Source organism: Perna viridis, chromosome 6 (assembly GCF_037379345.1).
Source record: "Perna viridis isolate PV_CMFRI_1.1 ecotype Kerala chromosome 6, ASM3737934v1, whole genome shotgun sequence".
Taxonomy (NCBI): Eukaryota; Metazoa; Mollusca; class Bivalvia; order Mytilida; family Mytilidae; genus Perna; species Perna viridis.
The window spans coordinates 37,878,839-38,167,196 of NC_142450.1; the positions used below are offsets into that span (position 1 = coordinate 37,878,839).

The 288,358-nt window shown below is 32.6% G+C and overlaps 16 protein-coding genes, 3 long non-coding RNA genes and 1 pseudogene across 33 annotated transcripts; 12 read left to right on the plus strand and 8 right to left on the minus strand.

Moving 5' to 3' along the window:
- The first annotated feature begins 1,922 nt into the window (after positions 1–1,922).
- Positions 1,923–3,434, plus strand: LOC148614830 (uncharacterized; annotated as a pseudogene). The gene is made up of 2 exons (XR_015923781.1): positions 1,923–2,221; positions 2,727–3,434. The product of XR_015923781.1 is annotated as an uncharacterized LOC148614830 (transcript).
- A 1,504-nt stretch (positions 3,435–4,938) lies between these two features.
- Positions 4,939–10,192, plus strand: LOC148614831 (calcineurin subunit B-like). The gene is made up of 5 exons (XM_088589251.1): positions 4,939–5,020; positions 6,160–6,220; positions 6,978–7,220; positions 7,918–8,102; positions 9,476–10,192. Exons 1-5 carry the CDS (start codon positions 5,018–5,020, stop codon positions 9,527–9,529), a joined length of 546 nt encoding a protein of 181 aa, XP_088445377.1. The 5' UTR covers positions 4,939–5,017; the 3' UTR covers positions 9,530–10,192.
- LOC148614832 (protein O-mannosyl-transferase TMTC1-like) lies at positions 9,872–26,789 on the minus strand. Of its 2 annotated transcripts, XM_088589249.1 has the most exons (18): positions 26,369–26,789; positions 25,126–25,303; positions 23,581–23,654; positions 23,075–23,254; positions 22,734–22,803; positions 22,119–22,222; positions 18,654–18,843; positions 18,149–18,282; positions 16,736–16,900; positions 16,121–16,234; positions 15,629–15,772; positions 14,755–14,966; positions 14,306–14,441; positions 12,955–13,099; positions 12,126–12,263; positions 11,782–11,901; positions 11,392–11,469; positions 9,872–10,389 (listed from the first exon to the last, which is right to left on the minus strand). In XM_088589249.1, the coding sequence occupies exons 1-18, from the start codon at positions 26,662–26,664 to the stop codon at positions 10,267–10,269; spliced, it is 2,601 nt and encodes an 866-aa protein (XP_088445375.1). In that variant the 5' UTR covers positions 26,665–26,789; the 3' UTR covers positions 9,872–10,266. The 2 variants fall into 2 exon arrangements, with proteins under 2 accessions (XP_088445375.1, XP_088445376.1); XM_088589250.1 differs by lacking the exons at positions 23,075–23,254; positions 23,581–23,654; positions 25,126–25,303; positions 26,369–26,789 and adding an exon at positions 23,279–23,533.
- A 7,504-nt stretch (positions 26,790–34,293) lies between these two features.
- LOC148614833 (coadhesin-like) lies at positions 34,294–41,028 on the minus strand. Its single transcript, XM_088590475.1, has 9 exons — positions 40,923–41,028; positions 40,408–40,557; positions 39,119–39,289; positions 38,578–38,760; positions 37,068–37,259; positions 36,412–36,597; positions 35,799–35,966; positions 35,135–35,323; positions 34,294–34,805 (listed from the first exon to the last, which is right to left on the minus strand). Exons 1-9 carry the CDS (start codon positions 41,026–41,028, stop codon positions 34,708–34,710), a joined length of 1,443 nt encoding a protein of 480 aa, XP_088446601.1. The 3' UTR covers positions 34,294–34,707.
- LOC148614834 (coadhesin-like) lies at positions 40,424–55,776 on the minus strand. 4 transcript variants are annotated; one of them, XM_088589253.1, is made up of 14 exons: positions 55,556–55,776; positions 52,886–52,981; positions 52,265–52,431; positions 48,718–48,826; positions 44,661–44,831; positions 44,253–44,423; positions 43,835–44,005; positions 43,427–43,597; positions 43,009–43,179; positions 42,601–42,771; positions 42,184–42,354; positions 41,776–41,946; positions 40,923–41,086; positions 40,424–40,557 (listed from the first exon to the last, which is right to left on the minus strand). In XM_088589253.1, the coding sequence occupies exons 2-13, from the start codon at positions 52,959–52,961 to the stop codon at positions 41,046–41,048; spliced, it is 1,761 nt and encodes a 586-aa protein (XP_088445379.1). In that variant the 5' UTR covers positions 52,962–52,981; positions 55,556–55,776; the 3' UTR covers positions 40,424–40,557; positions 40,923–41,045. The 4 variants fall into 4 exon arrangements, with proteins under 4 accessions (XP_088445379.1, XP_088445378.1, XP_088445381.1 ...); XM_088589252.1 differs by lacking the exon at positions 55,556–55,776 and having other exon boundaries at positions 52,886–53,823; XM_088589254.1 differs by lacking the exons at positions 40,424–40,557; positions 40,923–41,086; positions 55,556–55,776 and adding an exon at positions 41,115–41,134 and having other exon boundaries at positions 52,886–53,823.
- A 2,717-nt stretch (positions 55,777–58,493) lies between these two features.
- On the minus strand, positions 58,494–85,216 carry LOC148614835 (uncharacterized). 3 transcript variants are annotated; one of them, XM_088589257.1, is made up of 5 exons: positions 85,086–85,216; positions 66,537–66,632; positions 66,069–66,203; positions 63,485–63,550; positions 58,494–61,150 (listed from the first exon to the last, which is right to left on the minus strand). In XM_088589257.1, the coding sequence occupies exons 1-5, from the start codon at positions 85,111–85,113 to the stop codon at positions 60,963–60,965; spliced, it is 513 nt and encodes a 170-aa protein (XP_088445383.1). In that variant the 5' UTR covers positions 85,114–85,216; the 3' UTR covers positions 58,494–60,962. The 3 variants fall into 3 exon arrangements, with proteins under 3 accessions (XP_088445383.1, XP_088445384.1, XP_088445382.1); XM_088589258.1 differs by lacking the exon at positions 85,086–85,216 and adding an exon at positions 71,354–71,673; XM_088589256.1 differs by lacking the exon at positions 85,086–85,216 and adding an exon at positions 68,686–68,833.
- Positions 85,217–88,441: 3,225 nt separating this feature from the next.
- LOC148614836 (uncharacterized) lies at positions 88,442–93,520 on the minus strand. The gene is made up of 2 exons (XM_088589259.1): positions 92,853–93,520; positions 88,442–91,620 (listed from the first exon to the last, which is right to left on the minus strand). Exons 1-2 carry the CDS (start codon positions 93,480–93,482, stop codon positions 88,975–88,977), a joined length of 3,276 nt encoding a protein of 1,091 aa, XP_088445385.1. The 5' UTR covers positions 93,483–93,520; the 3' UTR covers positions 88,442–88,974.
- A 1,045-nt stretch (positions 93,521–94,565) lies between these two features.
- Positions 94,566–97,191, plus strand: LOC148614837 (uncharacterized). The gene is made up of 4 exons (XM_088589262.1): positions 94,566–94,722; positions 94,931–95,059; positions 96,550–96,654; positions 97,003–97,191. Exons 1-4 carry the CDS (start codon positions 94,675–94,677, stop codon positions 97,126–97,128), a joined length of 408 nt encoding a protein of 135 aa, XP_088445388.1. The 5' UTR covers positions 94,566–94,674; the 3' UTR covers positions 97,129–97,191.
- A 714-nt stretch (positions 97,192–97,905) lies between these two features.
- Positions 97,906–102,538, plus strand: LOC148614838 (uncharacterized). 2 transcript variants are annotated; one of them, XM_088589260.1, is made up of 4 exons: positions 97,906–98,043; positions 98,510–98,635; positions 99,015–99,119; positions 102,386–102,538. In XM_088589260.1, exons 1-4 carry the CDS (start codon positions 97,921–97,923, stop codon positions 102,509–102,511), a joined length of 480 nt encoding a protein of 159 aa, XP_088445386.1. In that variant the 5' UTR covers positions 97,906–97,920; the 3' UTR covers positions 102,512–102,538. The 2 variants fall into 2 exon arrangements, with proteins under 2 accessions (XP_088445386.1, XP_088445387.1); XM_088589261.1 differs by lacking the exon at positions 97,906–98,043 and adding an exon at positions 98,140–98,277.
- An 8,351-nt stretch (positions 102,539–110,889) lies between these two features.
- Positions 110,890–123,874, plus strand: LOC148614839 (A-kinase-interacting protein 1-like). 3 transcript variants are annotated; one of them, XM_088589263.1, is made up of 5 exons: positions 110,890–110,952; positions 118,177–118,317; positions 119,687–119,764; positions 120,427–120,528; positions 122,910–123,874. In XM_088589263.1, exons 1-5 carry the CDS (start codon positions 110,902–110,904, stop codon positions 123,051–123,053), a joined length of 516 nt encoding a protein of 171 aa, XP_088445389.1. In that variant the 5' UTR covers positions 110,890–110,901; the 3' UTR covers positions 123,054–123,874. The 3 variants fall into 3 exon arrangements, with proteins under 3 accessions (XP_088445389.1, XP_088445391.1, XP_088445390.1); XM_088589265.1 differs by lacking the exon at positions 122,910–123,874 and adding an exon at positions 121,701–121,978; XM_088589264.1 differs by lacking the exon at positions 110,890–110,952 and adding an exon at positions 114,714–114,852.
- Positions 123,875–125,511: 1,637 nt separating this feature from the next.
- LOC148614840 (midasin-like) lies at positions 125,512–202,657 on the plus strand. Its single transcript, XM_088589266.1, has 103 exons — positions 125,512–125,810; positions 128,560–128,768; positions 129,137–129,215; positions 129,597–129,727; positions 129,957–130,067; positions 130,390–130,561; positions 130,957–131,166; positions 132,030–132,265; positions 132,810–132,924; positions 133,199–133,347; positions 134,579–134,756; positions 135,343–135,455; positions 137,748–137,896; positions 138,115–138,175; positions 138,719–138,833; positions 139,309–139,393; positions 140,329–140,441; positions 140,751–140,887; positions 141,503–141,607; positions 141,784–141,969; positions 142,257–142,332; positions 142,949–143,214; positions 143,621–143,799; positions 144,349–144,440; positions 145,860–145,976; positions 146,883–147,029; positions 147,540–147,684; positions 148,105–148,384; positions 148,545–148,677; positions 148,896–149,165; positions 149,377–149,573; positions 149,913–150,073; positions 150,772–150,978; positions 151,379–151,584; positions 151,864–151,986; positions 152,706–152,903; positions 153,316–153,423; positions 153,641–153,748; positions 154,077–154,157; positions 154,632–154,859; positions 155,133–155,261; positions 155,684–155,834; positions 156,043–156,156; positions 157,124–157,295; positions 157,806–157,922; positions 158,362–158,446; positions 158,622–158,894; positions 159,204–159,391; positions 159,879–160,168; positions 160,794–160,911; positions 161,233–161,312; positions 163,726–163,856; positions 163,963–164,099; positions 164,842–165,143; positions 165,459–165,811; positions 166,106–166,237; positions 166,676–166,893; positions 167,344–167,818; positions 168,210–168,401; positions 168,858–169,085; positions 169,385–169,468; positions 170,000–170,163; positions 170,811–171,069; positions 171,433–171,709; positions 172,093–172,169; positions 172,554–172,697; positions 173,206–173,301; positions 173,494–173,588; positions 173,997–174,105; positions 174,980–175,139; positions 176,119–176,228; positions 176,778–176,882; positions 177,890–178,018; positions 178,479–178,614; positions 179,495–179,544; positions 180,199–180,295; positions 180,784–180,895; positions 181,404–181,509; positions 182,304–182,419; positions 183,894–183,978; positions 184,503–184,694; positions 184,858–184,928; positions 185,563–185,906; positions 186,262–186,350; positions 187,064–187,300; positions 188,513–188,650; positions 190,859–191,134; positions 191,595–191,762; positions 192,012–192,150; positions 193,157–193,266; positions 193,561–193,665; positions 193,949–194,113; positions 194,367–194,468; positions 194,867–194,974; positions 195,638–195,829; positions 196,091–196,390; positions 196,734–196,849; positions 197,466–197,640; positions 197,985–198,058; positions 199,285–199,399; positions 199,716–199,928; positions 200,749–200,796; positions 201,474–202,657. The coding sequence occupies exons 1-103, from the start codon at positions 125,754–125,756 to the stop codon at positions 201,606–201,608; spliced, it is 16,041 nt and encodes a 5,346-aa protein (XP_088445392.1). The 5' UTR covers positions 125,512–125,753; the 3' UTR covers positions 201,609–202,657.
- Positions 202,658–202,689: 32 nt separating this feature from the next.
- Positions 202,690–206,598, minus strand: LOC148614841 (uncharacterized). The gene is made up of 3 exons (XR_015923783.1): positions 206,485–206,598; positions 205,772–205,877; positions 202,690–204,670 (listed from the first exon to the last, which is right to left on the minus strand). It is a non-coding gene; the product is annotated as an uncharacterized LOC148614841 (long non-coding RNA).
- LOC148614842 (uncharacterized) lies at positions 206,497–210,629 on the plus strand. Its single transcript, XM_088589268.1, has 3 exons — positions 206,497–206,597; positions 206,809–208,281; positions 209,357–210,629. The coding sequence occupies exons 2-3, from the start codon at positions 206,815–206,817 to the stop codon at positions 210,563–210,565; spliced, it is 2,676 nt and encodes an 891-aa protein (XP_088445394.1). The 5' UTR covers positions 206,497–206,597; positions 206,809–206,814; the 3' UTR covers positions 210,566–210,629.
- Positions 210,630–237,933: 27,304 nt separating this feature from the next.
- Positions 237,934–245,846, plus strand: LOC148614843 (perlucin-like). 2 transcript variants are annotated; one of them, XM_088589270.1, is made up of 4 exons: positions 237,934–238,253; positions 243,122–243,225; positions 243,596–243,704; positions 245,276–245,846. In XM_088589270.1, exons 1-4 carry the CDS (start codon positions 238,001–238,003, stop codon positions 245,509–245,511), a joined length of 702 nt encoding a protein of 233 aa, XP_088445396.1. In that variant the 5' UTR covers positions 237,934–238,000; the 3' UTR covers positions 245,512–245,846. The 2 variants fall into 2 exon arrangements, with proteins under 2 accessions (XP_088445396.1, XP_088445397.1); XM_088589271.1 differs by lacking the exon at positions 237,934–238,253 and adding an exon at positions 238,316–242,288.
- A 655-nt stretch (positions 245,847–246,501) lies between these two features.
- Positions 246,502–249,890, minus strand: LOC148614844 (uncharacterized). The gene is made up of 2 exons (XM_088589269.1): positions 249,872–249,890; positions 246,502–248,958 (listed from the first exon to the last, which is right to left on the minus strand). Exon 2 carries the CDS (start codon positions 248,931–248,933, stop codon positions 247,785–247,787), a length of 1,149 nt encoding a protein of 382 aa, XP_088445395.1. The 5' UTR covers positions 248,934–248,958; positions 249,872–249,890; the 3' UTR covers positions 246,502–247,784.
- A 101-nt stretch (positions 249,891–249,991) lies between these two features.
- On the plus strand, positions 249,992–251,961 carry LOC148614845 (uncharacterized). Its single transcript, XM_088589272.1, has 2 exons — positions 249,992–250,081; positions 250,517–251,961. Exon 2 carries the CDS (start codon positions 250,770–250,772, stop codon positions 251,811–251,813), a length of 1,044 nt encoding a protein of 347 aa, XP_088445398.1. The 5' UTR covers positions 249,992–250,081; positions 250,517–250,769; the 3' UTR covers positions 251,814–251,961.
- A 1,623-nt stretch (positions 251,962–253,584) lies between these two features.
- LOC148614846 (uncharacterized) lies at positions 253,585–255,543 on the plus strand. The gene has a single exon (XM_088589273.1). The coding sequence runs from the start codon at positions 254,765–254,767 to the stop codon at positions 255,371–255,373; it is 609 nt and encodes a 202-aa protein (XP_088445399.1). The 5' UTR covers positions 253,585–254,764; the 3' UTR covers positions 255,374–255,543.
- Positions 255,544–264,395: 8,852 nt separating this feature from the next.
- On the plus strand, positions 264,396–284,787 carry LOC148614847 (proteasomal ATPase-associated factor 1-like). Its single transcript, XM_088589274.1, has 11 exons — positions 264,396–264,491; positions 271,667–271,707; positions 272,516–272,619; positions 273,095–273,196; positions 273,879–273,974; positions 276,885–277,035; positions 278,167–278,361; positions 279,428–279,519; positions 281,222–281,337; positions 282,145–282,227; positions 283,173–284,787. Exons 1-11 carry the CDS (start codon positions 264,436–264,438, stop codon positions 283,337–283,339), a joined length of 1,203 nt encoding a protein of 400 aa, XP_088445400.1. The 5' UTR covers positions 264,396–264,435; the 3' UTR covers positions 283,340–284,787.
- LOC148614848 (uncharacterized) lies at positions 264,594–267,281 on the plus strand. Of its 3 annotated transcripts, XR_015923786.1 has the most exons (3): positions 264,594–265,354; positions 266,477–266,515; positions 266,727–267,281. It is a non-coding gene; the product is annotated as an uncharacterized LOC148614848 (long non-coding RNA). The 3 variants fall into 3 exon arrangements; XR_015923785.1 differs by having other exon boundaries at positions 266,477–267,281; XR_015923784.1 differs by lacking the exon at positions 266,477–266,515.
- Positions 270,208–279,421, minus strand: LOC148614849 (uncharacterized). 2 transcript variants are annotated; one of them, XR_015923788.1, is made up of 4 exons: positions 279,373–279,421; positions 272,501–272,783; positions 272,175–272,253; positions 270,208–270,732 (listed from the first exon to the last, which is right to left on the minus strand). It is a non-coding gene; the product is annotated as an uncharacterized LOC148614849 (long non-coding RNA). The 2 variants fall into 2 exon arrangements; XR_015923787.1 differs by lacking the exon at positions 272,175–272,253.
- Positions 284,788–288,358: the final 3,571 nt, after the last annotated feature.

Sequence of the window (288,358 nt, forward strand, 5' to 3'; positions counted from 1 at the left end):
ATCCAGCTATGTAACGTTGTTTGTATGGATTCTTGTGTTTAGGAACCCAGTACATAGACAGTAAAATCATAGTCATCGTCCTTGGTGGAGACCAAAAGAGGATAGCACAGATTTATGGTTTTCCACAATTCCTTCTTTGGCGAGTGTGGTAGCAATATAGGGCTTATCATTGCTATTATTTTCTACGTCTACCTTTGATGATAAACATTGGATGTAAAACGTTTTGCAGACAAAATCAATGTTGTTTTGGGCTTTGTCTGCTTATACGACAACATATTTGTCATGTATAGTAGACAATGCTTTTTCTACATCGGGGTCTTTGAAAACTGATGTAGTATTGGCACTCATTGACCTACGTAAAACTTTCATTCGTTTCAAAATTAAAGACCTCCTTTAACCACTCTAACAGAGAATCAATGTCTTCTTGTTCTCGTTTTATCCATTTTCTTGTGTAGTCCTCCACGGCATCCATAAGAACAAAGGAGGGAGGAATGAACACAGGAGTCCGAACGGACAGGTACTATCTTCAACACATAAATCATGTTAGGATATGATTGATTGGTTAATTATTGAGGTTTAACGCCCGAGCAGCAATATTTCAGCTATATTCAGGCGATGAACATGAAATGGATGATAAAATGAACATGAAATGATGAAGATGCAATGAAAAAAAGGAATGGGACACAAGGATAATAGGGTAAACAAATTTTGATTGCCACTAGAAAAAGGGAGGGATGAGTAGGGTTGGGCAATTTAGCCTCCTCTGATGGAGCGCAAAGTTTCCTATATACTCCTATCGAATACCATAGCAGAATTCTTTAACGTGCGAGGAACGTGGCATCTTTCCCAACACGGTGCACCACTATGGTTTGCGGTTTGGTTTTCCGTATTATAGACTGACAACACCAGCATGAAACACGCCAGGGACAGCCAATTCCACCACCTGGACACACATTTACGTATTACAATTTAAAGTAAGTAAAGTGTCTCTATTCTATTGCCATATTTAAATATTGAATTGAAACCACCACCATAAGAACCGGATTCTATTTATAAATAAAAAGCTTTTGGAAAATTTATAATTTTTGATTTTAAAAATCTTAGCAATTTTAAATATGGCAAGAATTATCTATCGATATCAAGGAATTAAGACAATTTTGGTCGTATTCTCATACCAGAATTAAAAGATGATAAAATTTATCCAATAACAACAAAAAATGGGGCATGTCTGTTGTTTGGAATTTTGTTTTTCTTCTGTCCTAGTGGATGTAGTGACAACTTGTATGTGACTTAATTTCGGGGATACCAGGTGACCCTACATTTACATAAGGAGTACCATGAAACAATAGATAGTTTCTTCACCAGTCCCTAACTTGTTCATGACCTGTAGGACAATGATACGTTTTGCACAGGCACTGTAGTAAAAAGTAGGAAAGGAATGCCCCAAAGTTTCGGGAATGCCCAGTTACCAAAAGGAGGAATGATTGTGAAGTGTCGCAAGTACAAGTAATAGCAATTTTATAGTCAGATCGTTGACTTGTCACTGTTCTTACATCAACGGGTGGTGAGAGGTAATATTCTTATACAATGATTGGTAACTTTATGTCCTGTCAAACCTGCCTTATTGCAACTGTCAAGTTGAAGATCTGAAAGTCATTTTCATTTGATAATGTGCAAGATTCCATTTGACTCAAGTGAGATTTTGTTTTAAAGAGATAATAGTCCATATTTCATTTATTTCTATGTGATAGATATTATCTTTTACACATGAACAGTTTTTAACAACAGCACGGTACTGAAAGGTGCGACTGAATAATTAAATAAGAAATTTCAAATGCTGTGTGTTGATGTTGCTATTTTTATTTCTAATTCTGATCATTGTATGAGGAATTCAAATATTCTACATGTTATCAAATACTTTAGGTAAAAGACAATTAAAGATTTTGCATCTTGTATATTTTACCAGATTTCTATACCTGATCATTGTATGATCATTTTGTACGATAAATTCAGCTGGTTTACATGCGTATTTGAATTTCAGTATGGTTGACACTACAAACAGCCGAGGGACAGATATATCAATACCAGCAGCAATTAAAGGATACAATTACACGATGGGTGGAGTCGATGTAGGGGATCTGATGATTCAGTAGTTTGAACCTCAGTGCAAGAGTTTAAAGATGTGGATATATGTTATTCAATTTCTTTGCTACAGCTGCAGGTACATATATTTATACTTCATTCTTAATCCGATCTGTTAACTGTCTTATGTATATAGAATTCCCTATGGCTGTCTTGTCTGTTTTCATTAGTGATTTTTTTCTCAATGGTGCGTAAATCAAATTCATCAATATTGTATCCGGAAAGGTTCTAATTATAATGCCGAGTTAATCGCTACAAATAGTATATACATGCGTTTAATTTGACGGAAAATAATGCATGTAGTCTCCATATATTTATTTAATTCAACATTTTGTTTGAAATCGTCAGGCAAACAATTTTGGGAACAAAATAATGCCGAATATGTTTTTAATCGTTTTGGGTGTTCTTAGCGCCTCCCATATTATCTTTGCAACAGTAATCAATTTGTGTCTTACCGGTGAGCCTTACAATGTATACATGTACCATAAGTTTACCCTGAATCAAACTGGTAAATCCCATTAAAGCGATTATATCACGTCTGTAGTTTCTAATTATTGTGTTCTTTTTTTAATATATAATTTTAGTCAATGCCTTCATCTGCTACAGAGATCCGTTTGCGGTTCAGCCCAAGCTAGACCACTTGAGGTTTCATCAACAGCTTTGCCAGGAATTTATCGGTGGCCACAGAGAAGGGTCTAAAAATCAACAACTGAGAACAGTACGTTTAGAAAACAGGAACATCAGTCGCATTTTGGAGAGACATTTCCCAGAAAAAAATACCCGACGGAAAACGTAAGAAATGCGTAGTATGCTCCTCCGGATATGAGGGTTTCAAGAAATACCGTATCCAGTGGTGGTGTCCTGAGTGTAAAGTCGGTCTTCGTGTTGATAGGGGTTTCAGGAGATACCATTTGTTACTAGGAATGTGAAACTATTTGAAGGGAATGTATTTTTTAATTGAAATAAAATTAGATTTTTATTTGCATTTTATTTCAACAAGATGAAATTAAGTTTGACCGAAACAATATTTCGGAGAAGAGAGACATTAAATACTATTATAGTACCATAATAAAATTAACCCCGAAAAATTAAATAAAATTAACGAAAAGAGAGAATGACACAATAATCAGAAGAAAACAAAATTACAAATCAATTTTAGCTACTTAAAAATGTTTTTACTGATTTTATTGCTCAGTTCAACAGAACAGTGGCAATTGACTAAACAAGCGGCTATGGTGTATCACATGAATAAACAGTCGTTTTATGTACATGTCACTTGATGGGCTCTGAAAAAAAAAACAACAAAAAACAACAAAAAAAAAAAGAAAAAAAAAAACGAAAAAAAAAAAACGGAAGCGACATCAGGTGTTCTAAAGAGTAAACAAGTCCTGCCCTGTCAACGGCACCTGTCACTTTACAAGTAGATAAAATCTAATAAGAGTTTAGCCACAATAATGTAGTTCCCAGATGCACTTTATTAAGGCAGATCCCACCAAGGGCAACGAGATAACCCCTTGTATTAAGTTGCTTAGGAAGTGTTTAATGATTTTACAAAAGGACTACTTTATAATACTCTGTATTGAATGCAAAATTAGTAACTTTGTAAATATTTAGTGTGTTGATTCCGTGGTGTGATATGAAGAAAATTACTCAACAACGCCTGCATTTCATACCCATCAAGACTGACATATACATTTTGTATATAGCTTCTTTAGCCCTATCCCCCACTTTTACTTAAAATCCTTGATCATAATTAAACGGGATTTCCAGTCAGTGATTGATATCAGGTCGATAGTACTACTGTCATGCTTCAATGATTTCCTATTGTTTACCTGAAGGAGGTGCCCATTTTTGCACCAAAATCAACCCATAGAATATGTAAAAAGTAGAACGAGTTTTATTGGTTGTCAGGACCCGTATTGAACAAAATTCTATGAGTGGTGCCTTTTTACTTTCAGGCAAGTTATTTATTTTCTACTTAAAGTACTTTAGAAACTGTGTCAGGGTATTTATTTACCTTTTGCAAGTGTAGGTCGGAATATTGTATTTTAACATCTTGCACGCCAGGTCAAGATCACTTCCTTTTACTACTACCCGAATCAATTTTTTATCAGGCATTTGTTTGTTATATTTACAATGAATGGGCCCAGAAACTGACAAAAATACGAATTTTAATCAAATTCACGAATCGAATGGAAATATTGGTTCTCGAGAAAAAAGGGGTGGTGGAAACCATCCTTGTCCCAAGTGCATGTGATCCAGATATAATTTATAATATGACTTGATTATATTATTTCATCCTTTTTTATTTGAATTGTTTTGCCAAAAAAAAAATGAAGAAATAAACATGTACCAATAAAAATGAAATGAAATGAAAGTATCAAATTTAATGTGTAAGTTCCCTTAAAAAATTCAGAAGTTTAAATTTTTCATGATTTTTATATGTTGATATTTTTAAAAACAGACAAAATAGTAAAAATGATATAATTAAAAAAAGTTTTTACCATTAGGAATTGTTACACAAGTGTTACACGCAGAGGGGACGAAATAAAATTACGAATTCATTTCAAAATATATCAATGGAATATCTATTTACCATATCGCAATACTGCATTACCATATATGCTTAATTTCATGTGTCTTGTAAATATCCCAAATGCTTTTTGCGGACAATATGGAATATTAGACATATTTTATCACACACCTTAACTTTTCTTTTCGAATCAATTTAATTTAGGGACGAATAATAGTTTGGGACGAATAATCATCTTATCATTTCGAACTCTCCGGTTTAAAGTATGATTTACTTCCTTGACAAATATGTAAACAAAAAGAACGCTGTCCTGCCTGAGTTCACGACTTGGAAACATATGTTATGGTACAGTAGACTTTACATTTAGTCAATACTCGAACGATGGTGAACCTACGGAGCTTTACTATGTGTCTTTAAATCTAAATATTTAAGTTTGAGAAAAAATAGAACTTCTTGTTACTTGTTCAAAAGGTTGGGGGAAAAGGGGGGATCAGATAACATTAAATATGAAACAGGCACCACCTGAAATGCAACCGAAGTACAGAAGAGATATTTAAAAATATTTATTTAACTAACAATGTGCAACTTATATAATATATACAAACAGTTCAATATTAAACAGTCAAAAACACATTCATTGTAAATACAGTTTCAAACTTATCACTCTGAGTTAACACCAACCAGTTGGAAAATCACATCGGACATACTCCAACAAAGGCTGTATGATGTTCTGATTGACTTTTACCGAGAGGGAAGGGTACCAGACAATGACATTTTGGACTAGGACAACTCTGACCACATATCATACTAATATACTATCATCTAAACTGAAATGAGTAAAATAACACTGGCACAAAAAATATTTTAAGTAAAATGTCCATATCTCTTATACCCTTTAGTTGATTATATATTTACATAATAATGTTTCAAATATGCCTTTATGTTGTTTGTCTAACTTAATTAACATTATTATACAAAGACAATGTGGCAATTTATTAACTAACTAAAGGCTTTATTGTTATCAGTGTCCTTCAGATGGGGGATTAAATCAGTGCTTAAAATGATATAATTTATTTGACTTAGTTATTTGTCAGAGGCAAGCCAAATTGGACTGAAGTCCAACATTGCTAGCCAAGGACCAATAACTTAGCCAACATAGAAAACCTGACGCAATTATACCTTTATTGACTAACTAGTCCAATACGTCATATTGGCTTAGGCCAATATAGATTTCAACAAGGCCTAAATGGCATATTGAACATTTAATCTGGTATGGTGCAATTTTGTATTTTGAACTGTATTAGCTAGTTTTCAAACGTCAATAAATGTTGTTCCATACTTATAGCAGAATGTTTGAAAGATTTTGAATGGCATGAGTCAGTGTCCCCAGTCAGCATGCTGGAAATAAATGAAAATGTACACATATTAGTTAACATTTCACATGGTTATGTTAATTTGGTCAATTCAGGTATTTTTTTTTTCAGGGCAATGCACAGACTCAGCTGACTGAGAAAGAAATAGATGAAATAAGAGATGAAACACCATGTAAATATGTGGCCATTCATGTGAACTTCAAACATTGCAAATAAATCAAGAGATTTATATGCAAATAGGACAACATTACTGTCTGTCAACTCTGCAGTCTCTGTCACTACATATTACAGTTAGGATCACAACTGAATTTTTTTTTAATACAAGCTAGTTCTACCATCAATAGTATTGAAATTTGATTACTTGATAATACATGTACTTATTTATGAATATTAATTAAAAAATCCTAAAAAGCTTGCCTTCAATAAACTTTTAACTTAGGGATGAAATTTTTCACAGTTATGAAAATCTAGAGGGATTCTCAATTTTATAGAATTTCACGTCTTCTATGCCGCACATAAAAATAAAATGGTTGATGAGCAATAATTGGCATTATATGGGGATTTTATACAGGATAAGTTGCTTTACACGTATGGGATATTCAATATGGTTCCCGAGGTCTTGAATTAGAAAGCCTCAAGTTATCTTTTATCGAAGCATGTATAAGCGCATTTAGAACAAACAGTCGCTGTAGTTCTAACTAAGTTCTTAATTTGAAAATAGCAGCTGGAAGTAAAATTTTTCATAGAATAAGTAAGAAATAGTATGTGATTCCAAGCCTCTGTTTTATTGTCAGTTTGATTATAAAGAATAATAACTAGGAATTACTGAAGCCGTCCCCCTTTTTGGAATTTCTGGATCCACCTTAGAGGATCCACCACAGGTAATTTGTGTAGTTTTCTTTCAATGACTTTTTGTTGCTTTTTTAAAGTTACTGATACAGAAGTACAAGCGTTATTAAAACGCTACAATGAAATGGACACTTCAGAAAACAATAACAGAGGTTTAGACTACGATGATGTACTTGTAATGCCTGAGTTTATAGGAAACGTGTTCGCCCCTCTTGTGATTGCTGCTAATGTTGATTCAAAGACGAAGCTGGTATTTGCAAGACAGTTCGTGAAGATTTGTTCCATACTCAGTGCTCAGTTAAAACCAGTGGAGAAAAAGAAATGTGAGCATATTTTGCCTTCTGGACTGAAATGGTTTTTTTTTAAACTAAATTCAAATAGGTGTTTTAACGATACAGAAACTTGGGTCGTTTGGTTGATTAAAATAAGAAAAAAACATGTTTTTTATGTGTGCGATTAGTCTATAGAAATCTTTGCAAATAGCTTTGAATGACCGACCCTACCAATCAGCTATGAATGCTTTAATTTGTTTCATATTTAATAGCTTGTTTGTCAGCTGACTTCCAAAATTCCTTTTTTTTTCAAATCGTTAAAATATGTGCATGACATTTTATGAAAGTTCGAATAACAGGCCCTTGATATTGTGATATAAAAAAAATCATAACTTTGCCTAAGGATTTCATGGGAGCGAAGCAGTTTTTATTTATTTGGGAAGCCCGTCGAGAGAAGTTGCTCTATAAAAAGGTCGTATCACAAACGCGTTCAGTGATTTATCATTTTTAGTAAAGCGAGTAGGGGGAGTTACGTCTGACTGACTCGGGATCATATTGGCCTAAACCGGGTTATATGAATGCCTTAAAGCAGTACATACTATCTGATTTTTCGTGTTGGTCTTGTAAATGTATGAAGCAATGTCTGTTCTTAAATACTAAAACATTTGCCAGTGAGCGTTTCATCAATCAGTCAATCAATCAATCAATATAATTCCCACTTTTAATTTATCAACCTGACTCCCTTCAGATTTGTTTGAGTTGTTAGACATCTATGGAACAAGCCTGCTTACACACGACGAGGTCTATAGAATGTACAAACTAATGTTCTCTCATACAGTAACTGACGATCATATCTTAGCTTTAACATTCAGAGCATTGAATCATCCTGCATTAGAGAAGAAGGGACAAATTACGAAAAGTGAATTCTTTAAGGTAAGTTTCTAATCTGTTAAGGTTATTAGGAAAGTCGAGTTTTTTACATGTTGAAACGTAAAATGTCTGCACGTGTAGAATCATGAAATACCCCACGCATTATCTAAAACTAGTGTTAGTTGAGAGACATAATTACGGAACACATGCACTTGTACTGGATTTAATTAAAGCCATGACTAGAAAGTTTTTTTCTAGCAATTCAATGTTGTTGACTTGGTATGTACATGGATTTATAGTACATGTTTTATGACCACTGACCCTGTCGTCAAAATTAAAGCTATCAAGAGGTAATCACACATCTGAGGCTTTAGATTAAGGTGAAAAGACAGATTGACCGGCATGTAACTGTAGAAAGTTTGAAAGCTTTGTAAATTTAACGAAACGATAATTCACCAGGATCTATTGCTATCTGAATATAGCATAAGTGTTAATCTTTTGTGACTATAAAGAGGGAGATCCCCACTCTAAATTTTTTCAGAAAGAGGGAGATTTTTTTACGCCACATTTTAGCTGTTAACTGTAAAACTGACAAGAATTTGTTACAGTTTTTTCATACATTACAACATTAGATTGAAATTAAAATAACTAATGTTTTGGTCCAAAATGATATATGTGACTTCTTAGATTCATAACTTCCGCATTGCTTCCCATCATTGTGACTGGTGAAATTCCGAAAAACCGAAAATTTGGAAGGTTTTAACTTTCCACTGTGAGAGGGGCAAGGCAGCGGGTGATTACTAAATTTATTCTGAAATGTCGGGATCCTGTCACCGAAAGTGGGACAGTTAACACCTATGATATAGCTAGGAACAAGTTATGCCTGTTGCAGAAAAGATGGACACATAATTGTTGTAAAGCAACTTATAAAATAATTGTGAAGTGTTCGTAAATATTGTTGTTTCTTCTATTATCGAGCTTATAACCACAACGATAGAGATTTGGGCGGTACGTTGAAAATTTGTTTTCATTGTGTTTTGCTAGCCTTATTAAGGAGTATGTTTTCTGATGCAAATATCTGAAAAAGCTGAAGTCAATATCTTGGACATTCCTTTATGAAATGTTTTCATTCATAGTCTTAATAATACATTAAATTTAGCATCTTGTTTTTGACAGCTGTAGATTTATTGTAAAGTATGTTGTTTACATTTTTGTTGTTAATGTTATGTAGAAGTTATAAAACAAGTGTTCCTCAGTTTGACTTGTGCCTGTGTGTTATATACATATAAAGATGCATTTAGCAATGTTTCAGTGCTTATTTAATGTATTATTAAAACTATGAATGAAAACATTTCATTAAGGAATGTCCTAGATATTGACTTTAGCAGAACTTTAAATATGAAATAAAATCTTCATTTTTCCTTATCTAATTTCAGATGATTCCCGACCATGAGATTATGAACAGAATGACAATTAACTTCAAGTTATGATGGCTTCTTGTTCAAAGAATAATTTATCTCAGATGTGACATTCCGAATACTCATGTAAAAAGTACATGTTCGTGTGATGTGTTCATGAATATATTTTTGAAGACTGGTATCTTAGGTTAGTCTTTGAAAAATAACACGTACTTGACTTTCCATGGATCTGAAAGATTGTATATGATTGTTTTTCTTGTCTTGAAATATATATTTTCGGGATAAGAGTATGTCTTGGTTAAAAGTCTATATAAAGTTTTTAGGGACTTAATGAAATGTATTGTCAGCTGTTTCAGTTGTCTAAAAGATACCACGTAATTGTATGTGGATCAAGGCAATAAACAAAAGGCAAAGTTAAAAATATTCAAATACAATAATATATTCTTTAAAAGCACCATCATAACAAAATGTATAAAAAAAGTAAAAATGTAAACTCTATTATAGAACTAAAAATAAAATTATGGTTTAGAAATATAATTAACAGTTCCCGCATATGCACGTCATCACCCAGAAATTCAGGTCGATGTTAGTGTCTTTGTTTATCTTAGATACTTATAAAGGAGGTACATGTAATTCTTTTTAAAAAGTGCATGCATATATACTACCCTTTGGTGTATTTTTTCACTGTAAGGTCAAAAATGACTAAAACGTACACTGTGATCTTCTCCCCCCCCCCCCAAAAAAAAAGTTGGAATCTTCATCATTCAATCACCGTTTAATACCAAATTTTACGTAACTGGTCCTCTATTTTAAGCACTGCCTGTTTTACTGTCAATATTACGTAATTTTCTAAGATTTTGAGAAGCGATTCTGTGTTCTGGATCATGTTCTAACACAACGAGATAGTGTTTCTTGGCTTTTCTTACATCGCCCTGAAAAAAAGTAAAATATTGCCAGCAAATTTGTTTGTTGCAACCTTGTAGCCTAATGTTTTAACTCGGGAAATAAATAGTTACAAAAAGGCGTCAAATCTTATCTGAAATGTTTCAAAGAGTAATCAAGGGAACCAAGGTTATAGTGGTAATCAAAAGAAAGTAATCCAGGGACGAAGACCAGATATCAAAGATATCAAAACAATGTCATGGAAATTTGTAACAACTTTTAAACTTATTTTTACCTGCGTCGCCAAAGGTGGAAGTAGATCTAGGATCACTCCGTCAGTCCATCCGTCCGTCAATCCGTCCGTAACACTTCAGCTTGTCATCCCAACTCCTTTGAAACAACTCAACAGAAATTCTCGAAATTTGGTATGAAGGACATCATATTATATTGTGCATATCAGGAAATTTTGTTTGTCGAATTTTTAAGGGAGTTATAACCCTTCGAACTTAGAACTTTACCATAAATTATAATGTACCAACTTGTCATCGCCACTTCTCGTAAACTACTGAACTGAACTTCACGAAACTTGGTATGTATTAAGAATACCAAATGCAGTTGTGCATTGTATCAGGAAGTTTTGTTTGTCTTTTTTTATGGGAGTTATGCCCCTTTGAACTTAAAAATTTACCGAAAATCGTCATGGATCAGGTTGTCATCGCCACGTCTTGTAAACCACTGAACTGAATTTCATGAAACTTAGTATGTAGCAAGAACACCATATGTTGTGCAAATTATCAAGAAATTTTGATTCTCTTATTTTTATTGGAATCGTGTTCCGTAGTTCCGTGTATCAGTCCGTAACACATTTTTTCGTGGCATAAATCACAATTATAGTGCGAAGCCGGTCCAGACATCACTAGGTCTAGCTTGATATATCAGAAAATACCCTCACACTTTAACGCAATTCAAGTACATTTGTGTTGTCCATTAATTCGCGATTCTTTGATGAGGAACATGTAAGTTTGAATAATAAGATATTATTAATAAAATACCTGTAAATGAAAAATTGCACCGATATTAACATGGGCTTTTATGTTTCCAGGATAAATCTCCACTGCCTTTTGGTAACCCTGGCAATAATTATAAGAATATTCGTGAAAAATAAACTAAAGTAAATACATTTAAAAAAAAAAAAGAAAGGTCATAGATGAAAACACTATTTGGCATTTAAACAGAGGAAATTTTGTAAAGAAAGACTATTAAATATGCAACTAAAGAACATTAAAATGAGATGTCTACAGACTTTATATTTAAAGTTAATTCGGATATGGTGATTATGTGAAAGGTATCTTGTTATGCCAGAATTATTTAAAGCATCAATAGCTTTCTGATTGCTGAAGTTTTAATTTTCAGTAAATGATAATTATAACATTTCACTGTACCTTTAATGCTTTATCGTATTGTCTGAGATCTTTGTAATGGTTTCCTTGTTGAAAATACATGTTCTCTAAGACGCTTTGGTCTTTTTGCAACTGAATGGCTTTTTCAAGATAATGTAAAGCCTAGAAGACAATAGTGGACAAGATTTGATAGTGATCATACAAAAAACAAAAACTGGTATATTTTCTTTTGAAAATGTATTTTCTACATTAAAACTATTTGTATTAATGAGTAAATTATTTGTTTATTTTTTTTTCTTTTTGGGTCAAACTATTTACCACTGCTTTAATAATTTGTAAAGTACAACGTTAGAAAATCCTTTGTTGTGTATTTACTGTCGACATACCTCCAAGTGATTCCCTTTCCGCCCCAGTACATTTGCTAAGAAATGTAGAGCCTCAGGGTGATCCGGATTCGTTTGTAAAACGTTCAGTAACATGCGTTCTGCTTTGTCAGTGTCACCCTTGTTGGCAAGTACTTGTGCCTACATTAAATATGTAAAAAATCATATTATGAAGTTGAATAAAAGTAACCCAATAAATCAACAAAGATTCAAAATGTCTTTGTTTCAATAGTGAATACTTAAAAGTAGTTAATTGAAGTAGGACAAAAACACATGAAATAATGCATGTAATGACCGTACAAGGTTAACCCCTTGGTGTGAGGGTTTCCTGGTCGTTATTGAAGATTTATGAGTGGCCTTGAGCTGACATTTTTCATCCCGGTTGCGTTTTGTCTTTGATATACATGTATTCACCATATCCATGCTCGTAAAACATGGTTTGTAATGCTTACAATGTCGATGACCAAAATAAAAGTTTCAACTGTAATCAAAAACTATTTTGGTTTCTGCCCTTTTCTTTTTCTTTTCTGCCGTTTGATTTTTGTACAGATGGACATTTATATTTTGTTTCAAGTGAATAGTCGATACATGTTTTTTTAAAAGAACCCTCTTAAGAGGGTGTCCATGAAAGATCCGGCAGTGGGTGGCGCAATGACAAAAAAAACAGATTTATAAAATACTAATCTGAGAATCTGTCTGGTCTCTACGTGCATATTCTCTTAAATAGTAACAAATTTCATTTTTAATTTAAAACAGTTTTATCAACAGTGCCTTTTATGGCACAAGTTCGTTATATATTACCAATAAGACACTATATTACATGCGTACTTACATAATGTGTAGTAATATCTGTGTTGTTAGGCTGTTCTCTCTGTAACTCCTCGTATAAAGATAAAGACTGGGTTAGCTTTCCCATTTGGAAATAAACGAGACCTAACATGTCTAATGCATCAACATCCCTACTGTGGTCCAGTACCCTGTAATTATTATGGTATTAAATATAAAATACCAACCATATTCATATAAGAATATAACACAGGATAAAGTTCGATAAGTGCCATATTTTGCCCCCCCCCCTATTTTAAGAAAACAAAGTCTCAAGTAAATAACAAAAAATGCGATATATACGTATACAGTAATTGTTTAATAGGTGATTAAATTGTTTTAAATTTGTTTTAAATTTTCACAATTTCATCAATTGCTAGTTTCATCAAAAGCCTAAAAACTATAAATACCATTAAAAATGGTGTAAATGCCCATTTTCAATGCTCCTATTAGTATTTTCAAAGGTCTCCGCCAACGTGATGCAGTAATATCTTTACTTATTTGGAATCCTATCAAAGCGTATTTAAAAATCATAAACAATAATTTGGGTCAAGCTGGCGGTGCCACTACAACATTTTAAAATGTTTCAAAAAGTGTCCAATTTCGACATATTTGTAGATTCGCGGGTTTCCAGATTTGGGTCATCACAATGTTTTCAATCATTGAAATATAATAACTTCGGTTGAATATGCTAAACCATAATTTAACATTCTAAATAACAGAAAGAATAATGAAGGGAAACAACGTTATAGCGGTAATCAAAAGAATGTAATCCAGAGACAAAGACCAGATATGGAAAACAGACATACACAACAAAGAACATAAAGTAACTAAAATCATACATACAAAGTAACAAAAGCAAATGAGCAGCTCGGACTCCACTTAAAACTGGGAGCATGGACCAGGTGCACCGGTAGGGTAAGCGTCGTCTGCTTTTCTACATACACCTGCCGAGTTGCTCATAAAAAGTCTGGGATAGACGAAAGAGGAAAGGAAAACTGACACGTTGAACAAATCAGTTTTTATGGCGCAGATGGATACACCGTAACGATCCACGAGTTCATACCAAATTTCTAATTTTTCGTACCTGACCGTATCTTGTCCTTTCGTTAGGCTGTACACATATTTCAATTAATTTTAGCTCAGTAGTTTATGAACTATAACTAAGATTGTACAGCGCCATGTACGTATAAAGTGTTTCATAGATGTCTAAAACTAGAGCAAAACGTTTTGTCGCGTCACTGAATCTCTACTCGACAGAGTAGACATTGAATGGTCTTATTCCATAAAAGTTAATTTATGAAGGACATTAATAATCATAATTGAATGCCTAAAATTATTTTTTATTATATACTAACTGATTTAACACATGATGGGCTTCTTCCAGTTTTCCTATATGTCTTAGTCCCCTGGCTGCATTTACCATAGAGACGATCTTTCCATTGTCGAGAGAATATGCTTTATGGTAAAAGTGAACAGCTCTCATTATTTCTCCTTTATAGAAAAAAATATAAAATACAAACTTTGATAAATATTTACAAATCACCTGACGTAACAACATCTTATGTTTATAAACATTGTACTTTTTTCTGAAAGATGGGCAGTACAAATAACTTTTGATGCGATGTTAGTATTAATGATGATGTACCAAGCCGAATGGTATAATACTTGAGATATGATTTGCAAATCATTAAAACGTTTCACGGAGAACAATTTAAAAATTACCACACGGTATTTAGTGTCATTGTCATTGGAATGTTTATTTGAATTTAATAAACTAGGTTACTCAGCATTTTCCGGCAACTACCTTTCAAATGTAAATAGGCCCCGTAATTGTGATACGCCCCTGCAAAATCTGGTTTCTCAGTAATGGCTTCTCTAAACAAAACTTCTGCCTCTTCCCACCTTTGTAACTCAGCCATCATGCCACCAAGTGTCGTTAAACCATCAACATTAAGCGGTTCGATTTCCAAAGCTCTTTTTAGCATGTCAATGCCGCGGGTTTTATTTCCCAGTTTGCTAAGGGAAGAAGTATTTCATACATCGTATTATTTTAAGTACATGTATATATGCAGAACACTGTAAAGTTTTCCTCTTAGTTGAATGTTTGAAAAAAATCTTAATGTGAGCGCAATCATAATACAAATGCCGATTGTTTAGAAATTTATAAGGTATTATTTTTTTTAGAATAAACTAATTTGGCGATAGGCAGTGGTGACATTAAGATGTCATTAAGAATTTTTACTTTTCCTGCTATTATTCATTGAACGCCTTTGTTTTTATGTATGTTTGTCATGCCACAGGGCGATTACAGAGAGATTCTCTTAAACAAACTTTAAATTCATTACACTCTGTAATCCTAAGTTTATTGTCTTAAAAATAATTTGCTTAAACTAGTATTTTTTTCGAAACCGCGTTGAAGGCTTACAATGTTACACATCCTCCTTGTCGTATTTTCTAAGAATAAATGAATAAAATAAACCTTCGGTAAATATCTCTTTTGAATTTTACACATTTTTGTAACTTAACTGTTTCTAAGAACAGGTCTCTATAAGCTTATAATTAAGATCGAGAATACCAGTGCTTTGTTTAATAATACCATTGATGGTTTAGCTAGTTTTCTTTTGTGCATGTCTGAAGTATAGTTCAAGTTGCCGTATGACGTAAATCACTATCCTTACAAGTATCTTGCTCCAAGGTTAATCAATGCTCCAGTATGTTCTGGCTTTATCTTTAATGCACATTCTAGATGTTTGATTGCACAATCCAAATCTGTCACTAATGTTGCTAAATTGTTAAGTGCGCTGGCATGATCAGGATACAGTCTGTAATGTATGCATGTACTTACAATGTATGACAGGTAGTGGCAATCTCCGAAACAGAGGTTGGTAGCTCTTTTGTCCCTGTACTAACTGTGTTTGTTTCACGTAGAAGATACAAAGACCTCTGTTTCGGAGATTGGGGTAGTGGCTACTACTTATATTCTATTCACTTGTTCCCCTACACAAAAATAAACAAATTTAAAAAACAGGTGCATTCTGTATCATTTTATTCGTTATCCATGTGCCAAATTCTCACTATATGCATTCAAAAGTCTAATTAGAAAAAAGTGCATTATAATTGTTTCCTTCTTTATACTTTTACTTCATAAACATCTTGATATATATATGTACCTTATGGCCGTTTCATATCCTTGTATAGCGTCTAACGTCTGTCCTTTATCTTTTAAAACGTTTGCATAGTTATAATGAACCTTGGCATTCTGTGGTAATGTCTTAATGCCAGATCTGTTGAACGATAAACAACAAAGACGTATCGGTTAGTTAGTTAGGGATAAAACATTCAACGTTGAGATACAATGATATATGATGAAGGGCTTTACTTCCATTTAATTTGTTTTGTATTTGTTTTGTTTTGCATAGTATTTGTTGCAACAACAGAATCTTTTTAGTACTTAATTCTGTACCGTCTTTGAAAAAAAAATTGTTTTCTTATTTCCAACCCCTCCCCCTATATCAGCACTTTAGATTCATTGCAATGACATTACATGTCAAGATGAAAAGGTTAATGGCTCCTCAAACACATGCATGGTGATTTTAAAATGCTAACCCGAACCCTAGTAACGACTGACAAACACACAAGTAATGCAGATGCATCTCTGACAAAACAATTGTGTGATTATAAGCACAATAGATTAGTGTCATGTCTTTTAGGAGAAAAAAAGTATTTTATGTGGACTGCAATTACAAGTATAAGTACATTGTTAATAAAAGAATTACTAGACTCACAAAAATAATGTTTCTCTTGAGCTCCATACATTATTCTGTGTCCAGGTTTTTAGCAGTAGTGTCAAGATAAGGAGGAAGTAGAGACGGGAAATCAAGTGTTCATATTTAGCCATTCGTTCAATCAAAATGTGAACACCAGTGGCAATCATTATGCAGTAACCAACACTGAAAGAGAAGACAAAACATTTTTACAAAATGAAACTAAAATATCGTCAGACAGGATTTAGATACTAGTATTACCCGCACAGTATTCTCATACGCGCTGCTTAATGCTTCGCATAACAGGTCATTGTTCAGTGTACAATTATCAGAGATTTCAAAATGATAAGTAAGCACAAATTTATTTATTCATATTCGTTAATGGATTCATTAAATGTTACCGATCTCCATAGCTCATATAACTTTGATTCAAGTATAGAAAATGTTAACCATCAGATACGGACTAAACGGTTGAGATGCCACCTAAACAATCTAAGCCAAACATGGTAAAAAGTAATTATACATGTCAGCGATTTATCTCAAAATTCAGATTTCAAACCAGCTATATCAACAATGTAATATCACTTTCCCACAATATATCATTATATGACATTTCAAATCTCCACAGGTACCTTATCTGGATGGTAGCAAAAGTTTATTATCATATTTCAAAACACGTCCATGCTTAATAGGAATATGAATAAATCATTTTGGTCACACAAAGTGAGGTAATTAGCATTTAAAAATTGATACAATAATCGTAAGTGTACATTCGACCAGCTCAGATATCCACGGGATCAGCCTGGAAAAAAAAACAAGATATTCAAAATAATTGATATTCTTATTTAGGAAATTGAATTATTAAGGATACGAATTTTACATCCCATTGGTAAAATTGATTCAAATTTCATCGGGATTTCAATTTAGTTATTCAGCTGTTTTTATTTTTTTTAATTTTCTTTTCGTAAATTAACTGTCCTTATCCTTGACTGTATCATCGTATATTAATAAAATTTGGACTTAACACCATCATGTTAAATGGACACTAACCATCATTATCATGTTAAATGGAAAGAAATTTATTGATAGTCAATTTGAAATACACTGAAACTCATCCTTTAATTGATCTGATATTCTTAGTTCTGAAGTTTCTATTCTAGGGCTTTGCACAATGATTTTTTCCTGTTTCGAAATTTTAAATTTGTCATTGCATTATGACAAAATATATTTGACAAGTACGATTGTGTTATCCCTGAAGTAATCAAACGAATCCACTGATGTTATAGTGACTCATGTCTTTAAATCGAGGACCCTGGACGTCAGTCCTGGTCATTACTGGACAGTGTCAAATTTGTGTGAAAAATACGTCTATAGAAAACTACAAGAAAAAACGTTTTAACAAACAAGTATGAAATCAAGCATGTAACGGTATACCTTGGTATATACAATGTCCTCTCAGCAATGACAAACCCTACTCTGAATAACATATTTGATGCTGGAAGGAATGGTAAGACGGAAAACATAAATATAATGAGGATAACGTCCAGATGCTTATTATGTGGTATATACTGTAAAAGAGAAATGTAAACAATGTATGGTTGAAGACAAATCGATAAGATACAGTAAGCTAAAATGATAATATTGTACATATTGTTTTAACTTCTTCTTTCATCTCATCGCTATTACAAAAAGGTGTTCCATTATACAAGTATTTACAATTTAACACTTTCAGAATTTACAAGGGTTTATAAACCTTTTTTGCTGAATACTAGCATAGTTATCTATAAACTAAAAGATTTTATTTCGAAATTATTGAATGCCACTTCGGAAATACACTAATTTTTGTTAATACGGTCTCCTTAATTGTGATGGGAATAATGGTTAGTTCAATGTTCAGTTATTAAATATATATTTGAAATTTTATTTTGTGAATAATTACCTTTATAGTAATTACCAATTTGTATGTACAAAAGGCAACAACAGCAAACATCGACAGAGTTGCCAGGTTCCGTAAATCTGTGAATGATTCAATCAATGGAATACTGCCTACTTGCCAGTCATAACAGAGTGATGAAGGAAACAAGAGTAGAACTATGTTGTAAAACCAAATGTACCAATATGTAAGACATCTGAAAGTAAAAATACCAATATGTTAGACATCTGAAAGTTAGATATATTATACACCAATACGCAAAACATCTGAAAGTTAGATATATTATATATACCAATGCGCAAAACATCTGATAGTCAAATATACCAAAGCGTAAGACGGTCAATTATACCAATATGTAAAATATCTTAAAGTAAAATATGCAAATAAGTAAATCATCTTAAACTAACAAATATTGATAATACTGACATTTATTTGTACTGATGAAAAAAATCAAAATAAATGTAAAATACAAAGGAGAGTTTTGTTTGATCGTATCTATATTATTAGAAATAAGGGGTAAAGATCTTCCATGAATAAGGTTGAAATATTATTCCATTGAAATGTTCCAAATAAGTGACACCAGCTGTTTACAATACACATTACCCATGTACCATAGTATACAATATTAAAGGAGACTTGTAGTTTTATGACCGGAAGCAACTTCTTTCATACATTTATTGAATAAATATAAAATAGACAAATGCCCGATAATAGCTTAACGTAAACATATTTGGTGAAGATTTTTATCTGGATTGTCATTTGAAGTTTTAAAAATCAGGGCCCTTTAAAACACTGTTGATAATTTGTCATTTTACAGAATACAAATTTTCTCATGTTTAACAATCATATAACTAATTCGTTACTAATTTTTTGCCGATACAGTATACCGAATATAATGCTCTACAAGTATATACACGTACATTTGATTCATAATTCAAAACACCGTATTCAAAACTTGTCAGTCAGAAGTAATTGAATTCAACGAAGAAATTATCAACTGCATTGTGCAAATGTACCTGTTATATAATAACGTCTTTAAATCAGTCTTATATGTTTTTTTTCTCATGACCTAATGATTATAATATAAAGTGATTTGAAATGAATACACCGCTGTCATAATTCATACGCACTGAAAATTGGAAACTACGTTACTAATATCAACTTTATGAAGTAATATAATAACTTCCTTATACAGACAACGATATTGGTTTTTCCTTAAATGAATATATAATCTGACACGTCATATTTTTCACAATATATCCCTATACTAACTAGTTAATCGAGTCCAAAACGAAATTGTACTTAACAACCCATATACCGCTATAAACGACGATTAAATTTTACAGCAATGAATCGGAGTTATTTTAATTCTACATTTAGAATCGATTGTAATCATTTAAAAGACTGTCCATTTAGAAACCATGCAGTTCCTATGATATGGATGTCATAGTAAATTTTATCCCACAAACTTTTGCGTTCCGATGTTATATTTATATCATATATATATATACAATATAGGTACATTCTCGAAAATTATTGAAGACATGTGATGAGGCGACAGAACGGGTAGGAAATGCGAGGCTCCGCCGAACTATTTCACCCGTTCCAAGCCGAATACACATATCTTCAATAATTTTCGACAATGTACCTATATTGTTTTTATCCTGTTATATTAATAGTTTTGTGCGTGTGTAAATTTTTAAAATAAAATTTTAAAATGCATATCCCCTGAGGAGCCCCGATCGTTAAACCCGAAAAAAAATCAATACGCATGGCGCATGACTCAGTAAACATTGAAATTCAATCCGCACCATATAATCCGTCAAAGCTGTTTGAAGAAAATAAGCAATGTATCAAAATTTATTTAATTCCAAGAGACAAATAAGTAAAATAAACAATAAATACAAATATTTTGAATGTAGTAAAGTCGATTTTAAGAACATTAAAGTTTTGAATTTCGCGAGGAAGATGGAAGCTGACTTGTTTCTGTTTGGTATATGGCAGTAGAGTTCAGGGGTGAAATTTGTGCACTAGTTTCTTTGGTTCTTTGGGATTTGAAAATACTTGTTTCAGATTTTTGAGGAAGAGGAGGCAGTTGTATGGGCAGATCTATAATGTAGTGTTCCTCTGATTCATTATCTTGGGGTTTAGGCAGTAATAAATCCAGTTTCCTGGTCATTTGTCTCTTCAAGAGTTTTATCATATTGTAATGCTTCAATTTCTTTAAGTGGGGACCAGTTTATGTTAAATTGTGACGGACACTCTGGCTCCGAGTCCGACATGACTGAAATGACAGGGGAAGTCGTCTGCAAACTGATAATGAATCAAATCTGAACGAGATTTGGGATTTGCCATATATATGACGGTGAAAAAATACAAACAAAATCATTATTTGGTTTACATAAAATCTTTTATTTCATTCAGGTGAAAACGAAACAAAACACCAAAAAAAAAAGATTAACAGGATACGCAATCGAAATTTGTTTATATCGTATCTATGGTGGCGGCCATGATTAATTTACGCATACCAGAAAAAAAGTAGTTCCGCCGATCACGTGAGTGGGAGGAGCCAGAAAGTCGATAACCTGCGGATAATAATGTACGGATACAGCAAAAAAAAAAAAAAATAACCGTATATCTTTATTCGTTTAACAAATAACCTCATTGCAGGATAAATGTCAAATAGTACAAAGTTTTTATTTTAATCGATAATGGATGGCTCAGAAAATTATTTTACAGTTCCCTAAGACAGCAACCAAAGTTTGCGCGAAATGAAAGAGCTATCTACCCTTTTCAATGAATTTCAATGAAATTTATTTGTCTTTAACCGTTGTAGTTAATCAAAAACCAACATTCAACTTTGAGAAAGGATGCATTAGCGATATGAAATAGATATTTTTTTAAAAACAATATTATTTTGTCATGTGCCACACACTGCCTTGTTTTTGCGTGGACACTCTCTAAAGTTATTTTGTCTGTTACAAAAAGTAATCAAGGGAACCAAGATTCTAGCAGAAATCAAAAGAATGTATTCCAGGAACCAAAGACCAGACAGGGAAAATTGTCACGCACAATAAAATACATAATAACGAGCAACTTGTACTCAACTAAAAAATGGGAGAATGGACCAGGTGCAACGGTATAGTAAGCGTCCTTTGCTTTTCCAGAAACACCCTACGAGTTGTTCATAAAAAGTTCTGCTGGATAAACGAAAGAGGAAGCATTTAAACATTAAACGAATTTCTTATATAACATTTTTATAATATTTTACAAAATGTAGTTTAAATGATGAAAGCTCAGAATACTAAGTATACCCAGAAGCTTGAGTATAAGCTGCATTATTTATGATATGATGTTTAAAAATCCGGTTACTTACAATGACGTTAAACACAGTCCTGAGTAATCAAGAGATGATACATCTTAAAATAATGAAAATTGATCGGAGCGTTTACAAGGAAAATCTTGGTATACCTTGTGACTAGGTAAGGTGAGAATGAAGCAGGATTGTCTTGGTGTTGAAATGCTGGTAGCTGACCATTCATAACCCACCATCTAAACACTAACAAACAAGATATCTGAAGAAAAATATATACATAAATATCATTATTACAAAGACATTGGATACAAAATGATTGTGTTTTAGACTCGAAACAAATGTAAGCCTATTTAATGAAATTAGGCTTATAATACACAAGAGATTTTGTAAAAAATCTCTTTGTCAGCACATGAAGTATATAGTGAAAGAAGGTGTATGCTTATGAAAGAGTTTCACATTTTCTAATGATAAAGTGGAAGAACCTTATGACGAATGAGTAATCAAGGAAGTCATGATTCTAGCGGAAATCAAAAGAATATAATCTAGTGACAAAGACCAGACATGGGAAAACAAACCCACACAACAAAGAATTTAAAATTACCAAAAATAATGCATACAAATTAACAAAATTAAAAGGGCAACTCGGACTCCACTAAAGCCTGGAGCATGGACCAGGTGCACAGGTAGGTTATGCGTCCTCTGCTTTTCTCTGCCGAGTTGCTCATAAAATGTATTGTAACTATAACATTTACTTTTGTCAACCAACTTACAATTAATGAGATCGTCATTATTCTTCTGACTAGAATACAAATTGAGGTCCAGTTTTTCTCCCTTTGATACCTTGTTAAAAAAAACATTGTGCCAGAATATAAAATTGTGCAAGTTGACTTCAATTATATTAGTAAACACAAAAGATTTTTTTATTTTTTTATTACAAAATGTTGAAATACGTCTGTTATTTGTTCCATTTTAATCCTGTTTCCTCTCTCTATTTTATGTCTGCTTTTTTATGTATTAAATACTTATAATAGTTTTATTTCCTTAACGGTAAAATTCACTATTGTACTGAAATTAAATGAGAAGGTTTCACAAAATCACAACAAAGACTAACTTAACTTGTCCACGCCTTAAAATTCCCTGTCTGAACACAATCGTTACATCAAAGACTATACAGACCGGAAGTACCATAATACCCTGCTCTTTACATAGTGAAGCAACTACACCACACACCATGCTTATTATGAAATATGCTTGACATCCCTCGAGGTTGAGATATAGTGAGGTAAGAGACCTAAACGAATAAAACTATTGTCACCTGTCAACAAAATTTTAGAACAACTGCATATACACTTCGGTTTCAATATGGTAGCCATTAAATACTTTATTTAGATATGGTTGTTAAGATTGGAACTTTTGGATTGTGACCCAGATAAGGAAATATTGCTAAAGATATCAATACAAGATAATTGAATCAAACCACGACCTCATCATATTCTCAATTTTCAATTAAAAAAACTGTACGTTTCATCATGATTTAGGACTGTTAATTATTTCGTAAAGGTGCATTGGAAAGCTGATGTAAAAATTGTAAAACCAACTTTTAAGTAGAATTTATACCTGTTATAACATATAAAGCTTATCAGAAAGAAAAAAGCAGACAAGAGTTCAGCTCGTCCAACTAAGCCTGTAACCTAAAAATATAATAGCTGTAAAATATATAAATGTATACAATAAATACATACAATTACATAAAATTACATTAAATTTAATGTAAAATCAAGCAGACCAAACAAATAAGAAATCATATATAGCACATATAAGCTAAACGAAATGCACAACAGTAACTAAAAAAGATCAATCTGGACTACGCTACAAAACAGTGAGTATGGAGGTAGCGTTTTCTGCAGTTTTTAAAACACCCGTTGAGCTGTTCTCATGATGGGGAATCCAGGTAAAATCGAAAGAAGAATACTACATTGTACTTTAGTGGAGTTACCCACACTATGACGGTATTAAGTTTATAATGTCGACTGAAGAACTTGTAAAGCGACGATTTTACTCTTTTCCAGATGTAGCTAATAACCATAACTTAAATGTAAAGTCTGTTGTTGTTGCAATTTGGCAAGAAAATCCATACCGACCGAATGCAGTGCGGAATAACGATTTTATCACATAATCAAAGACATTATTTTCGGACATATTCTTCAGAGGCAAAATGGCCTTTCTAGATCGGATTAAATTTTGTACTAAACCATATACAAAATATACATCTTCTGCATGAATTATGTATTAAGTCGTTAAAGGATGTTTTATATAATATTAATAAAAGTTCAGTTGAAATGATTGTAATATAAGTTTTACACTCCTTTGATTTATATTAAAAAAAATAATAATAAATACATGGGATCACCACATCAAACTGAATACATATTTTACAGCTCGTCGTGGTAGGACATCTTACATAGCAACAATAGTTTAATTTTCAGATAATTCATAAGCAAATTTCATCTTCAATATTATCACATAGTTCACTGAGTTAATTGAATTATGTTTAACATCCAATGATCTTTTTATTTTTTGTAATATGCCTTTGAGAGGAAATCAATTTTTTTACATGTCCTTCAAAATATTTATTGTGCATATATAATTAGATTGTGGCAGAAGAACAGAAACTTATAAAAGTTGCAACTGTAACAACTAATTGGAAGTTTCCGATATGTTCAACATGTTTAGCAACATGAAACAAACCTCGTACTTTTGCATTGTTATATTTGTATTTTGTTTTTGTTTTGCTATTGAAATGTTAGTGGTAGCATAGTCTACAAAACTCATGAAATCAGTCAATACAAGTTTATTGTAAAGACGACAGAAGGTATTGTACCACCAAACCATCAGTTCCTCGTTTGTCTACCCCGGACTCGGCGGGTGTTTCTAGAAAAACAGAAGACGCTTACCCTACCGGTGAATCTGGTCCATGCTCCCAATTTTTTAGCGGAGCTCGAGTTGCTCATTAGCTTTTGTTACTTTGTATGTATGATTTTAGTTACTGTGTGTTCTTTGTTGTGTATGTCTGTCTTCCATGTCTGGTCTTTGTCCCTGTATTACACTCTTTTGATTTCCACTTTAACCTTGGTTCCCTTGATTACTCTTTCATATACTTACCGCCTCCACGTGAATTGGATGTACAGCAAAAAGAAGCCCCGTCAGCAAGGGAACCATTCCCGGTAGGTAAAGTATATTGCTGCACGTCCATACAAGAATACTTGTGACAGCAGCATGTACTAGCACATTGACAACATGGAAATAAAATGGACTAATACCACAAAGAAGAAATTGTATTCTGAAAAAAAATAATAAATGAGCTCGCCTTACACAATAGCGATAGTATTTGCATGATAACGTGAAAGGGTAGATATCTTTTGAATAAGTAGAGTTATGGAAGAAAGTCACAGGGATTATACTACGCTTGAAAAAAAAATGTTCTAATTCTAATCTTGTACTGAACACTTTTTTGCAGAAGATAATGTTACGTCCTAAGAGAAATTGTGTCTGTGAATGTAAATACAAATCGCACATTATAACATAAGTAATGTGAATACAATTTTAATTTTGTCGTTTTATACAAATTCTTTCAGACGAATTTAAATGTTCAGTTGTTTGTAGACACTTATTTTAATAGGGCTATCCTGTTTTCAATGTAAGATGCCATTAACTGCATGGAACAACTATGGAAATAAAAAGCTAAAGAGCAATGGTTGTTTTTCTTTGTGTATTGTGGCAATTATTGGTATTTAATACCCCCCCCCCCCCATTTAGAAATATCATTACTATGTCATTGCACGGGATAGGTCATTGGTATGTTTGTCGTTATTAAAACCATTCACAATATTTACAAGGTACTTATGCTAGTGGTACAGTTTATGTCTGATTTGGAGGTAAACAACCAGTAATTGTTAACCCATTCGAATTTCAACTCCGAACGTTTACCTGTTTTAATACAATCAACGTATAAGATTCAAATGGCTGGATTATGTGTCATAGACTTTACTTTTAAAAGTAAATATTTTCTAAGTATATAATACTATGCATAATGTACGCTTGCCATGTCTTTATTTGTTGACATTTTAGATTATCACATGCATAGGAAATTGGATGAGAATTTTGAAAATCAGTAGTTTTTGTGTTTATGCTTTTAGCCATATATTGAGATTATTTTCAATTGTTGATGCTGAACCGAATAATTGTAATAAAAACGCCAAAATGTAAAATATCATGCCAATTTTCTCAATACCTGTTTATTGTCAAGTACATGGTTTTAATTATATGCATGTTTTATTTGTAAACTATTTGTACAAGACATTTATACGTAAATAGAATATTTTAATTGTCTTAATTTTCCCCTTACCTGAATGTTAATATGGTGAGCGGTCTGTAAGATTTGTGACTAGCCTGATTCCACATAGGTTTTCCCCAAAAGTCATTCTTGAATGTTTGGTATAGAGGATTTCGTCCTGTCACATCCCCATTGGTTTTAATGGCAAAAATATCGTCATGAACAAAATCTCCACAAAGTCCGTTTGAATAAGCGACACACGCGACAAGAAAACACATTACTTCATTACTACATTTTAAAACTTTGAATGGGGATGTTGATTGTTTATCTGTACACAAAGTTTTAATGTTATTATTGTTTACTTCCATAATCAGAAAGATTTCAATTTAAATCTGAACTTAGTATTCATATTTTGCGGTTGGTTCATCCTATACAAAACACCTTCACACATTAACAAGGTAATATGATCATAAAGTGTCTTGACTTATGAAGATGAGCCTCTATAAAGTCACATGATTACAATAATATTCACTCACGTGTAACAGTACCTTTAATTCAACCATTCATATTTCGCCAAGCTAAATGTAACGTAAAGGACGTTGTTAAAAACTTGACGGGAATACTATAGGACAAAATTCTAATTTAATTAAGTATTCCCATGTTAGTTCGATATCTCATGTCTGTAAGATCGTGATTAAATTATATTGTTGAGTTTGTTTCATCTTTAAACATAGGACCTATTGGAAAATCTGCCATGTTACTTTAGTAATTATCTCGGAAACTCCGAATAAACTCAATAACCGCAAAATAACTTTTTTATTGAAAAACAAGTATCATCCTTTTTTCCAAGTATAGCAGAGGATATATCGTCAATCACTTTACCCCCTAAATTTGGTTAGGGTTTATGGTGATAGAGGTGTCCATACTTCATTCCTTCCGTTAGGGATAGGAGTTTCCATATCTTGATTTTACTCCTCCTACACCACTACATGGAATCTATTGAAGCTAACATAGAAAATTTTGCATTTGAACAGGGTGGGGTTACAGAATCACAGCAGCACTCCCGTTCAAAGAATTATTGTAGTGCCCCAGCCCCCCGGCCCCGGCATCAATTTCTGTTGAAAATTGTCTTCTAACCAATGCAATCACATTCAAGACAAAACGAATTTGCTCTAGGGGCAATACCAGTCTGTGTCCACATTTGTTTATTGAAATAAAAAAACAAGTTCTGCAAGAATTTTCTGCTATATAGAGTGAATTTGAATATTATTTTGCAAAAAAGGAATAGAGGTGAAAAAAAGAAAAAAAAAGAAACGTAGTGTGTACATGAAGTAGCAGTATCTTTTAATGTCGTTCGCGAAGTACAATGCACTGATATTATTGAATGTTACATAAGCTTGTTAAAATGTTTGATCAAACAGCAGACGATAAATTAGAGATCCCTGATTTTCAATGGGTATTTATCTGCATCATGAAAACCATGTCATAGTTTCCCTTTCCATTTTGTTTTACTCCGGACGTGCTATTTCATGAGTAACTTAGCGAATGTTTCTATAAAGGCACAGGATGTTTCATGTTGTCCGTTTCCTTGTCTAGTTTTTGTCCTTTGGATATGTTTTTTTATTTTGTTTTATTTTGTTTTGTTTTTTGTTTCCGCTTGGTTCCCTTACTTTTCCTGCTTACTTGATATTTTCAAATAGATAGAAGAAATGGCAACTACCTGTGAATTCAGTACGATCATGATCGATTGGTATGTTATCAAAAATGGCTTTACAATGAATTCGAAAATAATGCAACAATGTACATGTAAATGTGTTTTTAATTTACGTAGGTGATATATTCACCATTATAAATAGATATTTATTCTAATACATACTGCGAGAAAGTACAAAGGCTTACCAAGGACATTCAATACATTTGGTCTCTAGTATTTCGTAGATCTAAAATGTTTGTCATATCACATACCTTGATAACCAGTCGAATATCATTAGATTACTAAATATTACCATGACATTAAATGTTCAAAATATAATAAGATGTCCCTTGCGCGTTTTTTCATTCGTGTATACATTTAACCTAAACCGACTAAACATGACTATGAAATGTATCTAAAGAACGGAAGGTCAACATCTCATAATTTCAAAACGAAACAAAAACATTTGTCCAATTTGATGACATTTCAAACTTTCAATACTTGGTGAGAATAGTAAATTATATGTCTGAGTATCAAAGGATTTGTTTATCGTCTGTTTGATTTGTTTCATCTCTCATCAACAGTAATAATACCGCTGTAAAAAATGACGGAATATTTATTTAGAAAGAGTTATTTTCACGTTTTTTTTTCAATTAAGATAAAAACAATAAGGTACGCCTATAATATGGTTCCGCCTTTACGCCAATGAAACCTGATTTACACTACAGAGAAGAATTATTCTTTATTTCAATAAATGCTGCAATAGAAAAAAAAATTGAAAATGACAAATATACAAAAGTATAATTAAAAGTCAAAACATAGTTCCGCCAATCTAATGTATATTAGGATAATATAGACATTGTAAAGAGTATGTCTATATAGAAGCCAAACAGATCCTATGATATAGGTGCACAGAGAAAATTTAATCCCACTATTCTTTGTTTTGTTTTTGTTTTGTTTTGTTTTGTTTTGGTTTTTTGTTTTGTTTTTTGTTTTGTTCGAATCTATCGTTTAACTCATTGTAAATGAGTTATCAGTTATTTTTTTCTGCATAAATATTGGATACCTCATGATATATCACCATGTACGCAATAACCCTGCAAATCAAGTAAATTATGCACCGAACAAAGGGCTATTTTCCATTCGTCTTTTCTATGCAATTCATATCATTCGCAGTTTATTACTAACATACATTCATGTTTTTGTTGGGAAAACACGATTTTGTGATCTCTAATGGATGTAAAATATTTTGAACCCAGAATTTGCATCATGCGATTCGCGAAATCCATGACATGAACTACAAATATAATATATGATATCAGCCTTTAACTTTTTATGTAAGATTTAATCTGAACCTCGGGTCAAATTTGTATTGATAATGATATGCAGATGTAAGGTAATTAAACAAGTACACGTTGCCATTCAATATTATTACAATATCTTTAATTAAAGATTTACAGCAGGCGTTTAAACAAAAGTCGGGATTTAATCTATTTGAAAAATATAAGGCCACATTTAGTTCCTGAATTGATGACATCTGGCAGGGTAACAGAAATATCAGTTTAAGTGGTCACGGACAAAATGCTTGGCCTCTTTGAGATTAATACGGAATACATACATTAATCAACAAGAGCAGACCAAACCTTCTGTAAAACCGAAATTAAACTCTGAATTAGAGGAATATGCCCGCCATTCTTCCTAAATCAACCCCCTTTTCAGTCGTACTGTTTGCGATTGGGTGTTGTTCTCAAACTAATTGTTTCCAAGGCAATTCTTTCATGGATTCTTCGGCAATGGTATTCAAGTAGAAAATCATAATATTTTATTTTGCCGTATCCTAGTCATGATACCTTAATAAGAAAACCCTTATTTCATTGACAATGATCGGAGATCTGCCTAAGGAATAAGGAATATATCTATAAACAGCTTACAGTTCAATTTAATTAGATAAGTACATAAAAATACATTTTTACAAACATAAGTCTGAATGACTATCAACAATAATCGAATAATTCAATCAAACTTCTTAAGTTACGAGTCGTGTCCAACTTGCGCACCACCTTGCACAATATGAGAACGTGTTTCTGGGGTAGGTTGATAGATGATTGATTGTTGGGGTTTAACGCCCGAGCAGCAGTATTTCAGCTATATTCAGGCGATGAACGTGAAATGGATGATAAAATTAACATGAATGATGATGAAATGAAAAAAGGATGGGGCACAAGGATAATAGGGTCGATAAATTTTAATTGACACTAGAAAAAGGGGGATGGGTAGGGTCGGGCAATTTAGCCTCCTGTGGCGGAGCGCAAAGGTTCCTACTCCTATCGAATACCACAGCGGGGTTCTTTAACGTACGAGGAACGTGGCATCTTTCCCAACACGATGCACCACTATGGTTTGGGGTCAGGTTTTCCGTATTAGAGCCTGACAACCCCAGCTTGTAACACGCCAGGGGTACCCCATTCCACCACCTGGGGCACATATCCCAGCTGCTCTGTGAGCAGAGCGCCTCGCCCCGCCTAGGTTTCTGAGCACTATTAAGTCGCCTTTTACGACAAACTTAGCGCTGCTGAGCAGGCCTATTCGTTTGACAACCGACCTGCACGGGGTTTCTAGGGTAGGATAGATCTGCCTAAGGAATAAGGAATATATCTATAAACAGCTTGCAGTTCAATTTAACTACATAAAAACATCAAAATACACTAGAAACATAGGTCTGAATGACTATAAACAATAATCAAATAATTCAATCAAACTTCTTAAGATTTAACATCGAGGCGTTTTGCGCATTTGTGTGAAGTCGGGGCAGGAAGTGGATTCGCACTATAACACGTTTGATTCCGGGGTTGATACAAGCAGCACCTGCAATTCCATATCATTCTGACCCTGTGCAGAGGGTGGCTGAAGATTTTTTTTCAACCTATATTAATAACTTATCCGTCATTCATTTAACTCCTAATGGCGTCTGTTCTGACATTTTGCATGTATTTTAATAATTCCAATAATTTATTTGGTCATTTCTCCCATAAAACACAGGTAAGATTGTTGAATGTGGACGTCGATGTATGAATATTACTCCATGGGATTGAGTTTGTGTTTATAACCGTAATAGTTGTCTTATAGGTAAGTTACCGTCTAACAGAGTGAACTCTTAAACTCATTAAATCCCGGGTCAATTAATTTTCTTTTAATAATGCACGGATATGCACTGATATTGGATCAAATATACTGGGTAATCAGCTAGGGCATTGCGTTTCTTCTTGAGGCGTACAAAAATGTTTTGTATCCTATTACTTAACTTTCCCGCTACGGCTGACTGACTGTAGTGTTTGTATGTGCTGGTCGTAACCAACTTGCGCACCATCTTGCACATGCTGAGAATGTGTTTCTTGGGTAGGATGAATCTGGGCTGTTGAAGTGACTGTCTCCTGGAAGTCGTCGGTCTGAATGGCTTGCTCTCGTCCAAGCTGTTGATGCCGAACGAACGTGCCTCTGCCTCGGAAGAGTCAAGGTCTTAGATGTTTCAAATGCAAATAAGAATCAATTGCAACGGAAGATCTTAATCCAAAAACAAATATACAAGAAATATATCTAAAACCAAAATTTAACAAATACAAAAAAAAAGCTAAATCCAGCACCTATCATGCGTAGTGAGCCGTCCGTCTATTGGCTCCATCTTTTTTTGTTTTTCTTGAAGGGCTAAACTACAAGCTTGACAAGATGGTAGCCTCCTGTTTCTTTTCCCGGGATTTATGACTGGATGTTAACTATGGTGCAGTAAATAGTGCGTTGATAAATGTTTTTAGTTTTGCTAATCTCAAATAATAGCTCTAAGGAAACTTAGGAAGGAAGTAGTGTTGATCAAAGAATAATCAGGAGAATCACTATTTTCGCGGAAATTAAAAGACAAAGAATAGACAGAGACAGTTAAAATAAACACATACAACAAAGAACATGAAATAACCAGAACAACATCTACACAAAAAAAAAAAAAAAAAAAAAAAAAAAACACACAGAATCAAATGAGCAACCCGGGCTTCACTAAAAGCTAACAAAATGACGCGTCTGGGGTAGACGAAAAAGGAAAGGAACACTATAACACGGTGAACAAATTGGTTCTCAAAGTGCAGAATGATACAACATAACCACCCACGATGTAATGATGACGACCATAACATTTCTGTAGTAATTACTTACATCTTGTAGCCCTGTTCCAGAAGCTACCATCTATTTGTAAGAAATCCAGCACGGTACTAAAGTTCCACAAAATAACTTGGTTTGCTGAAACAGAACCACCCAATCACAATGCCTGATACATTGAATCATGATCACATAAACAGTGCTAGCCAAAAAATCAATTGTCCAAAGTTTTTTGTTTTTTTGTTAAATTTTGTTTTGTAAACAGGGTTTACTGCAAATTGCTTTGTTTTTCCCCCACAAAACTGTATGATTTGCCGTATGACTGGTAACACACACAATGTTTTGTTTTCCATTGACTCCGGATATAGTATTTATTAGATATGAACATGCAGTAGACACATTATACACAGTATACACATTTTCCTAGCCAAACTCTTATTTCAAACATTGAAGTACAAAAATTTAAATCAATATTGCATATTTGGTTCCTTTTCTCAAAAGGCAATAAATATAGTCTTTAAATTGTTTAGCTAAATTAAAATTAACCAATTAGGCCTGTGATTCATGAAAATAGCACTTACCTTACAAATTTATATTTCAGTATCCATTTATTAACTTGAGTTTAGAATTTGTATGCCAGGTTTTACCTTGTCTACTTTGTTTTTACTGATTTATAAATATAAATTTATTAGCCATGTTTCAAATGATAAAAAATAAATTTTAAAAAGTCATGTATAAGAAGAACGCATAGTAAAAAAGACTTATTCAGATATATTACTTATTTTGACTATAGAAATCATAACTATTTATAACCACCTTTCCCCCTTTTATCATTGTCAGATGCTTAGATTACCCCCCCTCTTTTCCCTCAAAAAACCAACAACAACAAAAAACAAAAATAAAAACAATAAGACAGTGTTCTAAACTGTTACATGATAGTTAAACGGGAAATTGGAACTACAAGAGAGTGAGTGTTCAAATGCTCGGTCAATTACTTACTATCTACATGTGAAGGAGACAAAATACCATGAAACACATAATACTTACCCGCTATACATTTGTACTATTATACGGTGCTCTAGTTCTAATTGTCTTTATTTTTTATTCAAAAGAGAATGATAAAAATGATTCGATTACAACACCAAAAAAATTACTTCTGTATTAAATCAATATAAACGGTCGGCATTCCAATGGGAACAAATTGTGTTCCTCTACTTGCTGTCCTATTCCTTCACTCTTTTGAGGCTGACTTTATAGCTGATCTGACCAGAAAGAAAGAATATCGTTTGGCAAGATCCTTTAATCTCAGTTTCCGCTATATAGATGACGTATTATCTTTAAACAATCCTAATTTCGGGGATTTGATACATCGCCTCTACTCAAAAGAACTTGAGATAAAGGATACTACAGAAACTGTGAAGGCAGCCTCATATCTTGACATACACTCAGAAATCGATGGTAAAGGAGAATTATTGACCAAACTTTACGACAAACGTGATGACTTTTCATTCAAAATTGTCAACTTTCCTTTCATCTGTGGCAACATCCCTTCGGCTCCTGTGTATGGAGTGTTCATATCACAACTCATACGTTATGCCAGAGCTTGCCGAAACTACGCAGACTTTTTGTATCGCGCTAGAACTTTAATGGATAGGCTTCTGGAACAGGGTTATGTTGCTACAAGTTTGAAGTCATCACTACAGAAGTTTTATGGTCGTCATTATGAACTCGTGGATCGTTATGGTGTATCCATCTGCACCATGAAAACTGATTTATTCCACGGGTCATAGTTTTCCTTTCCTCCTTTGTCTACCCCGGACTTGACTTTTAAGGAGCAACTCGGCGGGTGTTTTTAGAAAAGCAGAGGACGCTTAACCTACAGGTTCACCTGGTCCATTCTCCTAGTTTTTAGTGGAGTCCGAGTTGCTCATTTACTTTTGTATGGTTTTAGTTACTTTATGTTCTTTGTTGTGTATGTCTGTTTTCCATGTCTGGTCTTTGTGCCTGGAATACATTCTTTTGATTACCGCTATAACCTTGGTTCCCTTGATTACTCTTACAAATATTTATCAAAGTGCGGAGAGAAAAAAAACCAGAAAAAAACTACTATATAATTAAAACCCACATGACACATGCAATATAAAACTGAAAAATACATGTCTGAATTCATTTTTTAATGTTTTAATTTGATTTGTGATTAGCTTCCTGGTTACCTGTTCCTATTTGAGCAATACAATTTATTATGTAATTTGCTTCGGCACTGTGTCTGTCACGTGGAAAGTCCGCATTCCGCATTTCAAATAAGACAATGACGAATCAAATCTTAATATTTTGATTTTACTTCATTGGAAATTAAATAATATGTTTTTTTATTTTTTATCACATTTGTAGAAAAAAAAACTGGTTTGCGGCGGTTTATAAAACGTGTAAACTGTCGCAAACATTAAATAATTTCGTATAACCTGTTCAAAAATTAGAAATATTCCTTAAATAATACACTTCAAAAATGTCAAAATTTGCATTTTAGGGGTTAGTCTGATAGTTATGTAACAAAAATTTTGAATGAAGTATAAAGTCAATGCAACATATCAATGAATAAAATAACCAATAATGCTACTGTCGCCGTTGTAGCCCACGCTTTCGACAGGGAAGAAGCTGCACTATAGCCACCATCTGAAATTTTAAAAGAAACATAACGCTGAATACCAAACATGCTTTTTTTATATTTTGTGAAATGAAAACACAGCGACCTTTAAACGTACACAATATCAAAGTTTTCCATACTATAAACATGCTACCTTATTGAATATGTTCACACAGACTGCAATAAAATTAAGGGGTTGTTTTTTGTTTTTTTTTAAAGAATAGGTAAGTTCACAAAAATCTCATTGGTTTTCGTGAAACGAACGTTCGCATGGTATATTTTAAAGTCTTAAACATTTCCGAACATTTTAGTTGAAATATTAGATAATAAGACGAAAGATAAAAACAATTTTACCAACCCTCAGCTTGACAAACTGGTCTCAATCCATCCCATCGTCCAGTCATCTGACAAATACGAACAGAGTCTCCCGATACAAATTCCATTTGTTGTAAACACGTATATTCAGCGACCGAGCCAGGAGAGGTACCATTGCTTTTCACTTCCGTCGTCGTATCGTCAACTTCCGGCTCACCACAGTCGATTCTTACTACAAGTAGATGAGTTAAACGAGGTTTTAATGAATCAGTTTTTGATGAAAAAAGCGTTATTAGTTTTATTGTTTTTTTAATAGATATATTTTGAAATTAATTAACATGAATTATCTTAACATTTCGTTCTTTATATGTTTATTTCTGAACTTTCCTTTCAACCTACTGTTGTCAGTTTTAATACAATACCTATTAAATTACAATAATTTATGAACGATGTATAATGCACAGTAAAAGTCTTACTAAATGATTAACAACTTTAACATAAACATATATTTTTTTTACCGTTGTAATGCACCAGGATTGTCTCTCCTTTAATGACATTATCAAATATATGTTTTAGCATTATTAAATGAAATGCACGAAGATTGTCTGTCTGATACCACATTCTGTTCTTGAAAATGTGGATATATTTAACAAGCGAAATAACATGTTTGATCAAATAATACAGTTAAAAGATTTGTTTTTAAAAACCTTGGCAAATCTGACTCCTGCATTCCCTCAAATGGGTAGTTTCACCAATACATTGCGCACCGTTGTTAGTAGGAGTTGGATTTGAACACGATCTCCTTCCTGTTTGCATACCACCTCCACATGTCACTGAACACACATCCCATATCCAATCAGTCCAGCCTCCATCAACTGTTAAAAAAAGGCTTGAAATTGTTTTAATAGTATGCAAGGACCTAGGACAAGCGATTTATAGGTAAATGTACTATAATATGCTCAGAACCCTTTCAAACGTATATATTTTAAATCACGTTTTTATAAACAAAGACAACATTCATGATTTTTTATCATTGAATTATATATCTACGAACACAAACATACATTATTTAACAGGTAGATATCAATATACAAATCGATACAGCAATATGTACAACAAAAACGAATTAATTCAATAGAAAAACGTATTTACAAGATGTCAGGTATGTCATTTATAATAAAAAAAATAGTATACACCTCTTAAAAACAGATAAAAAGACTAGCAACAACATACGACACACTAGCTTCTATACCAGCGCATTGAAATACTCCAATAAGACTAATTCAGGAAGGCTGCATTTCATTTAAAATTACAATTTACCTATTTTGAGAGAACAATTAGCCGCATCAGGATCTGTACATGTTGATTCAGATGCAGCCCAGTGTTGACCGTCTTGACAGGAGTATTTGACAGCCTGGCCATTTGAACACTCATAGTATGATGAACAATCATTGTCATTAGGAACAAAGTCGCCATTGCCTTTTGAAGCGCAAATATCATCAACTACTATAGTATATAGAAAGTAAAAAAATGTATTTTGGGATTAATTTAGCTTGTTGAGGTGCCTTATCTTCTAGCTTTTGCGAGTAACTTTTTTTGCCACACTTTTTAGTGTTATGCATGGTTTTGCAACAAAGTACATGACAAAATTTGAAGAGCAGTAATAATAATATGGCATTATAACAACACTTGAAAATGCGACTTGTAGAAATTGTATTTTGATGAATACGTAAATTATTATTTATTTTTTCGAATCGTACATAACTGTGTGGATATCATAACAAAAATCAACGCATTGTTTGTGAAAAATACAATTGTAAAATATCAAAACTATTGAAATATTCACAGGGAACATATTTTCAAGACAAGAACAGATTAATGTTGGTTTTCAAAATAACTTCTGATTGTATATACATTGTAGTGTCTTTAGCGAAGACAAAGTTGGCAAAGGTTTAATAAAATGTGAATCTACATACGAGGGCACTCCTCTTTCAATGTGCATATTTTTGTTTGACTGTCAGATCCTTCGCAATTTTTACCACTTCCTGCTTTCTCTGGTTTAGTACAAGTCCTTTTTGCGACACGAGTTCCATTACCGCATGTTACTGAGCATTCGGATATTTCTTCCCAGTCAGACCAATTTCCGTCCACTTGACAATAGAACAATAATTACTAATTGATCAGATAATGTTCACTAGCAGAGATATTGTGGAAGATAATAGTTTCATGGCAATATTCTGTCTTACTTGATTCTAAGTACTGTTGTGTTTTCTACATTTTGAACTGTAATAAAGGATTGCTATGGATTTTGTAGTAGAGTATCACTTATGATCACTAAGACGCAAACTGTTTAGTAAATTGGTACAATCAACCCACTACCTTTTTCCGCTTAAACAAAATAAAACTTACATGACTCGCATTGAACGCCGTAGAAGTCACCTTGGCAATCACACTGAAATGACGCTATCTGATCATCACATGTGCCGTTATTCAGTCAAGGAGAGGATTCACATTCATTTACCTCTGAAATTCGGAATAACAAAAATCAGATTTCGGTCATAATGTAAATGAAATTGGTATAATTTATTATCGTCGAAAATAACGAAAGTATGTGTTTTGTGCAACTTTGTTTTTTGTGATATTCTTCTCCCTGGATTACGTTCTTTTGATTTCCCTATAACCTTGATTCCCTTGATTACTTTTTCTAATGTCATATGACTGTGTGAACATGTTATGCTTTAAATTTGGTCTTGAATTGATGAACTTAGTATGTTTGTGGCTTTTGTTAATGACATTATGTGTAATTGATGCCAAAATAAAACTATCAACTTTTTGATTTGTATCTTGCTCCATTACAGTTAGACCCTGAGTTATGATTCACAAGCAATGATTCAAACTGCGTTTCACAACATATTCTATTATATGTTTTTTGTTATGTTTTGTTTTGTTTTATTCCGTTTTGTCATGTTTGTGTTTGTGTTTTTATTTTTTGTCTTAAGTCTATGACTTTAGAGTTTTGTCTACCATTGTACTGGACCGAAACAGCTCAACTTCTCGTTTAGTGAGAAATATGCGGTATTGGCCAATTTGGAATTGGAGTTGGGGAACGTAACATGGGGAAATGAGCATTTGGAATCAGAATAAACCTGAAACACATTATTTATAATAAAAAAGACTTTGTGTTATGTTGATGAAAATAGACTGAAATATACAATCATTATTCTAGAAGCGATGTGCAATGGTAAATACCAATGGGAAATTTGACCATGACTTGTGGTAAATAAAGAAAAGGGAGAATATTTCATCAACGTTACCAATAAAGCTGTAATCATTGATTTTTTTCTGGTACATATTAATCTAATACGTATTTTAAGCGGTAAAACGGATACAAATGATTACCTTGTAAGATACTTTGTTTTTCATTATTATTTCTTTGTTTCTATTTTCTTGTTTTATCATCATGTTATTGAATACATATTTTATTACCTTGACATTCCGGTGCAACATTTGACCAAGTCCCATCAAGAGTACATGTACGAGTCCCGTCTTCAACATTCGGTAACTTGTACCCCAGCTTACAAGAGTACCAAACAACTGTGCCAGGTTGAACATCCTCGGCAGTAGAAACTAAGGTGAATTCATTCAAACTCTGGGCAGAACATTTTATAACTAAAGAAAATGAATTTTTAAAAATAACACTCACTTTATAATATATGATTATATTTATGCTTGTTATTTCTATCAACAAAATTTGGTCTTGTTTAATCATTATTTATTATTTTAACTGTTTATTTTTGTTATCAGTATGAATTTTTTTTAAATGAGAACTATTGACTTATACAAATTAGCAATTAGTAATGATACAAATGTAATATCGAATATGATTTATGTAAACTTGAATGTTGTCAAAAGTAACAATAATTGATATGTAAACACTATATTTGAATTTGAATGACCATTTAGCAAAGATTCGGACTAATCAGTTTCAGTGCTTCACTAAATCATAAATTATGCATAGATATCTAACCTGAGCATATTTCAGTGTTGCAAGTAGCGTTTTCGTTGGATTGTCCGGGGCAATCTTTCCCACCATGTTGTGGTTCCGGTTTATTACAGACCCTGGTTCTTCTCACTGAGCCCCCACCGCAAGTCACAGGACATTGACTAAACTCAGACCAATCACTCCAACCTCCATCAACTGCAAAATATAAATGACAAATATTGTAGCCGTATATGGCGGAACACAAACATTATCAATATATTCTATTAAAACTTATGCAATTAATAGTGCATTTGTAAGTCTGTACAAAAATTCGATAAAAACTCAGTGTGTTTCCTCATGAAGTGTGTGCATTGTATTTTCCTTGTAATAGAATTACATGGGAAATGAACTAAATCTTTATTATCTTATAAATTCTTATATTTATTTCGTTACTATCAAATATCAGATTTTCTATTGTTTATCACTACATGTTCATCTCAGTGTAAACTAATGTATATGGTTAAATATATATTTTTGTCTTGTAATGTATAATGTATCATCTTTAAAAGAGAAGGCGTTATAAGTTGCCTAACTTGTGCATTGTCCATTTGTCGATGTTTTGACAATAAAAGATGTTTAAACATAGTAATTATAATCATCTAAAAGAACAATTAAAAACAAGTGTTCTGTACATGTATCTAGATTGGACTAATTTCTCTAATTCATGGCTTGCTGTACAATTAATTAAGTGCTGATTGACTCGTACTATCATTACAAGGACAAGTAAAAAACATAATCAGAAATTTTGCTTTAAACTTCACTTTAAGAAGTTCGCACAAAAGAAAATGTTTGTTTTGAAAGTAGAAATTATGAACGACTTTTGACTGTTCTTTTCTATCATGCTAATTTTTTGGGTCTCAAGAATTCTGGATCATAGCAACGTCTCATAGTATTTAGTGTACTTACACTAATCACTTAGATCATTCAACATTCAAAGTCGTATTTTGGCGAATTTATAATTTACCTGGACATAAACCTGCATTGCAACCCTTAGTTTCTATGCCATCTCCTGTACAATTATTACCACCATGGTTAGGCTCTGGATTATCACATACCCTGGTTCTAGCCATTGTACCATCCCCGCAACTCACAGCGCATTGGTTGTATCCCGACCAATCACTCCAACCACCGTCAACTTGAATAAATAATACGCTTATATAAGCCTTCATATACCTTTAGTTGAATATTCATAAAATCATTTGTTATTTTGACAAGACTTCAAAAATCGATTTTGTAAGTATTCTGCTATTTACCTGGACACGAATATGTATTACAGCTTTCAATTTCTTTTTCAGCTCCTGTACAATTATTTCCACCGTGTTGTGGTAATGGGTTATCACATACCCTGCTTCTAGCCATTTTACCACCACCACAAGTTACAGAACATTGGCTGAACTCTGACCAATCACTCCTGCCACCGTCTACTGCAATAAATAAAGAAACAACAGTTAAAAGCATGTATACAAGTGTTTGGATAAGGTATCTAGTCATATTTCATGATTCCAATTCTAAGTTTCAATCCAAATATACTGATTAATGATTGATTTGAAATATTATTCCATTGACCAGCAACTTTTTATCATTGATTTGTTCTAAAGTTAACTTAAAATGTTCTAAGCATTATATGAAATAAGAATCTTCCTATAAAATGAAAGTTTACCCAAAAAAGCACTGATGTCGACCTATTCTGATTATTAAGGTAAGTATATTTGAGTTCGATAATGACCTAAGAATATGTATTTTTTTGTTTCTACATTCGTTTTTTAAACATTTCATCACACACACTTACCTGGGCATGATTGTAAGTTACACATCTCAGTTTCAACTGCATCTCCCATACATTCTTGACCACCATGTTGAGGTTCAGGTTTATTACAAGCTCTAGATCTGGTCATTTCCCCTTCGCCACAAGTCACAGAACATTTACTGTACACAGTCCAATCCCTCCATCAACTTAATGAAACATGTTGATAGTGGTTGTTAGTTCATGGGAAAATTAAGCTAGCATAATAGCCTTAATTAGAAAAATATAGACGAAGAGAAACATATCCCCAAAACAAAAGAAAAAGTAAGGAATAAACAAAATACAGTAAATACTTAAAACAAAAAGTGAATAAACAATCGGATTTTTATGAAGTGTAAGAGCACGAGTCGACTTTTATATCGCGCTAGAACTCTAACAAATAGGCTTCTGGAACAGGGTTATATTGCTACAAGATTGAAGTCATCACTACAGAAGTTTTATGGTCGTCATCATGAACTCGTGGATCGTTATGGTGTATCCATCTGCACCATGAAAACTGATTTATTCCACGGGTCATAGTTTTCCTTTCCTCGTTTGTCTACCCCGGATTTGACTTTTTATGAGCAACTCGGCGGGTGTTTCTAGAATAGTAGAGGACGCTTACCCTACCAGTGCACCTGGTCCATGCTCCCAGTTTTTAGTGGAGTCCGAGTTGCTCATTTGCTTTTCTTACTTTGTATGTATGATTTTAGTTACTTTATGTTCTTTGTTGTGTGTGTCTGTTTTCCATGTCTGGTCTTTGTCCCCGGATTACATTCTTTTGATTACCACTATAACCTTGGTTCCCTTGATTACTCTTCCAATATATTCAACAAAAATATTATACCAAAAAGCTTACTTGAGCAAGGTGTTATATTACATCTCTCTGTTTGAACTGCATCATCCACGCAATCTTGACCACCATGTTGAGGTTCAGGATTATTACAAACCCTGGATCTTGTCATTTTCCCTTCGCCACATGTCACAGAGCATTTACTATAAGCATTCCAATCACTCCATCCTCCATCAACTGAATATAAAATGTTAGAATGTGTTTGTTAAATTAGGAGATTGCAAAAACCAACAACATTCGAAATCTAAATATCAACGGACTAACCGAAAATCTTAAATTTACAAGAATGCTAAACAAAATTATTAACTTTTCTGAACGAGCAGCACTGACAGGTAAGTATATTGGGGTTTTATTATGAACTACAAATATGTATCTACATTCGTCTTTTTAAAACATTTCATCACACATACTTACCTGAGCAAGATTGTAAGTTACACTTCTCAGTTTCAAATGAATCTCCGATACAATCTTGACCACCATGTTGAGGTTCAGGTTTATTACAAACTCTAGATCTGGTCATTTCCCCTTCGCCACAAGTCACAGAACATTTATTGTACACAGTCCAATCACTCCATCCTCCATCAACTTAATGAAACATGTTGATAGTGGTTGTTAGTTCATGGGAAAATTAAGCTAGCATAATAGCCTTAATTAGAAAAATATAGACGAAGAGAAACATATCCCCAAACAAAAGAAAAAGTAAAGAATAAACAAAGTACAGTAAATACTTAAAAACAAGAAGTGAATAAACAATCGGCTTTTTATGAAGTTGAAGAGCACTAGTCGACTTTTCCAATATATTCAACAAAAAGATTATACCAAAAAGCTTACTTGAGCAAGGTGTTATATTACATCTGTCTGTTTGAACTGCATCACCCACGCAATCTTGACCACCATGTTGAGGTTCAGGATTATTACAAACCCTGGATCTTGTCATTTTCCCTTCGCCACATGTCACAGAGCATTTACTATAAGCATTCCAATCACTCCATCCTCCATCAACTGAATATAAAATGTTGGAATGTGTTTGTTAAATTAGGAGATTGCAAAAACCAACAACATTCGAAATCTAAATATCAACGGACTAACGGAAAACCTTAAATTTACAAGAATGGAAAACAAAATTATTAACTTTTCTGAACGAGCAGCACTGACAGGTAAGTATATTGGGGTTTTATTATGAACTACAAATATGTATGTACATTTGTCTTTTTAAAACATTTCATCACACATACTTACCTGAGCAAGATTGTAAGTTACACTTCTCAGTTTCAAATGAATCTCCGATACAATCTTGACCACCATGTTGAGGTTCAGGTTTATTACAAACTCTAGATCTGGTCATTTCCCCTTCGCCACAAGTCACAGAACATTTATTGTACACAGTCCAATCACTCCATCCTCCATCAACTTAATGAAACGTGTTGATAGTGGTTGTTAGTTCATGGGAAAATTAAGCTAGCATAATAGCCTTAATTAGAAAAATATAGACGAAGAGAAACATATCCCCAAAACAAAAGAAAACGTAAAGAATAAACAAAATACAGTAAATACTTAAAAACAAGAAGTGAATAAACAATCGGATTTTTATGAAGTGTAAGAGCACTAGTCGACTTTTCCAATATATTCAACAAAAAGATTATACCAAAAAGCTTACTTGAGCAAGGTGTTATATTACATCTGTCTGTTTGAACTGCATCACCCACGCAATCTTGACCACCATGTTGAGGTTCAGGATTATTACAAACCCTGGATCTTGTCATTTTCCCTTCGCCACATGTCACAGAGCATTTACTATAAGCATTCCAATCACTCCATCCTCCATCAACTGAATATAAAATGTTGGAATGTGTTTGTTAAATTAGGAGATTGCAAAAACCAACAACATTCGAAATCTAAATATCAACGATCTAACAGAAAATCTTAAACTTACAAGAATGCAAAACAAAATTATTAACTTTTCTGAACGAGCAGCACTGACAGATAAATATATTGGGGTTTTATTATGATGTACAAATATGTATCTACATTCGTCTTTTTAAAACATTTCATCACACATACTTACCTGAGCAAGATTGTAAGTTACACTTCTCAGTTTCAAATGAATCTCCGATACAATCTTGACCACCATGTTGAGGTTCAGGTTTATTACAAACTCTAGATCTGGTCATTTCCCCTTCGCCACAAGTCACAGAACATTTACTGTACACAGTCCAATCACTCCATCCTCCATCAACTTAATGAAACATGTTGATAGTGGTTGTTAGTTCATGGGAAAATTAAGCTAGCATAATAGCTTTAATTAGAAAAATATAGACGAAGAGAAACATTTCCCCAAAACAAAAGAAAAAGTAAAGAATAAACAAAATACAGTAAATACTTAAAAACAAGAAGTGAATAAACAATCGGCTTTTTATGAAGTTGAAGAGCACTAGTCGACTTTTCCAATATACTCAACAAAAAGATTATACCAAAAAGCTTACTTGAGCAAGGTGTTATATTACATCTGTCTGTTTGAACTGCATCACCCACGCAATCTTGACCACCATGTTGAGGTTCAGGATTATTACAAACCCTGGATCTTGTCATTTCCCCTTCGCCACATGTCACAGAGCATTTACTATAAGCATTCCAATCACTCCATCCTCCATCAACTGAATATAAAATGTTGGAATGTGTTTGTTAAATTAGGAGATTGCAAAAACCAACAACATTCGAAATCTAAATATCAACGATCTAACAGAAAATCTTAAACTTACAAGAATGCAAAACAAAATTATTAACTTTTCTGAACGAGCAGCACTGACAGGTAAGTATATTGGGGTTTTATTATGATCTACAAATATGTATGTACATTCGTCTTTTTAAAACATTTCATCACACATACTTACCTGAGCAAGATTGTAAGTTACACTTCTCAGTTTCAACTGAATCTCCGATACAATCTTGACCACCATGTTGAGGTTCAGGTTTATTACAAACTCTAGATCTGGTCATTTCCCCTTCGCCACAAGTCACAGAACATTTATTGTACAGAGTCCAATCACTCCATCCTCCATCAACTTAATGAAACGTGTTGATAGAAGTTGTTAGTTCATGGAAATTAAGCTAACATAATAGTCGTAATTAGAAATGCATAGACAAGGATAAATATGTCCCCAAAACAAACGATAATTCCGAGAATACTAGTATACAAGTTACAATGAGTACCTAACAGTAAGAAGTAAATAAACAAGTTGAGGAGCACAATTCAATTTTCCGATACAATCAGCAACAAGATAATGCCAAAAATCTCATTTGAGCAATGTTATATTAACTCTCTCTGTTTCAACTACAGTTCCGGCACAATCTTGGCCTCCATGTTGAGGTTCAGAATTGTTACAGACCCTGGTTCTGTTCCTTTTTCCTTCGCCGCAGGTCACAGAGTATTTGTCATACACAGCTCAACCACCCCAACCTCCATTTACTAAATACAACGTGATTTTAATTGTTTGTTAATTCAATAACACGATATTGTAAAGCAGAAATTCAATAAATTACGTCACTCATTAAAAGTACAATGGAAAAAATGTAAGGAATAAAGAAACAAAATACACACACAAAAAAAACATAAGTACAAGTAAAAAAATCATCATTGAAAGTGAAAGGTTTCTGCGATATGAACTTCACAATATTGTATTTAGCTACATTAATGTAATTCGTTTTTTTTTCTCTTAAAGGTTCTTCTTTTTTCTGTCACTGTTAAATTATATGCAATATTAATTTGTCTTTTTTTTTCAGTACTAGTCAAGCATAGATGATGTATTTGAATTATTCAACTTATTTTAAGGAGACAGAGTTTCGTAAGCTTTATTTACGTGTTTCCGAATCCTAGGTCTATACACAATTGTCTGTTAATACATACTTGTCTTTTTTTTTCAATAAAAACGTTTAAAATAAAAATCAATTAGAATTGAATCAGCCATTATTCTACGTGTCCAAAACCTTTGGAGAAAAAATCCTGAAACAGACTTAAAAAATAGCACGATTTTCATAAAGCAGGGAAATAAATAAAGTTAAACCAACCAAACAATTCCATGACCAATTTTCTGCAGAAACTCATATTCATGAATAATTTTAATTAAGTGCATTTGATGTTGCAAAGAGGATTCCACAAAATAAAATTTTTAAATTTCCAGCTGAAGTCATACGAATTTCATATATCACTCGGCTGTAGAACGGTACGAAACTTCAATCTAGGTCAGAGATATATGCATGTATTAGTATGCTGTTCCGTGCCTGGAACTTAATTTCAACCAGGATTTTTTTTCACGCCATCTTTTTGCTTTCATATTTCGTTGTTTTTCCCAAAAAGATGGTACACCTATATATACAACGTCTCAGAATGTGACGACTCTATTCGCTACACTGCTCCATCGGATCCTACGAGGAGGAATGACCCGGCCAGCGAAAGATATATTTTATATAGCCTAGCTGGCTGAGTGGCCTAAGGCGCTGGACTTAGTGCAGGCGCTGTTGCCATAGATGTCACAGCGGTACGAGTTCGAGTCCCGCGAAGGGAACGACCAAAAATTTGCGTCGCAAATTTGACAGTCCTAACATCGTTGGGAATTTTTCAGACCCTGCCATAAGTTTACGTTATCTTCCCTGTACCAATTTGATCCGATGGAGCAGTGTAGTTCTTGGTAGAGATTCCTCATACTTTGTCAGAATTAATTCAAAATCATCTTCTAAATAGACATAAGAAGATTTTTACAAAATGCTGGATTGTTTAATTGACAACATTTTTGTCCAGTGTGGTGGATGCGTTTTTCAACAAACGGTCGGCATTTCAATGGGAACAAATAGTGCTCCTCTACTTGCTGACCTTTTTCTTTACTCTTATGAGGCTGACTTTATAGCTTATCTATTCCGAAAGAAAGAATATCATTTAGCTTGATGCTTTAATCTCAGTTTCCTTTGTATAGATGACGTATTATCTTTAAAAAATCTTAATTTTGGGGATTTGGTACTTCGCATCTACCCCAAAGTACTTGAGATAAAGGATGCTACAGACACTGTGAATTCAGCCTCATATTTTGACATACACTTAGAAATCGATGGGTAAGGAAAACTATTGACCAAACTTTACGACAAACGTGATAACTTTTCATTCAAAATAGTCAACTTTCCTTTCATCTGTGGCAACATTCCTTCAGCACCTGCGTATGGAGTGCTCATATCACAACTCATACGTTATGCCAGAGCTTGCCGAAACTACGCAGACATTTTGTATCGTGCTAGAATTCTAACAAATAGGCTTCTGGAAGAGGGTTATGTTGCTACAAGACTGAAGTCATCACTACAGAAATTTTATAGTCGTCATCATGAACTCGTGGATCGTTGCGGTGTATCCATCTGCACAATGAAAACAGATTTGTTCAACGTGTCATAATTGTCCTTTCCTCTTTCTACTACCCCGGACTTAACTTTTTATGAGCAACTCGGCGGGTGTTTCTGGAAAAGCCGAGGACGCTTTCCCTACCGGTGCACCTGGTCCATGCTCCCAGTTTTTAGTGGAGTCCGAGTTGCTCATTTGCTTTTGTTACTTTGTATGTATGGTTTTAGTTACTTTTGTTCTTTGTTATGTATGTCTGTTTTCCATGTCTGGTCTTTTTCCCTGAATTTCATTCTTTTTGATTACTTTCCAAACTTTCCATTGACATTTAAGATTTTAACAAACACTTAAAATGTGCAATTCTCAGCAAACTGGGCTTTCCAAAAACCGTCGTTCAAGTACCAATTATATCTGCAAATTGTCGGCTTAGCGGCATTCAACATATGACAATGCTACTCGTGTCAAAATATCATAATTGCAAGGTGTGTGTCATGCAAAGTTACTTACTGAATCTGATTTGATCATCAAGCGAAATAAAAAAGATTTGGGCGAGAAGTAAAGTTATGTTCTGGTTAAATTATGTACATTGAAATGAATAGAAAAATACAGCAGTAACATGAAAAAAAATGAAAAACTATAGACTAGGAAGTAAACTTTTTTTAATTTTACATATAACATTTTTGTGACTAACTTGCTCATCAAATTGGACGATGACGGTCAAAACTTTTTAGGTAAATTATACGTATTACACGGAACATTCTTGTTTGTAATCAGGCAATCATATACAAACATTGTATTGTCAATTAACTAAGAGTGTTTGAAATGATAAAAAAAAAATGATATACCTTTTAAAAGACTTTTTGGTCATTCAAATTTGTACTTTAAAATAACGCGCATTAATTGTAAAAAGCCATTTTCAAATGAAGAAAATTGACGGGAAAATATTCTTAAAATATGTAATGGGAATTTAAGTTTTCTTAGACCGTATTTTAAGAAGAAAAAAAATCGGTGATCCCCCATTTTCTTTCTAAAATATTAAATTTGTTCAGGTAAGTGTTCTTCATGCAAATTTTGAAGAAATTTTACAATTCGATGACTTATGTTTCTATATTAAAATTTTGAAGTTTGTTCATTGAAGGATTAAAAAATCAAGAAAATAAGGAAAATCTATGTACTAATTAAAAATACTAGGTATGATTTATCTGTAGTATAAAATCTAACTATTACTCATCAAATGTCTCCAGTTATTTGTTATAAAAAGAATTATTTGTGCATGCAAAAATAAAATAATGAAATAAACAATAAGTGTTAACTTCATATTTATATTCATGATCGATGCATTATGTTGAAGAGGATGAAGGAAAGTAATAGTGGTCAAGACTTGCTACAAGTTTAAGAATAAATGAAAAAGTTTATTGTTTGTATGTATGTATCTGATAGCATAACTACTAATTATTGCGGGATAGCAGTTAGTAGTGGCGTTATGAGAGAAGTTCATAACATAGATTTTCTGTGTCATATGTAATAAAGAGGAAGCAAGTCTTTTCAGTCAGATTCTAGCTCGAACTTACCAATACAAGCTACACTTAGATGATTAATGTGATCGTAATTAGTGTTCGTATTTGTACAGCCATCTGAACATCGGTATGATCTGCATTTATAATCCTTCATGAACTCCCGCTGAAAGAAATTGTTATATTAAATAATGATTATATAGATAAGTATAATAAACTAAAATAGAAAAGTTTCTTTAAAAGTTTGAGTAAAAAATCAATCGATAATACTAGATTATTTATGGTTTTTTTCTTGATCTTAAATGAAAATGACGTCTAACTTCTTATCCGCTTCAACCAGACGTAGATAAACCTTATTTTCTCGATAACTTAGTAAAGCTGTGGAAATTTATATTCAAAACGTCTTTTTTAAAATGTATATGTTTAATAATACCCACACACGAATCATTTTTTTTCTCTATTTTTTTCATTTTTTTTCTTATTTCAACAAGATTCCGCATGCATCACTTAACAACACTTATTACAAATAAACATCAAATCAGCATGGCTATTCCTAATGTATTCTTTAAATAACACTATAACAATAAAGTTGAAAACGATAGCACTTTCCGTATATTCGTTATACCCTTCATTTCGTGCATTACAGAGTAATCAAGGGAACCAAGGTTATAGCGGTAATCAAAAGAATGTAATCCAGGGACAACGACCAGACATGGAAAACAGACACACACAACAAAGAACATAAAGTAACTAAAATCATACATACAAAGTAACAAAAGTAAATGAGCAACTCGGACTCCACTAAAAACTGGGAGCATGGACCAGGCGCACTGGTAGGGTAAGCGTCCTCTGCTTTTTCTAGAAACACCCGCCGAGTTTCTCATAAAAAGTCAAATCCGGGGTAGACAAACGAGGAAAGGAAAACTATGACCCGTTGAATGAATCAGTTTTCATGGTGCTGATGGATACACCATAACGATCCACGAGTTTATGATGACGATCATAAAACTTCTGTAGTGATGACTTCAATCTTGTAGCAACATAATCCTGTTCCAGAAGCTTATTTGTTAGAAATCTAGCGCGATACAAAAAGTCTGCGTAGTATGAGTTGTGATATAAACACTCCACAAAGATAGGATACCGTTGCTTATCAGGTTATTAAATGTCGATCCGTGACCTAGTGATCCAATTTGTAATCTGTACGCTGTATATTGTACAGCCGACATCATTTGTTGAATCTTTGACCCAACAAAGTACTTTTGGGGTAAAATCAACACTTTCAAATGCATGTAAGACAGAAAGGTAGGTCAACTTAATTATACACGCTGGTTTAATTGATGAGAAATCTCCTATACCGAAAAAATATTATGTTTACGATCAGTATTCTAAATGGTGTCGATGGGTAGGTAGGGGTTTACTTTTATTTATTTTTTTAAAATGGAATAAATCATAGTGATACCAAACTTAGAATACAATAAACCAAATATGCAAAAACGAATAGACTTTTTCGGAATAGACGGAAACATAACATATTTTTACCTTTTTGGGATTCGGCGCTTGAAATATTTTTTTTTTTTTGTTTTGACGATGGTGGTCAAAACAAAAAAAATATTTAATTCAAGTGCCGAATCCCAAAAGGTATTATCCACGACCAAGAGCACACTCACGGCATGTGTGTTTACCATCGAATCTAAATATAAACAAACACTATTTCTCTGTTTTTCCATCCAGGATAAAAAAAAATCTATGGCTTTATTTTCTTCTTTGTTTCCTGAAAGACAATCGGCAGACTTTATAATTATTCTTTTTCCTCAAAATAACAAATAAAAACTTTTGGGTATGGAGTCTGAAGTCGGTAGGGTGACCGGAAACATCACATATCTTTATAGCCTAATAGGATGGTCTATTTATTACTCTAGCAGTACTAGTAGCAAGCTATTTTTTTTTTGCAAAACATATGGCATTGAGGAATCTGTTGGCTTAATGTATGAGTTGTGATATGAACACTCCATACGCAGGTGCTGAAGGGATGTTGCCACAGATGACAGGAAAGTTGACAATTTTGAATGAGAAGTCATCACGTTTGTCGTAAATTTTGGTCAATAGTTTTCCTTTGCCATCGATTTCTAAGTGTAGGTTAAGATACATGGCTGACTTTACAATGGAAAAAGAGTTTCGAATGTACTAAATGTACATACATGTAATGTTGGTTCTGAAACCAAAAACATACTGGCAGTGACTCTGGATATATTTTGTACAGATGCCAAACAAGTACTTTAATATAGGAAACATTTTTCAGGCTATTTAGAATTGATAAAATTGTTTGATACAATTATGATTTAGTTGAAATATTGATTTTGAAGAAGTGTTTACTGTGAGCCAGTATCAATTGATTTAACCTTTACGTCCTTCACATACCGGTATTGTAATTTTGATTCATAAGAATTTTGAATGTTTTCGATCAGTACATGACTGTAAGTAGGAAAGCTAACAGTTTTGCAGTTTTATTCTCTTTTGATATAGAGAACTGTTTAAGTAAGACTAATGTAACAAGAAAGACATTATATATGTATGTAAATGTTTAGCAAGTCACACACACTGACTACTAATTTGGTCCTAGGGAAAAGTTATTGACAGGCTTTTTAAGGAATTGAAATGGAGCATGCCAAACCCCGAATCTGTCTATATATAAAATAGTGTCACCGCCAAAAAAATTGCGGTCGTATATTGGTATGGTGCTGACATTAGCGTCATCGTCGGCGGCGTCCTTGTCGTCGTCATCCACATTCACTTGGTTTCTTGCGATGACTTTAGTTGTGATTGATCAATTGTTATGACATTTTGATATCTACTAAAGGAATGCTCCTATCTAATATCTACTAAAGGAATGCTCCTATCTAATTTTGAGTTTATGTCTCCTGTCGTTTTCAAATTATGGCCATTCATGTAATTAACAGATACCACACTGTTGGTTTTTGTTAATCTACAAAAAACTGAGAGTCCAGAATTTTACCAAGCTAAAGTACATAAAATGAAATGGTAAATCATTAACATGACATATCAAGTTCAACGCATTCATGCAAGTACACCTTCAAGAAAGAAACATTGTTATATGTATATGACTTGCCTTATGGTTATGGCAAGCCATTGTGGAATTTGTTCCCCATTTATTGATGTTTGTAGATATAGTAACATATGTTAATAGATATTTATCAACATATGCATAATTCAATTATTGATATCAATAAATGGAGGAGTTTTATAGACAATGCAAACACATCCAAGACAAAACGTACGCATGTTCAAATTTGCCCATCGGGTGATACCAGTCTGTGTCCACACTTGTATATCTGATACAAAATTGATTCTTCCGAGAATTTCCGCAATCTGAATTTATTTTATTCATGTGAAAATTACAAATATGTGTCGACAAAAATAATTCAGATATTTGTTTCACTGCTTGAAATGGATAATGCGTAATCTATCTCCATTACAAAAATATCTAATTAATGAAAAAGGATTTTATCAGGTCAAATTTATTCTCAAAAACTGTTATCGAGTGCACATGTGTTATTCATAGAAACAAAGAAAATCATTTACTAACACCACTTGCTGTCGTTGAAAAATTTTCCTCTACTTCCTCCCAACGACAACCACCCTCGTTAGAACTACACTCTTCTTCGATCGTTGTCCATAAATCTCTTTTCCTTCGCTCCAAAAATTTTGTAGCAGTCTTTTTGTCAAGCATTATATCTTTTGTCATTATGAATTCTGTAACAAGTATTTCCTTATATGTCTTATCGTTTGTCTTTATCATATACTTGTATTTAGATGACCGAATTCGATGAAAAAATTGAAATGACCGTGTTTGTCATACAAGAAATAATCTCAATAAGCATTGAACGTTTCGTATAAAACTAATATACTGTTTTTTTAATTTATTAGCACGAATATATCTAATCTTAATATATAGAGTTATTGAGTATTATCTGTGGTAAGTTATCTTCCATATGTAACATTTTGTTGTCAGAAATAAGATTTGTATAAAATGATTAGTTTTTGAATAGGCTATTTACACGACACCAATTTCATGTAATTGTTTTGTTTACTCCGTTTTTTTGTGTGTGTGTGTGTGTGTGTGTGTGTGTGTTTTGTTTTCTTTATTATTATTTTTTTTTAAAATAAATGCTACAAAAGGCAAATTGGCAAATTAATATTAACTTACGTCTGGCTAATGTCTCTCCAAAAACTGTGAGCAGGCATATCAGGCAAACGAATTGCCCCATGTTTCCCGGGTTCATCTCTGAAAACGTCTTCTGATCTTGTCGAATTATAACAGAACAAATACTAGTAAGAAAAAACTCTTCCTAGCCACATATACCGAAAGTGTACTAAATCATGACTCAAATGGTCAGAGAACTTACGGTCCCCCATTTGTAATTACTTCATTTTTTCACCCACCCAGTTCGAATGACGATAAGCATTTGTGCAATCATAACCTTATGAGTCAAACTTTATAATTTGTTCGGCGTTGTTAAGCGTTAACCAATTAGACCCTTTCTGAGCAATTATTTAATCTACAGAAAGATTTTGGTTTTGATAATAAGGACAAAGAGAAGTCAAAGTAATGGTATAAAAAGTTCACCGTGTCCTCTTTTCCAAAAGAAAATATTAGATAAAATTATTTACATTTGGTGAAATGCCAAGTAATGTACCTAACAAGTACAGAAAATAAAAAAAAAACTACCGAAGACATAAATCTGGAAGGAACATGTAATTAGTACATGAACTGGCAAAATCAAGGTTAAAGCGTGAAATAAAAACTGTCCTTTATGTTCCTTGCGTCGATTTCACAAAAAGATGAAAGTGTAAAGTTGATCGAAAGTAATGACGTCACAACCTAAAATAGCATTGTGACATCATAATTTACGATGAATTTAACACTTGCGACTTTTTTGTGAATTCGACGTCATTTCAAGATGAACTTACCAGTGAGAAAGTAATAAGTTTTCGGTACTGAAATATTATAGAACAATTCATGGGCTACGTATTTCGGTGAAACAAAAATGTTTATTTCATGGAAAATGTGGATTGTTCATTAAAATGCAAGATTTTCTACTGAAATCCATGAATATAAAACTCAACGAAATACGGAAACAACAAACTACAAAAAATTAGTATCCTATAATTAAGGTATTTCTAACTGTGGTGAGTTTTAAGAGAATAACTTCGAAAAAAATTGTACAATAGAACCAAATGTAAAAATGGAACGACACACAATATAAAGTAACTAAAAAACGAAATACATACTGAGCACTAAATGAAATGAACTTTGGAATTTCTTATTATGCATTTTGTCTTAAAGATACTGTAGATATTCTAATGCAAGCAGCAACTTAATCATTACACAATGTTTCTGGTTATGTTTCGCCCACGTGATGTTTGACACTTTGATATTGCTTTACCATCAATAGGACTTGATTGTCAAGAACTATTTAGTTCTGTAACAAGAATTTCCTTCTATGAAGAGATGGGACAAAACACAGAAAATAAAAGCACTAAAAACTTAAAAAAAACTTAAAGCATCAAGCAAAAAAGTAAGAAAATAGACAAAAAAGCCGTACAAAATAAAACAATAAGAAATGATTAGAGTAAAATTACTCTTTCAGGTTAAAACATATGCATAAAAATGGGATTATTTTTTAATTGGTTATATCGAACTAATGGGTTTTAATGTACCGAATTGAATATAACGGTGCTACTCAGGTGTACTTGATTTAAAAATATAATATCCTACTATTCTAAGGAGGTCATTTTCAGTCGTAGATGAAAAGTCGTAAAGTTTTCAGAATTAATAATTTCTAAAAATCAATGTAGTTTGTACATTAAGCACTTTTTTTTTTTTTTTATAAAAAGCAAATAGTTTTTTTTTAAGTAAACAAACGCTTGCACTGGCAAAGTGCAATTAGACGAATAACCCAGTTAAAAAAAGGAGGAAAATACAATAACTTTTCAAAAATTAATAAAACTTCTCCTTGACATAAGCAATTAGAATTAAAGTAATTACGAATGGTTATAATTACAAGATAAGACTTGAACTAAACATTGACATAGATATGAAAGACATATATAACACTTTTAACTATATAGGTAATCACGTTATACTCTGACAATTACTAACTTATTAAAGTACAGAATTACTTATGCAATATTGTTTTATTTTTATGAATATATAAGTTTATTTTTTAAACGTGTGTGAAAGGAAAGTTGAGACAGAGTGTTATTTGAAATGAGGAAAACAAAAAAGTGCCCTTTTTAATGAGTTGATACTAAAATTAAACTATAAGGAACGACTATTATATTTTTCTGTCTATTTGAAATAACCTCAATGCCCGTGGTACACACTTGAAAATAGTGTGCATCACTGGATGTCTTTTTTTCTGAAATGTTAAATTAACCTTGATATATGGATAATGGATAATATTTTACATCTCATAACATGAATCTTCAATTTATCGAGAAAATATGTTGAGTTAGATTCTGAAACGATAAAAGGGGCGGATCCAGGATTTGAGTTGGGGGGGGGGGCATTAATTGAAACAAATGCCATGCAAAGCAAGGCAAAAATAATATGGGGTGAAACTTGTGGTGAATTTTTTTTCTTACCGATTTAAAGGGGGGGGTACACGCGGCACGCTAGTCCTTGGATCCGCAACTGATAAATTTTAAAACTAGTTGCCGTATGATTTCGTCGTCTAATGATTTTTCATAATCCTGACTTTGATCTTTGCAACAGATAGTAGTATACTTCAAATTAAAATATTTGACATATTGGGGCTGTGGTAAGTACTTGCATCATTTAAAATAATTTATTTCAAACCATTAAGCTACTTACCGAAGTGAAAATAGTATGAATTCCATAGAAAAATGTTTACTGATCTTCCTTTCCCCAACGAGACCGTCAACCAGACTGTCGTGTGTTGGAGGGTTACCTTCCTTTGAAAAACTTGCTAAAATGGCTTGCATTGCGTAAATGTGAAAAAGGAGTTTTGCTAGTCACTCCTTCTTAAATAGGTCGCGCAAATTTTACATAATATGAAATCTTTGAACATGACCGAATATTCACAACGCAAACGAGAATAGCAGAAATAATAATAAGTAATGGCGTTATATCAAATCTTATATATGTAAACTAATACCAAAGCGAACGAATTATTTGCAATTTAATAACAGTTGAAACAAAATTGCATAATAGGATAATTAATTGCAATGAGTGAATAACCAATTGGCACGAGTGATCATATTTTGGTTATTCACGATAACCAATTGATTATACTATTTATTATATAGATTTTCTTCATATTTAATAGGTATTTTCAACATGGATTTTAAATTTTGTGATTGGCGGATTGATATAAAAGTTAAGACGTTTTGGCGGGAGAAAGTCCGAGATTGAAATTACCGAATTTATTTCACAGTATTTATTACACTAGGAACATTCGATAAAACGCTGCTATCTATATAATAATATTTATTACTTTCTTGGAGTTGCATAACAATTAAATTTCTCGGAAGTACAATTTAATATGCAACATTTTCATTCTGCAAATCAAAGAAACTTCGGTTTTTAGGTGAGCTATTCAGGCTCATGTGAGCCTCTACTTTCTACTCATTTCCAGTTGTTTGCACAGTATAAGACTTCAGACTGTAGTTATCTTATTGCATTGCTATTTCGACATCTTCAGATAATACACATGAAAGGCAGAAACAAGGACTCAATGACAAATGTCCGTTTTCACGAATATTTTCAAAACGAATTATTTGCAATTTAATTACAATCGCAACGGCATTGCAGATATATGATTACCTACTTGGATTTGTACAACAGAAGGCCGATTTCTTTCTTTGTATTGTCACAAGGCCATTCTCTTTACTTTGATTTCATATTAAGTAACTGTCTTTGTAAGAATCATGCAAAATCTGAAAAATGTGATACGCCCCCAAAAAGGCTATATATTTTTATTTTTATAATTAAGTTGTTTTATGGGTCTATACCATGAAATGTGTAATTCTTCATTCAATTCTGCCTGCTCTTGAGAAATAATCAACATTGAAAATCCAATAAGTTCTATTGTATCACAAAGTGCCAAAACACGAAAGAAAGGTTGGTGTCAATGTTTGCTGTTATGGACCCAATCGTTTTGGTATTAAAGGCAAAATAAAATGAATGAAAAAAAGCATTGCATGAAATTTAACTTTATAACTCAGGAAAAGAATATGGATGTTCATGATTTCTATACCACAAAATCCAGAGTAGGATTGATATCTGTCAGATGGAATAATTTAGAAAATTTACGTTCATTGTTCAATCAGCCACCCATAGAAACTACGGTTTCCAGGTGAGCGATTCAGGTTCTTGTGTGCCTCTAGTTTCTACTCATGTCAAGTTGCTTGAACAGTACTGGACTAATGATATACTTCTGACAGTTTTTTCTCCTTTTGTTATTTTATTCTGATAATACACATAGAAGGTAGAAACTAAAGGACTCAATGACAAATGTCCGTTTTGGAGAAATATGTCTATTTCAAAATTTGGTGTTTTTTTTTCAAAACATCAACAGTTTTTCTTGTGGTATTTAATACATTATAAAGCTTGTGTCATCCATTAAATTGTTCAGGCAGTTTGGTTTTTCTAGGTTATTCCCCTTACAATTTCTTTAGCAATAAATTACTTGAGTACCTTTAAACAAATTTAAAGACAAGTATGACATTGCTGCGCAAGTAGGAATCATGAATTGGTATCTTTTTTAAGTTAAACATCATAAATAGTTGTTATTGTTTTGCATCAAGGAGTTTTTGAGTGATATGTACCTTTAATGTTTTGGTTTTGTTTGATTATGATGACATGTTTCAGATCTGTTTGTGCTACTTGATGACAATCCGTATTTTTCACAGTATTCTATGGAAATGATCCGTAAAGTCCTGAACTTTCTGAAATTTTAACAAAAGTACTATGGAGATGTTCACAATCGATAGAGCGTAATTTACAGTCAAAATTTGTAGAAAATGTGGAAAATCTGTATAAGGAAACAGCTCTGATATTTATCTAGTTGCTCATTTATTTTCATAGTTTTAATCAGCTTTTTTAGTCAGCTGTTTGCTGGCGAACTGTTCATTGATATTGGCCATCTTAGTTCCTTACTACAACAGCTTCCCTACTGCTAGTTTATAGTCCACTTTAATAAAAAATCTCTTTTTAATCTTAATATAATTAACATATTTCAAACATTTTTTACTTTTTTAGCCTTTCTCATCTTTTCTCTACAGGTGCACAAATCTAAGGAAACTTTGGGGCCATTTTTAACATTTTTTTTCCAGAATGTTTACACTAATGAGTCTGTCAATGAGAAAAACATGCAGAACTGGAAAAATATTTTGTTTTTCATGGTGTCCTAACAAATGCAATAAAGTTTATATATAATTGCTAATATCACTTTCTGACAGTTTCGGATGGTTTTCTCATGGACAGCCCCTTAACAAGACTAATACATGTCTAGATCTGTCTCACCATCATATAAATATATCAGCACTGATATGTCTTCAATATGTATATAAACACTAAGCAAGTTACAAAAAAAATTACACAGGGGATTACAAATTTCCATATATTATGGAAATGATAGAATATAATGCTGAGAAATTGAATAGGTTAAAAATCCTATAATTTAGGGGAAATAGTCAAATTTCACCATAATAGGAGACGCACATTTTCAATAAGGTCTGCTTCCACCATTGGTGATGCAGGAAAAAGTAGGCAAAATTAAAAGCTGAGATTGAGCTTGTCTCTTTTTAATGAAAATTTGAGCAGAATTTACAATTGCAAGCTGCTCTAAAAATCAGTTTTTAATATATGTCATGAATATTCATATCATGTTGTCTACAAAACATAATTAAATTCAAATCAAATGAAGACATCTACAAGTAAAGAAAAGGGAGATACAACAAAATAAAGCCATATTGAACAAATAAAACAGATTTCAAAACAGACATTTTTTACAAAATTAATTAACATTAATTAAATTCTAACACATCAATATTTTACCCAAATACTACAATAGGGCTAGTTCAGATAATATGGCATGCATATAAAGTAAATTTAGACATTATTAAATGCAATTTTTACTGCTGTTCATTTAAGACTAAGATGTAACTTTCCGTTTGAAGTTTCAAGAAAAAAAAACAATTTAAGTCAAGCAAAAAATTTAATGCAGTTCATAATATTGTGATTGCATCGCTAGCTCCAAATATTTTGCTGTATTGAAATCATATCACTTATTTCTTAATTTACTGCACTGATACCATATTCTAACCCAACAATAGTTCCACAAAATTAAAAACATCTTGATGTCAGAATCAATTGATCAAATGATGAAAGATGTGTGTATCTATCTTAATAAAGTTTTGCACAAAAATAAGTGAAATAAACCTTTAAGAATAAAAAAAAATACACAATATACTTGTAAACTTATAGACAATACTAGTAACAAATTATGCTTCAAATAAAATGCAGAAAACAGAAGAAAATTCTGAGATTTTTGAAAAATTAATTCAATCAAAACAAAATGCTAAAAATAAAAAAGACTTGACATTATGCTAAACTTCAAATTTTCTCTATTCAAAATGCAAATTCTTACCTTTGCATTCCTAAACTCACAAATACTGTTGAATTTAAGGTACAAAAATTAATGTGTTTTTGCTAAATCTAGATGAAATATTATAAACATCAAGCATGAAACTAATTAAGGAGGTAGACCTAAGGTAAGGGACACAACTCTTACAAACCATTGAACTTTGAATTCATTCTCATGTAAAGCATCAAAGTAACTTGAATTGATTTCATTCTGTTTCAAATGAAAGCTTGATGGCTTTGGTGAAATTGAATATGATACAAACATATCACTGATTTCAAGAGTTATGTGCCTTTCCTTAGGCCTACCTCCTTAATTCTCTCATATACGGTAACAGCATATCAATGATGTAGGTTTCCACCACTAGCCTTATCCATTATTCAAGCAGTTTTTCCTACATGGCCAAACAAAACAGCAATGAACCTCCATTTCTCAATTGCAATTTGCACTTGTTTTGTTCAAGAATATCTATGTGGCTAGTGGATTAAGGAACATATTGATACATAAGAATATGACTCTTCATTACATACATATGTGGCAAGAAATGGAAATGAATTATGTAAACCCTTAGTGGAAACTGAAAGTACAATATTGATTTTTTTATGTCGCAAAATGTATTTTTGCAACCTTTATTACATGTACAGCAATATTGAGACAACACAACCGACTAATTATCAATTTATATCATCTCATTAGCCTACTGAGCACTTTTGTTTCAGTATCAAGCACTAAATGATTGTTGATTTCTTAATTTAGTAGTAGACAAATTTTATACTTTATCTGAAGCAATGTTACACAAGCAATGTAATTGATGCATGTAAAAGGGTATTGGTAAAAAAAACCTAAAAATGTTCAATCAATTATTAACACTGTACATTATATTTATGTGACTTCATCAAATATATAAAGATGAAAATCAATGTAAAAAAACTTAACATTTATAATTCATTTGCTAAAATTAACATGTGCGAAATTTAAAAACTTAACCCACAAATACCATTGACTTTCTAAATACAAAGATTGCTTCTATTCAAACTGAAACTTATTGAGGCTTTCATTACAACTGTTGAGCAAAAATTAATATCCCAAATTTATAGTTTACCTGTAGAAGTCAAGACTGAAAGAAACGCATGCAAATTAAAATTTCATTAACACATGAATAGCCTTAACCTTACAAGGCAAATGCTTATAATTTTGTTCACTTATTTACACATAAACAAACTATAAAACAAGTGTAAATTCTAAAAATAGCAACTACCACACTTTACAAATCTCTACAAGTGAATGTACCATTATAATGGTATACCCTAGTACACATGAGTCTCTTATTAAATATTAAAAAAAATTATCTTAACACAAAGACCACATTCCAGATGAACACAGTCATGCACCATTTAAATGCATAAAGACAACCATTAGAACAATAATAAAAAATTTGCCCCTAATCATCAACAAATCAAATACAAGATAAGACCACAGGATGAACAATTTAACATGAACACAACTAGTGCCAATGATTCTGGTAACAAGAAATTGCACAGCCTAAAACTGCTCTTTGTCGAACAAGAAAAAACAATTAACATTGAATAACATTAAAGCTGAGAAATCCATAATTCACCATAAAGAGCTGTCTTGATTCCCTCTAGAATTACCAAAAGGACTATATGAAGAAGCTGAAGTGTTCTTATCACCATTCGGTGTACCATTGAAAGATTTCATGCCACTGTTGGGTGATCCAAAAGATGAATAGCTAAATCCTTTCTTGTCATAATTCCATGATTTGTTAGAGTTTGCTGTAGATCCTGAAAATATAATTAAAGTAAATGCTTACAGATATTTGATCAGGTGATCACAGCTTTACTGCATTCCAAATTTTGTAGTGAAAAGGGGATAATTGAAAGGTAACTTCAATACACCAGGAGCTAAATTGCCCACCCCTACCCACCTCTTCCTATTTCCAGTGGCAATCAAAATTTGTCGACCCCATTATCCTTGTGTCCCATCCCATTTTTCATTTCATCATCATTTCATGTTGATTGCCTGAATATAGCTGAAATATTGCTGCTTGGGCGTTAAACCCCAACAAACAAACAAACAAACAAACTTTTTGACCATATTTTATGGCCATATTGGTGGTATAAATTATCATGGTTTCAAAAAAGTGTTAAGCATAATATAGTGTTCAAAAATTATTTCTTGGGTACTATTTCTCGTGGTTTTCTGTTTACAAAAAATAGTGATTAGTATATTTACAGTATCAAACTGGGCATGTACATATAAATATTTTCATGATCACTTGGCACTATATCACTCTATTTGTCATACTGAGGTGTATGTGAGCCTAAATCACTTGCCCACAAAATAAGAAATCATCATTTCGTGGCCCAAGCATTTGATTAAATGGAACAAAAAGCAAATTGTTTATGGAGGTCCCTCTTTTTATCACTCCAGCCAAGATTTTTACACCTTAGTTCTGTGTTGGCAAAGATATATGCCAAAAATATGTTTCCCCACTTCAAAGAGTTATATAATTATGTAAGTTTTGAATTTTTCATTACCTAATTAATATTACATGTATTAGTCAACAATAGATAAATTGTTTAAGTAAATAAAAACAGCCAGCAGACAAAGTACATTGAAGAGTAAAAGAAAAATATTCCATCAAAATCTGTTTCAATGCTATATTTAGAATAATCTAAAAAGCATCACTGAAAAGATATTGCATTTATTCAATTGCCATTTCTCACAAATGAAAAATTTAGAATCAATAATAACAAGACAATGTGCTGACATATAATTGGACCCTGTTTACATACCACCTGTTTAAGTATATCTAAGGATACTACACACACTGTGAAGTCAGCCTCATATCTTGACCTACGCTTACAGACTATACGACAAAGGCGATGACTTTTCATTCAATATTGTCAGCTTTCCTTTCACCTGTGGCAACATTTCTTCAGCACCTGTGTATGGATTCTTCATATCACAACTCATTTGTTATGTCAGAGCTTGCCATAACTACACTGACTTTATGTATCACACTAGATTTCTTACAATTAGACTTCTGGAACAGGGTTATGTTGTTACAAGATTGAAGTCATCACTACAGAAGTTTTATGGCTGTCATCATGAACTCCATCTGCACCATGAAACTGATTTGTTCAACATGTCATAGTTTTCCTTTCCGCTTTCGTCTACCCCAAACTTGACTTTTTATGAGCAACTAGGCAGGTGTTTCTAGAAAAGCAGAAGACACTTCCTACCGGTGCACTTTGTCCATGCTCCCAGTTTTTAGTGGAGTCTAAGTTGCTCATTTACTTTTGTTACTTTGTATGTACTATTTTGGTTATTTTATATTTTTTGTTGTGTGTGTCTGTTTTCCATGTCTGGTCTTTGTCCCTGCTTGTCTTTTGATTTCTGCTAGAATCTTGGTTTCCTTGATTACTCCTTCCTAGAAACAACCTAGACCATAAGATTATTTCATGGACTACATGCATAACAATTATCATGAGACCCAATTTTTATATGACAAAATATATTAACTATAACCTTAGAGGAAGAAGAATTGTTCAATAATTCCTACATGTATAAGTTATCTAATGATGGGTCTTTGAATTTGGTTAATGAATGACTTTTCTAAAGGAACAGTTTTTCTCAACCTTAAAGAAAAGCTGCAGGTTTTCATAAGATTTATAATCAAACAGGAGATAGTTAATTCTTCTGTCTGATTTATCTGTATTTGTGTGAAGAAAGATAATCACTTGAGGATATTGATTTACCTCTGGGGTTACTTAAGTTAATGAAATATCAATACTCCATCCTAGGAATAACTGAGAGACTATTCTAAACTATAAGATTTCAAAACAAGTCATGAAAAATTAATCAGTTTTTGATATCAATCGCCTGTCACTTCACCTGATCTAAAGTTAAAGATAACACAGAAGGATGTGTCCTATTTTTACACAAATCAATTATTCAAACTATTGTAAATCTTTCATGACCTATATAGATACAACTAAATCTCTCTACTTTATCAATTTTATCACTGAAAAAGCCAAGATTTTGATTTTTTACATAAATAATATATCGCCAGTAGTGAGCTAAGATATTGGTTGGATATGTAAAAGTATTACCATATTGGTTTTCATTTCCAGGTTTGAAGTTAGATCCTCCAAATCCAGAGTTCCCATCTTCTTTTCCTGAAATATAATAAATCAATTATTATTGTATTATACATTAATCATTTAGTACATGTACTCTTTATTAGCACAACTAAAGGAATTTGGTCATAAAAGGGAGGTGCTTTCCAGGTGACAAGCCTAAATCATAGTTTTTACTGAGCCCTTCAAAAAGGTGTCCCCATGATGGTCTTTTGTAAAAAAAAAAAAACAACAAAAAAACAAAACAAAAAAACAAAACAAAACAAAACAAAAAACAATCCAATCCAAGATTTGCTGCAATTAACCATTCATCAAAGTTTGAAGGTAATCAGTCAAACACTGGAAGCACTATTCAGGGACAACAAGCTGTGACAGATGGACGAGTCAAAAAACATGCCCACACAACAAATTATACCCCTGCAACTGTTTTGTTGGATGAAGTAAGAATGTGATGTCATAATTTAAAAAGCTCTACAGGATTTTCTCTTTTCTTTCAAATAAATAATTCTACAGTGAACTATAAATGTAAAGTATAATACAACAAATAATTCATGTCAAAATGTAAAATATGAACCTCAGCATCATGAACAATTTGATAATTATTGCTCACTGAAAAACCTACAAAAAAGGTTGCCTAAGCTTCACATGTCTCGTGTTTTAAAATCCATTGCTGGTAAACTATATATTTTTATCTTGACATTGTTAATTATTTTACACAAAATATGATCATTTGACACCATTACTAAGTATTTGATCATGCAATTGAATCGAAGAAACTTTAATTTTCCTTCAGCATTTTGACCTAAATATAAGGTTAGAAATATTTATACAGAAATATTTATACCAAAGTATGTAAGGGATTTCTAAAAGAAGATTATTCTTTTACATTTAATTCATTGGATCATTAAATTTAATATCATAATTAAGCATTATCCTAAACTCTATACACATACACAGAAAGTTCAGATAGAATACATATATTACAAAACAGAATGATATACCTAATTAACCATCAAATTAAAACTTGACTCCGGTAATAAGGAGAACACTAATTAGTATTTTTATTAGATGGTGGTATTAGGCATTCCTTTGTGATATATTCAATAAATTGGCCAAGAAACTGGCAAAAGTACATATTTTAATAAAATTAACAAATCGGATGGAATTAATGCTTCTCAAGAAAAGGGGATGGTTGAAGCTATCCATGCCAAAAGAGCCTGTGCTATATCTGCAGGTAATTACTGTTTGTAACACTTTCTGTCCATTTTTAATCCCTGGATTAAAGCTGTGGAATCTGCTGCCTCTTAAACACTGTGGTTGTCTTTATTTTTTAAATTGAAAATATGTTTTTAAGATTATCAGAACAGAATCAAAGAAGGTATCCTCTAGAGCTATCTACATCAAGTATGAAAAAGGTGCACCCAATAACCCAAAATATGACAATAGATTTGAAACCATTATAATTAACTTTGTACACGACATTGTGATTTCATGCTAAAAATACTTGACACTATTTGAACATTGTTTGTTGAATAAACATTGCCCAAGAAATGCAATTAAAAAAGCCTTTCATATATTCTCTCTTTATATTCCATTTAAAAAAAAAAACAATTCTTTTAGAATTACCACCCTTTATGGATAGTTAACTCAAATCATTTTATTAAAGTTAGTGACATGATAACTATTCATTACTTAAATAAAGGCTTCACACTCAACAAAGTGAAAGAAAGTTATTTAAAAAGCAATAAATGAGATAAAATATAAATCAAATTTCTTTCAACAAATTTCTTCAATGAAAATTCAATACAAAATTGAACATGCCTACGAAATGTAATGAATGATGCATTTTAAAGCTTTTTTTCAGTTAGAAACACATCTGTAAAATTTAATTTGATAATATTTTATGTTAAAATGCATGAAATTTAAATTACAACATTCATAGTTTGTAGCTAATGTAAACAAATATCAAAATTCAAATAAAGTCAAATAAATTTTTGGTCTACAGTAAGTCTCATTCTTTACTGCATGCATCTACCATATTATTACTCATCATTGTGAATTTGTGATTTTATAATCAATTGTTTTGAAAAGGAAGCCAAAACATTTCATAAAACAAGATTATAAACACAAATGACAACCATAGGACAGAGAAACATAGACATTCACATTTACAGTGTGGGAAAACAATAATAGATGACCTAATTAGACAAGTTCTTTCACTCACACCAGACACAACAGTATGTACTGGTATTTGAATCAAAGTCATAGTACAAAGCTTATAAGCTGTAGCATCTTTTATTTGGCAACAATCCCATAAATATCCTCTATTTTTATAATTTTAGAAAAATAATAACTGAAAACTATCAATGTAGCCCTGCCAGTAATTCTGTAACCTTTATATTACAAGATGGTTCCCTTTTGTAATTTTTGAAAGAATATTGACTATTTGGATCTGATAAAATCTAAAGTAATTGTAATTTTTAGAATTGTGCATGATTTAAAGAGGAAAAAGTCTGTATTTGGACATAATTTATGGATTTGGACACAATCTGCATACCTTTCATACCCCCATATCTTGAGTAATATGTTGTGTTGGCTTTCAGGTTTAACCCATCAGTAGTAGGCTTTATCTTATTTCCTAAGGAGACATTCTTCTGTATACTCCAAACATCATCTACTCCAAACTGGGTACCTACAAGAGTTGAATCGATAAAAAAAATGGGTGACTATTACCAATTAATCCAAAAAGACTAATGTTTTAGTCACATGTAACATTAAAATTTCATCTGCCATGTAAAATTGTTGTAACTTAAAAAAATTAGCAATTCTGTTATTTAAAAAAAAAATGCTTATGCATACATTTTCCAGATCAACTGAACATTACTACAACAATTTTAATTTTTTAAGTAATTGCTTATTCTAAACTTGAAATAAAGGTTCTCAATAATTTAGCGCAATACTTAAATTTATGAAAATAAGTTACTGAAGCACTTTTTATTCAGATTGTAATACAACTTGTTACTACCTCTAGGAGAAGTTTGTTGTTTACGTGGAGAAAACATCCATTGTTCTTCCTGCTCCTCTTTCTTTGGTCCAGTGTATAAGAACTTCTTTGTGTTACCTAAAAATAGTATTTCAAATTCCTAAAAGTAATTATTTCAAAGCAAAAGAAAAAAATATTAACAAGACAGTGTGCATGAACTAAAGACATGACAAACAGACACTATATATAAGAACTATAAACAACTGAAACTTATTTATATCACTAAATCCAGCTGAAAGACAATGTGCAGATGTTTCATTACTTTTTTTCAATTCAGGCACCTTTTCTTTTGTAAGGGGTACTTTTCATCATTTTCTTTTATTTATAACACTATCTGAAATTTTAAATTCAGGATATACATTTCAGTAGCTTAGAATGGTAGAAGTACCCGGTACTTCCTCTTAATGAAAGGCCTGCAGATTGTGTACGAGATAGACTAAACTGAAAGACATAGTTTATGACTATATCCAACTAAAAGATATTGTGTATAAAATAGACACACCAGAAAGACATTGTGTATGAGATAGACACAACTGAAAAACATTGTGTATGAGATAGACACAACTGAAAGACATTGTGTATGAGACAGAAAACAACTGAAATACATTATGTACCATTAGATCCAACTAAAAGACGTGTATGAGACTGAAAACAACTGGAAGACATTATGTATGAACAAGACACCTGAAAGACATGTATGAGATAGACACAACTGAAACACATTATGTATGAGATAGACACAACTGAAAGACATTGTGCAGCATTAAATCCAACTAAAAGACATTTCCTATCAGATAAAAAACAACTAAAAGACATGTCTATGAACAAGATACAACTGAAAGATAGACACTTAAGTGAAATATATGCACAACTACTTATCATGTCCTAACTACCTTCCTAAGTTTCATGAAAATTAGTGCAACTGTTTCCAAGGAATTGGGCATATTAAAGTGTGATAGACAGATGGACAAGACAAAAACAATGTCTCCCCTCACAAATTACATTTTTATATTATCTTTTCTGGACAATCAGGCACTTCGAGATCTAGGAGGTGTAGCAAGGTCAAGTTTCATAGGTGCCTTTGGTTACATATGCAGAATACTGAAAGTAAATTCAAAATATGTAGCAACAATCTTTTTTATTGGTAAAAATCTTCATTTAAACGATCTTTTGAACAGATAATTCAAAGCATTTTTTTATACTTTTTTTTATATCCGAAGATACTTACGACTGAAAAATATGAATTTTTCCATCTCGACATATGGACTAGGTAGTTCTGAATGCCTTCTGGTCAATTTAAATTTCTTAAATTGACCAACCAAATTAAAGTGTGATGACACACCAAAAATGAGAATGTTAAACACAATTTTAAGTGAGAATGACATTGCTCTCATTACTCTGCATATTATTACTCTTTTTCCCTGTTGATGGTCATATAGGAAGGCCATAAACAAATTTCTTAGTCATGTTATTTGAATAGATACATATCAAATGTAGCATCTGCATTCAGGGGCCATACAGAAAATCAGCAAAGCTGAATACAACATTATCTTACAGATTTCTGTAACACTTATCCATGGTTCATGTAATGATTTTTCGTATTGAAGTTATACAACAATAGCACAATTTCCTGATCGTTACAGGATGGCCTACTCAAAAAGGTAATAAATTGAAAAATGAATCAATATGAACTATTATGGCTCTTGAGAAAAGCAGTGCCAATATTGAAACATTTCCTGATCAATTGAGAAAATATAAAACCAACACATGACATTAATTTCTGAAATAATGTTTATAGTGGTAAGAAAACAACTCAAATTTTGTATCAGGAGTAACAAAGCTTTCATGGTTTAATAATAACAGTATAAAATACTTTAGAATAAGACCACTATACAACACTATGTCAATACAATCAACTTGACCTGACATGTTTGAATACATTTAAAAAAAAAAAAAAAAAAAGGCCCTGCTTCATCAAATTGTATGAAGTAAACTGAACTTACAAATGGAAATAATAATTGTAATAAATAAAAGAACAATGTAAGCAAAAACTTATAACCATCTACTGTTGTTTAATTTTAATTGGTACAATGTAAATTCCTCAATAATGAGATTTTCTAAATCAAATTACCTTTATTACATCCTGAGTTGACCATAATTATGGACATAACTTTTGTTTGACAGGAAAAAATTAACAACCACCACTATTCCATGTTTCGTGCTCTAAATGTTATTTAACAATATCTAATAACAAAGCCTACTATTTATAATTCCTTCTCAACATTTAAATGTTTATAGATTAAATCAACTTAATTCTTTAACCTATGACAATTCGTGTACAAGTAATACTGCCAACTACAATAACAGTTTATATTGTTCCTATATTTATTTGGAATTTATCCCAAAATGGGGATTGTTCAAATATCATGCTGATGTGACTTCTATTTTTATAATCTAAAAGCCAGCCCCTTTTTTCCCTAAAGAAATATTTTTTAAAGCAGATTTAAAGAATTTGTCATGACAAAATTAAAAATAAGACATAGGAAACATCAGAAATACAATGTGATTTATCAACCACACAGTAATTATATCATGGACATTCCTACCTCTAAGAGATGCTTTGTTAACCAACAAGAATTTCTCTTGAATGAATCTAAAACATCTTTCTTTAATGGGTTAATTTTCTTTATCCTGTTTTACCAGGAAAAGAGTTCGTTTAAAATTTGTCCAATTGAACTGATGTTTTTGAAGGACAAACAAATTTGAAATCAATCCATCCATAGGAAGGCACGATAACTGCATCAGAATTTGGACTGAAATATGGACAGAATGGTATACAGAAGGACAGGGTGATTCCAATAAATGGTACAACAGAATATATCTTATTTTTTCTCCTTTTTTCAAACTCTCCAGATCATATGCACATTTAGAATAGTAAGGTCTCAAGAAATGCATAGGGTCTGGACAGTTAACTAACCATGGTAACTAGTGTCAAATATATATTTCTTTTTACAAAATATCTACTGTTTCCCATTTATTTAGCAAAACAGCTTTGAGTAAAACATGAAATGTAGGACCAATATAACATGGGTTTAAATATACATGTAAAAAGCAGTCAACGTGCATAAAGTATAATTTTTACTACCAATACTATAACTATTTCCTAAGCAGTCAATGTGCAAATATCAGTTGCTTTTTTTTTACTACAATGTATGAACTTTTCCAAAGGAATCAATAAGATTTTTTACTATAAACTTTTCCCAAGTGGTCAATATGCATGAAATATAAGGTTTTTTTGCTATCAATACTATCAACATCAATTTATTTAAGGTATTAATATTTGCATCTGAGCAACTTCATTTGTCATTATTTCATATAAAAATCAATCTTTTGTAATTATATGAGTACCGGTAATTTTTAGTTAATATCAGGGTAGGAAACACACTCAAATTCCAGCCAGTCCTGAATACAATTTTTCAATATATTTACTATATGGCTATAAAAAGTTTTGCTAAAATTAGCCAGCCCTGCCATACATACAGTACATACTTATGGCCTAAATACTTTTTAGGTCCAGCTCAAGTCATTTAGGTACATATTTAAAAGTAGTTTGTATCAATTTGACTATTTACATGCAAATAGCCAAATAGATACAAACTACATTTAAATAAATTCCCATATGGTCTAGCAGTTTATCCACATGTACCAGATAGCAGTAAACTGTGCTAAGGCCAAGAAAAAAAATATGGCTATTTAAGGTCATATTGGATGAAAAAATATGGTGGGTAGGTAGGTCGGTACGTAAAATCATTTTATATGGACACCTGTGGTAGGATTTATTGACTTAAATAGAACTTAACTACAAATGATAGTTCAGCAGTATTTCATAAACAAAAATATTAGTAAATTTTGCTAGGGTCAGCAGAAAATACACCATAAACAGACAATTTTTTTTCTTAGGCCTAATATCTTTACTAGTGGGTTTCAATTTTCATTGTTTGTCAAAATTTCATCATTATTTTATGGCTTTCTGAATATGTGGATCACATTATATATAACCCTTCTTTAAAAAGTTTTCAACATAAAATTTTGATTGGAATTCTAACCCACAACAAAACATGATACCAATTAAGTAGCAATAGCTCAGATTAAGTTCATAAACCATTTTTCAGTTTTTGTTGTGGATATAAAGAGGTCTTTAGTAGAAAATCTCAAATATTTTGGCTGATATGGCAGTGAATAACATGGTATTAATGATTAATTAATACATATCATATCAATAAATAATCCTTTAGATTTTGAAAAATGAAAGAAGCAAGACATAAAATAAAGTTGTAGTTATTACACATAAAACAGTTCCAAACACAATAGAAGCAAAAAGAACAAATAATAAATCCATAATACATGTATGGTACAACCTGCACACAAATAAAAAGTATGGGCATATCTGCATGAAGCCTTATAGCCTATAATATGTGCATATGGAGTTTTTATAAGTAGATAAAGAGAATTATAAGAATAAGAATAAGCTATTAAACTCACTTTAAAAAAAAATTATGAATTAAATATTGTTTTATGTGGGACATATATTGAATATATGAAAGAAATTTTAATTGAGCTTCTAAAATAATGTTACATAACAATTATATCATTCATTTCATAATAGTTTTATGAAAACAATTGGCATATGATTTCATATTAAACTACTTTCAAATACAAATCAATACTTCACCATATTAAGTCTACCCTTGTTTTTAAAATCAAACTAAATGGAATTATTTCTCTAGATTTGATCTTACCTCCATTATCAGAATCCATTATACAATAAGTTTTAACATGTCATATATAAGATATTTCATTTTCTTCTACATAAATATCATGTCTCACAGTTGTACGGTTCAATTTTCACTTGCTTTGTGTCAAAGACATCGTTTGCACGAATCAATCCAATATGATCAGGTGATATTAAGGTAGAATGATAATTCAATAGTTTCCCTTCTAATCAATGAAGCACAAATAGATGGACAGAGAGTGACATTTTGTTCTAATCGATAATTTTGATCCCATTTACTTTTGTGATATAAGTACATAGGTAAATATACTTTGTTCACCTTTATATCTACATGGTAAGTATAGGAAATTTTATAACATTTAAATAGTGAACAGGTAAAAATCATCAAAGAAACTATCTCAATACACACCAAAGTGAGAATTTCTACATTACATAAGTGTTTAGCGATAAGGAATGAAATGGTTTCTTGAGAAAATTAAAGTTTTCATTTGTGCACTTTAAAGTTCTCACAAAACTTTAATTTTTAATGTCAAAATCAGCACCTGAACTTAAATAGTCTGATATTTAACTTTGATAATGTGAAATTCCTTTTTAATTTGTTTTGTGCATTTTGTGCATACAAACTAATATTAACATCTTCAATGTTATCAGCAAAAATTAAAAACTAAGATGTTTAAGGTTAAAGGTCATAAGAAGCATTACAACATCTGTGATGAACATTTGATAACAAAACTTTGTGGTAAATATGTGACACTGTTGGGGGACTTTATAACAAATTTGAAAGAAGAAATTATATTTTATGTCATGCAAAATAAAATTCATTACACAGAAAGTTCTGTTGTAGCAGAACTGAAAACAGCACTATTTGTAATGTGTAAGGATGAGTATTAAAATCAGTATAATTTCCATCAATTTTCTTGAACTTATTGAAAAATAGATATGCAAATTTCACAATAAATTAGAAAATGTCTTCATTTATGTGGGCCCATTTATGTCAGAGTCATCTGATGTACAGTAGATGTAATATATGAGAAATCACCACAAGAGCAAAAGCAAGGCAAAAGAAATTTATAACAACTTCAGAAAGACATTGATATCAAAGCAATTTAGTTGCCTTTCATGTTTGAAGACATACACTTATTTCCTACCAGAATTTGAATGTAACCAAAATTGTTGGTGAATGAAGTGAAGTAAAGACAAATAGAAAAGATGATACCAAATCACCCAACATTAACATGAAGGGTTTGATACAAAATCAATGTTAAGAAATGTCCAGGATAACCATTTAATCAACACAAAAAAGAGAGAATGTACATGAAGCTTTAAGCAACACAATAAAAAAAACAATGGCCAGCTCAAAATTCTAATTTTTTTTTTCAAAAATGGTACAGGAGGCATTGTGAGAAAAACAGGTTTACAACAGACTGCAATAAAAAAACTCTAAATTTCCAATACATGTACAGTACAATGTACATGTATTTAAAAATCTTGACACCAACCATGTGAGACTGCATAGTAGTCTTGTCAAAAATTGATCAATTTAAAAATAAATACAATTCGTGATACCAATCTCAGGTATTAAATCAATTCTTTTAAAGTGACATGGATAATCTTCTGATAACACAGATATCTGTTTACAAATCTACACTTGAAGTTTATGATCATTTTCCATTCAATAGAACCATCCACTTATGGAGGCCTTAAAGTGTTGGACTGATAAAAAATGTATACTGTTAATTAAGTATTCATACAATTAATTTTTTTTGATTTTAAACATTTAAATACTTCAATCAAAAGAGAAAAATATGCTGCTGAGAAGTTAAATTCTTACAACATTTACAAGGAATTGAAAAATACTAGATGTTGCGATTTTTCATGTATTGTTCATAATACACTGTATTTTCTAAGTACTGATATTCTCAATTCATCCTACTAAATAGCACCTCCAAAATACTTCTCAGGCACTGATTAACATTATATCAAATATTTTCTCATTCAAGTAGTTCTTCCTAGGCAATGGTTAATGTGCATCTCATATGAGTGAGGTCTATATGAAATTCACAGAAAGCATTAGAACAAACAAGAAAACTACAGGTATGAGTAGTTGTACGTCTCTTCCAATACCCTTCTACTGTCCTTCATTAAGGGAGAGACTCTGCCCAAATCAAATGTAAAAATAAAAAATTATAAAAATTTAGAATCTGCACAAATAATGGTAATTTATTGGAGATTTATTGTTAAAATAACTATATTTTCCGTGTAAAATAAAAAATATTTGCTACCACTGTAAAAACAACCCCATGTTTTGTATTGTTGAAGAATACTGATATATAAAGATAACTGATTTGGTGAGTATGTCAAAAAGACAACAACCCCTTCAGAATAAAAATTGTAAGCTCAAGGCCACCCATAGGTCTTCAATGAATGACAAGGAAACCCTCATACCACCGGGAAAGCAACAGCTATCCCCAAAACAACATTATGCACAGGTACAACAAAATAGTTGCTCCTGTGGACTCCAAAAACATAAAAGTATACTAAAATGGCAAACGAAACAAGACGTACAGAGGCCAGAATTTCTTACTTGGGAAAGGCGCAAAAATGTGGCAGGTTTAAAATACTTTGTCATGATCATAACCCTTCCCCTTTAAAATCTGGCCACTGTGGAAAAAAACATAGTCTAAATCCCAAAACTGCAATAAAAATGTGTGAGCATGACACAAGATATGATAATGTGAGTATCAAAATCAAAGGTAACTATTAATCTATTTATTGGGACATAATTCGATTATATGACATTTTTAATCATTTTGGTATAAGTCTACTTTTGTCCCCTAAAAATCTAGTGGTATGACTATACACTGCTGGAATGTGACATTGTTGTCATTCAAAACTCCAAAGAAGACGTGATGATTTCACAAATCACTCCCTTTGTTTTTCCATAAAAAATATCTAAGGAAAAAAGTACAGATTACCGATAAATTCAATTATTCTGACAGTTTAAAAACAATTCAATTACAACTGATAAACTGAAAACTATAAAAATAAAGTAATTTTATTTACTTTTAAGGGTTACAATACAGCAGGAAAATAGTGACTCTACTGTATAGAGTGGAAAAATTAAAATTTTAGATTAATAGTACAGTATATATAAAGCCTATCTGGCCAAGTGGCCTAGGACTTTGTGCAAGCGGTATTGTCACTAATTTCACAGAAGTACAAGTTTCAGTCCCTTGGAGGGGATGACCAATTTGACAGTTCTAACACTTGAAGGAATTTTTCAGACCCTATTATAGCCAGCACTCCACAGTTTAGTTTAGTTTCCCACTTTTGGCTAGGGATGAAAAATGACATACATGGAAACTGGTGGTTGCTATAGCAATTAAAAATGAAGAATCTATTGTTGATAAAACATTTTCTGAAAAAAGGGGACTTTTAAAAGTATTTTGCAATGTTTCTATATTTTCAATGTTGAAGGGGCTTTTTTTCAATGACAATTTGACTTCATTGTGAAAGTGACAGTAAGTCAATTTTTCACCATGCTAAATTTAATAAGTAGATTACAAAGTGAAATAGCTCAAAATCTAACCGGCGATGCCCATATGAGGAAGGGGTTTTCGAAGGAAAAAGTTTGAACAGTTTCAGGGGATGAAATAAAAATTGCAGATATTTTGCGGGAAATTTGATATTTTTAAATCTGATTTTATGAACTTTTTTGCAAATTTTCGCATATTTTTGCATGGTTTCTATGGTAACCCTATATGCTGTGGGTAATTTTTTTCCAAAAATTTTTACTGCATCCTGAAGGCCTTGGCTAGAGCTATTTCTAAATATATAGATTTACAGATGCTTGACATTTTTTTAAAGTGATAAATGTTACAAAGCATCAGATTACAAGACCAAAATTAGGCAGTTCTACAATAATGTGGAGTGCTGGCTTAAAGGGAGCTGCCTATACCCCTACACATTTAAAAAATTGCTTTACTTCTTAGAAACTAGTGTTTTTATGCTATGCTTTGATACAAGGGTTAAAAAATGTAACTTATGGTATGGACCTATGTTGTTGTTAGCTAAGAAGTCCCTAGCAACCAATTATGCAGATTTTTTGCACAGTTAACAGAACAATCATTGAACTGATTCATGTTTGAATATGGCTCTTGCCATCACAAAGAATGAAATATATTTTTAAAAGCTAAATATTTGCCCAGGTTATATGTAAAATAATTAACCGGGCTACTTTTAAGTGCACAATAAGCAAAGGTTTAATAACCTTAGACCTGGAGTGGGCCTTTTAGTATTTGGTTTTCAGTTCATTCAGATTTCTGTGATTTTTCATGCGATGAGCTTCAAATGCACTATTTTGGCATAAAACTTGTGTTAGAAGCTTACAAAACCCCAAATGTAGGGTTTATAAGTATATATAGGTTGTGATTTTGTATGTTTTAAGTGGAAATTTTCCTTTAAAAGATGATTATAGCAAAACAGTGAAATGCATATCTGCACTTAGGTATAAGGAAAGTTCTCCACTAATGAAGAGGAGATAGCCTAGTATGAGAATGTCTCTAAAATTGTTATCAATTGTCTAATTATGATAAATTTTGTATCATTTCACTCGTAAGAAGGTAAGCTTTCAAGAAATAACTAGAAAATTAAAATATTTAATATTGCATTCTGCTTATAATTACATTATCTTCCCAGTATCAATTGGATCCAATAGATCAGTGTCCAGAATAGTGTCATTACACTATGAGACATACATATATACATGTATGTAAATGTCTCAGAATAGCCTAGCTGGCCGAGTGGTCTAGGGTGTTGAATTTTGTGCAGGCGGTGTTGCCATAGATGTCACAGTGGTACAAGTTCGAGTCCTGCGGAGGGAACGACCAAAAAAAAATGCATCGCAAATTTGACAGTTCTAACATCATTGGGAATTTTTCAGACCCTTCTATACATGTATATATATATATATATATATATATATATATATATATATATATATATATATATATATATATATATATATTGAAACATCCATAGTAAATTTCAAGACTTTTAAAGTGTTCACACAGCCTTTGTCTCAAAGTATAATCATCATACACATAAATCCTGCCTAAAATATTAAAAATCCTGTTATCTGTTTTTTATCAATTGGGAAAAAAGATCGTAATGGATATACATTTTTATGTAACAGTTCCCAAGGCCTATAAATTTGTACAGCCTATTAGCATCTATCTCATACACCGCCGCAGGATAATAGTTCCATTGGTATACTCCTTTCGAGCTCAAATGCAAACACTTAGGTCCCTCTTTGCAGTTATTTCTAAAATATCAAGTTTAATTCCGTGTTATTTACGCCAATAAACAAAACCATTAAACAAGTTTTACTCTGAACTATATTTGCTGATTAATTTGGTTTAATAATTAACAACCAAAATCCAATTGAAAATAGTTGACCTCTGACCTCTTAACAGTACCTATTGTTGATTTCTATGCATTTACCCAAACAAACCAGTTGTTTAATTTCAATGTTCAAGTTGTCTACAAATGTTAGACACATAATAAGCCATTCAATGTTATGCTAGGAAGGAAAATCCACATTATCCAAAAAACCCACAGTTGACTACAATTCATACCTCCCTCAATCACGCAAGAAAGGTACAAAGCATTGGTTTCTGACAATGGAAAATCTTATAATAGTCATCAATCTCAGAAAGGAAAATGTAAAGAGGGATGCTAAGTATCAATTGAAAGAGCTGTCTTAACATTTCATACTGGGTGGATCAAAATATTTCACAGGGAGGGGGCAGTGATTCTGATAAAGAAAGGGCTACAAGCTTTTATTTCGTCACATTCTGCCAAATCCTATACCAACTTAAAAACAAACTGGTGACTCAACCCCCAAACCTTTCCTGATGTATCCATCACTGTTTTATGCATTTCAGAACAGCAGCATTTATACAAATAGAGCCTTTCTTTGCATTAGATCATTTCTCCAGAAGGATACATTCTTTTTTTTTAATGGCCACAGAAGACATTCTCATCACATATTCCTCTGAACAAAAAAAACTAAAAACTGACATTAAAAACTATTTGTGTACTGATCATATAAATCTTAATCCATTCTTAGCACATTATTGCCTAGTGATATCAGAAGGAGATGACAAATAAAAAAAACTTTGCTTAACCCGTTGCCTAGTAATTTTTATAATGCAATTTTCCCAAAATGTTTCCATCGGCAGTCTGGTGTTATTGCTAATTGTATTTGAAATAATGGTTCTAATTGGCTATTTGGCCATATATGAAGAAACTATATGTTATTTCAAAAGTAGATGTATCTCTGATTATATCTGATATTAGAGCTGTAGGAGTTCGATGGCTAGTTTTCCTTCATCAGACCTTACAGTTAATTCATTTCCTAAGACTTTGTCATAGATGTTAATGTTGCAGTACTGTACATGTCTTTTGAGTTTGGCGCCCAGAAACTAAGTGCTTTAGGCCTAAAAAAATTTGGTGTTTCTGGTAACATCTTCAAAATTAGGGTTGGTACATCGTAGGTAGGGGTTTTTTGTTTGTTAGTCTTTTTTTTTTTAATGAATTTTGAACCTCCACATTGGAGAACAGGTGATTCAAGTAAAAAAAAAAAAAAATGATGAAGGAAACACCAAAAATCCATATATATTTTTTTTTTTTGACACCATAAAAAAATGAAGAATCGCTAGGGAAAAAAATAGGGTGGATCGGGTTACCGGAAACACAGATTTTTTTTTAGGTCTTAAGGGGACATATACTGTTCAATGTAGGTTTCAATGCAACAATTCGTAGCACCTGACCCATAGCTTTTCAACTGAGAAATAGGCATAGCTAGATAAGAGGTATATGTACACGTGTTAAAGGGCCGGGTTGATATAAACAATTGTTGCTCAAGTTTGAATGATTTGACAGACAGTTTCCACCTGGAGTTTGCTAAATTGAACTTCGACTTCAAAATTAAAAAAGTGGAAATGCAAACTAGTAGTATGTACCGTAGTTCAATTATCCAGGTTGTCTGAGAGTTTCACACACTGCTATGATACTACATGAATTTTTGTGTGATATTTTCAAGATATATAATATTGAATGTCTAGGACTACTGGGGTTGGCAAGGCAATGGGCCGTTTGTCCTTTCTAACATGAAATGGCCCTTTCACAAAAAAGAAATCTATATGGATTTTTAACAAATGGCCCCTTCAAATTTAAAATATCTTTCCAAAAACCTGAAAATGATGCCTTCTTAAAATTTTCGTCCCAACCACTGGGCCTATGGGATGAATGCACATATTTTTGATATTCTACGAAATATTCTTAAAGCTCAACAAAAAGATATGTGCACAAAATTTTATTATTGAACTTTTTCTTAAGTCAAACAAATAAAAATGCTTGATTTAAGATTATGTCTCAGTTAATCTTTTCTGATAGTCTTGAGGTCTTCTCTACTTTTTTCTAAGTTTAAAAAAAAAAGGAATATTGTGGTTTTGAAAGTTCGGGAAATGTACATCCATATAGATCTTTCTCCACTGTTAAATTCTAGAGGATGTTCAAGAAACCAATCCACCTTAAAAAAAATATAGTTTTGATTGTATTATCTAAATGGAAGCATAGCTTTTGTAAGTTAGGAAAGGCATTCATTATCTTCTTAAAATAGATGGTCAGTCGTGTCAAAAATATTTGATGTGCATTTGCTTATATCATATTAGGTTATGTGTGCAGTGTGGAAACCATTGCTCACCAGCTCACCAAATAGAGTAGATGTGTAATTTGGCAAGTTCTCATCAGCTTACACTCATCAATTTGGTGACCGCCATTTGATTGGCGGGTTCCAAGGAAAGTTAAACCAGCCAACAGGTTATTTAGTAAAACATCTCTTAACATTATATATTAAAAATATGTTCCCTACATTTTAAGAAGTTTAGGTTGAAAATGTCAAGAGAATTTGGCATGACATGCACAATTTTATTGACCTGTAAATCATTGTTTACAATTGCCATTTTGATTACCGGTAAACGGGATGTGCAAAAACATTCCACACCTCGTATTAGTATTCAAACGAAATTATCTTGGTAATTTATGATATGTTACCTTGCAAAGTAGTTGTTTATTGTCAAAATGAAAATGAACAAGAAGCCAATGATAAACATTTTGTTGTTTCATGATGATGAATATGTTGAAATATAATTTTATTTTTAATATATGAGTTCAGAAATGGAGTACTTATTTTGTTACTGTAAAGTACATGAAAAGCTTCAATGGGAGGGAATATTCATAAATGGAAAAGTTTTTGATAAATTTAAAAACAAATGAAAAGACAGCTGAAGAAAGAAAAAGAAAGGGAGAAGAGAGTCAAATCCAAGAGAAAACAGATAATAGTACAGAAAAAAAAACATAAAAATGTAAAGAGCATAGACATTTTTTGAATGAATGGAAAATAGAAAGAAAGTGGCCAGTCAAATTTCTATTTGGCTTGCAAGATCAATATTCCACAAGCCAGAATGGCAAGTTTGAAAAAAAAATGGTTTCCCACACTGTGTGTGTAAAATATTCCTTCCATCCATGGAGAACTGATATTGTTCCAGAAAAGTACAAAGTACATTTTTAATATGAAACCTTAAAAAAAGGATATTGCTGGAGTTGCTCATGAACATACCTGTTAACCTTTTGAATGCTCAGAGAGTGAGATCTCCCTCTTTTTAGCTTTTCTAAGAGGGAGATAATAAGCATAATGACCTTTTTCAGAGAAAAAAGAAGGATAATTTTGCTGGAAATTCATGTACAAAGATAAGACAAAGATATACAATCTATGATAATCTCATTATCTACTAAGGGTTTCTAATCAAAATTTGAGTAATTAATAAAACAAAAGGATCAATTATTTGTTGATTGTTTCTCAATGATTATTATGTTACATAAACATTGTATTTTTAATAAGCCATTTAGAACATAATTTGTTCAATATTTCTGCTACGAGGAAGAATTTGTGGGGAGAAATTTGTGAAAGAGGGAGATTTGTCTCTCCCATATAGGAGACTTTCTCTAAGAGGGAGATTGACCCAAAAAGAGGGAGTCTCCCTCCTAAAGAGGAAGGGTTAACAGATATGCATGAGGGTTAAATGAAATTTCAAGAATAATGAAACTCACAGTGTTCACTTTTATAGGCAATGCCTATTCCATATTAATAAAGTATTTTAAAATGTAGTAATTTCTTCCATCATATGCATGTAATATTGACAGGGTGTGTTCCCCGAACGCCTACTGGATTAAAACAACATCTCATTAGGTATAGGGATTAAGAGGCCTCAAGGGATGTGTAATTATTAATTTACCTGTAAAATTACCTGTAATTGAAAAGTAGACATTCATAATTTAATAATGTGTAGTGATGGACCCTTCATTTTAGTATAACATTTATATAATTTTCTATATCTATATATAAAATAAGAATAAAATTGTAGATTTGCAATAAACTATATTTCATAATTTCATATAAATAAATAAAAGCTAACAACATTATTCATGATGTTTAAAAAATAATAGAAAATTTAATATTTTGCAATAATTATTTTCAAAGTAAGCATTATCTAACAGTTATTATACTGAGCAAATATTTAAAAAAATTAGATAATTCATAAAACAAACTAAGTGGTCCAAGCTTTGCACAATTTGAAGCGATTAAGCAAATAATTAAATGATTAAAGTCCGGAACTTAACAAGCTGCCTGTAATTGCTGTCCAGTGATTCGTGTTCATCATGTCAGCTTATGTGAACAGCACAAGCTCTAAAGTTGTATAAAGGGGACTGAAAAATGTAAATTCCTCATTCAACGTCAAACAATGGCAAATGCACAACTGAATGTAATGTTCATAACTAACAGAAAAGGGGGCCAGAACCTAGCCTTAGATGGTTTCTTATACAGAGTTAACCGCAGGACACCTGACAAGGTGTTTTGGAGGTGCATAGTTCCAGGTTGTTCAGCCTCATTATCAACAGCTAACAACATACCCACTGGTTTTCGAAGGCAACCACATAGTCATGTAGAAGATCATGCAGAAGTTGTTTCAAAACAGATTATGAACCAAATTACCAAACGTTGCTTAGAGGAGGTCAGACCAATACCTACTATATTCACAGAAGAACTCAACAAACTTCGAGACGATGAGTGGGATGATACTACTAGAGAAGTCGTTGAACATCTGCCCACTTTCAACTCCGCTAAGTCATCACTTTACAGAGTTCAACATAAGCAGACACCACCACTACCAAAGACTCAAACAGACATCAGACTCAAGGGTAAATGGACACAAACAGCAACAGGATTCTTACTATTTGATAACACACACCAAACCAGCAGAATGATAGCATTCGCAACAGAAAATCTTCAAGACCTAGCCACTACTGACAAATTCTTTTGTGATGGTACCTTCTACACATGCCCTAGTCTCTTTTACCAAATCTACACCATACACATACTTATCGACGACAAAATGACACCAGTTGTATACGCTTTCCTACCAGGAAAAAGTCAAGCTACTTACACCCGTTTTTCACTCTACTACATGACAAGGTAAGCACTAAATGTATTTAGAAAACATATACACATTTTTGATTTGAAATAAAAAAAATGATGAGATATGGAGTAAGTGTAATTGAGACAAATCCCATTAAAGATTTTGTAAAAAGTGCAAGTGAATTATACATTTTTGTAACTGTTATGACTTTGGGCTTGCAGATAAATACTTAGAATTTACTATATTGACATGTTTTCTATAAGAGTTTTTGTAAATTGATAACAGGTAACAATTACATCAATTATAATGTATAATTTTTATTATAGATGGCAGAACATGGACTTCAATTCACTGCAACCAATGCATATCTAGACTTCGAGACAGCTGCTCACAATGCAATCAAAGATGTGTTTCCAGGCGTACATACTAAGAGATGTTTTTTTCATTACGCACAGGCCATCTGGAAAAAGACACAAGCCAGTGGACTACAAATACCGTACCGAGACAACAATGATGTGAAAACGTTAGTGAGACGTGCTGCTATTCTTCCTCTTATACCCATGGACGCCATTGAGGATGTTTGGTTCCAGGCTCTTGAAGACCGTGACGACACCAACATCACACAAATAACTCAGACTTTTACAGATTATGTCACAGAGCAGTGGGTGGAAGGAGACCGAACACGTTGGAACCACTTTGGAACACAAAGACCTTGAACCAACAACAACATCGAAGGGTGGCACAGCAAAATAAAGAAGATGACACAACAAGCCCACCCCAACATATTTACTGCAATTAAGATGTTTAAAGATATTTAAAATGCCAACGACATCAACAGAATACAGGGAGCAGCCGGTGGAACTACCAGACCACGCGCCAAGAAATACATGAACATTGACCGCCGTCTCGCCACATTGAAGAACCGTTACCAAACAGGAATCATAGATTTAATGACGTATGCTGACTCTGCTTCCGAACTTCTTCACCTTGCTTGAACATTTCTAAGAACTTAAAAAAATGTGATTCATGTTTTCATTTGTGACATTAGTGCTGCACTGTGATATCTGCTTAGAATAATTATGTTGTTACTTGTTGGAAATTCATGTTTTATATTGATATTTATATTAAATTACATATAACATTTGGATAACATGAAATTGAAAACAGTGGAATAGTGCTGTACTGATAATGTATGTCTGTATGTCATTTATTGTTATAACTTTATGTTGTATGCTTATTTATATTTCATATGACATTTAATGAAATAAAATTGAAATCTTACATTAAGTCTTGTATAATTATAATAAAAATATATTTCATAGGTGAAAACAACAAATGTAAAATTTAAAAAATATAACCATATTATCATCAATAAATAAAATTTTAATCTTTGATGATATTTGTATATTTTATATTTTTTGTTGTTGTCATCTATTAGATATAGATGTGTAGAATTTGACATAAATTTACAAAAAATACAGGTAACTTTAATTGTATGCCCCTTTAGATGGCCTCTTCATCCATAAAATTAATGACATCATGTTTTAATCCAGTAGGCGTTCGGGGAATAAACCATTGACAGATATCTTTTTATAAGCAAATAAAATCAGGGTCACTTTCCAGATTTCATATACATGTTAGGGTCAAGTTCCAAGCCCAGATCCAGATTTTATGAACACTCCAAAAATTAGCAAATGGTAGCGTAGCCCCTAGCACCCACTTTATAGGGAGCACGGCGAAGCGTGGTGAGCTCTACGGTTATTACGTATACTTTCTAAATTTCCCTTAAGGTTCCCCAATATACTAACAAAAAAAAAAGTTATGTCCCGGAAGTAACAAAAAGTGACTGTCTTACGGAGAAAATTCATTATTTCCTTCAATCAAATAAATGAAAAAAATATAGGTTAAGATTACGTTTCAGTAATAGTAAATTAATCATTTCTGATAGTTTTCAGATCTTTAACTTTTTTTAACTTATTTAAAGAAGTGATGTTATTAAAACTTCAGGAAACAAGTGGCTGTACGTACGTGTATCACCACTGCTCCACTGTTGCTGTTGTCAAGAACCTAACCCGCCTTGGAAAAAATATAACTCTAATTGTATTAATCAAATCGAAGCATAGCTTTTTTAAGATAGGAAAGGCAATCATTTTCTTGTTTGCAGCTGTCAGTTGCGTTTGAATTTTGTTTACGTCACATGATATGTTTAAAATATTCCCACCATTCGTGGAGAACTGTAAAAGCTAAAACTGAAAAGGTTGTTACTAGAGATGCTTTTAATAAAAATTGTAAAGTATGGCGAAGTGTTACATAGCTATCGACTATATAAAAGGCGAAGGGAAAAGAAGGATGGGGTTGGAATTTTTTTAGAAAAAAACTTATTTCATAGTCACTTATTTCAAGCAGTTAAAAATTAGCTCCTTGCTCACTCATTGAAAAAAAAATCCCCATTATTTAACAGGACAGATTTTCAAATAAAACTATTGATTTTGCTTGCCTTTGAAATTTAAATAGAAATATTGCACTTGCAAAACAAACATTTTCGTCCGACCCCCATCCTTTTTCATTTTTGTAATGTTTTTATCATTTTGACAAATCTCGCACAGACAGTACATGTGTGGTAAAGCTCTCAGTGCTCGCTGATTTAGGCAATGCCTACTCCATATTAAATTTGTAAAGGTCAAGGAATAGTTCTCGCCAAAAAGTAATTCATGCCAAAGGATTTTTCGCTCTTTCCTGTGAGACAAGTTGTTCATGCCCAAAATTTAATGTAAAACATCTGATTGCTGATATTTCTCTCTAAAATGAGCCATCATCCAACAATTTTCACTGAGGAATACAATTTTGGTGAGCAGATTGGCGAGAAGTGCTTCTGCCTTGAAAATGCCTTTAAATGGCGAGATCAGTACTCTCTGACCAGTACTAGTAGACCCAACCCCATTAAAATGCTGAAAATTAGAAACTAAAAATATTTCTATTTACAAGAAGAGCAGTGTATCTAGAAATCGTATAAAAATATTTCTTATAGCCTATAAAGTACTGGTTCAAGACAGACAGAGTCAGAACTAAAGCCAGTGCCAGTAAACTAAAAAAAAAATGTTAAGCAGTCTTTGCTATGGCACGATGCTGTACATGCAAAAATATGTCAAAGACTAGTAAAGACTGAGAATACTTTATAGTTTCTTTCATTATGCCTACCCTGTGGTTTACTTTCGTCAGTCCTCATCTAAAATCAGTTGACATTCATTACTAAACAGATAAATTTGTTGACATCTTCGTCTGCTGAGAACGAGGCGTACAGAGTTATCGTTCCTTATTAAAATTTAGGAGAGTTCGGAACATTTGTAAGTCGTTCCATCTGCTTGGCGTATCGTCTCCAACATAGAAGTTTATGTAAAGTTAAAGCTTAGTGATTTAAGTGTATTTATATTTAAAAAGGAACTTGGGGTACCGCAAGTTCTATTTCAACCGTACATTAAATGATTCCAGTCCACCATGCTAATTCAATAAATCAATATAAAAGAAACATTCAGATCGTCCCTTGTACTTTATATATTAACATTGGATTTATATAATTGTATTCTGAGTTTGAGGCAAATGTAGGGCTAAAGTCTGTGCAAGAGGTTGCAGTCATTATCAGAATATAGTCATTGTTTCATAACAAATCTGTTCTTGTCATCATTACAAATTTTAGTGACTTTTTGTGTGTTGTATAATTTAAAAGTTATGTGTATTTTGTATGAATGATTATTGTTTGTGCTGTCAACCATGCCTCATTTGGGGCCTTTAATTTGGAATTCAAATCATTTTCGAAACAGATTTTTCTTAATATTTTCACGAATCAGCAGATTGGTGAATATCGTTCATGTGTCATAATCACCGATACTGCTGTTTTACAATATTAGTATAAATGTTTTCCTACGCGTCGTCCACTGCTGACAAATGAAATTTCATATCAGCAACTCGACCATAAACCTCCGACAATTTATAGATTAATTCGATCGAGTTCTTAAACTAACAGTATCCAATAAATTCCAGCACCTTTAAGTGTAGCTAATTGCAGTGGCGGATCCATAGTTTCAGGTAAGGGGGTGCCCCAAAAAATCTGTGCTATCCTCTTTTGGTCTCTTACCTAGGACGATGATTGTGATTTACCGTGTATGTACTGGATTCCTAAACTTCACAAGAATCCATACAAACCTTTTTCAAAACTTTTAACTTCTATACTCACAACTGTCAAAGAGGATCTGCAGTTCTACCACAACACTTGTTACTCCCGTAGTGGTATTAATTCAATGTGGATCCTGAAAAATTCGAAAGATCTTTTGGAGACAATCAGTTCAAGACTATTATCTGAATATAATAGCATTAAAACCTATGATTTTTCAACACTGTATACTTCTATTCTCCATAGTCAGTTAAAATCCCGACTTAAAAACTTTATACATCGTTGTTTTTCAAAAAAATATGGTGCACCTAGATACAAATATATATAGTTCTTGGTAGATATTCCTCATACTTTGTAAGAAATTATTCCAAATCATCTTCCAAATATACAGAAGAAGATGTTTACAAAATGCTGGAATTTGTAATCGACAACAAATTTGTCCAGTGTGGTGGACGTGTTTTTCAACAAACGGTCGCCATTCCAATGGGAACAAATTGTGCTCCTTTACTTGCTGACCTATTTCTTCACTCTTATGAGGCTGACTTTATAGCTGATCTGATAAAAAAAGAACATCGTTTGGCTAGATCCTTCAATCTCAGTTTCCGATATATAGATAACGCATTATCTTTAAACAATCCTAATTTAGGGGATTTGATACATCGCATCAACCCAAAAGAACTTGAGATAAAGGATACTACAGACACTGTGAAGTCAGCCTCATATCTTGACCTATTCTTAGAAATCGATGGTAAAGGAAAACTATTGACCAAACTTTACGACAAACGTGATGACTTTTCATTCAGAATTGCCAACTTTCCTTTCATCTGTGGGAACATCCCTTCGGCTCCTGCGTATGGAGTGTTCATATCACAACTAATATGTTATGCCAGAGCTTGCCGAAACTACGCAGACTTTTTGTATCGCGCTAGAACTCTAACAAATAGGCTTCTGGAACAGGGATATGTTGCTACAAGATTGAAGTCATCCCTACAGAAGTTTTATGGTCGTCATCATGAACTCGTGGATCATTATGGTGTACCCATCAGCACCATGAAAACTGATTTATTCAACGGGTCTGATTTTTCCTTTCCTCGTTTGTCTATCCCGGACTTGACTTTTTATGAGCAACTCGGCGGGTGTTTCTAGAAAAGCAGAGGACGTTTACCCTACCGGTGCACCTGGTCCATGCTCCCAGTTTTTAGTGGAGTCCGAGGTGCTCATTTACTTTCGTTACTTTGTATGTATGATTTTAGTTACTTTATGTTCTTTTTTGTGTATGTCTGTTTTCCATGTCTGGTCTTTGTCCCTGGATTACATTCTTTTGATTACCGCTATAACCTTGGTTCCCTTGATTACTCCTTGACAGGATCACCGAAGTGAGTGTTTTTCATGATTTAACACACACACACAATTTTTCAACAATTTTTTTCAAAATTTAATCACCGAAACACCAAAATTGAACAGCTAGCACTATTGGTATATATATATATACTTAACAGATATTTTCCTGTCTTTTACGTAGATGCATATTGCGATATCTAGACTCTCAATATTATTGCGTCGAATTACACGTATATGCTTTCAATATAAAGAAGAGTAATATCATATACATATGTAAACTTTTTAACCAAACATATTTAGTTTTGCTCCGTGATGTTGATGATGAATAGGTGTAAGAAAAATATTACATAATAATGGTTATTTCTTTTGTCAACTTTTTTTTATATATGAAGTTTTTTTTCAATTTTGTTTTTGTTTTTGTTTTGTTTGTTTGTTTAGTTTTTTTGTAAAGCTTGTTCGTTTTTTCTAGTAAGTGAATATTTTCTTCCTTCGTTTTGTTTTCAAGATTTTACAGTTTTTGTACGTTCCAATAGATGATACAAGAGTACGAGTTCGAGTTTTGATTAGTGTAGGAACAATTTGCTATTAATTTTCACAGCTTTAACATCGTTGAGAAGTTTTAGAAGCTCATTAATATGTGCAGTTCTATAATCAAACATACTTTGCAAGTTTTAAAACAACACTACAATGATAGAGTAGAACAGAGCATTACATTGGGTGGACGAATACAATCTCAACATTGCTCACTCCATTAAACGTTTAACCCTACCGGTGCACTGGTCAATGCTCCCAGTTTTAAGTTGAGTCCGAGTTGTTTATTTACTTTTGTTACTTTGTATGTAGTATTTTGGTTATTATTTTTATGTTTTTTGTTGTATGTGTCTGTTGTCCATGTCTGGTCTTTGTTTCTGCATGGGTTACATTCTTTTGATTTCCGTTATAATCTTCATTCCCTTGACTACTCTTAAAGTATCTAAAACACAAAACTTGCATTTTTTTATTGTTTGAGATTATGCACAATCTCAGGAAACATTGAAAGAAGGGATTTTCTAAAGGTCTTTCTTGAATTTATTTCCTTAGGAATGCAGTTCTCAGTGTGATTGAACCATATTCCTATTTCAATAACATATGCTTATGTTTAAAAAAAAACAACTTTTGTTTGTTAATAAGCCCTCTGTTACGAAGGCAAAATCAAATTCCCAAAACTCATTTAACCCGTCCTTCCACAGTACTGGATTGGCACGTCGCAAAAAAAACTTGACAGGGCTTGGCTAATTTGCCGACTCAATCACAATTCAAATATTGAAAACTTGAAATAAAAATGGATTCTTTTGAGTGCAAGTCAATTGTTTTCTAAACTGCTTATTACACCAATTAGCCCCGGATTGTATCGTTGGGTTTATAGTATTATTCACTGCAAAGTTTGTTAATGTATAAACGAATCATGCATAACATATCAAACAAAAACCTTCATGATAGTTCCAAAGAAACAAAGAGTGAAACCAATTGTTGATGTGAACTGAAAACATATAAAACATCCTTTGGCACTACTTGCACTATTTATACCTAAATGCAGCATCAAACGCTTGAATCAGTATCCGTATCTGAATTAGCAAAATGCATAGAGGGCCTAATAATGGTTTTCCCACCGTCAGAGGGTTCATCGGATGAAAATTTTACAGACGGGTGTATCGCAGTTTTCGAGTTTTCAGTGGATAACATATTGCTTTTATTCTTTGATTCTGTAGTGTTTTCAAAATCATGAGTATGTTTAGCTGAATCGCTATCGTCTGAAAGTGATAGTTCAACGTCAGAGCTAGTATTCGAATCGCCTGTGAGGCCTTGTTCCGGTTCCGATGTTACACGCAGAAGATCTTCATCAGTAAGAACAACATTATATTCTTCGTCTTTGTCCTTATCTACCTGGAAAAAAGTCAAATCTTGATTGGCAGAGGCGGAACTGTTTTCATGCGTTTTTGATGAATGTATGGTAAACACGTCTGATGGAATATTTTGTATCGGTGGAGGTGGCATTGATGGGGTAGGCGGTGGAGTGCAGTCATTTTCGCTACCAGAATCAATCAAACTGGTATTTTCTTGAGATGATACCATGTTATCATCGTCACTTACATCAATCTTTTCGAATGATTCATTTAACGACGAACCTAAAGGAGAAGATTTTAAAACGATACCATTGCTTGGTATAGTACTGTCAGTTAGAACAAAATCAGAATGTCTGCTATCAAAAACTTCACCAAAATTTGCTGTTCCAAACCCATTTACATTTGATCCAAAGTCTGGTAAGTTAGATGGCACTTCGAAACTTTGCATTTCTGGGGGCGCTGTTACTGGTAATGGAGGCTGGTTTTCGTGGTCAGTCGTATTGATTTTCGTCCAATCCATATCTTCGCTATCTACCTTAGACGATTCAGCATTGAACACAGACGTAAAAGGGTCTGAGGCTATGAAGTCGTCTGCACTAAGATCTGTGTTTGTATCTAAATCTGCACTTGAAAAGGGTTGTGTATCTTGGTGAAAAGTATTCATTTGACCGTGATCTTGTGCAAATGGATCATTGTTTTCGAATTCATTCCACGGACTATTTGATTGTGGGGTTTTGGTCTCAAATCTTTCATCTTTTGGTACTTTCATTCCATTATTGGCGATTTTAGAAACTTTAATTTCAGTATCAGTATTTTCCTTTGGTAAATTATTTTTCAAAGATAATGATTCGGAACTTTCACTACAAGACGAACTTTCATCACTATCGTTTGTTTTGTACGAAATTTTGATATGACTAGGCAAGGTTTTATTATCTACTTGTAACGTAGACGTTTCGAGTTTATCATCTTGATGGATGTGCTCTAACGCATTGGTAAAAAAAGTTTGGTCCGGCGAAACAGTGATCTCATTATTCTTAAAAGAAATTGTGGCATTTTCGTCAAAATTGGTACAAAAATCATCGGCATTCATTGTCAATTTGTTCTTGTTAAGTGATTGTTCACCGCCATTTGATAACTCCGGTTCATTCTCTGATATAACATTAACATCTATAGTCACTGTGTCATGATTATTCATAATTTCATACTCTTGCAAAGTCATATCAATATTATTTGCATCAACATTTATTTTGTTATCTTGAACGTCAGTAGGTTGTTCTGTTTCTGGGTTCATTTTATCTGATTCGTCGACGTTGACAATGTCATATTCGTCAGAGGTACTACCACTTTCGACATCACGGTTACCCATTTGAAAGTCATCATATCGATCTTCGTCGCTCGATTCCGGTTGGGCTTTGTTCTGTCGGTCATCACTTTCGTCGTCTTCTTGTATCACTCCCTCGTCTTTAACACGGTTAAATACCTCTATGTTCTCGTAATCGGCATTGTCATCGTAATCACTGTTTGAATTAACACTAGCCTCACTTTCGACTGATACCTTCGACATATTTTTTGTCAAGTTTAAATCAACAGATATTTTACGTCTATCGGTGTCTCCTAAATCGTCTGCCTCGGAGTCAACCTCGTCCAAAGCGTCTTGTAGAAATGTCGACATGATGTGACTATCGACTGATTCGGTCGATGTGACGGAAATTCTAGCCTTTTTCTTCTTTCTCGGCTTTGCAACAGGTGGTTCATCGTCTAGATCTGTTACCGTGTCCGTAACGCCAGATAATGAAAGAACATTCGTCGGTTGCATTTCCGCATAGTCTAGTCCGGGATTATCAAAGCCGTCATGTTCGTCTGTACCTTTTTCAATTGTGTCCATACTACTTTCCCTAACCAATGACAAAGTATTTGTCTTTTTGGTATAAACTGGATTGTGGTGAGTAGAAAAGTTCTTCCCAATGATCATTCGGACAGGATACTTTTTCCTATACCACCTGTAAACTACCAGTCCAACAATTGCAATAATAATTACAGGGACTAAGATTCCTACGACGATTGCAGTTGTCGACGACGACTTCTTGTTAGGAGAATTCATGCCAAGTCTACTTCCGGTTGTAACGTCTGTTACGGATGTCGTCACCTCTAGTATTGACGAATCAGACGTCAATAAGGTTGATTTTACTTGTCCTGTTTGTTTGACAATAGAATTAACGGTTGATGGTCTAGCATTTGTTGATTTTCCCTGCCCTGTAGTTTCTTTATCAATAGTAGTAACTGTCGAATGTCCAGCATTTGTATGATATAGAGTCTGAGATTCGGATGTTACAATATCAACCTGAAAAGAAATGTCAAATTTAGTGATATGTATTTTACGATGTATCAGACTGGTCGACAAATTCAGTTTTTAGTAATGCTAGTGTAACGATGACTGTCGTTACTCGGTATATCACTAATAATTGTTATCTACTTCTAAAGATATATCTGACTCGTAGGCTTAGTTCATAAAATCATATTCAACCACAATCGTGTACACAAGGGAGCATAATTTTGATAAAATTATTCAACGTCATTTACATTAAATTCAGTCAATGTATATTAATTGTTTCTCGATAACATATCAATTAGAAATTAAACAGAATACTATACCTTTGTGTTCAGTATGTGTATTGTAATGTTAAAATGTACTAAAGAAGAAGCATCAATACTTCAAACGAGGGACAAAAAAACCTTGGAACGCAAAAACTGTTCTCGAGAATAAATTGTACAATACAAACGCAATATAAAAAAAAAATAGATACGAACATTAGGAACCCTACCAAAAGAGAGTTAGCTCAAGTGCACTAGAAGAATGAGCAGGCACCAGCTCGTTGAAGGTCAAGCACGACTATTGCTGTTGTAGGTAGTCATTATTGGAAACAGACACTCCCTTTTAGTCACTGAGCTTATGGAGACTTTTGGGTGGACGACGTCATTCAATTAAATGGCCGAAATTTCTAGCAAAACGTATGACTTGAGAGATAAAATTCTATACACCACAACATCTAGAATTTAACTACGTAGGAATGGATAGGTCGTTTAATTTATAAAGAATATTGTGTGGATACTCATGTACTAAATTCAATAATATCATATGTTTAAAGGAGTAACCTCTCATCAGCAGCGTAAAACTGAATATACAGGAAGGCCTTATTCTACTAAATTGTACATGAGAAGGACTCAAAACGACAAAAATATCGAAATATGAAGTCAAATCCAAAGTGGAATACAAGGAATGAAGCTTCAGTGTGTTAGGGCTCTTGAATTTTGCTACTGCAAACTGCAGTAAATAACCAATGATGTGGAAGTGACTACTTTGCTGGTAAAAAATACACTCGGGGACTAGTCCATAGCAGCGGCATCGACCGAGTAAAATAATTCATTGATTGAATTTTACCCATATGTAGCTTCTCAAATCCTTTAATTATTGAAGGTCTCCTATAAACTGTATTAATGCAGACATTGTGTTAGCAGCGATATAAAATGTTCATACACTTCGTGATCAGAATCTTAATCAATAGAAATATTTACCTTGTTGACACTTACTGTTGTTGGATATATTTCACGTTTAAATCGGCTACCTCTTGAGTAGGAAACATCTTCTTTTTGAAACGTAAGTTTCTTACTTGCAGGGCTTTCTTTCATTTGCACCGAATTTGATTGTCGAAGAGATTTTCCGTTTTTGTCTCTTTTAAATATTTTTTTGTCTTTGCATACAAGCTGAAAATTGCTGCTGCATTTATGTTTGAAATGTCCTTCGTAAAAGTTATTGATTGCACTTTGTGATTGATTGCAGCTACACATGATCTGAATATCAGTGCTTTTAACAAATGTTCGTTTATTTTCTGCTCTGTTTTTCCGACACTTAAAATATCCATATTTCTGGAAACGAAGTTCGTATTTGCATTCTAGAAATTGGGTCACAGTTCTGGCTCTACATTGAAAATAGGACAAATTTTTCTGATTTGCTGATCCTACATGCAAGCACCTCAGAATATCTGTATCATATTTGGATTTGTTTGGAAATGAATTGGTCGAAATAACAAACACACATATTAAATCTATGACCAGAAGTTTTTTGTCCATCTCCGCACAATTTTCACACACAATCCTAATTATGAGTATATACTGATGGTAAGTATAAAGTTCAGCAGATATCATTATAGATAGCTCTAACTCAATATCAATTAAAACCAGCCATGTTAAACTACCTACACACAAGATAACAATATATACCCTCATACATAACCACTGATGTGACTTGAAATTAATCAGTCACAATACTTACCGTTAATTGCTAATCCTTTCACTGTCATTGAAGCTGATTCTAGTATTGATCGGAACAATACAACATAAAATTCTTTAGGAAAAAATAAGAAATATTTTTCTAAATTACTTTCTAAAGTATAGATAATCCACTTGTTACTTAATAAAACATGCAATCGTGGATGGAAAAACCCTTACAGACAGAAATAGGCATGCTAATTAAAATGACACTGACCTTAATTATTACTTTCATTGTGATTAAAACCTATTCCATTAGTCAGTTATTTGAAATGCAATAACAGATATTTAATTGTTTGCAGACAAATAGAAAGAAATCAAAACATTCAACTTATAGTTGAGTTATATTTTCAGCTTTTCGAACAGTTGTCGATACACTAAAATAAATTTTCCTTTTTATATATTTTAAACAATTAATGTAACGCAAAGTTTCGCCATGTTTACTGCTACCTTGATTTTCTTTTACCAATGAGTACCTTCTCTGAATATACATGATTGATTGATTGCTTGTTGGGGTTTAACGCCCGAGCAGCAATATTTCAGCTATATTCAGGCGATGAACTTGAAATGGGTGATAAAATGAACATGAAAAAGATGATATGAAAAAGGGATGGGACACAAGGGAACAAAGTCGATACAATTTAGATTGTCGGGCAATTTAGCCTCCTGTGGCGGAGCGCAAAGATTCCTACTCCTATCGAATACCACAGCAGGGTTCTTTAACGTGCGAGGAATGTAGCATCTTTCCCAACACGGTGCACCACTATGGTTTGCGGTCAGGATTTCCGTATTATAGCCTGACAACCCCAGCATGTAACACGCCAGGGGTACCCCATTCCACCACCTGGGGCACACATCCCAGTTGCTCTGTGGGCAGAGCGCTCTAGCCCCCGGCTAGCGTTTTGAGCAATATTTAGTCGCCTTTTACGACAAGCTTAGCGCTGCTGCAGGACTATTCTTTTGACAACCGGACCTGCACGGGGCCTGAATATACACGGTTATTAAAATGTGACTGTATTTTAATCAATAACCCAGTTTGTAAAGTGGACAGTTTAATTGATAAGACAACATGGAGGATATTTCGATAAAAGTTTTATTGTTTATTTCCGTTTTACAGGTAACGTGTTGTACAACTACATTTGAGTAAAGCAATTTCTTTTAACAATATTTTTAATATTTGTGTCATTCTCCATTTATTTGTACTGCCAATTGATTGCAATTAATTTTCTCTATCTGTTGTAGTTTCATTTAATCTCAAGGACGAGGGACTCATAAAAAATTGTTAACTCAAATACACATAAAAATATCATAGAAACAAATTTCAGGTCATCCCTGCCGCTGTATTGACTCCAGTTACTGACAAGACGACACAAAAACCTTCTCTTACGACACGAGATCCAAATTATCGCTTGTATGCTCGTCTGGATTTCCATTACAACAGATGGTCTAAAGAAGTAAGTCTCACCTGCCATAATCGTTGTACATACAAATGGTTACAAAAGGAAGCAGTAATTTTTAATTGTTTGTGCTAATGAAAATGCTAAAGCATATATCCAAGATGCTGTTATATGAAAAAAAACGTGCTGTACTGTGAAAGTTTTTTTTATCCATGGATACCAGTTTTCGTGGTTAAGGGAATATACAGTGGATTTGTAGATTCTTAAATTACTCTATCATACAAATGTATTAGAAATTCCCTTTTCGTAGGGTACCAAATCCACGAAAACCACGAAAGTTGATACTCCACAAACAATATTGCTTTCACAGTATTTCAGTTATTGTGTTGTCAAGTTGACATATCCCTTGCATCACTGTTTTTATTTGGAGGGCACAATCTGTTGACACCTTCAAAAAATGAAACTTCATTCAACGACGGTTCTCAATCCTTTTCTTGGTATAGTCGTGAATTTGCAGGTGTTTTGGATTGTATAGTAGACCCTAAGAATGTTTTCTGATACCTGCATCTATGATCGTGTAAATGAGAATGTTTTAAAGTGTGTATTAAGAGATGTTTTTATTCAGGATAGGATGTTAAACAAAGCTGTCATATGATCATCGTAGCTGGAAAAGTGTTATGATTATCCTACTGCCTTCTTACTTTATATCATTAAATACATCCAAATAAATCATTTTTTGTTTGTCACACTCCAGAGATAGTCTAAATTATTTGTCGGCGAGGAAAATTATTTATCTAAAGCCGTCACGTATTCTAACCGATTACACAACAGGAGACAAAAATATTATCAGTTTTTTTGTGAATGTTATTGTTTAAAAATTCTTTGCACACGCTGCCTACCCTATGGTGATATTTTATAAATACATAAATACTTATCACAAAATTGCAAATTTTGGTATGCTATACATGTGTTTCAAGGAGTAACCTCTTGTCACCAACATTAGCACTGAATACCTAGGAACTTCATAGATCAAAATATATCCTCTGCCAAAATAACTGAATAAAAAAAAAATCGAAATATTAAGCCAAATCCAGCACCGAAGAGTTCTAAAAATAATGTCAACGTAGCTTCAACTTTGTAGCCAAAAGTTTAATACAAGGAATAACGCCCAAGTGCTTTATGGTTTTATCGAATTTTGTATGGAAAATTTCGGTTCAAAGTTTGGATCAGACAAATCTGCCTACTAGGATTGTAAATACCCTCAGGGACCTACCAGAAGAGGTTTCTATAGCTATGTTAAAAACACCAATAATGTAAATATTGCAAATATTGGTATAATATACACGCATTTAATGAGTAACCTCTGATCAACAGCATTAGAACTAAACATTTAGGAAGTTCAAGATTCAAAATATATAATATACAAGAGGTACTCAGAATGGGAAATATTGTAAGAAAGCCATGTAAACTGAATACATAAGAAATGTGCATATACAAACCTAAAATTAGCGAAACAGACCATGTATGACATTTTGTTACATTTACAGCATTTGCTACTGGTAATGTTACCAAACCACGACTGTTATTTTCTGCCCTTAACAAATGATGATATTCTTAAAATACAACAACCAGAAGGTCTTCAGCGGCTTGAGGTAATCAAACAATTATAAAGTTATAATCTTGTTAAACCTGCTCAACTGAAAAATGAAATTTTTGAATCAATCAAATTAAAAAAAAAAGATACTTGTTGTTATTTTTCCTTTTTTGACTTTCGAAGTTCAAATTCACCATTTACTAACGAATGCTTAGCGTTCCTATGAAGGAATGAGTAGAAGTTATTTAAATTTTTATTTTATTCAGGGAAATACTCAACACAAAAACGCTGCAATAAAAAATATAAAACGAATTAGATTAAATAAAACACTCGTTACCCGACAAAGATCACACTAGGCTACACATCTTTGGTAGTTATTGGATTCTTATGTCTTGTTAATTTGCAGGCCTTTATGATACATCAAATTGGTAAAAACTTATTTTCAACGTGGACACAAGACGATGTACTCGTGCGAGACGACTATTGGGGAAAACGTTGCCACCAAAAGGTTTTCCGGGTTTTCAGACTGTAATGCATATTTATTTGACGACACGTGTACCTTGATTAATAAAGGATGGTTGAAATTTTTAAAAAAGTGTGTTTAGTTGTCTGTGAATTCCAGTTCATTTGTTTTATTACGCTCTTTATGAACAAAATACTGAAAAAAGATTAACGCGTATATTATTGTCTTCAGAATGCGCTAATTTAAAAACATTAGAAAACATCGTTTTTTTGTAGATTGGCATTTAAATTACCAAGAGATTGAAAAATGACAAAATTGTCACCTGCACTGTTGGGGTTTTGGGTTACAATTTTTTTCTCAAAATTGCACTTAAATAGCATTTCTGACTTATTTTAGTCCTTTGATCTACTTAGAAATGTAAATCACTGTTGATAACTGATAAGGAAAGGTAGGAATATAGATGTGTCAAGCGTTGGGAACTAAACATCGGTAGGCACATAAATAAGACCAATCAAACATAACGCAATAGGAATTAAATATAGAATAAGTAACGGGCAGACTGAATCCCACCGAAAATGACGGTTAACAAAGGTGTTCTATAGAACGTAGTTTCTAGATTTATTAAGTCGTTCGCTTTAAAGATACAATTAAGTGAAAGAAAAATAAAGAGAAACACTGAGATTCGAACGGCCATAAAAAAGAACACAATCAAATGATAACGTCTAGACAAGGAAAATTGACGAAGACGACAAAAAATGTAATAATAAAAGAAAAACTCACAAAGGAGCAGAAGTAGAAGAGCAACCAGGAATCAATATTCCAAAATTGGAATATTGGACCAGGTGCATCGGTAGGGTAAATATGAGATTAGTTGATTGTTTATCAAGAAGAAAAATGATAGGTGTGCTTCCGTTCATGCTCATGTCTGACTATGATCCATGGATAAGCACATCTGATACTATGTCCAACACATTTTTGGTAAATGTAAGAAAACAAGATTTTGTTAAATTATCTTAAATACAAGACCTTACAATCCATAAAGGTTTGTTTGTTTGTTTGTTGGGGTTTAACGTCTGAGCAACAATCCATAAAGGTAACAGTACAACTTAACCTACTTATCAGTAGATTTATTGCGATAACTAATACATTATATTGACCTTCTAAGTTAGTATAAATATGACAAAATCAAATTTTGGAATTGTGATTATCTTTTCACAGGTACAGTATTTTGATTGGAATCGATTTGAACGCACATATGGGTGCTATTCGATTAATATTTTATTCATCAAAAAATGTATTGTTTCCTTTTGTTTATTTGTTGCTTTTATCGTATTTCCATTTGGTTGTTTTTGCCACTGTTATTCATCAAATGAATAAGCATAACAGTTATTCACGACCATTTTCAATACTTGAATTATGCATTTGTATATGCTAGTATTTTGCATTTTAGTCTATTTTTGTTGCTGTTATAACCCAAACTCTAATAACTCACAAGACCACACAAAAACCCGCAGTTACAAGAGAGCCAAATACTTATGCTAGGGTAGATTTCCATTACAACCAGCGTTCTCGTGAGGTAAGATGTTTGGTAAGGGGTATATATGTAAATATCAACCCACAAAAAAGCAAGCATTTTTTTATATTAAGTGTTTGTTGAGGAGTTTCTCACCATTTAATCCACACCAATGTTTCTTTTTATTTTTCAATGAGTTCAGCTATTTTCATGGATTTATAGTTGTTTTCTGGGCAAAGAGATACAGTGTTCAGAAAATTTTCAATCATTCTATTAAAATCTATGCATTATGTTTTTGAGCTGATGTCCGTTGAAATAAAAGATGCAAACGATAAATAACCGATCAAACATTTAAACAAGCATAGGGATCATTAATGTTGGTTTGATATAGTACATTATCAATAGGGTGAAATAAAATATTTCATAAATTCTTAAATTAAAGCACCTGTTGATTGCGCAACTAAGCAACCATGACTGTTACTGTTTTCCTTTGACGTCTAGTGAGGTACAAAAAATTCAAGAAAACGATGGTCTTCAACAGATGGAGGTATTTGTTTAATTGGAAATCAGCACAGATACTAATTTCATAAATATAAACTTGAAGAAAGTCAAGTTACGTAAAGGAGAAATCAAAATCTTAGATCATTCCAAAAACCAAATCCAAACCTTATAAATACACGTAAACAACATATAGAAAAACGAAGATGGCAAAACAGAAAACTTTTAAGTAGATGGTCCTTTTTTATAATACGGGGCGCCGAATGGGACTCTTGGGTTTTGTATTCAAAATTCAGTTTTGTAAAGACAAAAGTGAGCTTTGTTCAACAAAAATTTATAACATACTTCAAATTTGAATTTTGTCATTTAAAGTAATCTTTCAGTGGACAAAAGTTACTTTCGTCATGACAAAATTCACTTTTGTATCACAGACTTTACTTTTGTTACCTTATTTGAATATTGGGTTACAAAAGTCAATTTTGTATGCAAATTAGTTTAGTTTGGATTCTGTGAACTAATTTGCATACAAAACTGAGAAATATTTTGACAGAATTAAATTTTGTCACAAATTCAATTTTGTGTTTACAAAATTGAATTCTATCATATCAGAATCACTTTTGCATGCAATTTAACACATAATTCACTTTTGTGTCACAAAATTCAATTTTGTGAGAAGAAGTACTCATATTAGATATAGTAACCGCAGGTCTCGCAGACGCAGGTTTCCGATTACTTCGCGCAAGAACATATCATATGGGTGATGAGTTATTCTGCAAAAGTAAGTAATACCTAACAAAGTGTTTACTTAATTTGCAGAATAGCGCATCAACCATATTAAAAGCCATTGCTCGAAGTAATCGGAAACCTGCGAGACGCGCAGTTGCATATCCAAAGGATTCTGTAAATTAATTTGCATAAAAAAATTGACTTTTGTGACACGTACAAAAGTGAATTTTGTGCTAAATTCATTTGCATATCTAAATAATACACTAATTTGCAAACAAAATTGACTTTTATGACACAAAATAGACTTTTGTCTCACAGAATTGACTTTTGGTGTGAAACAAAATTGACTTTCGTTATTTAATTAATTTAATATTTGCATACCTATTTGACAAAAATGAATTTTGTCTACAAAATTGAATTATGTCTACTAAAATGAATTTTGTCATTACAAAATTGAAGTATTCATGAAACAAGTTTGTATAATATAGTCTTTAATTTTGAAACGAATAAAAGTTTTAAATAGATTAATGAGTGCCAAGGCTACATCAGTTTTCAAAGACCCCGATGTAGCGAAAACATTGTCTACTATACATGACAAATATGTTGTCGTACCAGCAGACAAAGCAAAGCCCAAAACAACATTGTTTTTGTCTGCAAAACGTTTTATATCCAATGTTTATTATCAGAGGTAGACGTAGAAAATAATAGCAGTGATAAGACCTATACTGCTACCACTTTCTCCAAAGAAGAGATTGTGGAAAACAATAAATCTGTGCTATCCTCTTTTGGTCTCTCTGCCAAGGACGATGATTGTGATTTACCGTACTGGATTTCTAAACTCCACAAGAATATATACAAACAACGTTTCATAGCTGGATCTGCAAAATGTACCATCAAACCTCTTTCAAAACTTTTAATTTCTATACTCACAACTGTCAAAGAGGGTCTGTAGTTCTACCACAACACTTGTTTCTCCCGTAGTGGTATTAATTCAATGTGGATCCTGAAAAATTCGAAAGGTCTTTTGGAGACAATCAGTTCAAGACTATTATCTGAAAATAATAGCATTAAAACCTATAATTTTTCAACACTGTATACTTCTATTCCCCATACTCAGTTAAGGTCTTTTGGAGACAATCAGTTCAAGACTATTATCTGAAAATAATAGCATTAAAACCTATAATTTTTCAACACTGTATACTTCTATTCCCCATACTCAGTTAAAATCCCGACTTAAAAACATTATACATAGTTGTTTTTAAAAAAAAAAGCTGGTACACCTAAATACAAATATATAGTTCTTGGTTGAGATTCCTCATACTTTGTAAGAAATTATTCCAAATCATCTTCCAAATATACAGAGGAAGATGTTTACAAAATGCTGGAATTTTTAATCGACAACGTATTTGTCCAGTGTGGTGGACGCGTTTTTCAACAAACGGTCGCCATTCCAATGGGAACAAATTGTGCTCCTTTACTTGCTGACCTATTCCTTCAATCTTATGAGGCTGACTTTATAGCTGATCTGATCAGAAAAAAGAATATCGTTTGACTAGATCCTTCAATCTCAGTTTCCGCTATATACATGACGAATTATCTATAAAAAATCCTAATTTCAGTGATTTGATACATCGCATCTACCCAAAAGAACTTGAGATAAAGGATACTACAGACACTGTCAACTTTCTTTTCATCTGTGGCAACATCCCTTCGGCTCCTGCGTATGGAGTTTTCATATCACAACTCATACGTTATGCCAGAGCTTGCCGAAACTACGTAGACGTTTTGTGTCTCGCTAGAACTCAAATAGATAGGCTTCTGGAACAGGGTTATGTTGCTACAAGATTAAAGTCATCACTACAGAGGTTTTATGGTCGTCATCATGAACTCGTGGATCGTTATTGTATATCCATCAAAAACTGATTTATTCAACGGGTCGTAGTTTTCCTTTCATCGTTTGTCTACCCCGGACTTGACTTTTTATGAGCAACTAGGTGGATGTTTCTAGAAAAGCAGCGGACGCTTACCCTACCGGTGCACCTGGTCCATGCTCCCAGTTTTTAGTGGAGTCCGAGTTGCTCGTTTGCTTTTGTTGCTTTGTGTGTGTGGTTTTGTTTGCTTTGTGTTCTCTGTTGTGTATGTCTGTTTTCCATGTCTGGTCTTTGTCCCTGGATTGCATTCTTTTGATTGCAGCTATAACCTTGGTTCCTTTAATTGATTACTCTTTGTAAGACAAAGCTGATTTTGTTATGACAGAATTCAATTTTGTGTACACAAAATTGATTTTGATTACAAAAAGATCAAATCCCATTCGGCGCCCCGTACATAATATTTGAATAATTTGTATAGTTGACGTAAAGTTCTTAAACAGTTTAAAAATAATGATACAGACGTTAATCGTAGAACATTTTTGCTTCAATTATTTCAATAAGTATAGATTAGAATAAAAATTACTTTTAATACCAAATGATCGTTTTTAAATCGGACCAGATATGTGATATTTTACATATTTTGTGCAAAATTTCTGTAAATATAATTAAAAAAAAACTTTATAGGGAAATATAATGCTTTTGTTCGTCATTTTTTCAGACTTTACTCATGCATCAGATAGTCAATAATTTATTCTCTCCGTGGACGCACGACGACCTTTTTGTGCGAGACGGTCAATGGGGAAGTCGTTGTAACGGAAAAGTATTCCGGGTTTTCAGAGTGTAATAGTGATTAAACGAAGTTACTTCGTTACTTTATATTTCTTTGCATCGATGGTTAATATTATACAAAAACATCGGAAACTAAATATCGGCAAAAGGTGGTGAAACGTCATCAATGGGTCAATTCAAATATACGCCAAAATACTTTGCCATAACGTACAAACAGGAAACAAAGACGATCTACTAACACTATGTTACAAAAATAATAACTAAAAATACATATAGAAAACTAAAGAAAATGAAAACAAGACGTAACACAAAATAAATAAAGCACTAGGAATCTGAAGAAAAATCAGTTTGTACTGTATGTTCTGTCATGCAACATCGGCTTTCTTCTAGATGATTTATAATTGTCTGCAATAGGTTTAATCTGTGAAAAGACACAATCTACGTTATTTCCGGGGCGTTTTCGTAATAGTGTGGATTGCTGAGAGACATTCGTACTTTAATTTCAACACAACACATATATTCCAATGAAAAAAAACACACACACACATACAAAGCACTATTCAATTCTGTCAAAATTACACTTAGTTTTAATATTACACATACTTACCAAAAGAAATGCATTGTCGATTTAGTTGTTTTATGTTGCAATTTCTTTTAAGTTCTTATACGAAATCGGCCATGTTTTCATATTAAAAATCTCAAATTAATATTTTTCCTTGCACCTTTGAGTTTTTCATTAAATATTGTAAATTAGAAGAAGGCGCCGAGAATGTAAGTTTGAGATTTTTTTATGAAACCTGGCCCAATTGGTCGCCTTGTCAGTTGTGTGTTATCTTAAGACGTTACAGAAAAGGACCCGTCGAGTTCATAAAATTATTAATTATTATCAATACAATTCTAATAGAACATTAGTGCAGATTTGACTGTTTTGAATTCCTAAAACGACTTGATGTCTAAAATTACTATTCATACTAAAATCCTGAAGTGGATGTCATCCTCATCTTGGATACAACCTACTGACTGTGTTTATATCTAAATACACAGAAAATAAGTGATAAATAAGATGATTCCGACTGAATTTGTGTTTTAATATTAATTTTTGTACAGGTAAAAAAATAACGGTATAGAATAAAAAACAATCTATAAATTCGTAACATTTCGTGTATGTATTGCTTAATATGTTTCTTCCGTTCCATATCTGTTACTTTTAACAGAGATTTCAGCAACTCTAGATTATATTTAATGGTAATGCTTTTGATAACAGTTTACTTCGAAGAGTAGTTCTAACTTCCTGGGAACTTTCATCTCAATCTAACCAGCCACTTTTGAGCAAAAGGGCGGACACTTTCAACATTTTTTATGACAGGTGGTCGGCGACTTAATTAAAATTTACGTTTCCACGAAACGTGTAGAAGTCGCCTCCCGTTTCCTGATCTGTGTTTTGACAAACATATTGTCAATGGAACTGCTTATTATTAATCGAGGCTGCGTATAGAACGTGGATATCAAATTTTAACGAAACCGGAAAAGCATGAATTTTCGACCGCGGTGGCGGCCATTTTGAAAATTCCGGTCGATACGTAGCTAAAATTGCCAATTGAGCCCCAGATTACTAATCGTGACGACTCAAACAACCAAGATATCAATTTTCATCAAAATCTTACAAATTTGAATTTTCGACCGCGTGGCGGCTATTTTGAAAATTGCAGCCGAGGCGCACGCGATTTTTATTCATGATTTTGTTTGGACTATTGAGCTTAATTTATACATCAAGTTTTGTCAAATCCTGATCAGCGCTTTATGAGATATAGGATGGTCCAATTTCCGGTGTAAAAAAATGGGTACTATTAGTCCGACGGCCATTTTGAAAAAATGGCGGCAGCAGGAAATTTTTTTATGACGTTCTGCATCTTTCGAAGAGTAGTTCTAACATCTTGTAAAGTTTCATCTTAATCGGGCCAGCCACTTTTGAGAAAAAGGGCGGACGCTTACACCATTTTTTTATGACAGGAGAATTAAAATAATAACAAGTATTAAAATTTACGTTTCCACGAAACGTGTAGAAGTCGCATCCCGTTTCCTAATCAGTCTTTTGAGAAACATATCATCAATGGAACTGCTTATAATTAATCGAGGCTGCGTAAAGAACCTGGATATCAAATTTCATCGAAGTCGAACAACTTTGAATTTTTTTATCGCGGTGGCGGCCATTTTGAAAATGGCGGTCGATACGTAGTTCAAATTATCGATTGAGCCGCAGATTCTTAATCTTGGCGTCTAAAAAAACCTAGATGTCAATTTTAATCAAAATCGGAAAACTTTTGAACCGCGTTGACGGCCATTTTGAAAATGACGGCCTGTACGTAGCTGCAATAGCAAATTGAGTCACAGATAATTTATCGGGACGGCTCAGAGAACCTAGATATCAATTTTCATCGAAATCGGACAAATTTGAATTTTCGACCGCGTTGGCGGCCATTTTGAAAATGGTGGCCGAGACGCACGCGATTTTTTTCGTGATTTTGTTTAGACTAACAAGCTTAATATATATACTAAGAGTAATCAAGGGAACCAAGGTTATAGCGATAATCAAAAGAATGTAATCCAGGGAAAAAGACCAGACATGGAAAACAGACATACACAACAAAGAACATCAAGTAACTAAAATCATACATAAAAAGTGACAAAAGCAAATGAGCAACTCGGACTCCACTAAAAACTGGGAGCATAGACCAGGTGCACCGGTTGTGTAAGCGTCCCCTGCTTTTCCAGAAACACCCGCCGAGTTGCTCATAAAAAGTCAAGTCCGGGGTAGACAAACGAGGAAAGGCAAACCATGACCCGTTGAATAAATCAGTTTTCATGGTGCTGATGGATACATCATAACTAAGTTTCGTCAAGTTCTGATCAGCAGTTTTCGAGATATATGATGTTCCAATTTCCGGTGTAAAAAAAATGGGTACTTTTAAAAGAAAATTGAAAAAATGGCGGCAGCTGCAATTTTTTTTTTTTTTTTTTTGAGGTTCTGCATCCTTCGAACAGTACATGTAGTTCTAACTTCCTGAGAAGTTTTGTCTCAATCGGACAAGCCACTTTTGAGAAAAGGAGCGGACACTTTCAACAATTTTTATGACAGGAGAATTAAAATAATAACTAGAATTGCCATTGCGAGCAATAGCAAATGTCGCTCCCGGCAACCATTTAAGTTCCCAATTTTAATATTGCATTGTTATGCCTATGCAATTCCTTTCACAGACCTATTTTCAAATTTGTAGCTATTCATGTTGTTGAGATAATGCTATTTCTTAGATAGTGACTTTATGCAGCCATTTTGAAAATGGCGACTTTTCGTCAGAATTTTTGCTTGTTTTCCGAGGTCTGACTGATACGCATTATATTACTAAGTTTCATTAAATTTGTTCAATGAATAGAAAACTTATGGCCGTGTGAAAAAAAAAAGTGGATTTTGGGATCCATGAAATTTTCAATTTTTTGTTTCCAAGGCAACAGACAACATATCGATTCACTTTTTTTCCCTTTATTTTAGTAGGCTCTCTAATCTGTACCACCATACCAAATTTCAAGTTACTAGCCACTTAGGTTTCCGAGATATTTTAAAAATGGCGACATATCGGCGAAAATCTTTTATTCGAATTCCGAGATATTAATAAGGCGCAGCATACAACGAAGTTTCATTTTAATTACCTACTAAATAAAACAGTTATAGGTGTGAGAAAAAATTGGATTTTGGTGTCCATGAAATTTTCAGTTTTTTCGTTGCCATGGCAACGGAAAACATATCCATTCACCTTTTTTGCCTAATTTTATCAGGAACATTGAGTTCTACCACCATACCAAATTTCAAGTTTCTAACCACCTGGGTTTCCGAGATATTGCAATGTTCTAGATCATGAACTTTTCACGTTTCCATGGAAACGGTTGCCTTTTTTCGCCAAAAGTTCTGGTGCACCCTTCTCAATATCATCTACCTCCATACCAAGTTTCAATTCATCCATTTTAGTGATGCTCTCTAAAAACTCTGGACAAAAATCATTGGAAGAAAAATAATAATAAGAAGAAACAGTACAATAACAATAAGTCGCCCCGACATTCATCTGGGGCGACATAATAATAATAAGAAGAAACACAGTAAAAACAATAATTAACCGCCACTTCGTGGCAAGCAAAACACAAAAGTCGCCAAAATCGGCAAATGGTCGTATTTAGTCAAATTCTGAAGCCGCCATTCAATATAGAATGCAATCTTTGCCTGAGATATCAATTTTCATCGAAATCCAACAAAGTTTAAATTTTGCCTCCCGTTTCCTGGTCTGTCTTTTGAGAAACATATTGTCAATTTAACTGCTTACTTTTAATCGAGGCAGCGTAAAAAACGTGGATAACAAATTTCAACGAAACCAAAAAAGTTTGAATTTTCGACCGCGGCGGCGGCCATTTTGAAAATGCCGGTTGATACATAGCTCAAATTTCCAATTGGGTCGCAGATTATTAATCGGGACGTCTTAAAGGACCTAGATATCAACTTTCATCAAAATTAGAAAACTTTGAATTTTCGCACGCAGTGGCGGCCATTTTGAATATGACGGCCGAGACGCTCGCGATTTTTCTTCGTGATTTTGTTTGGACTATTGAGTTTAATTTATACACCAAATTTCGTCAAATTCTGATCAGCGGTATTCGAGATATATGATATTCCAATTTCCGGTGGAAAAAAAATGGGTATCTTTAGTCCAGCGGCCATTTTGAAAAAATTGCGGCAGCTGGATTTTTTTTTTATTGAAGTTTTGCATCCTTCGAAGAATAGTTCTACCATCTTGAAAAGTTTCATGTCAGTCGAACCAGCCACTTTAGAGAAAAAGGGCGGACACTTTCACCATTTTTATGACAGGAGAATTAAAATAACGAGACTTACAGACCCTTATCAAAATCAAAAGGAACTATTTTTCTGTTAATCGGTAGTTAATAATTGCATTTTTTAATCATTTTAATGTATTTTTAACGAAAAGTCTAGTGCTGCGACTATAAAAATTGAGATCATTTTCATTCAAAGTTTGATGATGTCACAATCACTACCAATGTTTGGAATATCATGTACGGGAGATAAAAAAATATCTGATAGTAAGGTCACAAGAAAAATGTAAAGTAAATACAAAGTATAATGTATTTAGGGAAGATGCGATGTATATAATCCGCGAAACTAGAATTCTTTAACGATAATTACGTCATCTATATAGTGGAAAGTGAGATTAATGGATCTAGCTAAACGATGTTCCTTCTTTTGGATCAGATCAGCTATAAAGTCAGCCTCCTAAGAGTGAAGGATAGGCCAGCAAGTAGAGGGGCACAATTGTTGAAAAATGCGTCCACCACACTGTACAAATTTGTTGTCGATTAAAAATGCCAGCATTTGGGAAAATCATAGATTTTAATTTTATTGTATTCTGATAATAATCTTAAATTGAGGGTTTCCAGAAGATCTTTTGAATTTTCCAGAATCCACATTGAATTAATAGCACTACGGAAGTAACAAGTATCATGGTAGGACTGGAGACCATTTTTGACACTGTGAGTAAAAAAGTTAAAAGTTTTGAAAGAGGTTTGGTGGTATATTTTGCAGATGCGGCTATGTAGCGTTTTTTATATTAGACGATAGATCCCAATCATCGTCTTCGGTTGAGAGAGACCAAAAGAGGTTTTCCACTATCTATTCACTGAAGAGTGTGGTAGACAAAAATGTCAAATTTCGACATGCTGTTACAGCAGATCTATACGCGTTTCGAGGAATAACCCTTCTGAGACATCAGCAGCATTAGAATCAAATATATAGGAAGATCTTAATCCCTAATTTAGTTCTATACAAGAAGTACTCAAAGCAAAAACTATCGAAATAGGAAGTCAAATCCATCATCGAGAGGTTCTATCATGTGCAATACAAGGAATGAAGCCTCAGGGTTTTTTTTCAGGTATTTTGAACTTTTTATCAAGCATTACAAGCGGTCTTTGAATGGAGTTCAATTTCTCATTTATGATATATCGAGGGGATGAGAATGGAGAAATACAATGGAGGCCGAAATTTCTTTTTAAAAGTTCTGCATGCATCGAAATATGTTATTTATTTCATTCTACTTTCAAAATGCATTTTAAATAATGTTGAAGTGATACAACAATCAGACGCCTATGGGGGAAATTGATAACCAAAATACCAAAAATAATAATAATAAGATATGTACAATAAGATTATCATTTTTGTTTATTTTTGTCTCCAGTCTGAGCAGATCTCTCAATGTTTTTCTTCACTTCCTTACTTTCGTAATTGCAATATATAGCCAGTTCAAAAAACGTCAAACAAAACTTAATATAATTAGAAACATTTTATCTTGTTTGTTTGTTTGTCTTGTCTTTACTGTTTTGATGTTTAAACTATAGCTTGAAACACTATATAGAAACTATTTAAAGTATGAATTTAGTTAATTTGTTATTGAAATTTTATTCTGAGTCATCTACTTTTCATACAGAAATATATCTGTTCATTATTTCAACATTATAAAAACAAAAAATATTGGCATGATTGGATAAAGTATGTTCTGTGCCGTCCATGTGACAGTGTCAAGCATCTATACACAGTACGAAATTTGTACAGTAGTACAACATTAGAGAATGCTTTATTATTTGTTTCAATACATTTATAACAGTCCGAATTTCTAATTATCATTTAGAGAAATTAAACGTATAAAAATCGTAGTTTGACTATAATACTTTTTGACACATAGAAATTAATAATATGCACAATCTCTTATTTCAGTAATCAATTTATCAAAGACTATGAATTCGGCAGAGGTTTCTAGAAAAGCAGAGAACGCATACCCGTACTTCAAGTTTTAGTGAAGTCAAGGTTACCCGTTTAACCAATATATTTTAATGGAAATGATGTTATAACAAATTTGTAAATTTTCTCATGTCTTTCCACAAATGACACAAATTTGAGGGAAATCTAAGAGGTACGAACATATAGATGCTTGTAGTCAATAATATATATATATATATTGAACTAAATGGTACAACAAAGCCGGCATTGTAATCGACATAAAGTCCGACAAGCATATATAAAATAGATTTTTTAATGTTTTCCCTAACTGTTTAATCATTTTCAGGACAACTTTATTACAAACCATCAGTACGGGCATAGAATCTTGATAGACATTTTTACACTTCCGGGCTCCTTAGTTTATCCCAGTATTTAGTATGCTCATGCTAATTGTTCCTATGTATAGCTTGTATCGTTTATCGTTTGTTGTATTTTCCTTTTCTTGGTTTTAATTGTCCACGAATTTCCCTCATTTCGGTACTGGATTTGGCTTTTACATTTCGACATATTTGGTTTTTAGATCTTTTTATATACAATTTGTTTTCGAATTTTATTTTTCTAATGCTGCTGATGATGGAGATGTTACTCCTTAAAACACGGGTATATTCAGCATACCGATATTTGCAACATCTATGCGATTAGTGTTTTTGAGACTACTAGACCGATGCTATTGTTGGCGGAACAAAGATTCCCTAGAATATTCGACAATTCAAAAGTCAGACTTGACTGACTACGAACTATATGTTATATATTATTTACAACAAAATATGCCGTAGCACAATTTAATTCGAAACCACCAAAACACCGAGGCATCGTTTGTTATCAAACATTTGGCTACAGTAATGTAGCTACTTTGACATATTCTGGTGAAACTTATCGGTGCTTCGTTTGGCTGCCTATTTCGACATTTTTGGTTTTGTCTAACTCTTCATTACAATTCATTTTAGAATCTTTACCTTCACAAGTATTTGGTGCAAATGTTGCTAATCTAGTAAGAGGTAACTCCTTGAAACACAAGCACGGCATACCTAAATTTACAATATTTATAAAATTGGTAATTTTGTATTGAGAAACCATAAGGTCGAAGCTACTGTCGGTGAACCAAAGATACACGAAGATATTTACCAACCAAAAATACACTTTCCTGTCCGCGAACTGTATATAGATGTATATCGTGTGTATTGTATCAATAATGGGACCACAAAAAATGTAGATCCTTTGGCATACTCTGGAAGAACTTATAGGTGCTGGGGTTGGCTTCCTATTTCGATATATTTGGTTTTGGGTACTTCTTGTTTACAATTTATTTTTTGAATCATGAATTCCTAAGCATTTTTGTTATGATGCAGCTGATTAGAGGTTAATTACTCCTTAAATCACGTCTTTTTATGTAGTTTGATTTTGTTCCTATAAACCAAATGACACGGCAATCGGTGTAAGTTCTGACCACAATTATTAACCCCTTAACACCAATAAATTACCTAATAAACCAAATCACAAGATGATCCTGTATTTCAGTACTATCCCTTTAGATAACTTTATAAGATAGGAATGGAGGAATGGTCAGGATCACGATTGTAGTGTCTCTGATAATATCATTATGTCCCCAGGTATAGTATGTAAATAAGTCTAACGTCTTGGTGCCACCAATTTAGTCCACGCATAAAACAATGAAGTACATTTTCATTCAGACTGAAAGAGTTTTGTTACTTAAAAAGGGAATTTTATGAATCTAGCTTATAATGGATTCTACGAAAAGGGCTTGGGTTCCCATTTTCTAGAGAATGCATTCTTTTATTGTCTACGAAGAATATAATCTCTTTTTCTGCGCCTCAGACAGAACCGTTCTCCAAGTGGTACGAGATCTGCCCTGCTTTCTCTTCCCAGGTGGAATCCAGCGTAGAAATATCCTAGGCTGCCTGTCATTTGTCATTCTCAACACATGGCCTAACCATCTACAGCGACTGTTTTAATTCTGTTGCAATAGATTGACATTTACACTTTCCCAGCAGCACTTCATTTCTGCTTTTTTTCCCGCCAATTTGCGGAGGCAGCTGCCTTGGAATACTTCAAATTTCTATAGATCACTCTGGATGATACGCACATACGCCAGCACTCCGACCCATACAGCCTTACCGGTTTTACACTACTGTTGTAGATGTGTATTTTTGTTAATATAATTTATACTTTAGACCTCCAGATTGGCAGAAGTCTTGTGAACGTTGGTCGCGCTATGGGTCATATGACCTTAATATCTTTTTTGGTGTCATTGTCGGAGCTTATCGTGCTTCTTTACATGAAGTCATCGACTCTTGCGTTGTTGTTAATTGTGATGAGACCAAATGGAGTAGTATGTGTTAATAACCATCACATAACTTGCAAAAGTTGTCTTGTGAATGAAATCTGCGAAATCCAGCTGGCTAAACAATGTCCACTGAATTCCATTTCTATTTGCAGTTGTTTGACGTTGTACCCAGTCAATGACCATTCAAAAACAATATAGATGACAAATTAAAGGTTGCTTAATATATTATGATGAAAAATCAGCTCTACAGTGGAAGCTGAAATTTAATGACTCTGTATTATTATGATTTTGAATCTGACAATTCTAACCTTTTCTATAGAAGGTTTGATGTGTCAGATTCCAAATTTCAATAAAACAATTGTGCTAACTCGTGTTTCTTTTGCTGGGGTATACGTTTTGGTTGAAGTATCAAATGCCTCATAATAGTGGGGAAAGACATTTGCAAGTATATAGATGCAAAGTTGATGTCCATTGGGATGCTTATTGACTATTGAAATAGTCATAAAAAGGCAAAAACAAATCCTTATTTTATTCCTTTTTCATGACTAGCAGTCAAATTAAAACTGTTTGTGTATTTCATTATCTGATGGTTTTAAACCAATCATCCCTTATGATACGTTTTCTGTGACAGACGGACATACAAAGGCCAGAAATTCCTGACTTGGGACAGACACAAAAAATGCGGCGGGATTTGATCACAATTTACCCTCCCCCTTTTTAAAATTTGGCCACGGGGGGGATATTACATGATTAACACACACTTAAAGGTCTGAGTCCCTTGTTAAAACGTATAAACAAAGAAACTGATTATAAGTTACAAGTTTTTTTTAGTTCAACTCATGATTATTAATTGGCATTCTCCTTCTCTATCCTTATTCGTGGTGTAATGTAAATATTTAATAAAAACTAAACTGTAAATAAAAACAATCAAAGACGTGATGAAATTCCCATACCATCGAGATACTTTTTAGAATCAATATTCGAAATACATTTGTATTATTATAACTATTGTTGTTGTTTTGTTATTGTTTTTGCTGTCTTGACAACGCACTTCAATGTCTTAGAAGTTTCATTGTGCCTAATGAACGCAAACTGTTTAGAATACGTGTAATTGTGTAAATGAATAAAAATATAAACTATTGATCACTTTTTCCGTACTTTTTAAAGCACCAAATAATCACGAAACCGATCTACTTCTTCGTGAAGGATGCCGCAATGGGTGTGTAACATCCTGTGTGAAATAATATCAAAACAAGTCCGGGATATTCTATGATAGTTAAATGTTTTCCATGACTATTAAATTATTTCCACACTCAACCTTATGATGATTAAACACAAAAGTGAAAGGTTTTTCTTTAGAAGTACTATAAAAAAATGGGGTCTGATTTGTTGTTGGTAAAAATAGTTCATTGAACAGTGTTATATATATAGGTGTTCATGATTTGGATAGTTTTTTAGATGACATGTAATCCATGATGCTTTTAGATATTAATTTTCATCCAGGATGTTTTCAGATATTAATAGGTATCCTGGATGATATTTCGTTTGATGTTTTACACATTTTATTTCATCCAAGGTATTATTTAATTGATAAATATTTAAATATTTATCAAGAGTATGAGTTCTGTTCACTCTTCATATGTGAATTATATTCATGATATTATTTAATACATCATCCCAAGTCAGGCGCGTAGCTGAGGCCAAATTGAAGTGTAGGCAAAATTACGGCAGGGGGGGGGCAGGGGGCCAAAATTACGGCAAAGGGGGGGGGGCAGGGGGGGCAAGGCCCCCCCTCCCCCGAAGCTCCGCGGAGATACCGTTTTAGAGCATCATTTATGCCTCTCCAGGATGTATTTTACCTCAAAATTTTGAAGAAAAAAAATTGGCAAAATTAAGTGCAGGCAAAAGCTTTTTTGCCTAGCGGCAGCTACGCGCCTGCAAGTCAGGGTTTTGAGTTCACCCTCGTTCCCTCAAACCCCTGACGTCACTCATTCATATTTAGCGGATATCGTCCAGCCAATTCCGATTGATTGCTTCTCCGGGTGAGAAGCACCAATGAAAATCGATTTAACATAAAATGTCTGTAGAAAGGTAAACAATAATAGAGGTAATGGACGATCCGATATAGTAACTGAAAGTTGTATGATGTCACAAATGATGCAATATGAGCAAAAATGATAACTGTAGATTTTGTTTAGAGTCTTTACGGGAAAAAATGACGTTATGTGTAGCCACTTTGTAAGTTATATCGAAGAGTTTCTATTACGAGTGATTTGATTGGATTTTGGATCCGGGTTAAATTTAAGTAACTCACTAGATGGTGCTGGACGATATCCGCTAAATATGAATAAGTGATGTCAGGGGTTTGAGGGAGCGAGGGTGGACTCAAAACCCTGACTTGGGAGGATGTATTTAATAGTATGAAGCAATATATCCTGTGTACAATTATGAATTATGTTCACTCTATGTGAACTATTTTCTGGATATTATTTAAAACTATAGTATGAAATAATATCCTTTGTACAATTAGGAACACTTCTAGCTTTTTCATAATAAACTATATTAAATATTATACCACTGTTCAAGTAGTGGAAACAATTAAATATTTTCATAGCGAAATAATATCCTCCGCAAATAAAAATGTGAAATAATTTCCACAGGATAAGATTTCGTCTGATTGGTATTATGTCTTACACAGTGCGCTTAAGCAACAGGAAGGCCCCTTTAAAATTAAGCCTTATAAAATTTTAGTAACCTGGACCAATGCTTTCTGTTTACTATATCTAGTATCTAGTGAGCACACTACTTTTTTTTCAGGGCACATATATTGAAATAGAATAAACTCCAGGTACTTGTTTGGCAATCTATTTTCTGACTTGAACTGGATTCCAACCTCTTACGTTGTAGGAGTAAAACTCCCGGTTCTTGCATCCAGTCATATTTAAAATATCCTGTTTTGTGAAATAAAAGGTAATATAATCAAGTTCTGTTTAAAATAGCCTCTGTGTATAATCAAGTGTGGTGTCTACTATGAAAAAGGGTGTGATCTGTTAAAAAAAAAAGTTTTCAGGGATGAAGTACCTCTGGACCGAGTGGTACACTTTGCTGCTTAATACTGCTTCCGTCGAATTTTGAAAACAAACAACGGCACGGGACAGGAAACAATTTTTTAATCAAGCATATTTAAAAAAAAATGCCAAAACAGGTAAACAGTGTTTTGCTACCATGGGTACCAAGGTTTTTATATATTAACCTTTCCTCCGTCATGTACTTGGGTTCATACATATGTGTAATCTGTAATTTAAAAAGTTCCAATTCATAGTTACATGTGTTTTTTTTATACATAAATTCTAATCCCTTTTGCGGCCAAATCAGAAAATAGCTCCAGACACTGAATCCCAAAAGGGATTAGGGTTATGTTCAGTCATGACAATGAAAATGTTTATATTCATATTATATTTAATCTTTTAGTTTCTCGAACTGGGAATTTCTTTTAAATCCATGTTTTAAATTATTACATACAAGATAAAGACTGTTGAAACTTAAAATACTCTAGAAGTTACATACATGTAGGTTCATATTCAATAGACAACTTTCACATTGGCCATTTAGGTTACAGATACCAATTCAACCAATAAGCATTTGGAATGTACTCATATGCAAAAATAATCCTACACAGAATTATCTTCTGTTCCTCATAGTGAGTGAAAAAATTTCTCATCTTAAATAATTAAAACTTTCTGGAAGGAGAACATTTCTGTACATTTTATAAGTGCATTTTTGTTCTTGTGCTGTAATGCCTAATATCCATTATGATTTCTAAACATACGCCTATCCTGTGAAAACACTGGGATTTTGTATGCTATTTATAGACCCTTCACGTCCAGTGACCAGTACTGCACTGCAAGTGTGCTACATTTTTCATAACCCAACATGCCATTCTGAGGATGGTGGGTTGACATACATGTATGTAGAATCATGCTGGTATATAGTCATCTGTATGTTAAAGTTAAGGTGAAGTCCAGAGAAGCCATTGAATGTTGTGAAATTACCATTGAAGCTTATGGGAAGCTGAATTAGTGGCTTCTAGCCTTTTTGTTAAATCTGGTTTACGGATTTATACAAAGAAAGGACATGGGGTGTGAGGGCTGCAAGAAAGTAATAGTTATGTGGAATAACGTCTTGGAACTTCAAGGGTCGCGCTGGGCTTCGCCAATGTCGCAATTTGTGATTTTTTATTTGATCTGACGACAAAAATAATCAGTTGGTGATTTTCTTGGCGGCTAAGTTTTGTATATTAAAATTGACAGGAAGTTTATCAGCAAGGGATATTTTCTCTAATTATCAAATTATGTTGGCACCTGGTCAGAGTTAACTGGCCATGACCAATTTAGGACTGAAGGCAATTAACGGTAATTAGACCAGACGACCGTGACTGACAATATCCTCATGGGAGGTGTCAGTCAAATGTAAATATATTATTGAGCCAATCAAAACTCTCATCATCTGGTCAAAGGTAAACACATATGGCCATGTGCACGTGGCTACATACAAGCTTCACAGCCCTGTCTAACCATGTGGTACATTCAGAAAAAGACTTACCTAATAACAGAATAAATTAAATCCAATTAACAATGATTATCCCATTAGGAAGTGTCTAAGCACTTAGAAATTAAAGAATTGATAAAAGAAAATGGAAGACATTTGTTTGCACTTTTGCCATGTACCTTTTTGGCGGGAAAATCGGTAAACAAATAGAATGGGGATTCCCAAAATCTAATTAAGGAAATACTATTCAGATACCAAGATAATTAAACAAGGATACAATTAATGGTCCATGGTACAAAATATAGTTTGTTATAAATTTTATCACTTGAAAAAAAAAGAATCAAGTTTGTTAAATTTAAAAAAAATCAAATTATATTGTAAGATAAATTAGACCATAAAGGACATAGGTGAAAATACTCTAAAATCAGGGACTATGTGAGAATAGTAATAAAGTCTTTGATAGAAATAAAATACCTGTTTCTGGAGTAGTACTTTATTATTTTATGCATATGAAAGTGACAGACTAGAGCTAAAAACCTGCTTCATTCATGCATCAAAAGTGAATCTTGTGTACATGTATGTCATGAATGGAGAGGTTATTTTGATGAATTGACAAAGATAATTCATCAGTGGCCTTAATACTGTCATATTTTTAAAAAATGTCATCCAATGGAGTGACATGGGGTTTGTGATCAGATTACCCACATTTGGTTTACACTCAAGTTTGATGTACAAAAATATATGATAAATAACTTTTTGTGTCATTTTGATATTAAAATTAACAAGAAGTAAAGGAATTTTCCCAGCAGAAATTCTATACCAGCTTTTGAACATTTTAGACCTTTTACTGTGTGCATTTAAGTCATGCTTGAGTGGTCAAGTGATAGACATTTACTCCACATGCCTGATTAGTGTATTTGGCAAATTAGATTTTTTACACAAAATTTTGATACCTGCTGAGAGTTGTAATTAGCTTGGAGTAATAAAATTGTTACTTTTGCTACTTGAACCAATGTTGGGCTTACAGGTCTGAATGTTTTTTGTACTTTCAAAGATTTCAGTTGACAAAATGAGACTAGATTATTTTTGTCATTCAGAAAAATCTTTCGTCAATGATTAAAATAACGAGCGTATTGTGTGATTTTGGTAATTCCCTAACTCAACTGCATGATTTGGAAAACCATTTGGTTGGTTGACACTAAATTTGCGCATCCTTTTACACATGTAATTACAGGTCTATGCCTAAACTGCAAATAAAACTTTTTTTTGACCTTGGAATTTCTAGATAAAATTCCAATAACAATGTCAGTTTTATATGAAAAAGTTTTTCAAATTTTTATTGGTGATATTTATGTAGTAAACGTGTTATTATTCACAGAAAAATACATGTATGAATTATTTTATCTAAAGGAAACATTTTGCAGGACCAAAATTGGAAATAAAGTAACAAAGTTGTAAAGTGTTGAAAATTGGGATTATAATCGATGAGATGCAATATAGTCAATACAGGTCTAATGTCACTAATAAGATGGGCCAACTCATTGGTCTAATCAAATGTTTCTTATTTTTCCTTGTAATGTTATGGTATCATTGAAGCAAATTCATGTGCTGAAAAATCCTCTTAAGCCAACTTGAAGAATTCTTTTAATCTACTGTACATGTATGTATAGGCATACATGTAGTACAATGTATACAGATCCTGTACACATGTATTTTCATTTTACTATTCTTTGACATGTACATGTACAAAAATGTAGCTCCCCTCTGAGCATATTAAAAAGATCTTAAGTATTCAGTTTAACAGAACATTGCATCACAAGCATTTCATTTTCAATTACAGCAGAATGAAGTCCATGTTGGTATAGATGTATATTTATGTTTGGCTTAACCTCAAAAATATATCATTAGTTTTAAATTGTTTAATTGATGTACATGTAAATGATTAACCACCCTATACAATGTGGGTGTATCTATATTGTAGGATCATATTGGTGATGTATGGGCAGAAAATACCCTGAATCGTGCTGTAACTGTTGGTCAGCATGTGTATGAGAGAGCTGTTTCCAGGAAAGTAGAATGGCCTGAGTTGAAGAATTCTCGTAGTTGCAAAACGCTGGTTGCGGTAATTAAAATTCTTTTTGCTTTTTTCATAATTACATATATGTTCCCATATGGGTTAAAAAATTCAAAAGAAATATTGAAAATGTTTAGTTTGAATATAAATGATCTTGAAGTGAACTCTCTGAACAAACGGAACAAAATAGTCATTCATTTAGTTTGATAGTACATTGTATCTACTAGATACAATGTATGTAAAGATTTGACATTAGTTGTCTGAAAAAAAAATGGCAAGTCTGACCATGATATTATCATGTACATGTAATTCTAGTTTTTTTAGATTCAGAAATTAATAAAAGATAAATCATTTGATATATACAGGCATGTAATAGCATCAGGATTCACAAATGTATTATGTACAATGTACATGTAAAATAAATTCACATATTTTTTGTACTTGCACACAGAACTATTAGTTTTGGAAAGGGAGATAAAAAACAAAAGTCTCCTTCACATGGCATAAGGTATCACTTTTTCCAACAGCAACTTTGAATCATCTCCTGATAATCATGATGTAAATAACCTTATATTTTAAGATTTCATAGACTGTGAATTACAGGTAATGTACATGTACTGATGTACATTGTAGCTTGAGATTTCACAAAAAGTGATAAGGCACAGACCACATTTTTCTCAAGGAAGTGGGTCGGTGTAAATCAATCTCAGTACTAGGTAAATCCTTTCTATAATTCAGCTTCAATTTAAGGAAGATCATACCTAATACTTCTAATAGATAAATTTTCTTAGTTTTTCTCACAGATGACCCTGAATGAACATACTTTAGAATTTTAATGTAGAAAATATACAATATAGGTTGCCAGATTTGATTTTGAAATAATTGAGCCTGATTAAAGCCAATATTTTACTACATTTTATATGTATTCTGTAGGGAATTTTCGTTATTTCACAAACTTATAAAAAAAACTGGTAGATAACATTTCTTATTACTTTATGTAAAGAACACTTAACTGACATTTTTTTCATATTTCAAAACGAAAATTTGGGGTCACCGAACTCTTTATTGGAATATTAAAAACCTAAAATTCCCTATACATTTCAATAGAACATTTTCCTGCCAATTATCTCCTCTTGAAAGAGGCTTTTTAAAAATAATGTTGTTGATTTTACGGTAGTATTCAAATTTGTATGTAAAAAATCATTTGAAATAATTGGAATATATTATTTTTACATCAATTGATTTCAAACACTATTAGTTCATAGAAAATGTATATGTCTGTGTGATTTTGCAAGATGACAGAAAAGAATGCTCCATGTAATAGGTATGGTCTACTTTAAGAGTGAAATATCCTTTTATTGGATTTAAAGTAGCATTTTTCTCATTTATAGTTACATTGTAGTCATTATTTTTTCAGAGTCCTTCCTATACAAGTATTGATGATGCGTTTAGTTCTATCTTACAGTTTATGTCACAAACATCTAAAGAATGCAAGGTACAACACCTGTATGATAAAATGCTAATCATTTTAAATTAGTGGTAACTGTGAAATAGTTCCATCAAATAATTTTACTAGGTACCTTTTAATGTCATGGGCACCAGTATTTTTTTTTCTGAAAACAGCAAATTAGAATTGCTTCTTGAGTGTAATTTTGGACCTTTCCAACGAAATACCAAGGAAGATTTATAGTTTTGATATAGATTACATGCTTAGATTTAGTAAAAGTGAAAGTAAAAATCTTAGGATGTTTACCAAAAGCAATTTATTATGTGAAATATTGAAAGAAAATGTCCAAACATGTTTAAAATAGGTTGAAACAAATCAAGTGAGTTTACAAATTAATTTCCTGTTTATTAATTTAGAGTAGGACTCAGAAAGATTGTGTTGTTTTCCAGATTAGCAGATGTCATAAAGTAAAAATAAAATAGAAAGCCTACATACTCTATGGTGTTTTGTAAGCTTTGTTTAAATGACAGGAAGCAACATTGAAGATTGGATTTGAAATAGGTCAAGCTTTTGGTTAAAGCCTGTCAAACAGTAAACATACTCTCATTTACAATATTAATCAAAGTTACTGTCAATTTACCATGAAGGTCAGTTATTTTTTATTTGGTTGTTAAACCATTACCAATCAATCAATCTTATTTTCATTATAGAGGTACTATACAACCAATAAAGACAAGCTAGATACCAGTGATTGTACTCATTGTAACAGATTCCACACACCTCATTACAACAGAGCCCAACATAAAGACCCTGTAAGTTTGTCTTAATGTATCAATCTGTTACTTTATAGTGAAATGAAATGTTTCCTCTTTGGTTAACATTTCATCTATCAAGCCATATACAGTGAAAAATATCTAAACAAAGCCCTGACAAACCTGAGAAACTGCCTAAACCAGACACTTCTTAAAATCCATTTATATCAGTTTAAATTCTTGAGGACCTTAGGGACTGAACAAATTTTACAGTTCAAAGGGAGGTTCAGTTTAGACAGGTTTCACTGTACAGTATTAGAGAATTGTTGAAATATACAGCCTATACAATGTATGTGTCAGTGTATGAGGGCAGAGCAAAGGGCCTGTTAAGCCTTTACTGGGTCTTGTGCCAAGAACACAAACATGCTGTATTTCTCCACAACACCCTTATGTTTTTTATCCTCCAATGAAAATGCAATACAACTGTATTTAGATAAAGGTATTATTAGCTTCATTATAATTTATCCCAATTATACCAAGAGAAAAAGCAACAGATATGGTAATACAATTGTACCATCCTACAACCTTTGTTAAAAAATAGTAAATAGTTACATAGATCACCAAAAGATTTCAACAAGTGTAAACACATCTTTTAGTAAGCTCTGAAAGGTCCTGCCAACAAACGTAATAAAATCCTAGAAGAAACATCTCCTAACTGTGGACAGGCACATGTCTATGGTTGGGTTAAACTAGTTTAACCATTAAGGCCTTAACTACCCCCTTTAAAGCACCTTCATAGTTATTTTAGATAATTATAGGGTGGCCCAAAAAATTACAGGCAAAATGTACATGTATATACACATGTATTAGAACCTAGCAATTGTTTATGGAGACCATGATTGCAGGATAAAAAAAGAAAGAGAGGGTCGTATGATGATATGAAGTGTCAGTCTTGGAAATAATGACATTGCTCTTTTTATTGCCAGTACCATAATCAGTAATATCATTGGCAATTGCTAATCTTTTGGGTATCAGGATAGTAGCCTGAAAGTCAGAGATAGAAAATATACAACATAAAACCTAAGATGGAAACATTTTTGAATTGCTAAGAATTTTTTTTTATGATGACTGGTTCACAGAGGTACATTTTATACTTTATTAGAAGTGCAATATAGTACTGAATGTAGCAAAAAAAAAGTCACATGTAATTTAAAAATATGAAACTATTTCAGATACCTGGACAGTAAGTTTGGATTATGAATGTAATATCCTATAACTTTATATTGTCTTTTATCTGGACCTAGTTTAAGATAGATGTGTTTTTAGTTTTGCTCTTTCTCTAATTATCATATCAGTAGATCTAAATTTGATAGTATAAATGTTTAATTTAATATAGTAAACTTGTTTCTTTAAAACAATGTTTTACACACAAGGAGCTAAAACGGAAAAATTTTTAAAATATTCTTGTTTAACTGTGAGTCATCATTTTTATATTCCCACTTATTGATTTCTAATTAATGGATTTAGCTTCTTTAGTAAAAGTCAATAATGATTAGCTAAAAACAAGCTTCATTTAATTGTAGTCATTTAATATATATTATTGTGTGTTAGCTGCTAATCTTTTAGCTCTTTTGAATTTATTTTCTTAATGAAGACTAGTGTTATTATTAGAAGTTATATCTTTCTTCAGGAAATCACAGGACTGTTTTGTATAATATGTGGTTTTCTTTTCATAAATAATAATTTTTATTATCATGTGTGGCAATTCTTTTGGAAAGCTGAAATTGAAGTACACTTCCATTGCATTCATCTGTAACATGACTGTGAATGTTTTAGTATTGTCATTCTGCAATGACTTCTTAAAAAGCATTTTGATTTTTTAATGTCTGAGATCAAAGGTCAACATCACTGAAAAAAATGGACATTCCTGAACATCCTTGTAAATTTAGTTTCTTTAGAAGTAACATCAACATTTTCTTGCCAAATTTAAAACTCAATATTGATTAGAAAATGCATAAGTCAAAAGGTCTCAGAGTCTATTATTTTTAATAAAAAACACTGTGAAAAGAAGATTGAAGCTTCCACAGTTGAAGTACATGTAAAATTCATTGACAATACCTGTATTTCACTAGTCAGGGTACTGGTATTCCTGTTAGGATTAATGTGACACCAAAGCTTTTTGAAGTAAGGCAACAGCAAAATCCAATAAAATGAAAATAAAAAAAAACTTTAAAAATGTAATTTCGTAATTTTAATGATCAAAAGTTAATCACAGATATCGATAAAATGACTGTAGCTTCAGTTTTATTGGTTGGTCCATTATAGTATATTTTTATACATGCAGATTTGAAATTAAAGAACTAACAAGAAAACAAATCATTGACTAGATAACTCAGACCAAATTACAACTATTCAAAATAGTTTCTTCATTCTCTTTGTAGTTTCAGCGATCAGAAGATGTACATGTATTTGTCAGACCTGGAACATATTCCGTGACAGCAGGCTGCTCAAATCTAGGTCATACACGGAAACATTTGGTTCACCTCAATCCTGGACAATCAGTTACTTTGGATTTTTGTTTATAGAGAGTTTATAGTTGACTTTTACTAATTGTGCATAATAATCAAATATCTTGCCTTTGTTAAATGCTATTACTGATGATGACTGCACTCTTGAAGTAGATTAATATTTGTCAGTTTCTTGTCTGTTGCAGGTGTCATAATTTGTGAGGTTCACTATGAAAAAATTATTGTCATTTATGGATGGCAACATTTCTAGTTTTAACTCAAAAAAGGTGATAAAACAAAGTCCATGTGCATGACATGAGTGATGATTTCGGTAAATTTAAAGCTCATGTAAAGTTCTTTAATCCTACCCTACCACTTTTTTTGGATGCATTTATGACTCATTATTGTCAGAAGGGAATATTTCTATCACCGACATGTATTCTTTCCAAAAAGAATTTTACTAGTGCTGGCAAATCTAGTCATTTTCTTCTCCTTAGTCTGAAAAACAGTCTTTTAGTTTTGTTAGACATTCAAACTAGTCATTCATACATTCAATTCATCCTTAAATTCACTTTGAAAAGTTTTGAATTTCTATGTAATTATCATTTAGGTCAAGAAATCTGTGGTTCTATTTGTAATAGCTCATTAAATCATTTTATAAAAATTGTTGTCCTAAATCAGAATAGTTTTATCTACAAAAAGTGGAGAGATTTAAAATACAAGTTCAAGTTGTGATACTAACAGAACATTGGAGCATCTATTTTTAGAAACCTGCATTTTTCATGGTGTTGAAGTTAAGGCAATCTTTATATATATATATATTTTATGTCTAACAAGTTAACTGTTTTTATAGTGTCTTTCAATGAAATGTTTTTATCAATAAAATAAAGTGAAAATGATTTGCTTTCTTTCACATCTCAAAATAGTCAATATTTCCACATACAGTGCTCAACTAATAACTATACAACCAACATATGAAATAAATAATTAGCATCTAAGTCATGTTTTATTAAAAGGGTGAAGCAAAAACTATTGAATGAATACACATGTGTATATCCATGAAAGAAATATATGTACAGTCAAACCTACTAAATGTATAACTAGCGAAAGCAAAACAATAATCAGACCAATGGTCTTTATATACATGTTCGTTTACATGTAACATACAATGTATAATGAAAATGGTTAAGGAAATATGTCAAAGAAACAACAACCCCTCCAGGATGAAAATTGTCATCTCAAGGTCACCCTTGGTTCTTCAATAAATGACAAGAAAGCCCTTACACCATAGGGCAGGCTGCACTACACAGGGATATAATAGTCTGTTAAAGCAGGCTATTGATATATACAGGACTGTACTTGGATATCAGTATGTTACAAAATGTAGATTGAGCAGTCAAATGTTCAAAGTAAAGAAGTAATTTACTTTTTGAAAATGTAATAATTGAGTTTGAAATATGAATTTTTTAGGCAAAACGCAAAATGAATTTGAAATATTGGTTGTGATTGACAATTAACCACAACTGTATATTCAGAGATGATTTTCACTTTCTACTGAATCCTGATCCATGAATCAGTTAGCTGAAAAAATGTGGCAATTGATGTAAATTCATTAACACCTTTCTTAAATAGACTAGACAGAGTTATGTCAAGACACACCATTTAGGTAAATATGAATTGTTTAGTTTATTATTGATTGATTGATTATTGGGGTTTAAAGCCCGAGCAGCAATATTTCAGCTATATTCAGGCGATGAACTTGAAATGGATGACAAAATGAACATAACATGATGATGAAATGAAAAAAAGAAAGGAACACAAGGATAATAGGGTCGACAAATTTTGATTGCCACTAGAAAAAGGGAGGGATGGGTAGGGTCGGGCACACAACCCAGTTGCTCTGTGAGCAGAGCGCTCTAGCCCCCGCTATAGTTCTGAGCAATATTTAGTCGCCTTTTACGACAAGCTTAGCGCTGCGGCAGACCTATTCTTTTCACACCCGGACCTGCACGGGGCTTGTTCTGTTTAAGAACATCAACCTGGTTGCTTATGTTATATCCAATGGCATAGGGAAGAAAAAGAAAAATCGCATCTCATTACTACGTTGCATATTTCTGCCACCCTCTTGCAAGATAATTAAGTTGTTGACTTGTCAGACATAGGGGATGATCCAGATACTTTGAAAAGTTATAGTCCAGGCTATTATTTTACTCATTTTTGCCCAAATTTTGTGAGATTAATAAATTTTCCAATATGGGAAATTCTAACCCAGAACCCCCTCACTGGATCATCCACTGGCATGTGAAATATGTGAACCCAGGGGCTCATACAGTTTGTACTATCAATGGGCAGTATGTTCCAACACAAATTTGTGTTTGGTGTTGGATAGTACTGCCCATTGATAGTATAACCCATCCAATCACACTAAAGAGCCCACATGATGCCAATAAGTCCAATCTTAATTTTGATTAAAAAAAACACAAAAAAAACCCAAAAGAAAACAAAAAAAAAAACATGTAGCAACTAAATTTTAAACACAACAACTTTATGTCACAAATTAGTAAAAACTTAAAGTAGAGGTCTTGAAGAAAAGTACGATAAGGGTAAGGTACAGTTTGAATCTATCATATTTGAGTTACCCCGGAATTTCCGGTATTGTTGAAAATTTACTACTATTGTAGAATTTCCGGTCGTCTGAAAACACGTGTGGAAAAAATAAACATAACACTTTTCTATAGAAAAGCGACAAATGTGTCACTGGTAGACAAATTATTAACTATGGAACATAAGCATTCAAGATTTAAACAATTGCAGAAGCTGTGCACCAAAGATCAGGTAAAGTTGAGGTGGTTTTGCAAAACTTTGCTGTGCAAAATGAATGTTGACCTGAACAGCTGACACACGTGTGGCACCACTATTTCTTGTTTTGAACTACTAAAACGGAAAATGTAACTTAAATTTTCTTGAAAAGATAGGACTGATGTAGCTGTTGAATAAATTTCAACTAATCTTTTAAGTTCGTTTTCTTATGTTTTTTAATCCCTTTTTGGGTTCCACGCTGGAAATATATTTTTTTTCAAAACAATGAAAAAGTGTGTTCCCTCTTTGAGCCACTAAAACATTGGTCATGATTTCCTGTTATACTGTTCATTATATGTGCCAACATAAATCTTAATCTGTTAATAGAAAAAAACATCAATCAGAACAATAAAGAATATCTCCAGTGCCAAATGCCAGAAGGGATTATATAATTCTCTTAAGAGTGACCGAAAATGGACAAGATATACATTTGTACCTCTCCAAATTGCTAAGGAGAAAATACTTCCATATAAAATTATCTTAGCTATTAGCATGATCTTTGCATCCCCTAATCCTATGCATCCCCATGATTATCATCTAAATTTCTGGCCACATCCATAAATTGTGAAGCAATATGATGACCCTTTGCTGAAATATGCATATACATGAAGTAGGCTTCATTCTAATATTTGAAAAAAAAATCAAGCCTATTTGGGGACAAGTATTAATAATTACAATGAAGTAGGCGCTGCCTATAAAAGAGAGCACCCCTTCACCAAACATATACTTGAAATTTCATTTTACCCTCATGAGCAGGTCCAGCAATATCCTTTTTTTAAAAAAAAGTTTCATGATTTGTACATTTCTTGAACAATATCATTTTCCCATCGAAGGTGGGAATATTTAACACACAACCTATGACATAAACAAATACACATCAAAGATTTTGATGCACCTGACCTTCAGTTTCAATAAAAGAAGGAATCATCAGTTATTATATGTACAATATATCTTAATTTCCCTTAAGGGTCCCCAATATACAATATATAAGGTTTGAAAAGTTTGGGAATTGTACATACATATCTTCCTTCACTGCTCAAGAAACAATCCTGCCTCAGAAACACTAGAGCTTTGATTGTATTGTCCAAATCAAAGCATACATGTGTAGCTTTTCTCATATAGGAAAGGCAAAACATAAAGTGCTGAATGTATGTTTATAGATTTTGGGAAGATAAATCAGTTTTGAAGGAATATGCAAGTTTTTGTGGGCTCAACATGCTGTTAAATTTATTCTTATGATTAAGATATCAAGGATTTGCATTGTAGACAGGATAGGAGTCATGTTGTTTGGTAATGATCAGCATTTTGAATAGGACATCCTGATATTCAATGTCCAGCATCTTTTTATTTGTGCATGAATCAGTCTATTTCAAGCAAACATACTGCTCCTAATTTTGGAAGTTTGAAAAATAAATAACTTTTATAATCATTTGTTCTTTGACTTTCAATAATTTTTTATTCCATTTATTGCAAACTAAAATCTTTTAAATTTTGATTGCCAATATCTATAACCCAATTGAATGGATTTGACCTAGATGTATTTTGGTTCAACCTTTAGTGCTTTGGATGAATGTATTTAGATTGGTAAAATAATGTAAAACATGAAAGTTTAGGGAGAGTAAAGTTATATATTATAAATACTGCCCTTTGAAAGATATTTACTATCATTCCAGGAGATTCACATCCATAATAATCGAAAGTGAAATAAATTTGTATATTCACTCTCTTACCAAAAGTTCTCAATACTTTCTCTTGTGATATTTACTTTATTTGACATCACTGATTCCTTGGAACATCAATTTACTGATCACATATTTAAAATCTATTTGAAAAAAAACAATAAATTATTATTGATGAAAAATAAAAGGATAATCAACTGTTTATCCAGAGTAACAAAAATTTAATTACTTGTTTTATTTTGGCATTCTGCTGCACTTGTAATCAGAGTATGGTTACTGTGATTTCATTATTATTTGTGTAGTATTTATTTTTGTGGGTGGTGGATAACTCTTCATCCTGTCACCCCATAATTGTTAAATTAAACAACAAATTAAATTGTTTCTTATTGCTGATTAATCTTTTGGCTACCTGGCATTCGATAAACTCAGGGTTTTACCATCTTCATTTTAAAAAGACCTTCAGATAGTGATTGCAAATGAATTTTACATTCATAAGAATTTTGACTTATTTGGAGATTTCCAAAAGGATGAATCTTGTATGCAACTTCCATTTGTTTATTACATGTACAAGTGATTTTGTTTCAGTTGTCAGTTTTTTGAAAAACAAAATCAGCAAAAAAAACCTTACAAAAATGTCCAGCCTAAAAGGCTTTGCTTGGTAATTTTACAGAAGATGCATGTAAATCGTCGATTGTTTTGTGTATACACCAACAAACCGTGAAATCAAGTACCCAAGGACATGTCTTTTTTTCCTTAACCATGTGAATTGATATCCACGAAATCAAATGAAAAATCCTAACAAAATGTCCAGCCTAAAAGGCTTTGCTTGGTAATTTTACAGAAAATTCACGTAAATCGTCGATTGTTTTGTGTATACACCAACAAACCATGAAATCAAGTACCCAAGGACATGTCTTTTTTTCCCTAACCATGAGAATTGATATCCACGAAATTGAATGAAATCACAGTATTTGATTTCTAATTAATTATCCTATGAACATTTTTAACTCTAATTTTGATACTTGTATTTTTCATCTGGTAAACAGTTGGGAGGAGATGATAAAAATCAGCTGATTAGCCATCTATCAGTATTATTTCTGGAATACAAATACACAGAGGATGTTTGTAAGATCTGTCGACCAGTGATCCTTGATATTGTGAACAGAGCAGCTGATATAACTTCCAAGACTGAGGAATATGATAAAATCTTTGTAGCTCTTAGTAGAGGCATTGTCTTTTGTCCAGATTTGAAGAGGTAAATTATACCAAAACACTGATTTGGAAATTTTCTTTTGTTATAAATTTTCATTCCAAATTTATTTTAAGTATAACTTATAGTCAGTTATGAACATTTGTGTTACTTGTCCCAGTTATTATTATTGTTACAATCTGGAAGTATTGTACCAAGAAATAAAAAGTTGAAAACAAACACCAAATAGTTGCATCTGAGAAAAAATGATGATCTAGTCAAGAAATCTTTAAAGACTGTTATGACTTGTTTGAATACAACATTATACTTGTCAAGATAAATATGTATGCAGTTATGTATTGTATTTGTGTTGTTGATTTTTGTTTGCACTTACAGTTCTCTACCATAATCTTTTTTGTCTTATTTAATTTTAGTTATGCTGCTGATTACCTTTTCAAAAGTACTACCAACTTACCCTTTCATAACATTGAAAATCGTCAACATAACAAGCAAGTAAGTATATCTATGTACAGTGGTCATTTGTACTAAGCATTATAATGGTCCTTTGATGTAAAAACAACATGATTTTTAGGTTACATAAATACAATTTTTTTTACATTTACCTTGTTCCAAAGCACAGGGGTATACTATTTTACACTTGTCTGTCACAGCCACTTGATATTTCAACAAAAGCTTTATATAGGTGTGCCATATTGTTAGGTCTGATTTTTGGCTTGGGAGACCACACTTATTATTTGACTATTGGTGTTAATAAAATGGTACAATAGCCTGTATATAAAATCATCCATTGTTTTGAATGAGTCCAATCTTAGAAAGTACTTATACGTAATCCTTGGATTAAACTAAAAATTTTTGACATTTTGTCTTTTTCAGGACACAGTAGAAATTGCCAAGGCAACATGGAGATTTTTGAAAGAAATGGGAGATTCTATCAAGAATATTCTACAATTGGATTCCATTCTGCAATTTTTGGAACAAAACAAGGAGAATGTGGAGGCTACATGGTATTTATTTTATTACTTTGTTATAGTGTTTTGAACATGTCAGTGAATTAACCTTAAGTCATTCATTTGAGAGAGAATAAACTTCACTAGGAAGAATCCCTTACAATACTTAGTTACTTCGGCCACATTTATTTTGGCGATAGTAAATATAAAGTATCATTGTAGATATTTCTGAATTTGCAGCATAATTTTTTATTTATGTTTCTTTATTTTTATGGATCTATTACAGGTACATCACAAATGCTGTATCAGAAATGGTGTCTATGTCTTCTGTCCAGAGAGAAGAATTCATTGGAAATTTTATCAAAGACAGTGAAGTTTTGATGGAATATAGAGTCAGGTTGGGAATGAATTTCATTTCTTATTCATGTGTACAACGAGAGCTTTTGACAAAATCAATTAACAAGAAAAGATTTATTTTATTTGCCACACAAATTATGGAAATTTTAATAAAGTAAAATTCATATAATGATAGAGTAAGCATGGTAAAGGCCTGGAGAAACATAATGAATATTTTTTCTGAATAAGATATTCTTTTTTTGTAAATTGTAAAATAATATACACATAAATGCTTATCTCCCTTCTCATTTTACATGGAAGTAGGTTAGCTAAAACAAGAATGACTGAAATTGATTTCTTTCACAAACTTTGTCTATTTTTAGGCATGCAACAGATCACCTAGGCAGTGGATTACTTGGACGTAATACACCATTGGAAGGCCTTGTAACAAAGATACAGGAAGCTTTGTCTGGGTTGGATGGTGATGACTTGCACCAGAATGTTGTCATGGTGGCAGGGATAATGCTACAGAAATCTGTGGTCAAAGAAAGTCTGGTATGTCATGTTCTGTGCAAACTTTTACAATTTTGATATTTTTACTCCCTGTTATTATAATGGTATGTAAGTTCATTTGTCATTTCTGAGACAAAATAGAAATGCACTTTTTATCTGTTACTGTTAAAATATTAAGTATTTTGCTACTTGATAACAGTTTTAAGTGGTCCATTATTTCTTGAATAGCAAACTACTTTACTTGACAGAATCCATGAAAATTGCAAATGCAAAAGTTTATCCTTTTACAGTTATGTGTATTTGAAATTGAAGCAAGTGCTTAACAGAGAACAAAAGTTTGACATCCATTTCATATATCATGAATGCAGTGCAAAATAAATGATATGAAACCATGGTAAATAGTACTGATGACATTTTTATAATATATTATTTTCCAGACAACCACATTGGGGTTGATACCTGTGGAGTCAACTGTCAGTCATCTTAGAAGTCTAGCCCTGGCTGTAGCGTCAGGGAACCCAGTATTACTCCAGGGTCCTGTAGGATGTGGTAAAACCTCATTAGTAGAACACCTGGCGCAGGTAACAGGTAGACAGATATCTCCCTCATTGATGAAGATTCAGCTTGGTGACCAAACTGACAGCAAGGTATTTAATTGTAATGTCCATGGTGTAAGGTATAGTAAAGAGTTCTGCAGCCCTTTTCACAAAAAATTGTAAGTGTTAAATTCGTCGTAAGTTATGACATCATAGTAAATAAAAGTATTGTGACGTCATAACTTACGACTAATTTTACTCTTATGATTTTTTGTGAAAAGGGCCACTGAGTCTTATGGGCATACTAATTTTAGAATTTAAATCTATGTCATGTGAGTTTGTTAGACGCATATCCAAGACAAAGTAGAAATTTATTTGAACTAATGTGATGACCTGAAGAAAAGTGTATACCAAAGCGAAAATTGTTGAAATGATTCATCATATTTAGGCAAAAAAAAACATATGTCTGTTTTGGGTTTCCGGACCGACCCTAATACATTTTTTCTCCAATATTGAAAAAAATCGGTAATTTTCGCCAATTTCTGGTATAATACGGATCATTTCCGCTAAAACCGAAAGTATGTTAAAAACCAGGTCACAATAGCGTTTGAATAGGAGACTTATTTATTTCACATAAATCCAAGCGTAAATACAGTGTACTTATAATTGTTCAAATTTCCTACAAAAAATAAGTGTGTTGTAATGAAATACATGATTAATAGGTGTGTATGTTAAAAATTAAACTTTCTACTTAAAACCAAACACTTTTATGACATAAACATGATGCTGTTTAACAAATATAGGCTCAACTTTAGTCGAGAAAAAATAAAATGAAAAGCCGACCGACCTATCCTATTTTTGGGAGGAATGTAACCCTTAACAGACATTTTTTTTTTTGGCCTTAATGTAATGATCTCTTGCCTTGTTGGAGAAAAAAGTGGTAAATCAAACTAATGCCATTATCTTTTTTACAGGCATTGCTTGGTACCTACAGATGTACTGATATACCTGGGGAATTTCTATGGCAACCAGGTATTTTGACCCAGGCTGTGATTGAAGGACACTGGGTATTATTGGAGGATATAGATTCTGCCCCAATGGATGTAGTGTCAGTGTTGTTGCCTTTGTTAGAGAGAAATGCTCTGTCTCTACCTGGACATGGAGATAACATACACACATCACCTAACTTCAGACTATTCGGTACTCAAAGGTAGGACTGTACTTTGTTGGCAGATCTAAATATTCAGATCTTATATTGAATGGATCTTTTAACTGATAAACAATTGAAGTTTGCCAAACATTTGTTGAACATTGTATTGTCAATGGAGGAGGGTCCCAGAAACATTCTTTTATATAAGATCCATATCCTCCAGTGTCAGTTATACATGTACATATTTTTTTTTCAAATTAATCATGAAAACAGTCCCTGTTGCCTATACTCAGGTTTGTCTAATAAACCAACAAATACAGTTTAACATATTCAACTTGGCAATGCTATCACAAATCAGTTTTTTTTTGTGGGGGGGGTGGTAAGATTACATCATTTTTTATTCATAGAAATGATTAGATCTCTATCTTTTGAAAAAATTTCAGAAAGTTAAAACAGATCTTTTTAGCCATTAACAACCTGATAAATCAATATAAAAGGTCTATGATTTTGTAAAAATATTGTGAATTTGACCATTGAGTTATTAATTGTGTCAATTAGTTATACACATAATCTAAAATTTTCTGTTTCTGATTTTATTTATCAGACTGCTTGGTTCTCATTCTGGTTGGCATCGTCAACACAACAGCAGCTCAGTATTGCTGGAGAAAATGTGGACAAAAATCAATGTAGAGCCTTTGTCTAGATCAGAGTTGGAAATGGTTTGTGAATAAACATCATTGGTCAACATTGTTGGAAAATTTGATTGATATAATCTGAAAAATTATGTATATTTTTCTCTGCAAAATACTTTCCTTCTTACCTTAATCAGTATCATTAAGCTCGTATTTTTCAGTAGTTGCTTTTTTGAATGCTTACATGCCTTAAATGCTTGATGTTAGATGTAGAAATAGATCAGAGTAAAGATGGAAAACACACACGGTGAGAATTGGATATGTCTTTTGTAGAAGTTAATTTACTTTACAATTGATACAGGTTATAACAACAAAGTACCCAGACCTGAAGCCAGTGGTTGACAGATTGTTAGATATCTACTTCATGTTATCTGCTGGTAAACATACCGGAAGTGAGGAAGAATCTGTGGGCAAGTTCTTATCACATGATGGCAGGCTTATATCTACCAGGTAAGTGTTGTAATCGGTAGGCAAGCTTCTGCCCAGATTTGGCTTGCTTGTATCTACCTGGTTAGCATTATAATCAATGAGCAAGTTCCTCTCTCATGATGGCAGGCTTACTGTATATCTAACAGGCAAATGTGTTTGTCTGATTATGGCACAATTGATAAAACTTCTACTGTGAAAGTAGTTTAATTTGTGGATACCAATTTTTGTGGATTCGGGAAGAAACAAAAGTTTGTGGATTCTTGAATTCATGGTTTTGAAGTTTTCAGTATACACATCAGTGGAAATCATGTTTCGTTGGGATGTGATGCACTCAGATTGTATGATGAATTATTTCACCCTGATTGAGGTAGTGTTTGACTGGTGCCCCAGTACTGCATTATTGTTGCTAGATTACTATTGAATTGTACTCACTTGCCAAAAGGCGGGTGCTGCTGGCAGAGCAGGACATGCTTATTCTTCAAGAGCACCTGATATCACTCCATTTTTTTTTGTGAGAGTTCATTTTGCTAATGCTTTAGTTTTTGTGTGATGTCTTGTTTCCCTTATCTTCAGTTTTTATGTGTAATCTTTTTTATTTGGTTCTTTACATTGGGTCTGTAGATCGTCTCTGTTTTTTGTGTTCACATTTAGGCAATATTTTTGGATTTTGACATATTTGAATCATCGCACTACTGATGCTTTGGTATTTTTTGCTAATATATTGTATAATTGGAGGCAATGAACTTGTTTAAATTTTTTTCTCTCAAATTTTTCAATGCATGTAATGCTGCCTATAAAAACTTTTTTTGTGCATAGTTAATTCTAGAGGACAACTTGCTACATATTTATGTCTACAAAAATACCAATCATATAAATATTGCTAATTTTGGGATGCTGTACATGTGATTCATGATGTAACCTATTATTATCAGCAGCATTAGAACCAAATGCTTAGGAAGTCCAAGATCCAAAAACAAAGTAAACAATGTATGTACAAGAAGTATTCAAAACCAAAAATATTGAAGTAAGAAGTGAAATACATCACTGATAACTTCTACCAAATATATAGTAAAGATATAATACAATACTCATCAAAAACACATGTTTCCTTATTTTCAGAAACATAAGGAAAAAATATAGAAACCTGTGTTGCAATTTCATATGTTATGAAAACCTAAATAAATATTGTTTTGTCTTGGAATTGAAGATATGAAAATAGTGTAAAGATGCCATTTAATTTTGATGTTTCTAGGGACCTGATGACATGGTGTAAGAGAATTGCCAAGGACTTTGATATTTCCTCTACAGCTACAGCCAATCTAGTGATGCAAGAAGCTCTGGATTGTTTTGTTTCTTGTTTGACTTCTTCTGAAAAAAGATTGATGGTGGCAGAAGCTATTGGAGCGAAACTTAATGTTAACAAAGTCAAAGTATGAATTCATTTTTCATTTAAAAACATAATGTCAATAGTTTTCAATGACCCTTTCTTTGTCAATTTAAAGTATGCTAGGAATACTCTACTCAAAACAACACCAACTGTCTCTGTGGGTAGCATGCTTGCCTCAAGTGCTGGAGGTTGGTGCTGGCTGAATCATACCACAGACTTTAAAATTAGTTCTCACTGCTTTCAGCCAAGCATTTAGGGGTAGTATCAGAATAATGTATTAGGGTGGGTTGACATGCTTACCTGAGGGATATTACTTCTGGGAGTTAAAAATCCAGCTCAGCATTTCAGACTGGTAAAATACAGGGTATGTTTGATTGATAAAACATTTTCATAAATGTATGAATATTATAGGACATTAAATCAAAATAGCATTTTTGGTTTGTCATCACTTCTGGTTTGCAGGGAAAGACTTTAGAATTTAACAGTAATATAAATTTTGATATCATGAAAATGTATTGAGAACCTTTCAATATTCATGCAACATTGTTACCTAAAACAGTAATGCTTTACATGCCATAAAAATAGTTAACTGCCAGACAGACATTTTACAGCTAGATATCTTTTTACAGGCTGAATTTTATAGTTGTAAATATAAACCAGAGGTAAAAATATCACAGAATAACTACAGTGTTGGAAGAGCATTGCTGCAGAGAAATATTACAGATAAAGTCAAAATGAATAGGTATTATAATATAACAGATAAAGTCAAAATGAATAGGTATTATAAAGTTACAATTAAAGTCAAAATGAATAGGTATTATAAAATTACAGATAAAGTCAAAATGAATAGGTATTATAAAATTACAATAAAAGTGAAAATGAGTAGGTATTATAAAATTACAATAAAAGTGAAAATGAGTAGGTATTATAAAATTACAGATAAAGTCAAAATGAATAGGTATTATAAAATTACAATGTCACAGATAAAGTCAAAATGAAAATGTATTATAAAATTACAATAAAAGTCAAAATGAGTAGGTATTATAAAATTACAGATAAAGTCAAAATGAATAGGTATTATAAAATTACAATGTCACAGATAAAGTCAAAATGAAAAGGTATTATAAAATTACAATAAAAGTCAAAATGAGTAGGTATTATAAAATTACAGATAAAGTCAAAATGAATAGGTATTATAAAATTACAATATCACAGATAATGTCAAAATGAAAAGGTATTATAAAATTACAATAAAAGTCAAGATGAGTAGGTATTATAAAATTACAATTAAAGTCAAAATGAATAGGTATTATAAAATTACAGATAAAGTCAAAATGAATAGGTATTATAAAATTACAATAAAAGTGAAAATGAGTAGGTATTATAAAATTCGGATAAAGTCAAAATGAATAGGTATTATTAAATTACAATGTCACTGATAAAGTCAAAATGAAAAGGTATTATAAAATTACAATAAAAGTCAAAATGAGTAGGTATTATAAAATTACAGATAAAGTCAAAATGAATAGGTATTATAAAATTACAATGTCACAGATAAAGTCAAAATGAAAAGGTATTATAAAATTACAATAAAAGTCAAGATGAGTAGGTATTATAAAATTACAATTAAAGTCAAAATGAGTAGGTATTATAAAGTTACAGATAAAGTCAAAATGAATAGGTTTTATATAATATTACAGATAAAGTCAAAATGAAAAGGTATTATAAAATTACAATAAAAGTCAAAATAAGTAGGTATTATAAAATTACAGATAAAGTCAAAATGAATAGGTATTATAAAATTACAATGTCACAGATAAAGTCAAAATGGAAAGGTATTATAAAATTACAATAAAAGTCAAAATGAGTAGGGTATTATAAAATTACAATTAAAGTCAAAATGAGTAGGTATTATAAAATTACAGATAAAGTCAAAATGAATAGGTTTTATATAATATTACAGATAAAGTCAAAATGAATAGGTATTATAAAGTTACAGATAAAGGCAAAATGAAAAGGTATTATAAAATTATAATAAAAGTCAAAATGAGTAGGTATTATAAAATTACAGATAAAGTCAAAATGAATAGGTATTATAAAATTACAATGTCACAGATAAAGTCAAAATGAATAGGTATTATAAAATTACAATAAAAGTCAAAATGAGTAGGGTATTATAAAATTACAATTAAAGTCAAAATGAGTAGGTATTATAAAATTACAGATAAAGTCAAAATGAATAGGTTTTGTATAATATTACAGATAAAGTCAAAATGAATAGGTATTATAAAATTACAGATAAAGTCAAAATGAATAGGTATTATATAATATTACAGATAATGTCAAAATGAATAGGTGTTATAAAATTACAATGTCATAGATAAAGTCAAAATGAATAAGTATTATAAAATTACAGATAAAGTCAAAATGAATAGGTATTATAAAATTACAATGTTACAGATAAAGTCAAAATGAATAGGTATTATAATATTACAGATAAAGTCAAAATGAATAGGTATTATAAAGTTACAATTAAAGTCAAAATGAATAGGTATTATAAAATGACAGATAAAGTCAAAATATATAGGTATTATAAAATTACAGATAGAGTCAAAATGAATAGGTATTATAAAATTGCCGTTTAAAAAATCAGGTAGATGGTATCACACATAAAAAGATTATAGGATTTTTTTATTGCCAAATGTATTAAACATACCTAGAAAATGTCCAAATAATGTGGCTGAAATAACATGGTGAAGAGAAATAACCTTGGGTTTGTTGTATTGCAAGTAAAATGCTGGGTAAAATTTGCTGTACATTTTTACGAATTTGTATTGATAATGATAAATATGTCTTGTGAGGAAGTACAAAAGTTTTAAAAAAGGAAAATGGTGGAACATCATATGTAAGTTTTAGATTTGGGGTTTGCTGTTTCACTTTTTTTCTTTCAAATTAAAATCATTATACATGTAACTTTGTTGGCAACTTGGCATTTTAAAAATATGAATGTAACCTCATGTTTCATCTCTTCTAGGTCGTACTCAACATTTTCTTTCACTCGTCAGTCTTCAGCATTGCTGGAAAAGGTAGCAGTTTGTGTCATGAACAGTGAACCAGTTATACTAGTTGGAGAAACTGGTACTGGTAAAACTTCATCCGTCCAGTATCTAGCTCAGCAACTTGGTACGTGTTTATATGTATGTTAAATACCTACCAAATATTTAGCAGTGTTCTTGATAAAGTTAATGCATACATTGGTCAAAATGTACTTCACTTTTGTAAGGGCTCTTCATGTTTTCATAATGGATTGTTTTTGTCAATTTTAATTTCATAAATTTTAATCATCCATTACTGACTTGTGATTTTGGAGTTATTTATGAAACTATTATATCTTTTAACAGGTCACAATTTAAAGGTGGTGAATATGAACCAACAGAGTGATAGTTCTGATTTATTAGGAGGGTAGGGAGTTTTGATATTTCTGAATCACTGTCGTAAATTGTAAATGATTTAGTTCAATCTTCATTTGAACTAAAGGTTGTTAAAGAAATATCTTTAATTTAAAATTTTACTTTGAGGTATAATGTTACCTGGCCTCAGTCATTCCTCAATCTAGAACAGTTGTCAAAACAGAAGAGAATAAAAATGTCTCCTTTGTCTAATTAGCTATCATTTCACTGCCTTAAGTATAAAAGGCAGTGGATTCTACTCAATGTCGTCAATTAATCATAGTCTTAAGAAATTTTTAAAAAAACTGCTTCTCTGCCAAGAATGGAATTAAAAACTGACAGCTTGTTTTTGATAATATCTTAATTTAATAAGATAGATTCCTGCAAGCTGTTGATTTACATTTATTGATCTATCTCTAGACCTGACAAGTCAAATTTTCTTTAAAGCAAGGCCAACTTTACTGATCAAATGTTTCCTTACTGAAATGCATTTTATAGTACCTGCCACATAATGTAAGCCTTTAATTGTACTCAAATAAATTTGTTTTCTTTTCAGATTCAAACCAGTTGATATGAAACATGTTGTCAAACCATTTCATGAAGACTATGAAATTCTCTTCTGTGAAACATTCTCAAGGAAAGAAAATGCTAAATTCATAAAACATATGCAGGTAGATATATATCTGTTGTTGTTAGATATAGTTTCTAATGGTATGAGCATTCTCAGTAATACAATAATGATTTCAAAGAAAATTTTGCTTCAGAAATCAAATATCAAGTCCTATAATTCAGTTATTAAAACAGGAACAGAAACACAAAATGATATAAAACAACTGAAATTAAAACAAAATTTATACAAAGCTTTATGAAATCAACAACATTGATGTCACTAAAACAGAGCATTGCCCAATTGCATCCATATATTTTGTAAGTGTTCTCTGATTGTCTAGAAACAAATGCTTGTATTGTATCTAGTATTTATAGTGTATTCATTATATACATGAATTAATACTGAAAATGGTATTTATTTTTAAGATACATGTATAAATTTTCAATAAAGATAAAATGACTTTTATACATGTATTTTTCATAAATGTAAGTATTGGGATTTTGAGGAAAGTACATGTTTGATTGAATTGATTATAGGACTGTTATGTGAAGAAGAAATGGAACATGCTGTTTACCTTGATGGAGCATACAATGAGACCAGCATTTCAGAGACTTGAAGCAGGTATGTCACATTACAGAGATCTGAAATCCTGCAAAGATTGATTTAGAAATTAATGGGCATTCAGTCTCACTCAAAATTAATTTCTAAATTTTAAGTAATCGTTTCCTCTGTTGTATAAATTCATAGACGTCATGTATTTACAGCTAGTTGAAATAGACCAGTCCCAATTTCAACACAAATTTAGCTGGGCTAATGAGTAATTTAAATAGCTCTCTAGGTAGAAATCTGCTCTATATTATACCAGTGTGTCCTACTTAACTACCACAGAACACCTGTTTGATCTTTTGGACACTGTCTTGTAATTGGAATAGCTGTCAATTATGATGACCTTAACATTTTTCAAGATTCAAGATTCAAAGACTTTATTTAATAACTCAGGCACAGAGTGCAACATGAGAATACAATACAGCATTTTAACTACAAACATATATACATTGATAAAGAACAAAATACAAACACATTTAAATTTGCAATCCACCATCATAATTGACAGCTATTCAAAATTAAAAGATGGTGTCCTAAAGATCATACAGGTGTTCTGTGGTAGTTAAGTAGGACACATTGGTATAATGTAGGGCAGATTTGTATCTATAGAGCTATTTAAATTAATCAGTAATTTGTATTGAAATTAGAACTTGTCAATTTCAACTAGCGGTAATTAAGATCAAAATTGATGGATATAAGTCTAGATAATAAAAGTAAAACAACATTAAAGATGTGTTAATACAAAAGGTACAAACAAGAAGAAATCTGGGCCAAAACCATGCTTAGAACTACAATAGGAATTCATACATGAAGTCACAAAGGAGCTACATGAGGAAACTGAAACTTTAAGGGAGAAATAAACAGTTACAGAACTTCAAAATTCTCTAAATAATAGGGTATGTACCATCTACTTTGATGAGCAGTTGTTGATGATTTATATCTTCTTCCAGGTAAACTGTCTGAAGACCATAGTAATAGATGGAAAAGTATCAAACATAGACTACAGCAACTGAAAGTCCAGGTTCAACAGTCTGAAAATGTCCTGGCTTTTAGTTTTATTGAGGTACATGTATATTTTTTTAGTTTACCTGTATTTTAAATTCTATACTTCAGTTTTACTTAATGTTAGATAAATATCAGATGAGATATTTTGTTTGTGGTAGTGTACACTATTGATTAACAAAAAGTACCATAACACACATTTAATATTCTTTCCTGAAGACAGAAGGTATGTGTAGCCTTTAACAGAGTTAACTACCTAGGACAACTATTAAGACAAGTTATCATAGCTAATGTATATCAAGTTTCTAGTTTGCCAGATTGTTACAAGCAGGACAAATTGCCTTTCACTGATTGTATTTAAATTTTTAAGGGTACATTAGTGAAAGCCTTAAGAAATGGAGATTGGGTGCTGTTGGATGAGATAAACTTAGCTGCAGCAGAAACTTTGGAATGTCTTAGTGGGTTACTGGAGAGTCAAGCTGGATCACTAGTGCTAACTGAAAGAGGGTAATTGTGGATTTAATGCATTGTTTACCTAATATAATTACAACATGGACTTAGTTGTCAATTTCACAGAAAATCTACATTGTGAATATAATAACAAGTGTCACAGAACAAAAGATCCTCTATAACACATGTTCCTAACAAGGAAATATTACAGAATATAATCTTGAAATTCGATTGTAATATTTGTTCTTAATGGAGTAGACCTAATATAACAAATGTTCCCAAAGTAATTTACATTATAAAATAATTTTACCATTGAAGAATATATTATGATGTCAGAAGTTTTATCCTAATATGACATGCTCCAATGATGTTAGACCAAAGATAAACAGTGATAAAATTATAACCATCTAAGTAGACATATGACGGTTTTAATTCTAATATCAGAGGTAAGTTTTACCCATTGTCACAGTAGAATTTCCCTCCACAATGGTGACTATTTCATGCAACACATAGGGTGCATCTTTTCATAAACATGAAAATAAGTTCTTCATTAGAAATTATTCATAGTAATTTGATGTTCCCTATCCCTTTCAAAATTACTTGACTAGGTTATAAGTGAAGTTTTGAATAAGAACCTTGAGAAAACTTGTGTTAATTGTATTTCAATTACAGAGATATGGAGCAAGTAGTAAGAAATGAGAACTTCAGATTGTTTGCCTGTATGAATCCTGCCACTGATGTGGGCAAGAAAGACTTGCCTATTGGTATCCGCAACAGGTAATTGAAAGTGAAATCAGGAAGTGAATAGATTTAATTGAATTTGTTAAATTCAAAATATAAGTGCTATGACACCTTTATGTTCAGGTGATTTAAAGAAAAAAAAAGATATTTATATCTTCTTTATTTTTAGCCAACCGTAGTATTTTGTAATACATGTTATCTTTCTTTCCCAGATTCACAGAGTTTTATGTTGATGAATTAGAAGATACTCAAGACTTGAAAATCCTGGTTAGTGATTACCTCCGAGGTTTAGCTCCTACCTCAGCACAGATAGATGGTATTGTCAAGTTCTACCTCAATGTTAGGGAGGAAGCTGCCAAAAAATTGACTGACGGGACAGGTCACAGGCCTCACTTCAGGTATTGCAAAATTAAGAAGTAAAGCATACACTGAATATTGCACTTTTCAGTTGTGTTTTTTAATTGTTGAAATAAATGAAAGAATCCTTTTCACATTAATTCTTATACTTTTGTCTGATGTTTGTTTATCAACCACATTGAAAAAGTAATACTAATTCAGCAGTAACTTGTTAATATAAAGGTTCAGATAAATGTACATACATCGTATATGTATTCATCAATTTTTGCCATTAAAAAAATCCCATTTCTTATTATATATATTACACTGCAAACATGTTTTGTTTTAGTTTGAGAACACTGTGCAGAGCTCTCAGATATGCCTCTACCAATCCTTGTGGACAGGTTGCCAGATCACTCTATGAGGTAAGTGCTATATTTCAGCAGATGTAATGGTAGATTTATGTCAGACTGATAATGATGGTGCTAATAAGGCACCAAGTCTATTTATTTATATCTAAAGATGTTATATATCAATGAATAAAACATTATTTTAGTTTTTACTTGAAAGAGTAATCAAGGGAACCAAGATTCAAGTGGAAATCAAAAGAATGAAATCCAGGGACAAAGACCAGACATCAAAAACAGACGTACACAACAAACAACATAAAGTAACTAAAATAATACATACAAAGTAACAAAAGTAAATGAGCAACTCGGACTCCACTAAAAACTGGGAGCATGGACCAGGTGCATCAGTAGAGTAAGCATCCTCTGCTTTTCTAGAAACACCTGCCGAGTTGCTCATAAAAAGTCAAGTCCAGGGTAGACAAAAGAGGAAAGGAAAAGGAAGCCAATGTAAAAGTACATGTATTAATAATACTGCTAAGATTTAAGCATTTATTTACTTATTATACATGTGTAATTACTTTTTCTTGAAATTACTTATCATTCTTGTCATTAACAATATTATGACTTATATATGATACACATGAATATGTAAGATGCCATTTGAAATCATAATTTTGGTTTTTATTTACAGGGTTTCTGCCTTAGTTTCCTTACACAGCTAGACAGATCTTCTCACCCTGCTGTAGAAACTCTGATTTGTAAACATATCCTTGGGAATTCTAACATCAAGTCTATCCTTAAACAACCTATACCAATGCCATCTAAGGGGAAGTACTTGAATTTTGAGGGTTACTGGATCTCTGTTGGAAAAGATAAGCCAGTAGTACCAGAACATTACATTCTGACTCCATCAGTCAGACAGAATCTGAAGGATCTGTGTAGAGTAATCTCAGGAGGGTAAGTGATGTATATGTTGGATGTACATGTACATGTAGATGAAACTGTTTTAGGGGTAAAGGAATTATAATGGATTCATATTAAAGTTACATGTAATTACTACGTGAGCCAGATGTTTTGTGAAACAGCAAGTATTTATGTTTCAGACACTCTACATATAAAGGACTTTGTTGCCATTCCATCTCTATGATGAAGGCTTAAATGCCAGTAAGGACTGTTTGCTAACTTTAGGCTGTGCTGAAATTAAAATGCCAGGTGGTATTGAAAAAAAATGGACTTTGGTCATTTGACAAGGGGAATTCCTATAATTGTGTTTCATGTCAAGTCATACTTAAAAACATGTGCATTGACTTAACATCAGTTAAATATTAAATTATTAATAAGATAAGTTTCCATCTATTTACAGACAACACCCTGTATTACTACAGGGGGAGACTTCAGTAGGAAAGACCAGTTTGGTGACCTACCTAGCTAAATCTACAGGTAACCACTGTGTCAGGGTCAATAATCATGAACATACAGATCTACAGGAATATGTGGGTTGTTACTCAGCTGATGATACTGGAAAGCTTGCATTTAAAGAAGGTGAGAATTTTTTTTCATACCTAACACATAATACACATGTAACTGGTAATTTTGTTTTGTATGTTTAGCAGTTTTTGTGGTTTGTAGCCTAAAATATGTATTTTATTTTCCCTTATTCTAACTTTTGTGATCTATAGCAGTACTTAGAAAACTCATCATTATTGTTGAGCTAATTTAGATAAGATGAATTGAAAGTATATTTTATGATTTCAGTTTTTTTCAGTTTGTTGGTAACCTCAAAGTTTCATGAAAATTAGATTGCCCCGTAATTTTCTATTATACAGTACATAGGACTTTCAATGTCTTTTTTTTTCACTCCTCAAATGTGTGGTAAGGTGACTGTCTGTTTTGTTAACACTTTTGTGACCACACATAATTATTGACTTAAAAATGAATATGTGGATCAATAAGACAAGATGTTCAAGTACAGTGATCTTTGTATTGTTTTATTTGACACATGATTTTGGTTCTTAGCCTTGTTAAATCCATTCCTTACTTTCTGTAATTGATTAAGATGTTTCTCATGTTCATTCCTTGTGATTATTTTAGGTGTTTTAGTAGAAGCTATGAGGAAGGGGCATTGGATTATACTTGATGAATTGAATTTGGCACCAACTGATGTTTTAGAAGCTCTTAATAGAGTAAGTGGTATATATGAAGAATAGGATAGATAGTCTCATTGGTTTTATTGTCATTTTTTTAGCTCACCTGGCCAAAGGCCATGTGAGCTATTGCCATCACTTGGCGTCCATCGTTGTTGTCATCCGTCGTCGTCGTTAACAATTTTTCAAAACTCTTCTCCTCTGACACTTCTTAACCAGTTGGAAAAAAACTTGGTATGAATGTTCCCTGGGGTATCCTGCATAGAACTGGTATGTGGATCTTTGATCTGTCAAAAAACATGGCCGCCATTACTAAAAATAGAACATAGGGGTCAGACTGTAGTTTCTTGAATATATCTCCAAAACCATTAGGTTTAGCCAAATTCTGACGTGGGAGTAAAAAGTGTCCAGCATGATGTGATCTATCTGTGGTTAAATTTTCATTTTAATCTGTCAAGCCATGTTGGAGTTATTGCCCTTTTTTGGTGTTTTTTGCTATTTTTAATGTTATTTCTTTCAAAAATCTTTTTCTCTGACACTGCTTGACAAATTTGTACTTAACTTGGTATGATTGTTCCTTGGGGTATCCTACATAGAACTGGGGATGGGATTTTTGATCCGTCGAAAAACATGGCCGCCATTACTAAAAATAGAACATAGAGGTCAGACAGTAGTTTTTCGCATATATCTCCAAAACCGTTAGGTTTAGAAAATTATTTCAATTGCTGAAATGACCCTTATTATAAGCCCTTCAAAAGTCTTTTGGGATCAAAGTCGTCAGGCGACTCCATGTAAGAGTTATTGCACTTTAAAGATAAAAAATGATTTTTTGTTTTTTTTTACAGTTTTCAGCCAATATCTTGAAAACTGTAATTAGATAGAAAGAAACTTTCAATTACTGAAATGATCCTTATGATAGTCCTACCAAAGTCTTCTTGAGTCAAAATTGTTGGACAACTCGTTAAATATTATTGCCCTTGAAGTACAAACTTTAACTAGGTGAGTGATTCAGGCTCCTGTGAGCCTCTTGTTATTCTTCCATAGAGATACTTTTTTTGTACATGCATTGCTAATAGAAATAATCATGTAAAGCTATAGGTTCACATCCTGTTGTCAATGTCATTGATGTCATGGGACAAATAACATTAAAGTAATTATCATTGGTCATCTTTACTTCTCAATTGTCTTGCGTAAACTTGAGCAAATTTGATGATATTCAAGAACTGTTTAAAAGACCAAAAAATATGTGACTTTTTATTTTTTAGTATAAAAGTATATCATATATGGGTATAAAACTTTGACATTAAATATATCTTTTATGTTGGAGTAAAAATAAGGTGTTACTTTATAGAAATTATTAAGTAGCGATTATTTTACCACCTTTTGTATGCTAGAAGAGTCGTAATCTCAATGGTGTATACTGTTAACTGTTGTAAGTTTGTTTCATAATGATTGTAGTTACTGGATGACAATAGAGAATTATTTATACCAGAGACCCAAGAGACTGTAAAAGCTCATCCAAAGTTTATGTTGTTTGCCACACAGAATCCACCTGGACATTATGGAGGGAGAAAGGTAATACTAGCATATCGGTGGATAACAATTTACATGTATAGATGAATTAATATTTTGGCAGATAGATGGACAAGTGGCTGCAATAACTTTTTTATGCTGTTATTCACAGCCTTTGGTGAATTATTTTCAATTCAAATGACCCTGTGCAGGTCCGGGTGTCAAAAGAATAGGCCTGCAGCAGCACTAAGCTTGTTGTAAAAGGGGACTAAATAGTGCTCAGGATCTTAGCCGGGGGCTAGGGCTCTCTGCCCACAGAGCAACTGGGATGTGTGCCCCAGGTGATGGAATGGGGTACCCCTGGCGTGTTACATGCTGGGGTTGTCAGGCTATAATACGGAAAACCTGACCGCAAACCATAGTGGTGCACCGTGTTTGGAAAGATGCCATGTTCTTCGCACGTTAAAGAACCCTACTGTGGTATTCTCCCGGAGTAGGAACCATAGGGCTCCACCACAGGAGGCTAAATTGCCCGACCCTACCCACCTCCCCCTATTTCCAGTGGCCATCAAAATTTTTCTACCCCATTATCCTTGTGTGCCATCCCATTTTTCATTTCATCATCATTCCATGTTCATTTTATCATTCACTTCATGTTCATCACCTGAATATAGCTGAAATATTGCTGCTCGGGCATTAAATCCCAACAAACAATCAATTCAAATATGGGAGCTCTGCATTGATTTTCATATTTTTGCCATTTTTGTTTTTGAATTTATAGTGAAAAAATTTCTTGTTTTATATGTAATAAGATACATGAGGTTTATTTTATCAAAAAAGAATATTTCTCTCAGAAAATTTTAAATATTTTTTTTCTCTGAAATGAGGTATATGAGTATGTACATATAAGTGATTCAGAATTGAGGAACAGTAGTTTTACCTAATCTATTTTCTGTCTTTTAATTACAGATGTTATCACGAGCCTTTAGGAATCGTTTTATAGAGCTTCACTTTGATGTAATACCAAGTGGAGAATTAGAGACAATACTTCATGAGAGATGTAGTATTCCAATGTCATATAGTAAAAAGTTGGTGGCTGTAATGTTAGAACTACAGGTAACTACTGTACAGTCTTCTCAAGGTCATCAACAGCCTAGACAATGCTCAAGGTTGTAGGTGTGATTCTTGGCATTGTTACACCATACTTTGAAATGGTTGTCACTGTTTCTTTTCCCAGCAGGTTGAGTGAAGATATTTTGGCTCGAAGTCAAAATGATATATCCAGGTTGGGTGAGAGGCCTTCATGCTAGCTGTGGCTTCTATCAGTCAGATTTCCACTTTTTCAAATTCAGATTTTACTAGTATTATGATTCTTTATTTTACTTTTTATTTACTTCCAATTTTGCCTGCATCACATTCCTGTTGTTCCTCATAAAATCATCTCTGAAAAATCTAAGATAGAATATTTTCTTAGACAAAGCAGGGTCTGTTTTATTTATTAAACAATGCTTAAAATACATATGCTTGCCAATTTACATTAAACTATGATCAATACAGTTTCTGAGTTTTCGATTCTCGTTCAGAATGTAAATGTTTTTTAATGTTACCATTTTGATTATTATGTAGACAAGAAGGAGAGGTTCAGGGGTGTTTGCTGGTAAACAGGGTTTTATGACACTGAGAGATCTATTCAGGTGGGCCGAGAGATATAAATGTCAAACTGCTGCTAAAAACAAGTTCTATGACTGGGAACAACACATGGCTGACCATGGTAAGCTAGAGAACTTGGTTACTTCATCAATTTTAAACTTTTGTTTTAGCTCATTGTCCTTACTTGACTTTTAAAGTTGATGATTTAAGACTTTATTGTGAATAATGTAAATAAAGCCATTTTAAGATATATTTCCATCACTTTACTGCAGCATTTCTTTGTAAGTTAACTTGGAGATGGCTTACAGGGCCCTAATGGTTTTGGTTGATTACAGGACCCTAATGGTTTTGGTTGATTACAGGGCTCTAATGGTTTTGATTGATTACAGGGCCCTAATGGTTTTGATTGATTACAGGGACCTAATGGTTGATTACAGGGCCCTAATTATTTTGGTTGAACATATACTGTGTTTGCTGGTTTTGCATCTTTTGATATAAACTTACATCTCATTAAGAAAAAAGTATTTTTACCGTTTTATAGGTTATATGGTGTTGGCAGGACGTGTAAGGAAGCCTGAAGAGAGTCTTGTCATCAGTGAAGTAATTCAAAAACATTTTAAACGTTCTGTTGATCCAGATAAGCTATTTACTCTAACCCAAAAAACATCTTGTACTACTGTTGACCTGCTGAAGTCTGTTATCACTGAGTCGCCAAAAGACTTCAGTCATGTTGTTTGGACATACAATATGAGGAGATTAGCAGTGCTGATAGGTCAAGCTATACTGTTTAAAGAACCTATTCTTCTGGTTGGAGAGACTGGGTATGTTGTTATTGTTTCAAACTGTTTTACTATTTATAGATCCAGTGAAATTGTTTTCCTTCATGTACTTCGCTTTATTTTTGTAAATGGAGCTGGGAAAACATCCTGTTATGCTGTTTTTAACAATTATATCTAGTTTATATTTTGTTTTTCTTTGTAGATGTGGTAAAACCACCATGTGTCAACTGCTGTCAGCATTAAAGAACACACCTCTATTCTCCATTAACTGTCACTTGCATACAGAAAGTGCTGACTTTCTTGGAGGTTTACGACCATGTAGATCACATGACCAGGTAAGGTTTACAATATGTTAGTTTCCAGACATTCATTAAAGTTAAAGATTGATAACCTCACAAAATACAAACTTTTTTATGCATGTTACTTGTAGTTTGAAGGTTAGTTGTAGGTAATAAAGTTGTAATTCATATTCTTTATATCTTATTTATACCATTTAATTTTAAATGAAAGAGTTGACCATTTTTCCTAAGTTTTCAATTTACCCTTCATTTAGGATGGACCACAGAAGTTGTTTGAATGGGTTGATGGACCATTAGTGACATCCATGAAAGATGGAGCTATGTTCCTCATAGATGAAATCTCATTGGCCGATGATTCTGTCCTTGAAAGGTTAAACAGTGTCCTTGAACCTGAGCAGATGATTCTGTTGGCTGAGAAGGGAGGAGGTGAAGGAACACTGACAGATGTTGAACTTGTAAAAGCTGAGGAAGGTTTCCAAGTTTTTGCCACCATGAATCCAGGTGGTGATTTTGGCAAAAAAGAGGTATGTTGCATTTATGTAAGGCAGAATAAATAGTTCCTGCATTGCATATTTAGCATACTTCCAACTGTAACATGTAAACAGAAGTATAATATTGAAGAAGACAAAGTGGAAAGATCTACATCTTTGTACATTTATCTTACTGCATTCTTTTAATGGCATAACATCAAATTTGCTTTTCTTGCCAACTTAATTTGATTGACTCATATTTTAGTTATCCCCAGCATTAAGAAACAGATTTACAGAGATATGGTGTCCTCAGACCAGTCAGAGACAAGACTTTATTGACATCATTGAACACAACATCAAATCTGGTATCCACCTCTGTAACATGGAAGATGGTACCAGTGGTATTGGGAAGGCCATTATTGACTTCATTGAGTGGTTCTCTAACAATGACTTTGGTAAAAGGTGAGGCATCACTATCTTAGGTTAAAAATTTGAATTTAGTTTAGTGATGTTTTCTAAAATAATCAAAATTATCATTACCAAATAAATTCCATGGGAACTTCAATGATGAATGTACATTTTTATAAAATAGCATGAACTGTAATTCTGGCATTATTTTGATGTTTCAAAAAGTAAAATACATGTCAAATGACAATTTAAAAAAATCTGAAGTAGCTTTAGATTGATAGCAAGTTATCCAATAATTGGTGCACATCACAAAAACTAGATTTAGCAAAATTGCAATTTTTATAAACCTTCCAAACAATGTTGTTTATATTATGTCCATACACTTTTCTACAGGTGCACTATGAGTATAAGAGACATTTTATCCTGGGTGAATTTCATCAATGTTACAGCCAAGACTCTCAATGATGAAGATAATACTGAATACAACAAACTAGATCCTCCTCTAGCTTTTATACATGGAGCTTGTTTGGTATTCTTAGATGGACTTGGATCAGGTAATTTCACAATACCAAACAGTTAGAGTAATATTGTGTAGAAAAATTAAATATTAATTTTTGGGGATTTGTTTAGAAATGTAAATCCCTTAACAGTATACATGTGTGTATTTCAAGTTCATATTTGATACAATATTTTATCAATGTGTAGTGTGGTAATTATAGAACATGACCAACTCATGTACATCTGTGCATATAAGTGTTCCTCTCATATAGAAATATAGGGGACGTAGAAATACTAGTATTAATGTGTCTGTCCATCGCACTTGACTTTGTGAATGCAACTCCTCAGAGACTGCTATTTGAACTTATGTTCAAATTTTGTACAATTGATAGTTGCCACATGTAATTCATCATATTGTGGTGCTATTTTGATTCGACTAATATTACAGGAGTTATAAATTTTACAGGAATTGTGGGACTTTTGCCCATCATTTTTTTTTTGCAGTGGCAGGAGACATGTGGGTTGCATAGCTATCTTGTTCTATTTGTTTTCTTCATTATGAAATTTGGATTAAATTAGTTGGTTTCATTGTGCCACAAATTTTTTGTTGCACACACTGTAGTTCTCTGTTCATGGAATGACTTAACCTTTTACTGGTTAGCTATCCCTTTTACCCCTGAAACCTGAGTAATGACTGATAACAGTAATATCTTCATTGCATGGAAATTGTCTTTTAATTGTACTTACATTATAGGAACAACAAGCCGGGGAACAGACAGTGAGATAGAGCAGACAAGACAGGTGGCACTTCAGTTCCTCCTCAAACAAGTTAGTCACATGACTCACCAGACATTTGACCTTCATGCACTAGGATTAGTTGACAAATGTAGCAAGGTCACTATGGACATAGTGAAAGTTATGGAGGATAAATTTTGTATATGGCCCTTCAGCATTAGTAGAGGTAAGGAGACATGTTAAAGCCTTCCTTTCTTGTGGATGTGATATTCTATCTCTGTGGGAGAACAACTAGCTGTTAATTTATGTATCCAGTTACTGAAACTGGGAAATTTTGTGCTGTCTTCTTTTCATGATTACTGTGATCAATTTTTTTATTGCAGTTTTAAATTCACGATCTTTTCCTTAATTATAGTATTAAATATTCACTCAGTTTTATTTTTGCACTACAGCTCTTACCACAAAAATAGCAAAAGGTTAAAGGTTTACAGTATTAAGTCATGCTTCAGCTACCTTCACTGTTTGTCATGAAGTAAGCATCCTTTTGAATCGGCACCTACAAATAGATTTAAAAGAAACTCTTAATACATTTTACATTCGCTTAAAGTTGAGGCTATTCCTTTTAGGCAGAGAAGGGGATACAAGTAAAGACAACTATGCCTTACAAGCACCTACAACCTGTGTGAATGCCCAGAGGATACTGAGAGGGCTACAACTGCCCCGTCCACTTTTATTGGAAGGGTCTCCTGGCATTGGTAAAACAAGTTTAGTAGCTGCTATTGCCAAGGCTGCTGGAAGACATTTGGTCAGAATTAATCTGTCAGAACAAACTGTAAGTCGTTACCATTTGCCTATTAGTTATAAGCTTCATTAATGTGATGAAAAGAACTATTGCTTTATAGTAATTGTAAAGGATCTTATACCATTAGGTGGAAAGTATCTTAATTAAAGGCTTTTTTTATCACAAATAAACTGCATGTAAGAAAAGTTGAAAATAAATAAAAACCCACTTTTTTACAGATTCTGACTGAACTATATGTGGATGAGTTACTGTATTGTTATTAAATTTGTTGCTGACTACTTAATGTAAAACTGTTATTAACATGCACAGGATGTGACAGATCTGTTTGGAGCAGATTTACCAGTTGAAGGTGCAGAGGGGGGAGTGTTTGCCTGGAGAGATGGACCTTTACTGCAAGCATTGAAGGCAGGACACTGGGTTGTATTAGATGAGGTTTGTATACACTAGCATTAAGAGAAAATCAAGCTACACATTGAAGTAAAACTACATTAGATATTAGTACTAAATAAAGTACTTCAATCAACAAGTTAATTTCATGAACAAACAAGAACCCATACAAATTAAGTAACCACAGAAAGTGAATGTTTAGAATAAGATTCAAGTAATTGTTATACCCTGCCAAAAGAAGTGGCGAGGTATTATGCCATTCCCTGTGAAAATTTGCATGACCTTCCTTCTTTTCCTCTGTTGGACAGTTTCCAGATAATAGTTTGAGAATGGATAAATGAGTTGTTTTTTTTAAACTTTGCACAGTTGTTAAGTATCATAAAATACAGATTAAGTTAAATTTTCAACAAAATCCAACATACAGTTTTTTTTAGTAAGGTCATTTTGAATATTTTGACATCCCCTTTTTCCCCCATTACGTGGTAGGGTATCACTTAATTTTCCATTAATGCCCTATTTATTTTTTACAATGATTTGATAATTGCTATATCTACAGTAGTTATTGGAAAGTGTAAACATGCAAATTATCAGCCTGAAAAATTGAGAGTGATACCTTCTGGATATATGCATGTAGTGGTCAGGAAGTTAAAATCACCCATAACTCATCAAAGAAATTTTTAATCTGTATAAAAGGACTTTTACAGTATTAATTTCAAACTCCTGTGTTTTACTTTTATATACATTTAAATTTTTTGTTACCATAGTTAAACCTAGCATCCCAGTCAGTATTGGAAGGTCTGAATGCCTGTTTAGATCACAGAGCTGAAGTCTATATACCAGAGCTGAGTAAAACGTTCCACATACAACATGAGAAGACACGACTATTTGCCTGTCAGAACCCATTGAATCAAGGTGGGGGAAGGAAAGGGTTACCCAGATCATTCCTCAATAGATTCACCCAGGTTAGTCTTTTACTTTTTAAATTTTGAACAGTACAAAGGTTGTGTTCATGCACTACCTTGAGGCATTAGGGGCATTAAGTTTTACTGTTGGATGTATGAATGTGTACCCCTGTCCCATGATTTATTGTCAAGAATTATCTTAGCAATCCGTCATTGGAGTGATTTAGATTTAAGTATGCAGTTTTGGTTTGGTGAGTTTAACACTGTGTGTAATAGGCTTTTTTAGCTCAGTATTGAACTAACTCCCTCTTCCTTAATTTCTTTGTTGAATTTAATGGGTTTCTACTCATGCATTTATTCCTCAGGCTCTGCAATCCTTCATGAGAAAATGGTTTAAAATTTAGCTTGAAGGCATAGAATAATATTTGTCTATTTTATTTCCCTAATCAGTTTTCTTTTCCATTATGAACAGGTTTATGTTGAACCTTTGACTTCAGAAGACCAGATGTTTATTACAACTATAATGTATCCTAATGTTCCTCAAGATTTACTCCAGATCATGGTCAATTTCAACATACAAGTAAGTTTGGATTATATTTGACATTCTCTACTGGTTAAAGTTGAAGTTAAGTACATTGTATTTACCATAACAAAATTTCAAATAAAGAATTTTTAGAGTATCATGCTTTGACATTCAAAGCAAATGCTTCAAAGAAGAAAACTATTGATAATTAGGATGAAATATTTCTGCTATTTTTAGTGTTAAGAACATTCCTGTGTTTTTCTTTCTTCATCAGATTAACAGGGAAACAGTGGTAGAAAGGAAATGGGGACAGAAAGGCAGTCCATGGGAGTTTAACCTCAGAGACTTGTTCAGGTGGTGTCAGTTACTCCTATCAAATCAGGTAGGTTTAATATTTGGCAGCTTGGTGGTATTTTCCTGATCAGATAATTTTATCAACAAATGCAGAAAAAAGGAATTTCATAAAAATTCAGGTAAACAACTCATAAATTATCGTAGACTCTAAGATTCAACATTGATACACTTTGGTAGTGTTAATTTGATATCCACCACTACTTCTTTTATCTGAATAATCCTAGCCAACTTCTTGTATCTGAATAATCCTTTCCAACTTCTAGTATCTGAATAATTCTAGCCAAACTGTTTAGCACATGTTAGTCCATTATTGTAAATCTTTTTTACTTTGGTTAAAGAGGATGTCTTCATTTTAGAGAGCTGATAATCTTAATCCTGGAGAGTATGTTCCTTTGCTGTATGAAGCCAGGATGAGAACAGTCTCTGACAAACACACTGTAAGTATATCTAGTCAGAATTTACAAAACCTAATTAATGCTGGACATGTTTAAGCTCTACTGGATGGAAGTTTTTTTTTACAAACTAAATGCATCTATTGCAAGATAAGAGCCCTTAAAAAAGAAAATCTGAGAGCTTGTTATTGGAATGTCACCTTGTCTGTCAAAATTTTCATTGCAGTTATCTCGGCTCCCAACAAATGAATTGATTTCAAATTTAGTGTGTGGATTTATATTGATGGGGCATATGTTGTAAGCTGTTTTTTCTCCAATATCAAATTCCTGTATGATTTGGGGTATGCATAGCACGTCAATGTTTTCAACTTCATGTTAGTATATGTAAACAGTTATATGTTTTTTGTAATGATAAGTGAAGAAAAAATAAGTTTTATATGCTAATCATTTCTTCTTTAAAAGCAAAAAGTCCATGATTATTTTTTTGTTTGTTTACCAATCTTATTTTACTTAATTCAGGTAGGAGAACTCTTCCAAAGAGTGTTTCCAGACCAGTTTTTGTTTTACCAGTCTACAAAGAACTTTAGTATAACCTCTACAGAGGTTCAGTGTGGTCACTCCTTCCTTCCCAGGATGCAGCATTGTCAGCCATTAAACAATCAGGAGTCAGTATTGATACTGCATCACTGTCTAGAACCATTGGAATCAGTTATGAAGTGTGTGGAGATGAACTGGCTGTCTATTTTGGTATGTTGTGTAAATTGGTCATGTCATTGTAATGATATAATGATATAATATTTTATTTTTGAAGTGAAATACAGAGGATAATGCAACCATAAAGCAGTTTAGAATATTCATTAAAGAAGAAATACTTTCTTGTAACTTAAATGTGATGTCTTTCATTATAAATGTACATATGGTCTATTTACTTCTTCAAATTTTTTACATAAACAAAGTCAACTAAACCATATTCTTAGGAAATCTGTTTAAAAATGTTCTCTCTTCTCTTCCCCCTGATAGATTGGTCCCCAGTCCAGTGGTAAGACCAGTTTAGTACAGTTACTAGCCACTCTTTGTGGACAAGATCTGCAGGTGTTAGCTATGAACAGCTCTATGGATACTACAGAACTATTGGGTGGTTTTGAACAGGTTTGTTCTGACAATGGATAAGTTACATTTTATTATTCATTTTATTTTTTGCCCACCAATAATGAAGAGGTTTAAAGATTATCAGTCTTTTTGTTCCCCGTCCACAGCTGTGAGCAAAATTTTTTATGATGATAAGTTCACATCTTTATTTAAATGTAAGTTTGTAAACATATACCTGTATGATATTAACTAAAAATAATTAATGCTGTTTAAAAATACAGAATGGACAGCTGTGTTGCTTCAACAAATATTTTGTTACTATTTATTTCACACTGAAATATATGCATCTTAATTTGTTATTAGATATCAAAGAAAATGAAAAGACAATTTTAGAATTTTAGGAAACCAATTACTACATATATATTTCTGCATATACATGTAAGTTTAGTAATGATTCACTTGTACATGGTGTCTGTTTGCAGTCTGATCCAGCCAGGCACATAGAAGATCTTGGTAATGAGATCCATGCCATCTTAACAGAGATAGAAGAGTTCCTTTTATGTAAGGGAGATGTTAGACAAGTGAAGGATCTTCACCAATACTGGAAAAACTATAGACAGGCATCAAAACATGGTAAAGTATTTTATTGAGAATTGAAGTGATGGCTTATTTATCTTGTTTTAAATACAGTATCTATATTTGATAGAAAGTCCTAATGAGATGATTTTGACCAAGTTTTGGTATTTTTTATTTTGTTTAAATACACCTTTTAAATTATTTTTTTAATATACATGTATTTCTTATTTGTTTTATACCTTGTTGATAAAATTTCTTCCGTTAGCTGACCAGATTTCCAGCATAGAAGAACTACAGCAGATGAAAAAGCAAGTCAATTGTTTAGTTAAACTATCCAAAGAATGTTCAGCTTCGGTACAGAAATATATGGATTTGAATGGTATGTTGACACTGAAAAAAGTCTTGAGAAAACTTTATATTTAGTCAATATTTATTTTTGTTGTTTGTTGAAAATTAATAGTTGTTGCTGTCCATTTATTTTGTAAATTATTTTTGTTGATTACTGAATGAAAAAACAATAGTGATGATTGAATCCAGTGAAATAGAAGAACTTATTTTTGAGGCAATGACTGCAACAGTAAAATGTAGTGAGAAATACTGTTTAGCCTCCACCACCATGTGAGACAAACTTGGATGTGTTTTTTTTGTGTTTGTCTGAAAACAATTATAGATAGAGTCCTTATAACAGTAATTAATTGAAATTTAAAATATGACCTTAGAAGCACTGAGAGATCAATTTCAGTCCATCAGGAATTTAACCTGTAATACAGAATAACAATCTTTAATATGAGTTGGACATAGCCTACAACCATTTTTCTTACATTTATAAAAGCATTGAAAATAGGGACGATAGCTGAAAGAGGCAAAATGAGATGAGGTGAAATGTCCATTAGTTTAAAAAATAATTCAGTGTACCCATTCTAGATACTGTAAATGATATTTTTTTTATTTTTTCTTTGCTTTTGGATTGCATATTTTAATTTTAAATCAATTTAAAGGCTACTTTCACTTTAAATTTACTTCCCTGACCCATTTCTAGGAGCCTGTCTGATACATATTCCAGTTCGACTGAATGTCTATCGTTAGCCAAGTATGAGATGCTCTGTACTAGTTTTGTATCTTCAACAAAAACAAAATGTTCAAAGTCATGTCTTGCATCAAAAAATTTTGTCAAATTATGAAAAATACGAATCCTAGTTACTGTAAAACTGTAAAATGCATAAAAATATGGATATATTCAAATGTGTCCTCCTACAGGTTGTATATGCCTGAAATTAGTAGTGTTAACAAGCTAACAAAAAATATTAGTAATTTTAAAATCAGCTTCCACATATTTTACCTTTTAGACCTGGTATTAGTATGCAGTGGTGTTGATGAGAAGTTAGAAAAGCTGAGACAGAGGCTAGCTGACAGTAAGGCAGGAACAGGTGGAGGTACATTTGAATGGGTTGACAGCATTCTAGTCACTGCCTTACAGAAAGGACAATGGCTCCTTATTGATAATGTCAACTTCTGCAGGTAGTTTACAAGTCCTAACCTCTGATTTAATGTTTCGTTCAGCAAATTGTAATTATATCTTTCTGTTTTCTGAAAATTCAGTTTCAGAAGTTATGTGTGTTATAATGGGATAAAAGTATTTGTCTATCATCTCTTATCATGTGACTGTGATTTTGAGGCTATCAACTGTTTTAATGATTTTCTCATTATTTTTTTATGCTTACATTTTGAAAATTATCATAATGCCAGTCATGTATGCTTAAAAATAAAATACAATGCTGGTTATATAGTATGTGCCACATAATTGGGGTTTATTTCTTCATAGGCAGAAAATTTACTGATTTAAGATTTATTTCATTAATAGACTTACGTTGTTGCTTTGATTTTTTACTTTTTTGTCAGAAGCTGTGTTTGTTTGTCTGTTTTTTTAATTGTTTTCTTCACGTCAACTGAACCTTCATATAATTGGATTTAAAAAAAAATAATAAAAGAGAAAATTTAATAATTTGTCATTATATACTATGATTGTAGTCCATCAGTGTTGGACAGATTGAATGCTTTACTTGAACCAAATGGAGAACTAATAATAAATGAGAGAGGAGTTATAGATGGGAAGATTCCTGCTATCACACCACACCCTAACTTTAGGTTTGAAAATTTAAGAACATCAAAGATTTATACGAGAGCTATACTTCATTGACTTGATCAGTTGATCAGTACACCTTGCCAATTCATTCGGGAAGATTTCTGCTACCTTACTATCAGTTTTGTACAAGAGCTTAATATTTCAATTTTTGTACTGAAATGTAACAACTTTTATCATGACAAGTTTTTTGTTGTGCTTTCTTTGTTCGTATTTCTCCATTTATAAAGTGAAATTTATAAGAACAATATAAATTGCATTTCTTAATTTCCCCTTTTTTTCACGAAAATTCAAAGACACACAGATCAGATGTTCACAAGAGCCTGCTGTGTTAATTGATTTTTTGAAGTACATTTATTCTGTACTATAGAATTCCACTTAAATAATGCTTGAATAAAAAGTAAATACATAATTGCATGGTGATCTAGTGTTATCTTTTTCCAGATTATTCCTAGCAATGGATCCAAAGTTTGGTGAAATATCTAGAGCGATGAGAAACAGAGGAGTGGAAATTTATATAACAGGGGAGGTAATATCAAAACCCCTTTTTCTTTGCTCAGAAGAAAAGTTTTATGCATAAGTAGAATTGCCACTCTTTAAACATAAAAACAAAAATTGGCTTCTAATGACAGCTTTCTAATGACTTAAAAGAAAGTTCTCAATTTTCTGATTGCAATTCAAGTGAAGTGTACCATTATTTACAGGAGGAAGGTATACCTTATTCTTCTTCTGACCTGAAATTGATGCTACAAAACTTGGGCTTTATCTGGATCAAGGCCTGTGATTGGTTGATATCCTTCCACCAACTGCTGAGATCAGAATTACCCAGAGGAGAACAGCCAACCATGTTAGATCTTCTTTGTGCTGCTACAGCAGCCAAACAGCAGATTGATCGAGGCATACCTTTGGATAAAGCACTTTACCATGCTACCAATGACATCTACATTAAAAGTGTCAAATATTTAACTACAAAACAGGTAAGTACTAGGAAGTTTGAAGAATTTAATGTTGGAATGAAAAAAATCATTTTGCTTATGGTAAATACAGTAGTATCATGGGTTATGTGCCTATTCATGTTAAAAAAAAACTTGAATAATGTTGAGAAAAGATTTTTGCTGCTTAAGACAAGATTATTACAATTCAAGGTTCAATTGTACATTTGCCAAAGTTATATTCTCCAATTTAAAAATTTATTTAAAAAATTTTGAAATAATATCGGGTTTGAACCATACTCAGTGTTTAGCAATAGTGACTGAAGCTTGATCTGTTTACACTGATCTTTACAGATAGCCAAAACAATTTGGTCAAGGAAATGTGAAGAACTTGAAGGTGTTGACCTCTACTCTGAGGTCATGGATCACATGGTGCCTACTGTTTCTGACTACATTTCTGATGTCAAAATGGCAGGAGTATTACAGCATGGTTTTGGCATTACCAATATCTGCAGAGCTATAAGAATGAATACACAAGATATGTAAGTGAATGCTATATTTTATCTCCATTTTATATTTAATACATTGTTATTAAAATTGATCTTTCGGTTTTTAATATTTTGGACACAACTGAAAAAGGAATGGATATAAATGCAACAAATGCACCAGTATATGACCTTAATACAAAATAGTAAATATTTTCTCATATTTGTCACAAAATGGTTAAGTGGCATTACTATCCTACCTGCCTGTCAAAACTGATTTCTGTACTGTTCTACAGATTTTGTTAACTGTATATAATTGGGAAAAAATGCTTTTGATGTATTTGAATAATACTGCATCAGTAGAGTTGCCTCTTATTACATATCAATGAAATCTTTAAAAACATATTTATACTTTATAAATAAGTGTAAAATTTTGAAATAAACTTCAAAATGATATGGAGATGTTATGAGGATTTCGTAGATGCATGCTTCCTTATTGAAATAATTATTAGTAATTTAAAGTATCTAATTTTTCCGTTTTCAGTTCCCCAGAAATATCTAAAGCTACATCTACACATTTGAAGTATGCATTCTACATCTTCATGAACAACATACCTTTGAATCAAAGAAGTCTCTATGTGAACTGGATGGTAAACTATACATCTAGATTAAAACATGATCTAGGGAGATGTGGTGATGGTTTACATCAAGAGCTAATATCAGCAGTGACTGATAAGTCTGGTTTTATAACAAAAGCTGTATCTTCATTGTATGATTCAGGAATCCTAGAAAATTTAAAAACAAGTATAGCAGAGTTATTACCTGTTGCTAAAGGTGAGCTAGCTCTTTGTTACTCTGAGCAGGTGTGTTAACTCTTTAACATTCTTGTAGGTAAGCTTATGCATACTTCTGTCGTTAAGTTAATACTATGGCTTCTTACCAGTAGATGATTTAGTCTATTTAATACCAGATGATATATTTTAATGTGAGATTTATTATTTATAGGTCTCTATTTGTTTATAATAACTGAACTTAAGTTTATCCTTTGTGTATTTACCTACACAGGAAAACATGCAACATATGTTTCCATATTTGAAACATACGGAAACATGTGTTAAGGACTGATATGAAAATATATATTCCTGTGTGATAGACCTATGGGCCTTGCATCTTGAGATGGGTAGGTTTTGAGTCTAGAGATGGGAAGTCTCCCATCCAATAGAACGAAAGGCTTTGCATCTCGAGATGAGAAGGTTCGCATCTAGTGATGGGAAGCTTGCCGTCAGATAGACCGAAAGGCCTTGCATCTTCAGATGGGAAGGTTTGAGTCTAGTGCATATAAAATTACACTTCTATTTTGTATTAAACAAGGAGCTAATTACAAAATATAATATGTTAACATTGTATCCAATAAGTCATTAAAATTCACATCATTTCTTATGTATTTTTCATTTTTCAGATGCAATTTCTGAGATGCCCTTTGACCTTCATTGGAATCAGCAACTGTTGTATAGACTAACAGTTATGTATAACTTAGATGAGAAACAGATTTCAGATCTTCATTGGTGTTTGAACAAGTAAGTAAATTCATTTTAGTGCATTTAATTAATTTTATTTTATGACTATGAATACATTTACATCCATCTTTGAAACATTTACATGTACATGTATGTATGAAAAGCAAATGGAAACAGTTTTTGTAGAATTTAGTTTTGTGTTGAATTTTGTCAAGTCTGTCCAAATCTTATGGTACTGAAATTTAATTAGGTGCTTCAGAATGCATGATTTGTTTTTCTTTTTGGTTAAGGGAACCTTAAAAAATCTTCATCAGTGATAGGAATTTTCAATGAGGACACATAATATGGTTGTAATATTTAGTAATGTTTAACATTTGACAGATTCTGGTTACTACAGTCAGTTATACTTTCAATATACCAGGACAGTTCTAAACTGGATGAGATAGGGAATAAACTTCACGGTAAGATTCAGTCTTTACCTAAGTTAGCCTTTTCAATGATGCATACAAGAGTTTTGAAGTCAAGACAGAAAATATCAGTGGGGCTGCTTGGCATAGATGCAAACCATGGATCTGGAAACTGTCAAAAATGCTGGTCATTGACCGACAAATTTTGCAAATGACCGATGACCATTTTTACAATATCGGACATAAAAAATAGTCAACCCTTATAAATTACAGTCTGTGTGGCTTATTAGCATATAAACATTCTGCCTACCAGTCTCCTAATTGTTTATTGGAAATTAATTGACAGGTGTGTGTCAATTTTAGCCGATGTGCAGCCACCTGTGACTGTGATTTACCTGCAGCTGATTAGTTGATTGCATAATTGAAATAACGGTACACGTGCAGCCCCATTGTGTATACGAATTAATTGAAGTAACTCATTGAAGTAACTCAGAGAATCTTCATACATTTATTAGTTGATTAATTAAGAAAAAAGATTGACAAGGCCACCATTTTCCCGTCGATCTTTCAGAGGCACCGAAAGCACATGGAACTGAAATTATGAATCAGTCGTAGTTTGTAATTATTAATTCATCGATTGAATCATTTTAACACAGAAGTCAATAGACAATTTAATTCAATATACAAAATGAGTTAGGATGTTTTCGGCTGTTTGCCTGTGTGATGAAAAAGTCCGAGAGATATGATGTTTGTTTACATGTTAGAACGTCCATGTGTGGTCGAAAAACCGAAGTCGTTCACTCGCTCTGATATTTTGTAAAAGACAGAGTATGTGATGACATAACACATTTCCAATATTTATCTTAAAATAACTATATACAAACATTTTTTGAGTTAATTTTCGATCAAAGCATGTAAAAGACTGACAAAAACGTCTGCTGAAATTTGATAAAATGTCCGACATGGGCAGTCAAAATTTCCGGACCCTTGATGGGAACCTTTTTGATCTTTCCGTTATATTTATGAATTTCAGGTAGAATATATGGTCTTACTGTCAACATTCTAATTTTTAGGGATTTCTGATTGTTTCCGGTCCAGCTGTTCCTGGCTTTGAAAATGTATTCTGATCTTTTAGACACTATGTAGATACCATTACAATAAGCACAATGGGGATTCAGATCACACATGACATTAAGGTTTTATAAATGTTACCAATCTGATTGTTTCTAAAGAGTGAACAAAAAATACTTTTCATTCATTATAAATTTGAGATGTCTGAGGGGCCAGTGTGGCTTTTTTTTTTTTGGGGGGGGGGTGGAAATTTCAATTATAAATGATTACTACTGACAAAAGTGCCAAATTACTGACTGCTTGATTTTTTTTCACTGATTGTATCAAAAATTGGTTGGCATCTATAGCTAGGGCAAGATGTTCTGTTCTGTTGAGAGGTTCAAAACTGGTATTGTTCAGTTCATCAGCAAGGCCACAGTTGATTTGATGTAACATTGTCAGTGGAAATGCCGATAACTTTTAGTATCATAACAGTAGCCTGAGATAAAAAAAAAAATACCAGGCAGTAAAAACATGATAATGTTGCCCATAAAAAGTGTGGAGAACTTCATTTAGCTACAGCAAAGATATACTGTAGACTTAAAATTGGCTGTACTCTTTAGGAGATAAAAGTTATTACTACATGTATATGACTGGAGTCAGAATAATGTCTTTGAATGAGTGAAGATTAACATTGAAAATGAATATGATACAAACATATCACTGATTTCAAGAACTGTGTCCCTTACCTTACGTCTACCTCCTTAAATTGAACCCAGAAAATGAAAACCTGTCTAAACCAGACATTTTATTTTAATATCAATTAAATGTATTTTGAACCGAGGTAAATGTAAGATCTGTCTAAACCAAAAGAGGTTTGGTTTAGAAGGTTTGACTATATTCTACAAGGTGTCTGGATGCTGATGTTTAAGCATTTAGAATATTTCTATGTTAGTGATCTTATATACTGTTTCTTAAAAAAACTGTGTGAGATCACTGAAATTGAAATAGATCTAAGTATTTTCAATAAATATCTTACTTACTGTCCTATAAAGATTTCCTCTAGAAAAGCAGAGGACGCTTACCCTACCGGTGCACCTGATGCTCCCAGTTTTTAGTGGAGTCTGAGTTGCTCATTTACTTTTGTTACTTTGTATGTATGATTTTAGTTACTTTATGTTCTTTGTTGTGTATGTATGTTTTTCATGTCTATTCTTTGTCCCTGGATTACATTCTTTTTATTACCGCTATAACCTTGGTTCCCTTGATTACTCTTTAATTGCCTGGCCTGAAATTTATGTAATATGACTAGATACATGTATGTTTATGTTAAGTCATTGTGTCAGTGGGCATTTTTTAATCTCTTTTATGTTAATTTAGTTCTGTAGTTTTTCCTCTAAAATTTTATTTCTTATAGGTATTGGTAAGAAGTCTAAAATTGAGGATAAGATGGTTTTAGAGGACGTTTATAGACTGATGGTTAGAGCTGATGACTTCATACAAATGATTTCATCAGTCCAAATTACATCATTTCAAGATGTTGTACAGGTAAATAAAGTTTGAATGTCTTTCTTTTGACTACATGTATACGCTTTGATGACTGCCCCAATGACTGGAAATATGGAACTAATGTGACATTTTTCATGATTTTTAGCTGTTAGAGGCATTCAAGTGGAGAAGCTTGTTGATTGATGTAGTAGAGAAGTGTTACAGTGACTTAGCTGATATTCATACCATGACACTGTACTGGAACTGGTTTTATGATAAGTTTATACCTTTAGCCATTGATAGGTAAGATTAGCACTCTAGCAGAAAAGTACTTCTATCATAGAATTTACTCTTAACTTTTTGTATAAAATTGCATCTATTTTGTTTAGATTTTCTAAATTAATATTCTGCAAAACCATAACCTTCATGAGATGGTTTATTTTTCTTTTAAAGACCCATCTATGGATGAGTGTATTATAGTAGATGCTGTTCATCCACACATTAATTTTTATCACTAAAGAAAGAGAGGACAGGCATATTATGTTGCTCATGGGAAATTGAATGACCTTTGGTTCTGAAAAGGACTAGGCGTTTGCAACATCTTATATATCTAAATTCTCTGAAGCATGAATGACTCATAATCGTTCTGTTGGAAGTGCCATATGCAGATAGAAAGTGATTGTTTGAATTTCTAACGCAGACTCTCAACATGTGTTACAGGAGGACTCACATATTCCCATTGATCAAGACATTAGCCATATATCAACATAGCAGTGTATTATCAACCAAAATCAAATGTTATTTGAGAACAAATAACTCTGTCCCTCATTGGCAAATCATTTAGTCAATGACCTTTTCATATCCTAATCTTTTGTGTGTTTTTTTTTTCAGTTGTTTGTTCATATGAAAGTAAATTTGTAACTGGGTTAATATAATTTTTTATCTATCATGGAACACCTTATCTCACAACCTGCATGACATCTGTATAGTAAGTAACCTAAGTATCTCATAATAGTATGTACAATAGAATTTATTTCTTCCTCAGGTCATCATCTGAATTTAAAACCATTGTGCAGCACGTCCATGGCAAATTAGGCCAGAATAATGAACTAGGGAAGAGATACATTAAGTTCTGGAAGTCGTCAGGGCATCCTCGTCCATTTAGAACAGAAATAGAGAGCCAGTACATGCTATATTTAATTGATTTAATGAAACAGATTGACCTCCATAAACCATTTGTGAAATTGGTGACCTTGCCCAAGGTCAGACTCCATGTAACTGAAGGCAGAGCTGTGACAGATATGCTACTAACATGCTTGAGGGAAGTAACATCAGATAATTATAAAGGTAAGCATAGTAAAGAAAATGAAAAGAGAAATGTTTTATGTTGTAATTTTAACTACCCGGTATGATATCTTTTTCAGCAGGTTATTTTCATTGTTAGCTGCATGCAAAGACTCCAAAAGTACCTGTAAAGTATAATGTCAAAATTTCATTTTTTCTCTTTTTTTTTTTCTTTTGGCATATAATTGATCGTCAGCTTTCCATCTGCAAAGTTAAATATTTCTATCTGTCATTACCTTTTTTTAACTTAAACTGCTGATTTTTTATCATTTGGCATTAGGAGATTACTAACCATAAGTATATACTTTCCATTTTCAGACAATTTGGATGCTGTTCAAAAGAAAATATCAGAGATCAGAAAAATTCTTTTACAGTATGGAATTAAATCAAACTCCGTCGACAAACACATAAAGGCAATAATGTCCAGCCAATCTGAATCTACTCCTATGGATGTTGACCAATCAGAAGACAGTTTAGACAACAAGTATGACAAGTTGGAGATGATTGGTTTATGGCCCCTGTATGAGACTATTATGAGTATGTCAGGAAGATACATGATGTGTGGGGAATGGAAGAAGACTGATGTAGATATGTTTACTGATTACTGTTTAGAGAATACTCCTGTTTCCCCAAGCCTCATCAGTGTTTGGAAACAGGCATGTGACAGTCAGGTATTCATATCATCTAAAATACTGATAAATGATAAAAGTTATTTACTTAGAAAAAAAGGTATAATCTTATAAATCATATATATATATATATGTATATAAAGAACTACTTTTGTTATCAGGGCAGTATAACATTTATAGAGATCCTGACTTTCACTATTTAAATGTATTGATACAATATCATTTAAACTAAAGAAGACGGTGCTAGTGAACATCATTATTTCATATTCTGTCAAAATTAATATTCTATGGAGAGGTTTTATTTGAAGACACAATTAACTGTCCATTTTTTTACAGAAAAATATTAAGGAATTAAAGCCATTACTTAAGATGATGTCATTCAAGTCCTTGTGGAACCTTACTCCTGCTCAGTGTGTCAACAGATGGATTGACATAAACCAGGAATCTGATATTACCGAGACACCTGCTGTAAGTTGTATTTTTTGGCAAGACCTATATTATCGTGATGGTCTATCGGTAGAATATTTACTTGAAGATCCAGATCACTGAATCAATGATCAGTCCAAATCTGAGTTATTGTATCTTTGATAAGTGTGCAGTATTTTAGAGATAGTTGGATGTTTAGTTACCTTTGAGTCAGTTTAAAGATTCTTAAAAGTTTTTTTACTACTAAGTCAGGTCTACTCGATTCAATCAAAGATCATTTTCTAACGTTTATAGAATGTAGGTCAATGGGAGTGAAAATATAACCAGTAAAATCACTTTTTGTTAGAACAAGGATCCTTTTTTATTTATAAGTATTTTGAAATTGAAATAAGTACATGTTTTTGTTCAATATATTACTGAAATTTGTACTGTTTAATTAAGTAACCTGTTTTTTATACCTAAGCATTTATTTGTTGTCAGGGACCACAGTATTTGTACACTCCAACCATGTCATACATAGTACTGCATCACCTGTCTCACAATAGTCAACAGATAGGGATAAAGAGCACTGAGACCCAGTTACAACCATTACAAGTACCACTGGGAACTTTTACTGCTGAGATACAGAAAATGGACAGGATGTCTGAACAGATGTGGTGTCATGGAGGTGTGTTAGGGAGTGACCAGTACAGTGCTAGGTATGTTCTGTAGAACTTTTGTCTCTGATTCTAAACTTGAAGGTTTGCAGTGGCCTGAATTAATCTTCAGATTTTGTTCCTGATGTACTATGACCTGTCCTGCTTAGCATAATTATGATTGAATAGCATGGCAACCATTTAATTTATATCAAATTATATTCAGCTGACCAGAATAACCTTATCTTGATTATAGATTTGCCACCAGTTTGGTTGAATATTTTCATTAGTAATCTCCCTTTTGTAGCATTTTTTGCATTGTTGGTTGAAGATACTTGTATGGCTTCAAATTTAAAGGGTTAATTTTGACAAATTAATTTTTTACCACTTTGGCATTCAACATGAAAATACCTCTTGTGAGAGTAGTTGTTAAAATAAGTACATGGAATTAATCAACATAATAAGTGTGTATTAAAACATGTATACAACAATGTTTTATCAATATTTTTTCAGAGATACAGAGAAAAGAAATTTGATGCTGGAGATACACCATGTTATATCCTCCGTTCTACAGATTTTACCGGAAGAAAAGAGACTATCATATGAAAAAGGTGTGTGTATCTCAGAAATGCTGAATAAACTGCTGGAATGTTGTACTAAACAGAATTACAGCTTAAACCCATTTGAATACATAGATTCAAGACATTTTTCTGAAATATGTTTGAAGATTTTCCATAGTGTCCTCTTAAATTCAAAAGTGGCATATAACTTCAGTGTTTCCATTCAGAAAATTTTAGAAGAGTTTTACAATAAGTGCCTAAAGACTGGTGGAGCAGGGATATTTAATGAGGTAGAACCAGCCAGTTTGCAGGATATTGGTGTATCGTGGGTATGGATTGGAATGATTCTGATCGAGTTGTTAACTCCTTATCTAGCTGTTGATCCTGTTGAGAAGGTTGCTATAAAACTGGAAATTCTTCAGAATGAGGTTTGTATTCTGTAATTTAGTTCATATTTTAGGGTAGTATAGTTCATACAATTGACTACTGTAACATGAACATTGTCGTGGGTTGTTATTTTCATGATTTCATGTGTTGATGTTAATATTTCAAAGTTGGACATTGTAAAGTCTGAATCGAATTTAATGAGAAGATTTTCATGCGGGAGATACTTTTTGTGTGGGAGATATTTTTTGTGGATATTATGTTACCATTAATGTAATGAGAAACATACCCATGCAAGATTTCCACGATTACATTCACTGTGTTTACTCTGCTACACCTACTGTTAGTAATAAAGTAATACATGTACATGTATATATGAACTTGTTATTTTGTAGATTTATAACATGTTTATGTAGATATTTATGGATGTTTCAGTTAATGGAGATAGAGCATGAGTTATCGGTTAGAAATACAAATCATAAGTTGTTGACAAGTGAATCTTTGGAACATCATCCTGACCATCTACAACATCCACATATGGTACATCTGAGGAAGACAAAGATAACTCTTGAACAAAAGATAAAAAATCTACAAGAACAGATGGCTTATAGACCTTCTCCTTCACAAGTTTGTTACTTTTGCAAAGTCTTTTTAATACATACTCAACGAGTGGGTGGTGCATGTACATTGCATATTACGAATTGATTTTTTTTACAAAAGACTAAGTTTCTTCATAAATTGATGTTTTAACAGAATACAGACATCCTGACAGATGTAGTTGCCCAGCTCTTTACATACTCAATGAGTGGGGGGGTGCATGTACATTGCATATCTGAATTACCTGTACATTGATTGGTCTCTCTGTCCATCTGAATTTTATCACAATTCACTTCAATACAAATAGATAGGTTGGTTTCAAATGTGATATGTTGCTTTATATAGATGAGTCATACATTGCAAGTGATTTTGGTAACTGTTTGATATCAACTTCTGTTGTTTTTTTTCTGTGAGACTCTGTTTAACAAAAAATTAAACTGTAAAGAAAAATCCAAATAGTAAAAATGGTGTTTATATTTTTTGTAGTTCAGGCTGTTAGTATCTTTAATAACAAACTTCAAGTCAAGTATTGGATCAATTAGTCATGTGACAAAACTCCTGAAGAAACTAGAGAACACAACTGTTACCATGTCAACAGCTTTCAGTGAAGAAGAGGCTTGGCAGAAGTCTGTAACTAGCTTAGTAACCAATCTGGAAGAAAATTTTCCTCACTACAAGGATATTACTGTCCCTTTCTTATTGGCTGTTTATCAGGTAATTTAAATTTTTAATGGGAAACATATAAAATTTCAAGTTTTCAATCATGAAATTTCATTTGAAGTAGAAATATTGTTAGTTAAAACATTGGCATGCACAATATTGAACAATATTGTCAATAAAACAATTACTACCATTATTTTTATATTTTTAGTACTTTTCATCAGTGTGAAAACACTATGTATGATCTAATTATGCTGTTTATCGAGATTTAAAATTTTCCATTTTAACTTTTTGGATGTATATATATATTACATGTTTTACTAATTTCTGCATTAACATTTTTTCTGTTTCAGATGAAGCATGGTATGAGATTAGTGGTAACAGATATGAAACAGAGAATCTATCAGTTAGAACTAGCCAGAAATCTAAAAATCCAGGTAAAATTGTGAATTTTGTCATTTTTTATCCATTTGGATAGTTTATACTGTTAACAAACTAAATACATGTATCACAAAACAATTATTATATTATTTCAGGGACAAAAAAATTGTGAAACAAAATTCTTGACAATTCAATTGTCAATTTAAACAAAAAAATGAAGTTTTACGTTGTCGTAATTTTTTGGAGGCTAGGGGTTATAATATAGTACTTTTACAATTATTAAAAGAGTTTTTGAAGGTGACATCTTCTCCACATACAGTGAAACCTGTCCAAACTGAAACCTAGATAAATCTGAAAACCTGTATAAATGAGACACTATTTAAAGTTTAATGTATTTTAAACTTTTGTAAACTTTACAACTGTCTACTGAACTAATTTCTGAATTCCATTAAAATGCTTTTAGAAAGTTTATTGTGTCTTTGTTGGCGTCAAATGCCATAATGTCTACTCTTTGATGTTCTCTTCTACGTTGCAAATTGATTTTTTTACATGTGACTAAGTTCCTTTATAAATTCATGTTTTAACAGAATACAGACATCCTAACAGATGTAGTTACCCAGCTCTGTAGGTTCCCTACTGTATCAGCCAGCCATCCTGATTTCCTGTCCCTAGCAGAGAAAATTAACATGCTTCCCATACAAGCTTTGATTGCAGCCTTGGTTCCTGAAAAACAAGACATTTCAGTTGCTAGGTAACTATATTTTTCATGTGTTCTTGCAATAATAGAAAATGTTTACTTTGTAGATTAAGGCAAATACTTGTCTTCTAATTTGGACTATGACTTTATGGTTAAAAAATAAAAAGTTCTTTTATTTTATACCCCCACTGAACAAGTGTATTGGAATCACCTTGTTTGTCTGATTTTTTTTTGCAATTATCTCGGTTTTCAGTGGATTAATTAATTTCAATTTTGTATGTGGTTTTATATTGATGGGGCAATTTTGGGTGCTGTCCACTAAATTTTCTGTTTGTGGGACTTTGCCATTTTTAATTACAATGCATATGGAATAAAAGAAAATTTTGTAACAAAAATCTCAGCTCCCAATGGATGGATGGATTTCAAATTTGTTGCGTGGCTTTATATAGATGGGACATATATTGTAAGATATTTTGGATGCTGTCAAATATCAACTTCCTGTATGAGTGGGGTATGCTTCATGTTTTGTCATTATTGAATTGTGTTTTGTCATCCTGCCAGTCTTTTGGTTGCAAGTTAACAGGAAAAATAACTTTTAGAATTCTTTTCAAATGATCTTATTATAAAAGTTTCTGGTATTTGTTTTTCGTTTTTTTATACTTTATATTTTGCTATATATTGTTAAAATTTTCTGTTTGCAGTTTAAGAAAAAGTGGATTAGAACTTGTCATTTGTGATGGGTTTATTAGAAAGGAACTTACTCATCATGTTATTTTTACATTGTCCCAATTATTGACCAAGTTTTTAGTTGCTTGGCAACAACAAGAAGAAAGAAGGAAACAAAAGGAGGAAGAAGAAGCAAGTTTGTATCGTTACAAATCTCAAGTTCATGGTGATGAAAGGAAGGAGGAGGAAAGAGAAGAGGCAGAATTCAGACAGAACTTCCCATCATTTGAACAGGTATGTAATTATGTTTGAAAGAATGATCCAAGTTTATAGCGGTAATCAAAAGAATGTAATCCAGGGACAAAGACAAGACATGGAAAACAGACATACACAACAAAGAACATGAAGTAACTTAAATCATACATACAAAGTAACAAAAGCAAATGAACAACTTGGACTCCACTAAAAACTGGGAGCATGGACTAGGTGCACCGATAGGGTAAGAATTTATGTGCTGAATATGATTGCTAACTGTCTGTCTTTCATTTAGAATCCAAACAATGGTAACTTGACAACAACATACATTTGTATTTTAGCTATATAACTTTTGAGTGGTTTTTAATGAAAATGATGAAATGTATTACTAATTTATTGCAGGACTTCATGGATGTTTCTGGCCACAACTCACTTGAAAGTACCACACCAAATCCCATCACTGTAGAATGTACTGATGTATCCCAGGATTCAATATCGACAGATGACATGAACTTTGTCAGTAGAGCCCATAGTGATATATTTATAGCACTGACACATTCTGATTGGCTGAAACAGACACTGGGCTCAGTTCAGATCAAAGGTCAAGACACTGTCAAACCTGTATTGAAAAATTACTTGGTGATGACATCTTTGATGAAAATTGCATACCCATATTTGAGTAAGTAAACGGTGTTTTATGTGGACATTTAAAACTACAACTTAGCTTTCTTTGTTGTTTTTATCTGTTTTATACACATACTTGTTAACCTTCCCACAATAGGAGGAAGACTCCCACAAAATCAATGAAACAATTAAAATCATTCACAGTATTTGTTAATATTACTATATCTGTGTAAAAAAACACTTTTTAATTCAATTTATTTCTTATATGAGACAATGTCAATGGGGAGAATTTCATGCATGGATTGTCCTGAAGGTTAAAATGTATAGTAATTTTTTTAAAAGATTTTTCATTGTAATATACATTGTACATCACAAAATTCTTGTTATTTTGTTTTGTATTTCTTTGTTTACATTGTAACACACTATCTCTAATTGCAGATGAGAAGATTGATACAGAAATGTTTGGAGGACACCTATTGGTAGCTTCAGAAGTAAAAAGACTAATCTTACAACAGGTTTGATATATACTCATTAAATTGTGTAAAGAGAAAAATATGGTTAACTGAAGACCCTAAATTGAAACTTAGTTCTAGAACTATGATTCTCTTGGAAAAGGTGTGATATCAAAATATCATATACCCTTAAAATTGTCTTATGCAGTCTAGTTACAAGAAAAATGCAGCTTAGAAATTCAAAAATAAAGAAAAAAATGATGACTTTAACAATTTTTTTTTTAAAAATGCCTGTTGCTCATTCCATGTTTGTAATTAGGAAGAAAAAATAAATGGAATAAAAGTACTCTAAACATCAACAGAAACATATCTCTGTTACCTTGATTTGTCTTGGGTACATAACTGTACAAACAATCTTTCAAACATCTTTCAAATGTCTTACCATAGGACCCACAGATAACAGAGGACTATGATGTTTACCATGATAGTAATGTGTCTGAAGCCATCAAATGTCTACCTGTAATGGACAGACTTGTAGTTAGAGTGAACCAACTACAGCTAGAATGGCCTGATCATCCTACTCTTAAACAGGTAATGAATTAAATCTTCAACCCTGACCTTTTAACAGTCTTTGAAACCAAAATTGATGGCATCAGAATCATATGTGTTGTAATGTACGGTTAACTTATATCACAGTTTATTAGGAACTGATGTAAAATGAGCCTTGTTTTGGATTTTAGAATTTGTCCATTTTAGACAGGTGTTCACTTTATTCAGGTTAAAATACATTTTATCTGATTTGAAGGGACTTTACAAAGTGTCAGATTTACGCAAGTTTTTTGAGTGGTTATCATGTGATAATTACTGTTTTTCAGTAACAATCATAAATGCAAGTGATGTACGACTGGACAAATATTTACATACAAGAATAATATTAACATTATTAGTTAATGATCATGTAATTCCCATTCCAATCACTCAACATTTAACTATAAACCCCAAACCTGAAATCCTGGATCTGTCCCTGATGAGTAAGATACATGTTGATGTAGTGTTCCACAATGATAATTCAATTCTCTACATTATTCTTTTATTTCAGCTTATAGTGATAGTTGACAGGATCAAATCCTTTGCTGTGACTTCACCTGTTGTTAAGTTTCTGACTGGTTTAGAACTTCTCCTGGAAAAAGCACAGGTAAAAGTACTTTGGGTAACAAGTGATTTGTTTCTTTTGATTCTTTCCTTTCAATACCATACTTTTAATTTCTGATCAATTTCATTTTAGCGAAATTCAGATTAAATGTACAAAATACATCATAATAGCTTTAAACCTTGCCATTGTCTTGTATATAATGTATAGTCTGAAAAATTTTATGTTTATTGATAGGACTGGGAGAGGAATGCTGCTAAACATGTCTCAATGATGTCTGAGTTATCTGAAATCACAGAAGTTATTATACAGTGGAGAAAGCTTGAACTGAGGTAAGTTTCAACTCATATTATTATATTTGACCTTAATGTAATTTTTGAAGCCGTGTTATATCCCCTCTCAAAGTAATCATCTTGTCATTCAGTCTGTCATTTCATTTGTTCAAATTTCATCACAATTACATTGATGCTCGATGGTTGAATTGATTTTAAATTTGGTATATGACTTAATATAGAAGGAGCATTCCTTATAATCAGTTTTGGTTGCTGTATGATATCAAGTATGCTGTATAAATGGTTGTATACCTAGCATGACTAAGCATGCAACTTCATGTTTTTCTCACTATTGCATAACAATCACAACTATAGTGATAAATCCATGAAATAGTAAATGCATTCTTATTAATATGTCTGAACTTTTTCTGAAGTTACTTTATGTCTTTTTTTTCTGATATTTTGTAGTTGTTGGAGTAAATGTTTAGACACTGTTGAAAGAAAGCATTCTAAACAGGCCAGCCGATGGTGGTTTCATCTATACCAACTTATACAGTCATATATACAAGCCGAAGAGGTTAGTATGGTATCGTTGTCTTAAGGGAGGAAAATGTCTATACTTTTAGAAATTTTCTAATAATGTTGGTATGATTCATATACTTTTTTTACTGAAATTTGTTCAGGGTGTTTCTTAATATAAAATGAAGGAAAAGTTTCAATTTGCTTTTTGGACATCAGCTTAAAAATAACATTTGTAGCTAATAATAATAGGACTATTAACAATTAAGGTGCATCAAAATCCAAAAAACATAAGATGAAATGCATACATAATGTAGTGAACAGATTAAAGTACAATTACATAGAAAAACTGAATATAGGGAAATCACACAAAAAACTACATGTAAAGCACTAGTAATGTGAACTTCCACAAAAAACCTGGAGTAAACGCCAGCAGATCTTGTAGGGTAAGCATGTCCTTCTCTGCGAGTGGTACCTTTAATAATGCAAGTGACTCAAGAAGTGAATACAAAGAGGTCCCACCAATAACAATGGTGTAACTCCATATGTGATACACACCTGGATGGTATCATTTTGATTTAACAAAGTTTCGTGATGTAAATAATGTGGTAAAGGTGGAAAATCCCCCAAAATATGCAAATCATATGTATCAAAAATCACCTTGATGCATATGACAACTAAGTCCTTGATCGTTGAAGGGTTGACCTTGATATTTATGAACCTTGCAAAAATTAATTAACCCAATATCTGAGATTTTTTAAAGGAAATGAAATCTATCTTTGTTTAATTTTAATGCCCTTAAATGAAGGAAGATTAATTTTTATTTTATCAGTTGCGGGGATATTTGAGCATACTTAGATATACAATGTACATGTTGTTGTAATGGGGAGATTGTTATAGTAGGTACTTTATAATATTTTTTATTTGTGTAGAATGATGACTCTGACACACCATCTGTTTCTGAGGCTGATATACTGAAGTCTTTAGAGGAGTTTATAGAGAAATCAACCCTTGGTGAATTTACCTCAAGGTTGAAGATGCTGTTGAGCTTCCACTGCCAGCTAGTTCACATGGATCATTCAGATAAACAGGGTGAGTATTTAGATATAAATCTTTATAAAAATCAGACAGGAGGTGATTGAAGCATGTCTTTAACCCCAAAAAATTAATTCGAATTCTAATTCGAATTCAGAAATATTACAAACCACATAACCAGTCCTAGATTTTCATTCAGTTGTGCTTCTGAGATAAAAATTATAGATTGTACATGTAGACATGTATATATATATGAATTTGGTGCTTTGAAGAGTTATTGTTTTTGACCTGGTTAATTTGGATGGGATTGTTATATAAAAAAATTGCTTATGTAAACAAAAAAAACCATTGTTGAGAAGTAATTTTTTTCAGTCAAATGATAACTCTTGCTGCTTTCATGCTCCAAAGTATTTTATTGAAGATGTTATTAATGTGCCTTTCAAAGACAGTAAACCTGTACATTATACAAATAAACTGATACAATCTTTACACTTGATGAAGAATACATGTAGTATTAGGGATTAAAGCCATGAAAAAGTTAATGATTAATGTATTTATAGTCAATGGAAATGAACTGGTAGAATTTTAATATGCATATTAAGAACGTACCATAATAACTTAGATATGATAGCCCCACTCAATGGAATCAGTTTGTTAATTTGCCCATCATTCTGTCTGTCCGAATTTTGTCGAAATCATCTCAGTCCTCAGTGAAAGATTGATTTTAATTTTGGTGTGTGGTTTGTATATATTGAGCATACATTGTAAGCAATTTTGGTTGCTATCTAATATACCTAGCACTGAAATGTATGCATCTGTACCCTACCAGTGCACCTGGTCCATGCTCCCAGATTTTAGTGGAGTCCGAGTTGCTCATTTACTTTTGCTACTTTGAATGTATTATTTAAGTCACTTTATGTTCTTTGTTGTGTTTGTCTGTTTTCCATGTCTGGTTTTTGTCCTTGGGTTATATTCTTTTAATTTCCGGTAGAATCTTTGTTCCCTTGATACTCTTTATGTTTATCTTGTATTATAGGATACTTGTTGAATCTACTTTGGAATTTGTACCAGTTCTACAGCCAGTTCAAGGTTACAGTGGAGGATGAAATACAACACCTTAGGACTCCTGTGGAAAAAGAATTGAAGGTTAGATTATTTCACAATATATATTTTGTTTAATTTCTTAGATATACATGAATCTGCCAGTCCAGGTAATGTTGTGGGGACCATTAGAAATTATATGGACTGCCCTGTTTTTAAATTCAGGACATGATGTCATGATTTGAAAAGTGGCGTGTGATTTTTCTCTTTTCCTTCGCATGAGTACTCCAGATTTAACTACATTTTAAAAGTATAATATATCAAATAGTTCATGATACTTCAGGTCAAAAGGTTGCCTAAAAAATGTAATAGATTTCTGCTGTTTTTTGGACCATATAATTTTCTTTTGAGTAACTAATCAGTCCATATATTGCCACATGACCATCATAAACTAATTGTTCAGGTTCATTATGTTTAGTATTATTGTATATGGCAGCTGGTAATGAAATCTTATCATGGTGTGTTGTGTTCAGACTGTATGAATGAAGTCTTACTTCCTTAATTCAGGTGATTCTTAGCAAATTCATACCTAAGGATTTTTTTTAAAATGCTTCAAATAGTTTTATAGAATATTCAATTATTTTCTACTTACAGGGATTTGTTAAGATTGCCAGATGGACTGATATGAATTATTGGGCTCTGAAGGCAACTACAGATAAAACTCACAGAACATTACATAAGCATATCAAGTCGTTCCAGGTAAGATAAGTGTGATATAAAGTTGTAAAATCAAGGCAAAGGAAATTTATATTATAGTTTAATTTCAACAAAAACTTGTCATTGAAACTAGAAACAAATATCTTTACTATATTCAAAAAGAGTAATCAAGGGAACCAAGGTTATAGTGGTAATCAAAAGAATGTAATCGAGGGACAAAGACCAGACATGGAAAACAGGCATACACAACAAAGAATATTAAGTAACTAAAAAATCATATACAAAGTAACAAAAGCAAATGAGCAACTCTGACTCCACTAAAAATTGGGACCATGGACCACATGCACTGGTAGGGTAAGCATCCTGTTTTTTCTACAAACACCCACCGAGTTGCTCATAAGAAATCAAGTCTGGGGTAGACAAAAGAAGACACAATGAACAAATCAGTTCTCATGGTGCTGATGGATACACCATAATGATCCACAAGTTTATGATGGCAACGATAAAACTTTTGTAGTGATGACTTCACTCTTGTAGCAACATAACCCTGTTCCAGAAAATAATAAAAAAAAAAACATTAGGTACTTAAGTGATTAACTTGGATACTATCAAAATTTTTAGGATAAATTATCTGTAATATTTCAATTTATTTATCCAAAAACCCTGTACTAGTTCCTACTGCTATGTACATATAGCAGTAACATAATATTGATTATCATTTGCTAAGTACTTGCATTCTGAATTGAATAATAGACTCGAAAGTCAAACATTGCTTAAACATCTCCTGTTTTCTATATCTCCTCTTGTTTCCAAACTGAATTCCATGTATTGGTTATAGATCAGTGATGTCATAATTTAAAGTTTCAGTGCTTCTCTGAAGACATAAGGACATTCTGAATCATTTCTGGGATCATCAGGTGTCGTATGACATGTTTGAATTAATGGGAATATAACCAGATGTGAAGAAAAGTCACAAAAGTATGATTTAGGCATTGAATCTACTACAAACACACTTTTTAACTTTTGAGTTTTTTTGTAATTTATTTTAGGACATACTTCACCAACCAGTCAGAAGTATACTCCAGGAGAAATCTGCCCCTACAGATGATAAGTCCAAATGGAGAGAGGAATTTACTGAATTAGATTTTACTGTAAAGAAACCATCAATGACTTCCCAAGTATGTATATAAGAATTTTAATTATTGGTTTTAATACACATTATTTTTAGTAAGTACATGTTAACATTACTTGGATATATAGCTTGAATTAAAGTTGTTTGTTGAGTCTTACTCACAATCCAAGTGAAACATAATCTTCACTTATTATGACTTATAATTCTATAAATTTTAAATTAATATGTAGAAGGAAGCACTTTATAATGTTGTATTAATTTTCTGGAAAATCTGATTTTGCAAGTATTTTTTTTGTGATTATTTATCTGCCATGAAAATATCTGAAATATTTACACTACAAAAATTTAATACTTTAACAGTAATTTTTTTAGTTAATGGCACAATTTATGCCTATAAACTTTTCCCCCAGTTCTACAAATCTGAAAATAGATATTTTATGTTAGTGAATGAGAACTATATCTATAGCCACAAATAAACTTTTTAACCTGCTATTTCCATCATGCAGGTTGTTACTCCAGAATTTGACTGTGCTCTATTGAAGAGAGTTCCGACATTATGTATGAAGATGTATAAACATTGGACAGAACTGGTCAATAAAATACAATACAGTGATATGGTCTCTGAGATGGATGAGTTTGTAGGTAGGTCGGATCAGAGATGATTTCATGAGGTCTACAACCAAAGTGGAAATTGGCAAAATCAGAAACAAATATACAGTAAAAATAAGAATCGTAACGATAAAATCAGGACTTGAAATACGAAAATTCTGCTAAAACAGCAGAAAAAAAATCATGTCTGACTGGTCCAAACTATCACGCAAGAGTCAGAGTTTATTTCTCTGACTTATTGACTTATTTCTTTTGGCCTTCAGAGTTGCAATAAGTTGTTGTAAATGGGTTGATCTAAACTCAACATTCTCGATTCATCACTCTATTGTTACTGGTCATAATGTTTCTTCTCTATTGTATATCCCTACTGATGGTACATTCTATTTAATCTAAAAAGAACATTATTGTAGAACGATATTAGTAATTATACCCCCACTCAACCCCTTTCTTTATGTGGGTTGTATATGGGAATCACCTTGTCTGTCATTCCTTGGATGGATTGATTTTTATTGATTGATTGATTGATATATATATATTGGGCATACATTGTAAGGAATTTTGGGATGCTGCTCCATATCAGTTTCCTATATTGCAAGACTTAGCCGTTTTTTTTCTTTTTTGAATGAAAGAGAAAAATTTCATCTAAAAATCTTGGACTCTAATTAATGGATTGATTTCAAGTTTGGTGTGTGCTTGGCATTTTTATATCTGGGACATACCTCGTTAGTGATCTTGGGTGTAGTCCAGTGTAAACTTTTTTATGCTGGGGGCATAAGCTCACGAGTTTATATTAAATCAGTAGACTAAGAAATATCGTGTAGGATTAATCATAAATGTATGAATGTGTATGCAAACTCTTTGTCATGCTGTTTAGTAATTCAAAGAAATACTTAAAAGTGTAATTTCTTCACAGGTGATGTCATTGAAGAATACCATGAACTCCAGACAAAGGAAGTTAATAAGGTAGAGTTCTTACTAGGACTGTTAGAGTGGCATAGTAAAAGATAGTTTCAAAACTACAAATTTCATCTTAGTTGATTAGTTGTAAAGGAAATGCATTGAAACCTGTGTAAACAAAATCCCCCTTTGGACTATAGACTTTGTTTGATGAATACAATTGTTCAGTCAACCGAGGTTCAAAATACTTTAAAACTGGTATGAAGGGACTTCAAGATGTGTCTGGTTTAGACAGGTTTTTTGTTAATTGAGGGTTCAGTTTAGACAGGTTTCACTGTATATTGAAATATCTGACTTTCACCATCCTGAAAAATCTATATTATTGGAAATATTTACCCCCACATGCTTTATGTTTCTCTTTGAAGAAAAAACATTCTTGAGCTGTCAGACCAATTGTAGATATAAAGGATAGTACTGTGAAGATACTTATAATCCTGTGTATCAATAATCTTGAATTGTCTAAATTTTGTTACATGTAGTTCATAAGAGTTATGAATTCATTGTTTTTAGCTAAGCCTCCAAGTGTACACTCATTTGGGACTTTTCAATTCATGGATTTACCCTGCAAAACAACAAGTGAAAAGGAAGAAAAAAATATATCTTTCACAGTAAGTGTTTTTCATAGGGAAAATACACTAAATCTGATTATGTTCTTTGCAGTCCTTAGAAAGAGAAAAGCAGTTGTCAGAAGCCAAACATATATGCCAGTTAAGAAGGAGAGCTTTAGCTGACTTGTTCAAGTATCTTACTGCTTCAGGTTAGTTTTAACAAAATGAATAGCAGTCATCTAGTAATATGTGTCTACATCTGCATGTAGATATATTTGCCAGTAATTCAAATGTTGAATTTTTAAATAAGTGAGACCTGCATTTGTATCTATTCAAGCTTTTGTGTAAGTGTTATTGATTGTAAAATAAGAATTATCTATTTTAGAGAAAAAGGCATTGAGCTTTGTGCACATAAATACCAAATGTAACACTCATTCCAAGTTTTTTTAAAAGTTCACAATCTTTAAAATTGGTACAGGGTAATTAGAAATATAAACAAGCAAATCAAACACTGATTTCACTTATGTAATAAGTTAAATATTGATTGTACATTTTGATAGAACAATGGGTGAATGCATTGTGCTATCAAAACTTAAGATAAACTGTATCCTCATGATTTTTTGAAGAACTGACTGCAGTTGCTGAATCCATTCATTTAATATGTTTTATTTATAATAATGTTGTCTATATTTTGTAGGTTTGTCATACAGAAAGGGTCTGACAATAGCCAGTCAATCCAACACCTCTAGTCAACCCCTGACTGTAGATCCTATAGACTTCAGTGTTCTTATGGACCAGTGCCAGTCCAGGTAAGTCAACCTCTAACTGTAGACCCTATAGACTTCAGAGTTCTTATGGACCAGTGCCAGTCCGGGTAAGTCAACCTCTGACTGTAGACCCTATAGACTTCAGAGTTCTTATGGACCAGTGCCAGTCCAGGTAAGTCAATCTCTGACTGTTGATCCTATAGACTTCAGTGTTCTCATTGACCAACGCCAGTCCAGGTAAGTCAACCCCTGACTGTAGATTCTATAGACTCCAGTGTTTTCATGGACCAGTGCCAGTCTAGGTAGGTCAACACTTAAAAGTAGATCCTTTAGACTACATTTGAGATAGGATTCCCTTTGTTACTTTCTTGAATGATTTTAAAGAATGGCTTTCTGTTTTACTTGTATTTTCAACTTCATTATTCAACAGACACATTTCTATGAAAAATAAAAGGTATCAATATTATTTTTAGTTTTCCACTTGTTCCCTTATAAACTATGTGCCATTTTTCACCTCTCCTATCATTTGATATGATCGTTTTTATTGTAGACATAAAGAGATGGTATGCAGTACATGGCAGGGGTGTAAGGAATATTTCTACAGATGTATCTCTAGGAAAGCTAAGTTAGCATCAGCTCTGATGGCACCTTCACAGGTAGTAGTAGTTCATTTATGTAGTAATTATCTTGTATAGTAATTATCATAATCAAGAGTTTTAAAGGATAGTAATTGCTAGAATTTTTCACCTCCTCACTAACTTACATGTATGTTTGTGGTCTCAGAGGCATCATAGGTAATACAATACGGTAAATGCCAGAGTAGGGTACTTTAATCTTTTTGTGAAGTCAACTGTTAGGTAAATGTTTACCTTTGTGTGAATATAATGTGCCTAGCTATCCTGTTTTGGTCTTTGAGCTTTTAAGAATTCTCATGATTTCTACACGGGAAATCCCAGTCATAAATTGTACTGTTGAATCCCTTACTATTATTTTTTCAGTAGCACTCATGCATACCAAATTCACTTCTCTACCATTTTTCAATAAAATGAACTACAAATTTTTAGTAGACTGATTTTCCTTATTATTCTCATATAAACATTACATATCCATCTCACTATATAGTCCTATTGGTTTACATTCTATTAGGTTAGTTCAAGCTATGATTGTAAAGAGAAGGTTGATATTTGTGTTATACAGTGAACCCTGTCTAAACCATACACCTTTTGGACTTTTAAATTTGTTCAGTCTAGACAGGTGTTTGGTTTACCAAGGTTTAAAATATATTTAACATGATGTGACTGTAATAAGTGTATGGTTTAGACAGGTTTTAGATTATTTTTCAGGGTTTTGTTTAGACAGGTTTTCAAATTTTCAGGGTTTGTTTTAGACAGGTTTTCAGATATTTCAGGGTTTGGTGTTGGTATTTGTCACTGTATGTTGTGTTTTACAGGAGTTAGGTGTTGGTAATATTGATAGATGTAGAGGTTTCACAGAACAACTTATGTCTGTAGTTGTACAACAACATAGGAACTTGTCAGCCATAGCTAAACACTTTAAATCTGTCAGGTATGTTATCAGTGGTAGAAATCCTTGTATGGTCAGCAACATAGAGACTTGTCAGCCATAGCTAAACACTTTAAATCTGTCAGGTATTCTATCAATTAATTGGTAATCTATTTAGAATTGTTCAATTCATTCTCTCTATGTAGGATTTACAAATACTACATTCTAATTTTGGTTCAAACTATACGACTATTTTTCTAGAATCCTCGGGTTTCTCTTTGAATAATGCTTTCACAATCATGAAAGCTGAAATCTGATTGGCTGATAAGAAAGACCATTTGAACACAATGTAGAATGGGGTGTTGATAGGTAGTGACTGAATGGAACAACTGTAGAAAGGAGTGTTGATAGGTATTGACTGAATGGAATAACTGTTGAAGGGAGTGTTGATAGGTAGTGACTGAATGGAACAACTGTTGAAGGGAGTGTTGATAGGTATTGATTGAATGGAACAACTGTGGAAGGGAGTGTTGCATGACTGAATGGAACACAATGTAGAAAGGAGTGTTAATAGGTAGTGGCTGAATGGAACAACTGTTGAAGGGAGTGTTGATAGGTAGTGACTGAATGGAACAGCTGTAGAAAGGAGTGTTGATAGGTATTGACTGAATGGAATAACTGATTAAGGGAGTGTTGATATGTAGTGACAAATGGAACAACTGTTGAAGGGAGTGTTGATAGGTAGTGACTGAAGGAACAACTGTCGAAGGGAGGGTTGATATGTAATGACTGAATGGAACAACTGTTGAAGGGAGTGTTGTTAGGTAGTGACTTTAATGAACACAATGTAGAAGGGAGTGTTGAGAGGTAGTGACTGAATTGAACAATTGTGGAAGGGAGTGTTGAGTGACTGAATGGAACACAATGTAGAAGGGAGTGTTGATAGGTAGTGAGTCTTTAATGAACACAATGTAGAAGGGAGTGTTGATAGGTAGTGAGTCTTTAATGAACACAATGTAGAAGGGAGTGTTGTTAGGTAGTGACTTTAATGAACACAATGTAGAAGGGAGTGTTGATAGGTAGTGACTTAATGGAACACAATGTAGAAGGGAGTGTTGATAGGTAGTGACTGAATGGAACAACTGTAGAAAGGAGTGTTGATATGTAGTAACTGAATGGAACAACTGTTGCAGGGTATTAGTTTAGATGCTATTATGTGTTTGTAAGTTGAACGAAACTTAATTTGTAATAATTCTATTATTATTTCTTTTTACTGTTTAGTCATATATGGTCTAATTTTGATTAAATGTACCTAATTAAGTAGAAATTTGTGGTGTTAGCAATGTCAAGAAATATTTAGGTTCTGTAATGATAGAATTTGCAACTCAGTTTCAATAGTAAAATATTACAATAGTTTTCTTTATTTTTCAGTGATTTGTTATGATCAGTATTTTTGTTGGTTGAAAAATAGAACACTGAAAATAATACAATAAAGAGCACAGAAATCTAAAGCTACTAAATTGAACTTATATTACAGCAGTGCCTTGGCATCTTTGACAACAGTAACTATGACTGATGACAATGTTGTACAACCCTGTCAGACAGATGTAACAAGGTGGCATGTAAGTTATAATCATTGTCATCTAACCTGTGTTACCGTGGTAACTTTCCTTACAAACAAGAAGGACAAGAATTGTGAAAATCAGTAATTGTGATACATAGAATATAGAAGTTTATACAATGTACCACAAGAATGGTGGGTAATAGAGGGCAAAGTACTCATAACAGTTATCAAGATGAATTTTACTCATGACCTTAGAAGTACTGAAATTCTGATTTTATTCTAACAGAAGTTCTCCTGTAATACTGAGGAAAGATCTTTACTAGTTTTGTATCTTTAACAAAAAACTAATTATAAAGACAAATAAATCTTTGTTAATGTAAAACTGTAAAATGCATAAAAATGCCAATATATTCAACTTTATCCTGTTACATGTTACACCTACCTCATTTCAATATTTCTTTGCATTGTTTCTTGTTTTGATAGATAACTGTTTGTTCTAGAATATGACGTTATACTTCTACATGTATGTTGAAATCAATTATTGAAAATTTTCATAGCATTTTTGGTTTTCTTATGTTCTAGGAGGACTTTAAGGGATTAGCAACATCTTTAATTGAAGGACTTATGCAGTTTGAGGCATTGTTATATGCATGTCCAAAACCGTCACAACGGGAGACAACCCATCCATCTCCTATTGCTGTGGAGAATTTAACTGAGATGTCACTTGTCAGACAAGGAGATCAGACATGGGATAAATGCATGAAATGTATACAGGTGAGATTTCAATTGATATTTTGTATAAAGCTATCATAAATATGATTTTTAACATATTTAAAATATTGGCATTTTATTATTGTTCTGTAATGATAAATTTTGCTTTGTGAAGAACATGTGTTGTTTTTATAATTTTATTATGTTTTGTTTATTGTATTTGTAGACCATAAAGGGACATTGTCTTAGTGTACAAGACACCTTAATTCAGTCTAACAGGAATCAGATATGGACATGGTATGTATCTTTAATTAGGGTATGTAAGGTAGGGAATCTCTGTCTCAAACATACTTGTATATAATCAAATTAATGATGTACATGTAAGTAAATTATATGTTAGATACATTTTCTGCACATTAAACATGTTGCATATAAGAATGTATTTTTGAATGTAAAGAATTTGGTAGAGAATTAGTAAAAATACATGAAATTGAAATTGATATGCATTTTGAATTACAAATAAACTGGCATATGACTTATGCAAATTTTCATTAGAGTTCAGTGTCATCCAAATGTCTAGCAGGTGAGGTAGTGCAATGATAAACATTAAATTTTCATAATTTCCTTCCAAAAGGAATTAATCACTCACCTGTTAACCCTCCTACATTAGGGGTAGACTTCCATAAAATCAGTGATAAATTTAGAATCGCTTGCATTAAAATGTAGATCTGTGGCAGGTTTTTGGTTAAAATTACAATATTTTCTGTGAAAAATACTAAATAATTGAATTTTTACATAAAAAATCTACCTTTGCGTTAGAATGTCCCACATGAACTTATCCAAATGTTAACAGGTCCGTTGTATGTAATTATGTTTTATTCTTGGTTTTATAAAAATTGTTCTTCTAATTTTTTTTATTTACTTTGTACAGGAAATCATTGAAAACTCTTCAAACAATAGCTGAAGATCTGAAGAAGTTTATACCAGATTTACAACATACTGTATCCCTGTTCAACACTCCAGGAACCAGATCACAATGTCACTTTACTTCAACATTGTCATATCTCAGTAGAACAATTGATAATAAACTCATAGACTTTAAAAGGTGGTATACAAAAGAGGAACAAAAAATCACACAAAAAGTTTGTGTTAACTTCGTAAACTCTGAGGATGTTATCAGATTTGGTTCTGTTGCTGAGGAGTTGATATCAAGTGTATTATTAGTTGTGCAGAACATAAAGACAAACCATGAAAATGAGGCTCCTGTAATTAATGGTAAATATACTGATATATTTTAACTGGTGTTATTCATTTCCTTCTTGTAAAAATTACGATGTTTAACTTTCTCTTTCAAAGGAAATGATTTGTGTAATAGTGACATTTGTTTGTTGCATTGTTCGTTGAATAATTTATATCTGTCCTGATGAGGGAATTAGATAATTCTCCCAAACATATTCTATATTGGACTTATTCAAAGGGAGATAATCCATCATAAGGGTCTTTTTGTAGTTGTTACAATTCTTTAGCAAAATATGAGAAAATTTAGCAAGGAAATAATAAAAATAGACTTTCATAATTTCTTATTTTTTTTAGAAAGGAAAATACAAATTTGTTCTCACATTTTTTACAGATGATGATAAAGTCCCTGAGCCTGTACAGTTTGTCAAAGAAGTTGTTGATAAACTGAATCAAGATACTGGTAGTGTTTTGTCTCCTAAGGTCAGAAACTTTTGGTTTGGTTGAATGCACTATATTGTTACCATATTGTATGTCCTTCATCACTGTATTATATTTCAAATTTTGTATCATTTTTGGTAGTTTTTATGCCCTTCAGGGCTGAATGATTTGAACAAAGCATCTTCTTAAATATTTTTCTATATTTATACAGCTGTGCCACCTAGTTTTATATATTCAGTAAATAAGAGTTTGTATGAAATTGTTCTTATTGTGAAAGTATTATCTTGGTGCAATACAAAATTTGTGGTTTGCTAAAGAAAAAAATTTATACATTGTGGTAGATTTTGTTAAATAACATATACTTTTAGAGGTAACTTTACCCTTATTTTGAAAGTGGGAATTTGTGGCTTTACTCAACAGTGAAAGCCACCAAAGTAGAAACAGTTCTGAATTTTAAGCTATATATCTTAGAAGTTAGCAAAAGTTTAGTAAAATCCATTTAAAGAATCTTTTATGTTTAAACTTCTGGTATTTGTTGGAAGTATTATGGTTTGTCATTGTCCATCTATCTGTCCACTGCTATGAGGAATTTTAATATTTTTTGTTGAATTGCTTGTCTCCAAAGATGGAAGCTGATTTATTCCTGCTGTTACTGTTATTGTGTTGAGAGTTATAAGACTTCAAACACTACAAGATGGGCTTATCATTTACTTCGGTGCAGCTGTATTTTCAGAGAATTATATATTATTTTACAGGTAGCAAGCAGTATTCAGAGGTTAATGGGTGATCTTATCACTCTATGGAACAGTCCAGATACAGACAGTGTCCAGTCAAGCCTAAGCTGTTGTAAAGTATTGTCTCACTGTATGCCACTTTTACACCAATACTGTGATGTGGTAGAGTATTATCTGGTCCAGAACCTGGCATCCAATAGGACTACAGCAAAGCTTCTGTCAGTTCTTTTAGGGATATTTACTGAGTTGGCTTCAAAGGTATGAATTGTTATTGGAAAGGTCTGATGGATAAGCAGAGGATTTTTGTTGTTTGACAGATAGCTATGAATTTTGACTGCAATGAATCTCTCAATAGTACCTGCATTAAAAATCACAGAAAGTCCAGAATTTAATAGATCATTTGCATTAAATTAGGTCATAAGTATGGATTGTCATGTGGTAGCATGAACTGATACCCTGCTGAGCACTTTCCAATCTAATCATGCTAAACTGGAAATGTGATTGAGCTCACTGAGTGATATTGGCTTTTTTGGAAATGTGAAACCTTTACAACCATTTCAGAGCATCCAGTAATGACAACTTCGGTTCCCCTACTTCTGTATATGATGCCCTACCTTATTGTTAATTTGCATTATATATGCAACATCTCCTTAACTGAGGAAATTTTATAGAAAAGTTAGACATCCACGTAAATATGCTTAAAGATAAATTTTATGTTACATGTCTTAAGTGAAGTTACCCTAACTGAAGTGATTTGATATATTATCGCTATTGTGTTTAAAATCCCTTTGATCTTGCTTTACGATAATTTTCAATCTCACGCCAGTTGAGTGAGAATGAAAATTATCGCTAGTTTCTATGTCCTCATGTGACAAACAAGCAACAGTGTAGGAATATTTGACAACCCAAATAACCGTCTGTTTGTTTACTGTGTATGAAATAATGCTAATTTATGGCATTATTTTTTAGTCTATAATGGAAAATGATTAAATACAGTAACTTACCTGATAAGAATAAATCGCTAAATTATTCCACAAAATTTAAACGCAAGTGTCATTATATGGTTAACCGATTTTTTTTTCAAAGATGTGTATCACAGCTGCACAACATACATGACATCATGTAGCACGTCGCCGAAAAATAGTCCCGAAAGGAAACTTTGCAGTGCTTATGAAACTGACATATTTAAGTCAGGAAGATAAAAAGAACACCTTACACTTCAACAAAACAGCGATAAACAGATTATCTAATATTTTTTATTAACTCACGGGAGTTAGCAAAGCCGCTTGACGAGATCAGCATGAGAAACTCCCTCTCGTTGAAAAAAAATATTAAATAATCTAATATTCTCAGCTTGTAAGGACAACTTTTGATAACTGATTGATGACTTTTGGAAGGTAAGGCATCCTTATTTGGTTTACACGATGTCTGCTCACAGTATTTTTAGTTTGTCTGGGGTATTTATTTCAGGGTTTTTGTACTCCAGAAGAGTTTTCTGATGAAATTGCAGGAGAAGGTGCAACCCAATTTGAAGATATTGAAGGTGGTGGTATGGGTGAAGGGGAAGGTGTCAAAGATGTTAGTGATCAAATAGAAAATGAAGATCAGGTTTGTACTCTGAGATGTTCCTTTTGTAAAAGGTTTAACTAAAGTAACTCTAAATTTATTCATGTGTGTAGTGAAATGTGTAACTCAAATTTTATTCATGTGTGTTTTAAAAGGTGTAAAGAATTTTTGGTCTTCATTTTATAATTTGTTTACATGTATATACAGGAGGTAATGATATCAGAATGGAAAATTATAGTATTTGTATTTATTTTTGTGAATTTTGCAATCAGTAAGAATTCACAAAAATAAGTTAGCCTGAATATGTGTATTAAACATTAAGCACAGGGTAACTTTGAACATAAAGTGGACTTAGATATTTGAAAAAATGTAAGAAAACTATCTATTGTGAAAATAAGTACAAGTACAGTACAGTGTAACTGCTATATACATGTACAGTGGATTCCACTTAATTGCATAGCCTATTTGCCAGTAAAAATTATGCGAATAAACGGGGTATTCTTATAACTGAAATTACGATTTTACCGGAAGTGTGGGTTCAGGTAAGACGACGATACTGTGGATCAACCAGGGATATCACTGTTCAACATTTCTGATCTGGTATTTAATTGTTAAAGACCTTCTCATTGTATTGTTCTTTTATCAATAAATAATAATATATATTGTGTTTGTCTTGTTTAATGACCTTCTTTACGTTGTGTGTATTTATGAGTAAAACCACGTGTTTCTCATCTATAAATAGTCAAGTAATTTCTTGACCTTTCTATGAAAGAAAATCCCATATTTCATATTTCAGCCAGGATTCAGTGTAATATTCATCAATGTTTGCAGTTTCTGGGCTTTTGAAATGGTCTGTGCGTTTTTATTCCTCTGTTCAATCACAATTGTACACTGATAGTTGTGTATTATACGTGTCATTGACCTCGATATATTCCTATGAAGTGTGGATAGTATGGGGCACCTTAGGGTAGTTGAATTTCATTAGACATTGTACTGAATGAATGATGACTTTTAATTTTCGGTCAATATTTATGCCTAGTAACCCAAGCTCACTAAAACTGTTAAGCTCATTAAAGAAAATTAAATTTACATTGATAATCATTTGTAGTCGGAAGAATTTAAATAGGGACAAAAAATACCCCAAGCCACATCATAAGGTGATGTTTGGCATGTCGTCAGAAGTCATCGTTCACCTAGGTGCTTGTTTATTATAATGTAATTAGAAATCCTTTAAATTGTCTTTTATGTCCATTGTGTGTTTAATCTATTATTAACACCTCCTGATTGATGATAATCTAGTTTTTACAACAATAAATATGATTGACATATTTATGACCCGAAGGCTTAAAATAGAATTTGGGAAAACCTATCTTTACCTGGATGAGGCAAAATTCTCTATGCAATAAACCGAAATGCACCTGCAAGGCCAATGCAAATAAGCGATTTTTTCCCTAACAGAATAATAGGAAATGGTTTTGTGCAAGAGAAAATTATGCTAATAACCGAAATATGCAATAAAGCAATATGCGATTAAGTGGAGTCGACTGTATTATCATTTCATACTTTTGCCTATGAGGGATGGAGCTATTTGTTCTCAAATAACATTTGGCCTCATTGATAATACACTACTAGGTTGTAATACCCTAAATGTCCTGACCAGTGGGAATATGCTAGATTTCCTATAACACAAACTGAACATCCATGTTAAAAATTCAAACAATCACTTCCTAAAAACAGTAAGTTAAATATTTGGCAAGGTTCTACTATTCTTGGCCTAATTTAAACAAATTATACTTGTTACTTCAAGTTACTAAGACTGTTGTTATAAGGAAGTTAATGTATTACCTCTGTATGAGTTGGAAAACAAGAACTTTCATTATAAATAGATCTTACGATGTAACGCTTGTCTACTACATATATCATATGCATTATATTGTTTCTATGACATGATTACTATTATGTCATTTTTTGTCATTACTGCTTACTTATATATTTCAATGATATTTCTTCATATTTATTAGCTTGTACTTTAGCCTTTTGAATAAAGATTTACAATTAAACTGCATACATTGTTCCCAGAATACATCACTTCCATAGAACAATTTTGAGCCATTCATGTATCTGAGCATCTTTATGTAGGACATAGATGATGCTCTGTCCCTATAAATAAAAGAAATTATTCATTCATAATTTGGTGTTTTTGTTTATTTTCAATAATTAACTAATGAATACTTCTTACGATCCACACAGCTTGATGAAGCACAGAAACAAGGTGAGAAACCAGAACAATCCACAGACCAGCCTGACATTGCTTCAGAGGACAATGCTATAGAGATGTCAGATGACATTGAAGGTAAACTCCATGACCTTGAACCCCAGGAAGGTGAAAATGAGGATGATGATGAAGGAGATGATAATGAAGAGGAGATGGATAAACAGATGGGAGATGTTGATGGACCCGACTCTGATAAATTGGATGAACAGATGTGGGGCAGTGATGAAGAAACTGAACAACAAGAGGATCAGGTATTATTAAAACCTTACTTATGGAGGAAGTGGTGCTATGGCTTGTAGACTTAACTAAAGAAATTAAATGAAATTGATTGTGGATTTTTATTAGAAACTACCATTTGGTGGATGTAAAATTTGGCAATTTTTAAAAAAAAAAGGTTATATGAAAATTCTTGGTATTTGTAATTTTGGTCAATGGTAAGTGATGCACTAAGTACTGCAGCTCAGAGTAAATTTTTCCCAGATTTCTGTTGGCATTTTCAAACATACTGCTAATTATGCTAAGATAAGAACCCTACAAAAAACACCCACTATATTGTACTTTAAGAATAGGACATTCTTTTTATTAATCTTGAAGTACAACAAGTAATTTATTTGTATAGTCTTAGTTATAGGACAATACCCTTCTCTCCTGGAAGAATAATTTATATTTGAGGGATTTACATTCATGCTTTATATCGTATGTTTTTGATAGAAAGAGGAAGATGGTCCTGGTTCAGGACAGGAGAGCAAGAGTGAGTTGGTTGCTAAAGATGACAACCAAGGTGCTGATGATGATAAAAACCAGGATCCACAGACAGAAAACCAGGACACACAGGATGATGAGAACAAACAACCAAATGAATTGAATGAAATGGATATGGTAATTCTTACATTCATTTGTTCACTCCTTTTTGATTATTTGTCATTCTCAAAGTTGAAACAATTTGGAATGGGTTGATGAAACTTCAAAATAGTCTCTCCTTAAATCTTTCTTTAATAAGGTTTTACCAATCACAATTCTAGAATCTAAGGCTTTGGGGGAAGTTTTAGTCCAGATTATCAGCAACATTTTCTTTTGCTGGATTTTCTCAAAGTGTGAACATGATATTAACCTTAATTTTGTGTCCAGTCAGAATATGATGAGGATAAGGTGGACCCATACCAGAACGAAAAGGAACCCCAGAAACCACCAGAGGGCATGGATTTACCGGATGACCTTAACCTGGATGATGACCTTGATAAAGATGAAGAAACTGCTGAAGATCAAGGTAACTGGTACACACAAATGATGTGTCCTGTGTTTTATTCACTGACTCTTGTCTTATGATGAACAATCATAGTAAAATTTGCTGAGTATTTTTTTTTGTTTTGCTGTAGGAATAAACTAATTTTGTCTTATTTTGGATTAGATAATAGGAAATTAACGTACCAGATGTTCATTTCAACATATAATTAGATGACTCTTAAGCATGTACCATACCATATAGCAGGTTATTTTCACGGGGGTTTAATTTTTGCTGATCGGCAACAACCGCGAAAATAAAACCTGTGAAATTTTATGACGACTTAACGGTCATTTCTTAATACGATACTTCGGTACTTCACAGGGAAACTTTCCTTTTAATTTCCAGTATTAACGGTAGATAGATTAATGAAATTAATGAGTAAATTTAAGAAGTGAGAAGAACTTGAAATTTTAACTGGATTAAATGATACATTTTATGTGTTTTATGTGCATGTATGTTTTATCTTCTAACTAATAAAATATTGTACTTCTTACAACTTTAGTTTCAACATTACAATCCATTCAGGGTGTCCTATAAAAAGCTTTATTGTAAGGGAAAAATTGTCATGTTTTGACTGAAATATTTATGAAACAATGGTAAAAGTTATGCATACATAGGACTTCACCCGCGAAAATATTTTGTCACAACTCTTCAAACCGCTTTACGGTATTTTATACCCCCACTTGCAAAGTGTGGAGTGTATACAGATGTGGATGTCTGTCTTCTTTCTTTCTCTTTTTTACACCCATTTTTTGCATGGGAGATGCATATACCCAATGTGCACCTCTTATTTTAGATTTGGATGCAAATCAATTTAGATGTCAAAAGGTGTATGTTATCGAATGGGGGAGTGGGAGTATGGATTTAGTGAGCATTGCTTACTCTTTTTCTAGTTTTCAGAATGCATCAGTTAGTAGCATGTTTCTTTTATGGTTGTCATCCATCTTTTTAAGTGGAATTAATATCAACAATTTTTCATTTGTTTCAGATGCAACAGAGAAGGAGGAACAGACTGGTGACATGGAAACACAGGATGGTATAGATAAAGAGGAAGATATAAACATGAAAGAAGAGGAAGACAAATCAGACGAACCAGAGGTAAGCACTGAGAAGTCATCTGGTGAAATTGTTTTAGTAGATATTTGATTTACCAGTTCAATTTAGGTTATATTTTGTATTCATAATATTGGTCTGGAAATTTATATCTACAGCATTCTTATTTATCACAGGTCTAGTGGTTTTAGTACTCAAAATTTTATTGGAAACCCTTGAAAAAAGACTTCAAATTCAGGGCATTTCATTATGTAAGTATAACAAACTGTGTGTTTGCAGTTTAATTCACTCAGTCTGTAGATCTTTTTTTGTTAGTTTCCTTTTGTTTGTTTACTAAAGGTTCGAGAAGATGAACCAGAAGGAACAGAGAAAGAGAAACCAGATGATGAAGACAATGATCGACAGAAAGAAGAAGGACAGAATGAACCAGGATTCTCTGCTCAGGTATAGATGGAAATTTCTACACATGATCTGGTGCTTCTTGATTTCTTGTGGAAAATAAATGTACATTTAAACTTCTTTGACAGTTTAGCTCTTCTAGTCACCTATAGTAAGTTTTGTGGAGTAAATTGAATATGCTCAGTTTTAAATTTATTTTTGTCTTTCTTCAAGCCCAGTCAAAACAGATAGAAAAGACCTATTTAATCAATTTTCAACTGTTTGTCTGGTTACCAACTGTAAACAAATAAAGGCTTATACTCCATTTTAGTCACAATTTTTGTTACAGGAGCCAGATGATGAAGCACAAGATGATCAGAACAAGGAAAAAGATCCAGAGGAACAACCACAGGGTGCTGAGGTTAAAGGTCAGACATCGCATGACACACAGGAAGTGGAACAGAGTGATACAGCACATGACCAGGCAGGTCAGAGTGAAAATAATCAGGAGGAGGTAATTTAATCTGGAATTTAAAAACAAATAAATAAGGTTGTTGCTAAGGCCTTTTTGTCATAATGTTCCTTATGAATTTCACAAGTAGCTGAGCGTCTTGGATTGTGTGAAATAGAACTAGTCAAAAAATTAAACTGTGGTAATCAAAAAGATTATTTCTAGTATAGGCAAGGATAAATTTTTATCAATGGTGAATAAGTAAATTTGTATACCCATTTTAATATGGTTTTTCCATCTGAATTAAACTTTACAGGCTGAAGGTACTGGTACTTCACAATCAGAGATGGAAGAAGGTCACCAGGGTCAGAGCTCATCCAAGGTTACTCAGGGATCAAGTTCTCAACAACAGAAGCAGGTTGGTGTTATGTGATGAATTGTTTTGTTTTATACATTAATATCTTCTTCACTATGTTGTTTGTTAAAAATATACTCCTCATATCTCTGAACTGGAATGAGGCCAACTTAAAACAGTTTCTAGGTTTTTAGGTCATATCAGGTCAATTTTGATGGTTCCTCATTACCCAGTTATATAAACATACCAATTGTTTATTAACCCCCTCATCTTTTGCTCTAGCAAGGAACAAGCAAGCACCGTTATCACTTTTTAGGGTATCAAAAATGTAAAAAGAAATATGACCCTGCCATCATTGGTTTTCATTAAAAATTAAAAATTACAAGGAAAATAACTTTGAAGGACCTTATCCATATTTCTTAATGTTAAAAATGTTGAAGTTACAATTTGAATCTGTTTAGCTGAAGAGAAAACCTGGCAGATCAGATATGGACAGAAGTTTGGGTTCTGTTGAACAGAAATATAAAAGGCTGAAAACCACAGATACCCCAGCTGCTGAAGATAACCAGGTAACTTGATACTGTACAGCTATTGTTTCCTATGTGATGAACTTTTTATCCCTGGCATGTACTGTATGAAAAAAACCTTTTAATTTTGCTTGGTATTTTTTCACATGTAGTCAACACTTGAAACCTTTACTAGACAAAACACATAGATAAAATCATGTAGTCAGTAATAGTCTACTTGTTGAATAAGTTTTTGAAACTTGGTTATCTGCCACTGAAAAATATAATAGAAACACTTTTATGACGTCAACACTCCAAACTTTGAAGTACGCTAATTGATTTACATGTACCAGCAACTTACCCAAGGTCAATAACTCCAATAAAAGCCTCTCTTCATCATGTAAATGCACTTCTGCAGCACAGATATGACAGAGTTGATTGCATGAGGTAAGATTAAAAAGAAGTACTGTTTTGTGGATATTTTTTGCATTGTGCTTATTTTGGCATTATTTAGTGGACTGTCTAAAAAACCCAAAATAAATTTTGCAAAATATTTCCTATGAACTGCAGTACCTAGTGCATCACTCAGCAAGCGCCAAAATAATAATCTGCAAAATTTTTGCAAAATTTTTTGGCACAACATCGCAAAATTTTACACCTGCCAAAATAACTTGCCATAAGATGCAAATGTACTGAATAGCTAAAGAAAGCTTTTTTTTAACGTAGGAAGAAGATATTGATAAAACTGAGGCAGATTTATATGAGCATATAAAAGAAGCTTCATCAAGACATGACACACAGACCATAGATACAGCAACAGCTGATCAGCAACAGGAACAACCCATCACTGAACAAAATGGGGAGGAATGTAAGGAGGAAGAGGATGTAGACATGGCTGAGGATGAGGATCAAGGGGAGGTAATAATTTTATTACTAATAATAAAGACCAGGTAATAATACCAGGTGTGTAAGTTAAGTTTATAGTAACATTTATAGTTACAAAGTCATTCTAGATTACCCATTTTGTTTAGTTAATTATTAAACTTTTCACTTGCAATAGTGATAATGATAGGGGTGTTGGTCCTTCCATTCATACTTCTGTAATGCTTAATTGATTATTTTTATTAAAATTTGGTTTGTGTTATCTGTTTTTAATTGAATATCAATGTTTCTGATTAGCAAAATGAAGATGTTGAAATGCAGTCTGCCACTAAACTGAAGAATAAGAAAGATAAGTTGCAGAAGAATGCTGATGTTGAGGGACTAGAGGACTCTCCTGAGTCTGAGAAGACTGAGATACCTGGTGATGTCATAGACACCCTATCTGTAGCCAGAGGTCCAGAATCTACCATTCATACACAGATAGAACATCTCCATACTGATGAGGTGAAGTCAGAGGTCAATGTAGAAAAGTTGCGAGAAGAACTTGAGAATCAACTGACTACCTGGTCTCATACTGAGAAAGATCAGTCACTTACAGTAAGTATCAATCTAAATTTGAGTACAGGTACATGAAGTTGCTACGAGCAATATTAGAATATTACTGTAAAGACAAGTTATGTTTAGATACTAATTCTTGACAGTTGTTTTCATGTTATAGAAAAGGAAACTTCCTTCAGTAGTGCATTTCTGAAAGAATCTAAAAACAAAGAAAGGAAAATGAAAAATAAATTTTTACTTTAGGAAAGATCAATTAAACTGAAAATTTATTTTCAGTAGCTTTATATTTTAACCAGATTTACAAATGTCATGATTTCCTATGTCAAAATTACAATCTGAATATAACAAAGTAGTTATAAAAACTTGATATTTTACATTACAGGAGGAAGCTGCTGCAGAGGCATGGAACCAGTATGAAGTTTTAACATCTGCTCTATCTCAGGACCTTTGTGAGCAATTACGACTTATCTTAGAACCATCTCAGGCCACTAAACTCAAGTGAGTGTAAGCTTTAATAGCAAATAAATGTATACAATGATATGGGAATTCATAATACGTTCGGTAGACTTTACATTTCTTTGTGTACACTGTTGCTTATTGTAACTGATACCCAGTTGCATAGTTTGCAGTAATAGAATTTTCTTCAGAGGTTTTGAATTCTCTGAAACACATCTGCTTGGAATTAATTTGTAGGGTAATTTAAAAATATTTATATGTTCATTTTACAGTCTCTTTTAATTGTTTTTTATTAGTATAAAAACACTCAGGCCAAGATGGTATGGCATAAGTTACTACATGTATGAACAACTCTTTTCTTTCAAATATCTTTCAAAGAGAGCAGTCATTCATATACTGTATTGTTGGTAATTTGTGCTGGACGTAAATTTTGATGTATTTTAGTGTTAAGTCTGAAAATGCAAAATTAAATTAGCTAAATATTTTCTTTGGTTTTATGGCTATTCCATAAAAAAGTGTGTCCAGGGGACAGGATGCCCATGATATTTAGGGGTACCACCAACACTTTTTTTAAAAGAAAAATTCAAATTTAACCCTCACCAACACATCAATAACTGTGCAGCTTACATGAGTTTTATGTATTTTTGTGTGTTTTTAGAGGTGACTATAGAACTGGCAAGAGATTGAACATGAGGAAGGTGATACCCTACATAGCTAGTCAGTTTAGGAAAGACAAGATCTGGTTACGTAGAACTAAACCCAGTAAAAGACAATACCAGATCATGTTGGCTATTGATGACTCTTCAAGTATGGTGGATAATCATTCTAAACAGGTGAGCTCATTCTGGTAGGGGTGACCTATACGAATTAGTTGTGTTAGGGAAACATTTCCTAAGCAAATATATTTGGAATCAAGAATTCAGTATGCTTAGACTATTTATGACAGGTTCTGTAGAAGTTTAAACTAATTTATTCATGTTTTTTTAAAAGATAATTGACAATTGTACAACCCAGTATATATTGATAATTCCTTATGACATAGAATGTTAAATGGAATATTCTATTAATATTGGCAGTTTTTTTTTTTTATCTTAGATTAGAATACAATTATCATAAATGGAGTAGTATATACATATATCTTTACTTAATTTTAATGGAAATCTTGCTTTAATTTCAGCTTGCCTTTGAGTCTCTATCCATGATATCTAATGCCTTGACATTACTGGAGGCTGGAGAATTAGCAATTTGCAGGTAGTCATTTGTATAGCATTAACAAAGTTCATGATCAATTGATAGTATATTATTAACATCTTGGCTTCAGATGCTCTGTGGCCATCATGTACTGTGAAAGTACTTTAATTCTTGAATACCAATTTTCTTAGATTAGAGAAGAAACACAAGTTTGTGGATTCTTGAATTTTTGGTTTTGATGTTTTCAATATACACTTCAATGGAAATCTCCTTTTTGTTTGGAACCAAATTTCGTGGAATTGCCTTCCCAAGAAAAAAAAAAATTGGTACCCCACAAACAATAGTACTTTTGCAGTACTTGTTGCTGCGGCCAAATAAAACAATATATATAAGGTTTCCTTAACTACCCTATCATTTTTAGGCACATTTTTGCAGAAGCACTGTTAAACTTTAGATTTCTTTCATATTAATTCAAGGTAAAAAAATATTGTAGAAATCCATACCTACATACTCTATTTTTTTAAGATAGGAAATCCTCAACATACATATTTTTCCTTTGACTATAGCCATGACATGGTTATGAGGACTTGATATAATACTATTAGTCTTCATACATGAAGTCATCATATGGTAATCTATATGAATTTAACCTATGACCTTACAACAACAGAGGGTCTGGTTTCAGAATGTGACCTACTGCTCAATTACCAATCACATACACTTAGCCTTTCTTGTTACAAAAAGGGTAGGGGATATGGCCAGGAGTTCCTATTGTGCACATACAGAAGATATAAATATGGCACTACTTGGCCGGCAGACAACTTATCCCAAGTCTATTATAATCAAGGAGGAATCCAATCTTTAGATAACTTTGGACAGGGCCTTTATATAGATTATAGCTTACTACTATTATACCTGCTTCATATTAGAGGTGTATTGAGAAGCAGAGAATTCTTGGTTAAATCCAGGTTTTAGTGTAAAGGCATTACTCATTTCAGTTTCATAGTTGACTGCCATTATTGATATATATATATTGTTTGTTGTTCCTGTTATATTGTACCAGGAGGATTGTTCTATAAATTATCATTTTCTCTTATTTTACCCCCACCTTATTACCCCTTTTTTAAAGTGGGAGGTACATGTACATGTATATATTGACCATGGTTTCTGCTGTAAGCTTCCTTTTAGCTAATGACTGTCATGCTTTTGCAAAATTTCAAATACAATTACCTGTAACAGATTGACTAATAAAAACTACATAAATCTAACTTCTTACTTTTTTCCAGTTTTGGTGAAAGTGTACAGTTTGTACATGACTTTAGTGAACAGTTTTCTAACCAGTCTGGTGCCAAACTTCTACAGCATTTCACATTTGAACAGAAGAAAACAAAAATTGCTCAGGTTTGTGTCATTTTCACATCAACAGAAATATGAAATAATTTCTTGTAAACAGCTTACTTTGTTACATTTATACGTACTGTATATACAATAATGAATTAAGAGCTTACTTACTGTTAACTGCTGTTAGTCATTTTGTTTCAGACATTAATACATTGACACACCTCGCTTCAACAACAATTATCAAGTATTTTATAACATTAAGAAAACTCTAAATATGGAAGATAAAAACAATTTGAAATTTATCATGGCTTTATTTAGAAGAATTTCTTTAATTTTATATCTTTTTGCTTTAATTATGTACTTATTTATTTTCCAGTTGTTAAAACATGCAACTGTCCATATGATGGATGCTAGATCTAGACAGCATGGAATGATGGGTAATCCTGATACAGCACAGTTACTATTAATAGTATCAGATGGGCGTGGCTTGTTTATGGAAGGAATGGAGACAGTGAAGTCAGCAGTGAGACAAGCAAGGGAATCTAATATCTTCTCAGTATTTGTTATCATTGATAACCCACAAGCTAAGGTACAATTTTAGTTCTATATAGTTTTACACCTTTGTGGATCCAGGGGAGGATTCTGTGGCTTTAAACACCCACTTCCATTTATTTTGGGCAAAAATGAGCAAATAAAAGCCTGGAACACCCCTTTTTCAAAATCTCTTTATCCACTGCTGTAATCTTATTATTGTCAGAAATTTTCTAGACTGCATATCTTGTAGCAATCACATATTTGATTGAAATGCAAAAAATGGGAGTCTTATTTAATGTGACACTATTCAAGGTTGAAGGGCTTAAGGTACTTCTTCATATGACACATATCAGGTTTGGAGATATTTTTTTTGTAAATACAATCTGTTTGCTTTGGAACTATATTTTTTTGCTCTAAAATATTATACATTTTATGATACTAACTGAACTCATTGGAATGGGTTATATAACAGTTACCTTGTATGTCCTACACCCACCTGTTACATATTTATGTAACAGATTCTCAGCTTTGTTGGAGGGAATGCTTAGATATTTGGTATATTATTGCTATTACATAATGACTTGTACCCTGTCAAATATACTTCCTGTTTACTGAACAGCTTGATTTGATAGAAATCATTGAGTGGGGTCGAGACCATTGATATCAAATTAGGAACTTGATTTTAATTACTAGAGAAATACATAAGGCACAGCGTAACAGTAATTGTAATTTGTTAACACTAGGGATCCAAGTCTGTCTATTATGGTTGTTAGTTATACATTGTAGTAGGAATTCAGGATCATTATTGCTGAACATTTCAGTTCTCAGCTTTTTGTATGGGATAACTTAACTTATCATTTTATAAAATTTTACAGGATTCCATATTAGACATCAGAGTTCCTGTTTTTAAAGGTCCTAACAATGTAAGTACTGTTATTGATAACTTTAATCACCTTTTTTGCCTTTGACAATTTTTCATTACTCTATTTTGTGCTCTAAATGTACTTTTTAAACACTTATAGAAGCGGGTGCAATTGAATTCTGTTCGTGTATCATATTTATGAACTATGATGCTGCAATAACAACAGTGAGTACCTTGACCTTTGACCTAGCCCAAGGTTAAATACCAGTTTTGCTTAATGAATTTATCTATTGATTTAGTAACAATAGAGTTTAAACTGTGTGGTCATTTAACAGACACCTTCACTAAACAAGGTCAGAGGTCACCGTCAACTCACTGTAAACACTTTCAAGTCATGTATTATGTGTACTTTATGTGTGCAGTATGTAAAAAAGTTCATGCTTTAGAGACGAAAGTAATTGGCAATAATTAAATAGTTTAGTGTGTGTCTTGTGTACCTTATGTGTTTACTATGTGAATATACTCCATACTTAGAAGTATTGTCTCATTCATACATTGTAACTTGGCAATGAAACAGTTTCTTTTGTGTATAACATATCTGTGCATCATGTAAAAATATGTATGCTTGAGTGTAGAAGAATAAAACAAGTCTCTTTGTTAACTGATACATTTTTACATCTTTACAGTACTAGTCTACTGAAACCTAATTGAAAATAATGAAATATGTTTTTCTTTCAGATGCCAGAAATCAAACCGTACATGGATCACTTTCCTTTCCCATTTTACATCATATTACGTGATATTAACTCACTACCACAAGTGTTATGTGATGCATTAAGGCAGTGGTTTGAACTAGTAACTTCAACTGATTGATAAATACCACATTGGGAACTAGCAGCTACAACTGATGGATAAATACCACAGTGGGAACTAGCAGCTACTACTGATGGATAAATACCTCATTCGTGTTCCAGTGGCAGATCCAGGGGGGATGGTTCCCGCAGCAGATCCAGATCCAGGGGGATGGTTCCAGCGGCAGATCCAGGGAGGATGGTTCCAGGCTATCAGAACCATTCCTTTTGTTGAAAAATGTTGTTAATTTTTCACATAATTTGGGTAAAAATCAGGGAATAATAGCCTTGAACATAAAATCTCTGGATCAGTCCCTTGTGTTCTGTGTAGTGACACTTACATGAGGTAGTTCACAGAACAGAGTTTCTGCTGCATTTGTTTTTGTAACATTGAATAGCCATTAGGAGAACTTTAGATCTACTGCTGGTATTACCAGGTCTAATCTTTGTCCAAACATGGTGTGTGTTTTTATAAATTTTATTTAAAAAGGAATGTATACCATATAATGAAGCAATTTATATGACATGTTGAAGTTGTAATGAATATATTTTATTCATGTTGTATTGTAATGTCTTGTTATGATCTATTTTAACCATGATTGAATCATCTTACCGTGCATTGTGACAAAAATATAAAGCAATCTAAAGAATAAAAGAAATAACATGGATCATGTTTGATGTTGCTTAATTGGATTCACTTAGGTGCTTTTGACAGTAATTTTAAACCCAGTTATTATTTTTTTCATAATAGTAAATTGAGTTTACATCTGTAATGAGTTCTTTCTCATTCCTTAAAGATTATGGAACTGATTATGATTCATTTTCTCCCATCTCTTGTCATCTGCAATTCTTGAAATACTGTATATCTTAATTTCTTTTTCATGGTTTTCCAAGCAATGTATTTTTTGTGCAGTTTAAATTTATGAAGTTTCATTGAACCTAAACATTGTCTTTGTCCATGAAAATATTATCTGAGTATTTTTTCTATTACTGTTATGCTTATGGTTGTTACAGGATTGAGTATAGTTTGTTAAAAAGTTGATAATTAAATAAAAGCTTATGAATACATTGTACCATTTGTAACTTTAATTTGCTTAGCACAAGTTAAGTCTGTTTGCTGTAGTTTTGAATTTACTGCCACATTAGTTGATTACAGTAGGTTAATCCACTCCGGTGGTCAAAATATTAAGCCTCTGATTCAAAACAACAATTGATGGATATATTTCATTTCTATACACAGAGCTTAGATGTTCTTCTATTAAATGTCAAATGCTGACCTACTTAGGGAATGAATGAATGACAAGTGTTTTGGGCTGCCATTATTATTTATTTTCTAACCTATTTACAGTGCATAGCTGAAGTTCTTGGTCATGCATGCATTAGATTATTATCTGGTTTTAGTGAAAAATGTCTCCTTCATTGCAGACAATTAATCTGTTCTGTTTATTATACCCCATGCAATGAAGTTAAGAAGGGTATAATGTTTTTTACCCATCCGTCTGTCAGTCCGTCTTCAGTTTTCTGGACATTTTTTCTTATGGCTTGCAGATATTGACATGATTTTTGGTATATAAGTTCACCATGATAAGTTACAGGTCAAGTGTACGTTTCATTCTGCTCTGATGATTTTTACCGAAATTACAGGCCTTGAACTTAGCAAAATTCACAGAAAAAAAAACGTTTTCCAAATTTTTTTCTAAACGCTTGAAGATATTGACATGATTTTTGGTATATAAATTCACCATGATAAGTTACAGGTCAAGTTTAATTTTCATTCTGCTCTGATAATTTTTATCGAAATTACGGGCCTTCAACTTTGCAAAATTCACAGAAATGACAGTTGTCTGGACTTTTTTTCTAAATTTCTGCAGATGTTGACATGATTTTTAGTATTCAAATTCGCCATGATAAGTTACAGGACAAGCTTGTAGTTTGTTCCACTCTGATGATTTTTAATGAAATTATGAGCCTTGAACTTAGTTAAATTCACAGAAATAACCATTTTTCAGACTTTTTTTCTAAACACTTGCAGATTATGACATGATTTTTGGTATATAAGTTCACCATGATAAGTTACAGGTCAAGTGTATGTTTTGTTCAGCTACAATGATATTTTCTTTGGATTTTCTGAAACTCAAAGAAATCACGGTCTGGAGTTTGAAACTACCATTCTGAGTAATAGAATTTAGTTAGAAGATAAAGGTCTAAAGTCTAAAAAACATTCTTATTCTTTTTTTTTTATCGGGGTCCTTCTACATGTATTTCTCTTACAAATAAATTTACTTGAGTATCCACGACTCACTAAGGTTCTTTAATATAATTGTAGGTTGAAAATCAATATTAAAAATACGAATCTGATTTTTGAATTTATACACAGATTTTTAGAGTGTACAGTAAATCATAAAATGAATAATATACTATATATGAAATGTTGAGCTTATTTGCATATGTTTGTAAACACCTCTTGACCTGATTTTGATTACGTGATCCACACCTGCAGGCCCCTGTTCTAAGTAACAAAAAAATTCAAATTTGTGATTTCATCGGAAAGAGGTTGCACTGGAAATAGGTTTAACCACGATAACTCACCATTCCATCCAAAATGTCTGTAACAAGTCATGACCATTGCCATTGTTTCCAACTTTCCATTTTTTGCCTTCATATTGCCATTTACCATACAGACTTTCCTTCTGTTACTATTCCTTTTGACTATTGCCTAGAGTTTGCCTATTAGTTCAACAATTTAGTTGTAACCCTTTAATGTGTGACTTATTACGTTATCACTGAAATATATATATTTTTTTGGAAAACAAACTTGTATGGCAGTTTTTTTTTTTTAAAAATGGTTTAGTAAAATTTCAAGAAGTTGTCATAGAGAATAATCACCTTATTGACATAAAATACATAACCAACACTATTCATGTAAAGATATAAAATACACCTGTCCTTCTGTGACCGCAATTATTAACTCTGAGTTTATTGGTAATGTCAATGAACGGTAGTTCTCTTATAGAGCCTATGCTGCCATGTAATATTTCCAGAACTTGTCAGCCTCTTTTTCCTGCTATATAAAGTGGGTCATCTCTGTCAAATAACAAAAGAATGTATTACTGTGTTATAAAAACTATTCAAACATTTGAGATAAAAGTTCAATACAATTTCGTAAGTCTTGACTGTAGTATGTCATAGCATTGCATTCTTACAACTCCAATTGATAGAACCAAACATTTTTTTTATTATTATATATTTCGTTTTTAATAGCTCACCTGGTTTGAGGCCATGTGAGCTATTACCATTATTTGGCTTTATCCTTAACATTTCTTTAAACATCTTCTTTTCTGAAACTACTAAATGGATTTGGATGAAACTAAACATGATAATTCCTTAGGGTATTCTGCAAAAAATGACTCTTTGGATTTTTTAATCCATAAAAAAACATTAATGTTGTTACTAAAAATAAAACATAGGGGTTAGACAGCAGTTTTTTAAATATATCTCCACAATCGTTAGGTTTAACCAAAATCTGATCTGGTCAAGTTGTTCAGCACGATGAGATCAATCTGTGGTCAAATTTTGGTGAAAATTTGTTTACCAATGATGGAGTCATGCCTTTTTTGGACGATTTTGCCGTTTGTTTTATGTCACATGTATTTCTAAGTCTTTCAAAAATCTTCTCAGAAACACGAACATTATTCAATAAAAGTAGATTTGATTGGTTATTATGGTATCATGCACAAAATGACTTCGGATTTTTTAATCCATAAAATACGTGGTCGCTGTTTCTAATAATTTAAAAGCTGTCAATACACAGTTTTGCAAATAACTCAAACACCCCGTGCCTGAGCCAATGCATCTTACACAGTCCCAGTTAAATCTATGACACCTTTCAAAATAGTTTAATTTATACAAAATTGTACATATAGTTTTCGTCTAAATGTGCATATCAGAAATAATGAATTTTGATTACGTCTACCTCCTATACTTAGAGATCGATGGTAAAAGAAAACCATTGACCAAACTTTACAACAAACGTGATGACTTTTCATTCAGAATTGTCAACTTTCCTTTCATCTGTGGCAACATGCCTTCAGCACCTGCGTATGGAGTTTTCATATCACAACCTATACATTATGCCAGAACTTACAGTAACTACGCAGAGTTTTTGTATCACGCTAGACTTCTTACCATATAGGCTTCTGGAACAGGATTATGTTGCTACACGATTGAAGTCATCACTACAGAAATTTTATGGTCGTCATCATGAATTCATGGAGCTTTACGGTGTATCCATCTGCACAATGAAAACTGATTTGTTCAATGTGTCATAACTTTCCTGTCCTCTTTTGTCCACCCCGGACTTGACTTTTTATGAGCAACTCTTCGGGTGTTTCTAGAAAAGCACAGGATACTTATGCAACCGGTGCACACCGGCTCCCAGTTTTTAGTGGTGTCCGAGTTGCTCATTTGCTTTTGTTCCTTTGTGTTATTTTGGTTACTTTATGTTCTTTGCTGTGTTTGTCTGTTTTCCGTGTCTGGTCTTTGACCCTGCATTACATTCTTTGATTTCCTCTAGAATCTTGGTTCCCTTGATTACTCTTCGAAAATCAATCTATATTTTTTTTTATAAATAATGATTTCAAATATGTGAACTTATCTGTTATGATTATCAGAATATTCATCATATTTTTCGTTGAACCGACCGCAGCAACTATAGTTTACATGCGTTTCTCTAATCGAATAGACGTAGAATAACCGGTTTTAACTTAAAATTGCTTTTTGTAGAGGAACATTTAATGCTGCAATTAAATTCATAAGAAAATAGTTCAAACTTGCAAAGCTATAGTATTTATGACCTTAATGTATATAAATACGCAAGTCTTCAAAATAGCTATTGTCACCTTACATCCGCCGTGTAGTACCAATATCCGTTACTTGTATTTTAACGTTTTCTTTACCGTGATAGAAATGACGATGCTGATTTATATGCTGAAAGAATAACACATTTGAACTGGTAAGTTGTCTAGGTAACACAGTTTGGGTTCACTAGCATTGGAATCAGGGTCATATTGAAACATTACACATTTATCATCTTTCCTGTAACTGGTCGGATTTTATCTTTGTGCAAACAAAGATAGAAAATCCCTTAACATAGGTATTTCGTCAAATAAATATTTTCCATAAATATTTAAATTATTTGTAATAACGATTTTTTTCTTTCTCAGGTCATCATGAGTTCTAACGAGAAAGAGATACTCGGAGACCCAGAAGATGCAGTTTTAAATTCATTCAATGGACATAACGAAGAGCCTGTTCGTAGTCCACGAGCACAAGAACCAAAGTTCCTCGAGATGAGATTTGACCAAGATGTGACGATAAAGCTTCCCAAAGCACCCGTACATGAACTGGTTTCGTCGGTTGGGTTGATGTCTGCAGCAATTAGTATTCCAGATAGTCCATCTATTATGTTTCAAGATAATACCGCTCCTAGTGGACCATCCCTAGTTTATATAGAAGATAATAAAAAGTCGAGTGATAAAACAATTATGCAACCAGAAACCAGAAATACGGATGAGTCATCCGTATCATTCGAGGACGTGAGGAATGGCAAAGCTATTACCCGTCAGGACAATGACGTTATGTATAACCCCTTGGCGACTCAAACTGTTGTGGCTGATGTATCAAATACAGACCAGGGTCGTAATATTGCAAAGTTGCCCCAGGGCAATGACGCTGATTCCGAGCTGGCGAATGGTAACTTAGAACGTATTTTGTTGGCAAACCAAAGACTGGATGTTTTTGTAAATTCCACTGAAGAGGAAAAATGTCATGACAATGTTTACGATGCATTACCCAACCCTTCTTTTGATCGCGGAGTAAAAGTATTGGGAGTAGTTAATCTTGGAACTGGCGATCTAATTGGGGTATCACCTATTTCCAATACAAAGGCATGGATATATGGCTGCAAAAGATTTAATCTTGTTGACCTAGAAAGCGGAGAAGTTCTTAAGTCGTATCTTGCACCTTCAATTGTTGGGCTCCAGCTCTATGCTGTCGATGAAAGTATTGTTCTTGTTGATACCTTTGTCGATAGGTCGCTTGAAAAAATGACTATCGAAGGTGATTGTGTTGTAGACATTCAACCATTCATTATTATTGATAGTAAGAAAAAGAATGAGGATAGAACATTCGGTCGGTTGGTAGAATGCTACGCAGTATCAAATTGTGGATATGTTTTGGCGTGTATGTTTCGTAAGGAAACTTGTTGTTGTTGCACAACTAAAGATATACTTGTCATTACAAGGTTCGACAATGCTGGACGATATGTAAGAGAAAAGAAAGCCCTTAAAGGCAGAAAGAGTTGTTTTAGGCAGTCAGTGACAGCAATGAAAATAAACAGGAATGGAGACATTTGTCTTGTTGGATCAAACAGTTTACATGGACATGATGTGCACGTTGCGGTGTTTACTTCCGACGTTAAATTCAGGTTTACCTATCCACCTGACCCGAAGTATAACGTAGAAAAATGTGGAATGTATGATATAGCAACCGATTCTCAATGTAACATCTTAGTTGGATACTATGGAGTTATAGATGTCATAGATTCCAACGGGAAATTCTTGATAACTTTAAAATCAGACTTTGGTGTACATGGATCGTCCCGTTCCTTGTCTGTAGGTCCTGATGGTAAAGCGTGGGTATGTACTGAACCAGGAAGAGTTGTTGTTCTCGAATATTCTACACGACCAATCACTGAGAATGTTTGAATAAATTTATGTTTAATTATAATTTTATATATCATCTAATTCTTGTTTATTTCAGTACCTTGTTTCCATTATGTAGCAAGACAGGAAATACTCTATTTCCTATTCGTGGATATTAGTTTTCGTTGATTTTTGCGCCCGTTATTTCGAAGTCATTTGTCAATTGAATTAAATATTGCGTTTTCAACTTGAATTTATGTTCATATGTACGACAGTCCATGATTACAACAAAGTTGTATATATGTTTACAGTGTGCTTTGAATGTACTTGGCGGACTAATAGTTGCGATGCACAAGACATAAAAGAAAACAACATGATGTTTTACAAGGTTTCATTACTGGGATCATTGTCCTGTTTGCTATCGCACGACTCAATCTTATTCAATAATACAAATACTAGTCCTAATCTTGAGAGTTTGTCATTTCGAATATTTAAATAGTTCTGGACGTTGGAGAATTTTTATTGATACTTGATGTTTTCTCTAGAGTAAAACAAAATTATCCCATGACAAAATGTATCTACGCAGTACTCAAATCATGTAAAGACGCAGTTAAAGTATTATCTTACTACTTAACAAGTTACAACAAACGCCCTATTCTGTCTGCATTAGTACATGTAATATGATACTCCTTGATAACATCCTTCCTACATCTCTATTTCTCAAGGACCTGTATTTCTACGTCGTACCAATCAATTTTCTTTGTTTTTTTGCATGCTATTTCCATCAGTGACATTTTTACCGGATAGAACGTACAGTAGGAGGTAAGAAGTAACCTTTACTTAAATTAATTATATCACAAAACATAATCGTGGGACCATTAATATTTATTAATTAGACTTGAAGTACATTTCTATAAACCGTGTATCGACATAAACATTTTCATAGTAAAGTAATAGTTTCGTAATATTGAAACTGAAGTATTCATTGATATATTCTGTACAAGATTCGTAAATCTTAAATATAGAACCCAACAAAAAGCTGATTCGAAATTTTTTTGTGTATTTTAAGGCAATGTCTGAGGAAAACTTGTGGTCTGCAGATGAAAATCAACATCAGCCAACAGACGAAAAAGAAATCGAAAGGAGCGAAGAAGAGGAGACGCTGGATGGAATAACCAATGAAGAGATCACAACTGTTTCAAGTGAGACCAACGCTGTCTTACCATCCGTGTCCGTTGACGAAAATGGCGCATTATCCCACAATTCAGTAGTTGTTAGTGCTGGAGTAAATATTAAACCAATAGACACAGAGTTTATGGAAATGAAAACTGATCTAAAATCCGAAGCGGATGTCGAATGTGTAGCTTCGTTTCGCCTTGATGTGGAAAACATTTCACGACTTTCCGTAATACCATTTCATCCGACTTTAGCATGGGTGTGTTCTAATCAGGACGTGAGGTTAGTAGACATAGATAAGGGCAAGGTTCTTAGAGCATACAGAATGGATGTTCCTATATCTTTCCTAAACGCCATCGACGAATCTAGGTTTCTGTTTATGTTTAATAATGAAATCCTTGATTTTTGGATTGACACGAGTGACAGATGTAATACGGACACATTTCTGGCCTTCCCTTCTGACAATACTTCGAACAAAAGACGGATAGATGCTGTTACGTTATCAATATCAATTTTTGTGTGCTGTACGATATCGTGGAAATGCGCTTGCATTAAAAGGGAAGGTGTTTTCATTGAAAAATACGACGCACAGTCTAAACTTGTACAGAGTGGAAATGTACACCACAAAGGCAAAAGGTTAATCTGTAATGTTTATGACATTGCTGTAAGCGGTAATGAAGACGTCTTCCTTGCAGGAGAAAAAACCCAGCACAAAGGAGAATATTGGGTTGTAGTCCTAGATAAAAACTTTAATTTCCGGTTTTCGTATGACCGCAATACTTCTTCGCAAGTCCACATTCCATCAATTTTAGCTACTGATTTGAGTAACAACATGGTAGTTGTTAACACCTTTAGGGACCGCATAAAGCGGAAAGAAGCAAACAGAACTATCAAGAAAAGAAAAGACTTGACCTACATCGCCGTCGTTGACGAAAATGGCATATTTCGCTTGCACTTACCAACAGATTTCCATAATGATGGGACAGTAAAATTTGTAGAAATCGACAAGAACGGAAAGGCTTGGATGATAACTGATACTGGTCAGATAATAGTTTCCATCTTCAAGGATTTGTCCAAACGTGTCGAACAAGTCGAAGTTTAGATAACTGATGGAAATATTGCTTTCAGTCTTTAATCAAATTAAAAAAAATAACATTTTTTTCCAATGCTTATTTTTTTTTTACGGTAAACACTAGTATATATGTTTTCTTTGTTTATTTGACGAAGATGCACTGCTGGAACCAAGGCCATTCCTTAAGAAACTGCTTCGATCGTTTTGCAGTCAATTCTAAACTGCTTCGATCGTTTTGCAGTCAATTCTATAGGAGTTTTTATCAGTTTTATACAATGTTAAGGGATTCTGAATTCTGATTCTAAAAGTCGAAATATCAAAACTGGAATCGGTAAAGTTCAAATATCTGTATTCACTAAAATATGAAGCGTTTTGGTTACCTTGTGTTCTTTGTTGTGTATGTCTGTTTTTCATGTCTGGTCTTTGTTCATGGATTGCATTCTTTTGATTACCGCTATAACCTTGGTTCCCTTGATTACTCTTTCATCAACTTAAAGTACAAAAAAAATGATGGAAATCCATAGTTTTTTTTTCTAAATTCTAAACGGTTTGTGAGATAGATAAATAACTACTACAAACAAATGAGAGTGTTGTACACGCGTTCCTTGATTTTAGTATCTTATAACAACCAATAACTAGTTTGCAATTACTGAGGCCTCTTAAGGTCACTTGTTTTTATGTCTGAATATAGCAGAAGGTATGTTATAATCATGGTATCCGTGTGTTCGTCAAAGTTAAAAAACACCCAAGTCACAAACAATCAATAAGTACAAAAGTACAACTGTTTACCACAATTTATTATTTCTGTTCGATTATGGAATGTTTTGTTGCATCAGGCATTTGCTTAAATTTGAATATAATCATTCTATTATGTGGCTAATCATAGTTTGTTATTTCCAATAGTTTTCCTTTCCTCTTTCGTCTACCCCGGGCTTGACTTCAGTGTTTCTACAAAACGCAGAGGACGCTTGCCCTACCGGTGCACCTGGTCCTTGCTTGCAGTTTTCAGTGGAGTCCGAGTTGCTCATTTGCTTTTGTTACTTTGTATGTATATTTTTAGTTACTTTATGTTCTTTGTTGTGTGTGTCTGTTTTCTATGTCTAGTCTTTGTCCCTGGATTGCATACTTCTAATTACTGCTATAATATTGGTTCCCTTGATTACTGTTCTACATATCAAACTTTTTAACACTTTTCATTCATTGGTACTGGTTGTTCCATATGAATCTCAGTTCGGTATCATCAAATATTGACTTGATGTAAGATATATTTATAGTGTGAAGGATTTTGCTCATGCAAAATTCAAAAAATATGAAAATTTTGAAATTCATACCAATCATTTGAAAAGTTAGGAATTTTGTATACTATTATCGCCAAGGAGAAAGTCTTGGATTTTTCTATGTAATTTGTATTAAGAAAAAAAATTGTTTTACTTGTAAGGAAAGAAAATGTAAGGAAGACGAATACTCTGAAATGACCTTGTGGCCTACTTTTAGATCCTTTTTTCATTACAACGCTGTACTTATTTTTTGGCAAACAGGCGGATTTACGTTTCTGATGTACATATGTATCAAACTATATAGGTCTGCAAAAAAACCATCTGGGTGTCGTTAACTGGCTATGGAATATGACCAATAGTGCAAAGATTAAACGACTAAGAAAATAAGTTGACATTCCTGAAGAAAGCAGCCAAATTTGCACAAAATTTATATCCCTTTTTCAATGAATTTCAATGCTTTCTATGTAATTTATTCCTCTTTAACCGTTGCAGTTAATCAAAAACCAACATTCAATTTTGAGAAATGAGGCATTTGCGATGTAAAATAGGCGAAAAGTTTTTGAAAACAAAATTTGACACGTTCCACCCAACGCCTGTCAACAAAATAAGCGGGGTAATACAGGGATGCATTTTTTTCACCTATTCTATTGTTATTTGCAACTGACTGGGATATCAAAAGAACTGTCGGGAAAAACGCAGAGGAATAAGATGGGCTTTAACATCGATACTGGAAGACATAGATTTTGCTGACGACACCGCATTACTATCGTCGACTGCAGACCATCTTCAAAAGAAAACAAATGACCTGAATAGATATGCCAAACAGATCGGGTCTAACCATTAATAACAAATACCAAAAACTATGCAGTTTGTTCCGACGCCAGCACAAATAAAGATGAAGCATGAGAATTTATAATTTATAATTAGAAGAAGTGAACAATTTTACATACTTGGGAAGTATCAGCAAAACAAATGCAACAGAAAGATAACAGTAACAAATTACAAAAGGCCAATAATTCCTAAAAGATATCAGTAACAGATTACAAAAAGTGAAAAATTCCTTTCGCCAACTGAATAAAATATAGAGATCTAGTAACACCAGTGAAAAGACAAAGATCAGGCTATACCAAAGTAATGTCCTGTCAGTTTTGCTGTATGGTGCAGAATGTTGGAGAATAACACAAGAGGATAACCAAAGGCTGTCTGGCTTCCATACAAAATATCTTGGAAAGATATTTATAATCTATTGGAAAACATCTAACAAAGGCCTATATTAAACAATTGGACAAAAAGATTTTCTCCAGTGAGAAAGCAAAGACAATTTAGATGGCTGGGCCACGTCACCAAGAAAGGAAATGAGTCCATCACAGCCCTGAAATGGACACCAGCAGAAGTAACAAGAAGCAGGGGACGACAAAAAAGACTTGGAAGAAGAATAAAGAGGGAGACATAAAGAAGATGGGAAATTCGATAACAATGCAGTTTGTAGCAAGTTCTTTATAATTCCATAAAATATGGTTTTACATGAAATAAAAGTTCAATTCGTAGTCCGATTAAAAAGAACACGTGTACCCTTCATTCGAACAGACATAACAGACGCCGAAAACATTTTGTTTATTAACATTTTTGCGTCAATAAAGTTTTATAAGAAGGTTTCTTAACAAGTAATAAGATTAATTAGAGAAAAAACAATCAAGGTTCATCTTAATTTCCTACACCATAGAAGTTCATAACAGTCTATTAGCATAGTAGTGGTGTGTCCTTTCGCTTGTATAAGTATGGAAACCGCAAACAGTAAAAAGAAATGAAATAAAAATAGACAATTAATTTCTTGAATACATACCATGTTTGCATATACATTATAAACGACTCGTAATAAAGTATCCTGTTGTAATGATACTTGAAGTTACATTGTAAAAGTCATTAAGTGCTGACTATATATCTACAAATAAAAATTCGTAGTCGACGTATTCGACGTATAATGCAATTTATGTGTTATTCCATCATTTATAGTTTTCCCTAGAACACTATTTATGAGGTAGCAACAACAATATACAACAAATATGGACTTTATCTTGTTACTTTAAAGCTGGTGGTAAACATACGTGTCTTACATTAGTACATTCAAGTAGCAACATCTGGTCCTTTTCCATATATTGGCTATATATGTCAAGTGCAACTTTTTATTATAAGGTGATTTATTTTTATTAAACAACTTATCGGTTTGAAAAATAAAATAAAAATCTCACTCGAATATAAATATTTAAAGAGTAACCAAGGGAACCAAGGTTATAGGGTAATCAAAAGAATGTAATCCAAGGACAAATACCAGACATGGAAAACAGACATACACAATAAAGAACATAAAGCAACTAAAATCATACATACAAAGTAATAAAAGCAAATGAGCAACTCGGACTCCACTAAAAACTGGGAGCATGGACCAGGTAGGGTAAGCGTCCTCTGCTTTTCTAGAAACACCCGCCGAGTTGCTCATAAAAAGTTAAGTCCTGGGTAGACAAACGAGGAAAGGAAGACTATGACCCGTTGAATAAATCAGTATTCATTGTGCAGATGGATACACCATAACTATCCATGAGTTTATGATAACGACCATAAAACTTCAAAAAGTAATAAAATTAATATATTAAAATAGGAAGCAAAATCTAGGTCCGGGACTTTTTACCATGTGAAATGCAAGATATAAGACCTTGGGGTTGTGAGGGTTTTCATTTTGAGCTTATTGAAAACTTCTGCTAAGAACATATATGCTATTAATCAATTCAGATAAATCTGACTACTTGACACGTGATCAGATAAATCTGACTACTTGATACGTGATCAGATAAATCTGACTACTTGATACGTGAAAACCCTCGACAGCTTCTGATGGACCAGCGGTCGCGACAAAAAAAGTACAAAAATACCAGTCGAGTATTTAAATTTTCGGTATCTATTTTATCTTGTACCCATTCTGACTATGCTAGTATGTTTTCGATCCTTTTTATATTTCATCATCTTTTCATTCCGCATCGTCAATTTTTCTTTCATCTAAGGCAACATTCTACAGTGCGCCGACTGGGACTTGATCTTTTTGTAATCAAAATCAATTTTGTGTCACAAAAGTCAATTCTGTGCCACGAAATTCAAATTTGTGAGACAAAATTCAATTTTGAGTCACAAAAGTCAATTCTGTGTCACAAAAGTCAATTTTGTATGCAAATTAGTTTACAGAATCCTTTGAATATGCAAATGAATTTAAAATGTGCAGCATCATGTACACGTGTATTACAAACTTAAAGCATTCACCGCAATACAGTGGATAAGGTACGAATGTGCACGGTTATAATAAAGCACATAAGTGAAAGAAATATCGGATATCGTAATCGTATAACCCACTTTGTCACTTAATCTTGAATCTAAAGATAGGATTCAAAAAGGGAAACGGAAGTTAGACACGTACTATGTCGGTTTTTCATCTCGCCCGACCTGTTCCACTCAACTGAATATCTTGTGTCATACATCAATAGAATTGGAATGAAATAAGGAATCTACCTGTATCTGGCAAAAAATCATGAAGGATAGTGGAACAAAATAATCTTTCGCCGACTTTGACAGATTAACAAATTTCACCGCACAACATATTTCTAATATGATTTTCTTTTTCCAGCAAATATTGGGACAAATACATTAATACAAAGTATCTTGTCAAATTTTAACAAATTTGGTTGCGATTAACAGGTCGGGCAAAAGCATTTTATAATTGAGTTGAAAGATGTCAGGAAATGATCATGTGATTCGGCAGGGAAAATCCAAAAAGTAGAAAATGGCGTATTTTAAAACCTGTTTTATCAAACAAATTTCATAGAAAACGTATAATATCAATTTTAGTAATTTCAAAACAGTTTTACTGTAGAATGCAACTTAAAACATTTTTTTTATTTCACTTAAAACGCCCTTAACCGTCCTGCGTTGCTCGAAGTAATTTGAAACCTGCGTCTACGAGACCCGCGGTTACTATATCCAATGAGAAATCTTCAAACAAAATCGTGATGAGAGAATTCATTTGCATATCCAAATGATCCTGTAAACTAATTTGCACAAAATAGACTTTTGTGTCAAAGTTTAATTTTGTGACACAAAATAGACTTTTATCTCACAAAATTGATTTTTGTGACACAAAATTAATTTTCGTGACACAGAATTGACTTTTGTGACACAAAATTGAAAATTTGTAGTGTGTAATAAATTTTGTTACTCAGAATTCATTTTTGTTGAACAAAATTCACTTTTATCAGTACAAAATTGAATTTTGAGTACAAAATCACAAGAGTCCCATTCGGCGCCCGTACATACCAGCATCTGCGTATGAAGTCATATCACAATGTATCATACGTTTTGCCAGAGCGTGACGAAACTACGCGGACCTTTGTAGTGTGCTAGACACCTAACAACCAGGCTTGTGGGAGAGGGTTATGTTACTACAAGTACAGTACAGTACAGAAGTTTGATGGTCGCCATCATGAACTCGTGGATTGTTGTGGTGTATCCATCTGCTCCAGGAAAACCAATTTTTCCATGTCTTAGTTTTCTTTTCCTCTTTCGTCTACCCCGGACGTGATTTACCTCGGCTGGTGATTCTAGAAAAGCGGAGGAAACTTACCCTACTGGTACAAGTCTTAGTTATTTCATTTTCTTTGCTGTGCATGTCTATTTGCCCTGTAAAATCATTATCATTGGAATGTGTTCGTTAGATTACCGTTCGAATCTTTGATCCCTTGATTACTATTGGTTTACATATTTACGGCAACGAGTTTCTTCTAGCTTTACGTACAGTTTCTTACTTGGAACCACAAATGATGAACGGGACACTTTTATTATGTCGTAAAATCAATAAGATTCGGTTCATAATGTTGTAATGTCAAAAGACACCGATTTCAAGTGATGGCAATTGTTGACATGGATCTGGTAGACAAAGAATACCTTCAATCATCTGACAAGAACTAAATGACTATGCATTTTAGCACAATTCATAATCCCATGTGTTTAACTTTAATATTTACCTAATTTCTGTATCTGGGAAACCATGGGGAGATAATGATTTTTAAGTATTAACTTTATTAAAATCTCGGGAACAATTTCATATTTAATTTTCCCAAATAAACTACATTAGGAATTTGAAGATACAAAAAAACTCTTTAAAAATCCATGTATCAAATACAAAAGAGTGTATAAAAGTACAAAAAAAACCATAACAAAAATAACACAAAATATAAGACATATTTCTCTTTATTTATTCCTGTTTTTCTTTACAACTTGCATGAATTAACATTATTTTCATAAAATATACAGATCAATTAATATCATTATATATGCAAATACTATAGTTAAAGTTAGGTGTACAAAATTTATGTCTGGCTAATTCGTGTTCGTTTCATTGAATTTATTGTAACTTTGTATGCTTTTAATCCTTAATAACGGTTACGACGTATTTTCCATTAACTTTTTTAATGGAAACTACTTTTTTGGTGTTGCAGTAAGAAATAAGATTTGCAAGTCCGACTGCAGGGCCAAGCGCCGCTAATGCAACTCGCAATGTTTGTATACTACATGGATACCCTGTAGCACAACTAGTGGCAAAGTGCTCACAATTATTAGTAAACAAATTGTAATTGCCAAACTGATTCTCAAGAAAGAAGAATGCTATGACCACTGTTTCTTCCCTTGTGAACCTTTTGTCGGATGGATAGTCGAGAACTTCGAAGTTTTCCTCACCAAAATTGCATTTTACTTCTTTTTGTATGCAGCTATTAGGCTTTCCTTCTTTTGGACCACCATTAAAATGGATAATAGTGTAGTTTGAGGCTTCAACATTAACAACGATGGCATGATGTGCGTATGTCATTTCAAGCCTGTGGTATTTTATGTGATCACCTGGCTGAAGTTCACTTAAAGACTTTATTTCTCTGGACGGTATTCCTCCCATTTCTTCTGTAAATAAAGACATTGTACAGGTATATCAAACAATTATCATCTATGTCTAGTGTTTTGTACTTTACTCGTTTACTCAACACAAACTTGTTGTATCATTTTTAGTGCAACATACTTGAAATTCGATTTAAATAACGTCGTTATTCGCAGAGTATCTATTCCAGATTATTTTATACGTATGTACAAACATTTTAAAAAAAAAATATTTTTTTGTGTTTTCATAGAACAAAAATATAATTGAGATCACTGTATTGTATTTGCAAAAATATCAAAATATAACCGTTTACTGACTCCACGTGTGGTGTATTAAGTTATCTAAAATCGGATTCGTTACTTTAGGACGTGTTAATTCTAGATATATAGAAAAAATTAAGGTTCTGATCGGATACATATGTTTATTTGAGTCATTGTACCGAGATTAAGTTTAACAGGTGTATGTTGTCTGATTCGAACACAAGAACCTGACTCTTGGTATGTGATAAAGCAATGCTACTGTTTACATAATTTGCCATGGTTAATACATTTTATTAACAACCCACTAAATGTTTAAAAAGATATACCAATGAAAATTATGTACAATCAGTGAAAAAGAATTGAGTATCGCTCCTAATCTAAGATCTATAAAAATTTTCATCCGAAAAAAAGTAAAGTGAATGAAATATATTAAAAAAATGAACTAATTATTTGAACAATAATAAAAAAAAACCAAACAAAAAAACAAAAACAAAAAAAAAACCAAAAAAAATAACAGAATCTTGGAAATATGTTTCTAACATTTAATTATGTTTCCGGATCAAAGATTATTATAACTATTGAAGGGCAAAACTGTCTACTTTAAAGACCGCTAATTCCAAACCAATCTTGGCAGACAACAAAGCATCAAAAGTTGTTCATTCAATTTTCGGACTCTTCATAGTGCTGTCGAGATATTATGAAGTACACGAAGATGAACAAATGACAAATTATGCGTTTCTGTTATTTTATAAAATAAAATACAAACAATGGGCATTGACAGGCTTTAGTCCGTGTTTTTGTTTTAAATGCCAGAATTTCTAACAAAAGGCCACCAAAATTGGCCAAATTTAAACATGTTTTGACTTTGATGGACATTGATTTTGATAACGGTAAACGTGATATACAGAAAAGCGCGACATTTGTGCATGCAGCAAACTACTGTGCTAATTGTTTATTAGGTCACAATAGCTATAAAAACCGCACTTTTATATCTCAATACTAAAACAGAAAGTGCAAAATAAACAAACAAAAACAACTTACTTGAAAATGTGACAGACGGACGGTCAGGCGATTTTATTAGTCAGATAATTTTAACAGGAATAATAAGTCAATGAGGTTATTTCTGATGTTATCCAAATGCAGAAATATACAATATCTACATAAATAGTTCATGCAAATGAAATATCGTACTAAACGACACACCATTTTAGGTCAATTTTACTTGAAGTATTTACTAAAAGTTTGCCTGATTTACGTTTGAAAATTAAGCTTCGACTATTTGGTAAAAACAAATGTACACAGCGGTTAAACGGAAGTATTTGAAACTAAAATTAATCCAACTATCGTTAACCAGAAACAGTTTTTCTAGTTCTGAGAATTGTATGTTTCTTTAAACATAACGAAGTAATTTTCCTTCTTACCTGATGACTACTTGGCGAAATCAATAATTTAAACAACCATAAACCAATAAGGGATGCTTTAATCGCCTTTTAAATCAGGGCTCTAAATATCAGTGCACAGCAACACTAACATAAGAATAGGTATACTTGATTTGGCAATAAATAGGATTTTAATGAAAAAAATCTTTTGTCAGATAAGATCACATTTGTAGCCCTCTGTTTACGAAACAAAAATTAAAATATAAACAGATTTCAACAATTATCATTTTGATCTTCATTTTACATGAATATCTCGGATATAAGCATTTTTAAGTTTGATTTTGTCTTGCATGCTTTAACAAAGGCTTCAAACATCATTCAGCGCAAACACCAATTCATATATTCTCCCAAGTCAGGGTTTTGAGTCCACCCTCGCTCCCTCAAACCCCTGACATCACTCATATTCCTATCTAGTGGGTATCGTCCAGCGCCATCTAGTGAGTGACCTAAATTTAACCCGGATCCAAAATCCAATCAAATCATTCGTAATAGAAACTCTTCGATATAAATTGCAAAATGGCTACATACACATAACGTCATTTTTTTTCACTTAAGACTCTAAACAGAATCTACAGTTATCATTTTTGGTCATATTGAATCATTTGTGACATCTTACAACTTTCAGTTACTGGTATCATTGTTCACCTTTCCACAGACATTTTATTTTTATTCTCACCTGGAGAAGCAATCAATCGGAATTGGCTGGGCGATACCCGCTGAATATGAATGATTGATGTCAGGGGTTTGAGGGAGAGAGAGTGGACTCAAAACCCTGACTTGGGAAGATGCAATACATGCAAAACGTCCCATTTTATCTCGTTTGAGCGGCACAAGTTCCGCCCACTCGTTAAATCTAGGCGTTCGTCGGCACTCGTGATCATATTTTAGGTATTCACTCTTTCCAATTAGATTATTGTATCGAACATTTATCATTTTTAACAACAAAGTAGTAGTTCAAATAGAAGACAATTAAAAACATACGAGGTTTCAGTCAACTTAGACAACCCAAAACACAAAATTAAAAGTTCGAAGACCTATACTCCTGTACACAAATACACACAAGATTAACAAAAAATATACAAAGTTACATGAATTGTATAAGACAGACAAACATTTTAATTTAAATAAATTTTGCAAGATAATTAAACGATGATAGTAAGTCAGCTAAGGTTATTTCTGACAGTATACTGGATATTTGATTGGGTACCATCTGCATGAACAGCTAATATAAAAAAAAATACTGCATATCAAATGGCGGTGCATTATACGTTAAACAAGAACTATTTAGTAATAATTTCCTTATTTACTACGCAAACTGGGCTATATCTGTTTTTTTTTCCTAATATATTTCAATATAAAACATGAATCATACGTTTTATAATTCACCAGAAATATATTTTCTGTTCGTTGGGAATTTACAATTCCTTGAACTATATGATGATCAAACACATACGACGATTTGAGAGAATTACATGATTGTTAGTAATTTCATTGTTTTCTGTATTATAAATCAATTTTAAGGGACGTTTTTATATAGAGTAAATTTATCTAGATTGGTGCTGTAAATTTCATAGATAGATACATATCGAACTTTAAGTTTACCATATTTTTGCTGAAGAAGCTTTACCTTGTAGATTTATTTGGAGAAACATATTTGTTGCTTTCTTACAGTTTTTGAAAGCAAGTGGGTTGACAACAAAATATATTGATATGTTCTTTTAACAGTGGGTACAAAAGACAAGGTTGAAGTACTTTACATTGAATGATGTTTTAGTGACAACTGCACAAACAGATTGGAAGCAGCATTCATATAATAATTATTGTTCCGTTTACAAAAAATATAAGGGTCTTGCTCTGTTTAGAAGAGAAATACTGTCCCGTACTACCATACATCCCTAAGTTACAACCCTAGATTAATCCTACGAGGAGGAATGATCCGGCCAGCCAAAGCTATATCTATAGCCTAGCTGGCCAAGTGGTCTAGGGCGATGGACTTTGTGCAGGCGGTATTGACATAGATGTCAAAGCGGTACGAGTTCGAGTCCCGCGGAGGGAACGACCAAAAATTTGCATCGCAAATTTGACAGTTCTAACATCGTTGGGAATTTTTCAGACCTTTCTATACGCTTACATAGCTTCCCTGTATCAATTTGATCCGATGGAGCAGGGTAGCGAATAGAGTCGTCACATTCTGAGACGTTTATATATATTGATTTGTTGCGACATGCATCATTAATTTGATCCTCTATCCTACATAATAACATCTAAATGAACTGTCCCGTACTACCATACATCGCGTACTAAGTTACCGTCCTAGATTAATCCTACGAGGAGGAATGACCCGGCCAGAGAAAGATATATTTTTATATAGCTATAGCTGGCCGAGTGTCTAGGGCGATGGACTTAGTGCAGACGGTGTTGCCATAGATGTCACAGCGGTACGAGTTCGAGTCCCGCGGAGGAAACGACCAAAAACTTTCACCGCAAATTTGACAGTTCTAACACCCTTATATATACGGAAGTTAAATACTGTAGTTTTATATATATATATATATATATATATATATATATATATATATATTACAGCCAGGAAAAATATGGTTTTACATAGTATAAGGTTTCAAAAAGCGGCGGGAATTTACTATAATATGTCAGCTAAATGTAAACCACAGTATTTAACTTTCATAGGCATTTGAATGATGTGGTCATTTTAACGTAATTATTATAACATGTAACAATAATCTTTTACAGAGGATAATAATAACAGTTGTATATTTTCATAACACAGTCGGTAAAAATTGCATCTACGTATTTATTTGAATGAAATAGGAATTGGAATCTCTTATTTTCCGTAGAATGTTTAAAAGTGAAGTGATATATAGGGACACACCACCTGATTGCCTTTACTGGGGTGGGTGTTTTGGGTATGTTTGTAGATGTGTATTTAAAACTGGTCTAGTTTGGGTTGATAGGATCTGATTTTTTTCCAATGACTAGTTTTTATCTGCGTTATTCATTATTTGACTTGTACAAAAAACATTTTGTTTTAAATATTTGAATTACTTTATGAAACTTCGTGATGAATATTTAACTATTCCCCATACTCAGTTAAAATCACGATTCTAAAACATAATGTGTCGTTGTTACTGCAAAAAAGACGGTACACCTAGATACAAATATGTAGTTCCTGGTAGACTTTCTTCACACTTTGTAAAAATCGATTCCAAATCTACCAAAGTAGATGTTTTCAAAATACAGGATTATTTTTTTAGCGACAACATATTTATCCAGTATGGTTCAACAACTGGTCGGCATTCCACAATTGGAACAAATTGCGTTCCTCTACTTGCTGATCTATTCCTTTTCTTTTATGAGGCTGACTTTATAGCTGATTTGATCCAAAAGAAGGAACGTCGTTTAGCTAGATCCTTTATCTCAGTTTCCGCTACATAGATGATATTATCGTTAAACATAGCTTCGGGGATTTTACACATCGCATCTACCTCAAAGAACTTGAAATAAAGGATACTAAAAACACTATGAGACAGCCTCATTTCTCGAACTACACTTAAATATCGATGGTAGAGGAAACATATTGACTGAACTATACGACGAACTTTTCATTCCATATTGTCAAATTTCCTATCATCTGTGGCGACATCCCTTCAACACCTGTGTATGAAGTTTTCATATCACAACTGATACGTTAGGCCATAGTTTGCCGTAACTACACAGATTATTATACCGCAATAGACTTCTTACAGTTAAGCTTCTGGAACAGGATTATGTTGCTACAAAATTGAAGTCATCCCTGAAGAAATTTTATGAATCGTTACAGTGTATCTATCTACACCATGAGAAATGATTTGTTCAACGTATCATAGTTTCCCTTCCTCTTTCGTCTACCCCGGACCTGACTTTTATGAGCAGATCGGCAGGTGTTTCTAGAAAAGCAGTTTATTTAGTGGAGTCCGAGTTGCTCATTTACTTTTGTTATTTTGTATGTATTGTTTTGGTTACTTTATGTTCTTTGTTATGTTTGTCTGTTTTCCATGTCTGGTTTTGTCTTTGATTTACATTCTTTTGATTTCCGCTAGAATCTTAGTTACCTTGATTACTTTTTCTATACTTTCTTTACAAATTATACACGGAAAGGTTTCTTAAATATAAAATCTGTGTGTTTTTCATGGTGTATGGGATGGGTATAGCATTCCATGCCACATACTAAAACTTGCATTCTTCCTATGTATTTGGCCCTGTTGCTGCTGATGAGAGGTTGCCCTTAAAACGTGTACAGAACACCTAAATTTACAATATTCATATAATTAGTATGTATAAAAGTACTTGCAGTGTTCAAATTTAAAAAAAAAAATATGTGTTGACATGCCTGATTTCCTTCTAAACTCGGAATATGTTTTGTTAGTTTTAAGTTAATATTATAAAAAAATAGGCGTATCAACATACGTTTTTTTTCAAAAACCTGTAGTACGTGGGCTGAGACAACCCCGCCAAGCATAACACTTATTCAAAGCACACAAACACTGTTAACAAATATTTTAGGCATTCATAATTAAGATAATGATGTACCGAACATATCTTATCAATTTGGGCGCTTAGATTTTTCTCTTTTTTTTTTTTTTTCTTCCATTTAACCTGTAAAAAAGAGAATTTTCAGATTTTCAGAATTCCTTTTTTATAACCCGTTGATATCATTTTTTTTCAAAATACCATAGTTTACACAAGCTTTTTTTGTGATACAGTGCACAGTGTCGTAGTTTTCAAATGAAACTAAGAAATAAATATATGAACTTTTCAAAGACAAGTTAGGTGAGACATTACCACCCCTACCCATGCAAAAATACCTCAATATGAGCCAAAATGATAATTACTAGCTTATAAACGGTGTACAATAGACATGTTGGGTACTGCCGTTTTAATTATCGATGTATCCAACATATCTGCTCACTTCAGGCACGTATTTTTCAGATTTCATTTGATAATAATGAGGGGGAAAAAGTGGGAATTTTTCGGAATTTCATATTTTCTTCTATTTCACCGGTGATTTGCAACCTTTTCCAAATACCGTACAAGTGTTTGTTTGTTCAAATACAATTATATAGAGTAATTGATTTCTAATAAGCCCAAGTCATGAATATTTGAAATTATTAAGTCCAATTGGGTGAAAAATTGCTACTTTGGATAATAATATGTTACCAACAGTTCGGAAACAGGATAGGTTTTCCGGAAAGTGATTTCGTATTTTACAAGAGTAATTCAAGAAACCAAGATTATATCGGAAATCAAAAGAATATTATCCAGGACATTAACCAGACTTGGAAAACAGACGAACTCAACAAAGAACATAAAATAACCAAAATAATACAAACAAAGTAACAAGGGTAAATCAGCAACTCGGACTCCACTAAAAACTAGGAGCATAGACCAGGTGCACCGGTAGGGTAAGCATCCTTCTGCTTTTCTAGAAACACCCATCGAGTTACTCATAAAAAGGCAAATATTTGGCAGACGAAAGAGGAAAGAAAATCTAAGACACGTTGAACAAATCAGTTTTCATGGTACAGATGGATACACCGTAACGATTAACGAGTTAATGATGCCGACCATACAATTTCTGTACTTATGACTTCCATCTTGTAGCAACATAACCCTGTTCCAGTAGCCTAATTGTACGAAGTATGTGCGATACAAAAAGTCTGCATATTTACGGCAATCTCTGACATAACGTATGAGTTGTGATATGGGAATTCAATACGTAGGTGCTGAAGGGATGTTGCTACAGATTAAAGGAAAGTTGACAGTTAATAAATAAGTTATCAAATAAAGGAGTACAATTTGTTCCCACTGGAAAGCCGACCGTTTGTTGTAAAAGGCGCCCACCATACTGGACAAATATGTTGTCGATAAAAAATTCCAGCATTTTTACAACATCTTCTTTGGTATATTATTTGGAAGATGATTTGGAATTATTTTTGACAAAGTGTGAGGAATCTCTACCAAGAACTACATGTTTTTATCTAGGTGTACCGTCTTCTTTGGAGTAACGATGTATAACGTTTTTGAGTCGGGATTTTAACTGAGTATGTGGAATAGAAGTATAAAGAGTGGAAAAAAATCATAGGTTTTAATGCTATTGTATTTTGATAATAATCTTGAATTGTTGGTTTCCAGAAGATCTTTCGAATTTTCAGGATCCACATTAAACTAATACCACTACGGGACTAACAAGTGTTGTGGTAGGACTAGACACCCTCTTTTAACAGCTGTAAGTATAGAAGTTAAAAGTTTTGAAAGAGGTTTGGTGGAAAGGTTTTCAGATCCAGCTATGTAGCGTTGTTTTTATGGATTCTTGTGGTGGAGTTTAGGAAACCAGTACATACACGGCAGATCACAAGCATCGTCTTTGATAGAAGGACCAAAAGAGAATATCACAGATTTATGGTTTCCCACTATCTCGTCTTTGAAGAGTGTAGTGGCAGTATAGGTCTTTTTGCTGCTATTATTTTCTACGTCTACCTCTGATAATAAATATTGGATGTAATACGTTTTGCACTCAAACATAATGTTCTTCTCGTTTTATCCATTTTCTTGCGTAGTACTCCGCGACATCCATAAGAACGTTTTTACAATTATAATTGATGGAGCGTAGTTCACGGTACTTGGGACCTTTAGAAAGGATCTTACGGAGAGATTCGTTTTTATTATGCTTAAATCTTCAGTAATGACGCGACGGGAAGGGCCACATTTGAATAAAAAGTTTTTGCAAGAACAGGTTTAGCCTTGAAGTCCTCAATCTCCAGCTCGAGGTTGAAAATTTGGATGCAATAGTTGGAGTATAGGAATATGAAATAATTGGTATGGATTTGTCTTTGAAATATGGAGAAATTTTGTTGGTTACATTTTTGTGATGGGGGATGTTAGCCAAATTAATTGCATTTATACCTTTGTTTACAAACAGTAGTGGGAGAAAATGGTCGTTTTTCTTCACCTTGACCTTTTACACAAGCTGGTTTAAAGAGTCTGTGGAAACCAATATTTAAAATTAAAAAAAAATTTAAAAAAATAGTGGTGATGGCCATGTCCTTATCTCTTTATCCGTCTTGGATTTTTGTCAAATAAATTCATCACATTTATGTTATATTTAATTGAAAGGTTTCCTATACTTTCCATGTTGCCATTGCACCCGTAAAGTATTGCAGTACGCAGTCTGCGAATCCAGCATTCCTCTCTTTCCCTACGGTAGTTTTTACTTAGGCCAGGACTGTTAGTTTTAGTATAATTAGTATTTAGGATATGTGAAAGTTTGCAAATCTAAAATGTTGTGTTTATTTGCTTTTCAGTACAGAATATTTAGAAATATATTGTAATATTCTACGGTTTCTTATTGTCTATTAATCATTTATAAATGCACTAAAATGCAACCATACAACCAAAGCAATTTTGTTAAGTGATTAAATAGTCAACTTTTGTCGGAAAAAAATCTTTTTTGACATTTTTGAAGTTCTATACATGTGATCTTTACATGTTACATGTTTCATAATACCTACAATGCACGATTTTCTATCAACGGGTATTATGGCCGATTGCAAATAATAAATGCAAAATAGCAGAAAATATTACCGTGTTTCGCTATGATAAGAACGATATTCAAAAACAACTCGTAAAACTAAAGTATTTTCTAAAAAGAGGATCAAGAATAGGAAATGGAAACTTGATTAGTTAATTTAAATAAAAGTCTTCAATGTCAATAATAAATGTCTCGGAATATGACGAGTTTTTTCGCAATACTGCTCCATTGGATCAAATTGATACAGGGAATATAACGTAAGCATATATTTTTTGTCGTTCCCTCTGCGGTACTCTAACTCTGTGACATCTATGGAGACAACGCCTGCACGAAGTCCAGCGCCCTAGACCACTCGGTGTATACTTAACATGACTTGGTATTTACATGTAGGTTATACATTAGCATAACAGTACAATTCTACACATACAAAATGTACATGTATACTTAGTTGGTAATTGACTTGTTGGTAATTGACCTTGACACCGCCTTAAAAAGAGGTCAACCGGAAGTACAAGTGATAAACTGTTTATGCATACACAACAATTATAAAAAAAGATCTACGCTATACAGTATTAATTGTTGCACCGTAACATGCATGAAATAACACATATACATTTACCGTCCCCTGAGCACTTTCCCGCCTATATCCTTCTCCGACTTAGTTTTTTCTCTCTTTTATCTTTTTATCGCGTGGATATTTGTTTTTGGGGTTGATGTTTCAAGGATATGCTCTGGTGTTGATTGACTTTGACTTGACTTGATCTTTAGACATTTATGCCCTGGTCTGATATGTGATCGTAAAACAGTCACAAGTCTATACTCGACCTAATTTATACGACTTGTTTGGTACAAATTTTACAGTTCTCACAGACAATAATCCAATGATATATGATTTAACTACAGCGAAACTTGATGGTCACCGTTGGCTTGCTGCCTTAGCTGCTTTTGATTTCAATATACAGTATCGCCCAAGATAGTCCAGTGGAGAAGCGGATGATTTGAGCCGACTTCCCATTACCAACGAATCTGTCCAATCAATCTGCCAGTCTGTTAGTATAATACTTTATGCCGAATGTCTTGGTGTTGCGCCGGATTTACTAAATGATGACACAGACATTCAAAGAGGTAATTCTACAGTTGACATCATAAACTTGAAGGAAGCTCAGCTTCAGGATAAAGTAGCAAAGCATCGGTACACCATACTAGCCACAAAGGAGAAACCATCCAAACGGGATAGTATTTTGAAACGACAACTTTCTAACCTGAAAATTGTGGATGAAGTACTGTATCGCCAGGTCAAAATCGGTGATGAACTTTGAGACCAACTTGAACTTCCTGCATTGAATGTTGAGATAGTCATACAAGCTCTACATGATGACATGGGTCATCCTGGGAAAGACAGAACTTTATCATCGCTTCGAGAACGATTTTCATGGATGCGATCTGGTAGTTACGACCTTTCCAAATCAGCGTCTGGATCAACCCGTGATAGTGAGTAGTTCCAGAAGGTCCAGTGTGTGTATTACTTCACTTGTGGGGATACACCTCTTCGACCATTTCCAAACAGAGGCAGGGAAGGCCATACTGAACTTACTTCAAACATTACCACCAGATCAGCAATGACAAGACCTCATTTCACAGCTGGGGGGAGTATGTGGTAGCCTGTTATTTTATTTATTTGTATTGTGAATTGCGTATTTCTTTTGTTGTATATGTATAATATGTTTATATTTTGTTTGTCTTTATGAAATAAAGATAGTGTTATATGTATTGAATTTGATCAGTGTTCATTTTTACTTGACGAGTTACGGCAGTTGATATATCAATTAAGGATTTTCACTCAGTCTAATGATTTTATAGTCATGTTAGATTATACAGACCTGGGACTTCGTCATCGGTAATATAATCTTAACAGGTCCATATATAACGCATTGACTTCGTTTAAAGTCCATAATTGATAAAAATATACTAGCTAGCCGAGTGCTTTAGGGCGCTGGACTTTATGCAGGCGGTGTTGTCATAGATGTCACAACGGTGCGAGTTCGAATCCCGCGGAGGTAACGAACAAAAATTTGACAGTTCAAACATTGTTATAAATTTTCTAGTATAGCTTGTATAAATTAAAACAATGTAAACAGTTTAAAATATGAAAAACGATCAATGCCTACCATAGATTTTATTCACCTACCATATTTGATATTACATTTTTATAATCAGTATAGGACGTACTTGTCACATTATAAGTTATTCAATTATTCATGGTTTTTCATTTTGTTTTTAAAAAAATATGGAGCTATATTAATGAGGGAACCAATAAAACTGTAAAATGAATGTAAACTGTATCTTGTTGGCACGAATATCTTTGTAAACGTTCCTGTCTTGTTTAAGTGTATACAACTAGCATAATTGGATGATTAACAGTAACTTTGCAAATATGTCAAGTGGGGTGAATTACGTTTGCGCACACTTGTCAAAACAGATTGCACAAATTTACCTGAGAAATTATTCTACGGTTGCGCACAGTCAATGTTCAAAAAATGGTCTACGGTTGTGCTCACTGACATAAATTTTGCTTTCATGATACGTGTATATGATACTGAGTTTTATTCATTGTATAGTTAGAAATAAAACAAGTGTAAAACGTCAGACGTAGTATAGCTGTCGAGCAGAGATAAATAAATGAAGAAGTTCGTTACCAATATCAAGACCGAGATTCGAATGTTGGTAGCTGGCTTAAACAATTTTTCAGTTTGAGATACTTAGAACCAGCAGCTGTTACGGAGTTCTTCGCGTTTGACATTTTGCAAGTTGTCCCAGAAGATGAAAAAGCTATGGAGTTGGCAGATTATGTTGCACTCAGATGTATCGTGTAAAATTTTATTAGACTTGAAATAATTTATGTTTTTAAATCATGAAAATATATTATGTAAGTACATAGCTAGCTCTATATCAGGTAGTGATTTTCGATATGATTTATTATTGTGTTCATTTCAATATGTTGTGGTATTCGTTACATTTCTTCATATCCTTTCCTTTTCTGTTTTTTGAAAATCTTTATATTTTACACAGTGCGCAAACGTATTAATTTTCTTTTGCACAAACAACATATGTGCGCAACCGAAAATCGTGAAATCGTGTTTCCTCCGTCAAGTGCAACTTAATAACAATTTGGTGATTCACTTACTAATGAATATAGTATCAAAAATGACAATTTTATCAAATATTGTAATGCACTTATTTAATCCCACACTTACCCGTCATGATTTAATTCAATGATTTACAGCATAACTTGCCTAGCATCTAAATTATTTCTATTAACAAAATACAGGTTAATACTTTTTTTTTAAAATAAGGCTTGTGCTTTCTGTTCCTTTATACTTGAATAATCTCTTCAAAGAAAAAAATGATTCACGGATCCTTTCTAAAATAGAACGGAATAACTGAACAAAAAGCAATGCAATTACAAAAATACCACTTGAATGCAAATATGGATTTCTCGGTATGCTCTACATGTGTTTTCAGCAGCATTAGATTCAAATACACGGGACGATCTAGATCCAATATTAAATTGTATAGAAAAAGTACTCGAAATCAAATATATCAAAATAACAAAATTTAGCACGCACTGTAAGTTTTACATGCGATATTTCCAATTTCGAATGAATTTATTTCAAGCGAATCTTAACACCGGATATTTCATTACACAGACACTTAAAAAGTCGTATTGTTTAGTGCATCCATGTTTAGTGAAATCCTGTTCAGCGGCCCTCCTTATGAATAATTTCGATTTCTGTTGTCTTTATTCAGAATTCAATAAATAGGGAACTACCCAGTTACCTTAGATATATTACAAGAAACAAAATGAGTTCAATCTATATGGCCAAATCAGTAGCATTTGCTCTGATCCACGCGTAGACTCTGATGGATATTTGGAAGTATTTCTACCCCAATCTGAAACTCCCGTATTAAACGGAACGACTAATTCAGTAAGCGATCAAAGTAAAAAGAAATGGTGTAGTAATAACAGATTTAATTTGTGTTCTGTTCTCATTTCTGTCGTGATCCTTGTGATTGTCGTAGTAGGAATGGTGATCTTTATTGAAAAACAAGACAACAAAGGAAATGGTTTAAAGAAAAGTGAAACCATATAATTAAAAGTCCTTTAACGAAAAGAGCAAAAGATGATCAAAACAATTAAGCAGGTCATTATTACAGACTGTTGATTATTTATATGATGAGACGGAGTTGTGGGTAAGGCATGATTTATACCTGGATTACATTCTTTTGATTACCGCTATAACCTTGGTTCCCTTGATTACTCTTATACATCATATATGTTCACAGGTCATGTGATTTAATACAAATGGTAGGGTTTGTAAAATATTTCCAGTGCTTCTCTTTAAACAATAGAGTAGAAGTACAAGACGACTCAAAACAAACAATTCTTATAGACCCAGTTTTTTTTTCTCGTCTTTGGTACGTTTGTTGAAATAATATATAAATTTGGAATTAAAATCCAACAAAGGTATTTTTCGTATTTGGGAACCTTTCTCATTATATGTTTATATTTTGTAACCTCAGAAAAATCTACTGAAATAAACGAAGTTCCCTCTTTAACAGAGAAACCCACAGACAGTATATTTTGTTCTAATGGTTGGACGTTTTACGACCGCTCATGCTACTTATTTGTAACAGATTCTCATAGATCTTGGCAAGACGCCCAGGTTGGTATTTGCTATCAGGAAAACAATATGAATTGTTTTCGTTTCAAAAGAGTAAAAAGGCAGCAATCTGTTCTGTTCAATACCGCTTTCTAATTACAAGTTTCATGGTCAAAAATGATGAAACTGTTGTTTTACTTCGTTAATTGCAGAGGACAACCGTTTATTTTCATACATATGATTTCGAAAATAAAGATAAATGATCGAAAGCAGTGCTTCTATACTTTTTTTATATATTCCATGTACATAATGCAATGAGGACGTTGAATAAATCTAGTCTAAGAGTTCATAAAAGTACTGAGTCTCAACATGGGAAGGTTTGTTTTGATAAGGTTATTGAAATAAAACATTTTTTGTTCAAATAATGAATATAATAAATATCAAATTACTTTATTATGAAATTTGATATTCTACCATGTTTCCATAATAAAGTAGCCCTAAACAATCAATTTTCTGTACGAAAAAAAAAACGAAACAAAAACGATTGTTCACAATCACTATCTTCATTAACTTCCTAATATATCATTATCGTACAGATAAATCTTTAAAGAAGACGTGAAACAAAAACAAATATTTTTTTTTAATATTTTTTGTTTGAGAAGAAAAGGATAAACAATATTATAAATATTAATATGTTATGTGTGTGAAGACTAGACTATACACAGTGAGACGATACTACTTATGCTACTTATGATTATATAAATATATTTCATTATGTTCTGTCATGTAAAATTAAACATTTTTCATTAAGTAATATAAATTGACATTCTAAGATTTAAACTATTCCGATCTCGATCTTCAATGAAGATATTGATATACCCCCTTTTTACAGAAAGCTTCTCCTGACAAGTTTACAGTACCAGGGAGTTTAATATAAAGTCCCTGCCAGTACAGAGGATTTGTTTTTAATTATTGATTTTTGATAATTCTTTATAACCCATAAGGGTTTCATGGTGAAGCTTCCTCGTGTTCTAAATCTTTTTGTACAAATAAAATATCTTAACTGACCAATAAAAAGTATTGTCGTACCAGAAAAGCTCCCCTTAAACTCACCTGGAATCACGTATCATATATTATGTCAAATTTCCCAAAATAAATCTGTAAGGCAAAAGGAAATTAATCATATATCAATTATCGAAGTCATATACTTGCGTCGACACCTGTGTCACGGGTCGCCGAACTATGTTAAGATTAAAGAAGCCGCCCAAGCTATTTCTTACTCATAATTAAGTCTACCAGGCTTGTTTATTTATATAACCCGGCGGGAAAGAAAGAACGATTCGCAGTGTCACTCTTTTAGTTGTACCCTCCTGTTCAAGTCCTTCAAATTATGTGCAAATTATGTGTTTTCACCACGTAGGGATGCATGCCTATCGAAAATGAAAAGCTAACAGAAAACGAGAAGAATTTTAGTCATCTTACTCATACACAGATCAGTGGCCCAATTTGCATGATATAAACAAGCTATTTTCGAAGTTGTATTTTTTTGTCGGGCACGTGTGTACATTTTCAATATACACAAATGGAGATTGAGGCCCAATGACGTAGCATTTCCATATATGGTAATTGAGCGTTATTTCCCGTTTTCATTTATGCGTATTAATTATGTTGTCTTGAAAATACAAACAAATCATTCTAACTTTTTAGCACTAACCTGATGAGAAAACATCTGTTGCACTCGTATCTAATCATACTATAGTTTTATAAATATAAAGTTTATAAAATGATATTTTTTGTGTCATGTCTCCTTTTTTCGTTTTGAATTGACCGAAATGAATCACAAAAACATTATTTTATTTTTATATTTGGTTAATCTTAGGACGACTGCAAACACCTAGGAGCAACATTGACAATGGTAACGTCAGAGACAGAAAACAGATATGTAACATCTAACTTAAAATCGGTGCCAGGACATGACGATCATGATCGTAAATAATTTTGATTACAAATCATTGATTAAACATTGGTAATAATAACTGAAAACAGATGAGTAAATACACAAAACTTAAATTTAAAGAGCCACTGGCATGTGCATATAGCTTTTGAAAAACATAAAGACAAATTGATTTATATTCAAATATTTCAAACAAATGATATTTTTCTTGTGTCTTATCATATTTATGTATAAGAAGAATATATAAAGTATATATATCAAAGAGACAACAACCTCAACTGGATGAAAAAATGTCTGCACAATATATATTTATGATTTTGATCAATATGTGTTCCCATTTTATAAGATAATTGAAACAAAGTCTACCATAGTACATACTCTGTTAATGAAACAATTCAATCATTAATTCTAAGGTGACTACTGGATTGGTGGGACAGACGTAGGGCGTGAAGGGCATTGGCGATGGGAGCCGAGTAACTTAGTGCTGACGTGGTCAAACTGGGCACCTTTAGCTAATAGAGGTCAAAACAACACTAAAGAAAATTGCTTAGAAATTGTCCTGTGGAGGTTAAGAATAGGATACTGGAATGACGACTGGTGTGCAGACACTTTACATTTTATTTGTGATAAGTCCGTTTAAGGGGTTGATGTTTACTTTACAACTACAATTTCAGATAACTCTCTTACAATGTCTATGCTAGAGGTATAGAAAACCCACTGAAGTATCCATGATTTGTCGGTCTACATATGCTACATTTTCGAGTAAGGATAGTGCTTTCTACATTCAGATCTGTATTTGTTTATTTTTCAGAAAACTATACATTTATCTTTCTACTTAATCAAATTTAGAGCAATAACTCTGGTTAAGTAATGATTCATACACAATCTTAAATGTGTACCTCAAAAGTGCAACAGCCACAGGCCACAGTATGAGTGACCCTCTACTCTGTAAGTGTTTCTCAAAAAGAAACAACAGTTAATTTGGTGGGTATTTGACATGCATGCATCACCTTATATTTTATTTTAATTTTTTTCAATAAAGGATTGGTTAATACGTTATCAGATAAAATAAGCTGTGCACACAGAACAAGAAGGAATACCTAAAATCACATTGTACAACACTGCTAAATAGACTCAATATCTTGAAAATAAATGAAAATTAAAATAAATGTTAAAGTTTTGGAAATCTGCATTCAAATTTTCAAAAGAATAAATATAGTGGTTGTTCAGATTGTCTTTTTTTCGATAGTTCCAACATATTGAAAGAGTAATTAAGGGAATCAAGATTCTAGCGGAAATCATGAGAATGTTATCCAGGGACAAAGACAAGACAGGGAAAACACATACACGAAAAAAAGAACATAAAAAAAAACAAAATAATACGTACTAAAGCAACAAAAGTAGATGAGCAACTCGGACTCCACTAAAAACTGGGAGCATGGACCAGGTGCACCGGTAGGGTAAGCGTTATACGCTTTTCTAGAAACACCAACCGAGTTACTCATAAAAAGTCAAGTCCGGTGTAGACGAAAGAAATAGAGAAAACTATGACAAATAGAACAAATCAGTTCTCGTTCTGCAGATAACACCATAACAATCAACTGTTTTTTTATGAAGGCTGATATTTAAGTGATTTTTATAATTTTCTATGGTCAACTACTTGGATTTACCGTTGTTATTTCCCTTGTTAGTTCCTTTGAAGGCATAGTGGAACCTGTTTCATAACCACTTTCATAATGTAGCACACACACTGTCATTTGAAATTTTAAAAACTTACGCAAAGCAAAAACACACAAATGAAAAAACAAGCATTTTATTCTCCAAATACAAATATACCATTAAACTATTCTCTGTTTCATGTTCTCTGCGAAAAGGGAGGATAATCTTACTTACTTTAGTCTTTTCAATCTTATAAATAAATGAATCGCATTTACCTATCACTAAATCTAGAACCGTGTATAATGAAATTTCAATTAATTTTGGAACCGTGTGTTTATGTTTACTAGAATATGTAAAAATCAAAATTCTTTCTAAGCCCGACAGAACCCAAGATTTCAATAATTGTAGATAATAATAATAATAATATGTCTGGAGTATTGTAGAACAGATGTACCGAATCGTTGAAAATAAAAAAAAATCCTAGTTTCCGTCTGACAGATTATTTAACTTATCAGTAGAAGGACGAGATATTAGTATAAGATTGATTTTATTTTCTATATAATTTATTTTTTGTGTTTAATTATATGTATCTTTCCTCCTGTCAGAACTAAGCAGAGACATGTAATGATCTACTGATTAATATATTTTAGAAAGTTAATAGACGGATGGGACAAATATAAGATAATACTTATACGCATAATGATACGAATTTTCTTCTATAACCAATACAACAGCTAAAAAGTCAAAAGACTCGATTATGTGCACGTAGAGTTCTCTTTTTTGAATAATTTATTATGTTTAAATAACACATAACAATAAAGTTGAAAATGATAGCACTTTCCGTTACACCCTTCATTTCGTGCGTTATAAAGCTAGGATATCGTGGTTCGAACAGATAATTTGACTTTTTGTCTTTTTAGATATAAATCACTAAAATCCCCCAGAATCTTTTGTAACATAGTGTTAGCCAATCCATTGCAGGATATGAGTGACGCTGACCATCAGCTGACTGTTCCTATACTTGGTTTAATTGTCGTTTTCGTGCTAACATATATACTCAATAGACCCGGTTTGCACTTATAGGTGGTATTCGTAATACATGACGGGCTGAGGTTTTTATTTTTTAAGTCATTGGCCATCATTTAGGGTCCTTCACGGACGGTGTAAAGCCTCAAAGCGTTTACATATTCCCGTGAATGTGGGTCATGGTGTTGTGTTCGGAGAAATTAGATGTTATGTGACCACGATCATTTATTAAATTTATTTAAAGCATCACACGTGATTTAATGTCGATCCGTGACCTGCTGATCCAATTTGTGATCTGCACGCTGTACAGCCTACGGAATTTGCTGAATTTTTGACCCAGTGAAATACTATTAGGGATAAAATAAACACTTTCCAGTGCAAAAACAATGTTTCCGATCGCCATTCTAAAACTTTTAAAACATTTTCGACTTTTATCATTTTCGAAAATGTGATACACCCCAAAAAAGGCTACACATTTTTATTTTTGTAATTAAGTTGTTTTATGGGTCTATACTATGAAATGAGTAATTATTCATTCAAATCTGCCTACTCTTAGGAGATAATCAACATTGAAAATCCAGTAGATTCTATTGTATTTGAGCGTCATTTACAGAGTTATCTCCCTTAATTTTGAAATCTACAGTGCATTCTATATAATTTGTATCTCCTAAGAGCACGGGTTGTATCAAAAACCACATGTTATTTTGTTTACTATGACATTTCAAACAAAATATCAAAAATAAAAATATGTAGTCTTTTTACCCATGAATCACATTTTGCATGATCCTTAGCTGGGGTGCTACTTAAATGTTAAACTTAAATAATTCTTTTGGGAATACCGACTGCAAAGTTAATAGACTGATGTGAGTAATATAAGACTATACTTATACGCATAATGATAAGGATTTTACTTCATAACCGTCCATGGCACAAAAGGTCAAAAGACACGAGTCTGTGCACATACAGTTCAACATTTCGCAATATATCTTGCATAGTGCATGTCAATAACTGTTCCAAACGGTCGACTAAATATCTGGCTTGTTCTATTTATTTATTTATTTTTTATTTTTTTTTTTTATTTATTTGTTGGATGACAAAGGGCTACAGTCCATGAATTATACAATACGGTTAACGGAATGGATTTTATGTAAAGTCTGAAAGTCAATGTTTAAATAGAGTTGACTTAGCAAATTTATATTTTCATTGCCAACAATGGTGGACTTTGCCTTACCCTAACAGGCAAGTTCAGGTGGAAATATTTTCTTTGTCAAGAAACGTAAGAAGATGCTCAATTTAATCATCTCTTTCCAGCAGAGGAACAGAGGCATTGGGGAAATCTAGACTTTTTTGGCAGTTTTGACATTTAAAGCATATATTTGAATACTATATATATTTACTCCTTTTCAGTGTGCCAAATTTACTCTTCCAACACTTTAAAAAGGGTGTAACATTTTAAAGAATAAAACACTAAAATGAAAACTAAGTAAGTATATTATGATACAATCTTGTTAAGTTCAAACTTAAATTATTAGGGAAATAATGCAATCAAACTGAGGAAGTCATCTATTATAGAGACGATGTTCAAATCCGACATTTCAGTTGAAGTGTTTGTACATTTAAAACGTACAGTATCTCACTTATGACCAGCATCTTCTTGGTAGACTGTTATTTCAATATGGCCGATCTACATACCCGACCTTGTGAAGATGATGAAAGCTACATGGAATTGGTTGTGCACCCAAAATATCAAAGGGAACATAAAGATTTGAGTAGCGATAAAAAGACTGATATAGATTGTAATGACACGAGATTTAAATGGTGTTCTACAATGTTCACAGTCATAATCATTTCAATTATTATAATGATAGGACTTGTAAGCATATTAAATAAAGGTAAATATGATTATTTACAGGTTATTTTTTTTTCATCAAAAACAGAAGTAAAGATGTTAATCCTTTTTTAAATGGAATATAGTCTATTTGCAAGTGTTTCAGTAATGTAAGTATATATAAATCGGGCAAGATAAGATTGAACATAAAACTTGTAACATTCAACAAAAGCACGACAATATATGTTGACAATTTTCCTGAACAATAAACTCATGATAAAAGCTAAATGAAAACACTCATGTTCCTGGCAACATAGAATTGCTCAAAAAGTAAAAAAAACAGTTGGTAATTAGCACAACAAAATTATTAACACAGTCTTATCAAAAGTATCATTTGCTTATATGTCTATATGTCTACTTCGTCTTTGGTGCACACACCTGGAGGCACATAGAGCAAGGACAATACTTATTCAGTATTCTTTGTCGTTCGTTTCTTTTTTCTAATTGGATCTATGTCACACCGATCGCTTTCTTTCCCGTGTCAACGGTCCGCCTTTTCATGATATTCCACATCGATGGCCAGCAATGTTTCTGAAGTATGGTTGCATCACTAGGTGGTTTTATCAGATTTTCATTTGGGATGATAGCCGGTCGGAATATCCTCAAAATATTACTTATGCTTCCATTGTGAAAACAAAAGGGTTTATTGATGCTTTCTTTTTGGTCAGTCGCCAACATTCCGTTTCATACAACAGTACACAACTATCGTATAGTTTCTACTTATGCTGTTCGACTTCCAGATTCTTTGCAGATTGGTGAAGGCATCTCTTGCTTTCCTTTACCTTGCTTTGATTTCCTCTTCTGTGTCACCATCTGTTGTTACAATGCTTCCAAGATATTTTTTCGGAGACAGCATTGCAATCCGATCATTTTTATTGTTTGTTAGTTTTATATTTATTTTTATTTTTGTTTTTGTTTTTGTTTTTCTTGTTTTTTTGCTAGCTTTGATGAAGGTTTTTGAAACTTTAATCTAATGTTCATTTATTTAACTTTTAATTTCAATATTTCTTCTTTGTTAGATTTGAAATTTATTATTCAAATCTAATTTGAAGTCTTGTCAGAGTTTATTGTCACTTAGCTTTCTTGTTTCATACCTTTTTCGTGGACATAGATATTACTTTTCTCAACTTCAGTCTTATATATTAGTAGTAAGTAAGTGGTGGCCATGGTTACTTCATACGTCAGCTCTACTTCATTCTCATATTCTTAAAGACAAATCAAACAATATTTTTTATGCTTGTTGGAAGGCACAAACTATTATATCGTTGTCGTTTGTGACGTCCCTTATTGCGCAAAATTCCCGACTTATCTCTTTTTTATCGTAGAAACAATATGAGGTCGAGGTTCAAGGGCCGCTTTGGAAAATGGCTGGTGTCCGTCCGTATGTCCGTCTATCCTACACAAACACACGATTACAATTTTACAACAGATTCCGGGGAAATTTATAACAAATTTTACTAAATTGGACTCTAAAAAAATTGTTATTAGCATGGTTTGATAGTTTTAGGGGAAGTTTTGAAATTTGATTATCAAACATTTTAGCGAGATATGGAACAATAATTCTTTTCTTGGAGATGTGAGCTAGTTTTCCTAATCCCAATAAGTTGTTGAACTGGAGAATATTAAAGGTATTCCCGTATTATTGCAAATAAAACACAATTTGCCAGTTCATTTACTGAGGTAAAAATGTAGAAATAGTTTCAAGCGGAATATGTAATCCATGCACGGATTCATATGGATGGATCCGGCGAATGCCCCTCTCCTGTAATTTGAGGATGTATTTTTTACACGAAATCATAATTTGTTACAAATTCTATCCCCACAAATATTTTTGCCTCGCTTCCCTCGGCTTTAAAATTTTATTTATTAGCCCACTTGAATCTAGATCGCATGCATATGATTGATTGTCGTCCATTTGCAAAAAAAATCTATGCAGTGTCAGTATAGGAACGCCGGAAAAATAATATACCTTCCAAACAGGATGTATGTTTACCGACAAGGGTGGACTGCCAATTGAATTTATTTTATTAAAATAAGGTAAAATATGGGAAAAGAATTTGCCATTAAAGATATAGGAATTTCTACGTCAACCATTTGATTTTTATGGAGGCTAAGATCAAATATTTGTCCTGCCTTTTTATTTTGAGAACACTTTTTTTCAGCATGGAGCGCAATAATATTGTTTAATGTAAACGAAATATATTAGAGCAATAATAGATCCTGCCTTTTTGTTTCTTGAAAATTCCAATTCATTTTGCCTTTTTATTTGAAATTTAATACAAAGAGCACTATAAAAAGACACAAATTTACAAGTACAAATGGTAGGTATATGTGCAATCTCTTACATGTAAAAAAAACTTCACCGGCGGCTATCGTGCAATATTCTGATACTAAAATATTACTACTACTGTTGAAATGCTCCACGTACATTTTTTAAATGTTGAACTTTAGATCCAGATAAGTATTCCAAGTGTAAGTAAGCATTGTGATAACTTAAAATATGAATACGAATTGTAACATGTTCACGCGAAGAGACACGATCATGCAACCAGAATAGTTTTTGTATGTATCGCTTATAGATCAATCGTCTGTTCTCTCCCAGTCGCCATGTGAGCTATTGCCATCACTTGGCGTCCGTCGTCGTCGTCGTCCGTCATCATCGTCTGTCGTTGTCATTAACAATTTTTCAAAACTCTTCTCCTCTGACACTACTTGACCAATTTGAACCAAACTTAGTATGAATGTTTCTAGAGGTATCCTGCATAGAACTAATGTTTTTGATCCGTCGAAAAACATGGCCGTCATTACTAAAAATAGAACAAAGGGGTCAGTCAGTAGTTTTTTGCATAAATCTCCAAAACCGCATGATGATATCTATCTGTGGTCAAATTTTCATTTTAATCTGTTAATCCATTTTGGAGTTATTGCCCTTTTTCGACGTTTTTTTTTTTTTAATATTTTTAATGTTATTTCTTTCAAAAATCTTCTCCTCTCACACTACTTGACTAATTGGAAGCAGACTTGCTATGAATGTTTCTTGTGGTATTCTACATAGAACTGATGTGGAGATTTTTGATCCGTTGAAAGACATGGCCGCTATACTAAAATAGAACAAAGGGATCAGACAGTAGTTTTTCGCATATATCTCCAAAACCATTAGGTTTAACCAAATTTTTTTCAATTGCTGAAATAACCCTTATTATAAGGCCTTCAACAGTCTCCAGGGATCAAAGTTGTCAGGCGACTCATATTCTATTTTTTCTTTCTGTTTCGAAGCTTGTAACGACGTACCGTCGCTGACTATATGATGTAACGTCATTCAACAAAACATTTGGATTGGGAAACGTCCCATGAACAAACAAAATTAGGCAGAAATGGGACACAAATGTGATTAACTTTCTTATATCGGTGACCTCCACCTTTTAAAGAGTTTATACTATCAGCTATTGGATACCTTTTTCATACCGCAAGTTTGAAAAAAATCTTAACGGAGAAGTATTTCAGATTATTGTAAATATGGTTCAAAAGTTAGTTTTCTTTTGGCGGGAAACGATTAAAAGGTTCTTTTCTGGCAGATAAATGTAATGTATTTTGTTTTTAATGTTTTAAGAAGGAAGAAGAGAAAAATTCCAATCCAGTTGTGTATGGCATGCGTCATTCGTAAAAATATTGACAGGATTAAAGACGTCTGAATTGAAACTTCCCATTTATTTTACGAATTTTAGTACTGCTATATCTGCTATATATTTTCAGACGCTTTTTCTTTCATTGCCTTTATACTTGAGAACATTTCAGTAAAATTTCACGAAATTCCTAACGCCTGAACTGGTTAGTGGTATTATTCTTTAAGTTGCCTCTTTCATATAGTGATATGTTTATATCTTATCTTCACCTTCATATGATTTATAAGAAACAATGTGCATATCTTTGTTGGAGGAAGTGATAAAGGGATCCAAGATTCTAGTGGAATTTAAAAGAATGCAATCCATGGATATCGAAAAGAAATGGAAAACAGACACACACAACAAAGAACGCAAAAGTACCAAAATAATACATACAAGGTTACAAAAGTAAATGAACAACTCGGAACAATTTCTTTTAATTGGTCAAGAACACTTTACATTTTGTCCGCGTTCTCTCAGAATAAATTAAGTTTTACAAGTTTTGCTACCTAACAGAAAGATTCCTGCAACTATACAAGCTGATATTTATTGTTAGAACAAAACAGACCAAATTGAAAACAGTAATAATTCATAAATAATGCGTTTTTAAATACATTAACCTCGATTGTTGAAAAGTTAAGTTTGGAAATAAAATTCAAATTCACTCGTTTGCAATCAAATTACGTTAGTGGTTTATGCGAATTAATTTAATGTGGTCAGGTATTTTATTTCACCTTGGTTTGGAATATCAAACGTTTTATAGGGTTTTACCATAACACAGAACATTGGAAAACTACAGGCCTTTGTTTAAATGGACGTTTATTTGCGAGAACAGGTTCAATACAAATGTTATTGGAAGATTTAAATCAGTGATTTCACATTTTCTTTTTATAATCTAGACCTGAGTATCCTTTTTTTCTAAATTTATAAAACAATTCTGTACACCTGGTTTATTTTTTTATTTCTAAAGAAAATGCAAATCTTCCTACATAATCTATATGAAAGCATATATTTGCTAAACAGATAGGTTCAGTTATCTCCAAATTAAATTTTAACATATTTAAATGTTGAAAATATAAGTTTTCAAAATATTCATTCTAAACTATTAGATAATTGGTGGATCAAATTTCAAGTTTTTATGAATATACAAAATACGAAAATTTTGCGGCTTCGTTTCTTTTAATTTAAAAAAAAATATTATTGTTATTAGATACTTCTAAAGAAAGAATGACTTGTTCTGAGGGTTGGTATCGGTATGGCAGATCCTGCTATTTTTTTGTTACACAGATCCACAGATTTTGGCGTGGTGCTCAGGTAAGCGATTTAAGGTTAGAACCTAAAAGTGTATATAATATTCGAAGTCAACACTTACATATAATTCACCATAATTCATTATCTTTGTTTATTCTGTATTTGCTTCTTCTTATAATTGTTTTTTTTCAATCATTTGTTGGTTTCCATCAAGTAATCAAGTAGTACGATTTGTACTCCTGATGTAAGAAATTTGTGGCTTTTTTAGATTCAATTTTAATCATTTTGTTTGTAAAGTCTAGACGAGGGAAGGTGATTCATGAGACGACAAAGTCCCACCCATGCATTTCCACTTCAAATACAACATTAGGCTTCGTTTAGCCAACAAATGTTATGAAGCATGTGATAAAAGTATGAAACTACATTTATTTAGGATTATTGTCTTGGACTAGGGGCATATCTCACAGAAATATCAACAGCTGATGAGAATAGATTTATTACCTCCAATCTGGTTGCGGATTCTGGACATGAGGATGAAGATAGTAGTTATCGTTTCGTTACTACTTAAGAACGTAGGCCTAGGGTAAGGGACACAACTCTTACAAACAAAGTACAAATCATTGGAACGTTTGTATTCAGCATTTTATATCAATCTCATGTAAGTGGGCAGATTTAATTTTTGCTTCAAATGAAAGCTTGTTGGACTTTGTTGAAATTGAATATGATACAAACATATCACTGTGTTATTTCCCTTACCCTAGTTTTACCTCCTTAATTTATCTGCCTGGGTTGCACATACAAGTGTTACGACAATGGTTTAAGATAGAAAATAGTACGGATATGGTAAAACGTGACAAAGGAAACTTAAAAAACAGCAAAAGTAGTACAACACTATTCATGGTATCAGAACGGTGTCAATTCGCCAATTTAAAAAGTAATATAACAACACAAAGACACATAAATGACCAACAATACGAGTGCTGTATTTTTATAATTAGGTTTGCTTTATACTTATAGTACACTGTTATGTAAATTAGAATGAAATAAATAACTTATCAGTGTGCAACATAGATAATTGATTCGAACTCAATTGTAGAAGTATTCAAAGCGGTTACATACTTAACAAGTTATAACCGATTCTGGATTCAAGGGCTAGATACAAATTTAGATAACGTCCTCCATTTTGTAAAGTTAATTGTCATGTACGGCATGAAAAAAATTTCTAAAATGGTGATATATATGGATGTGGAACTTTCTATAAAAATCTGTGGAACTTCGTTATTTTACTCATGATAAAATAATTTCGTGTTGTTACTAAATTATTCTTACAAGAAACAATTTAAACAAGAACTGACATGGTGAAACGCAACAAATGCAACAGAGTATAACCTTATTACAGAATAGTAAATACTGTCAGAGGTCACCAAAAGGTCTTCAACAGGTGTAAACACACTTTTAGGGAGTTCTGAAAGGCCCCGACAACATAGGTAATGAAATCCACGGTAACAGAAAAATAAACTATAAGTATATGTAAATAACGACAAAAAGACACTAAACATAAGGAACCAGATTGAAGCTTTGAAGTATCAGTCCATATAAAATTCAGACAAAGTGATTCATGGTGAAGAAAAACCCACCAAACAAACGATGCTTTTTCAGTCTACATATGCTTTATTTTTACGTAACAATTGTCCTTTCCATATTCATATCTGTACTTTTGAGAAAATCATGCATTAATCTCCTACTAAAATCAACTAAATCAAACAAAATCAAGAACAATTACTCTTGCAAGGTGTCAATTTCATGTACAATCTATATAATTTTTTATCTCAAAAGCGCAACATCTAAATGAAAAACTAAGACTACATTTGTGATCAGTAACTGTTTCTGAACAAGAAATAAAAGTGATTTGAGATGCATGAATCACCTCCTGTCTGGTTTTTATAAAAACTGATACTTAATGTGTTAAATTGTATACTTAATTTATTGTTATTGACTGAGTGGCTTTATGTTGTTTTTAAGTGAGAGCATTTCAATCATTAACCAATATAAATTGTTAGCACGCTAAAAGACAAAAAGAAATAATTTTGACATATTACAAATGTTGTAATAGGAAACTATTGGATCGGTGGAACAGACGACGGACATGAAGGTCAATGGCAATGGAAGCCTAGTGGAACGTTTCTTACTTGGACTAACTGGCAATCAAATTCTGGACCACAGCGAAACAATACCAACAAAAACTGCCTAGAAATAGTTTCTTTGCAAGAACAGAAAGGGTACTGGACTGACGATAGATGTGATGGTATGCTGCACTTCATTTGCGAAAAACAAGTTTCATCGTCATAGACTGCAAACTCTGACGTCTGTCATCATATATATTTTAAACTTTATTGATATTCATTGAAAGATGTACAAAAAATCAGTTCACTCAGAATTATTTTGTATTTATTAATCGTCATTGAAAGGTGTACAAATAATAGTTCTGTAATGATGTCAATATCGGTGGTATTCTTCAACATTTGCCAGGTTATTTTTCTTTTCCGTCCTTTCATCTCAAATCTTATTTTTTGTATTGTTATCATTATTAACATAATTATTTTTATTTTCTTTGTACAATATATATTGTGATAATTCAATTATATCAAACACAAAACTGCTATTAAAGCATATGTGCATGACAATTACGGACTTAGTATAACACTTTCATGAACAGTAATAATTTAACTTCTATTGTTATAGGACAAAACAATATGTTACCAGTAAAATTTACTCAGCCCATCCGAAATTTTAGATAGGAAAGACCGTACAAGATTTTACTCTGGTATAATAAATGACCGGTAAAATAAATGACAAATGATATTAAATCATATTTTTCTACAAGCATTTCTTTCTATTTTAGATAAGTTCATTTGCAATTAAGCCTTATTTCGTTCGATATCTCTGTGCTGTTATTTGCATTTTCCGGTGTGTTTCAAATGTGTGAAGACTGCTTTGTAATTCAAATACAACCAAACATGCATTACTTCAGACGTCTTGCGATTAGAAAAAAATATAAGTGATCTTAAAGACCCATGATTAAGACTTAAAAACACCTCTATCTAATATCTTGGGTTGACTAGCTAACTGATTTAAACAATCTAAAGAACGTTATATCTTCGGTTGCACTTCTCACCTTGGTTTTATTTTAATCAGATATTGCCATAAAATGCAGTACTGATACCGGTAATTTTCTCAACACTTATGTAATGTAAATGTGTATGCCTTGTATGTATATTTTATTTTGTAGCCATAATAATTCTGTTTGTCAAACAAGCCTTAATATCAAACGAAACGTCATTAAAACTCATAGATTTATTTTATTTACAAATAACAAATATATTTCAAAACAAAATCCATGATAAGAACTCAAAAGGTGTTAAATGGAAGAAAAGTTACCCACATGAAGTATACCTCTAACTTCAATACAAACATACCTCAAACAACAAAAAAACGAAGACAAGTATATCTTAATCCGCACTGTTTTAAAATACCCTTAGGTTGTACGACTTTGCTTAAATAGAATACACCAAAAAAGAGTCAGCAATTTTCTTTGAATAACTCAAAAATCGTTAGTTACGCCACAGTCCGGCCAAAAGTTGAGGCGTCAGAGTATCGGACGAGTGGATCTTGACTTGTTGCGCTAGAGCTATCCAATGGAAATCAAGGGAAGCAGGATTAGAACATCAATCAAAACGAATACAATCCAGGTTCAACTACCAGACAGAGAACACAATCCAGGGACAACTACCAGATAGAGAACACAATCCAGGGACAACGACCAGATGGAGAACAAAATCTAGGGAAAACCACCAGACAGAGAACACAATCCAGGGACAACCACCATACAGAGAACACAAACCAAGGGCAACCACCAGACAGAGAAAATCTAGGGACAACCACTAGACAGAGAACACAATGCAAAGACAACCACCAGACAGAGAATACAATATAGGGCCAACCACCAGACAGACAACTCAATTTAGGGACAACCACCAGACAGAGAACAAATCCAAGGACAACCACCAGACAGAGAACACAATCCAGGGACAACGACTAGGGAGTGAACACAATCCATGGACAATGAGCAAACAAAGAATTATAGACATACACAAAAACAAAATACATGATATAACCAATAATAAACAGCCGTGTCACATATCTAAACTACATCAATGTCAAATTGTATACCCAATTTAATATCAAAGGAAACTTCACCGCGCCAAGTAAAACGTTTTCTCACGTATTTTTGTAATTTATACCAGGGTTTGTGGGTATTTATGTATTAATGTACAATACTAACTACAAAAGATTTATACCTTTTCGTTGAAATACTTGTATGTGTCCAGTTTTTTCTACTCTTACTGTTTACCCGTGAAGCGAAATGTGTACGATCAAAAGGGCTATTTTTGCAGTACATCAAATTTATTGGAAGCCTGAGTGATTATTTATTTAACTTCAAAGTACTATAGTTCCTCGTATAAGCTGGATAGACAAATTGTTCAGACTCTCAGCACATTGAACACAATACGGATTTTATATATCAAGCCGAATATGCATGCACATTTAAACACCGCAAAAGTCTACATCACCTCTTTATTTAGTTGTATACAGGCAACACGTCCACAAGCGGTGGCAATCCATGCTACATTTTCTTCATTTACAGCTATCTGCACAGGAATGCCAACTGGTAAATATTCTTGTGGTGGAAAGTAACCAATTAATTCTCCCCTTCTGTTTAGAATTTCAATCAGATTGGCTAGATGCAAAACAAGAATGTTAGCATGAATTGTTGTAGCTATATACATCGTTTTGAACCTGTTGTTGATATTACTCACGTATCGAAACAACTTTTTGAAGTCTTTGTCCAATGCAGTAATTACACCTTTGCTTTCGTTAGCAATAGAAACTGTCATGCATATTTCTCCAAATTTGTTCTCCGTAACTGCATGTATTTCATCAAACAACTTCTTATTATTTTCCATAAGTTTTTCTTCTTTTATCTGTTTTCCTTCAGAGTCATATTTTGTAACGTAAGGAATTTCTTCTGCAAGTGAGCGACCAATGCCTTTCTCGGTCGCAAAAACAACGACTTCGTTTGATTTTATAACAAGGAAATGAGATATCAGCCTCATTGAGTCCCCTGAACTGTACGATTCTAAACTTATAAATACATTTTCTTCATCGAATTGTGTCTTGTTCATCAAAGCTCTTACTATTTGAAATTTCAACATGTTTATGTAAAGAACATTTGAGCCGCTAAATAATTGTGGAGGAGAACTTATGCACACTCCTTCTAATTTTATTTCATGTAGAACTGCTTTATTTTTTATATCAATCATTATTAGTTTATGATCTACTGTAGTAATTAGAGCTTTATCTGGATCCATTATATCAATGCCTGATATGGGGGAAATGTCGGGGTCGAATCGAAGACTGCAAACTAGATTCTCAGGGATCACAGGAAGAAATACTTTTACTTGTCTGGATATTGTTTCTATCGCATCTTCGTTGCTTTCTATTGTTTCTTCAACGTATCCAACTTTGGTTGCAGATGATAGTTTCTTTGCCAGATTAGTTTTACCCATTTGTTCACACAGTTCTTCTTCCTCATGTTCTTTTTCATCTAACTTGTTGTCCTGTTCATCTACCTTGTAATCCTGTTCATCTACTTCAGGGTCATTTTCATCTACTTTATGGTCATGTGTTTCCTCCTTATGTCCCTTTTCCATATTTCTACTTATACTACTTTTATTCCTAAAAAGTAAAAAAGTGATTACGTTAGAATAACTTTTCCATTTAGTTGAAAGATAAGGAAGTACCAGAAATCATTTCGCCATTAATACGACTTTAGGCAGCTCCCTTCTTTACAAATGGGAAAATTGAAAAGAATTCAAATTAACACGGTTCAACCGAAAGCTTAATCCTAGAATAAATAGTCTGTTGAAAGATTAAAGTAGAAACAAGATCAAACGAAACTATGCGGAAAAACTAAATACTAAAATTCAAATCGGAAAGAAATAGAAAAAAAAATACATTTCTATCTTTGCTTTTTCAAAATCTGAAGTATTTAAATGGTAATATTGATGTACATATTTGCAATAAACAATACGTAAAGGATTTCCGATGAATGTCAGGTTATGGGTTAACATTTACGTAGTTGTTCAACTAGTTGTAGTTTAGTTTTATTTAACGATTGTTTTGTTCGTGTACTTTATATACTGTTTGTAACGTTGTTTTTTTTTCAAACGTTAGAAAACTGCAAACTTGGTCTGAATCTTTTTAAGAAAAACTTTCAGTAGTTTTAATTAAAATTTGATGAAAATTTCCTTATGGTATTGACTTCAAATTTTATCAGCTGACTATCATTACAAAAATCACACAAGTAAAATAAAATTTACATTTGTAACCAATTTTGAGTGAACAAGAAGTACAGCATCGTTCATCTTAAATTCATCTTAAATTCAAATACTTTACTTTTGGTATGGCATCAGAAATATACTTTTTTAATAGATCTTAACTAACTTCGCATACACAATTGCAGGAATTTCTCCTTTTATCTATGTAATAGATCTGTTTTCCTCTTTTTGTTGTTTCTATGCGAACCCTTAGGATTAAAAATTATATTTATGCTGAATAAATGGTGTAACCAATCCTTCCTAGCGTTTACCTTAACTGTTTGACATTACTTTCGACCGACAAAAATGTGATGTATCGTTACAACATCCTGTTGTAACATACACATACATTGCAAATGTGTATTACGTCTCAACAATATATATATATATATATATATATATATATATATATATGATAGTAAGTGTACTTTACCTTTTACATGAATATTTGCAGATTTTCAGCCTTTTCAGATATTTGAATTGTAAGTATTTCGATTTTCTTTGAATCCAAGCTTTGTGTATTTTAAAGCAGTTTGGTGTAAGCCATCATATAACATTAGCATAAAAAGTGCAGTTTGATTTGTTTCTGTCATATTCAGTTTCTTTAGCCGAGACATTCTGATTTTGTGTTTAATCAAATTTGATGTATGTACCACAAAAGTGAAGACATCAGTATTAAGTATGAAGCATATGAAGATAAAATATAAGAATGTAACTACCGCTAAGGAAATTATAGCATATTACAATATTTGAACTGCTATTATTTTTTTCTTTACAAGCGGAAGAAATCTTACAAACACCGTATCTAGGGCAAACATCCTTTTTCGTTTAAAAAAAAAACAAAATTTAAGAAAAAGGAAAAATATAGTCACAATAATATACTGTAATAGTACTGGAAACTGACGATTTCTTTTCAGGAAGTTTAATGAATTGATGGTTTAATACTGGAATACATTTTCAAATATACGATGAATATTTAAGACATTTGCTCATTAACAGAGTCAACATTTAGTTTTTTTGTGAAATTGTGACACATGCAAGCATTGGATAAACCGGATAAAAGTAAAGACATTGGATAAAAGACCTTTTGCCACAAATGTATTCAATTTCCGTCTACAACGCAGATAAATCTATCAAAAGACGAAAAATCTGCTTGCTGAATTTTCAGAAATGTCCCATGACGAAACAAACGACAAGGCAAAAGATGTGCTATCATCAGAGCTGGATAAGAAAATAACATCCTCAGAACAATCTAAGATATTATTTAGAATTGAAAACAATCCGTATCCGCAAAAAGACCACCGAGTAAAGTATTTGGTGTCCTTTAACACGGATATATCTCAGATCGTCGAAATAAGTTCAGTTAGTCCAACACTGATATGGGTGTATTCAGGTGATCACCAATGCAAGCTTATTGATATTGAAACTGAAAGCGTCATTCATGACGTCAAGCTAGAGGGAAATTATTCTTGTCTAAGACCAATTGATGACCAGAGAATATTTTTGATTCTAAACCAGGACAAAAACCAAATCATTCGGATTAAAGTTAAGAAGAAGGTACAATTTGAAAACTCCCTATCAATTCAAACTTTTCTAAATCATTACGAGGGACAAACATCCCCCGACTCTGTACCAATTTTTCTGGTACGACGAGCAGGTGGACTTGTTGTGTTTGTCTGTAAGAGGGAGGGATGTGGATGTTTTTCCTGTGATGTTCCTTATCTTCAATATTATACAAGCAAGTCAGTGTTCGTCAGAGAAGTAAAGTTAGTGTTTAACAGGAAAAAAATAATAAGACATGTTACTTCAATGACAGAGAACAACAATGGTCATATATGTCTGGCTGGTTGCGAAAACTATGGCAGTGATCGAAGTCTCGTTGTAGTTCTTAATTTACAATCCACGCCTCATTTCGTCTACAGGGGTAACCCAGAGCATAAAGACATGTATGGTCCATTGTTCTCTGTATCTTCCCTGGCAACTAATACCAAGAACGAAATACTGATGGTAACCGCCTCAGGCCGGTTTATAGAGGTGATCAATGAGAATGGGATATTTATTACTAGATGGTCAATCAGTAGCTTTTGCGATGACATATCTTGTCAGAGCATTGTAGTTGATTCAAATGACAAACTATGGATTGTTCTGCTTTCTTGTAGATTGATTTGCATAGATTTAAAATCGACACGCTCGGGTGTCACCAAGACAACTTGATTGTCTGATGAATGTTGTTTTGTAGATATTATTTTGTGTGAATTCGAGGGGACCATAAGGGGTTATCGTTTGTTCCGTGTTCTCCGTTTTGAAGGTTAGACGGTGTGTCCTTTATTTGTAATCAAGTCATCCCTGGACATTCTCCTTGATCAATTTTTTTTCATAATTACTCCTTTAAACTGTTTATGCTTATCTGGTAGACTTATTTGCGAATCAAAAAAACTTTTTTCGATTATGAAGTCACCTAAAATGTGGATAGAATCCATTTGAGTTATCTGAGCCATTTATTAGGTAATTTTGAAAGAAGAATCAATCTATTCTTTTTTCAATTAAAACACTATTAAACCTGGCTTTGTATGTCAGAAATTCCTATTGATTTTCGATGTGTGCTACTTTTGTGGGAGATGAATACAATGCAATTGTTTATTTAACAAAATTCTTTATTCGTATTTCCAATAATTAGTTTTGCTAGACAATTATACTTTATAATTGATACCAGACATTAATATTCAAATCACTAAATTGACGAATTTTAAGAGATGGTTGAAAATGAAAAAAATATCAGAGTGCCAGCAGAAGAGAGGAAGAAACACAGCCGACAAAATAAAACAAGTCACACATAACACAAAGGAAGTAGAGCTAAAACATACACACGGAGACACGAACAGTAAGTCCCCTATTTAAACCATGTGTTCCGAGGGTAACAATTTCTTGCATTCGTGATACGCTGGTCGTGCTGCCCGTTGAAGGTCGCGTCCGGTAGATGAGGGGATGCGACCTTCAACGGTTTATATTATATATATTATATATAGAAGGGTCTGAAACTTCCCAACGATGTTAGAACTGTCAAATTTGCTGTTAGAACTGTATCAATTTGATCCGATGGAGCAGTGTAGCGAATACAGTCGTCACATATATACAACGTCTCAGAATGTGACGACTCTATTCGCTACACTGCTCCATCGGATCAAATTGATACAGGGAAGATATGTAAACTTATAGAAGGGTCTGAAAAATTCCCAACGATGTTAGAACAGTCAAATTTGCGAAGCAAATTTTTGGTCGTTCCCTCCGCGGGACTCGAACTCGTACCGATGTGACATCTATGGCAACACCGCCTGCACTAAGTGGTCTAGGGCGCTGGACTTAGTTTGGGGTTTGTTCTAAATGGAAAATATCTTATTTTTGAAAATAAACACTTTTCCGATATTCCTTATAAGAGTTTTCATTTTTAATTCGAATGTTGAACAAGAAAAAAGGAGACAACTTGAGCCCCGTTCTTAAGTATAGTTTGCTTATGCAGTACCTTTCTTTCTTGAAGAGCTTTACTTCTGTATATGTATATGAATATGAAAGCTGTTTTAAATGCATTTCTTCATACACGTTTAGAAAAATAATAGATGACGTTCAAGATGATATGATTACTAAGTATATTTTTAAATCAATATATTCACTGAACAATAAAAGCCTTAGAAAAATATTTGTACAATATCATAATCATTTAATGTGTTTATACTTTTAAGGATTTTAACCATCTTCGATGAAAGCTGTAGATAAATTGGGTGACGAATATTGACGTGAAAGTTCTTGAGAGTAAAACCTCTAAAACTAAATTTTCTTTAAAAAGACAGAGACGATTTTTGTATAAATGCTTTGAAATCTTATACATCAGTACCTAAAGACTGTTATGGTTTGAGAGGCAGTCACACTTAATTTTGCATTCCTTTTTCCGTAAAGAGATAGTACCTTACTGAAATGTTAACAGGTCCTAGAGTATATATCTCGGTAGTGCGTGTAAGTTATTACCTTTTTGTATAGAGAATGCTTTATTAAATGTTTTAGATATATAAATATGTAATAGGTTCTTTAAGGTGAAACTGATTAACAGTACAACATGATCATTGATCAATATCGATCGATATTTGTCTTTTATCATGTTATAAAGAACATCTTTGTCAAGCGTGGTTCAAATTTAAATTCAATTTCAAGAGATTAAGTTACGATAAAGGTGGATTACTGAAGGATCAGGAAACTTCAATTCCAAAGTGCATGAAACGTATAATTAACAAAAGTAAAATACTTCCGTTGTTAAAAGAAATATGAATGAGATCACAGGTTCAACAAACTTTCTCCTTTAAGTGCATACGAGAAACAATTAATTAGACACATCATATTTTCGTCTTCTAATAGAACGTTTTAAATGATAGTGTATGGTGTGACTTCCGTTTGAAATTGCTGACTGGAAACGGCTGGCTACAACATGAATTATTTTGACGAAAAAAATATATGTGATTATCAATGATGGAGTTGTGAAGTGTATCAAGGAGAACTTTAGCTTATTTTATTTTTCACTTGGTATGAATGCAAATAGATCGATATTTTTTTTTATTTCTAAGTTAGTTGTTATGGACTTACATAATGGAAGGCATCAGCATTAAGTCATGTATTATAAATGTTTAATTCTAACTTCTGTGGAGTTTTGGAATACTTCAGAGTAAACGAGACCTAATATAAACCTTCTTTTTCAAAGTGTCCATTTCAGTAGTTTTTATTGACAGTGTTGTCATATCTTCTTCGTTGAGGGTTACTATAAAAGACTGTCGTTTCATGGATTGTCATGATGATGAAGGTTTTTTGAGAGTGAAATTTAAATTCCGGCGTATCGATGTCTTTATGTCTAGGCTGACATATATAAACATTCATTTTGTTAAATCATAAATCTCTAAAAACTTCAATATTTGAATAGCGAAATACATTTGAAAACAAATTAAACGTGGACTTTGGAAACAGTTTACTTAAGAGACGATATAGACCGTAAGTTTACTTTACCGACGAATATATTCATAATAGCTAATCTAATAAGTAGTTAACTATAAGGAGCTTATGACGTAGAACTCATGTTTGCGTTTCTTGTGTAAAGAATTCAATCTGAATCATGTGAAAAAAAAACAATGTCCGTAGCAATGACACATAAATCATGGCGAGGGCAGGGATTGTTCTCACCGATCCGAATAAAAACTCCGCCAAAAGACAGTGTCAAACCCAGACGAAGCTATTCGCCATCTTGGACGCATCGAGGAACATTGAAACGGGAAGAGCTAATGTCTAGAAAAAATGAAGCAGCCAAAACAAGTGATATCATTGCTGAACTTTCTGCTAGACGCTCAAAATCTCCTATTAGCCAAGTAAATTCCACACGACATGAACTCCTGGAACAACAATATCAAGATTTACGAAAAATGATAACTGCAGAAAGGAAAGAACCATCAAAGCCACAAGTTGTGTCAAGTAGATCACAGAAGAGTATACGGACACTCCCGGGTAGTGCGGTATATGTCAAATCAACTAAGTCTGGGAAATCCACAAAATCAACGCAATCTACAAAGTCTGAACTTTATGTAAGGGAAAGTGTGCCCGTTAAAGACTTTCTACAAAGTAGTGAATATGGCATGGACCACTTCTCGAAACATTTATCGTGTGTGAAAAAATTGGCAAAGCGATATAGACGCCATCGGAGACCTAATCCTAAATTCAGAGCTGTTATAGAAATAATAGAATAATGAATTATTGTGATTAAGTTTCCAGTGCTTTATATGGTGTTCAACACAAGGAATTTACTGCTACTATTTTCTTTTTAAACGGAGAGTAAAAACCATAAAGAAAAGGAAGTTGTGTTTTTCTGATTTTTTTTAAATTTGTGATTTCATTAAAGATCGTGTTTATTATGTGATGTAGGTGTGTAATTTTGTCTTGATGTATCATTTCTATATATATTTCAAAATGTAGACTTAAGCAAGGGACAAAAGAATACAAGGATTCAACTGAGCAATATTTCCCACCTCTTATACTCGTGTCTTTTGAGCTTTTTCAAGAAGATAATCATATAAGTTACTAAACCAAATTTATTTTCTTGTCAAAGTCGTGTTAAAAGGGTCATTTCCATAGAAAATCTCGCTTTTTGTCATTGAGTTGATTAGAACGATGTTTAATTCAATACTAGAGCAGGTGCTGTGGAAGGTTTGCCAATCAAATAATAGACAGAAAACGATAAGAGCAGTTCGCAGGCTATAGGTACTTTGTCCCTAGTTTTGTTTCTATCATCAGGGCAGTAGTAATTGGAAATTAGTCCTTGAGCCTGGAGATAGAGAACAATGAGTTATTCCAGACACTTCAGAGAATAAAAAAGATAAAAGATAGACTAAGTATGGATCAGCGGTACAGGGAAAGATACAAATCTTGAAGTGAAGTCTGTCAGCCGAAACTGGCTGTCTGAACATGAAAAGAAGGGCGAAATAAAGGGACTTCTTTTAAAGTCACTTTCTTGTAGTCTTTTTTTACTGTAGATCATGCGAGAAAACAACTGTTATTGAACCCGTATGGGTTTATATAACTAACAAATAATAGTACATATGTTAAGTTTAGTCCCAAATACAGTTTTATCTTTGTTTACAAGCTGTTCAAGTAGTTGCTCTCTGCTTTTAAGTGCCGATAAAAATGACTTAGCTAATTATCAAAACCTTTTCAAGCAAAACGATTACTTATCTAAATCCGTATTTATCTAATCGTGTTATTTCTGACCATTTATATCACATTTAAATCATACATAGAGCCTTTTGAATAAATGAAGTTAAGCATCGGTCATTTATATTTCATGCTTGATTCTTTGAAGGGTTCACATGTACGAATGTAGAGTCACAAGTTGATACTGTCCAATTAATAGTTCAATACATGTTTAAGACTTCTTTTTCTTTTTCGTTATATTCAATGTAAAAGTGGTCATTTTCAGAGTTCTTATAAAAAACGGAGGGTGCTTTTAACTTTAATTAATCTCGTGGTGTAGATTATACATTGTATAAACATTTATCTGTAAATGAATTTATTTATAAAACATACATTGCACATTCAAAGATGAAGTTATGATATACCTTCAGGATTTAAAAAAAAAAACATGGATACAAAAATTTCTATTAAAAATGAATTTGCTCGTAAAAATGTGTATTGACACCGAAGACAGATTTTTTTTTAGTTCCATTTTGCTATTAAATGCTCTGACTGATTATAATTGTTCATAGAATGAAAACATAAATTTGTATATGTTTGGCTGAGCGTTTCTACATAACGAAGAATCTAAGATGGAAAAAATTCCTAGAGCAAACAGACGGACGTTTGTGCTTTGGTACTGTCAGAAATTAATTTACATTTCTATACAGGAACATTTTCATTTAGCAAAATACATAACAATTTAAAACGGTATTGTCTGTCTTTCATATTCCTACAATGACAACGCGAAATCACTGTATTGAAATTATCTTCAATATCTATACGGTTGCATTGAAAGATGAAAATTGCCAATACCCAAACTGTATATCGAGTGCACAAAACCACGGTATACATAAGGACCCTTAAGTAAACCATTACTTAAATAAATATACATTGTTTACAGTTCTTCCAGGGAATATAAAGAGAATTTGTTTGTACAGTGTATTGATTTTAAGTAAAAGGGTGTTTACTATTATGTTGAATTTACAATGTATTATTTGTATTTTATCAATATTTGGTGTTATTTGAAAACTTACTGATACAGGTGATAAACCATACTAATATTAATAGACTTTTACTAATTAAGTATGGCGCAAACTAAGAAGCATGTAAAAGTATTGACACTTAGTGATTCATGGTAATCTTTCGCACAAATATATTTTGACTTTAACGTCAAGAGAATATCAATAAAATTGTCAGAGTTTAGTCGGGTTTAGACGATATTTGCAGCAATTAAATTTACATGTAGTTGAATTCTGCTACGACTAAAAACTCCATTTTTCTAATCTTCATACATACACTTAGAGTGATGATTGACAATACGTTTGCGAAAACAGATTTTACAGATGCATTGGAAACAATCACCAAAAATCAAGATTATATTATACATCGTTTTATTTTCTTAAAAAAGGGGGGGGGCACAAATTACCAATGTATAGTTTTTTTTAGGGAGAAGACCTTATACTTCATGAAGTAAGACATTATATGACGTCAAATGATATCAATACGTCATATATATAGACCCGTTACGATTATATTGATGGTAACGCTAACGCTCGTTATAAAATAATCTAATTTAAATACCGAGCACATGTGTAAATGGGTACACAACCAAACGTCCCATGAATTATTTCTCAAGCAATATTTCAGCCTAATGACGTGAACATATATTTACGAATTATTGGCATTTCAATTCGATCTAACCGCTTCCCCAGATTCTTGTTAGTAAAGAAATTCACTTTGCAAAATCATTTTTTTTTCTTTGTTCGGTATTGAGATAAAGTGTTGTTTTTGAACTAATCCGTTTCTCAATTGTATGCAAATGAAGTTGAGAAGTACAGCAAAACCTGTCTAAACCAAATCCTGTTTGGACTAGAAGATTTGTCTGTTTAAGACAGGTGTTCGATTTACACAGGTTTAAAAAGTATTGAAATTATTTTGACGGAATTTAAGAAGTTGTCTGGTTTACACAGTTAACCGGTTTGCCCAAATGAAGTGTTCGCTTTAGACAGGTTTCACTGTCTTTTCATCAATCATAGAATTGAATTATAAAGAGAAATGCTGAGTACCAACTGGAAGATTTGGCATATTTTGGCATTTTTTTTAAAAAAAAGGGGAGCATAAACCCCGAAACTTTCCTGATGTATCATTCACTGTATCGTGTATTTTTATGACGGGTACCTCGTCACATCGGATATTAATTAATATGCTCAGTAATGAGCTCCTTGATTTGATAAACAAACTTCTGTATTCTGTATTCTGTATCATCGGAAGCCTGGAGATGACAAATAAAAATGAAACATTGCATAGACGATGGCGTAAGAATTTCGATAATGCATTTCTCGGGAACCGTGTCATTTTTGGTCTGGTGTTATTGCTTTTTGCAATAGTCATTCTATATGGGAATTTTGGTCATGTGTATTTTATTATAACAAAGCTGTATGTGCTTGGTTAATGTGTCTGTACCTTGCCAGACACGATTGTTGACCTAATATTCTGAGACTTTAGCGTTTACTTGTATGTTAATGTACGTGAAGTATGAGCCCTATGTGTCTAGTAATAACTTCTAGTACTTCATCTATAAAGCTTATGTATCTAGAGATATTATTTGTTTCAATGATAATGGCTTAAGTTTGAATGTTTTATCAGACAGTTTCAACCTGGAGGTCGATACATTGAATTCCGACCTGAAAATTTATAAACTGAGAATGGCCAAATAGTACTTTGTAGTTCAATTATGCACTATGTCGGAGAGTTTTGTGAACATTCATCTAGGTGTTCCATGTAAACCGATATCGAACCTGAATATTAAGAAAACTGGCGCATTGCTAAGATGCATTATGAGTTCTGATGTGCATGTTTTTTTTTAAATGTCCTTCGTAATCAGAATGGTGAATTTAAAAATAATTCAAAGAGACCAATATTAACCATTTATAACAATAAGTTTGTTTTGAGATACGTTTGAATCATATCGCTGTACTTTCCTTTTACCCCATATTTTTTTTTCAATTTTACGATTATTTGAGGTGTTAAAATTCAAACGGTCGATATAAATTGATTCAGTACACGAGTACTTTGATTGACATTAAGTTGTATTTTTTTATTTTAATTGGTATTAATCATTGTCGAGAAACTTTGTACTTTTGCGCCGGATTATTATTATTTTATTTTTTTAAAAGCTACTTTCAACAATTCAAACTCTTTCACAATTTCATTACATAAGATGTGTTAAAACGCAAAATTTAATAAATGAAGAGGAACACAGGAAAAATTATACCTAATGCAGTTATTTTATGGGATGCGTATTTTTATTTGAAGAAGTACATTATTTGATTTCCTGTAGATATGATGTTACATGCCATAGAGATACACAGTGCCACAAAAGAAAACTGTTTATCGTTATCGAGTAACATTTTGTTTTTACTTTCAAGATTATTTATAACCTGTGAATTTCGAAAAGTCAGAAAACGGTTTCAACTTTACTTATGTCATTTTCATAATCAGGTTTATTTTGAAGTAATATATTTGTATCTTTATATTGACGTTACGCACACGTGTTGATGTTGAGAGAGAGAGAGAGAGAGAGAGAGAGAGAGAGAGAGAGAGAGAGAGAGAGAGAGAGAGAGAGAGAGAGAGTATACACTAATGGAGCAAACTAAATAAATTTATATGAATCGCCTTTATACAAGTAACAGCATGCCTTAGTTGTCTTTCCTCCTTTTGGTATTTGATTCTCGGCAGAGAGTCTTCATACATTGTAAACAAAATGCTGCTATACTTTCCTAGAAAATTACAAAAAAAACAGCAAAAAAAATCTGTAAAAAATGAATAAAAGGGGCATTAATGCATAAATAGGTAATTCAATCAGCTTGAAATCTTCTCAAGGTAAAGTGCCTAAGAAATCTCAATCGCAGATTTCTTCTATCTTTTACGGTTTCAAAGATACAAGTCAAAATACATGGTCATACTTATTTGCTTTTTACATTAATCATCTGTTTTCTTCTTCGTCCAACTATCTGCTATCATTTTTATGATAATAGGCAATATCTGGAAGAATTTGTCAAAAATATCATATTTATTGGGCATATCTCGAAGAAAATAAAACAGATTTTTCTGAAATTTGCACATATGATAGATCTTAAGATGTTTAATATTTTTTATTACACATTGGTAATTAATTTGCTTTCATTTTCTAGATAACGGGCAAAAACTGAAATCCTAAAAACAGCATTTTAGAGGCCATCACTGCAAAATAAATAGAAGATTTTTTTCTGAAATTTTCACCGTTGATTGATTTGATCACTTATTGATCATACAGCAAAAATTAGTGAGCTACATGTAGTTGTTATATTTTTTAAGAAAATTACCAAAAAAAAAGACTGAAAAAAAGTAGGTAAAATCGGCAAAACTGCAAAACTTGTTGTTTTATCAACTTCAAATTTGGAGGGTAGATAGATCTCCTTGAACTAAAAAGCATACGAAGTCTTATATTTCATTTATCTGTAACGGTTTTTAAGAATTAAGCCAAAACGTATGGTGAGACGACTATGTCCTGTATTTAGTAACGATGACGATGTTTTTCGGCGAAGGACCATAACGGATGTGATTTTCGGAGTAGACATGCTAAGGATGATTGTGACTAAGTTTCATGAAATTCTGAGTTTCAGGGGAGAAGAATTTATAATATAAAATTTTGTTGAAAACGGACGACAGCGACGACGTCGCAGTTTTCAAAGTTATGGATGAAAACTACAAAAAAAACATATACCTCCTTTCAAGGGCAATTACTCTAACAAGGAGTTGTCCGACAAATTTTATATGGAGATTTTTGTAGGCCTTATGTAACAAAAGCTTTTTTAATTTTAGGCCAGATGACCTAAACATTTTTTTGCCTTTCAGAGCAAGAACTCCAAATAATTAAGGAGTCATCCTACAACTTTGACCCAATTGAGACTTTTGTAGGTCTTATAAGAAGGATCATTTCATCATGAAAGTTTTTCCTTATCTCTTAGAGTTTTCAAATTGCAAAGAAAAACGTAATTTTTCGCATTTTAAGGGCAATAACTCTAACAAGGAGTCTTCCGACAATTTGACCCAATAGAGACTTGTGTGGGCCTTAACCTAAGGATTACAATTGTATTTCATCAAATGAAAGTTTTTTCTACATGTATTTATTATAGTTTACACAATATTGACCGAAAACTGCAAAAAAACAAAAAACAAAACACGTCATTTTTCGCCAATAGAACTTGAGATCAAGAATACCACAGACACTGTGAAGACAGCCTCATATCTTGACCTACACTTATAGAGATCGATGGTAACGGAAACATATTGACCAAACTTTACGACAAACGTGATGATTATCATTCAGCATTGTCAACTGTCTTGCATTCCTTCAGCTCCTCGTATGGAGTTTTCATATCACATCTCACACGTTATAACAGAGTTTGCCATAAGTACGCAGACTTTTGTATCGCGCTATACTTCTTACAATCAGGCTTCTGGAGCAGGGTTATGTTGTTATAAAATTGAAGTCATCACTACAGAAGTTTTATGGTCGTCACCATGAACTCGCAGATCGTTATTGTGTATCCATCTGCACCATGAAAACTTATTTGTTCAACGTGTCATAGTTTTCCTTTCCTCTTTCGTCTACCCTGGACTTGAATTTTTATGAGAACTCGGCAGGTGTTTCTAGAATAGCAGAGGACGCTTACTCTTCCGGTGCATCTGGTCCATGCTCCCAGTTTTTAGTGGATTCCGAGTTGCTCATTTACTTTTGTTGCTTTGTATGTATTATTTTAGTTACGTTATGTTCTTTATGTAGTGATTGTCTGTTTTCCATGTCTGGTCTTTGTCCCTGGAGTACGTTCTTTTGATTTGCGCTAGAATCTTGGTTCCCTTGACTACTCTCTTACTTGACCCAAATAGACTATTGAAGAGCTAGGAAAGTTACATTTATTTTCCAATGTCTTACATAGTTTTTGAGATATATGTAGAAATTGGTGACTTGTCCCCTGGGGTCTAAAAATAGCAATGGCGGCCATGTTTTACGCTTGATCTATATTATCCAGTGACGGATTCAGGGGGAGGTTGCAGGGGGGTGTCACCCTCCTTTTTATTAGAAAATTTGTCATTTTCATGTGTAAAATTGACAGAAAATAGCAAATAATGTCCTAACACTACCTCTTTTTCTCTGAGGAACCCCGGTTGGCACCACTCTTTTTCAAAGTGTATATATAGCTAGATCCGCCCATGTAATTGACACAATTTTAGGTATTATGCCGGCCTTCTCCGTATAATGAAAAAAGTAATCTAGTAAAAGGTCCTTGGCTTAAAAATCAAGATACACACAAACAGCAACATACATGTATGTGAAACATACTACGTCAGATGGTTCTTTGTTATGTATGTCTGTTTTCCTTGTCTGGTCTTTGTCCCTGCAACATTTCTTTATTACCGCTATAACCTTGGTTCCCTTGATTACTCTTTCAGACCATCTAAAGTGGTTTGTTACTGATAGGGTCCAGGGGTATAGCCAGACTTTCTTTGAAGGGGAAGCCCAGATTCGGCCAGGGTTCTAAAGGACCGATCAAGGCCCTCAATGAAGGACAGGGGGTGAAACACCGGTGTTTGAGCGTTTTAGATCCTTAAAATTTAGTCCAAAATTATGTTGAAAAGGCCGGGTTTTATAGCGAGATAGTTTTATGGAAAGTGTTTTTCTTATGCTATAATACCATCAGTGACGAGATCGGGATAAAATTCAAATGAAGAAATTGTCCTCCACAAATTGATATGCAGTATTTTATATTGTTTTAAAAATGCAAATCCCTTCAGCACCTGCGTATTGAGTTTTCATATCACAACTCATACGTTATGCTAGAGCTTGGTGTAATTACTCAGAATTTTTGTACCGCGCTAGACTTCTTACAATTAGGCTTTTGGGACAGGGTTAATTATGTTGCTACAAGATTAAAGTAATCACTACAGAAGTTGAATGGTCGTCATCGTGAACTCGTGGATCGTTACGGTGTTTCCAACTGCACCATAAGAACCTTTTTGTTCAGCGTGTCATAGGTTCCTTTCTTCTTTCGTCAACCACGGACTTGACTTTTTTGTGAACAACTTGATGGGTGTTTATGGAAATGCAGAGGATGCTTACCCTAGGTACCGGTACGCCTGGTTCATGCTACCAGATTTTTTGTTTCTTGTTACATGTACGTATTATTATGTTCTTTGTTGTGTGTCGTTTTCCATGTCTGGTCTTTGTCCCTGGATTTCACCCTTTTGACTTCCGCTAGAATCTTGGTTCCCTGATTACTCTTTACTCCTTACAATGGTCTCGAGTCGGGTTCCAGTTAACTATTTATGCAACATATTCCATCAACTATTCTGGAAAGAGTCTGATACACTTTTAAATAAAGAATAGTCTATCAAGTTTTGAAGTCATCAATCGTCATCAATTGGGTAGATCGTTATAGTGAAAGCCCATTCATGTCTTAATAGATCAATTAACTTTTTAATAGGTAAGTCCTGCATGCTTATTCTGCGATCTGTCTTAAACTTGTCGACACGTACGTCGATATGTTACCTTTATCAAGGATTTTTACAGTAGTTTATATTTATTAATAACCCCTTGCCTTTATGAAAATGGGATTCAGAATTTCACATAATAAACTCGTGTCTTTACTCAATAAGAACAAAGTAAATCAAGTGCTTCCACTTATCAATACCGACTCTTCTTTTCTTCTCTTTCTTTATTTTACTCCACTTCATTTTTTTTTTTTTTTTTTTTTTTTTTTTTTTTTTTTTTTTGCAAAACGATTTGGTAGAGCGGCTGGAGTCTATTAGACTGATTAAAATGTCTGGCGAATCTTAAATTTGTAATATGGAGTCATTGACAAACCCTAAAAAGAAAAGATTGCGAACATCTCACTTTAGAATTTAAAAGTAGATTTAAAATGCAATCATCTTGTCATAAATACAATGTCATGATTGTTTTAACCTTACTTTGAAGGGGACGAGTTGACACGAAATATACGGTTGTTTCATTTCCCTTTCTTTTATAAACCCAAACAAAATGATGTCCCGAAGTGGACGAATTATTTTGCAAGCCGATTGGAATCAAGTGTTTAGGTAAGTATTTTTACAATGGTGTGAAAATAATATAGGGACTGTATATGCTAATGTATAACTATGTTTAAGATTGCAAGAAAACAGTTCATGAGTTTGCTTTAATATCATTAGGGAGGTCGGTAGTGCGTTTATCGATATTCTTGCGAGAGCAAAATTCTCAATTTTGAGTCAACTTTAACACGTTAGAAAATGGTTAAAAATCCATTGCATGACAAAACAAATATATGTAATTGAAGATGAGACATTTCTCTTTCTAAATATACAACTTTCATTGTTATTGGAGTTGGTGGTCATTTGGTACAAACGTTTGAAGTGACGATACTTTGAGAAAAATGGCCGCCTGAAAAACTATGTGTCAAAGATCATACCTATTTCAAAATTCATTCCGCAAGCTATTACTGGACCGATTTTCTTCATTTATGGCTTAAATTTTTGGAAATATCTTCAATTTGGATAATCCGGTTGTCAGGCTAATTTTTTTGTTACAAAACATATTTTTTACGTAATTTTAAGGAAAAACATGTTGAAAAAAAATAGTTTTTGCGTACCCGGAATGCACTGACAGTCGGATTCCGAAAATTTAATCCTTTCTGCGTCCATCCGTAACCCTGGTTTCAGAAGAAAAACAATAATAGCTTGCGGAATCGATTGGATATTAGGGTGGTCAGGGCGTGGTTTTCACAAAAATTAAAGCGGGACCGGTTATCGTTCTTGCTAACCGGATGTTACTGATCCGCCATAGCTTCTGTTAAGATTTTCGAACACTCGGGGATAAATGCCTTTTACCGACTGTTTTCTGGACGGATTTTTGACTGGTGGTGCAGACAACGATGGACCTAGGCCATGGAGGCCAATCACTTACGGTAAGTACCTAAATTATGTCTAATATAAGCCTAATCGCCCTGTTTCCGTAAGGTCAAATTCTAGAATGACCTTTTATCATCTGCAAGCTTAAAAACTATATTCACCTTCTTGGAAGGTCTGATTTTCGTTTGATTCTGCATGAGCTGATTTAAAAAAGATCACTCTCATTTAGCATTAGTTGGAATATGTTTCCATAACATTTTTATTAAAGGATGAATATGTAATGAGGTAAATTCTCCCAACGTTTGATTGCAATCCATTCAAAATCTTTCGGACTTTATCGACTTTCCTATATTATCGGAAGTCTCTGTATTTTACCTTGCTTTTTTTCTATTGGTTGGGAGAATCTGCACATATTGCATTTAATTTCCTTGATAATTCAATTTTAATTTATATGTAGTGCCCAATTTATATGAAACTCACATGTTTAAGCATAAACCTTCTTTATATTTATTTTAACTGTTTTATTTATTCAAAATTATCATATGTAGAAAAAAAAATCAACCTTAAATTGCTTCTTCAAATGATACACAACTTTTTTTTTCTGGTTTTCATTTTATCAGTTCATATATATTAATTATGACTTTTATTAGAACAATTATCATGTAGCCCTGCTTGTACTTTACTTGATAAATAGAACTTTTTTGATGAGATTTATATATGTGGCAATTGCATATTTTACATATGACCTGCATCTTCTTAAGTTTACTTTATATATTCATATTGTACAATTTTTAACAGCTAACTTACATATTCATTTTTTAGAGGATTGTAGATGCTCTACTTATTTAATATTCATATACATGTACAATTGCTTGGAAAAGGTTTAAAATCCTAGTAATATACATTATTTATCATTAAATTTTAATTAATTATGGTTTAATATTTTTTTGGCCTTTTTAGGATCACATTGATTGACTCATAATACCAATCTTTTGTTGTATGTATATGAAACATACTTGTACTATGTTTTTTCTTCTAATTATTGATTTATTTCAGAAGAAAGTATTAGTAAACAGGCTGCCTAAATATTTATTTTATTTTGTCATATAAAAAGTAAACTGTGATGTAAATTTTATTATGATTTAGTTTTATTTTCTGTTTGTTTTTCATCATTTTAGTTTCATTTTGTTGAGTTCTGGAGATATTTCGAATTCATGGTAAGTTAGTTTTTATACTTTGATTTAGTTTAGTAGCTTTATTTATTTTAATAATAAAACTTTTGAGTCTTTTAATTATGGTAACAAATAAGCATTTACATTTGAATCATATATTACTTACAAGAACTGTCGATTAGTTTTGTGTTTAGACTCTGCTTTAAAACTGCCTCACAGTACATATTCATTGAATACCACTACTTGTTTATTTCAGATGGCCTGAGCAGCATAGTGGGCTATGCTATGAGACGAATATGGGTCGAGTCTGAGGTAGGACCATGTGGGGTACAGTAAGTAGGGTAGTTCCAGACACACCTGAACCCGATAACCTGATTGGTAAGAGAGTTCAACACTTGATAGAAGAACCAGACGGATCACGCAGCGAAATTATTCATATTAAGTTATTTAACATATCATTAATATAACCTTATAAAACAATCTTCTTGTTTTGAAATGAAGATAATTATTCTGGAAAAGGAAGTTTGGTGTTTTTAACTCCTCGCCACATCTTTTGTCAACCGCTTTGTGAGCAACCAACATCAAATAAAGTTTTACATTTTTTCAGATTGTTAGCAAACCAGATTATGATTTAATAGAAAGTAAACTAACTGTAAGTAAATTGATAAGGTAAATGATGTTAATAGGTGTAATGTCCTTATGTACATAATCTCTTTTGTAGATTTGGCAGACATAGTAGATCCTGGTGAAGAAACCCTTCTGGCCTGAAATGGAAACTTCGAAAAGTTCATTAAACTTAATCAAATGATGATATTTTGTTTATTATCATTTAATGTACATAATAGTACACATGAGGAAACAGCTAGGGCTTCAAAGTTCCATAGTGAAAGGATGCGCATTGGTTCAAGTCAATGTATTCATACAAATTTTCTCAATTTCTTGGGAAAACAGCATTTGTTTTTGAAATTTTATTCAATTTTAACATAATAATGAGATTATTATTATGTTAAAAGACCCTATTTAAACAAGAAAACATTACAAGACTACATTAGGAATCTTAGAATTGACCAGACCTTGATATAATATTATTTTGCCACTTTTTGCGGCAAAAATGTATGTTTATTTTGATTATCGTCTGGCTTCATTTAAGGTATAGGCCTAACAAATTTTCATCCACATTAAACATTTTATAGCAAAATAAGATGAAAGTATCTTCATGTGATAGCTTAGATTCTAAGCTTTAAAATGGTACCACATAAGTATATGGTAGGTTGATATTTTGATCAATATAAGCATAAATATGCGTTTTTTTTTTTAAATCTGAAATTTTCAAAAATGTTCGATTTACCCCCATTTTTCAACATTTGCTTGTTGGTTTTTAAATATAATTCAATTATTTCTTGATAAAAATGTGTTTTTACATATTTAATCACAATAACAATAACTGTCATGTGCTAAAAACTGCTTTTAAATTCAAAATGTCTTTTTTTGTCTGACCTTTTGCCATTTTTTCCACTGAAAATAGCTCTAAAATTTACCCTAAAATGTAAATTTTCGACCTCAAAAATTTTTTTTGAGCTGAAAAACATGATTTTTCAAGTCAAGCAACTTTATTGCCACACAAAACAAGTGACAGAAAAAATTAAATATTTTTTTTGAATTCTTAGTAAGCAAAAATGTATTTTTTTGTTGAAAAAACGCATTTAAAAAAAAGGCGGTCTGCCGCAGTGTTTCTGATTCCAATGAAAAACAAATCGGAGGTTTTGACATAATATTTGTTTATTTATTTCTGTTTAATGGATTACTCTTGAAAGAACAGCAAAGTATCAGATTTCTACTACCTTCCAATTTCCAAATATGAATATCCAAAAATGGCACTTTAATTCACGATGCTGTTGACACATAGCAAAAAAAAAACTAAGTCCAAAGTGTTTTTTTGCCAATTTTAAAAAAGTGTAATTTTCTTTGTATCTAAGATACAAGTTTCCTGAATGGCTTAAATCAAAGTATGAAATGGCTTTATTTAAATGATTAAGACACAATGTATGAATTTCTTTACCTGTTTGACTTATGTGGGCCACAGAAGTGCCCAAAATGTGACATTTTTGCCTTCGCAAGAAAAATGACCAAAATTTTGAACTTTAAATTGTAATAACTTTTGAACCCCTTGACGGATTTTAAAAATTTTTGCACCAGTAAGTTACATTTCTTGGGCTCTTTCAAACTAATATAAACTTGTACATTTTCTATATACTTCATATTTTGACTGACCTCCCTAATATCATTAAAATTTCTTCTGAGTCTGACCGTGCAACCCTCCTCATTTTTATTTGGATATTGATACATGTATGTCGAGTTGGGTTCTAACTTCAGAACGAAAGGCCATACAAAAAGTTAAAGATTCAGAGGTGCCATGGCGTACCACCCTCCAACCGCTTTTAACGACTTTCAGGTTGAAATTGTGCATGTCATACCTACATGTACCTAGTTTGGTTCTGGAATCATTTTCCAGTATGCTGATACCATATTTGCAACTAAAATTACATTTTTGATTGAAGTTTTGATAACCGTGTACATGATTTAAAATGTCAACAAAACAGGGTCTCTCATGGAATCTCCAACTTTTTGTATGGCACATCCTTCTGACCCCAACCCGACATATCAATATCAAAAATAAAAAAGAAGAGGCTTGCAGGGTCAGAGGAAATTTGAACTATTTCAAGCAATGCAAGTAAAGTTTAGAGGAGACAAATTATACTGTACAATTTATACAATGTGTACACCTGCACTGTGCATTTTTTTGTACTTAATGTATAGTAGATCTGTACCTTCTTTCAATGTAAATAGATTTCAGCACAACGTAAATGGTGCATGTTCATGCTGGCAAGCTTTACAACAAGGTGCTTGTTTGCCTATAAGTAACACTAGTCACATTTGTAAATGCCCCATTGATATTTGTCACCCACACCCAACATGTTTTAGATACCAGTAATAGATACAGACTGGGCAGTTCCACTTATGTAAAAGCTATTTTTTTTTACAAAACATTGGCTTTCGTGTACATGTATGTCAAGTGTACTAAGAGTCGAAAGGAAATCAAAAGAATATATTCCAGGGATAAAGACTAGGTAGAGGAAACAGATACCCACAACATAGAACATGAAATAACCAAAGTAACACATTCAAAGAAACAAAAGTTAATGAGCAACCCAAATACCACAAAAAACATGGAGCATGGACAGGTGCACTGGTGGGGTAAGCATCCTCTTTTTTGAAGATGAAAGAGGAAAAGAAAACAATTACACAGTGAACAAGTCGGTCCTTATGGTGCAGATGTATACACCATAACAATGTGTTTATGATGACTACCATAAAAATTTTGTAGACATGACTTTACTCTTATAGCAATATAATCCTGTTCTAAAAGTCTAATTGTATGTACATGTAGTCTACAGTAGTCCTCTTATTTACAACAAGATCTGGCATAATGTATGAGTTGTGATATGTTCACTCCATACACAGGTGCTGAAGGGATGTTGCCACAGATGAAAGAAAAGTTGACAGTACGGAATGAGAAATTTTTGGTATAGTTTGGTATTCCTTTCCCATCAATCTCTCCGTGTACATGTACATGTAAGTCAAGATATGAGGCTGACTTCATAGTATCTGTAGTGCCCTTTACAGGTATTTCATGTTATTTTGGGTATATGGGATGTATAAAGTCCCCAAAACTAAGATTGTTTTGAAAGAAAATGTCATTTATCATGTTTATACAAAAATGAATAATGGAAACTGAGATCAAAGGATCTTGCTGAACAATGTTTATTCTTTGGGATCAGATCAGCTTTAAAGTCAGCATTGTAAGAGTGAAAGAATAGATCAGCAATTAGCAGAGCACAATTTGTCCTTATTGGAATGTTGTCTGTTGAAAAAAATTTGTCCACCACACTGGACAAATATGTTGTCAGTAAAAAATTCCAGCTTTTTGACAAAATCTTAAGTTGAATCTCTACCAAGTGCTACATGATGTATGTATTTGTGTCTAGTTACACTGTCTTTTTTGGAGTCACTAAATAGACAAATACATGTATATATGCCAATACTTTCTTATTTCAAATCTCTATTCTGCTTCACAAAATATGTTCTTTTTTAGTAAACATAACTTCCTTTCTGTGCTATAAAGTCTGCCATAAAAGACATCACAAAAAAACATGTTGACATGTGAGCTGGCACCTACATGTACTTTGCAATAAACCTTTGACCTGTAATTTAAATATCATGTCTATAGTTCATCAATAAGGAAATGCACCTGTGCTAGTTTTTTTTTTTCAAAATGAAGTAAAATATACCTTGATTCCCAATCCTGTTTTGTATAGAAGCAGAAAATCTTAATAATAAAATCTATTTTTGTTAACATGAGAAACAGTAAGGACACAAGAGACCAGTCTCAGACTTAGAATAGATTTCAAACTTTTGTGTTTATTGGTAAGCAGCTTAAGACAAATACTATTAATGGTCTCTAAACAAAATGTTCTGCACTAGGCTTAAAAATTCAGAATTGAAGACTGAAGTTTGAAGCACGATCTTCTATATACACATGTGCAGCCCTACTAACAAAAATCATTGGTCTCTTACATGTGTATATTTACATTGTATCATTTAAGAATTGAAGAATTATCCATGCTGATTGGTAATACATATATATATACCGTGATAAGTTGCCAGTTTTGTTATATATTAGTCATGTTTTATTATTCAAAAAATGAAGGATCATAAAATCTGAGCTGTTAAAGCAGGAAGAGGGATTTACAATGTATCCCAACCCGGGATTTTCTCTGAATTGAGTCAGTTTTATTAGATGGAACCTCTCTTTAAATTATTTTGCCTCTTTTGTACTAGGTTTTTTTTTGTGTGTGACTGTATGTATTTGTTTTAATAAAAATGTACATGCCTTTGCTTTGTTTAGAATTGAAAGTAGATGGCTTGGAAGTTGTCAGATATGTTCAGTTAATGTCCAAATGTATTGTAAATATATACATGAACAAAAATAGTTCAAATGATAGACTTGAGGGTTTGAGATAGAAGATTACATACAGAGATGATCATTGTAATGGTAACTGTATGTAAGCTCCCAGTATATCTAGTCTATATGCTGGATAATCTCCCCAATGTTATTTAAATTTTTTCTTCTTTCAGAGAGAATGGTGAAAAAGTATGGATCAGCTTCAAGACACTGAGTGAGTATTATTTTACAATGGGAACTATTTGCTTGATCAATAATTGTACAAGTACCTTGTATATCAATTATTGTAATTAGTTCTACATGTTAATTAAGAGGGTGTCCAAGCAAAAACCAGGCTGTAGGTACAAATGACAAAATTTGGTAAAAAAATGTTCACCTATTTCATATCACAAATGCATCCTTTTTACAAAGTTGAATGTTGGTTTTTGATTAACTGCAACGATTGAAAAGAATTTTTTCTATATGGAAAGCATTGGAATTCATTGAAAAAAGGGAGGTAACTTAAATATCAATTTCTGAACCATCCATCGTCAATTTAAAGCAAACTTTATACTATTTGACATAAATATAATATATACATTGGAACAAAAAATTCAGTAGGATAAAGTTTACCCTGTGCTACACATACTATAGGATCAGCCTGATTTTTACATGGACAGTTTCTTAAAATATGTTACATACAAATCAACCTTGACAGCTAAAGATACACTAGTGAAGTTGTACATTCATTTACATGTATAGCCAGGAAACTAGAAATACCCTAAAAAAATAATAACAAATTTCAGTAAGCCAAAGCACATGTAATACTATACTATAAGTTAATGAAACTGGTAGATTCATTGTTGTTTTTTTTTCATCCAATGGCAGATATTTCATGCATTTCAGGAAGACAATGTGTTTAATGATAAGTATAAATTGGATTCAGGAAGTAATTCACAATAGTAGTTCATGGAAAATTGGGTTTAATGACTTGTTTTCATAATTTTTCTTTCAATTTGTTACATTACCCATTTTTCAAACAGATAATCCCTCTGTACATGGAGAGCTGTTGTCTGAAGGATGCTCATCAAATGGTGTCCCACTCGCATCAGGATCTCAAGGTTTTACTGTACAGAGTGTTACTATGGTAACGACTAATTCCCTTTGTTTTGGTGCCCAATTGTCTTGTGTTTTTGTGTAGGTCATTTACAAAGTTGATTGAGTTTAGTTTGAATTAATTTCCTGCTTTCTTATTGTGTGATCTTGTGAATATATCCTTTCCACAAGGGAATTTGTCCCCAGACAACACTGCTAAAATCAAAACAAAAGGGAAATGAAATTTTGTTTTAAGGCATCATTTCACTGACATTAAAATAGTGCAAAGCTCAATCAAAGATCAGTTGCTAGAATAGGTTTTACCATACCTGAAAACTGCATACCTTTAACATCACTATTTCTAAAATATGTTCAAGCAAATATGATATATTTTTTTTTTGCACTTTTTCAAATCCTGCATCAATAATAATTATTTAAATTCTAGTATTGTAGAGAATTCCTGAAATAAATGTTCCATAATATATGAAGTTAAAGCAATAATTTATTGCCATTTTTTTCATTTTCAGAATTCCATAACAGTGGCATACAAAGACAATAGTACAGAATATAGCAGAAAGTTTGTAGCCCCACAGATAGAGTATTCTACAATACATAATCTCAGGAAAAGTGTAAGTGCCAAAGATTCTAAAATATTGATATTAGTTAAATACTTGATTACCCATCCATATACAATTTAGGGACTGCCTATGGTAGAGGTGATTCACGGAGTAGAAAAAGAACACCTTACAGACTTTGCTTTTTTACATACTACTTTTTCTTGATACAGATCTGTGTTTGGAGAAAAGCCATACATTCAACTCCCACTATAATCCACCAAATCAACCAAAGCAAGCCAAATAAAAGATGATATATCTTGCAAAGTGCTAATTTTATGCATTATCTGACTTCTAACTGAATTATGTTTACTGGCTGTAATGATGACTGACTGGTATGTTGACTGACTGATATGTTAACTGGCTGTTATGTTAACTGACTGTTGTGTTTACAGGCTGTTATGCTAACTGACTGTTATGTTAACTGACTGTTATGTTAACTGACTTATGTTTACTGGGTGTAATGTTAAATGACTGATATGTTTACTGACTGTTATGTTAACTGACTGTTACATATTCTGGCAGTTGTGTTTACTGACTGATATGTTAAATGACTGTTGTTTCCTGATTGTTATGTTTCTTGACTGATATGTTAACTGACTGCTATGTTTACTGACTATTATATTTACTGACTGATATATTAAGTGACTGTTATGTTTTCTGATTTATTGTTTAACTGGCTGATCTGTTATTGTAGGTAAGTTGTGTGGATGTAACCTCTGGTGGTCTAGGTGTATCATCTGATAGTGAGGGTAAACTGAAGGTGTGGCAGACGAGTAATGGAGAAGTCAGGGTAAGTACATAAACATATCTGATAATTTTTTGAACAGTTCATGTGGGAGAGTCTCCCCTATTGACAGTGTCTCATAAGGTAGATTTTACATAAAAGCATTTTTTTATGTAAAATGTAATTATTAAGTATAATTCACAGAAAATATTGTGATTTTAAACAAAAAATCTCCCACAAATATTATTATTTATTATTATTACATTTCTTATAAAGCACTATATCTATAATACATATACTTAAAGCGCTGTACATAACATGCATACATAAAAAAATAGATATAAGTACATCAAATTACAAAAATAAAAAAAAAAACATGACAAAATAAAATTGAATGAATATCAAGTAACACAATGATACTATTTTTATGAAACAAAAATGAAAAAAATGAACTGAAGTGACAAAAGATGATAAAAGTGTAGACAATCTATTTTAAAAAAAAATCTAAGATAAGAGACAAAGTGAAAAAAACTAATTAATTGAAATTGAATTTGTACAGAGTATAGAAATATATTCAAAATCAAGAGAAAATAAAATAAACCAAAATGAAATTTAAAACATGCATGGAAAAAGATGTTTTTTTTTTATCCTATCTTTTTCCATGCATGTTTTAAATTTCATTTGGTTCTCTTAATTTTGAATATATTTCTATACTCTGTACAAATTCAATTCTCTTTTTAAAAACATCCACACTCACTGTTGTGTCCCGCAAATCATTTGGCAAAGCGTTCCATTGAAAGGCAGCAGATCTATCAATTGTCTTTCACCGTATGACTTTGTTTGGGTAGTTGGTGTTTCTAACAAAGATTAAGATCCCGATCTCAATTATATCGACAGTCTATAGATTTTAATCAGTTCTTGAATGTTAAATGGAGCTTTGCGTGTAAGAGCTTTGAAAATGTACAGCAACAACTTGAATTGACAACGGTAAGAGACAGGGAACCAATAGAGAGATTTCAGCACTGGGGTGATATGATCTGATTTTCTTTTCCTTAATATAACTTTAGTGGTGGTATTTTGAATTCGTTGTAGCCTTTGAATTTCACCACTAAAAGTACATTCCCATAATCAAGTCTTGATGTTATCATCGAGCAGAGTTTTACATGTGTCTTCTGTGATGTAATGACAAATACGGCCAATATCTGATGAAAGCAAGATTTTGATATTGCACTGATCTGTTTTGTCATCGAGAGTGTTTTTTCAAAGTAGACTTCTAAGTTCTTAACACAATCAGTACTACTAATGATGTTTCCTCCAAAACGAACACTACAGTTCGAAAAGTCTTTGGCTTTATGTTTTGGTGGGAAAATAATCAGTTCGGTCTTATCTTCATTCAGCTTTAGCTTATTACTATACATCCAGATGCTTATTCATGTCCCTCAGATATGTTGTTCCAGTTATCTAGCGGTTGTACAACTAGATAAACTTGCGTATCATCGGCGTAGCAGTGATGACACATGTTGTGCCATCTACCTATTTTACCTATCGGCTTTGAGAATATACAATATATAGATTTGGACCTAAAACAGATACCTAGGGAACACCATACTTAAGTTCGATCTCATCAGACATTGTAGCACATTTTAATGGGAAAGATATTAAATTTGTCATTGATTTTGTGGGAGTTCCCCTTTTAATATGGGAGAGTTAACAGGTATGACATAGAAGAAAAGCAATGGGACACACACAGTTAGTTTTATCCTACCAATGTTTTGTTCCAATGTAATGTTAAACTTGTTATGATTTCAGAGGGAGCAGGGATTTTTCTGTATCAAAAGTTGATGACTCATTATACAAGCATGTTCAGTGTTCCCTTACAAATTAATTGAATTAAAAGCTGTTAGGAGTTATTTACTTTTATTTTAAAATTGTTTGAAATAAAAAGAAAATGAGTCCATGATTTTAAATGTATGACCATTTAAAAGAAAAAAAAACCCAAAAAAAACACTGTCTTGATTTTCTACAGAAATCCTTAATAAATGAAAACAGAACACAGTGACCTCATTTATTTGACATTATTTGCCATCAACAATTACACTACATACAAAGGAAAAATTGCAACATATGTTTTTCATATGGTTTTTTCATGAAATATTTACATTTGAAATTGAATTATTATTAGTTAATAATAAATAATTTTGAATATAAGATCATAGGTAGATTATACCTTTTACACAGAATGTTCTTTTCTGTCATCTTGCAAAATCATACAGACATATTTTTTTCAGTCAACTAGTAGTGTTTGAAATGATGTAAAAGTGATATGTTTAAATTATTTCAAAAGAATACTTGACATAAAAATAATAATAAAATTACAAACATTAATTGTAAGAGGCCTCTTTCTATGGGAGATAATTGGTGGAAAAATGTTCTGTAGAAATGTAATGGAAATTTTAGGTTTTTTTTAATATTACATAGAGTTTGGTGACCCTCAATTTTCTTTTTGCAATATAAAAGAACATCAGATAGGTGATCTTAACATAAGATTTTGTCAGGAGATTTTATACAAAGTTTTATATATAGTACCAGTTTTTTAATAGTTTGCAAAACAGTGAAAATTTCCTACTGAATCCGTATTGAATATTGTAAAAAAAAATACCTTAATTAAGGCTCAGATATCTCTAAATCAAGTTTGGTGATCCATCTGTTTTATGTAAAAATCCTAAAATATGTAATTTAAGGTCATCTTTGAGAAAAAACAATGAAAATCATTATACTAGAAATGTCATGCCTTAAGACAAAATGTACAGAAATATGGGTAATTGCCCAAGAACCAAAATTAAATGAAGTTTGAAAAGTGATATAACAGGTGAAATTTGGTCAAACTTTTGAAAAGTGAAAATAATCCAAATTGTCCTTAATTATTACAGGCATTCCCAGTAAAAATGATAACAGATAACATGTTTTTAATTCCAGAGGGATTTGGTTGGCCATGTTGGTGATGTGTACACATGCAGATTCTTCCCTTCAGGAGTTGTTGTCCTGTCAGGTGGGGCAGATATGCAGCTAAAAATTTGGTCTGCAGAAACTGGTCAATGTGCTGCAAATATCATAGGTCACAAAGCAGGTAAGAAAAAACAGAATAATTATTATGTAGATGGCAGTGAGTTATCAAATGATCCCTGTGTAATAAATGTGGATAATTTACATATGAAATAAACTTAACGAAATGTATAAAAACAGAATGAAGTAGTGGACAACCTGTTCATTTTCCAATATTCGGGGGGATGCCCACGAAATCAATGAAATATTTAGCATCTTCCATATTTTAGCATTAAATATTTGCATTTACATTATTAAAAAAATCTCCCACATGAGACAGTGTCAATGGGGGAAACCTTCCTTCTGAACTGTTTCAAAAGTTTACAGGTATTAGAAGTCTTGATTATCAAACTTTTCTATGTCAACTTGCTTAAGTCAGGACAATCGTTGTCTTGGAGTTTTCCTCCCTTACCCTAGATACTGTCAAAATTATTATTGATGTAACTGTTCCTGAATGTTGTATCAATTGATTGACATACCAGTCTATAGAGAGGTTATGGTTTGAAGAAATCTTCTACAGTTTTTAAATTTCACTAATCTTACTCGTTAACATGATGCCCATTGAGTACTAAATGGTTTCTGGCTGGTTTTAGACTTTTACATAGATTAATATAGAAGAAAGTAATGATAAAATTTCAAGATCAAATAGTTTACATCAGTATCACTTTTGAATAGTGTAAACTGAGTTATCTTTCTTTGCACCCTATGATTTTAATAAACAGTGTAAAAAGAATTACTGTAGATTTGTAGTTTTGACTATCAGTTATTGTTAATGATAAATTACTCCAAGAAGGCCTTTCCAAGAAACTTGAATATTACATTTGCCCCAAAATTTCCATATATAGCTGTTGAACAAGGCTAGATTGGATGATCTGTGAAAGTTCTCTTCTCCTTTCACCAAACAGGATATGAGACACTCAGTAGGTGACACTTACCCTACCAGTGCACCTTATCCTTACTACCAGTTTTTTTTGAGCAGTCTTATTTACTCAACTACTTTTCTTCTTTTAATTTACTGTGTGTTTTTCTGTCAGTATCTTTGGCCCTAGACTATTGCTTTAACAATGGTTGCCTTTAAACTTATTGTACGAGACAAAAAATTATGAACTTTTTTTTGAAATTATAAATGATAATTGAATCGTTGTTAATTTAATAGCCATATTGGATACAGTGGTAGTAGACAGAGGACGGAACATTTTATCCTGTGGTAAAGATGGAACAGTTAAATTATGGGATGTAGGACAACAGTCCTGCCTGTATAGCTATGAAGAATGTGGGGGGATTGTCAACTGTTGTTGTATTGGTGTACCTCACAGAGGGGTGGATATGGGTCAATCAGCTGGTCAGACTAGTAAGTAACCTGTAAGGCCACTTAAAGGTATTGAATATATAAACATCCAGGGTCACCAAAAATGAGAGCAATGCAATGTCAGGTATTTATTTATTTTATTTTTCAGAAAAATGATTGATGACAAATAATTGTAAAAACACTGAAGCAATCCACCCCTTCCATTCATGACTTTTGAAAGCCATATGTTTATCAATTCATTTATAACTAAAATAGGATTGGGTAAGAAATTTAAGTTTTTGTATACCATACTAGGACATGGGTAAATTCAAGAAATTGTCTATTTGCAAAATTTTTAACAAAGAATTAGGGTGATTCTTGTTGGATGAATGCAGGGATGATATTCTTCCAGTTATATCAAAGTGGCCTTTTTTGCAGTTCTACTAAGTAGCAGTCTTTATAAAAATCTGACAGAAGGTGATTCATGTGTGTCAAAAACATTTCAAATTATTTCTTGTTCAGAAACAGCTACTGATCACATAACCATAGTTTTTCATTTGGTTGTCGTGTTTTTGAGATTGTACATGAGATTGGCATTTTGTAAGAGTGATTGTTCCTAATTTGGTTTCATTTGGTTGATTTTAGTGGTAGATTAATGCATGATTTCCTAAAAAGTGCAGATCTGAATGCAGAAATGAGTATCGTTATGTGAAAGTATAGCTTATGTTGACTGAAAAAGAAAGTTTGTTTGGTGGGTTTTTCTGCACCATGAATCACTTTACCATTACTGATTTTGAATTTTATATACCTGTAATTGACTTGCAGTTGTGTGACTTAATGTGTTACTCTGTATTCTAGCATTTACATTTTAAATACAGAAAAAAATCATTTATAAAATTTTCAAACCTGAATAATATTTTAATCAATGATTGAGAAAAGCAATTTCGTGTTATTATACATTGGTTGAACACAAGATTGCCTTTAAAACACTTGTTGATTTTCAATTGATGTAAAGTTTTAATGAACTTTGTGTAATTGAGATTAAGTCCTGCTTCACTTAGAAATATAGCTTACATTTAGTAAAAAAAAGAATCTTTAACATAGTTACATATGTTTGTTATCCATCTAGGTGAAAGAGAGGTTGCAACTGAAGGGAAGTTGTTACTGATAGGAACAGAGACAGGGTCTATACAGGGATACAGTCTCAACACAAGAAACAAGGCAAGTCATTTACAGGTTTTGATTATCTATCTAATGAATGTGTTTTAATATTTTGGTTTAACAACCCCATACATAATGGCTAAGTTATTTGAGATACCATTTGTTCTCATGATCAGGTGTCTGTCAGTCTGTCAGTCCATCCCCCTGGTAGTTTCAAGATAACATGAGAATAGATATAAGTTTTTTTTTTTTTTAAATTCACCCAATGGTTTTAATACTAAAAAACAAAAATTAGGTTAAATTTTTATCTCAATCCAATGTGTAATTTCCTGGAATTTTATTGTATATATATTTATATATATATATATATCAGTCTTCTTTTCCTGTCATTTGTGGTTCCCTTATGATAATATGAGAACAGTTCGTTTTTAAACTTCATAAGTGTGTGACACTATAAAATACAGATGAAGGTTTGTTATCAGCACATTCCCATGTCTAGTTTTTGAGTAATGATGTAATAAACATCACCCACTTATGATTTCATGAGATCAGACAGATGGATTTATTCAAATTGTGTACAGTTGTTTGATACTATGAAAAATACAAGTCAAGATTAATTACCATCACTATCCCATTCAAAGTGTTTTAAACTTTTCCATTCTTCCTTTTTGATATGGTTTGTGTATGATAACTTTAGAATAAATCACCAAAGATTTTTTCCCTACTTTGTACAAATCTGACTTTGAATTGTATTATTTTTTAACTTTTAGCTATGTGGGAAGTGATTAGGATGTATAATTTGTACATTAATTTATAAGTTATATAACAGCCTCAAAATAAATGAGATGATTTTATATGTAAAAACACCTCATTTCTTTTGAGGCTTTACAATATGCAGAGGTGGTTACATAACTGTTCATATTTTTTTTATGTTTGATATCCATAGCTTTCTTGCAGAGTATCATTTAATGTCCTGTTTTTGTAATTTTATCTGGAATGTGCAGGAAACATTAATAAATCCACTTACGTTATGAATATTTATATTTTTTTTGTGTGTGGCTAAAATTAAAGCTAACAAAATTCAGTCAAATCTTGATGATTATTCTTACATTGAACTTTATTCATTTTAATTGATCTTCTACATTATCATGTAATAAGATAGAAGTTGTACAAGATAACAAATACATAGTAGCAATATACATTGTTTACATCTGAATCACATAGCTGCTTAAGATATTACAATTGCATACTTTAATAGAAAAAAAACTATCCTAGATGGTGAAACTTTTCACGGCAGTTTACCAAGGTGTTGTTTCTAAATAGTTGCACAGTGCCAAAATGTAGCATTGTAATTATTGTTTAATTAGAGATACTGTGCAATACCCATTAGACAAATATTCAAACTGAACAAATACATGATAAACAATAAGGAACTGTTGTTTGCTCCACCAAACATAGCATAGGAAGCTTTCCCAGGCTTCATGTTAAAGATTTAAACAAATTGTATGTAACTAATTATAGGAAGTAAAGTATTCCTTTTCCAAATTTTAGCTACACAGTTAAAAGACACAAAAATGCACAGTTTTAAAATAATTTGTAATTACCTAATCCTTCACTGTTTAGTCAGAGTACATAAAATAACAACCTAACAGTGATAATGAGAGTTTCATAAAATTATTATCACCACCATATCATAAGAATAATTTGAAGTTATGCACCAAAAATAGACATGTCAAAATATTATTATTCAAACCTATTTCAGATCTTTGAGTTACCAGCACATGGAGCAGTAAATTGCTGTTGTTTTCTGTCTGAGAATTCAGCTGTATGTGGAACACAAGATGGTCATATTACCATACTGGATTTGAGGAATATGAGGTATGAGACTGATACATTGTAAGGTGTTAATAAAGGAACAAAACAGTGGAACAAAATTTTTGGTCGTTCCCTCCGTGGGACTCAAACTCGTACCGCTGTGACATCTTAGGCAACACCACCTAGGCTATGACCGAGTGGTCTAGGGCACTGGACTTTGTGCAGGAGGTGTTGCCAAAGATGTTTTAGTAAGGGTGACCTTAAGGTTTGACCTTTTGACTGAAGAAAAAACCAGTGTATTACTTTTCACACATATGCTACAAGTTTCATTTAAATCTATTAAGGTGTGTGTGAGGATGGATGACTGGAAAATAAAATTCTGCAGTCCTCCACTTTAGATCAAGGCAGGTGAAAATAACTAATTTAGAAGAGAAGACATGATTTATTGAACACTCAAATGCATACAGACCAGGTGCAGTAATTTTATCAGTTTCATACTCAAAGAGTAATCAAGGGAACCAAGGTTATAGCGGTAATCAAAAGAATGTAATCCAGGGACAAAGACCAGACATGGAAAACAGACATTCACAACAAAGAACATAAAGTAACTAAAATTATACATACATAGTAACAAAAGTAAATGAGCAACTCAGACTCCACTAAAAACTGGGAGCATGGACCAGGTGCACCGGTAGGGTAAGCATCCTCTGCTTTTCTAGAAACACCCGCTGAGTTGCTCATAAAAAGTCAAGTCCGGGGTAGACAAACGAGGAAAGGAAATCTATAAGCATAGAAATTATTTATCTTCCTTACTTCAATAATAATTTTTTCATCTGGCTCTTGTTTGAGAAAGTAGACTTTTTGTTTTAGGGTGCCATTAAAAGAGTGGAAGGAATCACGATCTGCCATTTTATCATTTTGTCGACAGAACAATGGATTTTTCACTAGTACAGGTATAACTTAACTTAAACTTCATATGATGTTTTGCAGTGTTGACCATTTTGAAACATTTTTCTGTAATGGGAGAGCATGATTTACTTCATAAACGTATACTGTCACCACCAAGGATTGAACCCTAGACCCCATAGTGAAAGGCCTGTGTTAAACTTATTCAGTTAAAGAATTAATCTTTGTACCAAGTTGATTAAATGGCTACTTAAATCTCACTATGTACTACGAAGCCACACTGCCCTATCCCTACATGTGATGTGCATTGTGCATGCACATAATATATTGAAAATGGTCGTGTTCCAAATGTTGCATGATAGAAAATTCCATGAACAATGTCCACAATAAAACTGAATTAGGGAATATAATCGTAGATTTCTAGTCAAAATTTTTATTTGGAAAAATAATTTTAGAAATCATGTCACAAGAAGCATGATATGACGCATGATCATAGATAAAAAAAAACTTCATTAAAACTGTAATAGACCTCAAAAAGTGCTGGATAATTGAATGAGTTAGTTAAAATAGTAAAATTCTGTTTACATAAGTATAAATTAAATAGACTATTACTGTAAATTTCCTGGTTATTTTTTTACAACATAGATGCATATTTTCCTTTAAGATCACTATTTCCGTACATGTATAGAGAACAAGAAATGGTAATGTAAGGTCATTCATTGATAAGTTCTTGGTTCTGGGGTCATTTTTCATCAAAACCAATGAGGGATGGTGGCATTTATTTTTATATTTATATTTCCTGAAAAAAAATTGATAAGGGTGCTTCTTACATTGTCCTTAAACAGAAATTGTAAAGAGGGAGGTGATTTTTATATGGCAATACAAATATGTAGTGAGGTACCCTCAAAAGAAATGACAGAGTGATTAAGAACCAAGAAATTAACTTTGAATGGCCTAATGTGTTCATATATAAATATACCTTTGATTTACAGGGGATGGTTCCTGCTTCTTTGTGAATGAAATGTGCAACACAACAACTGAGCTCTCAGGGGCTGATTGTGACCCTTTATATAAAGTTGTCTGTGACAATACACATGTGTATACAGCATGTCGTGATGGGCTGGTCAGGAAATACAGCTTAGATCATGCAGGGCTGTGACAGTGTAGATAATATTTGCTGATCTCTACTTTGGATAGGGAACAATGTGCATAAGCAAGAAATGCAGGTTTTATGAACGCCAATTTTAACATATTGTTGATGAACAGGACCTGTTTGATAGGTTTTTAAAAGGTGTTACAGACAAAGAAGTATTATCTGGAGTTTAGGCAGTTGGCCTACAGTCATGAGTTAAAAGTGGCCTACTATAATAGGTATATGTGACTATATATTGATAAAAGATAAAGGTCGCAGCTCTGAATACATGTGTATTGTTAGGTGTATGGCAATATAAGGATGAATGTTGAAAATTGATTTAGAATGTAATTATTTCTTTTTTCTGTTTCGAGACAGACTGTAAAAAAAACGGCAAAGTTAAAGGAAACAATAATAAAGATAACTCAATTAAAGATCCATGAAACTGGTCAATATCTAGGATGTTACACAAAAAATTCATATTTTTTACAAATTGGATTAATTATAATGATTTAATAAATGACATTTGACAGATCTGCACTTGCCATTTTTTGGTAAAATATTCTAATGTAGCCAAATCCTGAAAAGTGGTCACAATTGAAATAAAAATAAGTCCACCATTTTAACATAGCTTATAGTTGGATTATTTTTTAAAATTTTTGTTTATTGAATATTTAGTGCAGGACAAAAAGACCTTATGTTGTAATAAAGCTTTAATCAATGTATGATTTATTTGTTTAAACAAGGACAAAAAATGTAATATTGGATTTTGTGAATAAAATAAAAAAAACTACATTTTATAAAGGACACTATGGGGTCTGGCTGCCTTAGAGATGATATTGTTGATTAAAACATGTATGTACTTTTATTAACTTCCGAATGGCCTATAGAAAATGGTATATGATACCCTCACTCTTATGATTGGGGGCTATATTGCAATTACCTTGTCTGTCTGTCCATTACACATTTTGCAACATATTTCTTAGCTTCTATATGTGGGAATGCTTAGATATTTAGTTTCTTGTTTATGCATGGTGACTTGTACTGTGTCTCCTATTTTCAGGTTCCTTGCTCACCTACTTTCTGTTTACCTTTGCTTCAGTGTCGCCCTTTTTCAGGTTGAGTGGGGGTATTCTTAGCACAAAGTAGCTTGCATCCCCTTGCTCATTTTTAAATTGCATTTGATTAATGTAGGTTCAATGCCTATGTTGAAAGAAATTAATTGAAGAATACTTTATGCAAAGTTTAATGGTTAAGCTAATAAAGATTTAACATAAAAAAACATAAACTGATATGTATTATCCTTGAAATTGATCAGTTTGAAACGAAGATGTACCATAAAATTGACACATTACACAAGTTGTTTTTGTTTGTTGTTAGATTATCAAACACAAATCTTATGAAATTGTATACAAAATGTTATCATTATGTTATTGTCATTATAAAAGTTTACATGCCTTAGGGCTTCAAATGTATTTATTTGTGTTTGTTTTTTTCCCTCTAGTTATAACATGCACTACATCAAGGGACTAGACTGATCAGTGATATATTACTGTGAAAGTTTTATTGTGGGTTTACTTCTAACTTTCTTCTAAATTTCCAAAAGTTCGAAGTTTGGTCAATCAAAAATTAATTCCTCCTTAAAAATATTTAATTTTTTTATTGCATACTTTGATATATTTAGAGTTTAAGATAAAAAAAAATAAAAACAAACCACAGACATTTATATGCACATAACAAAAATACCTGCTAACAAACTGGTTTCTTGTTTGTTCAGGGTTTTACAGAAAAATGATTTGTGAGAGTCATAGAAATTACCTTTTAATTTTAAGTTGAAGAGAAATGGATGTGGTAAGGTACCAACAAATTTAAAAGAAACAAATTTTGTTTCTGCAAGTAAAACAAATAATTCAAAATTCTTAGGATATACATATCTTTAATGAAAACTCATAAAGTATTTATTAAAATCCAAAATTTAAAATTAAAAGTCGATATGTCATGAACTAAAGACTTTTCACCTTAGGTTGACCTCATAAATTTAAACTTGCCAATTAAGGTTTTGGCACAATTTTACAGTTGAAATATCTGCTAAATATTAAGCATGTCATGTTAGGGAAGTTGAAGAAAAAAGATGTAGAGGTTAAAACATTGAAATGGTACAATCAATATTTGCATTTGTCTAGGGAAAATGTGCAAAATTCATAGAGAACATATGATGTTAAAAAATTAGCCGGCTACCCTGTATAACTAAACACTGGCAGAAGTGAAAAACGAAATACTTTCAATACCTAAAGAAGTACACATGTGCCACACAATAAACTTCAAAGTGAAATATAAAAAGTGAATAGGAAATCATACATTGGGTACATTGAAATATAATTAAAGTCCTTATAAAATTGGGTGAACTTATAAATTGTATTGTCCAGCTGTTTAAGTATTCTAATTCGTTGGATATTGAATGATGAATAACCCACTAATGACCCGTAGAAGTGTGAAATATATTTAAAATACAACATAAACAAGTCTTATGTCTCTCAATATGGATCACAGGATATTACACTTTACCTTAGGTTAATATGAAGTTTTATAAAGACTAAGTGTCAATATAGCTATGATCTGAGCTAATCTTACTGCAGGTAAAAATAAACAAGTACTTTATAATTTCATCTCCATTTTTTGTGAAAAGTCCTTGGAAAATGTGCTGTAGGAGATCATTTATAATTGTGCAATAGCAGAGATGAACAATCTATTAGAATCCCCCAAACAATGACAGTTTGATGGGTGTTTAACATCACAATTGGTATATTTATGCCGCAATGGAAGAGGGGTGGGGGTTGGCGTGATGTATAACCTAGATTTAACCCACAATTCTGTTTGAAATGCCTGTACCAAGTCAGTTCCAGTTGTGTAATATCTAATTTGCCAGAATTATTTTGGACTTGACTTTATTATGAATCGGATTAGTGTTCCGTAATTTTGTTGTTACCCTTGTAAAAACTATTTACATGTTTTATTATTAAGTGAACATTAGTATACCCATTGTTGCTTTTCATTTCATTTGATAACAAACTAAACATTAAAATGATACACAGACTAGTGACAATTACAATAATGAGGAACATTAAAACATTAGAATTTCCAATATTTCCAACAACATTGTTTTATCATCGCATAAAGATTCTTTTTGAGTAAGAGCTATTGTATTCCAAATTATTGGTAAAAATAATTGAATTTTGAGTTATGTAATGCTAAGACTGATGGTAGTAATCAGATTTATTAGTGGATACATGATCAGAAAACAAATATTATTCATAGTTTAATATGAAATTTCTTCATTTCTGTATTATACTTCACACAACTTGAGGCTGATTAATCTTCCCTGTAAGCCTTAGGGTTTGTTATTGTTTGTTTGGGTATATTTTACTGGTCCGATCACTAACATGATACTAGCTCATTTCATAACTATTCCCGAAGAAAGGGAACTTGCATTGAGGTGTGTCACTGTGTTAAAGAGTAATCAAGGGAACCCAGGTTATAGCGGCAATCAAAAGAATATAATCCAGGGACAAAGACCAGACATGGAAAACAGACATACACAATAAAGAACATAAAATCATACATACAAAGCAACAAAAGCAAATGAGCAACTCGGACTCCACTAAAATCTGGGAACATGGACCAGGTGCACCGGTAGGGTAAGCGTCCGTTGGTTTTCTAGAAACACCCGCCGAGTTGCTAATAAAAAGTCAAGTCCAGGGTAGACGAAAGAGGAAAGGAAAACTAGTGACACGTTGAATAAATCAGTTTTCATGGCACAGATGGGTACAACGTAATGATCCACGAGTTCATGATGACGGCCATAAAAAGTGATGACTTCAATCTTGTAGCAACATAACCCTGCTCAAGAAGCCTATTTGTTAGAATTCTAGCGCGATTCAAATAGTCTGCGTAGTCTCGGCAAGCTCTGGCTTAATGTATGAGTTTTGATATGAACACTCCATACGCAGGTGCTGAAGGGATGTTGCCACTGATGAAAGAAAAGTTAACAATTTTGAATGAAAAGTCATCACGTTTGTCGTAAAGTTTGGTCAATAGTTTTCCTTTACCATCGATTTCTTTGGGGTAGATGCAATGTATCAAATCCCCAAAATTAGGATTGTTTAAAGATAATACGTCTTCTATATTGCGGAAACTGAGATTAAAGGATCTAGCTAAACGATATTCTTTCGGATCAGATCAGCTATAAAGTCAGCCTCATAAGTGTGAATGAATAGGTCAGCAAGTAGATGAGCACAATTTATTCCGATTGGAATGATGACCGTTTGTTGAAAAACGCGTCCACCACACTGGACAAATATGTTGTCGATAAAAAATTCCAGCATTTTGTAAACATCTTCTGTATATTTAGAAGATGATTTTAAATTATTTCTTACAAAATATGAGGAATCTCTACCGAGAACTATATATTTGTATCTAGGTGTACCATCTTTTTTGGAAAAGCAACGATGTATAATGTTTTTAAGTCGGGATTTTAACTAAGTATGTGGAATAGAAGTGTACAGTTTTGAAAAATCATGGGTTTTAATGCTATTATATTCTGATAATAGTCTTGAACTGATTGTCTCCAACAGATAATTCGAATTTTCAAGATCCACATTGAATTACTGCCACTACGGGAGTAACAAGTGTTGTGGTAGAACTGCAAACCCTCTTTGACAGCTATGAGTATAGAAGTTAAAAGGTTTGAAAGAGCTTTGGTGGTACATTTTGCAGATCCAGCTGTGTAATGTTGTTTGTATTGATGCTTGTGGAATTAAGAATCCAGTACATAGACGGTAAATCACAGTCATCGTCCTTGGTAGAGAAACCAAAAGAGGATAGCACAGATTTATGGTTTTCCACAATTTCTTCTTTGGAGAGTGTGGTAGCAGTATAGGTCTTATCACTGCTATTATTTTCTACGTCTAACCTCTGATAATAAACATTGGATGTAAAACGTTTTGCAGACAAAAACAATGTTTTTTGTGCTTTGTCTGCTGGTACGAC

What these genes read in the sequence shown, in the direction of transcription:
- LOC148614839 (XM_088589263.1), top strand. Translation starts at nt 110,902, where the DNA reads ATGGTCAGGATCACGATTGTAGTGTCTCTGATAATATCATTATGTCCC. An exon ending in AAACATCTAAAGAATGCAAG is followed by an intron (nt 119,765 to 120,426) that starts GTACAACACCTG and finishes TTTTCATTATAG; the next exon opens with AGGTACTATACAACCAATAA. An exon ending in GAGCCCAACATAAAGACCCT is followed by an intron (nt 120,529 to 122,909) that starts GTAAGTTTGTCT and finishes TTCTCTTTGTAG; the next exon opens with TTTCAGCGATCAGAAGATGT.
- LOC148614845 (XM_088589272.1), top strand. Translation starts at nt 250,770, where the DNA reads ATGTCCCATGACGAAACAAACGACAAGGCAAAAGATGTGCTATCATCA.
- LOC148614835 (XM_088589256.1), bottom strand. Translation starts at nt 68,722, where the DNA reads ATGTCCATAATTATGGTCAACTCAGGATGTAATAAAG. An exon ending in ACAACAAACTTCTCCTAGAG is followed by an intron (nt 66,204 to 66,536) that starts GTAGTAACAAGT and finishes CAACTCTTGTAG; the next exon opens with GTACCCAGTTTGGAGTAGAT. An exon ending in TGGAAATGAAAACCAATATG is followed by an intron (nt 61,151 to 63,484) that starts GTAATACTTTTA and finishes TTATATTTTCAG; the next exon opens with GATCTACAGCAAACTCTAAC.
- LOC148614831 (XM_088589251.1), top strand. An exon ending in AATAAGAGATGAAACACCAT is followed by an intron (nt 6,221 to 6,977) that starts GTAAATATGTGG and finishes GCTTTTTTAAAG; the next exon opens with TTACTGATACAGAAGTACAA. An exon ending in CGAAAAGTGAATTCTTTAAG is followed by an intron (nt 8,103 to 9,475) that starts GTAAGTTTCTAA and finishes ATCTAATTTCAG; the next exon opens with ATGATTCCCGACCATGAGAT.
- LOC148614838 (XM_088589260.1), top strand. Translation starts at nt 97,921, where the DNA reads ATGAGATTAGTTGATTGTTTATCAAGAAGAAAAATGATAGGTGTGCTT. An exon ending in CCAACACATTTTTGGTAAAT is followed by an intron (nt 98,044 to 98,509) that starts GTAAGAAAACAA and finishes TTTGCATTTTAG; the next exon opens with TCTATTTTTGTTGCTGTTAT. An exon ending in ACAACCAGCGTTCTCGTGAG is followed by an intron (nt 98,636 to 99,014) that starts GTAAGATGTTTG and finishes CTTAAATTAAAG; the next exon opens with CACCTGTTGATTGCGCAACT.
- LOC148614844 (XM_088589269.1), bottom strand. Translation starts at nt 248,933, where the DNA reads ATGGAAAAGGGACATAAGGAGGAAACACATGACCATAAAGTAGATGAA.
- LOC148614837 (XM_088589262.1), top strand. Translation starts at nt 94,675, where the DNA reads ATGGAGGATATTTCGATAAAAGTTTTATTGTTTATTTCCGTTTTACAG. An exon ending in ACAACAGATGGTCTAAAGAA is followed by an intron (nt 95,060 to 96,549) that starts GTAAGTCTCACC and finishes TTACATTTACAG; the next exon opens with CATTTGCTACTGGTAATGTT. An exon ending in AAGGTCTTCAGCGGCTTGAG is followed by an intron (nt 96,655 to 97,002) that starts GTAATCAAACAA and finishes GTTAATTTGCAG; the next exon opens with GCCTTTATGATACATCAAAT.
- LOC148614843 (XM_088589270.1), top strand. Translation starts at nt 238,001, where the DNA reads ATGACCAGCATCTTCTTGGTAGACTGTTATTTCAATATGGCCGATCTA. An exon ending in TGTAAGCATATTAAATAAAG is followed by an intron (nt 238,254 to 243,121) that starts GTAAATATGATT and finishes TATTGTTATTAG; the next exon opens with ATACTTCTAAAGAAAGAATG. An exon ending in TGGACATGAGGATGAAGATA is followed by an intron (nt 243,705 to 245,275) that starts GTAGTTATCGTT and finishes ATGTTGTAATAG; the next exon opens with GAAACTATTGGATCGGTGGA.
- LOC148614842 (XM_088589268.1), top strand. Translation starts at nt 206,815, where the DNA reads ATGAGTTCTAACGAGAAAGAGATACTCGGAGACCCAGAAGATGCAGTT. An exon ending in GTCCTGATGGTAAAGCGTGG is followed by an intron (nt 208,282 to 209,356) that starts GTATGTACTGAA and finishes GTGTATTTTAAG; the next exon opens with GCAATGTCTGAGGAAAACTT.
- LOC148614833 (XM_088590475.1), bottom strand. Translation starts at nt 41,028, where the DNA reads ATGACCAGATCTAGAGCTTGTAATAAACCTGAACCTCAACATGGTGGT. An exon ending in TAACTTACAATCATGCCCAG is followed by an intron (nt 40,558 to 40,922) that starts GTAAGTGTGTGT and finishes TATTTATTGCAG; the next exon opens with TAGACGGTGGCAGGAGTGAT. An exon ending in CAACACTGAAATATGCTCAG is followed by an intron (nt 38,761 to 39,118) that starts GTTAGATATCTA and finishes CATTTTCTTTAG; the next exon opens with TTATAAAATGTTCTGCCCAG.
- LOC148614834 (XM_088589253.1), bottom strand. Translation starts at nt 52,961, where the DNA reads ATGAACCCGGGAAACATGGGGCAATTCGTTTGCCTGATATGCCTGCTC. An exon ending in TAACTTACAATCTTGCTCAG is followed by an intron (nt 43,598 to 43,834) that starts GTAAGTATGTGT and finishes TTTTATATTCAG; the next exon opens with TTGATGGAGGATGGAGTGAT. An exon ending in TAATATAACACCTTGCTCAA is followed by an intron (nt 42,355 to 42,600) that starts GTAAGCTTTTTG and finishes TGTTTCATTAAG; the next exon opens with TTGATGGAGGATGGAGTGAT.
- LOC148614840 (XM_088589266.1), top strand. Translation starts at nt 125,754, where the DNA reads ATGGAACATAAGCATTCAAGATTTAAACAATTGCAGAAGCTGTGCACC. An exon ending in AGTGACCAGTACAGTGCTAG is followed by an intron (nt 166,894 to 167,343) that starts GTATGTTCTGTA and finishes ATATTTTTTCAG; the next exon opens with AGATACAGAGAAAAGAAATT. An exon ending in AGAAAGATCAGTCACTTACA is followed by an intron (nt 196,391 to 196,733) that starts GTAAGTATCAAT and finishes TTTACATTACAG; the next exon opens with GAGGAAGCTGCTGCAGAGGC.
- LOC148614847 (XM_088589274.1), top strand. Translation starts at nt 264,436, where the DNA reads ATGATGTCCCGAAGTGGACGAATTATTTTGCAAGCCGATTGGAATCAA. An exon ending in GATTGGAATCAAGTGTTTAG is followed by an intron (nt 264,492 to 271,666) that starts GTAAGTATTTTT and finishes TTCTTCTTTCAG; the next exon opens with AGAGAATGGTGAAAAAGTAT. An exon ending in TATCATAGGTCACAAAGCAG is followed by an intron (nt 277,036 to 278,166) that starts GTAAGAAAAAAC and finishes TTAATTTAATAG; the next exon opens with CCATATTGGATACAGTGGTA.
- LOC148614832 (XM_088589249.1), bottom strand. Translation starts at nt 26,664, where the DNA reads ATGGAAGTAAACAATAATAACATTAAAACTTTGTGTACAGATAAACAA. An exon ending in AACCTTGGAGCAAGATACTT is followed by an intron (nt 14,967 to 15,628) that starts GTAAGGATAGTG and finishes TTCTTCCCTTAG; the next exon opens with CAAACTGGGAAATAAAACCC. An exon ending in AATACGATAAAGCATTAAAG is followed by an intron (nt 11,470 to 11,781) that starts GTACAGTGAAAT and finishes AATTATTGCCAG; the next exon opens with GGTTACCAAAAGGCAGTGGA.
- LOC148614846 (XM_088589273.1), top strand. Translation starts at nt 254,765, where the DNA reads ATGTCCGTAGCAATGACACATAAATCATGGCGAGGGCAGGGATTGTTC.
- LOC148614836 (XM_088589259.1), bottom strand. Translation starts at nt 93,482, where the DNA reads ATGATATCTGCTGAACTTTATACTTACCATCAGTATATACTCATAATT. An exon ending in CAACAGTAAGTGTCAACAAG is followed by an intron (nt 91,621 to 92,852) that starts GTAAATATTTCT and finishes ATTTCTTTTCAG; the next exon opens with GTTGATATTGTAACATCCGA.